General features: G+C 39.9%; 4 protein-coding genes, 2 long non-coding RNA genes and 1 pseudogene across 11 annotated transcripts; 1 reads left to right on the top strand and 6 right to left on the bottom strand.

Moving 5' to 3' along the window:
- Positions 1–4,384: 4,384 nt before the first annotated feature.
- On the bottom strand, positions 4,385–14,258 carry LOC117758865. 2 transcript variants are annotated; one of them, XR_004613370.1, is made up of 3 exons: positions 13,931–14,258; positions 13,431–13,896; positions 4,385–4,397 (listed from the first exon to the last, which is right to left on the bottom strand). It is a non-coding gene; the product is annotated as an uncharacterized LOC117758865 (long non-coding RNA). The 2 variants fall into 2 exon arrangements; XR_004613369.1 differs by lacking the exon at positions 4,385–4,397 and adding an exon at positions 12,454–13,314 and having other exon boundaries at positions 13,422–13,896.
- Positions 14,259–15,687: 1,429 nt separating this feature from the next.
- On the bottom strand, positions 15,688–139,692 carry LOC117758852 (glypican-6-like). Of its 3 annotated transcripts, XM_034580844.1 has the most exons (10): positions 138,955–139,692; positions 108,924–109,082; positions 72,455–72,846; positions 58,429–58,594; positions 43,478–43,608; positions 41,431–41,574; positions 39,053–39,082; positions 21,475–21,605; positions 19,219–19,394; positions 15,688–17,461 (listed from the first exon to the last, which is right to left on the bottom strand). In XM_034580844.1, exons 1-10 carry the CDS (start codon positions 139,118–139,120, stop codon positions 17,244–17,246), a joined length of 1,713 nt encoding a protein of 570 aa, XP_034436735.1. In that variant the 5' UTR covers positions 139,121–139,692; the 3' UTR covers positions 15,688–17,243. The 3 variants fall into 3 exon arrangements, with proteins under 3 accessions (XP_034436735.1, XP_034436753.1, XP_034436744.1); XM_034580862.1 differs by lacking the exon at positions 108,924–109,082; XM_034580853.1 differs by lacking the exon at positions 39,053–39,082.
- Positions 139,693–222,873: 83,181 nt separating this feature from the next.
- On the top strand, positions 222,874–250,036 carry LOC117759221 (annotated as a pseudogene).
- Positions 250,037–260,514: 10,478 nt separating this feature from the next.
- LOC117759245 (BTB/POZ domain-containing protein KCTD12-like) lies at positions 260,515–262,298 on the bottom strand. The gene has a single exon (XM_034581290.1). It carries the CDS (start codon positions 262,204–262,206, stop codon positions 261,415–261,417), a length of 792 nt encoding a protein of 263 aa, XP_034437181.1. The 5' UTR covers positions 262,207–262,298; the 3' UTR covers positions 260,515–261,414.
- A 12,043-nt stretch (positions 262,299–274,341) lies between these two features.
- Positions 274,342–283,901, bottom strand: LOC117757418. The gene is made up of 3 exons (XR_004613111.1): positions 283,693–283,901; positions 282,172–282,184; positions 274,342–274,353 (listed from the first exon to the last, which is right to left on the bottom strand). It is a non-coding gene; the product is annotated as an uncharacterized LOC117757418 (long non-coding RNA).
- slc5a7a (solute carrier family 5 member 7a) lies at positions 275,627–280,481 on the bottom strand. 2 transcript variants are annotated; one of them, XM_034578532.1, is made up of 9 exons: positions 280,377–280,481; positions 279,497–279,722; positions 279,146–279,259; positions 278,674–278,829; positions 278,423–278,571; positions 277,796–277,939; positions 277,495–277,648; positions 276,435–276,652; positions 275,627–276,320 (listed from the first exon to the last, which is right to left on the bottom strand). In XM_034578532.1, exons 2-9 carry the CDS (start codon positions 279,678–279,680, stop codon positions 275,646–275,648), a joined length of 1,794 nt encoding a protein of 597 aa, XP_034434423.1. In that variant the 5' UTR covers positions 279,681–279,722; positions 280,377–280,481; the 3' UTR covers positions 275,627–275,645. The 2 variants fall into 2 exon arrangements, with proteins under 2 accessions (XP_034434423.1, XP_034434432.1); XM_034578541.1 differs by having other exon boundaries at positions 275,646–276,320; positions 279,497–279,725.
- Positions 283,902–283,992: 91 nt separating the features above from the next.
- Positions 283,993–288,337, bottom strand: arl6 (ADP-ribosylation factor-like 6). 2 transcript variants are annotated; one of them, XM_034578565.1, is made up of 8 exons: positions 288,162–288,337; positions 286,570–286,718; positions 286,151–286,212; positions 285,982–286,050; positions 285,793–285,887; positions 285,500–285,629; positions 284,907–284,962; positions 283,993–284,393 (listed from the first exon to the last, which is right to left on the bottom strand). In XM_034578565.1, the coding sequence occupies exons 2-8, from the start codon at positions 286,687–286,689 to the stop codon at positions 284,368–284,370; spliced, it is 558 nt and encodes a 185-aa protein (XP_034434456.1). In that variant the 5' UTR covers positions 286,690–286,718; positions 288,162–288,337; the 3' UTR covers positions 283,993–284,367. The 2 variants fall into 2 exon arrangements, with proteins under 2 accessions (XP_034434456.1, XP_034434446.1); XM_034578555.1 differs by having other exon boundaries at positions 286,570–286,723; positions 288,162–288,336.
- Between the last annotated feature and the right edge of the window lie 21 nt (positions 288,338–288,358).

Here is a 288,358-nt window from a genome sequence, read left to right on the forward strand (position 1 = left end):
ACATCAGAAATTGTTGTATATTTCTTTGCTGCCAATTCCTAAACATATATAAGATGACTTTTTGTAATAAAATAATACAAATAAAGATTATGCATCAGTTGCCGTTCGGCCATGCTCTGCTGTGCTTTGAGGCAGTGAACTGAATGTGACACGAGTCTGGTCATGATCCTGTCCCTGTTGGTTTGGTGGTTTGAGCAGGTTTGACCGCTCTCTCTCCTCTGAGCTGTTTCTTCATCTCATCGCCACGATTTCACCATTTTTCAGTCGTCCCCTCAGGTGAGAGTGGGAACAAGGACTGAGCATTAAATCGAGATCTTTGATTTACGGCTCAGCTCTCTCCTCACAGTCGTATTTTAGCCGGCGACTGTATCTTGAATTTTGGAGTGAGTCGTGCTTTAGACAGTCACCTTTATATGACTTTGAGAAGAGGACTGCAACACACTCGTATTGGGGTGCAGCTGCCCTGAGCGTCATCTTCATCTACCCCTCCAAGGGGTGAGATCACGGTAACCTTATAGTCACAGGCTCATATACTGCAGAGATGTTGTCTGATTGATTTCACCAACTACTAAACAATTGTGCATTTAAATAAAACAGTTTTTTAAAAACTGCTGTGTACAATCATCTAAATTATACAGTTTTCAGGGGAAAAGCTAAATGAGTCACTGTTAAAAACCTGAAATTTGTTCCTCTTCGTCATTGTGGGTCAGATGTTTTCTTCTTTGTGGATCTGAAGTGGCGCCTGGAATGACTTCATCGGGTCTTTTTAAAATGAATAATAATTAAAGATTTTACTGTCATACTTTTATGTATACGTGTGGCTGTGATTTGATGTTTTATTTTTGGCAGAGTCCAAGGGGCCTTTCTGTTTTCAGCCAATCAAAGTGCTCGATAAGAGAAGTAGAAGAAGAAGAGCTGATTATTTTTGTATATTTTAAGAAACCTTGATGAATTTGTTCCATATTAAATAAATAGCCTCATCTACATGTGTGGAAACAGTCCACAAGCAACTAACTAAGACCATCACACACTGAATGTAGTCAGTGGTTTCTCATGCATGATAAAAGCCAATTTTGACTGTGGCTAGCAAAGGTTTTTTTTTCTTTTTCAGAACATAATGGAAAAATCTAATGATTCTTGAAAAGACTATTTAGAGATTTAGGAGACCACACAAATTTTTGTGCACTATTCAATTTTCCCAAAAGCCTTTAAAAGCTCCGTTATGGAACTCTGAATAATTAAACTCTGAATAATAAGATGTGAAATGTTGAAATGCTTTTCATTGGATTAAAGTCAAATTACATCAACAAATCAAGTTGATGAAATGTTTAATTTTCTTTTAACACGTGTTCAAAGTGCAGTTATTCTTTGGAGAAAACTCTGCCTTTGGCATTTTTCATTACAGGTAATTGGTGGTGGAGAAAGCCGGGTGGTAATAGGACAGTGTTCACCTCCCACACAGACACCAAGAAAGGGTGGTTTTAATGAACCCCTGCATTTTAAAGGAGGTGAAGACGGGTATTTTGAATAACTCTCATTGCAGTATTTTCTCTGCTGGAGTGAGTCCAATTACAATACACTTTGGTGTCTTCAGAATTACTCAGAGGTAAAGTCTCAGATGGTATGAACCAAAGTCTTTGGAGTCTTTTATCTGCGTATACTGAAGAGCGGCTCCTGGGACCTTCTGAGGAGAATAATGCTGAGCGCTGCTTAAACGTATCCAGAGATTAATTTCATATTCCCATCAAGGTTTCTGTTTCACTCAGAATTATAACTGTGACCTTGACGAGAGCTAACGTTTAGCCTCATCTTAGACGGGAGCTTTAATCATCGCAGTGCAGAGGCAGACGAGGCTTTTGTTCACGGTGAAACCAGTGTTTTCAAAAGCTTAACTCTGAACACACGACGTGTCTTTGAATGAGTCAAGGAGACAAACAGCTGAAAAAGATGAGTGAGGTCATTTTTAACCAAAGGAGGCTTATTGCTACAGTTGTACCGGCCGGATGTTTCAATGGTATTAACAGCAAATCTAAATCGACTTTGGTTTTTATTTCAATTCAGCCAAAAGATCTGTTTCACCACTAAAATTTCTTAACAACTATTTGGTGAATGGCCATGATCTTCTGCCTTTTCCTTTAGCCCTGGTGCGCACCAGAGGATTTTCAACTCTTAACCGATTTAAAAAAACGTTGCAAACCACAGAGAGATTTAACCGATTGTGAATGTCATAAGAGTCATAACACACACACTAGATGATTTGGCCGGAAAACATAAGACCACACGATTTGCCCTTTGTCATGATTTCACAGTGACGATTGCGATTGAGATCTCACAGAAATTTGCGTGATCAAACGGGACTTCAGAAGAAATACAAACATGGAGGTTGATCGACGTCGTCAAGGTAGTGTGTAATGTTTTGCAGTGGAGAAACAAAGAAAGAGAAAAACAATATGGTCTTGGCTGAGAAGGAGGAATAAGCTTTGGCAGCACCAGGTGGAGGTGAGTTGGAAATTTTTCGTTGTTTATAGTTGTAGCTAAACAACCACGCAACATCCGGTTGGTGACGCTTCCCGCTCGGCTTGCTCTCATTGGCTGTTGTGGATTTGCTCAGTATTCTTTCGGAGCAGATTCCAGATCAGGGAGGCTCCGACACAATTGGTAGCATTAAGATTATTTTGTAAACCCGTCACACTTCAGGATTATTTGTGCAGATAATCGGCTCTGACTGGCCTCTAATCGGAAATGCCCCCGTGATACTCTGCCCGCTTTATCCTTCAGTGTGACCCAGCCCTTAGGGTCAGGGTTCGTTTAACTTGCACCTTGCACAATATTTACATAAATTAAAATTGTCTATTTATGACTAAATACCCGCAACAGTTATTACATTCCCCTCATCATGTGCGTGGACTTGTTTCTTTTATAATTTCTGAATAGCATTAACAGCAAATACATTAACATGAATTTAACGTTTTAATAATTTGTGTTTGGTGTATATCTCCACATTTCTAAGGAAGATGTTCAACACAACATTGCACATTCGATTCCTGTTTGAGGGACGTCCATCTGTGTGCGACGTCTTTGCACCGTTAATTAAACCCCGCACACCCACAGTCCGTCTACTGTGCACAGGAGAGCACATATACAAATTTACTATCAATGTTACAGACTGAAACTGTTCGGGGCAAGTGCTGCTGTCGGCCTGCGCTGAGTAAAAAAAGATATAATGGATAATCACAGGTATATTGTAGCCTCCTGCACGTGCACAGCTAGTATCCAGCAGTGAGGTTAAGAAATTGCATTTATTCATGACTGAGCTTTATCATTTCTACTATTCATTTATTTTCATTTTTCATTTTCAGACAGAAAAGCACCGTCAACAGTCGGCGTCAACCAGCACCAAGCCTCCCTGCTGTCCCATTCTTCTGCATCTCTTTATGTGAGTGCTCAGACATTAATTATGCACACACACACCGTACACACACACACACACACACACACACACACACACACACACACACACACCTCCCACGTCCTGGAGACAGCAGTCTGCACCTTCTCACCCCCTTGTTTTCTATGTTTCGAGCCTTTTCTTTCTCAGAGAAAGGGGGTAAACAGTCCCATCAATAAAGTGTTTTCCCGCTGTCTACCCACCCACTGCTTCCAGATTATTAGACAGGACTACAGCATAGGTTTCACAATAAATCCTCTCATCTCTTCCCTCCCTGGCTTTCCTCTTCATTCGTCTTCTTTTTTCATCACTGACACTCCTCCTCACTCTATCGCAACTTACTCTCCCGCCAAGGTGAGGTTTTACTTTCAGAAGACACTGTTTTACTCCTCACAAACATGCAAATGCACCATATGTAGATATTACGTTTATATGGGAAAATTGTAAAAAAGAAAAAAAGCCAATTTAAATTATATAGGTTTGTTTCTGTGCCTCTTTTTACACGTCAGTTAAATTAGTTTCGACTGACACAGTATCAGTCACAGGTGTCTGCCAATTCCACCTGAAATCTAAATTTGCTGGGATGCGAGCCACATCTTATTCTCCGCGAGCTGAGGACTGGGATCAGGTGCGAGGATAAGTGACCATAAATAAGCTTGAAATATGTGAGCAGGAGTCGAACGTTTATGAAAATGTTAGTTGATGCACTGCTGTGCTGTCAAGTGAACCTGCTGTGTGTTAGAGATATATATATATATAAGAAAAACTAGGTCAGCTAAAGTGGAGCCAAGAAAAAGCAGCAGATGATATAAAAAAGACAAGTTGGAGAGCATGTAAAACATACAAATATAAATGGAATAGAATTAATATCAAATGGTGATAAGACTGGAAACACTGATACAGGCCTAAAGGAGTGAATAATGTACAAATGTAACAAAACTATTTTCACCTTTTATTATAAGAAATCAGCTGATTTGTTCCTGAGGCGCCTGCATATATGCATGCTGTCATCTTCATCATCCTCATCCTCATGTCTGCCCCACAAGGTCAGCTGGTGTTTGGCAGGATTGTGCACCACACAGCAGAGAGCTAATTTGGCACACAGGGAGACGATAAGACAAACTGTCACTAATCCTTAAGAGGTGCAGTAATGCTTCCTGCACACAGGGAGGAACAAAAAATAATTAATCTTCCCCTCCCCTTTGTTTACACCTTACTGACATGTCAGTTATAGCATGTTATTGCCGATACGGTGAAAAGACTCTTCTGCTTTGTAAATAGGAATCATTTTCCTCCGTGCAGCAGCTTCGGCATTATAACTCTCAGCGTTTCGGGAGAAGAGTTCTATTTTATTTACTGACCTACTTTTTTTTTTCACAGCTTCACACGAGCAGAGCCGCGACTGTTTGGACCATCCCCACGGCCACGGACCCATTTGCCAGACGAGCCAACCTTCAAAATTTCTAATTTCCAGATCACATAAGTCATGCTCAAATCTCGTCCCTAATATCCCCCCCCCCCCCCTCTTCATGGTTCCCACGCACGCTGCTCTCCCATATTTCTCTGGTGCAAGGTGGGTGTCCCGCTTCACATCAGCTCCTGACTGAGGTCTGACACATCATCTCGCCGCATCCAGGGCGGACGCACTGCCAGTTCCATTTACGACACAAGCTGCTGCATTATTCATGCTTCTTAATTGGGCGGTGAAGCAGCAGCTTATACGAATGAGACATTTAGTGGATCAGGGTTTTGGATGTTACTTTCAACATGACTCTGCCACAGCACACAAAAGCAAACATGATAAGACGTGGCACAGTGACAGGGCCTGGAAAGGAGGCAGTATTTTTAGCAACAAGTAATGATATTATTACGATCATTTCACTACACGGGGGTGAAGAGTGCTCACGGAACATCAGTGCACACAGTGAGAGGCACACAGGAGATTAGGATTATTAAACTGACTGACTGTTTGCTCTCCACGCTGCCAAGTCAGGAAACTATTTGACATGGTTTAAAAATGTAGAACGAATCATTTTGTAATTGTAAAAACAGGAAGTATGTTGAACTCAGGGTTAGGGTTGGTAATAGTGTTGCTTTATCATGGGCCGCTGCCTGAAAAAAAAATAAGAGTTGAAATCAGGAAAGAAAACAGCAGCAAATACCACAGTTTTTATTTTCACATCATAAACTTTACATTGTACTGATCTGGAGAGAAGTTGGATGGAAATAGAAATACAATCAGAACTATTTTAAGATTCTTATTCTTTGGATATCATTTATTGTTGAACAGATAAAATGTGGCTACTCAGAGAATTTGAATGAAAACTAAAAAAATCATTCATTTTATGAACCCTTTATTATATAGAATGTCAAAAAGTTTGTGAGAAACATGTTTGTTATGTGTCTGTCGTCTCGTTTTGACCAACCAACAGTTCAAAACTAGGAAAATACAGTGACAGGAGTATTTGTTCTTATGAAGTAAAATTCGTAAAATCACTGCAAAACCTACCTCTGTACAAATAAAATACAAACTATTGGAGTATAATGATACATCAAAGTGTACCCAGCATTTTCATGTTCATATGTTAGTTAATCTACATGATATTATATTCCTGTTTAGTTTGTGCAGTCGTAATCCGAAACTATGAAATAAATATAGTGCATGTAAAAAGTACAATATTTATCAGTGTGTACTGCAGTAGAAGTATAAATCAAAACAATCCTGTTCAAGTATCTTAAAATAGTATTTAAGTCCAGTACTTCTGTAAATGTCATTTTCCACCACAATCAAACACATTCAGTAAAAATTTTAAAGCTTATTTGTGATTAGAGATCTGACGATTGATCTGTGATTGAAATTGTTGGCGTAAATTTTTGGCCAACTGATAAATAACTTTAACCTCTTTTGCCTGAAATTATGAAATATCAAAAATAACTGTTATTGGAGAGGAACGGATGTTTTTTGTCTGATATATAGCAACACTTTTTAAAAAATAGTTCTGGACAATTATTAACAATTGAAAATGTGTTGATAAACAGTGGTGGAAGTCTGTTGTAAAAATATTTCCTAATAAAAGGTTAAACATAAGCTGCAAATGTGTTTTCAGAGCCCAACAGATCCAAGCTGCTTTCGGAGCTGAAGCTTTTTCTGTGTCTCTTGACAGTTGAGAGAAAGCGCCGCATGCTGTACCTGTTGGCTCCGGAGCCATATGCCTCTGACATGGCAGCGTGCATGAGCACGGATCAGCCCGGTGATGGGGCCTAACATCCGCTGCATGGGCTCAGCAGACTCCCTCTCTTTCTCAAGTCAAGTGGTGGGTCAAAAAGGATAAAACCATTCTTTTTCTGTTCTCTGATGCATGCTAATATGCAGCCTGTCAGTACCGAGGTGGCAAGGCCCTCAGGGAGGATTTTGCACTGAACTATTTCTTGTCTGTAGAAAGATCAGGGAGGGTAATCTCTGTCTCTGCTATCCAGGACCGCTCTGCTGTGTAATTCAGTCTTTATCCTAAATCCGGAGAGAGAGAGAGAGAGACAGCAGAGGAAGACAGAGGGAGAATTTATTTCAAAAGCTCTAATGTGTGAAACAAGAAAAAGTGTATTTGCACAAGTGATTGCGAAGGGCTTAGGGTACTGAAGAGAGGAACATGTTTTGGATGGAAATACATATTCAGAACAATATTTCCACACTTTAATCATTCAGGGATTAGAGGCGTTGAATGGGCCCTTCAGAGGGACAATAGACTGTAAAGACTATACAATCTATATAAAGATGGACGACATGGCAGATTCCCAAAAGAGAAGCTTAATCACCTTGATCGCCCCCTGATGGCTGGTTGCAATATAGGACATTAACGATGAAAAAAAACATTCTAAGTAGTCTCAACAATGTTTTCTGTCATTTTAGGAAGTTCTTATCACACAGATATTTGCTTAAGTGCAGATTTTTTGGTTAATTTCTTTGAATTATATGTTTGATGCTATAAAAATAGGTTGAAACATCATGACTGACAGCTGAGACCGACTCCTGATTGGTTGAGTGCATGTATTAGCGGGACCTCTCTACCTCAGCTACACTCCATGATCACTGCTGTGCAGACTCCGGCTCCAAATGAAAAACAGAAATTTGGCGTCATCTGTATCCAGGATATTTTAGCTTCGTCTTGGCCCACTGGGAGGAGGTAGAGATGGTTCCTCCATCTTGAGGAACAATGTGTGCTGCCGACCAAGGTCACATCAATATCACACTTACCAGTTGAGAGTGCTTGTGTATTGAACCTGCTGTGTTGGTAATTGGGAAAAGCACAGATACACAAACCAGCATCTGGTCTTGTTTGTTCAAGCAAACCTTTTTTTAGATTTTCATTTTTTTGATATAACTCTCCTTTTTAATGAAGCCTCTCAAAAACCATGACACTTTGAGATTTATTTATGTCTTATTACACCGCGGTTGGGTTAAATCAATTTAATTGCTCAACTCTTGTGGGAGACCAAATTGAAAACCGAGGTTTAATTTCATAGGTCTCTATTTTCAAGGGATTCTTCCCGGTCTCCAAAGCCCTCACACTATTACTTGTCATGTAAAAAGCAATTACAATCAGTGCTCGGATGAAATGTGTCATCAGAGAATCCATTAACAATGTCCTCAGACCTTAATATTTACAGTCACCACCCTACTTTCAGACGCAACACTGAGTTTTATGAGTTGTGAAGGGCGATTAAAAGGCACTAGTCTCCCTGTCAGATCTGTTGTGTAAGGCAGTCTATTTGAGGCTATTATGATTTCACAAAGGTATTAATCGCAGTGCTGTTGTGTTACGAGTGTTCCTGCTGTGTCCGAGCCTCACATTTGACAAAATGCTTATTAGAAAAACTAATTTGCTCATATATTACTTACCTAATTAAACTAGTGCTACTATAGCTCTGTCGGTGCGATAAATAAGGGCCTTTAAAATTTAGTTGAAAGGAAAACAACATTAGATTGTATTTGTAAGTGTTTTCTCTACCTAAGGAGAAGATAAGCAATGAAAATAAAATCAATGTGCTCAGCCTAATTAAGTAAACTCTCTGTGAAAAGAATAGATTGTCCTTTTGGAAATTACACTTAGGCTTTGTTTAGACTGCAGGCAAATCTGATTTGTTTCTCATATCAGATCTTTCAGACAGACTGGCTGCGCTGCGATCAGATTGAATTTGTGTGCAGACCACACCGATCGAGCTGCACGGGTCGCTGCAGTGAAGATATTGGCATCAGTGACAGCGTCCTCTGAAATAGACGTCGTCGTTGTGCGTCACGTTGAAAGTGACACAAACAGACACAATCTGAGTGTTTGGAATGAGAAACATCTGCAGAGATGTTTTTTTGATCTGATTAAATTTCATGTGCTCTTCGGCTGTCCAGATGAAAATCAATCTGGATATGCCAAAAAAAACAAAACGAACTGATTTGGGTTGGCAGCTCCACTCTCACGTCACTACGCTCCGACGGCCAATTTGCTTAGCTTAGCCTAAATAATGTAAACAGCTAGCTAGATAGATCTGCCTTCAAGCTCACCAATTAACATGTCGTATTGTCCTTGCAACTTCCCAGTGACAAGACTCAAGGAATGTTTATTTCATGAACAGCCAAGTTCTGTAAAACCTATTTTGTCTACATCTCAACATATTGGCTCCGTTTAAAGTACGAAGAATTAGTGATTAGAGGCTCCTGTGTGCATAGCATCCATGAATTTATAAACAAGTTACATTTACTGGCAAGTTTTTGGATACAAGGGACGTCTTTTATCCGTGATTTCTAAGTGGGATGGATAATTTCCTTGGAAGTGTTTGTCTCACTGACTGTAGAAAACACGTGTCTCCTGTTTCTCTGTTCAGATTTGACCGGGTTATTATGTATTGAAGAGGAAGGAGATGTATCATGGATGCAGATTGCAGCAGTTGCAATCAGTTGTGATTCGGATGGCGATAAAAGCAACCATTTACGTGAACACGCCATTATCGGCTGCTAACAAGCGCTGATCCCCTGTTGAATTCAAATGTTATTAATATTGAACAGATCATGTTTCTAAATTGACACTGCACTTGCTTGGGCCCCTAAAAACACACACATGCCAAAGGTGAAGCCGACAAGATGGACAGTTCTCGAGATATGTGCTCCACACTCAGTCAGACACACACACACACACACACACACACACACACAGACACACACACACGCACACACACACACACAAAGAGACACACACACAGTCAGACACACACACACACACACACACACACACACACACACACACACACACACACACACACACACACACACACACACACACACAGATTGCACCCTTGCAGCTGTTTGCAAAACAGCAACAGGAAATACCAATCTCTAAAATTAATGCAATCCTCAAACTGTCCAGTTGTTGTTCAAATATTCTGAATGTAAAGAGCAGAACAAATGTTTTGAACCAAATAAGTAAAAGAATAATACAGATGTGTATCTCCGTAGTGTCTCTTTGCCAGGAGATCATGTGGTACAGCTGCAGTCACAGCACTCATACTGTACACTATTCCTCCAGCTTTACAGTGAAGCTGACTTAATTCCTTTCACAGTCACAGAGGCTTAGCCAAAAGCAATCTGAAATTATCAAGTGGATCCCATAGAAAAGCTCAGCTGTCTTTGAAATCCGTAAACTTTTTTTTTGTATTTCATCTGGAGTTTGGCCCTCTCACTCTGGTTTATCCATAATTGAAGCACATAAATAATTGTACAGACAGAAAGAGAGATTATAATGAATAATTCAGGTTCAGATGTGAGGCCGTTTCGTGTTGTCCCCATTGATGTTGTCATGTGAAAATGAATAAATGGATGTTTTGGGGAGCTGCTGAGATGTTCTGAATGAGGCAATGCAGTTCGCTTTTTGTCCGTCTCCTCTGTCTGCCAGACGTTCTATTGTCTCCCCTGACAAAACGTGATGCTGAGCCCAATTTAACAACTAATAGATTACAGGTAGCAGTGAAAACATTTTCACACACAATTTCAGGCGTGCTCAACAGAGCTTTACACTCAGTTTCCTGCCTGGTTCTCTTTCACTTAATCCCTTGGTGGGCGAGGATGACATCTACACTTTTTTTGTGCACTGAGCAATTTGGATTTCATTAAATTTGTAGAATCCAAGTCCTGTAATCTTCAACAAATATTCTGACATATGCTTAAAGGAAAATGTAATGACGGACAAATAGATGCTGAAAATGTAAAATGATAAATTTAATTTAAAAAGACTTGACAAAAACATAATATTTTCTATTATATATAATCTATAGTTGAATATATAACCTAGTTCTAAAATTATAGGGATCAAAGTAAAATGTAGCAGAACAGTGGATACATATAATACAGTAAAATTAGATTTTAATGTTAAATCCCCAGTGCCACATTAAGTCTCCCACGTTCTTTGTCACATATTTAAAGTTCAAAGTAATTTGTGAAAGTGGAGAATAGGTGAGAACAAAACGTAAAAAGACAAGACATGAAATCCTAAAAGAGTTTGTTAAATTAGGGTCCATTAGAGTTCATTCGTTTCAGAAAGTAATATTGTTTTTAAAGAAAGGGATTTATTTCATAAGCAGTCGTCTGTAATTCAGCCTGAAGCTGTTTTAGCTCATTCTCTCGTCACACTTTCTAAAACTCATTTTCCTGTAGAACAAGAGCTCCTCCATCATCCTGTGTTAATGGAGAAAAAGGATTTAGAAATTGGTGTCTTAACACAGTCTCACCTCACATAGTCTGTATGTTGGGTAAATATTTAGGTTTCCATATAGGTTGTACAGTAAGTTTGATAAAGATAAAGTTATTCTGCACATTACTGAATCCCAGGTCTTATATAACAATGATTTAATTCTCCATAACTTTAATGGTGAACTAAAATTACTTTTGACTGAATATTTAAATATAGCTGAGAAATTACAGTCTCCAGAGTTTTGGATAAAATACCAAGAGAGTCTCCTTTACAAAACAAAGCCCTCTGACCAAGCGGACCAGTGAATCTCACTAAGGGGTAATTGTACCCCGAGGGGCACATGATAGGAGCTAGTGTAAAACCCCCCTTGATGCAAAACTACAGCCCTGCCTCTGTCTCATTCTGCAGCTCCAACTCTGCTCATCAATCCCCTGCTTGTTCCCTATACAGTGCACAAGTTGTTTCCCACAATGCATCGTGAAAAGTAATGTTGCATCGATGGTCACTAACCGAGCAATATATACCATCATGCATTGCGCGCTTGCAAAGACGACAGGACAGAGGGCAGCATGAACAGCCCGACCTGTCGTACAAATGTAAAGAAGAGAGCAGCATTATCTTATTGTAAAGTATATTTCTTCATTTAAAGAATTGTCATTCAACATGTTTTTTTACCTAAACATATTAAAACTAAGTGTAAAATAAACATTTAAAATTTACCTTTTTGATTTTCCACAGGCCGACATTGAAGTAGGGGTTAGTGAATGAGATTTCGTACACAACCATGGTACGGCCAGCTCTGACTAAGCTAATTTAGCTACGCGTATTTAAGTTAGCTTAAAACTAACTTTGTGACACAAACGAGCATTTGCTCTTTCAGAGAATTGCGTCAGTAACTTGTCCCATTCCTTTCCACAGCCACAGAGCTGCAGTTAGACTCAATGAGAAAGTTTTAATGTCCCTGTTTTGTTTTTTTTAAACATGTGTACCATCAGCTGTTTGGTTAAATTGAGGCCTCATACTCACATTTAAAAAACTAAGCATGATATATTTTTCATTGTCGCACACCTCCGGCTTTATGTTTTTGAAAACATTTGTCGGCCATATTATGATAACGTGATTCGTTCCTTAGGTCTGTGATGTATAATTTAGCTCGTGTACATTTCATGAAAGTGATCCGTTTCTCTTACTATAGTAATATTCTTAGAGACTATTTCTCAGGATAGAAATCAGAGTGGAGAGACAATGGAGGAAACTTCAGGAAAGCAGTTCTTTTTTTAATAAAATGTTTATTTTTTTACTTTGTATTATTTTCTGTATACAAGAATGTGTAACAAAAGCCAAATAAGCAATCCATTTTAGTCTTTTAAAAAATGGTAAGGCATGTCTGCTTGTATAACCATCAACTTCAGTCCCCCCCAAACACTTTAAACAGCGTGCACTGACGGCTCCAAAAATCTTAATGTGCTCCTTAGTTATCTGATTTTGCAAATCACAACAGTACCACACTCACAGCAAACAGTATGTTTTAGCAAAAGTGCAACAAATGATTTACATCAAAATGGAAAAGACCTTGCATAACACATTTTGTTTTAAACATTCTGTATAAAACCTCAGCCGACCACAATTTTATGTTATTTTTTCAGCTTTTTAAATGCCAGAGAATTAATGAGACAAGAAAAAGAAAAGAAAAAAAAAGGACAAATTAAGTAAAGCGTTGAAGAAGTCTGACCAGGGTAACACAGCTCGTTAGGAATGAGAGGAATACACGGGCAGAGGGAAAAGACAAACGCACCTCTCGGTGTAATTGGAGAAGACTGTAATGACACCAGCGCTCTGGAAAAAATGTGACCGTCGTCTGTAACAGTTTTTTTTTTTGACTCACTTCCGAGGCTTTATTTCAGGAACACTAATCAGGATGTGCGTCATCCTCACTCCGTCTAATCTCCTGTTGCCGCAGCCACAGATCTCGTGGAGGCTTCTTCAGGTGCATTCGACCTTTGTGCGGCTGAAGATGCAAAGTTTTTACACTTTCACAAACGTAGTCATTAAGCTTCACTGAGGAGGCAGCACCTGAAGCCACGAGTCGAAGTTCCTGCCTTGTTACCAAAAACACTGTACCGACTGTTCTGCCTCGCTTCCCCCCCCTGACTCCGAAATATCTGCCCCCACAATATTTTCTAAGACTTGCAACCTGAATTCATATGTCAGTGATAAATAACCCACTTACTCGCTCTTACAATTGACACGTTCCTCCTCCTGTTGTGTGCTGTGTATTTATTTCATTTACCAATTAAAGAATCACCAAAGCACAAATATCATCTGAATGCAACTCTCATTACTGCACAACTGAGTCTAGATGGAAGCTAAATCGTAAAAGTCAGAAAATTCGGTATCGAGAGAGAGGTGTAAACATCTGAAGCTAAAATTTAAATATCAGTCCGAGCTTCATGAGCTCCAACGGCCCCATTTCACACACCATGATTTTTACATGAAACCTCCTCCACTGCTCTGCGGGACCCGTGGGTGGCTAAATCCTAACAGACCGGGATAACTGCTGCTGCACATCAGGCCTGGCAGCTAATTACTTTAATAATAATTTATTCAAAATTCAGTACATTATGAATGGTTACTGCTGGATGTCCACTCAGTCTAACTACCACCCGTCTGACTCATCCGTCTGACCCACTGAGACGGTGGATCCGATGGTTTCACCTCAACACGGGACTCTGTGCTCATGTAAAGACACCAAGATGCACACGAGCAATCTAAGATATCCAAAAGGAAAGTAAGCTGAGAGTGTGACCCACCTAACATCTGCATGAACATTTGAAAAATCTACATTTTAGATATTCAAAGTTGGGTAAACTGTGATCATGTGTGTTTGGTTATCATTGACCCCCCCCCCCCCCCCCCCCCCCCCGGTTCTGTCTCAGTCAGGCTTTGACCTAGAAAAGGCTCAACAGGCTTGCTTGCACAGTCACCCCTGCAGTATGCACTGAATATTTGCATGTACTTTTTTTGGCCAATCAGAATGCATTCGTTGACCCACATCTTCAAAATGCTCATTGCATTCTAACCAATGAGATACATATGATTATAAAAGACGGCCTCGTCTTTGGATGGATCTCAACTTCATCTACACTTTTTAGCTCCTTCCTGCCCTCAACTAATGATGTTGACCCGGAGGTGGAAAGTCTCCCATTCTTCCACTGGTGACCATTTCTCTGTGGCTTTGCTGATGAATATCTTTATTCCCAGGCTGGGATCCACTTGGCTCGCTCCAATCTACCTGGACTGCACGTTGTCTGAATAATCTCTTTATTGAGTTATTACTGCTGACCTGGTGTCCTCCTTGCCAGTGACTGATATTTTGATGTTAGATGTTAGTCAGGTTGTTTTTTGACTTGTCCTTCTCTAGTCTAAACAAATGAGACATAGCTTTAAAAATGAATTCCCACGAAATCAGCAATAGAAAATGCCAAATCTCCTTCTGCTAATGTTATGTAAAAATAAGCAGTTAGACACTAGATCTCCACTCCTGTCTCACGAACCTGTTGCAGAAGAGGTGAACTAATTAAAGGAGCTGCAGTCAAGCTTCAAATGGTGGAAAATGGTCAAGAAAAAGTGATGGAAATATGTTTTTTATATTTGCACTAATAAGAGGGAAGTGAAAATCACGTATCCGTCCAAGATGTCTGTTGTCTGCTGCCATTTTTGTGTCTTTACTGGATGTGTTAGTCACATGCTTTACGTACTTGATTGTGATTGGTCTGTTTCCATGCCAATTTGACATTAAACTATGTTTTTATCTTTACACCATTTTTTTTATGTGCAAATTGAAAATGAGCACAAAAACAGGGGGATGGATCCTTTGTGTTTTACTAAATTGATGTCGGACGACCTTTCGTCGATCTGTTCAGTTTTTACACGGTCCCGTCGTGGTACACAATTAGGGTGTACGCATCAGTGGTTTCATTTAATCATGCTGGGTTTGGTGGGTGGCTGCGGTTTCTGCGGGGAGTGAGGTGACGCAGGTCAACTGTTCTGCAGAGGGATTCCTGTGGTGATAGCTTTCTCTCTTGGGGTCCCTCTTCTGAGCCATATGAGCCCACTGAGAAGAGATTTCCCTTACGGTGCCAAAGACAATCTGTCAAAGCTAGTTGTCTGAGAGACCACTGAGGGACGACAGTTCATCTGCACCTTTTATTTGTGCCTTAGAACTTCAGATAGCTTTTCCAGGTCTTAGAGGGAAGGTGCCACTGTGTGTTATTTTTCTCTCTTCCCTCATGCTTGCATCAGAGACGGAAAACGAGTGTCACTTTGCAACGTGAAATGCCTGATCTCTTCAAAGGTGCTCAAATCAGCTGGTAATCTGTCAGGGCAGTGGGGTGTGGGTGAGGGTCCCCCTTTGAGACAAGGGATTATTTCAGGAGCATTTCAGGTGCTTATGAGCTGACGGCTTTGGCGCCTCCACACACACGCCAGCCTGAGGGGGGGGGGGGGGGGGTGCCTCAAAGGCCCTCTTTCATGTAACTGTGAACATTTGCCCCTTAGTTTGTTTCGGTAGGATGCCTGCAACAGTTCTGGATCCTGCCTTTTATGAGTGACCAGGGGTCAATGCCACTAGGTTGTGTTGGTGCGGCGCAAAGCTATGGGCTTTTGCACACGGAGCCTCCAGAGCCTGTTAGAGGTCTAAGCCAGTAGGAGATAAAATGAAGGTTATGAATAGTAACACTAATTCTAAGAGCACAGTCAGAGCCCTGTGACCGTGGCACCCCGCTTCTTTTCCAGTTGGTGACTTTGTACATGACCACTTCTACAACCTGTAGCCTGTCGGGGTGGTGGGTCTGTTCTCATTAACCAGAACATGGACATAAGCAGGAACATGCAAATTTCAATGTGCTGCTTCACAAGACGTGAGGGGTCAAACCAGCAGAGCCTGTTAGAGAACTGCATGTGAAAAACATGGGAAATAAATCATAAATAATGAACATAAAGCCAAGTATTTCATTTGCAAATACCTAACAATATTAATATACTCTGGGAATTAAAAAAATGACTTTTTAGGTGATTGTTAAATACCCAAACAGAGGAGTTTAAATCAGGTTTGCAGGCAAGTGTAACATTACGACTTGCTTTTCGCTGCGAAAACCTTCATTTTACGTTGATCAAATAGCTTCTAAAAACAAATAATACATTTATAAAAACGTTGCCATTAACTAAACCAGTAAGATTACATTACAGTACCTTCCTGTAAAATACATACTGCAACTGTTAAAGTACAATACAATCAGTAAAATGACCTGAAAATATAGATCTTCTTTCTCTATGGGGTGAATGTTTCCTGGAGCTATATAAACTTACGAAGCCAACAAAAATAATCTGTGCAAAGTAGTTCTCTCAGTGCAGTACATTAGCACTTTCTTAGAGATAATTAAATGTGCAACTATAAAGTGGCTGTAAGAACTGCTGCTTCCTGACGCTGCACTGATACGACCAAACGGGAAACCAGGTGAACTGCCAGCTCTGCACCAACCAATCCAGAAACTGTGTAGCCCGCATTAAAGAAAATCTAAAAAAATGTTGTTGTCAGTTAACATCGTTTCCATGCATGCACACAGTAAGACTTTATCCTTTTGTCTGAGGGGGAGACGACTAACAGGATAACATGGGTGACTTGTTTTCACGACTTCATCATACAAAGAAAAATAGATTCCCCTTTATCTGAAAAATCGTTGACGAGCCACCTCGAGATGGTGTGACCTTCTAAAAGAGATGCGTGTTTCTCAAAATCCACTTCGGAATAATGAGAAAACACCACATTTTCTTATCAGGTTTTTTTTTTAAGAGATGAGAAAGCTGGTTCAGTGATCAGCATTCTTTGGGAGACGAGCAGGATGCAGCACTGCACTCACTTCCAGTCCTACCACACGGCCAGCCATTCTCCACAGGGTTCCAGGAGGTTCTACACGTCCAGTGAGGGAACAGCAGTAGAACTTGCTGTTAAACATACTGTATGTATACAGTAGAGGAGTCAGTGATCAGGCCACGCTCGTGTATTATCTCCATTGAGTCTGCAGCGCCCAAAGTGTGAGGGCGGCCATCATCAGGAGTACGGAGGGTCCGCAGCAGAGCGACTTGCCCGCGGCTGCTGCTGCCGCGCGCTCGTCGCTCCTGTCAGCTCCGATTACAGGAGCCTCTGTTCCAACGAATACAAACTCTGTTGTGCAGCCGTCGGAGCAGCCGCTGCCGCTGCCGGAGCTGCTGCCCTCGTCACCTGCAGCAAGAGAATCACATGAATTAGACTTTACATACAAATAATGACGTCACCAGCAGCTTTTATTGCAACTGTTGAAGTGAAATTAATGAATCAAGCTGTGCTTTCTACTGAAAGTTCCCTTTTTGTAAAATTTGGTGACTCATTTTGTGAATTTGAATCATTTCCAAATAAACCTCAGTGCATGCACCAGTAAGTGATCACATCCCCCTCATAACACAGTCAGGTTCAGTGCTGGTTTTTATTGTCTTCAGTTCAGTAGTAGCTTTTGATTCAGCCTGCTCCATTTAGTTTAGAATAAAACTAGGCCACACGCTATTTGCAAGGTTAATAGCTCATCAGCAAACACGTACTGTGTTTTCAGTTTATCTACACACCGAGCAGAGCACAGATCCAACAAGGCCGAACAATCCTACACACGATTGTCTAGTTCTTCAGGTGGGGATATAAAAGAAAAAAGGAAGTGGTCTGATGACCTAAACCAACAAACACACACAGGGGAAAACATAACCTTGATCCCTGGTGGAGGGAGTAATGGGGCTGCCGTCCTTTAAACCTTTATTAAGCTACCTCTGTGTTGCATCACACTGGGTAAGCACATTTCACCTTCATTCTGCAAATGCACAAGATCCCAGTGAAATCTTATTTGGATGAAATGCAGTGACACATTAATATTTCCTCAGTATCCAGAGGAACTGCTCAGTAACATTATTTTTCATCTTTGTCCAGAGTATATAATGCAGACCTGTAAACCTGAAGCAAACCTATGCAACAATTGTAGTTTCTTCAGCACACGATGTCTGATGTGTAACCACTACTAAAAGAAAAGGAAAAAAAACAAATGTGACACTAAAATGGAGTTATGGTACAGAATGCGGCGGCAGCCACACGTTTTATTTGTGGTGCGGAGATTCTCACAGCTTGTCAGCTCGGGACGGATCCGCGGAGTCATGACAGAACGAATGGTTTCTGTCATCGCAGCATTTGAGATGTACATCACTGTCGGTGTCACCGTGGCTGCAGCTATTTATTCTCCTAATAATGGCAGCCTTGCCTCACTGCAGCTCTGTGAAGTTGTGTGATGAGTTGCTACATGAATGACACCTGAGATTTTATTTTGGTAATAACAGTTTATAGCCAACTGTATATCAGCAGGAGTGTGTGCACATGTGTGTGTGTGTGTATACGTCTATTGTTGTGAGGACAAATTTAGTTTTTTGTGATTCTTGTGATGACATTATGGCTGAACTCACGACTTTAAGGGTTTTTTGGGGATCAAGACCTGATTTAGGTTTCAGGTGAGAATTAGGTTGGAGTAAGCGTCAGGTCAGTGAAGCCGTTTGCAGACATGAACTCTGGAACAGGTCTGGAAAATTGGGTCTGGACATTTTCAAGAGTTTGACACATATGAAGAATGCAGCAGGAGATTGTCTGAGTCAGACGTGTTCACAACAAGAGGAAAAAGTCTGGAACATTCAGACTGAGTAGAGCATGCAGGAGGCAGGTCATAATGTTTTTGTTTACTGCACCTTGACCTCAGCCCTCATCACCAAAAAGCTCTACAATCTTGTTGTCTATCCAAGTTTACGCATTCTTCAACTTATTCTACATGTTTAACACCTTTTTGACATCCTGAGATAGCTGTATTTTTATTGTTATTTTTTCTTACTTTTTCCACTTCTCAAAACTAACAGAGACAATGACTGAAATCAGTCTCTACCTGAACTTCTAAATACCAGAGAGATCGGAGAACTTACTGGAGTCCTGGAAGTAGATGTCATTTCCATTATATGCGTTCTTTAGCTTGTTGGTCATGACGCGCAGAGCCATGATCTGCTGCCGAATCAGTGTGTCGGGCCTGGTGATATCCACATCCACCTCGGGGTTGTTCACTTGGTTGGTTAGACCCTCCTTCACCACTTCAGGGAAATATCTGGACAGATCACAGAGCAAGAAAACTTTACTCAGCATCAAATGTTTCCATAGTATTACAAGTAAAATGACCTGTTATTGTAAAATACAAATGATCTGGTAGACATATTAAAGGCTTTTGTAGCTTGGATTTAAAGAAAGTTTCACATGATTTCCATCCTCTCTTGATACAGGACTCACATGCCAATATGTAGATTGAAAAAGTTGCTGTAATTTTTTTCTTCTTCTAGATACTGACCTCAAAGAAATTCACAGGTCTCCATCTTTGCAAAAATGTATTACAAAGTTCAGCCAAAGTTAATATGCTGAAGCTCATGTGAGGCTTCAACAGTCTGCACCAGCCAAGCGAATGGGTTCTTTCAGATAAAATAAGTATATCAGAGTTTAAATGAGAACAAGATTTTATTTTTAACATCGTGCAGGATAAAGGTTTTTCTTTCAAGTTCCTGCCAAATATGAGGAAAGTGTGCCATCTAAAATATGTGATGTAGAACAGTCTTCTGTGCTACACAACATTAACAAATTTATCAATTAATTATCAATTAGTAAATTTAGATGCAGAGTAATATTCTGAAAATGACAATATAGTCTGTTGGGGTTTTTGTTCGCTGCAGTTTTTTGCGACACGCGGCCTCCTGCCTGTTTATGGCAGCGAAACAACAGATTGCAACGCTGAGGAAGAGACGCATGTCCAAAACAAAGGCCCACATTTCTGGATGGAAGAAAAGTACATATATTTTTTAATATTATGAAAAAGACTTGGATATTAACAGGATGTGAAAATGCCTTCAGATAATGTTATGATGTTATGATGTTATGATCTGGCTCTATACGATTGAAATGGAATAGAACTGAATTGAAGTTAGAAAGGGTATCGCTGTATATGAAGCGCATGGGTACATTACTAATAGAATGCATGGCTGCATGTAACATATTGTAAAATATGAATGCTCATATTCAATATTCATATAGAATTCCGTTTTTAATAAGGGCATAAAAGTGGAACATTTTATGCATGTGAATGTAGTGACACTGAATCTGAGGCAATCTGCTGTTCGGAGGCTGACAGAGCGGATCAGAGTCTATGTTGTCAAAGTGGTGAAGAAGTTTCCATTATTTACTTTACGATGTTTGCTTAGTTGATCTCTCTCTGCCAAACCAATGCAATCCAACCAAGTTACGGACACGGAGCTGTTTCCAAGTCAGACTCTTGTGCTGCCATCACGTCTTACATTCTACTTCCCTGGTTCCTCCACAGAAACACACATACTGCAGAAAACCTCTTGAAATTGGGGACCGTGTGTGTGTGTCTCATCGTCTCGCGTGACAAGAGGAGAACTCAAAAGTAGATCAACCGAAACTAGAGGCTTAAATCTGACACAACATAAGTGTGTAATCAGGCTTAATGGACTATTCCATGTTGGGATTATTCAATTGCTGCAGTAATTGCAGTCTTGTTTATGTTCATATACATGTGCATGTGTGTAATGACAAAATTCATCCATTCATTTTGTAGTTCTTTAAATTATTTTATACAAAATGAGGTGTGCGTAGTTTTAAGTCGACAGGAGAATGTGGAAATCTATTTCCTCACACATTTGTAACACAGTCTGACTGTTACTGACACTCTATTATCTCTGGGCAATCAATTTACCTACCAGATTTAGAGAGATGCTTAAAAATGGTCCTGGCACCAACAAGAGAACATGTCTTTTATTGCACCATCTGTTAAATTTGTTGCTCGGACAGGGCCAAAGTGACGGGCTGACACATTTCCTTTGCCAGCGTCTCTGGTTCACTGTCAGAGAAAACAACTCACTGTCCAATCTACTGTACGACGCGGCGATACTCTACACGCTGCAGTGGTGATAAGAGGTATTGGAAACTGCACGGTCCTCCGAGTATTAGAGCCTCGGAGCTTATAGAGGTTCTCCATATAAGCACTAACCATTGTACTTACAGAGAGAGTGCTAATCTGGGAACACAGTGTGGTTATTTTAATCCCTGGCAGGCAAAATGTGATAACCGTAGTGGAGCGGGGTGACTTTGCTGTGGTTACAGAGAGCTGCAGGAGTCCTTACCTGCCCTTCGTGTGGCTGTTCCAGCACTGCTCGTCGTCTGATTCTGTGAGTTTGCCCTTGGCGCAGATGTCATCGGGCAGGTTGGACCAGAACCTCCTGGACTCCTTCAGCCTCTCTTTGATGTCAGTCACCTGCCACGGGCCAAAACACAAAGCAGAACCAGATGAGAATGATCGTTTTTGCATTTTAATGGATGAGAAGTGAGGGTGAGAGGTGCACTGACTGTCAAGTTGTTACACACAGGTACACACGAACCGACGTAGTTCTCAGGACGATAAATATTATTTCTTATTGTTAAAAATGGAAAAATCTCATGAATATTCCAGTAATTCCAACTCTACACATGGTGATTTCAAACATTCACATGGCAGCAAAAGTTAGAGTAGTTGCTCAGTCCCTTCTGTTCATGTTTTCCATTCCATAAGTCCTGTCGGGTTGCCTTGTTTTCTTCTTCTTTCCATTTTGCTTCATTTCTCAACCATATTGTGCTCATCTCTGATTCATACAAGACAGATTTTTGGTTTTGAATTTGATATTCGGCACAAGTGTTCACCCCCGACTGACTCCATCTGGACTCCGCAAGAAGTTTGACCGGATGACCAGCAAACAGGCGAGAATAAAAAAACATGAGGGAAGGAAGTTTGAATGATACTTTACTTCCCTCTGTCAGTCTCTCGTTTTCTTATTACGAAAACAAAGTTGGATGTAATGTGATGTACGTCTTAAGGCAAAGTCGGTAAAACAAATTAATTCTACAATAAAAAGTAAATTATTAGTCAACTGTCAATAATTACAGTCATTTATATACATTCATGACACAATTAAATGCTCCAGATCACATACCAGCAGAGGTCTGATTCACTACACGTACAAAAAAACTGCAATGAGATAACATTTGGGAAAATTTGAAGATTTTTTATATTAAAGAAATAATTTCTCTCTCTTGCTGAGATTTGGTTAAGAAATGCAACACCCAGCGTATGTCTTATGTCACATGTGAAGCTACAGCAAGCAACTGGTCAGCGTTGCTTAGTAACAGGGGCAAGTAAGAAGAAACAAAGTCCACCTGCCAACATGTCGCTTTTTGACATTTTTGTAATCATTGACATATTCTTAATCCTTTTCTTTACTGTTCTTTGAAATAATTTCTGATTTGTAGATGAACATGAGTTCAAAACTACACAAAACATGAAGATGCTTGGTTATATTACATTTTTAATTTCTCTTTGGTCAATGAATTTAGCCTGAAAGCTAAAGCTCCACCAAACCAGTTTACAGTGAGTGATAACAAGTTTACAGGCCATCTCAAAACAAACAGGTCTCGATATTACTTCATGAGACAGAATAAAGCCACCAACTGAGCCCAGTGTTAGACAGGTGATGTTGTGTGAGAGCATGTGTGTGTGTTTGTGTGAGTGTTGGAATATATTTTGGTGAGAGAGAACATTGTTGACGGGTCACGACCTTCTCCGTGAAATTCTATTGCTTTCAAGCAGCGTCGCAATTTTTTCTTTAAATTGTTTTGGACTTGAGGCAATTTTAGCTGCTGAATTCTTCGAGGGCTCTAAAAAAGCAAAGGCTGCAAAATATGTGTCTCATACAATTTATACCCATATATTTCCAAAACCTCTAATCTTATTCCTAGTAATACGTCAGCTGAGTTGCAAAATACACAAATATGTACATATTTGAAGCCCTGTGATATTTAAAATGATCTCTCTGTCAGGACCTTCCCCAAGATGTATACATTCTCTCAAATGTATTGAAAGTACACATTTAATTGTACTGTCAAACATGTGTTAATAAGTTTGATTGATAATTGATCATTCATCAGTAAACTGTATTCAAGAGTGGTAACAAAGCACTGAAATGGTGAATGTTGCTGGCATATATAGCAGTTAGCTAACATGCTAATTTAAATCATCACCAACTTGTTTGTCCTTGTTGATGGATTTACTTAACACTTCTAAAAAACAAGGACCAGCATTTTTCTGTTATTTACAGATCCTTCACTCTACAGTGAAATAAATAGAAATATAATCATTATTTTTCTGTTTGTAGCATAATTATGTTTGGATGCTTATTAACACACAAAAAAATTGGACGAGCAACACATCAGGGTTGAGATTTTAGCTTTATCGTTTGTATTTGGAATCGTGCTTTAAATGCACAATATGGTGGACATGGCGGTGCAGTGGTTGTCACGGTTGCCTCACTGCAGGTTTGGTTCATTGGTGATTCTAAAATGCCTGAATGTGTGAATGGTTGTTTCTTTACGTCAGCCCGGTGATAACCCGCCTCTCGTCCAGGTGGAGCTACTGGTTTGAGGTTGAGGACTAAACGCTGGGAAAGACATTCATTTATCTCCCAAAAAAGAAAGACCGAGCTAGTTCTAATAAATTCTAAACCCTGATGTATATTTTAGTTGTAGAAAAGTTAGCTGTCAGTCACAGTGCAGTCAGAACGCTTTGTGGTTGGCACTTGTTTGAGGCTGGAGGAGACAGATGAGGGAGAGGAGGACTATCAAATTAGCTCCAACAAACCCAGTGAGCAGCAACATTTCTTTATCTTAACATTGGCTTTAAACCACAGTAGCCGGTAATTCATTCAACAAAGTCATAGCTGAGTACACCTCATACAGTATAAATTAACTCTGCTATTCTTGAGGGGGCTGTGACAGCTTATATAACGACTCCTCAATATGCTAAATATTTAACAGGGTTACACATCTGCATGTGTCAGCTGTTGTTCTGAAAGTTATCCCTCAATGAGATTCAAAATTTAATTTAAAAAGAAAAATGAGAGGTTATAAACTCTTGCTCCTCTGTGAAGGACCACTTGCTCTGTTCTGTGTTCACTGATGCAACACATTGCAGTGCCAGATGGATTGCAAACACCAGACTCAATAGGCTCTACTTTATGTTGAGTCTCAAGTTGATGAACCGCAAACACAAAAAAGAATAAACAAAATGTTACAGTTACAATAAAATGCGAGGAACGACACCTCATATTATTTAACATCTATATGCTGATGATAGCGTCGGGACATAAACCTCAGCAGCTCATCTCATGAAATCATTTAGTTTGTTTTAAACATCGCTGCTGCAGATCTATAATGTAGACAGCAGCATATTTATTATTGTAGGTAGGCTACAACACTACAGGGACAAAACCACTGTTGTTTTTAAGTTACTGTAAGAAATTAGAAGGCATTTAGTGTAGTAGCATTAAGGCATTTAATTAATACTGACAACATGGCTGTGTTCTTAGCTTTAAATGAGACATACAATTTATTATATCATCTGCAAAACAGTAATAGGACTTTTTAAAGGCTCGGTAGTTCCAGGTAACAGTTTGCAACTATTTCATCATACTTAAATCATTTAGCCTGACATGTTCATGTTAGCAAAGGTCTTGTTGGGTTGGGTGTTATTTCGGTTTGTTTTGAGATAACCAATGAATAGTGGATGGCACAACTGGCCCAGAAACCCTGCAGGCTCCGTTTCATTACAAGCTGCTGTGGACGTTTCTTTTTTTGAGGAAATGCTTAAATGAAAGAACTGTTGTTGTTTTTACAGGAAATTGATTTACATCGGCTTGTGCAGCTCATCCGAAGCTGGTCAGTATTTTTTTGTATGCCTGTGGCTTTGGATATTGGTATCAGCGAGATACCACCATCATTCTTAATCCTGCCCTCTAAACAGTGATGTATTAATAATCTTTTTCAGCAGAGAAAATGGTTTCATTGGGTCAAACACTATATCTAAACAAATTTTGTTTGGTTATATCCTGATTATATTATATCTACGGAATCGTGACAAAACCTATTCCGTACAACATAACCATTTATTTATTCTTGACCCTCCAGTTAACGTTGAAACCACCATTACTCATTATAAGTGCACATGGACACCGGTAATGGCCCCAAAAAATAGACCACACATTTATCAGAGGACAATTGACCACACACGTACACACATACACACACCCCTCATCATGTCCTAGTTACACTGGGGATTTGGGAAAGTGCATACAGTGAAGCCTCGGGTGTTAACAGGACATGAAAGGGCCTGTACCAACAGGATGCCACAGCAGGAGACTGCCCTCACATTTGATGTGGCAATCCTGTCATGGAGAAACCAAAGCTGGTTAGGTTTAACGCACGCTGGTGTGGCTCTGATTCACGATGGCCCACAGCCCCCTGCTGCTCACAACAAAAATTTGGGTCAGATTTACTTAAACTTAAATATATATCGATATGGTCCAAGCCTGACAACTGAGTGTCTACAACATTTCATATTTCCAGTGAACTGGAGCCTGGGAGGAAGGAAACCTTATACTTAAACATATAACTAAATAAATCTCTATATATTATTCATTTGGGGAATTGATACCCATGAAAGTATAATGTAGCGTCTTCCATCTGTATAATGTTCTTTCCACATAAACAGTGTCAAGAGTCCAGTATGAGCACATCGTATTCTCCTACTCACCCACAGCAGTAAACAAACACTTGTTCATAAATAAATGCAAACACGCTCTGTGCTTGGGGTGAATCGTGAAGACCAAAATCTAACCACGAGTCTTTACATGAGCACCCAGGGCACTGAGTCTCACTACACACTCAAATAGTTTCTGCTCCCAGCACATCTGTGCTGCTGCTGCTGCTGCTGCAGCCTGAGTCTCTCCTCGTCTCAGTCCAGAGTTCACGGCTGAAAACCTCTAAATTACTGATAATATCAAGTGCAGGTTCGTTCATAAACACTGTGATGGGTTTTCTCTCAGTTGGGCTCTTTATAAATTAGTTTATCTACAGATTTAAGCTTATTTATTGCAATAATTGCATCAAGATGCATCCTCATATTTCTTAAAATTCATTCATAAAAACTCTATATATTGTCATAATTTAATGAAAGATGTTTGAGCTACAACAAAGATGGCAGAGAATCCAATGACAATAATGCATAATTACATTTGATGTAAAAAGCTACTGTTTTTATGGGTTACGCCTTTGGAGCAGTACTGCAATTTGTGTTTAGTAAAGTGACAAAAGTGTTTTCTTTTATCATATCAGACCCAGCGGCACATGAAAAACAAGTCTATTGCGAAACAAGATGATCAGCCACATGGCAATGGTTCCTATTCCTGCGTTCACCTTTCAAGTGAAGAGAGTTTAGAGAGCTGTCGACGTCTGTGATTTCTGTAAAGTCGACAGCGGCAGCATAGAGAGGAGAAATGACAAAACTGACCCCGAACTCTTTCTGCATATAACTGCTTCAAAAGAGACTTTGAGAGGGAGCTCAGACCATTGAAACCAACTTTATATATGTGCGTGTATTCAAAGTTTATTCAGATACTCTTGAAAAGCAGATCCTTGTACAGTTTTCATTGGTAACCGTTTTCTATTTAAGATACAAACTAAAAATGATGAGTCACTCAGGGGGAACCTGTGCTAAAACAACTTTCACTCATCCTAACACCTGCCTCCTCCAGGGTTTGTGGAGTCCTGGAGGTGCTGTCAAGTGGTTGTTTATTCGTCAAAGCATGTGGCGCGGCCACCAGCAGTGCATGTTAATGTAGGTCCAGTCATTTTAATTAGGACTTTCACAGGTCATATCCACCTGCTTCACTTCATAGACATACAGTCGACTCTACATAACATTGCTCTCACCTTATTAAACATGCAGACAGTTGGAAAGGACCAGTTTCTCATTTTTATTTTAAATGTTTGGATGGTTAAGCTTTTGTCTTGGTATATCACAAGCATTTATGTGTTAATCTATATCGAAACTATAATCTAATTATCTAATTTATCTAATCTAACTAATCCGTTCTATCTTTAACGGAGAGTTTACCCCAACATTTAAATTCCCTCACCACTATGCCGATGGAGAGGTGGGTGAAGTGTTTGAGTCCTCAAAACACTTTAGGAGTTTCAGGTGTAAACAGTGTTGCAGCCAAATCCAAAACAGTTGAAGTAACTGGTGACCACTTCTTCAAACAGAAAAAAAACAACAGACAAAAACATTAAATGCCTCCATACTGCTTCTGTGGTTTCATCCAAGTGTCCGTAAGCCCCCGACATTCAAATTCAATTTGAAACTGTCTCATTTACACCGTGTGTTTTTACATTTGAAGAAGTGGTCACCATTTACTTTAATTGTTTTAGATTTGGCTGCAACACTGTTTACACCTGAAACTCCAAAAGGGCTTTGAGGACTCAGCAAAGTGGTGAGTAGATTATCAGTGAATTTTCCTTTGTGGGGGTTGTCACAATGAATAGAGTGAAGCTATAACTCACTGCAGAAGGATTAAATATTATGATTGTAAACAACAGTAACACACATGAAGCATTAACACAGCCCAACTCAATCGATTTCATAAGAATAGTGTGATCTGCTATGACTCACTGTTTGAGAAGAAAGCATTAATTGGAACCAAACCATAGCACGCATCACTAGCTTGTCCGTCCTTCAAATGACTCATACGTCTGTTGCTGTTTGAAATCATAAAGTATTATAATAAAATGAAAAGTAAAAGAAGAACAAGCACGAATAAAAACAACAGATGGCTAAGCTGGGAAATAAAGCAACATTTATTTTCTTGGTAAACAAAATAGATGGAATTTTAGGAGAGTTGGCCACAACTTTACCTCCCCCCCCTCTCATCTGAGTCCAGAACAGCAGTGGAACAGCCAAATGGGCTTTGCATGATAATCTACAGGTTTGTTCAACCGCAGGATGATTTAAATGACGAGAATCGTTTAAATACTAACAATAGAATTAAAATCGGTACAGCTTTTCAGAGGAAGCCAGTGCCGGAAGGACAAAATGAAGATAATCTGTCTCCTCATTCCACACTCAGTGATAAGTGAAGAGGGAGATGTGTGAAGCACGTCTACAGCTTTTTGAGCTTTAACAGCAAGTTATTATGCTCCACAACCTTAAATATGCCAAGAAAGTAAGAGAGAAATGAAGCCACACGTGATTGTTTCTCAATATGGTTTAAGGTTCAAATATTCTAGCACATTTTCTTCTCAAGCAGCTTGTTATAACAGCATCAGAGTTCAGGTTGTAGTCAGGACAGGCACATGATGGGTTTCTGTATTTTTCTGCTTTGAGTTGATCCGGGCTCAGTTTGAACAAGACAAGGTCAAAGCCTATAGAGCTGCATGGTGTGTGGTCAATGTTCAAAACTGCAGTGTTTCAATTATCATATTCATTATTTCACCACATCACATTTTGCCCATGTGAGGCTGTTTGGCCACTCAGGTCAGGTTCATATAGAAATATGTGGCCTGAGCTGCACTCTTGTGCTAATACAGAAATGAGGCAGGTATTGAACACACAAAGACAAAGGACAATCTAATCATCACAATCATTTGAGTTTCTTTTTTAACAAACCACCTACAACGCTTACTTCATTGTACTCTTGTTTATATGCACTTGTATTAACCTACAAGTGAGAATTTAGACTATTACCCAAACCTAGGACATGATATAGTTTATTTCAAACGAGTGATAGGCCTGTGTCTGTCTGATCCGGGATGTCGCAGGTCATGAATAGATTAGATACATTAACTAACATGTGAGCCATAAGAAAGAAGAAGAGAGCATGAATAACTCACTTATAAGACACTATCAAGACCCTGAGCACCTGCCTGTCAGACCTCTTGAAGGGAGAAAAAGCCCTTTTGTCAATAGAGACTTTCAAACCAAACATTAGCAGCAGCAGCAGATAACCTGCTCCTCACCAATATCCATGAACAAACACAGCACCTGTAAGCTACTGAGATGATTTCTGATCTGAAATAGTTCTTCTCTTTTTCCAATCGCATGAATAAAATAACAATAAATCAGACATCCAATATAATACAACTGTCATAAAAGTGTAGGCGGATAACAGTAATGGTAAAGAACTGAATATAAAACCAATTAAATATAAAAGATACAAGTCTCAAAGGTGACACAGTCATAACCTTTACAAAAACAAAAACAATTAAATAAAGTATCACGCTAAGAAAATATATTGTCTCGGATTCCAGTGCAGTTTTATGTGTCTGGGTGAGTTTTCATGCAAATGTACTGTGACAGACCACTCATTCAGCACAACACAACACAACACAACACAACGAAAAGATGAAGATTCTAAAAATCTCCTGAAATGGTGACTTTATATTGGAAGCAAATCCTTCCCTATACTTCAGAATCAAACAATATTAACGGCAAACAATTTAATCTGTTACATATATTATTTGTAAATTTTCAATTTAACGATTTTTCTTTTCCCAAGAAAAGCACATGCACCTTGAAGCATGTGATCGTTTAGAAGTTTCTGCACAGACTGAAAGGATGGAGCTGCTGTGAGGGACTCCAAATCTGTACATGAGTTATTATTCAGGCTGAAAATCAAAGATGGATAACAGAAGGGTCAGCGCAGCGATAACGACTTGATTAGGTCCCAGGATGAACGACAAGCAAACAAAATACACAGCCTCATTTCTAGCAGTTCATTACAAGCCCTCCTGTTTTGATGAATTACCCAAACACACACAAAGAAAGTGACCTTACAGCCAATATCTGTAACAGTTTTATGAGGTCGCTCCACAGACAGAAAAACTGGGCTTGGAGGACATTTCAGGTATATTTTCTCTGATCCACTTGACAACAACAGCTATAATTTACACACAGAGCAACAGCGTATAAATATCACAACGAGAAAACTGAGCTTGAGCTGCCAAACCTTGAGAAAGTACTGCTTGTGTATGTGTATGGCTAAACTGCGACTGTGTCAGACTGAATCCAAGTGAGGTACTGTACGTCCTGGGAGGCAACTGCAAATCTTACCACAACACATAAAGCCCAAACCCTCCATAAAAGATGGCAGCTAAACCAAATACTGCTCTATCTTTGAATATTCCCCCTTCCATGTTGGACAGAATTGAGTTTATGTTTCTACAAAGCAAGTCAAATTGGACCTTAAATGATAGGGATGGCGAGCAGTTCTAATACAGCGCAGCCATATTTAACAAACCGTGACTTGACTAATGTAAGCACAGATGGAAGTTTCATCCACAGCTGGTTTTGTGTCCCATCCCAAGGGTAAACACACCATTTGGGGACAAAAGCCTCTGTAAGCAGATGCTTCACTGCGAGGCAAAGTTACTATGGCAACTTTATAAATGTGCACTCACGAGGGAAGAAATTGTAAAAACATTGGAACCTAGCCAAATGTTACACACCGATATTGAACCATTAAGTTTTACATGTTCTACACGTCTTGTATTCATGGTTTAATGAGTTTAGTTGAAGCGAGTTGATTGACTCCAAGATTTGGATTCAACCTCGACCAAGTGCGGATTTCCTCCAAGACTTTTTTGTTGCCGTTCCTTTGAGCTTCATTGATGCTTTGAGTCAGCAAATGTCAAAAATGAATATATTTGCATGATAGGCCATAAAATGAAAGGTGAAATGTAGTATAGTAGTATACAAGAACAAACTCTAATCCTGTATCAGGACACGGGTATGGAATTGAATTTAATGAATGTGTTATCGTGAGGATGGTATTAGTATTGATTGACCTCAAAATCTGCATCAAAGCACCAGATTTGAGAGTAATTTGTTATTCTAGACTTCTTCTTTCATCTAGTATCCATCCCGATCATTACAGAGCGATGATACAAATCCTCTGTATCTTCTGCCATTCTTGATCACCATCATCCAAATGCACACCAATGGGATGGAATAGACCAATACAATAAAATACCAATGACTCTCTTCTAACGTCAGTATTGAAGCACAGTTGGAGCAGGTGGGCACTGCTGGGGAGAAAGACTGCACGGACTGCACCAAATATTTCTATACATATTTATCTAACCTTGATAAATTTGTAAGCCTAGACTGCTGGATCGCTGAAAGTCCTCCATTTTCTAGGTCACATGGATACCAACAGGAACTTCATGATAGCGTGGATTGAACCACTCTATCTCTTTGCACTTGGGGATTTAAATTAAGTGTGACGAGGACATAGTGGAAAAAAAAAAAAAGCAAGAAAACCCTCCGAAGGGAAGCAGCACTAAATGGCCAGTTCCTTGTTATGCTCAAAGCAACTGGGTTAGTTTACCTCAGACACAACGGTCCAGCATTTAGTGATTCGGGGCTTTGAATAATGCACTGAATAGGATTTCCATGGACATACTGTGGTTTATTTCAGCTTGCCAGCCAACCCACATGGAGGCTGTGCTGTGTTAAAGCAGGGTAAACATATTCTACCTTTAGGCAGATGCGCTAACCACACTGTGTCATGGGAAACAGTAGCGGGCTCAGCAGCCTGGTGATGAGCAGGGAGGCTGATTCCACTACATGCTGTGGCTTTCAAGCAGAATATACAAAAAAAGCTGCTCAGAGGGTGAAGGAAGTTTGTTCGACCAGTTTGGGCTTCAGATGGGAAATGACTTGCATATTCATAAAAACTGAAGATACTGGTAACGAAAGGTGTGAGTCACCACGTCTATGATAGGTGTCAATCTTTTCCTTGAGGTCATCGACTATGAATGATGGCAACAGAGGTGATTAGATTCTGTCTGTTGGCAGTCTAGTGATTGGTTAATTAATCAGACTGCCACTGGGTCAGCTCACAGAAAACACCACAGAGTAGTTTAGTGTGTACAGCATCACACCGCACACTACCCACACGGCTGCTATTTCCATGAAGCAGAATGCAACCTGCATGGAGTATACAATTATTTCAGACGCAGGGACAAGATGTGGGATGGAATTCATTCGCAAAACTGTACCAGCCCCAAAACAAACTCCTTAATGGCATGTTTGGCGGTGTTATTGTTCATCGTTAAATTTACGTGGTGACACAAAATCAGAGCTGTCCTCTACTTTTCATGCCAGGCACAAACAACCTGCTAACAACCAACAAATGAAACGACGTCTATTATTTTATTGCTTTTATGTAAGATTGTAATAATAAACGATGTGGCACAGGGAGATACAATCCTCACAGCTTCAGTCTCTGTCGTTTTTTTTTTTTAGATCTGATCCAAAGTCCTAATGTTTGAGATGTTTAGGTGTGAAAGGCTGTCACTGACGCTCATTACTCTTCAGCGAGTGGAATTGGAAATCTGACAGGAAGTGTCTGTGCCGTCTCAGTCAGGAGTTTTCAAACGCTGTCGATTTAGTCCGTGTAAAGTCTTGCTGCACTTTCATATTGTGATTTGATCACAGTAGAATATGCAGCAAAAGCCAGAGGAACTATCAAAGAAACCAGGGAGAGAAACTTGAAACTACCAAACACAACATCACCACGTTTTTTTAATTAACAGGAATATTTCCCTTCTTTATGAACCATATTGTGTTTATAATTCCAGGCAGCTGTGCATCACAATAGCTGTGTAGCAACAACAGACCTTTTTCCTTTCCTGCCAAAACAGGGACACTGACGCAGAACAGTTTTTGCTCAAAAACATGTTTTTCTGAGACTCTAGAACATTAAAATCCCCAACAACCACATCCACGAAGAATATTTTCTTGCCTAATACTTTTTCAATGATGCAACAGTGTGTGTGCTGCTAATTTAACAAGGAATGAAAATATTGGAGGAAATAACTGGAGAGAGCAAAGAGTACAGACATCTTTAGGCAATCATGTAGATTAGGCCAAGAAGAAAGAATAGACTGTGAAGCTAAAGAGGCAACTTCAAAAGATTTAAAAGAGCAGACGACATCATATTAGCTGGGTGGAAGTAAAGCAATTGGGTGAAGGTATGAATGTGACAATGAGTTTAATTATACGTATATGTAACATCAGCCACTGGGGTTTCTCAATCAAAACAATAACAAAAGACCTAATTGGATGACGTCGTGAAGCAGCGTGGGATCATGGGAGTTGTTGTCTTCACCACCAGGAAAATATACGTTTTATCGTGTTGCATTACGAGTGACTAATAGAAACAAAAAACAGCTGACTGGCAAACATGCCAGCAGAGTGCGTTTACTTTGTCATACGTCATTATCACCTTCAGATATAGCCGAGGCGGACAAAGCCATGGGTAAAGCGGAAATGACGCATTTTAAAGGCGAACAAAATAAAACGTCCAATTCCCTTGAATAAAATTGAGGATTTCTCTGGGTGTGAACATTATTGGAATCATTTTGGATATTGTCAGTACATAATTCAAAATAACATAGATGTGGTCGTTTTTAGACATTTTAATGAACAATGTCAAAACTTTAAGTGAAGCTGAGGAGCTGCAAGGTGCCCACATTGATCTGTTGTGTCTGTCCACGTACATTAATCCTCATTCATTTTCAGAGACAGGTCTCTGTTGAGTGAGCAAGGCTGATTACGCATCAGTCTCTGTCAGATTTCCATCTCTTCTGACAGACAAAATAACCGCAGGGCAGACAGACTCATCGCCCTCTATTAAGCCACAGAGGTGAATATTGAGAAAAAACTGTTAACACCATCACATTATTTTAAACTCATCAATAATGTAGGTATCAAATGAATATTTAAAGTGGACCAGTAAAATGTTGGAAAGATCCCAGGTTCTCCGGATTGACTTTTAATTGAAACTACACTTTAAACATTGACTGAACAGAGCCACGAGAACAGGCTTCCTCCGTCCTGTGGCCGCAGAGCAACGTTGGAAAGAAAGCAACTCACTGACAGAACACATCTGTCCAATTTGTGACAGCGCGGTTGTGTGGTTGCTCATGTCATCCACACAATGCTGTTGCAATGGAGCTGAATTGGGTCACAGCATCAATCTCTGGTTGTCACTTCTCTCAGTCCAAAGCCTGAAACTTCACACCTCTACCTGAAGCAGCTGGGAACATCTTGATCTGTAATAAGTACGCCCACAGCAGTCACTGTGCAGACAAAAATGGCATATAGAGCAGGAAAATAGAGGATTCATCAAGTTGGAACTGATTGATATAGAAGGTACTGCAGTGCAAACATAATCTCTCTTCATAACAGGTGGTGTAAGTATAAGTTGTCGGCAGGTGGTGGAGCCTGTTCTTTTCATCATTTCATCGCCTCAACCAAGGAGGTTATGTTTTCACCCCTGTACATTTGTTCGTTTGTCAGCAGGATAACATAAAAAATACTTAACACATTTTCACCAAAGCTGGGACATGGGCCAAGAAAGAAGCAGATAAATTTTGTCGGACAGGAAAAGTTTTCCGGTCACTTTCTTTAACCCTATCGAAATATATGATTTTTGACATTTACACAGATTTGCCCATTAAATAAAGCATTGATAGAAAAAATCTTTATTTAGGGGCCTGATAGCCTGAGTGTGTGCAATTTTGGTGCAGCTTGATTGGATTTAAGGGGATCGTTGGGCCTTCTAATCTGTTTGTTGGTTGTTTGTTGGTCAGCAGAATTGTACAAAAACCACTGAATGGATTTCCATGAAACTTGGATGGGACATCGGCCAAGAAAGAAGAATTAATCTGGACAGAGGGGCAGATTTCATCCCTTCTTTAACATTGCAAAAACGGGCATTTTGTTTTACATTTCCACTGATTTCCCTGTGAATAATGCACTGATCTTGATGAAAAAAAGACCATTCTTCCACAATGATGATGACGATTACATGATCTGGATTGCTTTGTTTGCTTAGCCGTAATGGCATTTCTTTTTTCCCCCGGATCTTAGTCAGCACAATGCAACATAGAGTTTAGACACCCAACCAGCGCTCACACACTGGGGTTGTTACTGCTGCTTCATTAGCATGCCAGTGCGATTAACTGGTCTTAACATTTGTTCTTTTCGCCTGCAGAAATTGTGGCTATTAAAGACAAAAACTGTAGAGAGTAGATTTGCAGTTGCATGCCAGCATTTCATTAAAGCTGTAACTGGATCCATCTTATGGCGTGACTCATGGATTTAACCCTTTTTGCTGTGTTACCATTTGTCATAATTGGCATTGGTGTCTCCGAGTGCAATGGGTGGAGTGATTTCTTAATGACTCTGGCAGAGACGACAGTTTCATAAGGGAAGAGTTTCTGCTAATTTCTGCTCCCACTCTGAAACAAAAGGATGTTCAGGGGTTTTCTTTTCACGCATTCAAACTCAGTGTTTCTTTAAATCTCCAGAAAATCTTTCAGTCCTTTCAGTAAAGTGTGTTTACCATAACAAACACACACTCAAGTTTATACTTGGTGCTTATGACCATTGTTTTACTGTGATGGATTGAAGGAGTAAAACACTGATCATTTACTCTTCACTTTTCCTTCCTTAGAAAAATGGCTGTTGCCAGATCGTTTCCTGGTGCAGGCACCGCGTAAAACAACGTGAAATGGAGCATGGAGAGAGGCCTGGCCCCTGCTAATGACGGATGTACTTTCTTTCCAGCTGCATGCTCATTTCAACAGTGCTCAACAACAAACAACCCATTAAGGAGGCTCAAAATATTTAGAAATTGGTCAGATGAATCGATGATGGGATCCTCTGTGGACATCCATCACATTTTCCCTGCGAGCATTTGTGTAATGGAGAAATTGACAGTAACATTCTGTCAGCATTGTTAGTTTAAGCTGACAGAGAACAAAGTAATTTCTGTCAGAATTGTGCCATCAGACATCTGCTCATCAATGGGGAAACAAGTGAAGAATATAAATGTTGTTATAAAACAAGTTATGGACTTCTCAACTCTCTCAGAATATAAATGTGAATATGAAACACAGTGGAGGATAATTCACTGTTGATGACGGACATTCAACATTGACCATGATCCTGATTGTAACCATGACTACAAAGGCCCCCTAACCTGCACAGTACTGATGTTAATGCACAGTACTGATGTTAATCAGTACTGTACCTCTACTGTAGCTTAGTCACATCATAAAGGATTAATTTACTTTTTAACTGCAGGGCACTTTTTCAAGAGACAAACCCTTACGGGTCGCATAACGGGATAGGGACAAAAAACCTAAAGACCCTTTTCGCGACCGAATTAAAAAGTAACAATAGCACAGCAGCACCAGTATTACTGACTCCATTAATAATTACTGTGTTCAGCTCAGAAAACCTGATGGTGTGACCAGCATGCAAATACCAAGACCCTGAAACTGAGGCAGCTACACGGAATTCAGTCATCATTTGTTGTATTATTACCCTGTGTTGCCAAGGGCAGGGTATTGTTTTCTGTTTTTTCACTCCTGTGTGTGTGTGCAAAACAACTAAAAACACACAGACATATTTTTTACCAAACTTGGTGGGATTCTTGTTTGTGAAGGTATCTCTCTATGATTAAACTTTTGGAGCTTATCAGTCAGTGGTGTGGAGACACACAGGACAACACAATACTCACAGAGCAGTGTTGAGCTGAGGTCCGCCTGCTGCTGTGGACTGTCTGCTAGTCGTGTGAACATTCACAGCAAAGGTTTATGCCAAACTCAGCCTGCCTTCTCACGGTGGTAAACATTCATGGATGTTTTAACAGGTTTTTAACATGTTGAATGTTTATCATCTTATTTTGAAGTGTGGCAACATTTGTCAACTGGCACTAAACACAAAAACGAAATGATGGTGCTAAGTTCATCCCACCATCACCTTCATCATATTGGGTCATGAATGAGGAATAACTGTAAAAATGGTGAGCAATCATCTGAAAGTTTTTGAAGATTGTAACCAGTTCCTGACACAGTAATTTAACATTTTCAAGTTTAGCAGTGGGTTTATAGCTGACATTGAAAATACCATCATTCTTATTTTACCATCAGAGAAAGGGAGATTCCACTGTAAACACTGTATGGCCTTACACTTAATATACATTATATGCCATCAATCATTGATTTAGTTGTTTCAGTGAACAGTCCAGTAGTCTCAATTAAAAGAAAAGAAAAGTAAAGAAGAAAAAACAAAAATACTCCAAGACAATCATAAATCGAAGCACAAGTAATTTGAATAACCGCCTCATGGCTGTTTGCCTCTGCCAAAAGTTTTTCAGGCATTCCTGATGTATCGTGCTCACAAGAATGGGACAGACGTGATGCCACAGTGACCTTTGACAGCCGAAATCGAATCAGTACATCCATGAAACCATGTGAGTGTTTGTGCCACATTTGAAGATTTTCCCTCGAAGTGGACGGACAGACAACATGAAAACATAATACCTCCGTCCACACGGAGCTGTTTTTCAAGCCCACAAATGTGTCTAAATTCACCTCTCTCAGATTTTAATACTTTAAACGATCAGGTCTGATCTGAGATGAGTTGTTTGAAAACATCTACAAAAATCCTCCTAAAACGGACCATGGATGTTGTGAGTAATGATGACTGGGAGCTTTACAGTCATTCATAAACCTCAGTGTTCAATAGCGATCAAAGTCATATATTTACCAAACCTTGCTCCTTGTTTTTGTGCCAGCCTGAAGCAATTCAATGGTTTTTTTAATCAAAGTAGCTGATCTCAGAAAAATGCGTCTACTACTTCCTCTGACCTTTTCTTCTCTCGCTGAATGTGTGTTGAAGTTGGTCCCAGTCACTGATTACGCGATTAGCTGCTGCTGCCTTGGTGAATCAGATTGTTCACATGAGTGAAAAATAAAACTGAACAAAAGACACAAGTTGTGGCCTCTGGTTTTCTATACATACATCTGACCTTCTGAGGTCAAGGCTTGAGGAGGCGTATACATATTACTGCTCTCTGCACTAGTGGACCTTGTGGTGTACCAAGCATTTCACTACACGTGTGTAATTGTGGATCCATGTAATAAATAAAACATTGACCTCGGCAGTGACAAGCAACACTTTTAAATACCCTGATAAACAGTATTCAGCCATTTGTGTTATTATGGTCTCATACATTGTATGTTGCACTTATGCCAAATACTGGAAAAAATAAACTAAGTACTGCACAAGGCCATCACAAATTCATTTCCGGAAACATTCAAAAGATATGATTCCTTTTGTCAGAAATAAAATCCTCTATCTGCTCCTTTGCATGATAAATAGTTGTTAAGATGAGAGAATCAACAACCATGTGGAATCCAAAACATTCATGCAAATCCAGGATAAACAGCAGAGCATCTACTTTGGCCACTGCTGGTAAACAGGATTATTTTAGCAGGCATTTGAAAGAAGGTAAGGAAACACCTTGGATACTTAGGTCATCACATGCAAACGTTTACCAGTCGTGACTATGGGAACATTTATAAAAGTCTCCAATCAACCAGAGCTGTTTGAATGATGGAAACAACTGAAGGAAAGAGAGAATATGCAAAATTCAAACACGGGGAAAAAAATGAAAGGGATTCAAACTCACAACCTTCTTCCGGAAACACCATGGAACCCATGTATGTTATTTCAGAAAAAATTGAAAAGAAATGCAGAAATGACCAGTATCGATATCAGCCTCAGCAGCTTAACGTTGAGTCGCACGCAACAGAGGGAGAAACCCAAATAATTCCCCCAATGCAAATAAAGAGCCGGTGTCACAACAAGCAATCAATATCAACTTTGAATAATGTAAAGAAGTGGAGCACTTTGGGCAGGATGATTAAAACCCCACAAGACAGATGACTTGGTGAAAGTAAGAGGAGGAGTTGAAGGCTTACATTGTGTTGCATTCTCCTCCAGACAACCCTCTGGGAGCGGCAGGGAAATGAAGAAGACAGAGATTTAATTGGACATCGGACAAATAGAGCGACTGAGAGAGAGAGACAGAATAGGAGCAAAAAGAATGTCGTTAGTCGTTAGTGAGGGAAGAAGTTTAAATGATAAATGGTGCCGCGGAAATTTCCCATCCACCGGCTTCATTTCACCATGAGATTTAAAACCTCAAGCCACTTTACTCCCAGTGAAAAAACATGAAATCAGTATAAAACCTCTCACATGTAATCAATGCAAATACCAGGACGTGCACACAAACAGCAGCACAATGGGGAGAATTAGTCTGAAGTGGTGTTTTATTTAGTGCACTCAACACTGCTCAGCTGTAAACACATGATCGCTTAATCCTGTCTGGCGCAGATATATTTCAGAATGGACCTCACCTCCTTCATACATGTACACAAGGAACTGAGATATGGAGAAACACGAGCGAGATGCGATCAAGCGAGTAAGTCCTACCCTGAGCACTTTTTTTCTTATCTTTTCCTAGAAGTTGGCCCGAGAGCATGTAAACATGAATTATTAAAGATTCTGAAACCTGCGGAGTTCCTCAAAATGTGCTTTTGCCTTTTAGTAGTTTTTTTTTTCCTTTCGCCCTGAGTGTTACGAAGCAAAGAGGAAGGTTGGGTTCGATTTTTCTAATGAGGCCTGTATTTGAAGATATGCTGAATTCAAGAATAACATTTTCAAGGGTCTGGCTTTGTATTACACTTAATGTGTTTATTTCTAACAATTGCAGCTTTTGGAAGTGCAGACTTCTTGTAAAGACAGACACAGTATACAGCATTTAATCTACTTCTCTGCTGCCGCATACTTTTCCATTTTAATCCTGTCACACAATTCATACAGCAGAGGATTATCCACTGTACCTTTTATTTAAAAGGACCAGATTTTATTTATTAAATGGATTTGCCAAATGTGGAAGGATTACACGAAGGAGCATTTGTCAAATGGTTTGGCCAGACGATAAATTGACGACATTAAGAGAAATGTCCTGACATATACTGTCTCAACTGTCTTTCAGTGGAATCTATTCAACACATTGATGTCAGTCAACATAACACATCATTAAAGGGAAAATTCGATAGTATTGTGTCATTTTATTAAGAATAATACAGTGTAAATTGTACGACCATAGATTTTAAATACTGTGTCTAACCGGTTATTTTGGCTCATACACATAATTTTGCTTTGATTTCCAGTCCTTCTTTTAACATATTCATGTATGATGATGATAATAATAATAATAGCAGGTTGCTGGATACTGGAGCTCGACATATAAAGACTCTTACACAGTGTGTTTCAGTGGCACGGTCCAGTGGAATCACTCTTTTTAAAGTTACCATTAATGTCTGAGGACTTTTCAACATCCAGAAGTTTTATGGGTGAATCCTGAATTAGTTTTTCTTCAAGTTTGTTGATTTGGATCAGGGGGCAATCCAGGATTAGTTTTTTTCCCCACTTTCTTTAACATTGTGAGATTTTCGTTGATTTTTTTATAGAAAAATTCAATAATGTTGGGGCTTATTTATGGGACTAATATTTATGAGTGTGTGCAATTTAGTGTAAGAAAAAATCTGGGTCTAGGGAATTTCAATGTGCTTTCACATGAGGACTGTGGTGGAGGTATGTGCTCTCTCTAGTTTTGAGTAGGATCATTTTTGGGGAAAACACAGTTCTAATGGTTTCTCAGAAGTAAAACCCATAATTTCTCAAATTGTATGTTGGAATGTTTGTTTTCTTACTCTGAGTACTGCAGTGGTGGATGTCACACAGCACCTGAGCTCTATGGGGAACATATCAGCATGGATTTACGATGACATTTCAGCTGGAATCTTTGAGGTCCCCAATTCTTTTTCTGGCCTTTGGACTTGAGCCCGGGTAAGTCTACCTTAAACTCAGCATGCCGCCACCAGGTCTGCCTCCGCCAGTAATATAAAAAAAAAAATCTCAACATGCTCAGACTCACACACACTGAGTTGTTAAAAGATGGAGTGAGAAATGAAGAATGCTCAGCACCGTGTGCTGGCTAGAATTCAGGCTTTCAAGTGAAAGTCCAACAATTAGAGAGTTATTTTAGGAATCCACTGGTGGTCTCATACAAACTATTTCAAGATTTATTTTCTGTTCCATCATCCCTCTCAAAGAACCGTGCTTTAAATGTTTGTTTTATATCGTGCTTTTAAGTATGATAAATATTTCACTTTATTTGCTATTTAACACCAAATATATTTAGATTTTTCAAACAATTTGTAAGTATTTTTTTTTTACATTTTCCAAACACAGCAATATTGGTCTTCTTGTCTTATCTCTGTATACGTACCAGTCTATCCAGGCTTGTTCCAGCTGCTGTGGTCGGCCTCTCCTCGGGGGTGTAGGGTCTGAAACGGGCGTTGAACACATCTGAGATGCCGCGTGCAGACCGGCCCATTCCCGATGGCTTTGGTTGGCCACACCCTTGAAAAACCTAAAATGAACAGAGGACGATACGATCAGCAAAGGGGCGAAAACACAACGGAAAAAGTGGAAATGAAAAAGGACTGGTCAGTCTCTAAGAATTATTTAATATTTAAGGGCAATGGCTCATGGTTTTGGTCTGCAGCATGAAACAATGCCCAAAGCAGCGTGAACTCGTCTTTGTAGAATACACACTCTCTTTGATCCTCTAAAAGTTTTAGTTTGCCTACACCACTGAAAGGTTTCCTTGGAGTAGCCTCTGTCAATTTGCTCACAGCCCCACTTCTGGTTGGTGATCTGAGATAGAAAACGATATCGAGCCGGCCTCCTCCATCCACTCTATCAGTGCCCAGGTCTCCTTTCACAGGAAGTGTCATATTGGTGGCAAAAAGGAATTTGCTTGAAAATGAAAGTCAAGCTTCAAAAAGAAATGCATTTGGCCAGAGTTTCTAGGTCAAAAAGACATGAAGGACCAAAGTTAAACCAGTTCTTTACAAAATGTTACATAATTGAGCTTTGATGATGGGTATAAAACTAATAACGTATGGAATAAAGGAATGTGTTTTTAATGCAGCCAATAACATATTTTCTCATGTTTACAATCCCGATGCCATTTTCAACTGACCCGTGACAAGTCTGGATAAGAAAAATATAAAGTTTTAGTGCTTTGTGTTTGCTTATTAGTACTCGGAAAATAATTGCTCGCTATATCACAAAACACAATCCTTGGAAAAAAAACACTGTTATTAACTTAGTTGAAATACAAACTTTTGTTGTTTTGTGGCAAAAATGAGCCAAAAAAAAGAAATGCAGGTCTGTTATTATTTGAACCGTACATTAATTCCTGTGTCGTTCACAGAACTTCATTCTGAGAATAGATTGTTTTCAGATGGCTCCGTCTCTATAGGCTCTTAGGGCCCAAACAACAGACCTGCAAACAGCCAGGCTCATTAGGATTCCTGTCTGGCCTGTCTGCTGGCCCCTGGCACAGGATGTGATGGAGCACTCTAATGTGCTACATGGCCGTCATGACAAGAGGCTGTCTTTTCTCTAATATTTATCACTTCTTCAACATGATTACAATTCCACTATCCTGTACATCTCACACGAATACCGATTTTCAACAGGCTCGCGCTGCAAGACTGAAGGCACAATGCAGAGTGGCCTGACACATTCTGCAAAGCGCGGTGACCGAGGTGTGAATGCGGGAGAAAAGATTGTAATCTCAGAGCAATCTTTCAGCCGAGCGCAACCTTCAAGCGTCAAGTGCTTAGACAATGGGTCAAGCTGTGAATTGCAGCACCCCAGATATAGAAAAGAATGCAACATCTAATTCACTGACCTTTGCAACCCGGGAGTGAAGATGGGCCAGAATATATCCAAGCATCAGAATTAAAAGTTGAAGTGAGAGGGCTGCTTTTTGACAAGAAAAAAATGTTCTGTACGTGATAAGATCCTGAGGTGTTGCTTCATATTTGTAACTATTCCACTGAGTGATTAGATATTTGAACTCTAGAGATGCTAAAGAGGAAATTAATGTAGTTACTTCCCTTGCATGTTAACTATCTTCTAAAAGCACACTCATATAAGATTAAACTGTTTGCCAAAGTACAACAGAGAAATGTGTTGTCTAACGTTATTTAAGAAGTTTCTTTTAAAATCTTTGCTTTTGTAAATAAGTAGCATATGAACATTGTCCTTTGAATCCTATCACTGTGTATAACAAGGCTTCTGATGCTTCCGAACATAAACTGTATTCACATTTAAACATCCAGTTTGATAGTATTTTAACCCCTAGGAAAAAAATGCTAGAAAAAAATACTGAAATAATTATTTACCCTATACAATGTTTTCAATACAAACGTATATTCTTATTCAAGCATGGCAGACAAAGCTAACTTAGGGCACAGTACCTTGGCGGACACTTGCATGCTGTTGTCTTGCATGGTCATGATAGCGTCAGAGATCTTGATGTCGATTGGCTCAATGACTCCTTCGATGTTGAAGGGTCCATCCAGTCTGTCCGCCACCAGTAACATAGCATCTGTTATAACACAGAGGACACATGTCAATGCAGAAGCACACACAGAAATGTCACTACCTCTGTTAGCACATACAGTACATGCATACAAACAAGTTTATATCATCTAAGAGGATTAGAAATACTTGCTGCAAAACCCAGAGGGTACAATCCCTGACATGGGTTAAGGTTTGAGCTCTAACAGAGAGTTCTAATAAAAAGGGCTTTCTCCGAGTGTGTCGACTGCCACTGACCAATCACAAACAAGAGAGGAAACTGCCAACGCCCTCATGTAAACACAAACACACAGAGGCAGAACGAGATAGACTTTGTGCTTGTTAGAGTTTGTGCAACAACAAGTCCAAATTAAATTTCAATGTGGTTAGTTTACAAATGGCTTATACATAAAACAAATCATTGATTTGCATATGCTAATGTCTCCAGACAGAGAATGACAAGACTTCTGATTTATTCATCCGTTTGCATTAGTATTTCTAAATTGTGAAAATGTTTCAATAAATTCATAAAATCCATGTCTTCGTCTCATGCCAGTAATTACTTTTTAATTACATCTCAGACACTTGTTTATGTCTGTCAAGCATGACTTACATAAGACACCAAATCCTGCATGTATCGCTTAAAAACGTGTTATATAAATTTTTGAACTCAACAAGAGGCACGGCAAGTTCAAAAGTGTGTGTGGAGGCTGCAGTTGTAACCTAAGTCCCAAAAGTGTGGCTTGGGCTTGGGCTCAGGACGCCCACTAATCAGAGGGTCTGTGGTTCGATACCCAGCTCCCTGCAGTTTGCATGTTAAAGGTTTCCTCTAATCGCTCCTGAAGTCAGTTCCATCAGGGAGTGAGTGGTAGAGAAGTGCATGTGAACGTGTGTGACAAGTATTTAAAGTGTGTCCATTCACGTCTTGATTATTTCAAACACAGATATTCTTGTGTACTGTGTCCTTGAAAACATATTAATCATGTATCATTATACAACTTCCGACCGATTGTTGCAAGTTTTGGGAAGCTCATGCCCCAACAAACAAATCTTTCTTACCGCTAATCCTGAAGCATATCATGAAAAAGGGCAAAAAATAATTAATATCCATTGCAACAATACATACAAGCTCGCATGGCATGTGGAGGCTGCAGTTGTACCGTAAGTGCTACTTCTTAGAAGTCTCATTCCAAGATATACCTGTCTACCATGTCCTTGTTACTTGAAAGGCTTCTCATATCACTCCTACACAGACATCAACACTAACTATACCGGTCTTTCTCACCAGACGACCCCACACTCTTGGCGCAAATCTCGACTTCTCTTTCTAAGAAATATCCACATAGACGCAGGAATGCCTACTACTGCTTTCCAAGAATGAAGTCTTAGTCATTCCATCCAATCATAACATTAATATCCTTATTGAAGAAACTTGGGTGTCAGGTTTGACGACCAGCTATCCTTCACTGACCATGCTGCATCGGTCTCTTAGTGCTAAATGAGAAAGATACGACACGTGCCATGGTGATCCTTCGGCTCAACCAGCACAATGTTCCTCTGGCCAGTCAAACCCTTACAGATGGTCCAGAATGCAGAAGTGTGTCTAGTCTTTGATCAGCCTTAAAGGGTCACCTGAATACAATTTAAGTCACTAATACTTGTCTACAGAACAACATCTGGTTGGGCACCAATGTCCCTAAACTTAATTATATATATCTGCTGGCTTATGGCCTTATAGAACCTCTGGAAGACCAATTTCCTCCAAGAAACACCTCCTAACACTATGACCTGCCTAACGAAAACTCTTCTAATGTTCTCCTACACTAACACGTAGTTCTTGCTTCAAGGTCTCCTTCTGTGAGCACCTGTCAAATTAATACATGTTATGTATAAATTAAAAATAAAACAAGCGCAGGGAGCATGACATTATTACTTCAGAATCGATAGCTAAAACGAATTACCCACCCAATTGCCACTTAATCATACTAAAATAATGTGATGTTATCATTTTCATACAGACGGATGATACTATTGATCATGTCAGACTGGGAGAAGTCAGCAGTGAAAATAATGTGTTTGACATTTTCATTATACTCCTTCCTGTCTCTCCCCAAAAAAAAAGTAATTAAAAGACCAGTAAGTCGTGTTTGAAGGGTTAGCGCTGGTTAAGTGGGAGGGCAGCGATATCAAGAAGTCTTATATCTCGGTGCAGTGGCATTTACAGGGATGTGGACCAATCAGGAGAAGCCTATTTGCCTCTCCGGGGGGGTGCACCTTACAAAAGAGAAGCAGAAACACTATTAGTCATCGGCTGCGTCTTTAGCTGTGAGGAGAGGCAGTGTAAATCATTAGATCATAGGTTATCATGACTAGAATTTTGATGTGGAGTGATCATTAGTCTCGACTACAGCTCTTTAGGCTTCGGCAGCACAGCCTGATGATTTTACATCCTGCTGTGACACTGGTAAACAGCAACACTTCCACGGTCTCTGGCTTGAGACAGGGCTTTAATCACAGGCAGAAAGCAAAACAAAAATATCTCTGTTTACATTAGATAATATTTTTAGATAATAGGATCCATCATCAGACTAACCAATAGCACGTCAGTGACTCAATATCGTACTTTCCCGAGTTTAGTTATTATTTGTTCAGACTTGCTGTCTGTATCCATGACCTTGCTGTTGGAATCCAAGGATTCTAAGATCTTAAGGTCTGATCTTGTTATTTTAAACAGAATAAAATATGTTATCACACGTTGTGTCTTTTTATGCAGAAAAAGAAAGATATCACAAAATATATTCTAGTCTTCCTTTCGTCCGTCTTAATACTTAATATCCAGGGGCCCTGTCTCGGCCCAACAGAATTATGCAACAGCTGCAACCCAACCTCCAAGCTGGTGAAATGATCCTTGGCGAATGATCAGTGGGTGAAATTCTGGTTGTGGTTTGAATCTGGATTAGAGCAGATCAAAAGATTATTGTGTTGAAGTCAAGACTCATGCTCATATGTCTTAACTTAGCATTTTAACACCCAGAAGACTGATAGTGACAATCAAATCCCCACCGGGTGAGAGTTTGTAAGTTCAGGCTATAACTCAGGAGAACTGTCCAGCAGGTTCGTGACATTGATTCAAGCAGAACTACACCATTTGTACAAAAGAGCACAAATGTCAGTGCTCATTTATTTTCCATACTGCAGACTTCTAAAATAAATAGTTTGACATTTAGGAAATTGCAAGTCGGATGAGAAGATCAATACCACTCTTATGTTAAAAGTAAAGTTTACTTTTTGACTTTAAGCTTTTTGCTATTCAAGATTTCTTAAACCAATACCTGCTGAGTGTGTTTCCTTTCTCATGAAACTTTAATTTTCATCATTTCCATCTATATTTGCTTGCTACGGGGTCTCCTTCTTCCTTATCTCTGCAGATGCATTGTGGTGTTTTCTGTGTTACTGCTGCCAACTATAAATAAGTGGAACAGTGAATCCAAAGGGAGAATGTAAATCGTTCCTCTAATCTGCTCACACACATGCAGAACACAAAGGAGATACATTTGCTCCATAGCAAAGGTCAAAAGCTTTTCGACAAAAATATGTTAAAACATTGGAAACAAATTATATTAAGACTTTATAAATAGGGAATTGAACTGTGAAATTTCCACAATTATATGCAGCTCCCACGTCAAGTAGTGTATCTCTGACACCACTTGGTAGAATTTTACCAAACTTTAGTTAACTGGGGTTTAGTTAACTGGGGTTTGGATAACTGGCCATATTAAAAAAACTATAATCATTAGATACAATGTCACTTTTAATTGTAACAACTGCAACATCAATGTAGTTTTAAGTAAAGGGAAAGACAATTTAACTTTTGAAAAATAATTTTTTTAAATAATTTTAAAATCAAATGATCCAGAAATTTGAAGGTTTCAAGAAATAAATCTTAACATTGTGGAGCTCTTCCCTGAATCTGTCAACTCACGGTTCAAACCTGTTAAACTCAGCCTGCCAATAACAACTTCAGGCTATCAACTTCCAAATGCCCATGTGTCAGGTTATATATGTTGTGAGCCTGGTCTGTGCTGCTACAGTCTAACTTATGAACAGAAATATAGACAGACCATAGCCTCCTCTGTCTGTTACCGGCTGTGTCTGTGAAAAGAAGCATTTCTGTTTGTTTACTTCGGAGCCTCAAATTGGGCGTGATGCTCGGTTAGATTTTCATCTGGATGTGGCCGGAGGTCACTGTGGAGTCTTCACTTGACTATGTTTAGTAGATCACTGATCTAATGCCACTGCTAAAAAACAGCCTCAGTGGACTTTAGTGAGAGTAGAGGGAAAACTGCCAGCAATTCTCTACTCATTCAGAAAAAAAAGACTCAAAGACCTAAATGGCGTTCTCACATGAGCTCTGACAACCTATTTCTCATATACCTTAATGAATATTTGATGGCCTGTGACTGCGAGTCAGCCATATGAACAGCTATGAGGAGCAGGTTACTTCTACGCGCTTAAATAACTTCAGAAATGATGTCACATATGGGAACGCTTCTTTGAAATGCTTTGTTGATGAAAGACATCTTCACGTTGAATCAGTTCTAACCATAAATCATAAGGGGGGGCTCGCAGAGGATGATATTTCGTGTGCAGACTAAGCTGTTTCAATTATGCACAATGTTTGGCTCACACCATCTGTACCAGCATCCTTCGGTCACCACTGTGTACTCACAAGTGTATTATCCTGGATACTTGTCCTGGTGGGGGGGGGCTTGTTATCTTATTTATCCGTCTTTCTTTTTACAGATTGCAAAAACATTTCAACAGAGTTTTAAAAATATGTCACTCAAAACAGGGTTTGATACCTACAGCACTGCTTACTGGTTAAATATCTTTAAAAGTATTATTATTATTATTATGCTCGTATTCAGGCTCATGAGTTTGCTCTGGGTTATTACTTGAAAAGGTTTACATGCTCTAATGTTTACACGTTTTTTTCAGCCTATGAAATGCTTTGATTTAGCTCCGGTCTCTTTCAGGCCACCCTCCCGACAAAGACCAGTCTGCTCTGATTGGCCGGCTGCTCGGTCAACCACTTCCAACACATGCGGGCAACGTTGACGAGCATTATTCAAATTTGTGGAAGTATTTGTGACGAGGCGTTTCAGGAGCATCTGGAGCTGCATTTTCTGTGGAAAAGAGGAATAAACCATAGACTTTAGGCTTTTTTTACGCAAAATACCTCACAAAAAATTTATCACAACACATCTTTTTGTCTATAGTTTTTGTAATGGTATACGCACAGAGAGAGGATAGCAGTTTAAAGTTCTCCCTTTCTCTTTGGCATTTTCTTTGTAAAAGTTGAGCCTGTCAAAATTACACAAAGATGTTTTCCACATTACTCTTCTCTATTCTAAACTAAGATCACTAACCAGACATGTTTTGTGTTTCCCTCTTCTGCTAACATTGATCTAGACTGGTGTATTTGTTTGGAAATTCATGTACGGATTAAATAATTAATTTGCATTGTAAATTGACGAATAGAATATTGATTTGTACAGCAACTATCCATCTACCCATTGACTGACACAGTGGGTTGTATTGGCATGATTGTTTGCTTCTTGATACATAGTGCCAGCCTTTCTTGGCGTTTGGCTTCAGGCTTCACTGCATGCTCTGTTATTTTCTATTTTCTAATGGAAAACTTTTTTTTTCTCTCTCTCTCTCACCCAGAAGGAATTGGAGAGAGTCCAATACCTGCGGAGTCCCTCAGGGGACACACCAATCACTCATACGTGACTCTATGGCAAATCAACAACTTTAAAGTAAACTCGCTAAAAGACGGATACGTGGTTTTCCTACTTCTCAGGAGCATTGTTTTATTTCTGCTTCTTGGGTTTCTGATCTCAGCGTTATGTCGAATTAACCGCTTTAACAGTTTGTCATTTTTGATGAAGTGAGCGTTGCTGGAGTGTTCAATAAATACATCCACTGTAAGATCAATTTCTGTCACATAATACTAGATTCATCCCGAGCAGGTGCCTGTAAATCAGTTACAATACACAAAATGTGCTCTGGTTTCATACCCATTGCGGAAAGATACCTATAGATTAAAATACTGACATGAATAACACTGACAAAATGTTGGTCTGTGCCCGCTTTCACTTAATTGATCGTTTTACTGACAGGCTCTGATCCAGCTACAGTGCAGATATCAAGTGATACATGATTTTGTAAACAACGTCTTATAGGTAGGTAAGCCTCTAAATCTCTCGTGAGATTTTCAAAAGTTAACGTAAAGACCCAAAAAATCTATACGAGTGCGAGTTAATCATTCTCTTCTTGCTCGGTGGCAAAGGATCACTCCCAGATGTCAGAGGTGGAAAATCTTGGACTATTTCACACCACTTAAGACAGACTGGCCCAACTGAAATGAAACACATAGGAAAAGGAAAGGAATCACACTGGGCTCTGCGTGAGCGCTCTGGAGTCAATCAGAGGAACAGAGTGTCAAGTTGTGGGCAAATTCGGAGCAGAGAAATCCTCCAGTAAGGCTCAAAATCCTCATGTGTGACCTCGTCTTTAGGATTTAAAGGCAGATCACTCTTCTAGTTATGTGAACTGGAAGCGGTCATGTCACTTGGATTATTCTCTTCAGTCACAAAGGAGCTGGACAGAGGCATTGAGCAGTTTTTATATATATATATGAAAGCAGGAACTCTCTTCTTATCAGTTATATTCTCAAATAACTTCAACTCAGTCAATTACATAAACTTGCCTCGGTTTTATTTTTCCACTGAGCTTCAGCAAAACTTTGTTAGTGCAGTAATTGCACTTCCAGTGTTGATATGAATTAATGGAGGGGGACAATTCTGTTGGATTGGAAATGATGAACATAATGCACGGGGGATTGCCACCCAACTGCCCACAAATACTGTCCCAAGTCTGCCCAATGACTCAGAGCTGGAGAGAGGAAAATGGAGAGAATAACTCTCACCATCTGCCGCTGCAGACTGGAGGGAATGTCTGCTTATAAACACCAAATGTATCCAACAGCACGAGTTGTTGACACCCTGCATAAACTGCTGTTGACAAGTGATTTGCTCCATAGCCAGAGGTGGTGCTTTTACACATGGGAATTAGAAATTGAAGTCATTGTGACAAATGTTTTGTAGAATCAGAGTATGAATTTCTCAAATCTGGCTTTGATAGGCTCTACAGAAATGTCAAGAAGACAGTGGAATCCCCAAAATTCTATTTGGAATTAAAATTAAAAAATCAGTCGTTACTTCATTAGCTCAACTAGGAAGGTTATTTTTTTCATTGTCTTTTATCTGTCTGTTAGAAGGATTAAGCAAAAACAACTCCAACGATTTCCTTGAAACTAGGTGTAAGGGCGAGTTACACAGGAACACAGGAGTTGTATTCACTTTCTTTTACAGTGCAAGATAAAGTATTTTTGGATATTTTGGGGGAATTTGGCAACAAATAAAAAATAAAGCACATAGAGCGCTGATATCTATAAACAGGAGCAGCTGTAGAAATGTCTTTGTACTTGGTATACTGTACAATGTGTGTATCTGATCCCAAAAATATATATGTATTCAATAGCTCCTTGGCGGAGTCATGCCCTGTGCAAGTGCCCCTCTGTTTTTTTGCTTGTAATAATGGAGGTAAAAAAACAATAAAGACAAGGTTTGTAGAATCCAACTTTTGATCTTTCATTTGATTAATCTATGAAATCCCTCAGAAGTTAAATGTTTTCCTTGTGAACAGGTGTTTTTACTATTTGCTAACCATGCCATTGTTTTGGCCTGACAATAAACCAAATCCACTCTGCACCTGCACCGTATCTCCGTGTCAGGGAGACATCACTGCATCGCTGCACATGCATTGGGGACCCGGGTGCTTGTTTACATGCTTGCTGAGAGGAGCTACAGCGACTTTGCTCAGTGAGTAAATGTGTCACCTCTTTGAAGAGCTGTTCGTCGCCGCCGAGGCTTTTTCCATTTATTTATTTTTTGTCCATCACAGCATATAGTCGCTAATCGTGGAAAGCCTTTTGGATGCTAGCTCTAAATACAGCATGAACGCTGAAACTGGAAACTAGATCCAGATGATTATGGTAAAAACAGAAAGAAAACAAAACGTGTTGAATAAGAGACAATATCTATATAAGAACAAACTGTCCATCCTGTTTCTTACAAAGTGCAATATAAAATTGGTGGAGTACTTCTTTAACAACAGCGAGAACAAGAATGTGCAGATGGTTTTCAAAACAATCCATGTCCTAAAAGTACCCGACGGAGAGGAACGGCGGTAAAGCCAAGGATTAATTTTTGCCACAGCAGACCTCTGAGCTCTCTGACCTTTCTTTGAAGGGCACAAACATGCAATAAGAGATTACAAACACATTATGTCTCTGCAAATGTGCTCCGCAGTACAGTGATGCAATCGTGCTTGACTTTAAATGCTGCAGTGCACAATGACTTGCAGATGTTTCATATTGTTTATCGGTTCAATCGGCAGAGAGGAAATTAAGTGAAGAGACTCCAAATCGGCTTGTTCCCATCAATCACTGTCCTTAGTTAAACCGAGTTTTGAAACACAAGAAACTCACCGTTTGAGTATCAAGCGAGAAACAAACCTCACCCTTCCAGTCTTACTTTACCACAAACACTGCCAAAATATTCTGCTCAAAGACGCCAGAGACAGATTCCTGTAACACTTTATTTTTCTTTCAGTTTGCAGCTGCAAGAGGTGAATCAATTGCAAAAGACCCAGTGATTTGCCAACATATCTGTGTCTTTGGGGAGTCTCTACAGGCATGCTCTCATGCAGCTGGATTGTAACAGCACTAACAAATACTTCTTAATAAGACTTATTTTTTTTTCAGTTTTATTGGCTTTAGGCTCTGTCTGGATGACTTCAGCTCATTGTGAGTCTCAAATACCGTGTCTGTTATTGCTCACATGTGAACCCTCGTGTCATTTTGCATTAACACTTTTCTCTACTGCCACAGCTGCTGCTTCTTTCCTGGGCTGCCTCTCAGCTCTCAGCTCTGTCTATGCTTCTTATTCCACTCTGGAATCCAGCAAGGTTAAAGGAACAGTGCAATTTTCTTTAACATTTGGAGAAATACGCCTATTAGTTAGATAACAAGTCTGTTAAAGGAGGTGTAAGGGTGTGATCATTTTGCATTTCTTTCTTTCAGTTGAGCGCAGTGCAGTGTTCATCACTAAACTTCTCAGAAAGGTTGGTTTCACCAGCATAGCTACTTTTCAGTCAGATAACAGTCCTGTATACTCTAAAGTGAGTAATACACGGAGCAACATTGTTTATAATGATTTCTTAAAGAACAAACTGGCAGGGATATATCTCTCAGGGGTTATTTAGATTATCTTCTTGCTGTGATGTAATTCCACAGTAAAAGCACATTGGCGGAACAAGTAATATCTAACAGGCGAAGACGTGTAATTTCAAGGGAAATAATGTAGACTCTGCAGAAGCAGGTGCACATCTTATACCAAGTTGGCCATGTAATGTCTGCAATATTATTTACCTTTCATTACTATCGTAGTGTAGTTCGGCTCCTCGTGGGAAAGGTTGTGGAGGAGAAGTGCAACTCATTCCTACAGCCTGCCCTGCACGCGAGGATGAGCTGTTGATAAGTTGTAACTGTGTTTTAAGATGTCTTTAGACACCCTTACCCCCTGCTTCCAGTCTTAATGCTAAGCTAAGCTAAATGACTAGTCGCTACATGACAGTGGTCTCAATCTTTTCATTTCTCTGCAAGAAAATGATTGAGTATTTCCCAGAATTCCATTGATCTAAACAGGCTACCACATGCAATACAATTAAAGTTCATATTTGAGTAAAATAATGACAATGTATTTTCTTGTATAATAATATGCTCTCAAGGATAAAGTAATAACATTCAGTTTGCATTCTATGTGGAGGCTGTGAGATTAATAAAGAAAACATTGCTGGCCATCTGCCGTGGTAACTCAGAGCGTTACAAAGAGCCGCTCTCGTTTACAGTGAAGCTGCATAAGCATTCCGGCCAATATACAGAAAAGCAGCTTTTTGCAGATTCTGCACAGCCAGTAGCAATTAGACAGAAAAGATACTGGTTCTTGATGAAGCTGAGAATATGGAGATCGCTTCCACGAGTCTAAGTGAGTCATCCAGCCTTCAGCACGGTGACAGGCAGAAACCCACTTGCCTGCTTGTTTGTTCCTGTCATGTCTGCTACTGAGCCCATCATGCTTCATTCTCAGTCAGTTTGAGTATGTAAGCTAAAATGTCTTTTGAACTAAAAGATGCCGTATTTTTATGTCACACTTAAGGAATCTTAAAGTATAATGAATACTCCTCAAGCATGTGGTTGTTGAGCGAGCACACATCTCGAAGGCTAAACAACACGGCAAAGCAGGAGTAGTTTCTGCCAAGCAATCCATATCGTTTAAAAGCAAAGCACTGGCAGGATGTTCATCTTCACAATCTCACAGGCGTCACAGAAAGTCCTTCCTGGAGGACAGCAAATATATTGGCTTGAATTCTCTTGGACTGGTGGGTTGTGGGGTTGTGGTGAGGTCCAATTACACTGGGACACAATCCACACAATTAAAAAGAAATGAGCAAATAAAATCAATGAGGATTGCTTACATTGTGGTGTCAAAGGACTCAACAGAGGACAACTGAAGCCTATATCTCAATTAGGGGAGAAATAATGTGTTCGCAGGCACAGCCGAGTGTATGCGGGGAATACAATGGTTTACAAACCACCTCTTATTTAAGGCCAGGAGTTCATTACAGCCACTATAAATCCATTAAAATAGAAGTGACCGTTCTCTAAGCCATGCTACTCTTGACTTACTCTTGTCTGTCTTTCCATTCTCACATACACTGACAATAATATAGGATTTAACCCTTTACCACCATTTTACAGAGATAGAAAAAAAGATATTAATTTCGTCGATTTATCGGGTGAAATGAAAAGTCTAACTTCCCATACTCCATCATTGAGTCATTACTCACTATAAATTGACTTTGCACATATTTTTCATTATGGGTTGATCAGTGAGAGCTGTTAAGATGCATAACCGTAAATGCAGAGAGCAGTATCGTGGGATTTTAAGTAGTGTCAGAGATGTTAACAGAGAAATAGACAAACCACTCACAGGATCCTGAATAGAAATAGTACCAGTGCCTCGCCCTAAAAAGTAAATAGTCTGCTTTATAACACCATAGAGGTAAACAAGTCAATGGTGTTGTTGCACTGACGCAAGTACACACATGAAGTTCATGACATTTTGACAGACGGGCTTTTCAGACAGTCAGTCATGTGCACCCTGAATGACAGGCACACAGAAAGAGACTGTCAGGGCCAGTAAAAACTTTGTGGATGTTTTGACAGTCCGCTGACCAACATTATTATGTATGAAACTATCAAAAATATATTTCTACTCTTTAATCTAAAGACGTATTTACTCAATCTAACGCCGCTCCGGATCATTCTGGCCCACTTTGACACCTACAGCACCTTGTTTTGAAATGTGGAGAAATCCAAAGTTTAAAAAGTCTGCCATGTCGAGCAGTTGAGAAGCTGTGGACAATAGCTTTTTTTGGAAGGAGTTTATGATCCGTCCATCCATCTATCCATCCATCCATCATCTTATATCGCTTCTCCTTCTGAGGGTCACAGGGGAGCTGGACGGAAGTGAAGCTAACATTGGGTGGGAGGAAGGGAACGACCTGCACAGGTTAGTAGTCCATCACAAGGCTGACGGCTGACATATAGAGCGGAACAATCATTCATTCTCACACATACACCTACGGGTAATTTACTGTTGCCAATTAATCTAACCTGAATGTCTTTGGGCCGTGGGAGGAAGCCGCAGCATCTCGAAGGAAACCCACACAGACACAGGGAGAACATGGGAACTCCAAACAGAACGACCCCCTCGCTGTGAAGCGGCAGCACTAACCACTTTACCACTGTGCCACATGTTTATCAAACAGTCAATTAAAATCTGCTATTAATTCCGGCCATCTGCAGCTGAATTCATTATGTCACTTGCCAGTCCAAAACACCATTGATCCTGGTGTAAGCCGGAAAAACAGTGGCGCGTAAATAACAGCGCGAGTCCTCCCCTCTCTACCTCTCTCTCTCTCTTTCTCTCGGAGAGTATTTTAACAAGGTGCTGACAAGAAAAATGATAATGATGTGTCTGTCATGATGCAGAGCTGGGTAAATTTGTCACGATGGCAGGTGACTGATGGTCTGGTATCATCCATTGGCCAAACCATGAATTCCTTTCCTGAACATTTGAACACACACACACACACACACACATACACACAGATAAGCACACACACACACACACGCACATATTCACACAGATAAACACACACACACACACACACACACACACACACACACACACACACACACACACACACACACACACACACACACACACACACACACTTTAAAGAACATCACTCAGCACAGGTAAGAGCAGGTAAATTACATCCTCTCTCAGGTTTATCCTCATTGTTCACTGACAGTCTGTCTACCATCTGCAGCCTGAAAGGCATCACAGTAACCTTTACAAACTGTAAACTACTGTACTCAGACAGTAGATTGGAGACACATGGCACGGATGCTGAGATTATTATTGTCTTCCGTCTGGATGGTTGTATATAGGCTACATCAAAGTATTCACCAAGGTCACTGCTGTTTCAATGATGAACAGGAATAAACATAGCACTGGCACATTTGTTCTTTTCTCCCCTTTAATGCTTGAAGAAGCTGCAGTGTGATACTGACGTATAAATATACAAACTGCTTGTGTTTATATGTATATATTAAAATCACAAGTGTCTCTTCATTTGTTGGATTATCTTGAATTTGGTGTCTTACAAGTTCTTCGCCGTTGTTAATGCTTTAGCTTCAGTGCTGTTTCAGTGAAAGAATTACACCATTCACAAGAATTGTTTAGAATTCCTCTTAATTTCAATTACTGTAATTTGGTGAATATGTTTAATTTACATTGATTAAATGCAACAATTTGACCATGTAAACCTTCTGATTTGTGTTACTCACTGTGTCTTATTTTCAAAGTTTCATATCCAGAAACAAACGTTGGAATATCCTTTTCAATCTTGATTTGTTCCACTTGTGTAAATGATGTAAGCTCAATTTTATGAAGGGAGGAACTCATTATCTGGTTTTGTTTTTCACTTTCAATGGAACGGAGCCGACTTGGAAATTCTTGTTCTCTCTGTTTTCGTTTTCAATAAAAGCGGGGAACAAACATTTGTATTTACTGCACGAAGGTCCCTGATTTAGCTGGATTTACACGGATAATAGACATCATCTCATTTTTCTCTCTCGCTGTGGAAGTTTTAAACTAAATGAAAAAATCCTCGCGTCTCCTTTCTCCTGTGGTCCTACCAATCAATGCTGTCAATAGTGACATTTAAGCATGGACAGAGTTCACAGGTAAATGCCATTGAGGGTTCTTAAAAAATTGAAGGTCGTGTCTCTAATGTAACCTTCTCTAATAAGTGATGATTTGAAGGGAAGACAGTGACAGACCGTGCAAGGGCTCAATCCATAAATTTCTATAATGCAAAGATGTGCTTCACTGGTGAGAACTGACCTGTGATACATTTAGAAGTTGTGTCTGAAAGGCGAATCAATAATTCTTGCGAGCTGCGTGGTAAGCAAATCGAAGTTCTTTAGCAACAGATAATGAATACAAAATGTCAGTAGACATCAAAAATTTGTCTTTCATGGTGAAAATAAACATCCCCTGGGTTCTACATTTCTAATTATACCCTTAACAACACTGTCTTTACAAAGCCGGAGCAAAAATGAACATCTGCACAAAAACTCCACTTTTTCAACACCTCAAGGGTGTTTTTGTCTAACCAGATTCATCAGTATGCTGCAACAACAGCTTTCCCCATTACTGTCAAGCGCGGCGTCCCTCCGCGACAATAGATTTGCCTCTTCACAACCGAACAAGACACTAACTTTTTAACACATGTCATAAAGCTGTGAGACATTTCATTCAGTGCATGGGGGCCTGTGTTGATCTGAGACTTCAGACATGCCATCGGAGAGAACGAGCGGTACGTCATCTGATGGTTTGTTGAACGACGGGCCTGTCACCAAACAGCCAAAAGCTTAGAAGTGTAGTTCACTTGACACACGGTCTTCAGGGATGTCTCTTATAAGAAAAAAAAATCTGTTGCCCCATTTAAAAAAAAAAAAAAAAAAAATCTGTTAGCCTGGGTGGGAGGATGGGTTTGGGGGTACATAACAAATAAAGCATTGGCCTACAAAAGATCCAGAGGGAACACTCTATGTGCCTCCTCTGTATCCATTTAACAGGAGGGCTTACAGCAGCCAGCTACTTACAGCCTAACTGAAGTGCTATATTACTCACTGAGCTCAGCTGGAAACACTATAGAAAATGTGTTTGCCTAGGATCTGCTCTCCTTTATCAATCCCGAACAGCAGGGACCAAAGCTTTAAGCACTATGCCAGGGCGCCGGCAACAGCAAACAACGTTTCAGTCAGAATAAAAAAGAGGGAACGGTTGCACAAATAAGATTTCAGTTTTGTCTCTGTAAATCCTTTAAAGCTGAATCTAACACAGCACATCCTGAATTCCCACAGAGACTATTCAAAGACACTCGGAAAAGTAACATGCAGACTTCGAAGTACAAATGCGCACAGAGACAGACAGAGAGACCTCGAAAGATTTCAAAAGGTAAATGAGAAAAGGGAGCAATAGCGCTCGATTTGAATCACAATCGATGTATTTGTTCTTACCGATAAAGACGTTCCATTCAGGATCGAGGTCTGCCTGGTTGGCCAGACAGCCCCTCATAACGTTGTGACAGTAGTTGTGACAGGGTTTCAGGCCGGGCAAGCTGCGACAGTAGGGACAGTACAGCATCTTGGTCAAGGCTCTGACACATGCAGGAGCAACATTCACCTAAGAAACAAAGAGAGGATTGGAGAGAGGAGGTTTGATAAAACAAAATGATGTTGCAACACACAAGTAATACTGTCAGGTTTTTATTCAACATCAGCTTAACATGAGGTTTCTAAAGCAGACACAGTATAAGGAGTGTACCTCCCATTACACACTTCAGGGGGGTACAAGTCAACATCTGACAAACATCTCCACACTACATCTTCCGGAGCTTGAAATGTGAAAACCCACCGGATGAAACCGTATGACAAGATGAGTTTTACAACTCTGTCCATCTTGATTTCCTGTGAAGGCTGTGCCTCTTGTTGTCATTGTACCAGCTTGAATGAAAGCAACAGGATTCTGGCGTCTGGATGCAGAACGAAGTTACATCTGATAATTGGCCTGTCAGCCTCTTTGTTCATGCTTGACTTTAGAGTTTGTCCGGCCTGCACTCTTGAGGCAGCTCGAGTGTCGGCGTGTGCAAGGTTGGCAGATTGGTTAGTGGTGTATTAGACGGAGCAGCCAACTGAAGGACGTCTTTCACAGAGCTACACGTCCCGGAAAAAAATTAATAACTCAAGACATGGTTTAAATTTTTTTTGGGGGGAGAAATGGCAATGAAATGTTCTTTCATGCAACAGATTTGACTGTTATCAACACAGAGGACCCAAACATACAGGGTTGTACCGGCCTACTAAACTAGTAGGTTTAGGAGTCAGCATCCATTTAATTCAAAGATTTTTTAAGACCCCAGTAGGTGCAGAAGGTCTGTTATCAGGTGCTTTAAAGCTCATTATCAGCATTTATCATTATTATTATAGATTATTACAGGAGGGATCTCTCTTTCAGGGCAGACGTGCGATAAATGCATTATTATCATTAATTTGAATTTTTGTAATTTTGTGGCAATGCTACCTGGAGACAAAAAGCCCAAAGCCCAGTGATATAAATGCTGCTGAAACTAAAGTGGGAGGATACTGAGAAAAAAAGAAAAGAAAAATGAAAGAAAACACCGGCGCACGTTTGTAGCTCCATGGCAACATCACAGGCTGCGCTATGACACTACATACAGCTTCAGTCTGCTTTTAACATTGAAGGTTGTCTTTGATTTTTCTTGGTACAATGACCACACCATCTGTGTGTGTGTCAGTGACAGGGAGAGCAAGCGAGAGAGAGAGAAGGAAAGGGATGAGAAGGAAAATAAGGGAGAGGAAGCGAGAGGAAAGACATGCACGCTATTAGTGTATTTGCTTCCACTGTCTCTTGGCAGCCGGCAACAAGGATCAAATAAACAATCTTTGACATTAGCAATCTGCCACTGACATCACGCAATGTCGTGTAAGAAGGCACTTAAAGTAGGTTGCTAGCTGTCAATTCCGTCGCTGCATGTCGTGTGCTGGTACGTGTTCTACTAAATTGTTTACATCCGTCTGGGAGTGTAGTTAACATACATTCTGCTTCATTTGATTGGACACGTTTCACAGTCAGGATGCTGTGACATCATGTCAGAAATGGGTAGAAAAAGAACAGGGAGTGATTTATTAATGCACAATATCCATCAGTAATTATGACTTATCCTATGAAGTATGCATTTTATATGATTAAATATATATTATACTGTCATTCATTACACCAGCTTCCACTCACACGGGAGGAGTTACATTAACAAACACATCTGCTCACAGCTCCTTTACATTGTGTTAAAAACCCCTTTATTAAATACTTATGTTTCCGCTAATGATTGCTTAAGAGCTTTACTTAAAGTGTTGCTGTGCATTAACTGACATTTCATTCCTACATTGTCCCGTACGACTGGCAGAGCTGGATCGAGAACAAAAAGAGAAAACCGAGAGCAAACAGAGATGCAGCAGGCGGAGCGAGGAAGCCAAAGACGCTGCCAGAGACGCAGGGAAACAAACACCAAGGAAGCAGAGCGACGGATACAGATGAAACAGACGGAGAGAAAGCCGGACAAGACACTCGCGGACAAACAGAAGGAACGGGCAGGTGCGATAACCACATTTGGACAAAGAAACGAGTCTACGCCAATCACAGCGTCTGCTTTGGAGAGAGAAGACATTTCACTCGCAATTACAAATTTAAGAACTTTTACAAGGACACATTTTTAGGTACATTAGAAACAACGGAACTTCAAATCCGACCTTCTATTCATTAATATATTGAACGAGCTTGTGTTGTAGATATATCTCACGTGTAGCTTTAACCTTTAGATCTCAGTCAAGTCAACCTTTCTCTCTGCACTGACAAAATCGACATCACACGTGTAAATCCACGAGTTAAATGCGACTGCTACGTGCAATTCATCCGTCCACTGTAACTGAGACAGGGATGAGACAGTTTTTAGATTAGACTTGGACTTCCACTCTCATCCCCGTGCATCTCCAGCAATCTCCCTTCCTCCCTTTTCCTCGTCTCAAAACCCCACAGATTAAATACAACATTTTTTCCTATCACGCTATTTGAATCATTTTATTTCACTGGCTGATTTGCATATAAATATATTTGCTGCGGTGACAGAGGAAAGAGTTTGTGTCTTTTGTTTTTCTGTGTTGGCCCCGGCTCGGTCGCTATGGACATTAAATATCAGCTTAAACTGCAACCATAAAACAAAAACACTCTGACTATGGAATACACTCGTTAGATAGATTTACTGTTGCACAGCTTTGGTATGATTAATGCCAGCATCACATGAAAATGTAGTATAAGGTATCATCTACTTCACATCAGCAAAACACAGCAAATCTTCTCTACAGTTTAATACCCATCATACTTCTACTCCCGACTCGTCCAATAAAGAGCAGCATTTATTCATGAGAATATTAAATAATTTAAAAAAGTTCCCGGATTAATCTGTTTCTGTCAATTCAATTAAACTTGGCCCAGTTTCTAGACAGCCAATTTAACAGACAAGAAGAAAACACGGGGAGATTTTTCTTGACTATAGACCTGATCCAACTACACTCTTCGTGGCTTTTTAGTGGCAATCAAAGTAATATATATTTCCACTGCAAGTAGCAAAAGTGTTTTACGCTGCCCTTGAGCTTTGCAAGCCTTTGGAAAATGTGTAATAAAATGGTGCAAACTAATTATCTCACAGAGATCTTTACATTATTGCAGTGACTGTGCCCAGCAGTCGCAGAGTGGCCCTGGATGAAGGATAATCTGATAATCTTGTTAGAAGTTATCTACAGTTGAGTGGATGGGATCTCTCACAGCAGGGCGAGCGTTGGAGTGGTGAGAGAGACGTCTCAGACACAGAGCGAAATTAAAACACTAACCTCCTCATCTGAGGTCTAAGTGCTGCATGGAGAGCGTGTTGTTTGTGTCTGAATATATGTCAAAGTAACTCTGGTCGTTTTAACACTGAAGTCTGGTCCAAAGTACAAAACAACGTTTGTGTCTTTGCTGCATTTTTTACATCTGATCTGGTTAGATTTGGTTTCACAATGTAATTTAGGGAGTGGATGTAAATTCCTAATCTGCAGAGTAACGTCTCAAATAAGTGTAGTCCAGTCACAAGTAAAACATTTACCTCTGCACTGTAGCAATACTTTAAACACAGTTGAGAATATGGGACGAGATGTTTCCCAAATTCAAAAGTTTTAAATGTCACACTGATTTATGTGATAATATATTTTCAAATTGTCGAATAAGCAATTTTCCTTACATACAGTCCCTGAGTGGACTTTGAGGAACAAGAGTGGGGTGAGACATAAACAGCGGCCTACTCATTATCCTGCTGCTTTGAAAGAGCAGCTTGAAGGTGTCAGCCAGACTCCTGATGTGAGCATTAACTTTATTGAGGATTAATAAGCCTGAGCAATAATAAAGCGAGCCATTTCTAAATTTTGCCCATAAAGGCCACAGTCTGGAGCCGTTATCCTCACCTGAATCCAACAGCAGCAATCCAACAGATCCAAGATAACTGATTCATTACAATAAAATGATAAGGCTCACTTTCATAATGAGCGATATGTCTAAGAGGTCCTCCGAGAAGGCATCACCTTGTCTCTCCAACAGGGTGTTGTCATGCACATATGGCGTGAACTCCCTTTAGGGGTAACAGAGTGGGAAGAGCAGCGACGATGGAAATTGCTTCATGTCACCAAGTAATGAAGTTGTGAGAAATGACAATGACTTTGCAAGTTACCAAGGCCAATCAAGGGGAACACTTTTGGGACAGTGAGGCTGTCGCCAACAAATCCGTCTCAATAGTTCTGTCATAATTATTGTGACAGGTTTCATTGCTTCGTACTGATTGGACATGGATGTAAGGCTGCATTGCTGTCCCTGTGTCCCTTCTCAATTCCACAGCCATTAGTGTCAATGGCGATAGGAGTTATCTGTCACCATGTAAATCAGATTACAATCTGTTTAAAAGCATAATGTGCCTGGTTACACCAAATGTCTGGTTTGACCAAATGGCTAAGCTGAGTTCATGCTTTTCTAACAGTACTTATTTAAAATCTTGCACAAAATGTTAAAATCTCCCTTTGTGTTTCTGAACTGAGACGTTGGAAAAGTGTTTTTTATAAAACATTATCATGTCAATGAGAATTTGAACCTTAGGATCAGGTGGGAATTCTTGAGTTATGACCAAAAAAAGATTTTCATGCGGTCACAGTGACATTGACCAACAAAATCTACTTAGTTCACCAATGAGACCGAGCTTGTGCCAAATCTTAAAAAAGTTCCCTCTGGGTGTTACTGGGATATCACGCTCATGAGAACGGGACGGACGGATAGACAACCTGAAAACACCATGCTTGGGGCCAGGAGCGATGCTGGTGTGGACGTGTAAAAAGAAGATGAAACCGGAGTCAAGTCAAGAATCTTATTCTGCAAGACAGATGATCTTTTGTTGACTTTAAAGATCTGTCTTCATCATTTCCGCAGTGAAATATGCATCATGTTTTGTCTGCATTTTGTTTATGTGGTAGTTTATGTTTTCATGCAAAGCTCATAAAGCACAGCTGCTGCTTATTACATACAGTACGATGTAAAACACAGCTCTGTGTGGGTTTTGTTATTATATTCACTGTAACGCTTCCTTCTCGTGACACCTACAGTAAAACTAGTTTTCAGAGAGATGTATTTCATTTGTACTTCATTACGTTTTAACTGTCCTTATTTGCACAATTGATGAGCTCATAAAATTTGATGCTTCGTTAAAGTTTAAACTCACGAGCGGAGTAGTTGGATCAGATGCTTCTCGCAGGTTAAGACGTTTGTGCGACTCTTAAACAGAAGGTGCAGTTACGAGTTACACACGGGCAGTATAGACAGCATGAAAGTGTCTGTGTAACAATACGTCAAAGATTTTTAATTAAAAATTTCACTGGAGGCAGAGGTCATACTGTAGATACTGTGTTTAACATTCCTAAGGCAAAATGTTTAATTCAATTATTAATTGAGTTCTTAAGAATAAACCAGATTAAGTATCATAAGTATTAACTTATTCAAACAGAGACGTCTGAATATGTATCGAAGCTTAAAACATGTGCAAACATCAAATTCGTATGAGCCATTTCTAAATGGTCAGTCTCTTACTGGAGCATCAAAGTCATGCCGACTTTCATGGTTGAATGAAAGCAAACAAATACAAACATTACCTGATAAAACCCAATAATGTAGCAGCTTGTGCACATTGAGTCCTTGTAAAAAACGAGCTGGTCAAAGAGGCAACAAAACAAGGATTCAGGAACATGGACATTTTTTTTTTGTGATGAACGAGCTCTATTGTAATGCCTTGCAAAAAAAAAAAACATGTCCTCTCCAGAAAGTATTGCTTTCCCTTAACCATGAAGGTGATCCGACCTTAACCATGTTGCCTAAACATAGTCCCATCTTAATCACAGGGTTGCCAGAGCAGAAAATGCTCACACAGCGAGGGTCCTTGTGGAAGGTGCTGACAACTGCCCTATTTTGTTGTTAAAGTGTGTCGATTCGTTGGACTCTGACACCACTGTTCAATTCCACATGTACACATATATAACTTCGAAATACTGTCACATGTGCAGCTAGAAATGTAGAGGATATATTTGTGTATACTAGAATTTGTTTAAATATGGGCATGGCAGTTGTTCAGATATTTGAAAAACCAACAGTACGTTTTAGTCCAGCTGAATTATATTTGTGTACTTCTTGGCGAGGCACTTTGCAAGAACAGCGTCACAGGGACACACAAATAGATGGAGATTCACAAACATATTTGTCTTTGTAAAGCACAGAGATGCCAGTTGGCAAACACAGTTGGAGACGGAGGCGGTGTAAAATAACTAAACTGGTAAACCTGAGATAAATATTAATCCTTCAGTACATACAATCACAGACAGAGCCCAGTATGACGGCGTATGCACTCAAGTTGTCATTGATAATAAAACACGGTCTGCAGCACTTTGTAATAATCACGTCCTCTTGCTGCGCCTCTCGCTGAACTTTACTCTCTCTCCACTCAGCATGTTAAATGCAAGATGGAGCCGAGGACAATTCCACAGAAGCTGCACTAAAAATCTGTTGCTGTCAAATCAATGAACGTCTCGGGCTGACAGAATAATCCACATGTGAGCAGCTGTGCCTCCGTGAAACGACACAGTGGTACTCGGAGGGCCCCCTGCGACACACGGCAGTCAGCTCAAGTGTCTGTCTTTGGTGATGCAAGGGATCGGCCGTTGATTCGCCCTGACATCCACCATGTTATGTGGCATGTCTGGAGCAGCAGTTGGGACTGTTTCTTTAATTTACCCAGACAAGTGCAAACACATTAAAAGCCAAGCGCACGCTGCTCAATGACTTGGGACAGCGCAGCCAGGAGCTAACGGCAGCAAAAACCTGCATACGCGACATTGTTATCCATCTGCCGAGCCTCCTTCCGGAGTAAAACTCACCCTGTGTCCATCTGACTCCAAAGGTCTGCGACCCAGCCTGAATGTCAGGGGCACACAGGTCTCCTGTGGCTGCCAAGAAACCTCCGGACAAGTGTAACTACATTGGTGCTGACAAGCTTCTCTAAGTGCTTGTTAAATAAAGATGTGGTGCCATACACTTCAAATAAAGGTGCAAAGAAGTCGTCACAGGATATGATCGGGGGTGGAACAGTCAGATGATGTGACATATTGTCACTAGTGGTTGGATAAGACGGATGAGTAACGCTTTTTTTTTTTGAATTTTCCTCATTTTTTTGTCAACTTTCCCTCCTTTGAATTTTGTTCTTAACCTTCTCCCTCTCGCTGTCAGGCTGACTGAGTCTCTATCTTTCAGACTTCTCAGTATAAGATGAAGGGGGGGGGCGTACACTGTAGTATACAGTATATTTCTTTATTATACTTTCATATCATGTCCTTGTATTTCAGACCACATGCTGTCTCTCATTTTTTTTTTTCAAACATTCTGCAGTTCACCACAGATCAAAATCTTTTAATTAAAAGGGACATCTTTGGTGCAGCACATTTCCCGATTACGTGCCAACCTTTTTTGAGCCAGTTGCCATCTGCTGTCACAGCACTGTAGCTGAGGCCTTATCCTCGGCAAGCTGTGTGAGCGGTGCGCCAGCAGAAGGAGACAGACAGAGAGGCAGAGAGAGAGAGAGAGAGAGAGAGAGAGAGAGAGAGAGAGAGAGAGAGAGAGAGAGAGAGAGAGAGAGAGAGAGAGACAGAGAGAGAGACAGAGAGAGAGAGAGAGAGAGAGAGAGAGAGAGAGAGGGAGAGAGACAGAGAGAGAGAGACAGAGAGAGAGAGAGAGACAGAGAGAGAGAGAGACAGAGAGAGAGAGAGAGACAGGGAGAGAGACAGAGAGAGAGAGAGAGAGACAGAGAGAGAGAGAGAGAGAGAGAGAGAGAGAGAGAGAGAGAGAGAGAGAATAAATAAGAGAGAAGTTTGTCAACAAATACAGATACTGAACTGTGACTCTGATAAATCACATCAGGACACTATAACCACTATAACATATCCCACTGGTATCCCTTCCCCTTTTTAAAAAGTGTAAAGGTACCTCATTGGTTGTTTTTTATTTCGCTTAATTTGCTAATTTTGGGCTCCATTAGCTTCATTGGCCAATCATTTTTTCATGGTCACCTGCTGCCTTCGTATGGCTGCATGGATTTAATAACCTGAAGGAGTCCCACAGTCTAAAGCAGCTGTGGACAACAGATACTGTCAGAATCAATCATATTATGTTATAAATCGATGCAAACTACTTTACTGCTTCAACCACATTTTAACATTTTATGTTTTCGAGTTATAAACAACGAAACACTGTGATTATGATCCGGCTTGTCTCTCTATATATCTCTTACCGGAAGGTGCAGGTCATCTGATGCCCTGTCTGTCAATGATCGGCATTACCGAACTACAAAGTGCCAACATCTGTCTCACATCTCTCTGCACACAGACTATCATTTATGATGCATTGGACCAGGCTAGAAAAGACAGACACATGTTGGCTGTTATCTTGTTAAAGGTCACCGTTAAGATCTAAAGGATTCAGCCTTTGTGTGTGTGTGTGTGTGTGTGTGTGTGTGTGTGTGTGTGTGTGTGTGTGTGTGTGTGTGTGTGTGGAAGGGGGGAGAGAGAGGCTGTGGTTTGCGGGTCTGGTGGTTTAATAAACGCATACTTTTGTGGGTCTGCAGTCTCACTCTCTGCAAACACTGCATCACTACAGCCTGTTAGGGTTTGCATCCTGATAACATTCACCAAACCAAGTAATTCACAAGAAGCTTCAGCATAATATTTACATGATCATTTTGAGGAAGCTTAGCCTCCGCTAGCCTCTTATTAGTGCCGCATGTGCATATCACTGTCAATGGTGTGTGTGTGTGTGTGTGTGTGTGTGTGTGTGTGTGTGTGTGTGTGTGTGTGTGTGTGTGTGTGTGTGTGTGTGTGTGTGTGTGTGTGTGTACTTGTTTCATTAAAAGCTTTAGGAATTTTTTCTGCGTAAACACTGGACTGGTGGACCACATGGGGACCACAGTCTGGTCCTAATGAGGTAAAACATAATTTCCGAGGTCCTGGTTAAGAGGAGGGGGGTAAGGTTTTGGTTAGGCTGTCCTCAAACTGTATATTAATACACACATTACTGCATACTAATTCATGTTTGCCTGAGAATCTAGAAACAGCCACTAACTAGTAACTTATGTGAAGTTCACCAGGGAAACACAGCTTGGTAAATACACATTAAATGTTAGTTAATTTAGAAATACACTTATCACATTTGTTGTTATCTATGGCTTTTTTTCCTGTTAGGATCACCTCAACCATCTTTAATAGTCACGTTACTCTATAGGACCCATTGTGTTTACTGGGAGAAAAATACACGTGTGATATGAGGATATTGAAGGAAATGGAGTTCAGCTCAGGTTATGCTGCACGTTTCCATTCCTCTTTTCTTTTGTAAAATAGAACGGCACATTTGTCTGAGCTTGACTGTCGAATGCCCTTTACTGTTTCGCCTTGACAGTGAGCAGGCTACACTGATGTATGGCAGCGACTACATAAAGTAGATGAGAAAAAAAAGAAAGAAAAATACACCCAAGACAAACTGAGGAAACCACGTTGAAGCGATGCTGGTATTGCTCACATGTCAGCAAAAGGCTCAGTAATCTGGCAGAACATTAATCTAAGGTAAATGTTGTGTAAAGATTAGAAACTGCCTTGGAGCTTAATGTTAAATTATCTGACAGTTCGTGGTAGGAAATGAGTGTATAATGAGATCAACATGACAGTATAAGCCATCAGGAAAAACAAATCCCTCAGTGCAAAATACCCCAGTTCCTTCCATCATCAGGGCTAAATATGCACCACGGACTAGGCCGGCTCCCCATGAGTATACGCAGAGTGAGTGATAAGTACTCTAAATGCCTGAACTTTAAAACGTTCAAAAGGTCCAAATCCCTGCAATCTTCTCTGAGCAGGTCTTAATGTGGCTGGACTGTGTTTTAAGTACCCTGAGGATAAAACTCTTAATGGTCATCATAAACTGTAATCCAGGGAGATTCTGCTCTTAATCCAGGATAGACGTCCAGGAAACTGTTCAGTGTAAATCCAGTCCAATCCCATTTTATGGGGTGATATCTCTCCTGTTCCGACTTCAGTGCGAACACAACTGTCTGTTAGCAGTAATAATGTATGTGGGCTCATCATCATCAGCGCTGCTCTGAACAGACAGATGGTTGAAAGCAGCACATTTTCATTTGAAAACCGCAGGTTTCGCGAATTTCACACCTAATTTCATTATTTGAGTTAGATCAACTCGCCAGGGGGCATATGCAACACTTCACATACTAATTAGACTAAAGACCCATGGCAGAGACAAGACAACATTCTATAATAATACTCCTCATCAACCAGTAGGTATCTTCCCAGTTTAACTCCCCCAACTCCCAAGTGTTGTTGTAAATCTTTTTGCGTTGATTTACTTTAGCAGCATATTCTGAAAGCTTTTGATTGATGTAGATTGATGTAAATCAGCTCATTATAATATTTCAAATTTAAAACAGATTTAAACGTTTCATTACAACTTAATTCATCACCTACGTAAGATTGTGTAATGAAATAAATGAATAAATACATTTTCAGTATCAATAAAGCTATTTTATCCTTCTGATAATTTAAGAAATATCTGACTGTCTTTTGATTTTCCCAACAACCGTTAAATCGATTGACTTCAAACTGAGTTTGTTCATGTAAGTGCATTTATATAAAATGCACATAGTGTGACATCACGTTCAATTCAGGTTGCACTTGCAGTGGTGTCCCTTTGATAATGGCTGACATGACAGTGAAATCGCTGAATGTTGCTATGTGCTTGTGAATGGAACCACCAACCCCATCAAGATATTACTAAGAAAGCCACATACTGTTTTCATTTAAAAACTGCGTCAATAATCAATCATTTATCAAAATACTTGCATTTAAATTTTCTGTTGATCCAATCAATTAATCAACAAACTGTTACAGCTCTTCATTGAAGACATGCATTCTACATTATGCATGCTTTCATTGTAAAGACATAGGTCGACTTTGCTGTTAATACTGTGTAGTTTTTTTTTTATTACAACACACACAGTGAGGTGTGGTTACAGTCCAGCTGTGATGTGTGTTTGACCAAGATTTGCTCCAGAGATCTGCTAAAATAACAGAAACTGCAGGACAAGCAAACAAAGCCTAACACAGGTTTCTGGAGATATTGTAATGTAGCTTGGCACTCCACCAAAACACACATAAATGCACTTATGGATATGAAATTGAACAGAAAGAGCCTTGTGTAGAGTCCTGTGCTCACACTTGAGAAGTAACAGATTGGCATGTACTCTAAGACTGTGTGGTGGGCAGAGGAAAGTGGATTTGTGTCGCTGAAAGCAGCAAATACCAGGGTGATCCTTGGGTCAAGGTGATTTGTCATGTCAAGCAACTTTTCACCTCCAGTTCTGCGGTCGTTCACCAGCCTGACAGCCTTCAGCAGTGCCACACTGTTTCCTGGCTCCTCTTCATAATTGATGAGGAAGCAGGAATATGGGATGTGATCCAGAGTGACAGAGCCTTATAAGCCTGGGACAGACGTATAGAGGTGCTGATTTTAACCCTTCATCTGAAATGGTTATGCCACGGAGGACTGGTGGAGAGCAAGCAAGGCTCAAATAAAATAATAATTCATGACTGACTCTTCAGAGATGATATATGGCAGCACGGTAGCGTGGGGAGGATACAGCCCTCTCATATCGACATGCTTATCATGATGCAAATTCCCACAATCCCCCTTCATTATGTGCAAACAGTGAGTACACGAGGAGCGTGACAATAAGGCACGCTGATGGTTCAGTTTCAGACCCAGTGGTAATAAAAGTGGGCAGTGGTTTAGTGTTTGGTTTGCTGAAGAGAAACCATAAAAGAGGATTATGAATGTGAACGCAGCCTTTTCTTGTGTGTGAAGATAAATCGACTTTGACATGATTATCTATATTATAGATGTTAAAAAAGATCTTATAAACAACCTAAACAACCTGCTTTATAGACAGTGTTTCACATATGTGACTATATTGTATAACAATATATTAAATATCACTATGTGTAGTTTACATGGTGCTTAAAGTGTTTAATTCTGCACCAAAGTACATTAAGATCTATTCAGAGTCGGTGTCACATTGAATAATTTTTTTGGTCTGATTATCTCTCACCAATACTGAATACTAGAGTTTTCATGTTGAGTGTAGACTACAATGATCAATTTATTTGATATATTTTTATATAAGTGTTAAATAATTTCTCTATATATGGTTATAGTCACTTTCCTATATTAAACATTAAGTAAAGTGTAGAATCTACCCGGCTCTGTGATCTGCCTGAGTGAGGCCACTGCTTATCAGAGGGTAGCACTTAAGGCTCCAGCATAAGCATGATTAAAGTTATTTCTCAAACTGAGAACATCTCATTTACTTTTTGCTCCCCCGCTCTTTCGCCTACTTTCTCTTTCCTTATTGAACTAAAAAGGACAAAGTGTTTCCAGCTTAAAAAATTAGATGAAAAGAATCAGATCACTGCCGAACTCTGAAGACATTTTTAAAACTCACGTTTGAACTTGTGAGTAATCCGTTTTATATCATTTGTAGCTCATAGAGGGTGAAGAATATTGATTTTGGTAGGGTCAACAACAACAGTCATAATGATTTGTCATTAATTGAATAAAACTAGAAGATGAATAAGTATCAAAAATAGCTAATTACAATTTCTATTTTTAAAGCACAAATCCAATCCATTTAAAAATAGGGTTAGTGTGCAGGGAGGAGTTTTTTTTAATCTTCCAACAAGGTTAATTTATTCTCTGTTCATAAATGTTTTTTATAAGTTTTAAATTGTGTTTGATATAAACTGTAATTATACAAAATCATGTGTGATACATTTTGATGAAGGATATATTTCAGGAAACCAACTATTAAACCAATGTGTTGAACTTAAATGAAAATAAAATTCTGAACATTTTAATGCGAAAACTGTGTCCCAAACAGTAAACAGTTATATAATGTTTTACAGTTTAAACATCCGTGAGGGCTCTTGCATAACTTTCTGTGTTTAACATGGATTTAGAAAACATATCCGCTAAGCCTTTAAAGACATTTTAATCTCCCGTGTTTTGATAATGCTCTCAAAAACATATTTATTTTTCGGAAACTAATCAACCAAACTCTCGATCCAAAAAACCATTAGCAACAACACCAGCAACAATAAACGGCAACAGAAAGATGTGAGAATGGAAACATTTGTTGAAAATTAAGAAAAACTGTATAAAAGTTTAGTATAAGAGGGACACTGAAATAAAACTAAACCAGAAATCTCAGGGGAAATATGCTTTCATCTTCCCTGTTTTACAAAGCTTTGGACTCTGCGGGTGATTCCACGGAAATGAGGAGCGCACAGTGAACTGAGTGCAGCACAAGCACGATGAAACACTGGCCCCCGCACCAGGAGATCAAGTTCAAGCATTAAAAAAAACCTCTACGTCGATATGAAATGTTTGTTCTCTATTCCAGAACTTTTAATAAGGAATTCTCATGCCATGCAATTCTAAAAGATGATGGTAAATCCACAGAAGAGGTTTTTAAGTACACAGAACACACTAAAGTATAAACAGTAAGGCAAATCAAAAAGTTGAAGGTGGAAAAACTCAATACTTTGAGTATTGTATTTAAAGCAGAAAACGGAGTAGATTTAATAAATATTTACTATGTTTTTGTCTTGTGTTTAAGTTACCATCCATTAGAGTAATCAAATAATATAAAACCAGTGTTATATAAGAGATACAGCAAAGACTCACTTAAATTTGAGCAACAAAACAAAACGTTAAAACTGCCGCGAAAACAAAACTCACCTTGGCGACCCTGTTGGCGACTTCCCGACCGACCATGAGGCCCTGCACAAACGTCCGTGCAGCGATGAAGGCCCTGGTGACCTGGGCCTTGAGCTTCCTGGGCACATCCCCAAAGGGCTTCAGCTGGTCCGTGTACTTGCTGACGCACTCCAGGTAGTCGTCTGTGAAGTGGTACTGGGAGTTGAGCAACTGGAACATGCGCTCCAGCAGCCGGGCCCAGAAGTCATTCAGCATCTCCTCCAGGTTGACGTTACCTCCCGTGTAGTAGCGCTTTAGCTCAGTGAACAGGTCCTGGAACACCTCTGAGTTCTGCATGTACAGCTTCCCGTACGTCCGCGTGAACATACTGTTGAGGGACTTCTCCGAATTGTCCAGGAGCTCCAAGAAAAACTCTAGAAGGATGGATGGTTTGGGGGGAGGAGGGAGGGATGGAAAGGAAACACAGTCTGGGTCATTATGCAGATATTTACTGTATCTCATGTCTTTTCCTATAATGTGAACTGGACAAAAGGCTTCCAAAGCACAAGAGGGAAGGAACAATATACTGTTGTTGTATATTTTAAATCTAACGGCACTTGATGGTTCTGTCTATAAAGAGCAATTTATAGGAGCCAACAAAACTTGATTATGTGAAGAAAGTCAGTCCAAAAGCATTAATAATTTAACAGTAGAAAATAATGTACCACAAGGACTATGAATGATTAATGTAAAGGTTCTGATTGCATACTGTAACAAAATATTCATAAGTTTTAGACACTAGTATACATTATCATCCCGAGCGCCCCCACCATTATTCCCACATGCATTCGATTCTCACTGAAACCATTTGTTTGTTCGCCGAGGCATCTGGCCCGTGAGCCTATAATTGAATATTGCATTACAGTTTATTGAAAGAAGCTTCATTCGCATTGAATTATCTGAACAGCGCCCAAAAACGCGAGGTATGGAATTTAAACGTGAGACCAGGACATCTGCTCCGTCGATATGACTGTGTTTGCCAGTACACACACTTTACACTGCACAACACTGTCATTCAAAGATAAAAGGATAAAACATGTTTTTTAAGATCCCTTGAAGCTTATTCAAAGATACATTTAAAAAAAACTAAAGGATTCTGCAGTTATTAGAATTTTTGATTATTCAAAAGAAGATAAAACCCTTTTAAAAACATATTTGGAAACTTAGTGTTGGATATATATCGTTAGCATTTTAAGATGTGCAACTTTCAGCATTTGGAAGAACCTCTTATACTCTTTAAGTTATACTATAAGTTTCAATATCTAGGAAACTATGTTAATGCCTTTATACCCATTAAACCTATAGCTTAGCATAGTTTGCTATTCTTTTCTTTCTATTGGATATTACATTGTATACATGTTCACAGATATAATATGATGATATTTTTATATTATTTTATAATATATAAATGGTTTCTGTCGTGTAAAAACCTATTTATCAACATCCTTGATAAAATGAAGTGATATCTACATTCATAGCGGCAAATGTGACCTTGTTGTTAGACACGTCAACAAGAACAGATGTTGCTGTTATGTGTTAACCACTGTGTGAGATTGTGCCATTGTGGTGTATAGAAATAATACAAAGGTTCAGGGGATCTAGCGTCAGCTATCTCGCTTGCATCTAAATGTGGCAACTGCAAATAAGTAAACTGTGAAGACTCAGCAATGAAGAGTCCTTTGAACTCAACGCTCCATGCATTAGAAAATTCACACTTCCTGGAGAACACTAATGTTTTGTTAATTGAACAAATAACAAAACAAGTTAAAAGACTCTAACTTTAGTTATTTAATTAAGTGCCTTCTTTTGCTTTGTAAATGACTTCTAAGGCATCAACATTCATCAATTTACATTTAACATTCACAGAAAGTATTGTTTCTCCGTCATCCGCAGCATATGCCTCTCTTCCATGTGAGCACCTGATCTCTGGAGCATTAACTCAGCTAACAAAGGGGAAATCAGAGGAGAGAAAAAGCAACATTAGCTGGGGAGTCTCTGAAGCCTTGCTAATAGGATCCCATGTTTCTGAGTGCACAGGCATAATTGTAGGGAAGCTCATAACACAACTCTCCATGCACAAATGTCAAATATTCCTCCATCCTCCTTTGTAAACAAACGTGTCAGGGTTTCTAATAAAGCATTCAGGGGCTTTTCTGCTGCTCGGATATTCTGGCTGGCTGACATTTCTTTGCGTTGGCGATAGCAGTCACACCCTTACTTGGCCATATCTAGTTCTAATAATACAATTCCCCTCTGTGATATGACTAAACCGTACGGCAGGATGAATCACATCACATGTAGCTGACATGTTTACAGGGAAGCAGAGCTGCACAGGATCCAATCAAGGAAAACAAATATAAGAAACGTCTGACAAATGCAAAACACGAAACAAGACGCAAACATCGGGATTTTAGACAGCAAGAATTTTAAGTTCAGCATTTCATGACTATTTAACTTTATTTTTTAATTTTGGAGTTGAGATTGAGGTGAAGAAAAAGGGCCATTGAAATACATTTGAGATAGATTTTAATTATTTCAAATTATTCATTAATTAATTTTACATTTGATTATTTTCTTTTCATACAGTATATATCCATACTCTCGTACTACTCTTATACATATCCTTGCTTGCCCACTGGTTCTAAGATTGGTGAGAGTTACAGCTGATGTTAAACTGCTCTGCTCTGATGACCAGCTTTGTATTCCTCATCTTTCTGTCAGACAGTTATCTTTTCTTCGTGTTTGGATGGTGAAAGTTTCTTTGGAGCTGAAAGACCTGACATCACACCAACATATATAGAGAGTCCCTGTGTATTATGCATTCAATATTGTATCTATATTATTTTGAGATGGGTAACAGACCTGACAATAGAGAAGCGTAAACATTATATGTGTAAAATTACTGATATTTTAATTTCTAAATTATTTCCAAGTATCAAGGTTGAGGCAGATAAATTCTCTTCTGCACTTGGCTTCACAAGTTTCATTTGAGAATACGATTCACGGTCTTGTTTTTGTTGGTCAGGTGTTTTATGTCTGCCACTTGACATTGAGGGATCCTAAGACGACTGCGTCCACGCAGCAGCACTGTCGTCGATGAAGTAAACCAGTTCAAACTAATTCAGAAATCCACCTTCATTTTCACTGAAAGGAATGAACTTGCAGACCTTTTTGGAGGGCGCTGAAAATAAACACAATATATTGTTACTAACATACATGATGACCTGCATTTTGTCCCTTATGATTACTCTTTACTTAAAGTCCTCCATGTCTGCATAGGACATTAAATATTACCTTTTCAATTGCAATTATGCTCATGAAAGAAAGAGACAAAACCAGACTTGTGCTAAAAAGGATAATCTGAACTCAAAAGATAAATTCTGTTCAGCACAGGCTAAATGTACACGGCCATTATTAATGTTTGAAGATAGGCTGCTGATAGACAATAACATGGACGATGTAATGTGATTAAATAACCTTTCCATCAGGCCGACATGAATGGCTTTGATGGTGTTTTACCTCCAGGCAGGTGTAAGCCAGTGCTGACTGACATGATAATACAGTATGCAGCTGCTGCTGGATTGTGGTTATTGATTTCCCAATCAAAAGGAGGTTAAATGACTGACTTCAGTGGTCTTCTCCTTTTCAGGCCTTTGTGGATGCAAACCCTGTCTGACACGGAGCAGCAGCACTTCACAACCATACAGGATTTTCACATGAAGAGAAATTAAGATACAAATCAAGACTGAAAATTTAAAGTTATACAATCAGAAACCAAGAGTTCTAGAAGAAATAAGTGAGTACTTTGTTAAAACCATCTTCTTTCTCTCATGTAACTGTCTTTTTATGTGATTTCAAGGCCAGATACTTGGAAAACAGACGGCACTGAGGATTTCAGAGTTTCAGATAGCAGCTACAGCTTGCCAACTCATGAGGAGAGAAATGCTCTCCGCTGGCCAAAAGACATATTTAGCGAGGGAATCATCATTGAGAGTCATTGACCTCGGATAACATTCAGCTGTTTGGCCCTTAGTGTCTTAATACTTGGAAACATGGCAACACATGGGTGTATTCCTACTGACACAATACTTTCAGGAATCATCCCACGTTCAGATCCCCTGAGTAATGAAGGTTATAGCAATCAAAGTCAGTTGGAAAAAGACTTTATGTGAGATGTAGCGAGAAAATGGAAAAATCAAGCCAACAGAAGTTGAGACCACTTCAATGTCACATCTGAACTTATCTGTAAAACGTTTTGTCTTCTTATTGAAATACATTAAAGTTTATTAAAATACAACACAAGGGAAGCATGAGAGGTAAAGACTGCACTTGTGAGTCAACTGCCACAATTGTCTTGATTTCTGTGAATACTGTAGTGCATTGTAAATATATCATGTTCACTCCACAAAAGATTTCAGATAATTCTTCATGAGAGAGGTCGTTGATTCTTGAGTGTTCCTTGTGTTTTAAAAAATTAATTAAATTATCAAATGTAAATGTACAGTATCTAAAAGAGTCTTCAAAGCATAGAACAACCTTCAAAAGGGTCTTCAGGCTATATATGAATTAGTTCTTATAAATAATCTAACAATAGTTTTACCAATCTATTTTATGTAACCTCTCAGGTAACACATTGTTTAGTTCACAAACTAAAAAGGTTACACAAAGGTTTGTTGCATAAAGCTGCTTTATAAATATGACTTATCTTTTATCCCATAGCTATTAGCTTTTATTTTTCATAGCCGAAATGATGAATAGACAATGAATAGAACGCTTAATAATGAATATAACAACTGTGGTAAAGTGAGCCACCACATTAGTGCGAGCACTAATTTAGGTTGGAGTTTGTAATTTTCAGTGCATACAAAATGTGGTTCATACCCTTGAAGTAATTCTGAGTGTGAAGAATCAATTTTCTCTGAGAGCAGCACAAAGTGCTCCTTTGATATCTGGCCTAATTACTGTAAATAATTATGATTAATAAAGGTGACCTTTCTGTTGCTCTGATAATAACACTTTATCCACAGAAAGAAAGAAAAAACACTGCAGTGAACCATTCATTTTACTTTTGCTATCACGAAACAATGGGATCTCTAAAGCTTATTATGATGTATTAAGACCAATTTTCAATTAATGGCACAAGAGTGTTGAACAACCAGAGGGTAGCACTGTACACAGCCTACGAGACACAGCAGGTATTCATGAACCAGATTCAGTATGATGTGGGAACAATAGATAACGGGCTTCATTCATCTGAATGTTTATTTAATCTCAACTTCATCCTTTGTATATAGAAATATCCATCGTTGTCTAATACAATTTAGATTTGACATAGATTGCATTATTCAAAGATGAAACTAGACAGCTTGTTTCGGGATGTTTCAGCGATAAATGTGATTCAACAGAAGCCAAACTATTACACACTATCACACAGTTACACCCTATGACCCAACTTGCAGAACTTCTAAAATATTGAAGTGGAGATAAAACCTGATCTGGTATTAATCACCCTGCAGAGTATCAGCGAGGCCGGGCAGGCTGCAGATGTCTCAACAACACTACTTGTCCAACAGTCTTCTCACTGCCAAGAAGCTCATCCTTCTTTATTGGAAGAAGAAATAAGTACCCGCTATAAAACTATGGCTACATTAAATGATAGACACTTTGCATTTATAGAGAATTTAATTTGTTCTCAAAAACAAACCCGGGGAACTTGAGAAGACTTGGAACCCTTTTCTCTCTCGGCTAAAAACCTGCACGCAACCCACACGGCACACATAGGTAACACATGGGGATGGGATAGAGTATGAATTACTGTGTTCATGCTCTGTTGCTTTTTTGTATTCAGGGGGTGGCATGGTTAGTCCATTTGATAGCACTCGATAAAAGTCCATTGTATGGATTGTCTCATATTGTGTCATCTAAGTTTCTTCTGTATGTTCGCTTGATTTGTGAGGGAGGAAAAAAAGAAGAAGAGAAGGGTAGCTATCTGGATGCCATCTGTGACGCTGATTCAACTCAAACATATTGAAATATAGAAATGTCCATCATAGACCAACTCCTCCCTCAAAGAGAAACCATAAATCTACTGATACATATAGAGATTGTCATTATAAATCAGTTTCATCTTTAATATAGACATTAGACCCCATGTGGTGCCGCGTGTTGAAAGCAGCACTGGTTCTTATCCGAGGTGTTTGAAAAGAATCAAGGGAACCACTTCAGCGGGACTTTAGCACTGGTGAGTGTCTGTGGAAACTGCTGCTGTGTCTTGTGGTGATTTTCTCAAGTGCAGTGCACATGAGTGATATCGCCAAGAAGGAGAAATGCTACAGGGAACCTTGGCAGTGAAAAATAACCATGTTTGTCAGTTGGTCTGCAGAAATAACGCAACAACTAAATTGTGCACATAAATTCATATTTGTCCCTTTAGATTGGGGTCTGTCAGTCATCAATATTACCTAAGGCAGCAAAATACATTCCTCTAGAATTTGTACTATTTAAACTGTATCTCAATCCGTCTGTCTTTCCTCCTTCTTTCCTTTAAAATAGGGGCAATGAGTAATACCCATAGGTGCACATGCAACACAATTCAGAGAGAACTTAATGGTGACACGACTGTCCGTATCTCTCAGCCATTTCTTTTTCACACCATTCTAAATCTCTTTTTACTGGTCACCTTCAAGGTTGACCAGTAAATTGTGCTGGACTGGCACCAGACCCCATTCTGACCTTGTGATCCAGATCCTATTACAGACAGTAAGTGTGCCATATTCCAGGCTGGAAGACAAAGGTGTCACATTTCATCCGCGGCTCTATTCGATGTATAATTGCATCTGAGGCAAACTTGACCAGCTTCAATATATTTGAACGTTGGTTAAATTACATATCTTTAAAACACTGAAAGCGCTGATCCAGAAAACATAAACAGGATTGGATCCAGTTGGTTTCTGTGTAAGGTGAGAGAGCACTGGAGAGGCAGAGGCACCTGTCAGGGAGATTACACCACATGTGACAGCCGGGCGACTACACCACCGTTGAGGCCACTGTTGCAGGTGGAGAAATTGACCGTCTATAAAAAGCACTTTCCCTTTGATTGTGAGGAAGTGGCACCAACACCTGATGTTTATCTTTGATGTTTGAGATTGTTTGACAATTTAACAAACACCAGACCCACGTGTAGCATGAGTGCAACACAGCAATTTTACAGTATGACTTAGATGTTCAGATGAAAATAGGCTTTTCCACCCCAGTCCTCATCTGTATCTCTCTTCGCTCTGTTGAACCCATCAGTCACTCCTTTCCCTTTTCTCTCTCTTTGCTTGAGATGAAATGTCGCAGTGGAATTTGAAATAGAAAGATATACTGAAAATGATGATTTCTTTTCATACTGTGGATTATCAAACCATTTCAACAGCTAGTTCAGGAACACATGTCAACTAATCGAACTTCTGAATAATAAGTTAAAAAAAGTCGATTAATTAGTTAATTCCACTGTGACATATTTAAAGCGTTGTGCACTGTGCACATAGGTGAGCAGGCAAAACAAGCCCCAGTAACTTCCATCTCACTGTTAATCACATAGAGTTTTTATATTCTACAACAGATACAGGAAATTACAGATTTTTGTTTTTAGCTCTCTCTATTAGTCATCATTACAAAAGCTACAACAACATGTGTGTGTGTGTGTGTGTGTGTGTGTGTGTGTGTGTGTGTGTGTGTGTGTGTGTGTGTCTGTGTGTGTGATTATATTATTTGTTACCCTGAACAGACTGTGAGAATTGGCAAACAATCCTTCAACATGTTTTTAGTTGTTTGCCCTTATTTGTGTATAATTAATTTGTTATTAGAGGCAAACAGAACAATAATCAACACAACATGAGAACTAAACATGATCTATTTTAACAATTTTAAAAAACAAAACAGTAATGCATGAAAACAGTTTGTTCTGACAATGTCTTTCTCCTTGGACAGAGGGTTTTATTGACTCTCTATGTTAACTCCCTCAACAAATATCTTGTGAACCAGTCTATGATGACTTGCGTTGAAAAAACATGTCTTCAGGGTCACATGCAGGACAAGTTTGTGGAACTGGAGACAAACATGACAGTAACTTTTCTCCCAAAACTCAAATCACACATTTCTTCAGGGTCACATTCTCTGCTTTCTTTTAGGGATTAAAAAACGGTTGAAATTGTATAGCACACATGAAAACAGCAGCAGTGTTGCTGAAGGGAGCACAGCCTAATAATTTGAAATGAGTTTTGAAAGAGCAGAATTGCTGCAAGTCATTATACAAAGTTAAAACTAGTTCCTGCTTCACGACATACATTTTATTCCTAACTGCACATTGCATTGCTTCTAATTTCCTTCACACGAGGACCCTGACTAAATATTTGTCCACGATTCATTAAACATTCAGAAACATCTGTTTTCAATCACATCCATGTTGATGAATCCCAATCATGCGATAATGGGAAGCACCATAACAAGCCCTTAATTATCCTGAATTAACATATCCTTATGACACTGGATGAGAGATGTCACATTAGGCCATAGAGAATCCCCCAGGCAATAGTGGGAACTTAAAAATCCAACTATCCTGAGCAGAAGCACAAAGAGCCGAAGGGACACTGGATCTCCCAGGTTGTGTTCCAGAAATGAATAAAACCTGAGACGTTATAGGAGAGAGTCAAACAGCCACAAGAATCCTCCCCCCCCCCCATCAATAAGCCAATGGTCTGCTTTTTTCCAGCCAAACAAATCAAGATGATGCATGTAAAACCTGGCACATGTGTGATTGAAGTATAACCTGTGGAAAAATGGGTTTAAAACCTTATTTTAGTGAAAAATCACTAGGTTTATTTTCCTTATTCAGATTTGATCCTTTTATTTATGAAAGTGAATTTGCGGATTTCTCCTCACTCATTTAAACAGGACTTTGATTTCCTGAAGTAATGGCCCATGGGTTTTGGCAAGTAGAGCCCTGATGGTGGTTAGTGTCACTGATGTTACACAGTGTTCAGGCACAGACTGATCACATTAAATTCCCAATGTCCCAACAACTTAACTTTGTATAGACGTAAATCCACTTTGAAAAAAAGTCCACTTTAAAAGAAATACTAGTTTTCAGTTGTCAATACTTGTTTAGCACCTCTACGAGTGGGTGCCTTGATTTTTAAGGCGTTCTGTTTTAGCCTTAGAAAAAGACTCCTATCTGTTTATTTGTTATATCAACAGTTTATGAACTTAATTTATAGAGAATGTACTGTATCTCTCTGACCAGCATTAATAACAGGTGTGATGTTTTATTTCATCACAGCTTTTTACTAAATCAACGTGTGCATCACTGTCAGCCTCTGCCTACAGACGACTACTGATGAATGATGACATTATTAGATTGATCTCAGGCAATAAATGTAATGTGCATTTTGTCTGTTCAATAAACATTAACGTAACAAAATGTGAATAATAAGACATCAAAGTACATTCATCATCTCATAATATCCGAACACCCTTATCTCTCTTATCCCGCTAAATCTTTTCTCACATATGTGGACTATATAGCTCGACTGGAGCTCACCGTTACTCTGCTCGTATGTCAGGCAGCGGTGCATGACACTTCCGGATTTTCCTAAGGGATCGGTTAAATCAACATCAATGCAATATCCCAACACTCAAACGTGCTTCATGTTGCTTTCATCCCCAAAAGAGTGAGAAAAATTCACAATTGAGAATTGAGATGCAGAGCATGAATAGATTTGCAGCTATGTGTGCACTTGAGTTATATCTCTCAACGTCACTTTTACTATATTTCAGACGTGTCTTTATTGGCATTTAAAAACTGCAAAGGGATAAAAAGCCGCCGAGCTTCGACATTTGAAGTCGACCTGAATTTCTTCTCTGCTCCTGCTTCGATGTATTCCTTCCAGCCGTGAACAGGGAGTTCGAAATTAATTGTTTACATGAAACGTACACAGAGCAGATATTGATTTAACGGTGGGTCAGTTCATCACACATTGTTCATCAATCATAATCAAATTCACTTTAAACTATGAGTGAGAGAAAATAGATGAGTGAATACATGAATACCAAAGCCCTCAATCCCCAGGCAATAACACTCCGTGCACTTTGATGACAATGCATTTTACACTGATGACATTCTCTGCAATGATGCTGCACAGAGCCGGCGACCAGGTGTTAAAAATCCATTCTGCACACATACTTGATGCATATCAAACTGGAGCTGACAGCATCGATACCAGGGACTTGTAATTAAAGCCCAGTGTTGCAACATAAAGAGGAATGGGAGGCAGGTTTCTCACTGCCCATCAATCACACAGTGGCAGCTCATTTGAAACATCTTTAAAATTAAAGTTGCAGCAGCCACTGCCTTTTACAAAGAGCAATTGTTTTCTGACAGCTAAGTGAATCTCTGCTGGAATCGCAGGGAGAAGGGGTTGAGTGTGGAGGACTTTCATGCAGAGAGCTGACACACAGAATTGAGAAGGAGCCTGTTCTCTGTTCTCAAAGAAATAACTTTGGCTGTACTTGATGCTCTCTGATAGCAGCAGGGAGGGGGTTCACATATTCGCCTCGGATAATGGGCTTTTAGACATAATGGCGCGAAGCCAGCGCGCCAAAACAGAGACAATTCACAATTCGGCATCTGTTGCATTAAAAGATGTTAGGTGGTGTCCAAATGTACCATCTGGCTGCAGGATGAGTGGGAACCCATGCAGGTTTCATCCGCTGATTTGTAAGTTGGTTGGGAGACAATTTGTATCCGATAATTTGCACAAATGCATCAGTAAGATAAACAAAGAAAAAAACCATCATCCTCATTACCTGCTATTCTGTCTAAATGCGAATTTAATTGCAGAAGCTAACTGCTGCCGTCAGGTAGAAAAAAATAAAAGGACAGAATCCAAAGCAAAGGAGATCCCGCAGTTTTTCATCAAGTCAAGTTTCTTAGGACTGAATTTAAAGCAAAACAACCGAAAAATCACGGTTGATGATTCATTATTCTTATGCTCATTATGCTTTTTAACCATTAAATTAGATTCATATATCCCCAAGAGCGGCACAACACGTAAAGATTTACTCTCTGACCCAAGATAATTGTTACAGAGCCACATATTCATTTTGCATTCCTCATGACGAACTGCTGTCAGTGGTATTCTTTTAATTTTATTATAAATTTCTTTCCAGTGACGTTAACAGACCTGAACCTTTGTCAAAACATCACCTTCAATAATAATTAAGCCAAATCAGTTGGAGCTGATTTCAACTCAGAGTCACTTTTTTGTACCTACACCTGCAGTGTGGTGCCGGCTGCAGCATTAGAAGCAGCAGGCAGCGCGATAAAAGAAAAACTAAATCATTTAAATAGAGCAGTGATTTGTGAATGCCTCCAGTGTGAATACGACAGGACAATGGTAGTTTTAAACTTGCTGAGTGATGGTGTGAACCAGGAGGGAGTTGCCTTTTAAATAAAGCATGGTGGTAAAGCATATGAGAGGGCCGACGCCGAGGGCCATGACTTTGGTATAATGATGAAATAAGAGAGAGAGGAGAGGAAAGGACGCGGTCTTCGCTGACTGACGATTCAATAAGCTCCAATGAATGGTGACAATCGTTTCCACACAACCATTGCATGTACAGTATACAGTTATCCAGAGATACCAAATGTGGCCGATACAATATTTCTTATTGATCGTGTGTGAGGAAATGTGACATGTTGACAATTACATAGCCAACTAGCTTAAGGCGCTTTCCATTCACTGAAGTCTTTACAATTTCCTGAAATTGTCCAAAGTGGCTGTATGTGAGAACGCAAATGTCCAAGTCAGTTGCTCTGGACTTTTCCTGGACTTAGCCCCCCCCGAGTAAAGCGTCTGGTAAACCTCCTGAGTGAGCCCATGTGAGGATACACTTCACAGCGAGCGAATGGGCCTTGTTTTTTCTAACACGTGACGGATGCAAAACTGGCAGAATCCAAATAACTCAGGATGAAAAAAGAGATGCCATTCACACAGAAGACGCCGACCAAGACGCCAATAATGTGCTGCGAACAAAAAGCACTGTGATTTGACTCCTGCAGGCTCTACTTAGGCACAGACCCCTCCTGAATGTTTCGAACATGTTCCTGCTGTTGTGAACACGTCTCACCCGCAGCGTCCCCTGCTGTGTTCTTCGTACGTGAAATGCAATCTTCTAATGCTTTCATCTTGTTCTGATGGTTTGTGTTTCCCTCTTTAACACTGGGCAGCGGCCCTAAAACTCTGCTAATAAATTGTCGAATCCAATCCGAGAGAACCACAACGTTACCATTTTCTGACAAGCGTATCGAAGAGAGGACACCGAGAACAAACCAAGCAGTGAAATTATTAGCCGGAAAATGAGTATTATGGTTTGGAAGGTTGTAATGATGTTGTGCAGCTCCCCCAGTTTGTCAGTTCAGATCTTTTTCCCTGATCTGTGTCGAAAACAACAAACCTCAGCTCTTCTGGCCCCATTCATCAGCCCTGCCACCCACCGGCAGCAGGTGACAGGGGTGGAAGCAGACGAATGCAGGCTACATGGGGCTTTCACAGTAAACCACAGGAGCGGGGAGGTCTGTGCACTCCAGAACACGCAGGCCAAGACACAGTGTCACACGTTTCTCTCCTCCCCTACACTCGTGAAATTATATTTAAAAGTTTCATTTACGATTTAAATTCAGGTTCCTAAACGTTGTACAGTATAATAAACAGTAAAATACTACCATTAATAATAGTATATGTTGATAAGGTTGTTATGGTTGGTTAAGTTTAGGCAGCAAAGTCAGAAAAAGGTTGGATTGATGGGGAAAAAGAAACCAACCTTCGATACTGAGTTATTTCATTCCAGCCATTTCAAGGATGTCGGTGCACATGTTCACAGATGGAAAGCACGAAGGCAGGGATTTCAGTATGTTCAGAAAAAGTGAAATAGGGCAATTGTTTGTCCTTGGAGGCGAAATTGAGCTGCCATGTATTTGCATCTTGCAACTCACAAGGACATCTGTTTTCTCTTGGGAGAGTCTTAACTCCACTCTCCGTTGCTAAACTGACGGCACCCTGTGGGGGAGACCTCTGCTTTGTAACGGGAAAGAAAGGATGTGATGTGATGGAGCGATGCTCGACCCCAACACACCCACTGATAACGTATTCCTTCCTAATCTCAACCGACCCACTGTGAGCCTTTGTTCTCAACAACAACCACAACAACAACAACAAGGGCAATCTCTCCGCCTTGTGTGAGTGTGTCATTCATCATGATTCACGTTCTGTGCATTCGATTTATCAACAGCAAAAACGCCCAGCTGGTTGTTTTGGAATTGACTAAAATAGAATTAATTAGATAAAAATGGAATAAAAATGGACAAAGTGACAAAGATGTGTTGTAATATAAACCAATATGATGTGCTAAGTTTCAATTTTCACACTTTTAACATATATATATATATATATATATATATACTGTATATAAAAGTGAATCCGCCACATGCTCGTGCAACATTGGCAGTGAAATGCAGGCTGGTCTCAACATGGCTGTGATAACAAGGCTAATGTGCAATAAAGAATAAATGATTAGAATAAGACCAAAATTCATGATAATTGCCATTTTCAATTATCAAAGTGCTGTTCAATGACAGAGGATGTTTGGCTTGTTTTATTTAACAATGGTCAATGATGAAACATACAAATACTAATAAACTATTCAGCACATTCCTTGCAAAAGTAGGTCTACTGTCCCCATGCAGTGGGTTCATTAACTAAGTATGTCAATATATTGTAGCTACACCAATCAGCTCCAGCATTAAAACTGATTTTAATGTTGCTACGCAGTAAATGTAACCTGCTTTCCTTAGGCTATTTGATACTGTGAATGGAGTGTGTTAAATATATATAAAGTACAAGCTAACTTAACCTTGTTGCTTGAGACGGTGCAATAGTGACTCTGAATACGACCTTTGGGGATAATTTTCCTTCGCAACCACCTACAGTATCAACCAAGATTAAGCTTTGAGGAGTTCCTGTCACTGTCTCAAAGCACTAAAATAATTGTCCTTGAGGAAATTAATTACCTTTGTGCACTGTTGCACTGTGTGTGGGAAGTGATTTAGAGTTAATGGAAGCTGAAGCACTGTCATCTCTCCCACTGTCCTTCATTTTTCAGGCTAATAAAGTCAGCCGAACGGGGCGGGTCCCTCCATGTTGCTCTGAACCGAGTGTGTTTGTGCACAGGAGGATTTTACAGATTCTGTTTTTTTTGTCTCTTTTCTAAAAGAAGATAATTCTGTTCCAGTAAAATTGGGGGTGAAATCATCTCGGTCATGCAGATGTTTTTTTTTTTTTATATCTTTGCAAAACAAGCAGCAGTTTCCATCACAATGAACATTAGTAATTTGGGAAATTAATGAGTGAGGGCAAATTGCATTACACTTCAAAGATTTAGATAAGATTATGAAGGATGCGACAGTTCGAACTGTTATCAGAGGAAACTGTCAGAGCAATTAAATAAAAAAAAGAAATTATAAAATCCCAGAGCGTTTGTTAACCTCTGAGACTCAGATCTGAAATTAGAAGGGGATATTTATTGGCTGATACGCTTCCCCTCTGAATTGCAAAATAACCGCACCAGCTTCCATTAACACAATAAAGAACGCACACTCGCATAATCACCACGAAACAATCGAGCGCATCAGGACACTTCAGACAGAAAAACAGGTTGAGTGAACAGGCTGCTATTTTTAACAGCGCTCTAAATCGTCCAACCAAATTGAACTGTTTCAAGGAATTGTACCCAACTTGAGAGAAAGCCGGCTCATAGACAATGTCCTTATTCCCCTCTAATGTATTGAGTGACTGCGCCGCCACCCGTTCCCATTGCAGCGTGATCCTCTTATTTGTTGTGAACAGGGCCCATCAGCCCGGGGCTCAAGAATAGAGGGTGAAATCCTCCACTTTCACCGACTGCTGTGTCTCGCATCTGAGGGGATATGGAGGTGAGGCGGAGCCAAGGTGGCTGCAGGCGAGCGACGACTGCCAGGCACAAACTAATTAGCATGGACTGTCTTGAATGGAGGGGGGACATTAGCGGAGCTGCAGTTAATAACAGCTACAGCAGCAACTTAGTAGCTGGTGGGACAGGAGCTTATAGAACAGTTGTGTTTGGCAGTGAATGTGGCCACTGTTTGTCTTGAAGCAGACATTATTTCTTCAGCCAACGGGAGGAATTATGTGTCCCCAGTTTTTTTAAATGCCATGTTTGTCCCCCCCCCCCCACACTTTTCTGTTTGATTTATTCACTGAAATTGCACTTGACAGATTTCTCTGTCCAGCCGCCATATCCAGGTGACAGATATGAGACAATGTTGAAAGGCTCATTTGAGTTAACTTCAGTTATTACCAGGCTGTCGCATGAATAAGCTTTATGGGCACCAGCAAGTGGTTGGCTAAGGTTTTTCAGCCTGGGTTTTGCCTCACGGGCAACATAGAGGATGATCAATGTTATTTCTGAAGGCTGTTGTGGTCACATACAGAGACTGTGTATAAAGATGGACAGAGCCGAAATAACCCGGGTATGAACCCTGCCATCTTGCGCATTTGGAGTCTACGCAACAGCAATTGGGGAATGGAGCTGTGGTAGTGACGTAACGTTGATATATGTGCTCGACCAATAGTCAGCCAGTATCAGCTCTCAATAATGACTTTTCACCCTGTTTTTACAGCATCGAATACCAAACTTACTGGAACATTTTTCACTTGAGCAAACATCAGTGTGGTAAGAACTAACAAAAGTGATAGAAACTATCTTGGACAAAAACTATTAGATGGTCCACGTCCCATCCACTAGCACGGTGGAGACGGGATTTGTTATATACACTGCTGTCACCCACAAGGTGGCGATTATCATGCTTTGGCTTCACTTTCTGGGAGCCGTCATGTCGTCCATCTTTATATACAGTCTATGTCCACATAACGTAGACGCATTCAGTGAGCTGGATACAGCCATTGACCCTCAATGCCCCAGTTTTATCAAGTGGCAATCCAAGGTATTGCGAAAAAAGAAAATCCTCTGTGGCCAAAAAAGCTTTTTCTCCACTGTCTTTAGAGATATATGCAAAAGACAGGATATCTAAAACTGCAAACAAGACCGATTATTACTCTGTATTGGGACTTTTTTAACCATGAAGATTAATATTTGTTAAATGTTCCAACACTAATCCACATGTGCATTCAGCTGTTTTGTTTATCTCTTTTATTTAAAGTGAATATTATCATAAAAGTCACAAGAACCGCACATAAACCAAAGATGAGGCAGTAAAGCACAGTGCTATTTGCAGTAAAGATGTAAATACAACATTATTTATCATCGGGTCGTAGGAGGAATCATGATTTTAAGCCGGGTTAGTGTATTAATAATGCAGCAATTATCATAAAACTTTTTTTTTGTCACACACCCATTAAATACAGAAATAGCATCGTTTAATGGCTTTCATTTTCTGCCATCCTGACCTCCTCCCCCTCTCTCCCGTCCTCCCTCAGGCCAACATCATTTTGTTTTGCACATCACTGCCGGGAGCAGGTCGTGAAATGAAGCAGATGCCCATTTGCTGAGCGACAGTGGGCAGCTTAATCCCATGTATGAACATTTAATTGAGCAGTCATTTCTGCGTCGCTCAGCCTGTTGCCTAGCTGCCAGGGCCCTGCTTCCCTCTGATGTTGTGTATTGGCTAATTATTAAAAGATTGACAATAAGACATTACACACAACCTCTTGGAGCATTCAGGGATGAAAGGACTTGCATCATAACTTGTGTTGTGAAGTTTTATGTGGGGTTTCAAATTTGTTTTTTCTCCCCCCCCCCCCCCCCCCCCCCCCCCACCAACTGTATTCTTCTGTAATTTATCTTAAAAGTCCAGGTTTTCTTTCAAAGCAGATCTTGATCGACCTTTTCACAAGACCGTGCTGCGTTTTCACACACGTTGAAGCAACAGCGCTGGCACAAAGTTTGATGCGATGAAAGAATCCAAAAGGCCAAATCATGTTTAAGTGGCATTTTGATGACATTTCTTTGGCCTGTTTAACCTTTGGCGAGCTTCATTTTTCTTGTGTATTACATCTTATCCATGCAGACCACTTTCTCATTCCGTTCAACACCAAACACTTTTTCTGCGACTTCTCACCAGTCTCTCTACAGAAGCCCCAGGGTAGCTGCACCAGGAATCCCAAATGCATCAATACAGCTCGAAGCAGAGAAAAGTAGAATGTGAATTCACTTGTACTGCAGATGCAATGCATGGGAGTGCAGTCTTTTGAAATTGTCTGCATGTTAGCGGGACACACAATGGAAGTAAGCAAAGGATCTTAGTATTCACTGCTTATACGAGGGTAAACAGGCTGTGGACATGGTGTGAGCCTGCTAACTCCATGGAGGAAAGAGAGGGATAAGTATTCTGGCAGAGGATCTCTGTTCGTTTGGCTCAGACCAAGAGTTGTTACTCTGCTCTCTAAGGCTCATCGTTGTCTGTTCTGAACATTCAAGTCCGAGTTAAGTCTTGCTTTGGGGTAAAGGGAAATGTTTTTACAGCTACCTAAAGGACAAATGTTCCTGACATCTGCTCAGAAAGGTTTTATTGGCCTGACGTGCGTGTATGAGATTGCCTGAGAGCACTGCTTGTTTATCAATATCAAGAAGTTGAGTGATTGTCACCACACAAGTAAGAAGCGCTGAATTCAAGAGAAAAGATAGGTGACAACTGCAAAGTGCACAAAAGAAGCAGTTTTTTCCCTTCATCTGTGCAAATGGAAAATGAATCTAATCGGAATCCAAATCTAAAAACGTTGGTGTTTCTCTGACTTTTCATCCAGTGCCACCGTGGTTGGGTTTTGAGCACGATGTTGCAACAGCTATTGGAAATGGATTCAAATGGAATTCGGTCGGCACGTTCATGTTCCCCTCAGGGGACTTGTAATAACATTGGTGTTCCCTTAACTTTTAATTAAAGCAACTTTTAAATGCAGCTTCAAACTTATTTTGATGGCACACTGACTTGGAGGAGGGAGATTGACGCAGCTCTCATTCCAACTATGCCTGGTCTTGGTCTCTTTCACTTATTTTGGTGAGCGGCTATGATTTCCTGTGAGAAGTATTTCACTGACTGGCAGCTTAACTAGCCAGAATAAGGCTCCAGCTTGTTCAGTGCCTCTCTTATGGCAAAATAAGCAGGTACTGTATATGTAGATTATACATGCGGGTAAACCTGCTAAAATAGGGGATTGACACCTTGTCTATTTCCAGTTGAGGAGTTTGCCTTCCTGTTCCTTTCCCTAAGGGATAGATGTCTCAAGTTTGCAGGAAACTGAGAGGCTCCCTAACCTCGCTGTCTTGCCAGTGTTGTGTCTTGCAAGATATGAAGAGAAATCTCTGTTGCACATTTGTTCCATTTATGTAAAATGAAATTAATACACAAATTTTTATTGCTATATACCGATAACCTGAAGTGAATGCCGATTGTATCCATCCCATTGCAGACAACAGCCAGACGTTAGTGGGTTTTTTGATGAGCAGATAAGGGGCTCAAGAGTAATGTGAAACTGATCAGTTAAAAAGACACATGTCATTAAAAAACAGCATTTATCTCCAATGTTAAGCGAGGAAACTTTTACGATATCAAGAATTCCAAAAAGAGTTTTGTGTATTTGTTACAGCGGCGGCTCTTCTGGTTCTGTTCAGTTGTGTTTCAGTTCAGTGGGTGCGACAGTAAGAGTTACAGTCAACTCGTTGATGTACTTTTACTAATGAAAACGGACACGGAGCCCAAAAATAATTAATCATCATGTGCCTGCAGAGGGCGCTGTTGCTCATTAGAAGTTATATAGTGATGCTTTAAGGTCCATCATCTTGTAAACATTTCAATTTGGTTAATGCTATCAGATAATTACAAAACCACCGACATCCCCATGCCTTAGCTGCACTTTATATTTGGGCAAATGTTAGCAAGCTTGGTATATGTACCATGTCAAGTTTACCAATATATAAAGTAAATGTGCTTATACCTGCTAAACATAGTACTGCCTCAGAGAGGCTACTGGCTGTAGACTCCTGTTTTGGTAGAATCTAGATTAAATTGACCTAAAACACTTTGAAGTGTTATTTAAATGGCTGATACAAACCAACACTACCCCCCCCCCCCCCCCGCCCGCCCGCAGTTTCAGTGCACTGTAGTGATCTATAAAACTTACCACTCAGCACCAAATAAAACATGAAACTTTTCCCATTATCGTCTGCCTCAGTGATTGCCTGCTCCAGCAGGGACTCCGTCTCCCTCCGTGAGGTGCAGAGCCTGCTCTTGGCTCAAGCAAATGCTACAAACCATTCACTGTAGCTAGTTGGCTTGTTTTTGTAGTTAATGAGGCTTGAAGAGTTTTAGGAATGAGAAAAATAGAGCACTTTCTCACACCTCCCTTTTGCAGAGAGAAATGGACACTATTCTGCGTCTTGCACAAGGCCACACTTTGTTTCCGCTGTAATGAAACACTGCACATGTGGGTGCAGAAATAAACGCTGTTCGGTAGATGCATGAATCTCAGAGAAATGTTAGATCTATATTTAATATTCATAAAGGGTGTTTCTCACGTCTTACCCAACATATAATGAGATCGTTTCTAGCCTGCAGAATAGGATAAGCAGACACAGAAAACTGAATGAGATGGATGGAAAAGTTAAATATTCAGAAACAGAATGACAGTGACATATCTCCACTTTCTACAACTTATTTTATGAATTTGATTTGTTCTTAAAACTGAAATAAAACTATCAGTATTAACTGAGTGTTTCAGTTGATGCTGTCGTCTGTGTAAACAGAACTTACTGTATAATATAATAAAACTGCGTTAAACAGGTGCTGATTCAATTTGTCTGTTTTCATTGAACTGCATTACATAGCGAGCTTGTTCTTGTTTTTCTCTTGTTGGCTGTGGAACCAAACAGGAGCCGTAACAGTGCACAGTGACCTCCAGGAACCGATCACAGCCGGCTCCTTTCTCCAGGTCATTATTATTCAACCCTTCACTCCGCTCTGTTTCTTCTTCTCCTACTCGGTCAGAACAGTCGACAGATTCTCTCTCCACGTCTCTTTCAGCTGGACCTCGCCTCCTGACCTCTACCCAGTCTCCTACAAGAAGCACAGCTCATACCGAGTCACTGCTTGTTGCTCGTATGTAACTTGTCTTGTTCGCTGTGCGCTGATTCAGCAGCTTCCCTTGTCGATGTTTGAATAATGCCACTCTCATTGCAGTTATGCTAAATTCCAAAACAACAAAAAAGAAACAGAAGACAACACTGTGTGACAAAGCTCAAGGTACTGAGAGGTCCAAAAGACGGGACTGAGAGAAGTTTGTAAAGCCTGTAGCGCGTTAACAGTGACCACCTGGTTTTAGAACGGCTTTGGTTTGGGAAATAATTTTACTATTCACTTTTTCCAATGACGTTTCAGGAAAGTCTGAGTTTAAGCCTGGAACCAGGCCGACCAGCCTGGAACCAGGCCGACCAGCTACGAGATTAATCACGACCATAAAACATTTGAAAAGGAAAGGGAAATCATGGTTGTTCTGTGGCAATGTAATGCTGAAATATGATCGTAGCCCACATGATTTTCGCAGTAAGGGTAAACATTTCCATGGTAACAGCGAGCTCTACAAATCAGAGATGTCACTAATACACCTGAGGATTGTGGGTAGTATAAATTCTTGAATAAAACATTTTTTTCTTAAAACATAGATGATATCATAGGAACTTGTGGCCTCTACAGGAGCATAAGACATTGTCTCACAATCTTATAGCTTGAGGTATTTCTACCTTGGATGGTTAAAATATTACAGCTGAAAGTCAAAATCTCAGAAACTGACTGGTATCTAATTATTGTTACTTCATCAAGACACAAGTCAGCAGATGCATTAACCTATAAATAAATGAGCTAAATATAAATATTGTAAAAGTGTGTTTAAAAGACATGTGTGAATGAGCATTACTTGTTAAACCCTGTGCATACAAGTGTTACCACTCAAAAATATAACTTAAAGCAAACTTCCACAAGAACCCATGAAATATTGAGGATGTTACAAAACTTCCAACTACCAAGACAGCAAAGCTCTGCCAGTGTCCTCCACCCAGTGACTGGAGAATACTGAATGTCAATGTTTGAGCAGTAACTTCATACAGACCTGTCTGACGTCTTAGAATTGCACAAAATATTATTATTGCACAACTGCTGTAATATGGCAAACACCCATTGGCTTCATGTTGTGGAGAATTCCTGCTATCACTCAATAAATTCAGCCACGACAGATTCATGTCCAGTGATCAGAGATATAGATAGATAGATAGATAGATAGATAGATAGATAGATAGATAGAAAGATAGATAGAGATATAGATAGATAGATATCACATGATCATTCGATTATACTGATGATACTTTGATAAATTGAACATTTTGCAGAATTAATGGGAAATGTTATTGTTAAATGAGATATTTCCTCATCTCAAAGTGTTTTACTCTCCTGAGATGATGACACATCCCCAAGCACTTTCTCTCGTGTTGATTTTTAAGACGGAACATACTGTAACATTTAGTTTCATCAGATAAAACATCACACATCAATTATTAATACTCACTAATCGTAACAGCACATGACACAACTCTTAAGACATGGCACAATGCGTTGCCGTTACTGTCCTCAGTAATAATCAGTAAAGATGGATAACCTTTCTATTAGATACATTCGTACAAGACTGAATTATTGTCAAACTAATTTGTGGGATTCCTACTACACACAAGGTTCAGCGGTAGAAGTGGATATGTGAAAACATTATATGAAGTATCTCTTGGTTCCAGACGGAGCAGTGCAAAATCTAGGTTGATGTCAGTTTTCATTATGGGTTTGGGTCTGAGTGCTAACAGATCTAAAATGAGAATAACCTGGTGTGTGTATGAGGCCGCGTTCAGTTCCATCCCGACCCTTCCCTGCACGTCTTCCCTGCTCTCTCTCCTCTGTCATGCTCAGATTCTGTCCTATATCAATTAATGCCATACCATCCGGAAACATCTTTAAAGAAAAATTCACAAAGATCTGATCAATAATCTGGAGCTGTGACATTGGAAAGCTCCTTATCTCTGCTTGAGGATGGAATAAATTCTACTTGCACGAACACACCCGAACAAACTGTCGGTGCTCGGATTGAATTGCAGCAAATGTAGAGCGTCCGATTCTGAACAGGTGGAAGAGAACCTGAACATTTCTGCATGAATTGTCCATCATGAGTCCGTCATTATTAATCGAGAGCAATGCTAAATCAGTGGAGTACTCTTTTAAGCTTAATAAGTCTTAAAGGATCAGTGTGTAGAATTTAGTGACATCTAGTGGTGAAGTGTCATGTTGCAGCTGATTACCCCTCACCTCACCCTCCCCTTCCAAACATGAATGGGAGCCTGTGGGAGCCTTCAGTTGTCATAACAACTCAGAATGTGTTTGGTTACTGTAAAAAACAGGGCGGTCTTCGTAGAGAGGACAAAGAAAACAACAATTCGTGCAATTTAGATGAAACACACTAGTGAAAAGTTCACTAGGATTATTTTATATTCAATTTCTGGCAAAAAATTCCTTTCACCTAAATCTTACACACATTTAATAAGCAATCTTTACCTTCACTGTAAATACTGCATGAAACCCCCTGTACATTGCTCTTCATAAAATATTGCAGGATTTTATCTAATTACTGTAAAATAATTAAATATTATACCATGATCCTTCTCCTGCACATAGTTGCCTAGGGCAGAACGCATTGGCCTTCCAATGACACTAAACCATTCTGCCAGGAAAGCCGTGATGTAATTAATTCTGAGTAGAACATTATAAAGCAGTTACCAACTTTACTACACTGAGGCTTGGCTCTACACCGACACTCGGAGGCAGCGCGGCACTTCCTCTCCTGCGTTCAGTTAATTATATTGACACAAGCCACCTTTGCTGAGGGCATCTCTGTGTCTTTTAAGATCTGACACAGTTCAGTGTTGAGAGCCACTGGAGAAGTCAATTAGCAAGGCTCAGAAAATCAAAGTGATTTCCTCCCATGGATGATATTCGCACCTGTTGAAAGGCAAGGAGCAAATTGGCTGCACACACCATTACATTGCTGTGACCCTGTGGATAAGCAGCTTTGTGTCAACCTGGCTGCTGGAGAGCCTCTCCCCATGCGGGCTTCCATGCAGAGCCTTGGCAGACTAATCCATCCTGCAGTGTTTCTTCAGTTTGAATGCTGAGATTCTCGAAGTGAAAAACAACAACACAAGTTTGTACTTTTTTTGTCCTTGTTATCGAGCCTTTACTAAATGAAGTTTATTTTTTGCCAGTGCTACTGGACACGACACAGTTGTGGTCATTTATTCACTCTCACTCTAGATATGTGGATGTTTTAGCCTTTAACATTGCAGCTATAGCCAACACACACATTTGTATGTAAGACATGACTACTTAAATCAAGGCTGTCTAACTAAACATGTGGAGCAGTGTTTGAGCGTTTCATGTTCTGAATGGGACAACATTGCACAATCAATACAGAAATATCAGAAGAAGCGTGTAAACAGCAGCGGGGTCACATGGGATTCGTGTTCTGAGGCTTTGAAAAGTTGCTTTTATAACTTAATCAAACAGTTGGTCAAGAATGTATTTTCGCTGTAGAGTTTGATACAATGCCGTGCAGCCAATTAGCCAGAAACCCATTATGTGAAATTTTTGTTCAATCAGTTCTATTTTGACTAATGTGATGGAATTTATTCATGGTTCAGACCAAATTATTATTTTGAATGGAAGAAAAAGAAAGAAATATGTTTTAAGTTAATTTCTCAACTGTACCATTAGGTGCACTAACCTGGAGATGAGCCATGAGTTTAACATGCACCTACACACACACACACACACCTACACACACACACACACACACACACACTCTGTGCATGTCCTAATTTAACAAATGATTGTAGCCCAAATGGAAATGTCCTATAACTACATCTTTTCCAACACTAACGTTGCATTCATGTTATCCTCAGTTAGAAACAACATGGATGCATCAAAAAGAGTTTCCAGTAAAATACTGTTTCACCGGACTGGTAATAAATATATTTTCTAAATAATCTAGGTCACTTTATGCTGACTGCTACATCCGGTTACAACCTTAAAAACTGATGCAATATTTAATTTCCCACAATTTCCCAAATGTTTTTAAACTGTACTTTTATCTGTTTTCTTTACACGTCAATTTTAAGACATATCCTACAATATTTTCACAATTTTATTTACACACATGTGAGGAAGCAATATCCTGTCTGACAATGCCCACTAATGATTTGTAAATCGTTCACCTATAGATACACGAAACACAACAAGCCAATTCAAACGTGTTCATTTAGGATGTGTGTGTATTTTCAAAAATAAGATGCAACAACACTTTGCAGCTCTGCTCCCATTAAGGTCACGCATACAACAAACATGCTGGAGCACACAAACAAATCACCTTCCTGTTGTTTTCATGCAAATGTGAATCTGCTGAACTGATTCCATGTCCAATCTCATTATCTGGTTTTAAAACACATCACACTTCATCATAACAAAAGTAATAGAATGAAGACACACCTGCAGATTCTCACGTTGCAGGGAAACAAGCAGGAAAAAAAGGGGTTTAATCAGCAATGCAGGAACAATCACTGCCTCTCCATTTGTCCCTCCTGATGGCAAATCTTTCCTGCTGCAATTTATATGTAAGGCACGACATGCCAATTACTCAGTGTCACATCTGAAGTGAACGCTAAACTAAAAATTATGCCAACCTCACGGTCACCACATTCAGTCATTTTAAATGATGCATGGAAATCAAGAGGAGATGGAACAGTGGGGATCTGAGACTGAATCATATCAGCACCTTCGCAGGAGGCGAGGAAGCATTTTTCATCCGTCTCGATAGGCGGCTCGATCTCAGCTGTAGCCTGAGCAAACTCAATATCCCCAGGACAGGATTTTTTCTTTGTAAGTGAGTTTTCACAGTGTACATGTTTCAATATCTGACACCAAGTTTAAATTTAATAAATGTAAAGAAGAGAAGAATCACACTGCACCAGCACCGTATATTTCCTCCATGTTTTGTTTTTTTGCCACAGTGGGCGTGTGGAAAGTTGTGCCTCTTATAGCTTCTCCTTGAAGCTCACCGGTGGGACGGAGTTAACAGTGTCCAGACCGCACAGAGCCATCCATCCTGAAGTACAAAAGTGACACCGGGCTGCGGCGGGTGCCAGATGATGGAGGCTGCCACCAGCTCTCAGCTGAAGCCCTGCTGGACAGACCCCATTCTCTCAGTCCGCTGAGAATTACCGTCTTCCTGACATTCACTTAGGATAACACAGGGACACCAAAACAGAGGTTATTTATTTATGAACACTTCCAGGAACTGCGTGTCCACATGGTTTTAGGTTTCATTAGAAATGGACGTGCGACTGTCACAGAGGTTTCATCCTCATCACTGGACTGGAGGGGTTAAATCAATGCATGGCCTGTCCTCACCAGGGTCCTGCCCCCACCAGGGTCCTGTCCTCACCAGGGTCCTGCCCCCACCAGGGTCCTGCCCCCACCAGGGTCCTGTCCTCACCAGGGTCCTGTCCTCACCAGGGTCCTGCCCTGAGTGTAATTTACTGTCATCTCCTGTGTATTAAAGGTCTCGTGAATTCCTGAGTGTCTTGTGTGTCCTAAATTTTAGTTTCAAGGCCTAATGTGTTCTTTTCCAGGAAGTGGTTCAGTGTCATGTTTTCTTCCATATTTTTTTTTTTTTCTCCCTCAGTCACGGGTCTGAGTTTAGCGGCTGCACTTTGCTGTTTAAGTGAAGCCCCTTGACTGTTGTTTTTTCAGGGTTAAAGTTCTCATTTGATTTGGCTCAAATTATTTACTGAGTGATATAACGCTCTAGTGTAAAGTCATATTTTTGATCTGACGTGAAAAAAATCTCCCCAATGGCCAATTTAAAACTGAGCAGTAAGTAGTTTGGGATTTCTAGTGGCATCAGGGAACAGCTTTTCTGAGAGGGCCTCCATTTTGTTTGTCTCGCATGTGACACAACAGACGTTTCTTCTAATCGTGTCACTCTATTTCTCAGATCTACAGGCGGTGGGAACAAACAGTGATAAGCAGGGATGCACCAGGAAAGACAGGAGAGAAGACAGCTCCCTAGTAAACCTAAAATCCTTTAAGAACCATCAGGCACATTTAATACCAACTAGTATTATACTCCTTTGCTTTATAGCATCACGATGGAAAGGGAAATTAACTTTGCCGACAACAAACATATTACATTGCAAGAGGATCACATGTGAATCAAACTGTATTTTAAACTTGCAAAATCACTTTGTTTAAAAGACAGAAAACACATGTTTGCTTGTTGTGTAATCTCACTGTTGTTCTGATGCATGCATGAGGAGGATTTACAGTCAGGGTCACACATTTTGTGCATTGATCAGCACTTTGAACACTGATTATCCAGGACTAGTCAAGTGACAGAGGAAAAGTATTAGATTGTTCCTTTACATCTACATCAACACTAGTTGGGTCAAAATGTCCACTTGTGCACAAGACATATCGATTTCTTTTGAGAAACGGAATCAGAAATACTTGATCAAAGGGGAAATTTGGTTTTGTGACAGTCATTCAGACCAAGAATAAAAATACATACAAACCACATATTATAATAAATAGATTGCAGATGCATTTTGTGTTTTGTACTATAATACAAGAATACCCCTTACTTTTGGGCAGCCTGCCGTGAAATGTTCAGACCACATCGCCTAATAAAAAATGTTTTACTGTGGACTTTTCATGAACTAATTATAATCCTCCCATTTCTGTTACTACAGTTTATTAACTGGACTAATAAATATGGTGACCACTAAGAGCAGCAACTTCACTAATGTAATTTATACCTCAGAAGATTGATCTTATCTTGTCTTATCAAGATAACATTGTTGTTTGGAAAGCACCGGGCCTCCGCAGCACCCAATGGGTCCTCTCAAACAACTGCCTGTAATTTAGCAGGTTTCTCCCAAATAGCAGCCAAACTTTTACCCAGTGTGTAATGTCGAAATAGGGCCAAAACTCATCAGAATCCTGCACTGTGCATCCAGTGTAACCTCCTTATTCAATTTATTCATAGTATAAATTATTAATGTCGACTATTTTATTATGCACAAAGGATAATGGGAATTACAAATCAGTCCACAAACTCAAGTACTCGAGTTGTGCATGGTGTAATTAAACGTGTAAAAGCTATCATTCAAGTTTGTAGAAGCCAAACAGACATAATTTGTTTTGCGCTGAGGATATTAAGGACGATCTACCAACATTACAAGTGAACAAATCATTTACTTTCCTAAAAGGATTACAAAGCTCGTCGCGACAGAACGCGCTTTAATAACTGTAGTTTGTTACTTCAGAGCTGAACTGGCGTGAGTACAGTATAATGAGGACCGTTGAGATCCTGTTTTGATGTAACCATTTGATGTCAGCTATGAATTGTGGGCAATTTTCTGAATTTGACTTGGTAAGTTCTTCAGTGAATGTCAAACATTAATAATAAATGTAAAGACTCTGCGTTTGTGATGTCTGGGAAAGTTAAGAGAAAACCAGAGGTTCTATATATCTATACACAAGGAGGGAACCGGCTTTGGATGCACCGACTTTTAATCAAATATATTTGAAGACAGAACATTTGACTGTGTTGTCTTGACGCTATAGGCTTGAGTTTGATGGACCTCAAGGAGAAATAAAAACATATTTCTGTTAACATCTTGTATTAAATATTTGTAGATCATTAAGCCTTCAAACCCCAAAACACTGAGGAACTGAGGAAATAACAGTATAGTCTCCTCTTGTGAAGAAGAGAGGAAGGTTGGAGACGTAAAGAGATGCCGTTCAGAAGAAAAAGAACAATCATCAATGTATAGTTTCGCTCAATCTGTTGAAACCAAACCCCACTTCTGCAGCTGTTGGTAACATATTTGGTTTAAAGGCTATGAAAGTTTTTTATATTTATTTTCCAGGCAACTGATTATTAGGGCTGTTTAAACAACATCTGCTGCAGTTATGAGCACAAAGGTCGGCTGAGACAGCGAATTATCATGATCCATAGTCATGTTTAGTTGTAAAGCGATCTCTAGCGGCCGTAGTCATTACGATGGGAGCAAAGGAGGATGTCAGGTTACGTCGTGCTTGAATTGGATGTTAACAAAATGTGGTACCACAGGAGGTTGCTGTTCAGTTCCCTTTTGAATCTGTCGTCATTTTATTATTCTAACAATCTGAGGGACAAACAGCTCATATGGCAGCTCATGGTTGGACTTGTTGCCGTTCACGATTAAATGTATATTTACAATATGCACCTTTGGCCGCTAAAGTTCTCTCAATCAAAACAACAAAAGACCTATCGATAACATTGTGAAGCAGCACGGGATCACGGCAGACGTTGTCTTCAACACTATACAATGAAAATCTACCTTATGTGACAACAAACAATGAGTAATGATCCATTACAAGTGACCAATACAAACAGTGGAAGGAAGAAACAGCAAACTGGCAGTGTTTCTTTCCTTCGTCATACATTGTTTCCCCCGAAATTTGTAGGGACGGACAAAGCCAGGGGTGAAGTGGATGAGTCACAGATCAAAGGCGACCAAACGTCCCATTACCTTGAATAAAATGTCTTTGATTTTGAACATTGTTGTATGTAAGTATAAAAGTCAAGAAAATAGGTAGTAATTTCTAGACATTTTAATGAAGAATTGTGACATATTAGATCTTTAACTTGAAAGAATTTCAATTACAGTGGATTTTATAAGTGCTTCATTTGATGAATGGAGACCTTTCATCTGTTACAGATGCCCCAATTAAAACTATGAGCCTCATAACTGGAAACTTTACTCCATTGTTTGTCTATGATTTCGTAGCAATGTACATTCATCTTTATTTAAAAGGCTCTAAGCACAAAGTAAACATGGTTATTTTGCATCACCCAATGGAATCTAATCAGCAGCGCTCACAAAGCTGAAGCTGCAACACTTGGTTGATTGGATACGAAAGATCAAAAGCATTCGGTGTTTCACAGACTACATAGAAGATAAAAAAGAAAGAGACACAATTATTCCACTTTTTTGCCTTATGAGGTGAAAATATGTTAAAATTGAAGGAAAATGATCGTCCATTAGTCCATCAGACATTACGTTTGATGTAATAAGTCGGTCAGTTCACAGACCCTCATCTCTCCCCCTGCTGTTTCTAATGGGGTCCACATTGAGTGCACTGTTGACTGTGACTCATTACTCCCTGGTTTTAGCATTTTTTTACTCTGTGTTGTTTAAAAGAGGCCAGAGTATCATGCACACGACCATATTTTAGGTCCCATTTCAGGCATTTAAAAACCTGCTTGTTTTCCAAATTCTTCCCCTCGTGATCTGTGGTGCACAAACAACTTTAATGCACCAAACAATGTAAAGACTATTAAAATATAATTCTGCTTATCTCTGCCTGACAGATGAAAAGTGTCTTCTTTTACTTTATTTATTTTTGCTAGTAACAGAAAATGTCCTCTTTCTACGATGCTTCACCTTCAGAAGAAAACAAGTGACAGATGGAGAATGAATCTGTGAAACTCTCGAATTTGAGCAGTGTTTTCTTTGCCCCCAGCTTACACTGAGTCCACTAGGAGCTTGTGAATTTGCAGAGACCACAGATTAGAGACAATGGGGTGTTGTGTAGGAGTCGGTCTTGGTTTAAGTCGGGTGTGAATAAGGGATTGTTGAAGTGAATGAGGGGAGCTGCAGCTCTCGGCGTCGAGCAGAGAAGCTCTGTGGGGCAGGATCAAAGAAGTCAGTCAACCAAGGCTGCTGCTCAATCCAGACTTTAGTCAACCAACCATACACACTAATCTCTCGCTGAGGTCTCATGAGAGGACAAGGAAAGCAACGACCAAAATGAGCATCTTCCTTGCAACAATAACGAATGACAAACAGAGAAGGGGGAAAAATGGAGAAATAAATGAGTTGGACTCCTCTTCAATTGAACTAACAAACATATTTATAAACACTAAATATACCGATGAGTTACATGGGTGTACAAAATTACATTTCAATCAATGTCCTGGTGCAGCCGTAAAATATTGTAGTATTTTACTCAACGTCAGTTGAAATATTGAATTCTCGAGCACAGAAAAAAACAAAAATCCATTTATAGATTCAAATGTCAGTAAGTGGAGGAACTTTTCTTTCTCGCTGAAAGTTTTATAACTGAAGGTTAAGATTAGAGGTGAAATGTTTCTCTAAATCCATGATACGATCAGACAATAAATATGAGTAATGTGTAATAATTGTAAAATGTATAGCTGGCACTAACTTTAAATAGAAAACTGATGAAGTTTTGAATGACCTGTGTGTTCATTATGAAATGAAAAAGTTTTGTTATGTAAGTAAAGTAATGAGTGCTCAGCAGGAAGCACCCGTTTTGCAATGGAGACGTTTTTACCACGGCTTCTTTCTCAGCTTAAGAATTGTTACATCCCTTTATAATTTTAGATCATTCATTCATTTGTGAAGGAAAGTAAGTTGAAACTTTATTTATCTGATGTCTTTTGAACTGTTGACAATTATAATTTAGTTAATAAGGACAAGTAGGTAAAGAAGTAGGTGAGGCAGTGATCTCCCTGTCATTTAAAACTGAGTTATTCCCTGTTAGTGCCATGAATTCCAGATTCAAGAGTATGTGTCATGCAAAACGTGTGCGAATTTTCAACATGGCTGAAATCAAATTCTTGCTCTTGACCAAACCTACGGTATTAGTTTGGTTGCACCATCCTCTTTTATACAGCCCAACTTTCCTCGAGAGGATAAACTGCTCCAGTAAAAAGTAGAATTCAGTGTCTGATAAGTGATCGGCCTCACAAGCCACTTATCTTGTGGAGCTCTTGAGTGTTGGTGCGTTGTGCTTCAGCTTGTTTGCCAGCTGCAGCACTTTTCTAACTCGCCCTTTGAGTCGTTCTCGCATCAACAATTTCACAAGCTTTGTTGTTCCACGTTTTATTTTGACAGGACAGTTCAAATATAATTTTTTCTCTTAACTCAGAGATTGACAAATGAAAAATGAATCAAGAGAAATTTTCTCGCATCATAAAACCATTATCCAGTTTAAATCAACATTTCTAACCAAGCAAAGAATTAGATAGATAGGTCAATTCACAATAAGATGGGTTTTCCTTCCTCCTGCCACAGTACGTTTGTCCAGTGATACGCTGGCGACCTGTTTAGTGTGTACCCCCCCCCCCCCCCACTGCCCCATTGTCTGCTGGGATTTGCTCCAGCTCCACCCATGACCTTTACATGATAAGCTGCAGAGATGATGGATTGATAATTGAAAAATAATTGGATTCCTAGGGGTAACTCATTGAAGGTTCGACACATGGACACCAGCGATGGGATTGACTGATTCATCTTTTTAGCAAATCAGGTCCAAAATGTCAATTCCACGGTGATATTTTAAATATGTGACAGAAAAGAATCGAAGAGATTAAAAAATACGCATCAAGACGGTCCCAGTGGCCACGAACCAGACTGTACGGAGGTTTTATTCTCAAATCCCTTGACTGAGCATGAGGCCCCAATTTATCACGGTTCATCCACTGCAATTAATCTTTAACAGGTGGGATGCAACCTCCCTCGTCCTCTCTCTCTACTGGAGGAAACCAATGCTTTCAAGGACTAATAGAAAAACTGTTGGGAGTGTGTGTGTGTGTGTGTGTGTGTGTGTGTGTGTGTGTGTGTGTGTGTGTGTGTGTGTGTGTGTGTGTGTGTGTGTGTGTGTGTGTGTGTGTGTGTTACCATACTGAGCCAAAGAAATGCAGGAGTGCAAAAGTTGGTTGTGAGTTTTCTTTTCTCCACACTGTGCATGAACAGGGCTGGAGTATGACAAGGCTCCGAGTCTCTCTGGGAGAACGAGGGATGCTGAGGGATGGAGGCGAAAGGATTCCGCAGACACATGATTGGACATTCAGAATCCCCAAACTTTAATTCTAGTGTGCAACAGTCATTTATGGCTTCAGGATTGCTCAATAATGCATCAAAACCCACAGGCCTCAGAGGGAAGCACTCAGTAATCAAAAAGTAAGTTAAGGTTTTCATAATAGGGCCCTATAAATAACTGGAGACAGAAATGAGGGCATGTAAAATTGATGAGGGATGATTCAAACCTCAGGAGGTGGAGGGAACTTGATGTTGGAGAGGGAATGAGATGCTGAGTGGCCTGGCGTTATGGGAATGTGTGGAAGATGGCGTGTGCATGATTTGTGTCACTGTTATAACTATATAACTGGACAGAGATATGGGCATTGCTCCACAGGCTTTGTCTGTGAAATAGTACTACTGATGTGGGAATACACTCCAGCATTAAAAGTATTTTAATTTACATTTCAAACAATTGGAATAGGAATGACAAGGCAGTCGATTGAACGTTATACAGAAGTCGAAGTAGTAAGTACACACTTATTGATATATTTTTTGAATCAAGATCCATAAATAATTTTTCAAAATGTCAAAAAAAAATGCCCAATATTTCCAATGTTAAAGAAGAAAGTGTTTTTTTAAATTCCTGGATTGCCCCCCCCCCCCTGGTTCCAGAGCCACACCAACATGTAATAGGTTCTCTCCTCACTGATACCACATCCTTCTACCAAGTTTCATGGAAATCCATTAAGTAGATTATGTGTAATGGTGCTAACTAATAGACAAACAAACAAACACGCCTGTGAAAACCTAACCTCCTTGGCAGAGGTAAAAAGGGCTGAACCCTTTTATGTTGTAATTAAAGATTCTTTCTACTCCTGTGTGTCACATCTGTGAAAATACTTCACATCTTTATTAGATGGAAGCAATACCAGGACCTAAGGTTCAGAAATTCCATGCGTTTTTCCGAAATTCTCTAGAACTAAAAACTAAAGCTGAATTAAACAGCTTGAACAGATGTCGCTCAGTTAAAAGTGAAAAATAGGTCACACAACAGTAAAGAGATACTTTTACTATACTCATACATGCTTATGGTGACCTAAATGTTGATTTAATATATATGACACCCTGAATTAACAGCTGTGGGCTACTCAATCTGTTGTATATTACATTTAATCTAAATACTACAAATTCTGGTTCCGCAATAACTCTATTTAGAAGCTCAATCAATGATTTGACACAAGAGCAAGTTTAAGGTGTAAAATGAGGCACCTGAAACTGACGCCAGGTGCTACACGGATGATGTATCACACACGTTGGGGTTGTGGGAAATAAAGAAAACCTGAGGGTTGTGCAGCAGTGTTACAGAATGAAGCTTTTCCGACTCACTAACTCTGGCACAGAACAAACACAAACGGCAGAAATCAAACAGACATCAAACCGACAACAGATTGGACTCGTTAACCTGAAGGAGAAATCATACAGAACAGATTTTTTTGACGTTCAAGTTAAAGAAAGAATCAGTGCACTTTGCCATCGTCAGTGTGTAACAACAGAAACAGTGAAAAAGGATTTGATTGTGTTTATTTCAGCCCCCACACACAGATCCTAAGGACTGGATTTCTATTGATCTTACATCTGTAACAGTGCGATCAAAGAATGCACACGTTGACCTACATGTGACTAACAAATCCAGATCCTCGTGTGTGTCTGTTTTTTTTGGGGGAAGTTTAGCGTGTGAGTCTCTGTAGTTGAAGTCAGTCACAGACAGACAGACAGAAAAAGAGAGTTATCTGGATTTTATTAGTTGGATGTCTTGCAAAGATGATTCATATTTAACTTAGTATTTCCAACATTTTATAGATTTATAGATGGAAAATATTTTCATGCGAGGCCACTCAACATTTGACCCACTTTATATCAACGGAAAAAACTAGTCGCACTAACAAATTGAAAAATCTCTCTCAATCTGTTCGTCCTTCGATTTCAACAATGTCTCATTCGATCCACTTCAAACTTGTATTTCTGAGGACCTTGGGAAATGCAGTGTCAAAAGTTATGCTTTTAGAATTCCAGTAATAACTATGTTTTAACAAAAGGGAAACTTCAAAAAGGCATTTTTATTATTGTGTCTATTTTTCTGTCTTTTCAAAATGTGTGCATGGCATTGTTACAAACTATAAACTAATGAGTTTTATCGCATTATCATAATTGTTTTTACAAGCTCACACAGAAAGAAACTAATGGTGGATGAAATCATAGTAAAACAGAGGGTGATGGTGGAGGGTCTGAAGAAGTGCTCACCCAGAATGTTCACAGTCAACACTTCATTGCCTGGAGTCGATCAATAGATGGTTATTAAAATGCTTCTGACATATGTAGTTCATATTTGTTATGGTACAGGTCCTCCATGAAAGATAATGGGAATAAACAATGGAACTAATGCAGTTTTTTTTACACTTAAATGAGTAATTTGTATGTATTTCTACTGGGAGAGGAAACCTAGTGTTGTCTCGATTCAGTCTTTCAGACTGTGTTTAAAAATTAAACCGATATAAAATGGTCCTTTCAATTGAAACAATGACAACTGAATTCCTACTTCACTGTAGTTCCAGGGACATGCAGGTATTGTTCACAACAACCTGAGCGATGAAACATTCAACACTCAGCACATTCAAAACTGAAAGAACTGAAGAAAGCGGAAAAAAGAATAACTCTTAATGATTTTTAAGAGAAGCTGTCAAAAATAAATACTTTCCTTTGAATAATATACTTAAAATACTATATATACTGTCACATATAACAGTTATACAGCATATACATGTATGCATACATATGTATACACTCATATAGAATAAAAATAAAACTTTAACACAAACGTTCTCACACTCATGTACATACATACTGAGATGCACACATACATACTTATAGGTATAACCTATTCTCCCTCACTCACTCGCTCGCTCGCACACACACACACACACACACACACACACACACACACACACGTATATTGATAAATGCATATATACATACATAAAGTGTTTGTATACATGTATTTGCATACATTATTGCATACACATGGGCAAAGTAGAAGTATAACTGACATTGAAACATTTAGATTCTTTCACTCACACACATACATACTGAGATGCACACACACATTCACACATCCACGTACTCATACATATACACACAAACACAAACACAATTTTGGTCCAGACACGTCAGCGCACAATTTTCAGGTTGTATGTAAAAAAGTATTCTCAAGATTCATCAGTGTCTCTTTCACACTGAAGGAGCTGCATTCCTTCTCAGCGACGTCTGAGTGAAAAGCTTCGTAGGTTTCGACCTTTAAGGTCTCAGCTGCTATTCATTCATCTTTGTTTGCTTTCTAAAGCAGCACGTACCACACATTCGGTATTGACTGTCAAAGATTGATAAACACCAGACACTTGTTATTTACTAAAGTTGAACTTTGTTCTCGTTAACATATAAAATTGAAATTTTGAATTGGGCAACTGAGTCATTACGAGGAAAACAGCCACAGGCCCGACAGTTTAAGAGGCTGAAGGCACTGTAGCACCTTGATGTCATACTGTGCACCGTGTGAGATTTCCTAACAGTGGCGCAGTGCACTGACTGTGGTTTCACAGACTGTCAGGTCGGCATTCAAGCACACAGAAGGCCAAGAACATTTTTCAGCACAGACCAACAACGGTGCAGTTTTGTTCTGTCAGTATCTGAGTCAATTCACAGAAGCTGCTTTAGGAGGAGACACACAAAGCGCCAACACACCAAGCGCTGCACTGTCCATAAGTCAACCAGAAAAAAGCATACATAATAATAATAGATAGTTGAGAAGAAAAACAAGGGAATGTATTTAAAGGGAAGGAGACATTTTCAACACCGATCTCCATCCATTCGTCCATTATCTATACTGTTTATCCTTTGAGGGTCTCTGGGGGAGCTGGAGCCAGTGGACATTGGGCGAGAGGCGGGGTACACCCTGGTCAGGTCGCCAATGAATCCCACGACCAACATATAGAGACAAACAACCCGTAACACACATTCCCACAAATTTGAGTCTCCAATAAACCTAATCCCAAATCTTTGGACTGTGGGAGGAAGCTTGAATACTCTGAGAAACCCCACCAAGACACAGCAAAACCAATCTAGCCATATATTAATAATGACAGTGATAGTAATCCTTAATCACGGCATCAGTACCCTGCTGCTTGTCTCAAGTACATTCACTCTGCGGAGGTGTCTGGGATACCAGTTTATATAAATCACAAAACGATAAAACAAACCCATCAACAATAGATACTTTACTGTAGCTTACCGTCAAACTTTTTATGCCTGGAGACAAACGTCGTCCTCATTTTGTGGCTGCTCTCGTCCACCAAGTTCTCGAACTCCTGTTTGCTCTGCTGGTTGAGTTTGTCCTCCATCTCGGACGTGCAGCAGGTGTATCCCTGAGGACAGACACGCAGGTGCTCACCTGAGGGAGACAGAGACGTAGAGTTTTACACACATCACTGCCACAGGATTCAGTTTTTATATTTTTTTCCAAAAGGCTTAGCCAAGTCTTTGATCAAAACCACCCTCCTGTGATTGTGGGGACTCTTCATCACAGAAGTTATCAAAGAGGGACAGACCGTACCAAATGCAGGAGGGTGATATTTGTCAGAAGTCTGCTATCGTGTGAGACAGAGAGACACTTTGATACGGCAGCACAAACACCTGATGCTGAATTTTTTTTTTATACCACACTCCAAAGCACTGCAACAACAGCAACTAGGCCACTGTACATTATCACATTCATAACATGAAAGGCAGTTTATAATCTATAGTGTGTCATGTGCCATTATTTTTAATGGGATGTGAGTTTGAGAACCTCTGTGAAGTTAAGATGTTTAAACTCCAGCAGCTTGGCTTTACACATCAGAAATATCAGCAACTAAATAATGATAAGTGTCTTACTGTGATAATAATAATTCACGGAGCCTTGGACTCTTTGACTCTTTATGAACGAAGTGGCGTTGAAGCCTCTATTCAAAGATTAAAGTGTAAAGAAATGTGAGAGATGTTTCAGGTGAATACATGTTTGTATTTTGAAGCACTATCCATCCAAGGTGAGTTGAGTGTTTCAAAATCCCTTCGTAAGAATCTTCTATAGAACACTGCTCTTTAACTTTTACTCTTTTTATATATTTATTTAATCCTTCAATCCAACTCTTTTATAATGTCGATCTAAAGAATCGGTACGGTAGATTTTTTCATTTCTTTTTTATATTGTCTTATACTTTGAGTCAACTTGCTGTTTGAATGTGATATAAAGAAATAAACCTGCCTTTGCCTTATAAGTTGAGTGGTTGAGGACAATGACATCTGCGAGACTATAAGAACAAGCTGTGTTATACATGGATCTGGGAAAGGTAGGAAAATAATTTGTCAAATTATAGGAGTTAGCTATAGAGTACCATACCACTTATTTGAAATGATCATAATTTATGAAATTATAGTTGTTTTACTGGGGGAGTGGTCGCTCTCACATCTGCGGATTATTCTGTGTGTGTGTAAATAGTGTAAACCAGGTGCGAATTATCAAAAGGAATGAGGGAAAAAAGTTCAGATAAAATAAAATAAAATGTACCTCTACACGCACAAAGCACGGCACTATCTGACAGAAACCAGGCTTTACCCATCATGCATTTAATACAGCCTCTATCTCGGAGCATGATGGCAGCATCGGCAGGCAGGTGTACCGCAGCTGAGACACGTGAGATTAGAGGGAGCACTGATTTGAGCCAGATACAGATTCCTGCAGCAAACCGTGAGAGAACTTTGGTTGAGAGAACTCCGTCCAAACACCGGGACAGCTTCAGGACGAGAGTGGACAAATCCACGAGTGACCAAGTCTACGCAGAGATTCAAATCTAACAGAGAAACCGATTTGAGCGATGACTTACAGGCCTGGGTGATAAAACAATATCAATAATTCAACAGCATCAATAGCAATATAACTAAAGTTCAATATATACTGAGAGGATGCTTTTGCATTGTGTCAGCACAGCGATAACAGTTGATCCAGCTCAGATTTGTTTAATGTTTTGCTGTTCGTCTTTAAACTTAATAGAAATAAAAATGTGACAAATTATGGTGATGACATTTTTGTATCCACAAATGGATAATTGTTTATCTTGATATAATTTTTTATAATTTTGGGTATTTGAGAAATAAATGAAATCCATTCTGTTTTTGAAGGATCTTGTATTTTTTTCAAATTTTGTTTGATGGCTAGAACAATAATAATACAAATAATACATGCACCAATATATCAAATGTCAGATTTAAATCACAACAAAGCAACATTTGAACCCGGCAGTCAGTCTGGCTTATTGTTTGGTTTTGTTGATGACATTCAGTGATTAATTGTTTAATCAAACTGTGACTGAATTGACCAACAATGGGACATTTAAAGCTCATAAAGTACCTGCTATATAACTAAATATACATCAGAAATTGCACAATCACATGGCTATTAACACCTTTCAGAGATACAAGAGAAAAATAAAGTAAATAAGCTTACAAAATGAATCAAAGGCAGAAAAAATCTGTTGCCAACATACACCCATTGACAAACTAATATGACATGTTTTCCTTCCTGTGATGATTTGAAATTACTTTCCATTATAGAGCGCCTTTCGTTGTTATCCCTGATGAAAAGCACTTCATTGTAAAACTGTATACGAGCTCGGCAGCAGGAGCTTACGAGGAGGACTTGAGGACTTTATCATGGATTTCCAGTCAGTGGAAAAATGAAATCCATAAACAAAAACAAACAAACAAACACTGAGACTGCTGTAAAAACATTGGAAGTGCACCGCACACAAGTGTTTGTCTTCCTGCGCGGCAACACCTGAGGAGCCGACAGCGTTGTGGCCCCGAAAAGGCAGCAGTTATAAAAAAATATTCAAGAAATAACTACCAGTCTGCAACACATTACTGATACATACAAATATAGCAACTTTTAAAGGTGCCACGCTTTTGCTGTTTTATGTCTCATCGCCTGTCTCTATCTGAGGGCATCAACACCATTATCAGACATTTTAAAGTCTGGCCAGCAGTTGCATGAAAGATTTGACTTTCTTTCTTTTCTTTTTCTCAGCTCTACCTATTAACATTTAAGAAAGGGGAAGATGAAATGACTGCCGCTGTAACTATGGAAGAAAAAGAACACAACGGACTCAGACTGTGGGCCTTTTTCTCTTTTGTGTTTGATGGCTCCAGCTGAGAAAGTGCAGGAACTGGTATTGTGCATGCATATGGTATACAGTAAAGCTATAGATGAAGGAGCAGCGCATGGGTAATGAAACAAAGAGGATGCAGTATGTACGTGCTGGCACTCTCAAATGTGCTTAATCCTTAATCAGTCCTTGGAGAGGCACCGAGCTACAGTAATGAGGTGCACCATCAACAGTTCAACATAAGCCCATTGTCTCCAGAGGAAGGCACAAGCCTCCTGGCCACAGAGACCCAACTCTCTCCCACAACAAAATAGGCTGAAATTCAGCATCTGCTTTCTGTTTAGTGATTCTTTGAGGCTCCTTTGTTTCTCCATTTAACAACAACGCTGTATTCTCCGAGCAACGCAGCGGCATTCCTCAACTGTCGCACATTATTTCTGGTGCGTGCAGAAATGCAACACTGTGTGAAAACCAAACACGGTCCAGCAGAGAGAATAATATTGCGCAGGGTCTGAGGGCGAGTGCAGCATGCTGATACAGTTTCATTAGCTTATTTCTTCATAATTCAATTTCAGGTTTCTTTTTTACAGGAGTCTCTCCTGTTCATTTGTTTGTTACGGCAAATGTTCCAGTCGCTGTTTGTGTTGTATCAGTTTTGCTTACGTGTGAGCTCCCATCCACTGAAACACGGCATCATTATCCATCACAGGAGGATGTTTACATTGATTATTAAGGGTGACTTGAGGTTAGTTCTTTTCAGGCGTGCATGAAAACACCTCATTTCCCCAGGATTTCATATTGCAAGTAAGACTGTGGCACAAGAGGTAAATGGTTTATTGACATTATGACAGATAACTTAAGAAAAATGACACTTTCTTGCTGCATTAGAGAGTCCTGCAACTCCGGAGTACGTCAAATTGAGTTTGAGCTTCCTGTTGATGCAATAAATTGACTGAACTTGCGGGTGAAATACTTCTGCTGGTCACTAAAGGTTGGCATAAACAAAATCAATAAACAAAAGAACTGTCCTTAAGTGTGAGTGACAGCTGAAAGGAAAAGTCTGGTGCTTTTAGCTTCCGCAGACCGTGCACCGCTCCATTTATCTGTCAGCCTTGTTTTCGTATAGAAACATAATTTGACATTTCCAGCTACTTTCACCATTTTGAAAACACTGACACTGCTGTTACATACACCGACATAAAAAAGGACTTTGCAAGCAGCAGGCGACTGTGTGAGCTGCATGTTTATGATGTTGTGACATTGAGTTTCTTTCTCCTTCTTTCCTTTTCACACATCTCTCTTTCCACACTGCTCTCCATGATTCAGATACCGAGCTGTACGGCAGAATATTAATGGTAGTAAAGGCAAAGTGAAACAAAACATTTCTCCCAAAAACTTTCCTGCACCTTTTCCTGCTGTGTTTATTAGAAGCTGAGATTCAAAAGAACAAAGCAGACGTAAATGCATCCTTATAGTGAACTTGGGGACTAATCGTCACCAAATCTAGATGGGACTTGAGCTTACCAGACCATATCTGTTCTGTTCCACTTGGTTGCCTTGCACCCAAGATGGAATTTGAAACCAAGCTGTCAATAGACTGCACGCTTGCGAGATCACAGTTGTGCTCAGACTCTCTCAAGCTGATTTCAACGTGTAAGACTCAATACCAGCGGTGCCAACACAAATGGAGACATGGGGGTGGACGCAGTAGAACGCCAGAGACAACAGGACTCAATTCACACCTTTCTCTGAGCAGTTGGATACGTGATGTTGTACAGATCCATTTAATCGCTGCTTTTACAGTTAATTCAGGATTAATATAGATATGTGATGGATTTACAGTAACATGCCCTTCCTCGCATAGTAACTATAATGTAATAAGACCATTATGTTTATTCAGAATGATTCAATTAGGAATCAGTCAACTCCAAATGAGCAAATCTGTGTTAATTAATAAAGCCGTGCTGTTACTGCACCCATGACCAGGGGCTTTGTTAGGAGTTGTTAGCAGGTGAATCGCTGCTGAAGAAGGAAAAATGAATAAAAAAACAGAGCAGTGTTTTTGTCTCCAACATTATCGATGGCTGCAGGTGAAGAGAGGCAAGTGGGAAGTTGGTAACGGTCCCAGAACACGTCCATGGCATCTGTTAAAACGGCTTGCCAAATCAGCACCGCAACCTAATCTTTCACTGCTGATGAAACTTTTGCACATTTATTAAAACCCAAAAGTGGAGCTACACTTTTGAGTTATTCTTGTTTTGGTAATCTGTTCTGTCTGTCAGCCCTGTATATTTGACAAAACAACAGAGGTAGAGGGTGAAGACAGTGTGAAGTTTGATCCTGCCGAGCGAGGAGCAGAGAGACACGTTCTGAATGTAAGCCTGCGGTGACAGAGGAGCTGATGTACTAAAGAGGATAAACGTAAAGAGTTGCATGCCAAGATACCTTGCTGTACTATACTCCATTTTGTTTGTACCTGTACTTTAAGAAAAACAGTGGGCTACTAGCACCCCCTTTCCTCATTTGCAAGCTGCACCATACATGCTGTATATACTCCTGTGAGAGTCCACAGGTCATAATTCAGACGCAAAATGTGAAATATGGCTTTTTCTTTTACATAGTCGACAGTCAGGGCAGGTTCAAAGAAATCACAGAGCTTATCGGTTCTGTGGCGTTGTTGCACACAAGCACGAAGGTCAGTCTCATGAGCAAAAGATTTGTAATGTGACAGGTACACAGACTAAAGAGTTCAAATCGTGTTCTTGTGTGAGAGCGGCTAAAATGGAGGCGTGACTGTGTGCGTGGACGGTAAAAAACGATGGCGTAAGCACACACTACTTTGACAGCGTGTGTAAGCATGCAGCAGATCTCTTATATTATTAATAGAAGTGTACAAAATATTTTGATCCATTATGAAACTGTGGCAGTAACAACTGGAATATGGCGGGCAGCCACAGTCTAGATAATTAATGAGAAACACTGTATAGGACACGAGAACACGTCCAACTTGGCGAAAACACGTCCAACTTGGCAAAACATCTCCCCGACAGACACGGGTCAGCAAATGTGATAAACAACATAATTACATCATGGCGATACCCCCAAATTGTCAATGTAATGTTAAGTATCACAGAAATCACATAAACTCGAATAAAGGGGCTTCTGATCATTGCCTATCCTGTCAAGGCTTTAAAAACACCATAACCTTAATCCAATTAATTACAATAATTAAATCACTAATGATTTAATTGACTAATTAATTGCAGAAAAAACACCCATTCAAAAGGGATAATTCAAAAGTTATAATGAGAACTGGGTCTCCTGCAGAAGATGTTGAGGCAGTGATTGCATCAAAGTCACCATTTTAGTACCGTGAGCACACGTGCTTGATCAGGTTATTCATACAGAGAGGAGCTTGCCTCCATTAGGATGTAAAACAACACGGCTGCATCTTAAGCTTTGGATCTGACACATCCACTCACATTCATGATTCATTACATCTTAACCTGATCACAAATTCACGGATCAGCAAAGAGAGACGAGCAAACACACATACATAATATATTATTTACTCAGAGGGTCGTCTCTGACTTGTGAGCAAATAGTTATGTAATCACTGTTTATAAAAGAGGCAGATAGAGGCCTTCACTCATATGTTTGACCCAGTCCAGCTTGTTAACGTTCTCCACCGTTCTCGCAGCTGCCTCGAGCGCAGATGTTAGAAGGCGCTGCCGCACATCGCTCGGAACATGCTGATCAGAGATTTAAATGTATGTAATTACAGAAGGAGCGATAATTAAGGACAAATGCTAATCTTCTTTGGAGGATTTTGCAGTTGAATGTTTTGGCACCAGCTCAAATGTTTCCCAATCAAAAGGAAGAGAGGCATAAGAAATATTGTTCGGCTCACAAATGCAATCGCACATTAGTTGTTTTGTTCGGCTTCTTTGATGCGCAGATGTGTCTCCGCTATCTCCGCGAGCCGCGAAAACGCGATTGAAGCGTAGCATTGTAATTAGGTGGAATTGCTGACTACGGTTGCAGAGAATGCTCACATGCGCCGGGTCGACGCTGATAAACGGCTGGAGAAAATTTGGTGAGACAATGGCTGTTTGACACATGCAATCAACCACACACAGCTCCTTTCACAGAACTCAAACTTCCCCAGATCCATTATAAATGTTACTTTGAGATTTGAATGTGCGATACGCATGTTTGACCGTTCAGACGTTCTGGTCCTTCCAGTTTTCTGAGTCAGGAATATGTAGGTCACATGGAGGAGGTGGATGAACCCGGAAGATATGATCATGCAGAGATTAAAGAAGAACTAACATGCTACGCTATGCTGTACTCCACGGATGCCTTGCATTTGGCCTCAGTTCCCTTTGGCTTCATACCCCCTTGATGTTTAAGAAGTATGAACAGAACGTGGGTTTGAGGCATACGCTGCAATCACATCTAACAGGCAGACGTAAAGGTTGGTGCCTTTCTAGTCCATCCTTTCTAATAGTGGCTCATTAAAATTGGCAGCAGAGGCTAAAGTTTGTTAGGCAGCGATGTGATGTTAAAGCTCAACAATTGAAGCAGATGCCTTGATGATATGCAACAGATTTACAGTTTAGAAGATCCTCAGGTGCCCTAAAGTGGAGGATTGTTACTGCTACTTTCTGCCTTTAGTTTTTCCCAACTGTATTTCCTTTCGCTTTCCTGATTCTTAATGAGCAAGACAGGGAAACCATTTCTCAGAGCAAATTGATTTTTTCTTCACAGTAGAATACTGTGAAGAAAAAACCCTTTTCCTCCATTGGAGAACGCTACACAGAAACAAGTAGCTCCTTCAAAAATATCATTGCTGCTACCATCAGAACACTGTTTTTTGTCAAACTTAATTTTTGTAAGTTTTGCTGACGTTTTAATTGGTGTGGTACCAAAGTAATTTTAATATGTTAAGACAAATAGGTAAAAATATGTTTTTCCAAACTCTACAACAATGGCTTTAACCCAAACCATATATAACCTCAACTTTAACAAAAGCTCTGCACTTGTGGAGCCTCAGGGCTTCATGCACCATAACTGCAGTCAGGGACCATTTCGGGTTAAAAATTGCCTCATCACATTGGCCTTGCAGGTCTTCGGCCAGGAATGTTTTTCTGACTAGTTCAGAATGTTTCCGACACAGAAAAAAATCTATAATCCTCACATCATGTAAAATAATTCATTTCAGGGCCACCCACAGTCCTTCCTGCCCCCCCGAATGTGGATGTAAAGGCACTGAGGGAGTGAGCAGGGCTGGGTTACATCCTCTTGTATAAAATTGCACTCAGTCCTCAGCAGGCTTCTTTTGACATGGATGATGCACATGCTAATGGAGCAGTGTGCAATCAGTGCACAACAGGCAAGGCATTAACAAAGGTCCCACTAATGGCAGTGCCCATGGATTTGAGAACAAATGCTGCCCTAACTACTGCAATATTTGACGATCCCAAAATATCCCAGATAGGAACACTGCCATCATGCGCTGAAGACGTAGCCATAGTGATCAGGGGATGGAGACGTAGTATGGATTGCCGATACACATGCTTCACCAATCACAAGTCAGTCTCAGCTGTCAATCATGATGTTTCACGGCACATTAAAAATGAGCACTTCCACATACATCAGTGAGATGAGAAGTACCTAAAATGATAAATAATCATCTTTGAGAAAATATAATGGAAAGTGTTGTTTGGGTTTTCGGGGAGCTGTCATGTCGTCCATCTTCACACACGCTGAATGTTGGAGAATTCTGATCTTTTTACACGGTCAAACTTAGCTAACGTTACTAAAACATGTCAACAATCTAATTAGCAGAAGGTAACAGTGTTGTACATGATAATAAGCAAGCTGGCTAATAGTAACTTCTGCATCATTTTGCATTAGTAATTTTCGCTGTTGATTTATTTGACTTGTGGCAAACAAAAATTAAAGAAGTCAAATAACTGTGTTTGAACAGAATAAAATATTAAAGTAGCAATTAAACACTGCTGCCACAGGTTTGAGCAAATTTAATAATTTCTACCAATTCTCAACAAATATCAATGCAGATGCTCTGGGCTTGGCCCCAAACCATATCAAGTCCAAGAAATGCTCCTGCTTATCACCCCAGGCACAATGTGTGTGTTATCGCAATGCACACACACATAAGAAAGTTTGTTTGGTTTGAAAAAGCTAAGGCAGAAAACAGGAGTGTTGTAGTGATATAATAACTTCTGGTTATTGTCTTCTAAAACTATATTAAACACTCTTTGGTTCAAGTTACTAAATACTAAATATTGTGAAGTTGAGACTATCCTACCTCTGTGAAATGTGACATCTATATGCATAAAACTAAATATTATTGTCTGTTGGGTTACAGCATTAGATAAATTATCTCAACATTTATGATTCTCATATTAGGTTTCAAGTATTGTGCACGTACAATAAGACAGACTGTGAAATTTTTCTTTTCATAGTGCAACTCAAGAGAATTCAAATAAAAGTGATTCCATGATTTAAAGTTCAGAAAAGTACTTGAGGCAGACGTCTCTAAAACGCATTACTTTACTGAGGGGCGATGTTCGGCGAAAGAAAAACCTCATTCATTATTATGCATTGTGAAGTAGCAGGGGTCGGGATGTCTGAATGGCTGACATGTTTACCAAACTCGGGCCAAAAAACGGAAATGCTTTGCTTCCTCTGTTATTGAGAGAAAGAAAGCAGAACCAACATGTAAAAATATTGAAAAGAAACATGGTTTTACACTTATCTTAAAGATGATGGTAGACAGTTGCACACATGGACATACGACTCTAACCGGTTTTCACCCAACAGCCATTCTGCTACTCGGCCGCCAGCAGCAACATATTCGGTTGTTGTTGTTCTTCGAGGTGAGGGACCTCAACAGTCACAGAATGCTGAATCTAACTCGGATTGGTCTCAGTCACTTTGCCGACTCATGATAAGGCTTCAAAGGCAACGCTGTGTACAGGGCTTCAAAGCGGAGGGCTAGGAGGTCCTGAGGCTTTCATTTCAACATGCTGGATAGAGTTATGTGAAGATGTATGCAGTAATCAAAACAAAACATAAAGGGTGTAAACCCATCTTCCTCACCACACTTCCTCATTGTCACACTGTTCTTTGAAAAGTGGCCAAAATATAGCACTGGGTCATTTCAATTCTGGTTTATGCTTTAAATATATTTATATGTTTTTCCTGAACTAAACAAACAATAACTAACATTAATCAATGAAGGTAATGTTAATGAAATGCAGGCCCTTGTTAAAGTGCAGAAGCCCAATAATCAATTTCTCTTTTTTATTGCTGTTGGCAAGAGAACTGCCGAAGACATCCTCTGAACTGGGTGTATGTTGGAAGCTTAGTTAGGAAATTTCATGAACTAAAGGTTGTATTGTACAACATTTAAACTAAGAACCTGAAACCTAAACTAAATCGATACTTTGGAGATAAATATAACGTATTTTTGTGAAAGTGATTTATATCCTTTCATGAATCTCCATTAAATTATCATGGATGTCAATGAAATTCAATCAAAACAGAACTCTGAGTGGCATAGTGACAAAGGACCAACCATTATAAACTGAGTGATTGACCTACACACAGCTGATGGTGAGGCACACAACACAAATATCTTTGGTCACAGTCAAATTTCTTGGATGGAAATTCACTTACTACAGTATATTGTGTGTCAGCTTTTCATCAAATGGCACCTTTCTTCTGATTATAGTCCATTAAACTATGTAGTTTTAATAATAATTCCACAAGTATAACTCAGTGAGTATTTCCTGATGTGTTTACTGAGCTACATCAACACTGTAACATCCAAACTATGGGTGTTGGAGAGAAGTGGTACATTAATGTTATGTGGGAGATTAAAGTATGTGTCCCTAAACGTCTCTGCCTCCACTGTCAGTATAAATCAGTTCAGCTTCATTTTACCGCTACAGTAATGGCTTTGGTGCTTGAGAGCTCAACACATTCAACAACCAAAGGATTGTGAACGAACAAGATTCGCGGCTTGAGATTTAAGGAAACAGAATTCTATATATCTTAGAAAGTCCAATAGCAGGACTGGGGCTTATATCAAGAATTGAGTCAAAAGGGTCCATCAAGCAGAAATATGATTTATAATTCTCTACTTGGGTGATTTAAAAAACTAGAGAGGGAAAGACTTTTTTCTTTTTACTTTCTACTTACTCGACATTGCACCTTTTGTTTGAACCAACCCCAGTTTTTCAAGTGAGAAAAATTATTGGAGCATGTAACTATCAGGTGTTAACTGTTGCCTAGAAGCTGCCTTTTAGATTGACTGATAAAATGCTTAGATTGATTCGTTTTAGCCTCTGGTTTCACCTGTGAAGACTGAATTTATTCGTTAAAAGGATCCTATCGGAGACACCACTTCTCAACCTGATTAACATTATTGTGAAGTTTCATGAAAAAAAACTCCAAATACCTTTCAAGTTCTGGAAATAAAATGATTCCAGACGGACACACGTACAGACGGACATCCCCCCCGGCAAATGTGGCTCAGGGGGTGAGAGGAAAGACAATTGAACAAAGACATTGCAGAAACATTGAGAATAGAGAGTACAAGAGTTTGAAGGGTCCTAAAAAATAAAGAAAAATAAAATGGCTGTCAGACTGAGTAGGAGACCTCGAACAGGTCCGCCAAGGATAACAACAGCAAGAAAATCCCAGAAAACTCAAGGACACTTTAAGAGTAGAGATATAGAGGTCATATCACAACATGCTTTAAGAATCATGGTGGAAGACCACAGGTGAAGCTGAAAAAAGTTCTGGTACAAAGTTTTATGGACTGATGAGACCAAGATCAACCTCTATCAAAGTGATGGAAATGGAAAAGATCTGCTCATGTTCTACAATGTAAAAGCTCATCTGTGAACTACTACGGAGGAGGTGGTGTCATGGCATGTGCTTGGAGAGCTGGTCCCGGAACGAGCTCGCTAATCGTTTATTGACGATGTCAGTCGTGATGGCAGCAGGAGAACGATCTCTGAGGTCTACAGAACCATCTTGTCTGCCGATTTAGAGAGAAATGCATCCAATCTAATCTGGAGGAAATTCATCATGCAGCAAGACAAAGACCCAAAACACTATTCCAATACAACAAAGGACTTCATCAGGGGGGTGGGGGGTGCAAGGTTTTAGAACGGCCAAGTCAATCACTGGACCTTAACCCGGTAGAGCAGCTTTTCACGCCCTGAAGAAGAGACTGGAGGGAGAAACTGCCTGAAATGAAAGAGGCTGGCAGTAAGAGGCTGGGAAGATTACACAATTAAAGAATGCAGCAGATGCAAAAGGTCATTCGACTAATTAAGACCATTTGTTCCTTCACTCTTTTTTCACCGAAATCCGACCATCTGATTAAAAAAGGTATTATGTCCTCTTTCTTTATTTTACACATCAAGATGTTAATATGAGGGAATAAAAGCTACATTTTTCAACTCTTGTTCTATATTCTTATTCCTATTTTGATCTTTTAGTCCAAATATCTTCAGTGTACAACAAAAACAAAGATATTGGCCGTGTCATATCAATGGTTTGAGGGGACTGTTTTTAGCAGGGAAATGTGAAAGCTAAATATTTGAGGCGCTGGGAAAAGAGTGGGTTCTATGCCCATTGAGGGTCTGATGCCAAACACTGTGATTAACTCCCAAAAGGATTCATTAGTCTACCTGGCCAAAGGGCAGACTGCATATGGGCCGTGCCATCTGGTACATCCCTTGACCACTGTTGCCAGCATTTATAAAGTGAGGACATTCTCGCCAGAGCTTCATGCCAAACAAGCCAACAGATCATGAAGTCAAGAGAGAAAAATGTATTATTCAGCCATGCTGAAAATTCATAAAAAGGTGTAGTGATGCAGGAAATTAAATGAATTTCTGCAGAATGTGGCAGCATCTCTCAGCCAAGTTCGTTCCTCTGAAAACAGTTTACTAAAATGAGCTTAAAAGACGTTAGTGGAGTGTAGATATTATGTAAGTAACCTACATTTACATTGAAATCCAGATTTGTTTTTATCTGGCCCCAGGATTTCTGCGACCGCTGCCTGTTGGTGGGGGTTTCACCACATCAGAGAGCCAAGCTCAATAACAGGGAAGCACCATCTTGAATGAATCACATTTATTATCACTGATCTACCAGCAGATTTCAGCCCCAGTCTCACTGAGAGCTGCCTCTCGAATATTGCCTCCTCTCTGCTCATATAGTCTGGCCGCCACAGAGCACCAGTGTGCACAGAGACCTTCGAATGAGGGTAGAGGCCTGAAGGAACAGGTCTGGGCTCTTGATATTTCAATTCAACAGCTGAGTTTACTGGAGCCGGGTCTCCAATGAAATCCACAATTCAATCGATTTTAAACTTAGTTTCTCAGTTTTAAGCCCTGGTTCTGTTCAAAATCCATCACGTCTTTCACTCAACAGATTTACACAGGTGGAGGCAAACTGCTATAAACAAACTTCTGGATCATTATAATTAGTATGACTGAAAAGTTTTGATTTGATCAGTACATTGTAAATTAGTTACTTTAATAAATATATTGCACCACAAATTACATGTGAATACCTTGAATTCTTGTAAACCTTTGAATAATAAATAAATATATATATAGGGGAGGAAGAAATATGTTTTGTGTTTTGTATGTGTGTATGTGTTTAGAGGTTGTGTGGATTTTAATGGAGTTGTGTATTGAAGAGCAGCACTTTCCGTGAGATAAGGTCATTTGAAACCATTACAAAAAAACATTACAGCAAATTACGGGATGAAGCCCAGAATACAAGACAGTCCCTGACGGAGCAGGTTTCTCTCTCTTTAGACTCAGGATCAGCACAGAGGACAGGGCGAGCTAAAAGGCTGAGCCTCCTCTCCCCCTGAAAGGTCGACCCCTCTATCTGTGAGATCTATTGACTCAGGCACAGCTTATGCTCCTCACACATTTATTTGGGCTGTGGCATATTTAAAGGTCCTTTATTCAGCTGACACCACTGAGATTAGAGGGCAAACGGGAGCTCGTTCTCACTCACACTGAATTAAATCTTGGTGAATGATGGAGAGTGTATGACTACTCCGTATGAAAAAATACTTCGGAGCTAAATGAGGTCAAATCAGCAGTTACTGTCGTCAGAGGGTAGGTTGTGTTTAAAGGTCAACTATTAAAATCAGCATAATGAAGGATCCTTACAATCAAAGGCATTCTGAATGTAATGGGACACCTTCTATATAGTTGTATTCAAAATGCAAAAGTAGGTTACCAACTGTCAGAGGATTCTCTGGATACTTCTCCCTGCTTGTTATAAACTACATCATATCTTAAATCACCTCTTGCAATCTATTGTACTTAGAAAAAAAAAATAGCTGAGAACTTCATTACAAAGTGACGCCTCACTTCACCTCACATAGAAAGTGATTGCATATTTAACAGTGCTGGTTTAGAGATGACTCGAGGTAATCAAAAAAATGATTGCCAGCTTATTTGATAATCAATGATCTACTCCAAATATTTGGAGGTTCTCAAATGTGGAGATCATACAGCTTTTTTGGTCGTATCTAATCTGTTTGAAGATTTTACCTTGGGCCCTTGGAAATTATAAAGAACTTTTCACTCTACTTTGTTTCATTAAGAATCGAGAAAAATAATCAAGGCTTTACTGATTATCACGCTGTTAACTACTAATGAAAATGATTGGTAGCTGCAGACCTGGTGTTCGTCACTTTAATCTTGACATAATTAACAGTTCTAAAAGGACCTTGGTCATATCCTGAATGAAACCACAATCAACGCCGGCTATTTAACCTGAGGACATGATTAATGATAATGGGTTATTATGATGACTCAAGACATTAAATAATGAACGCTTGAGAATTTTTACAGGCGAGTTTGCAAAAGCCGTTTGAGGTGTTATTACATGTCAAGATAAATCCAGGAACTAGAAGTAAACCCAATTACTGTGTTAAACCACATCTGTCTCCATGTTGAAGTGGGAAAAATGCATCAAGCTCGATTGATCTTACTGCTGCTCTGCCATCTGGATCTACTCTCCATCACCCAAATCACCCACTTTCAACTATTTCCACTGGGGCTTGAGACCCAAATTGAATATGTCCAAACAAGATGACACAGATAATTCCCACCATCACTTCGACCATATGTTGCCACACTCGGAGGCTGCAGAAAGATTTTCTAACTTTCAAATAACTTCCAGAGTTGGAAAACTGCGTGACACTAATGGATAGATAAATATATGGTTCACAGCTTGATGGTGCACTCGTCAAAGTGATATGACGTCTGCCCTACTTTTAGCCTGCACACTTGAGACATGACAGAAGTGTAGGTGTTAATAAACACACTTTACATGTATAGGACAATATACTGAATGTGATGTTTGCAATTATCACCTCTTGCTTTTATCAAAAACTCCCAGCACGGCAGACACAGAATGGAATTAAAGTGTCAAGTGTTTCAAATGTTAATCACATTTACATTTTGCTCAGTGTGTCTTTAATCAAAGTGGTATCTCTATTGTGTGACTAGATGCAGAGGGGACACAATGCCGGTGTTCGAAATCCAAAAGGGGAAAGGAAATAGTTGTTTTTGCACCTTTCTTCTCTATTTTCCTCCAAACATCTATGGCTAAATGTTCACAAAGATGATAAGTGCTGGAGGCATTCCATTTCGCACAATGACAGAATTGCACCAGCCAGGTGCTGTGCTCAACAACCAGTCGGGATAAATGAGAAGCTATTACTGAGCTGGAAATATGGAAAGGCAATATCTCAAATTGTAGGAAATGGGCATGAACTTACACCATGACTCAACAGATGTGTAAAAAGAGATTATCGTTCCAATCATGGGAACTGCACACTATTGACATGCAGCATGAATGAACAGATTTTTTTTTTCCAGTTGCTAAAGCTTCCTTTAAAAGATACAGTGTTTTCTAACTTAACAATTAATTATGTAGACTATAGCGCATGAAAATCACCATTACACTAGAGGGAATTCAGAAGAGATGGGAAACCACTGTATACACAGATGATATATAGCTGCCCAGAAGTGAAGGCAAAGCATCTTGATCGCCCCCTGTTGGCTGGCTGCAGTGTAGCTAATATATCCTGCCTCCTTCATGTTAGTGGATGGGACAAGAACCAAACAAAAAAGTCAAACTTCATGTCAAGTACATTTTTCTTAAATCATTTTAGATATTTCACGGTGATGTATGTCCATTCTTCCAGTAAGTTTGGTTTCACTTTATGTGATGCACAGAAAACAGGGTGAAACATCATGATTGACAGCTGAGACTGACTTGTAATTGGGACCACACGTGTATCGACGGGATTTCGCATTCGTGGCTCCATCCCCCGATCACTACTGTGCAAGATAGCAGCGATTGTATTCCGGAATATTTTAGCTTTATTTTTGGATAGAGGGAGGAAGTGGAGATACGTCGTCCATCTTTATATACTGTCTGAGACGTGTGTGCAGATTGTAAGTCATGGGCAGTCTTAAATAAAAAACTGACACTGTTCACAGAAGCATTGCTGTCACCCATAATATTTTTTTTCTTATTTCATGCAAACACTGCCTTTTTAACGCAGACAAAATCTATATTATTTATTACAGAAAGCACTTACAATATACGGCATTTACCAAAAAAGTCAATTTCTACCTTATCATCCCAAACAGTGAATATCAAGTTTTCCATCTATTGTAGTCAGGCATCCTCAAATATGCTTTGAAATCTGATCAGCACACGACCTGCTGCACTCGCTCCCTCCGATGTACAGGCCGGAGCACTCATGTTGAGCTTTTTATACACCACAGTCTTTTTCCCACCTGACGCCTCACTTCTGCACCTTGTATAATTCTAACCTTCTTTCTTATGCATTAACGCTTTAATGAGCACTTCTGCTCTTTCTCGACTACACACACAGCATCTGAAACCAATATGCACAATCCCAGGTTGCAGGCTCTCCTGGTAAATGTCAAAGGTAAGATGTTGTACCAGTCGAGCACTTGAGAGGAGCTTATGGCCACTATGGCTTCAGTCATGCATGCAGTATATTAAAGCATACCCACAATATATTGTATGGGGTCTTGCCTCTGTTATGGATGATGCCTGGGACAGATTTCACGAACAAAAATCACACTAGTATTGTATATGGAGATTAGAAAATGATAGCATGTGATTTTCCAAATCACCCTTTGAAAGAGATCTTACACAGAGGCTCATAAGGTGTTTATGAATAATAGGAATGGCTGTTTACAGATTCTGTTTGCCTCTTTTTACCCTTGTATTAAAAACGATAAAGATAAAGGACATCATACTCATATCACAGCTGGATCATATCTCATACAAGAGTTCAATACATCACTATAATATCAATTCTATTTTTTTTACTTCTACCAGTAGTATTTAATGATGGATATAACAATCTTTTCCTCCATTAAGGCTCCAGTTAAATATGAAGCAAATGAGGTATAGAAACATACGCTTGACAGAAAGTTAAAATGTATGACTGTGCAGCACCTGCCATTTGAGGAACTGCTGCTGGCAAGTTATTTGACAGACGCTTTTTCAAGTGCGGCATGTACCTGGTCTACACTCTGCTGCTTTCAGGAAATAGCCACGGCCTCACACTGGGACTCTGAACAAAGCTGTCACCTTCTCCCGTCCAGCTCTCATATATTACCAGACTAACTATGAGCCATACAGTTGAAAGCATGTACAACTTTGAATAATATTACACATTTCCTCAAGTAAATTTAGAATTTAGCATTAAGCTACTGATAAATATCCCGAAAACATTTCCTGATTATCAAAAATTCAACTACTGGAGGTTTTTATTTTACACAATCAACAGTTATAACAGCAGGAAAAGTAAAATGATTTAAGGATTTTATCAGTTTAAACTTCTTACTTCTCACTCAATCAATAAGGGATTTGTTAATTTTCTTCAGGGTCCAGATGGTTCAAGTCATATCTGCATCACAAGCTCCGATCGTACAAATGTCCAGCAGCTGAAAAGACCCACACCAAAACAACCAATGCCCTTAGATTCGATTTCTGTCACTATATCTGTGCATATGTTTTTGATCAGTTGATTTCTCGATGGTGATTAAACCACAAGCATTCGTAAACTGAACAATTCAATGTTTCGGGTGAGAGTAGGAGGAGACATACGGTGAGGTTAAAGCCTTGCACCGGTGCTCTGGATCCAGCATCCTAACTGGTGCATGACTCCATTCCTAAACATAACAGCTGGTGGTCTGGAGAGCCCGAGGTAGAGCCCCAGGGTGTGAGATGACCAGCCCACTCATTTACCGGCAGCTTGCACAGGGGACAGGAAACAGTGGGGTTCTGGGAGCGGGAGACGAGGTTGGCTTCTTTTCAGATTCAAGCCCCCTCCAGGAGCCAACAAGAACAAGGATGTGCCAAGACGCGTCACAATGGCAGATGTTCCTCATGCGACACATGAAGAAATGTTCGACAGATGTAAACACTGGACATTAGGCCTGTGACTCATAAATCTCAATCAGCCTTTCCATAATCCCTCCACCTCCTTTCAAACAGGCCTTGAGTTAATGGAAGTGAAACTGGGGAGGCTGCAGATTCTCCATCAGGCCTCATCAACATTCTCGGCGCAACGAGACTTCAAACCCGTCCTCTCCTGACATTAAGGTTATGAGAGCTTGTCACATTTGTCATGATTGCAAGACTCCCTGGAGATGCACTATGTGGCCCCATTCAAATCAGTGGTGTGAGCCTACTGAGCTTGGATATCTCTGACTGCAAGGCTGCTCTACACTCTCATCAGCCACAAGGATAGGTGATTTAAACGAACTGTGAGCTCACCCCTGCTGCACTTCTTTAGTTCCAGACGAATCCCGACGCCGTTCCGCGGCACTTTGCGAGTCACACGTTCGATCAAGCTTCATTAGCAGCCAATTTTATCAAATAATACCTACTCCAGTTATGCAGGAAGAGAGAAAGACTGGCGCACATGTTTTTTCAAGCAATCTGAACTTTGAGCAGTAGGTAAAGAAGCATTTCTAGCACTTTTTAATAACTCAACTGCAAAAGCTCCTCTGCCTTTTGCAGGAATCATCCATCACAGCATCCATTAACATCAGTATAATTTTGGCTCTCACAGATCAGTGAAAGGAGCACTGTGTGTGTACCGGAGTAAAAAAGGAAATGAGGGGTGAAGGAGCATAGGGTAGACCTCTGACACACACAGGAGTGTCATTATACTCCCAGAGGCCTTTCACTGCAGAGTCTATTATTTAATGTTAGAAATTTAGCCCAGAAATGTGACCCGGGGTTAAGATCAGCCCTCTCCATTTTTGCATTAACACAAAAATTCTAACAATCTACAATTAGTCTTTCAACCTCAAAGCCGCAAACGAGATCGCACTAAACTGGGTCATGAGCTCGTGTAATTTCCTAATTTACAACGGGAACAACGCGCTTTCTTTGCATTTCCTGTCCTTGGTAACTACTCCTCTTCAAAAACACAATTTCCTATTCTCTTGTTACTAGGTGAGCCATCATCATCTTTTCACTTGAGAGGCGCAGTCGTGCAGTCGGGACTCTGCTGACACGAGCTACTGTTACTTACTGTCCCCGCAATTTAGGTAAACAATTTACAGCCAAAGAATATTTGAGCGAACCATTTTTCCTGCTGTCCTATAAATGTAATGGTGAACATGTGCATATGACTTGTAGCTCAATCTCATGAAAATAACCCAAACACAAAATGAACTGATGGCCCCAACAAATGGCGTCTGTGCAGCCTGAGCCTTATTACTCTGCGCCGTTATTGTCCAAGGAGCTTTAAAAAGGCATCAGGGTGGGACAGATATGAACTGGACTGCTGGACACCAAATCCACCCCACACAAGACAGACCCCCAACAAATACAGCACGTCCTTCTTTCTGAGTAAAGTTTGCTTAAAACATGTTTGGCTGTTTAAGGGAAATGGCTTATTAAAATGAAAGAATATATCCACGTCTCGTTTTTGAAAGGTTTTCGATAGGAATGAATTCTTCTGCTGTCTGAGAGCCACACACACGCTGATAAGCACAGAGTTGGTCTTGGGATTTGTTGACAGCAGTAAAATTACAGTGTCTCCAGCCTCTTTCTTCACTACTTTTTGAAGACACTCCTTCATGACCTTACATAAAAGTTTGCCTCGTTTTTCAGCCCTTGCTTTTTTGACTCTAACTGCTTCAGTGGTTCGGTGACAAAAGCATCACTATATTTAGCGTCTCGAATGATGTTCACAGGCCTTAAAGTTAGACACTGGTGTACGGCTGTGGTTTTGTTTGTTCTAAAAGATGTCTGCATGTTGGAGGACCTGCACTATTGATTTTGATACGTCAAAGGCCCCCTGTGGTTTCGCTACAGTGAAACCATCACCGGGGCCTTTCGGGGGTAGGAGCTGTCTATGTTTCTCAAAAACACAACAACAGTGTCATCGTCAAGTCTGTAACGTCGGTTTTCGCCATCGTCGTCTGCATCCGTTGACAGCGTTTGATGTTTCCATGACAATTCTGGCACATCGTGTTTATCTGTGCTTAATGCTTGTTTACTTCCAAGTCTCTGAGGGGCAGCTTATTTAGCAAATCACATCAGCCGTGTGTTTTTGTCTGTGTCTGAAAAACAAAAATAAAAGGTCCCCGGGGTGATATGTATTTGCATCCTTGACACTTCGATATGATATACCCATGTGGGTCCCCCCCCCGCTCTGTGTGGCTTTCTCTCTCAGCCTTATCATTGGTGTCAAGCATGGGACTTCTATTCAGAGACTACCCTCCAGAGGCAAGAAGGCACTGTGGGCAAATAGGAGCACCATGAACACAACAGAACACCCTGGTTCTCTAACATACATAATGAATCCCGGTAACACCAACAACAACACACCCGCCTGGCTGGAGGGGGAAAACGGGAGAAGTGATTAGTGTTGCCTGTGTAGTAAACAGTATGTTTTACATGGCTTCAGGTTTATCCTAGGGGTCTCCCTTAAATAGACCTTAGTAGGAAGGCAGCTCTGTGATCGTGAAGGCCCACCCACTATTCCCCGATGTCAACAGTTATGTGACAATGTGACCCCGACATCCCTCAACAACATTCTTGCATCACCCTCATCTGCTGGGGGGGGAGCCATTTTCCCAGGGGAGGAATAGCACACGTGATTTTTACTCGTTACGTCCTTTGGCAGTTTTTCTTTTACTCATGTGTGAAGGAGAGAAGCAAAGTTGAAGGCATTTTTCATTTTTCTAGTAACAATGGAGCACAGCATGTAGCAACTCCTGCAACAATAACCACACCACATCCAATTCAAGGACTTTGCAGAGTCTTAATAGGCCCAGACACATGAACACAGTCATTAAACTGTTAGTGGTTGATATTCTCATTGCACCAGCAGCTAGTTTAAATTTAAAGATGAATCACAAGTGGATCACTTTAACCAAAATGTCTGAAATCAATGAATGTTTTAATTCCCTACTCTATCTTGAACCATTTCTTCCAGTTGAATATGACAAATTTGCTGTCACACATATTTACTGATAACAGTGCGGAGGTAATTCATCTTCTGACACATTGGCAGGTGAGGTAAACTATAAACCTAATAAATGCCACCGATGCATGATGACCAACTATTTCGAACGAACGTCTCTGGCATGGCAAGAGCAGAGGGAGACGAGCAGCTCACACACTCTGAGCAGCAGGCATTGAAATAATTTACAATAGAACTGATTTGTGGATATTCCTCACTTCACCCCCCCGATGATCTGAATAACTCGCCACTGCACGGGGCCGCTGTTGTGCTGCGCCGCACTTATCAGTTATGAATGTTTTTCACTGTGCGAGAAAATGGACCTTTGAACGTCCCGTCTCCACGGCTGGATCCCGTCAGCTAACACGAGGAGGGCAGCCTGAACCGTAAATCGGCTTGGACTTCAATGTTTGATTTAGAGTTTGGGTTTAGTCGGCAGGCCAGGCAGGTTCAGTCAATATGCTAATTTATACGAGTTTAATTCTTCAGTCAATGATCGCAGAAATGGCGAGTTTGTCACCTTTGTAAACAGACTCCAGGATTGACAACACAGGAGGTTGTGATCAGCAACAGGTTGGACTAACACCCTTAATCAAAGGTTGGTCCAGTATTTTAATTTGCTTGTTAGTTATATGATCACAGGAACTGTATCATAAGATCATTTTTATAAAGTAAAAAAGTGAGATAGCAAAACCTTCCTAACTGAATAATAGAGATAGATTTGTATTTTTTACAGTCCGTTTATATTTATTCTTCACATTCAATGCTTATTCGGGGGGATCTACAAACCTTTAAGGATTTCAAGGACCCGTGGGAACCCTGGGTCGATAATCCCTCATGTTCAGATGGATTACATCCTACCCGACTACCTCCTCATATCCCCCGAGCGCCTCTCTCACCTCACAGTTATGATTTCAACACATGGTCAGTCAAGGATGCTGTCCGTGCTGATATGCTCTCTTTGACTGAGTTTGTTTATATTCCTGCTTATATTTCTATGATCTCACATTACTCTCCATACTAATCCCTGGACATATAATCACATCCGCCCTTTAACTTCTGGCCGTTATTTTCTAGTTCCTCTCGAGGCTTGAGAGGGTAGAGATCCTTAATCCCCCTTCCATTACTGGTTTAGTCCCTCAGTTGATTGAAAACTGGAAAAAGTGCAATAGCAGTCTCCTACGCTGGCCCGGGGCTTTTCACACTTCCCAGACAACACCATACATGGTACTGAGGAAGGCTTCCAGGAAGCTGCCGACCTTATGCATTTCAGGCATGAACGCCTGCCGGGGTTGACACATTCTTCAGGTCAGTACAACTGACAGACATCCTTATCGACCAAATCTGACAAAAGGTTGAAAATTACCGCTGGAAGATCGACAATCAAATTGATTTGGATGTTCCACGCACCCGATCCGTCCCGCCAAGTGAAAAAGCAAAACACTTTTTGTCATTTTCTACCCCAATAGAAATGCTTAAAGAAAAGGAAGACCCAAAATAACTTTGGGGTGGAGGCTTTCTTTTTTGTGTATCTCTAAACTGCAGCAAACACACACACACACACACACACACACACACACACACACACACACACACACACACACACACACACACACACACACACACACACAGCCGAATCTCCCTCACATCTCATTAACTCTTCTCTCTGAAGATGTATACAGGCTGGCAAGAGACTTATTTCCAATTTGGTGGTGCCCAGAGCATCTTAATGGGCTTTGGAAAAGATGCCCCACAGAATTTTTATATGGATATTTCCTGGGTTGGGCCTTTTCGAGTGGTATTCCCTAACTTTCACTCAAAGTCTCATGCCATTGCATTATGTAGTAATTAGGCATCTGGCTGTGAGCGCATTCAAAATGATTTGGCAAAGGTGCCTAACATGATAACTAAATTGAAAAACACAAATGTAGAGCAGTTTAACAGTTGATTTAGTTTTGTGCCATTGTGCACAACCCGAACAGACATCACTCCAAAAATTACGCCTCAAACATTGACTTTATGTTTTCCAATTACATATTGAATTTCCATGTAATTTTAACAAAAAAGGGTCAAATTTTATGAACAATTTTATATCATGCTGAGTGAATAAATCAAGCAACTGGAGGGCGAATTAATTAAATAAAGTTAAACTTGCATATAAATATATAAATTAAAAAATGTATTAAAAAAATCATTCTTGCAAGTAACAAAAGAATACCAATTTCTAATGTACACACACACACACACACACACACACACACACACACACACACACACACACACACACACACACTTATATATTATAGAAATTAAATCCCAATCAGATGAAGCACATCTTTGCCAGCCTCATGAGAATCCTACATTTAGGTGTTAATAAGTGTTGTGTTGTGCGGTTCAGTTTAACACCCACAGAGATGTACACGTTGAATAATCTTGAATGCTGACAACAATAATTGTGCTGTGAGCTGAGGGTTCACCAGGGTGCTCACATTCATTAAAGTACAAACAGTGAAGATCTGTGACATCTGGGTTGTGTTTAAGGGAAGTGGGGAAACTGCACACAGCCCACAACCTGCAAACAGCCAAGCACAGATCCCAGTGATCAACAGAGAGAGCCGTGGCATCAGCAATTCACATGAGGAAAAAGGATAATGTAATGCATAACAGCTAATAGCTGTTCTGTTAAGTTGCTACAGATGAACCCCAAAGGTAATTGTTATGCTTGAAAGGCAATATAAGTCTCAGGCACTGCATAAATAGGAACTGCAGCACATCAAGTGATTTTGTTTCAAAGCCATAGCAAAGAGCCGGGTCCACCCATGAGGATCCCGACTGCTCTGTGTTAGTAGATGTTGATATTAACAGCAAAGCCTCAGAGCAAGAGCTCCGTGGCAGGGCTGACTGAAACACTCAGGAGCCGTTGTGTTTATGAACAAAGGGCTGACAATCAAGCAGCATTGTGTGTGTGTGACACTATAACTAACGTCTGACACATGCACACAGGGGTGATCCTCGCAGGCAAACGGTATCGTTGGCTGACTGCATAAACCCACCAGGCAGGCGATGGTAAATTGACAACGCAGACACGGAAGCGGAGGATTCACAAGCTTAACCTGGTTTGTTGTAATGAAGCTGTCTAACAGCCACTTGTAGACATTGTTCTGACTCACCTCACATACAGTCATGTGGTTCAGTGCAACTACTCTACACAACCCACATGCTCTTTGCCATGAATCCCGGCTGTCTTCCAAGAGTTCTCTTACTGTACCAGTCAGACTTTTCTTACTAGCCTCCACTTCCTTTGTTCAAGCTGAGGCACAAAGGAGTCCTTAAGCAAAAAAGAGATAGTAGCACCCAGTGAAGTGGGCAGTATGGTTGACCTCCATCCAAGTCCGCTAACTCTGCCAATTACCTTATCTGCGTCAGAGTCAAAAAGTTATTTCAATGCCAGACAAAGAGTATGGATGATGACAGTTTGCCGTGCACAGCAGGGAGTGCCGCTGAGCACGTATTGCATCTCCTCATGGTGACACGTTATGTGACTCAGACGTGGTGGGAGACCGTGTGCCAAATGTCACTGAGAAAAACATATTGAGCAGTTAAACCTCGCATGGTAAGCACAGAAAAAATCTATCCTCCCACAACAACTTCTGAACTTAACACAGATTTAGATGAAAAAGAAAGCGAAAGGCACAAAGGAGTGATCCGGCCTCCTGGTGTCATCCTTGAAACATTAATTTTAGGTTTCTGCTCCGTTGGCTTGCCGGGTTCTTTGAGTTCTGGATATGTTTTATGACTTTGGAGCCCATGAGACCCATTCAAACGCCGCTCTGACACTTAAATAATGGATGGTCTACAAATTTTAGAAAGTCTTTTTTTTCCCATCAGCCTGGATGCTCACGTATCTGAGACTTATGGTGCTCAATGTGGTATTCCTCACGGGAGCATTCTCTGCTCAGTTTTGTTTTTGTTATGAATGCTTCCACTGGGAAACATTATTAACCATCACCATGTCAAATACGGTTTTATGCTGATGATACACAATTGTTCACATCTGTTTGGCCAAATGGTCTCGTTGCTTGTCTCACGCACATGAATGTATGGATGGGTAAACACTTTAAGAGACTAAATGAGGAGAGAACTCAAATTATTTTAATTGGACCCAAAGCACCTAGAGAAAAACTGCGCTGGAGGATTGGTGGTCTCAGAAAACAGATTAAAACACACACAGACCAGAGTGATTCTTAACTCAGCTTAAAATTTTAATTGTCACTCTAAAAATGTTGTTAAAACATCTGATTTCTTATCTCAGGAATACCTCCCGTGTCATCTTTAATTCAGAGGGATGCTGAAATGCTTGTTCACACTTTTATTAATGGCCATTTAGAGGACTGTAATTTCCCTTTTTACTGGATTACCCAAAAAGTGTATGAGAAAACTGCAGCTTCTCCAGAATCTAAAACAAGTAATTGTATCACATTAGCCCACTGACAAAGACACTGCACTGCCACCTGTATCTTCAAGAATTGCTTTTAAAGTTCTTCTATTTGTTATAAAGCTTTTAAATGATCTTAACCTTCCCTGAATCAAAGATCTTATGTTCCAGCCAGATGACTTAAGTGCTGCACAGCTTATCTTTCAAAATGTTCTGCCTGGGTCTCGTAGCAGTACCAGTGAGGCCGCCTTCTGTTGTTATGCCCCTAAACTATGGAGCACACTGCCTCTGGATATTAGAAGGTGACCTCAATATTTTTATAATATTATTCTGGTTTTTAATTGAAGTAATGATAGAGCCTTAGTCGTTTCAACCAATGGTTTTCCATTCATATTTTTGTATATGTGGTTATTTTATTGCATTGGTTTTTCAGTTTTCATATTCATTCATTTCATATTCTTTGCTTTCATTAATTTACTTGTCTTTTAACTAATTTGTATTTGACAGTTTAATGTTTTCTCTTGCTATGTAAATCACTTGAAGCTGTGTGTTCGCATGAAAGCTGCGACATACATAAAGTTGAGTCGCTGAGTAAATGTGCCTCATCAAACGGGTCTGAAAAACATGCACGAGAATTTAGAAAACAAATGAATCTGTCATAATTAGTTCAAGTCGACACAAATTACTGGCAATAACTTGTCCATTTCATTTGTTATTGCCACTCCCTTCATCTCTATCAGACATTTTCTTATGTACAAATACTTTTACACACTTTTCCATTAAGTTGAAAACTGTTTCTTCTAATCAATTGTTGTAAATACAGTTGTTTTTTATTGTTGTGTTCAGTTACACGCGGCATCTACTGCACTTCTGTCCGTCCTGCAAGAGGGATCCTCACATGTGGCTCTCTGAGGTTTCTACGTTCTTTCCCCCTGTTAAAGGTTTTTTTTTTTGTAGTTTTTCCTTACTCTTGTTGAGGGTTAAGAACAGAGGATGTCGCACCTTGTTAAGCCCTATGAGACAAATTGTGATTTGTGAATATGGGCTTTACAAATAAAATGTTATTAATTGAAAAACTGCATGAGCTTAATGTTTAAATAAAGTTAGAGAGTGGACTGGATGATTAGACGACTGTATTTCAATATTGAAAAAAACTAGCATCTGTAGAAACATATCTGTTTGTCAGCGCTTAAATAATGTAGCTCAGCCTGTCAGTAGCAGAGAGCTGTGGAAATAATTTCCTTATGCAAATGGAAGCTTAAAACCTGAAGAAGCATCTTCTACAGACGTATTAAACCTGTGTTTTGTATCTAGAGGGAAACCAATAGCATGACACAGCAACTGACGGAGGGATGAGCGGCAGTGGTGCTTGTGCAGCTTAGCACACGTTTGTATTAGCATAGCTAATTAGGCATAATTGGGCGCTTTCTACTATCACATCTCCTGAGGCCTATATATAACCTCTGTTGTATTTATGCAGAGGTTATTTGCAAACAACAAAATCCAATTACACTCAGTGTATGTGCTGTACATGAATTGTAATTAGCATTTGATCACAGCCCCAAAAACATGTTGATAAATAAGGTGACTAACAGATCAGTCATTGACTTTAACTTGCATAAGAGAAAAGTTGCGTGACTTCGAATCATAAATGCTAAAAACTCCACATTATTCAAATAAAAGTGTGTCCAAGTATTTCTTAATCATTTAGAATTTTTTTATCCAACACAATCTGAATCGTTGTTGTGGTAAATGGAGCCTGTCCAGGGCTCCAGGAGGTGGAAGCCAACAAAAAGTCTGTGGTCAAATACTGGACCACTGCTTGATTTTCATTTCGAGCTGAACTGTCAAACTAAATAAAAAAACAACTGCAAGTCCAAGATTCTGTCTCAGAAACTTGGACTAAAAACAAGCAGCTTAAAACAATCTAAAAAACTCTGAATAAATAATCCAAATATAAACCAGATGTCAAAAATTGTGAAATGAACCATGCTCATAATCCAGTACTAAATATGTTGTGCAAATGTCGAGCTCGATCAGACGACTCCACGTCACGATTACTTCCAGACAAGAATTCTGACAAGTTAAACTAATGTTTAAGGAATCTTTGGATCCGCTGTACAAAACTGCTTCACGGCCGACAAAAAAGAGGAAGGAGGGCGACACCAGATGCAACCGTGTCGGTCTGTGTACTCTGTCATGTCGGACACATAATAATAATGAAATAATCACGATAATGCAGCAGCAATGGATTACTTCCTTTAAACTTGTCTCATGTATGAGTTTGAGTGTCTGGTCTTTTTGCACGTTGCTTTTAGAATGATGTGTCGTCACTGGAGCCGAATCAGTGCAAACACAAATCTGTCTTTTCCTTTTTATTTGAAATCAGATTTTAAGACTTTGCTCCTTCGCTCCCGATGCAGACTTCACACAATCAAGGTCGGTTTGCTGTATTTGAATTGTCTGACCGGTCAACAGGGACCCTATCAATGACATTTTTCATTATTTTTTCTTATAGTTCACTCCCCAACTAGATGACACTGCATTTGAAATAGACAGGATCCCTCACTGAACAGACACTGAAACAGACTTACACACGCACATGTTCAATCAGTAAGAAAACTATCAAATTCCCATCGAACCGAAATCATGTTGGAACCGAATAAGGCGGCTCTATGATCATTACAGCCTGACACTGCCAATTACAAATACAATTTCTCTATTTTGTCTGTAAGAGGCAATAGAGGGATTAACTTCGGGGCCTCTCCGCTTCCCCTCTTCCCTCTCGTGATGCAGACTATGTTTACTGACTAATCTCCTTTTCCTGCTTTGACCACAATGTGATTACCAGACACATAAGAGATAATAAAACCATATCTCAGCTGTACCAAAGAGCATGAATTAAAACCTAAGCTGTCGCCTTGAGGAATATCGAAAAGCGGAAAGGAGAAAAAAGAAAAAAAAGAAGAAGAATCCCCACAGTAAGAGGAGTATTTGGTGCTGAGTGCATACAGCCCCCTACTGGTAAACACTGTTCACCATTTAGACAAATACAACACGACAAAGCTCCATGATCTTCTGTTGAATACGAGCAACAGGTTTTTCGCAGCCGGTTTCCAAAACCCATCCTGGTGCCAAGGTTGCAAAATTCCGTCTCTATTTGAGCAGCTCTATTTATAAATGATCTAAAATGCTGGACGTCTGCCATTAAATTATAAACCGAGGTGTCAAATATGATTGTCAGGTTGTTATTTCTGCTGTTAAATGTTTTCCCCGAGCCCATTTAACATTTTACAACCTGAGGGTGAGGGCAGGTCTTCGAGGAGAGCCAAAAACTCACATATGACGAAAAAACGGGTGAAAGGTAACAAGTGTGTTTTGCTGGTTTGGGTGGGAATAAGGTTTAAGTGCTGCCCTTATAAATGTTAAGTATTAAACATGTGAAACAAATACTTGGATGAATTTACTGATGATTAAAGATGACTGATGCTTTTGCACAAGTGTATTATTAGTTGTATGCTGACTATGGATGTTTTTATTTTTATTTATATTGTATGTAAAGCACTTTGAGCTGGATTTCTTGTATGAAAGGTGCCATACAAATGAAGTTTTTAATATTAGTAGTAAATACAGTGTTTGGTGTCTATTTAATAGAAGTGAAGGTGGGTTGCTGTGATTTACCAATAAGCAATGTAAAGAACAGGCTGGATCCCTCTGACATTTAAATAGGAAAAGTCATATTGCCCATAAATCCACCTCCCTGCATTGATCAGCGTGTCTCTGACTCATCACACAGACTTGGATCAAAGCTCAACACACATACATTAAATCCAGACCAAGTGTCTCCCTTGAAATGTGACATGCTGCAAAAACCACACTCATGGTTTAGATGATGCACAGGTTCGGATCCCACCGAGAAGAGGCTGCGAGGGTGAACAAGATGCTCAGAGGTTGCAGGGTAAGGAAGCTCATAGTTCAGACTGTGTGATAGTTGAATTTGCGTGTGTGTGTGTGTGTGTGTAGGGGAGGGGGGGAGAGAGGGCGACGATCCGCCGAGCTTCAAACCCACCTGATATCTCCTGATGAGGCACATTGACGAGGCTGAAGCCTTTGGCGTTGTAAGCTTGTCTCACCTCGCTACAGCTCCGCGCTTTGCTCTCGCCGGCACATGACAGGGACAGCAGCAGCATCGGCAGAGTACATAAGGCGACTTGCAGTTTCCACATCGCACACATCGGAGGAGGAATCCTCGATGGTGTTGCTCCGTCAGAATGAAAAAAGAAGAAGAAGAAGAAGAAATCCAGATGTGCGACGGGGAAGGCGCGATGTCAGATGTTCATTTAAAAAAACAAACAAATGAAAGATAATAATCACTCCTCACTTTGCGTCCTGGTGCGTCCACCTCATCGTAAAAAAAGCTTCGTATGTTCCCCTTAGAAATTAAAAAAGAAAAAAGAAAAACACAAACACACAGAGAGCGCAGGGAGTCCGCCTGCCCTCAGTCCGCCTGGAGAAATCCGCGAGAGGAGCGCAGACGCTACCTGGTGCTCCCTGTGCCAACAACTTCTCCCGCACACACACACACGCGCCCACAGTCAGACAGAGAGGGGGAGAGAGAGAGAGAGAGAGAGAGGGAGAGAGAGAGGAGCCCCGTGTGCTGGTGTCGGTGTGTGTGAGGGAAGAGAGACGCAGCGGAGACACGATGCTCGGAGACGGAGGGCAGAGCAAAACACGGAGTGGAGTGGCTGCGACTTCGGCGGCGCACATCACATCCAGGGGCGCGCACTGTCCTCCGCCTTTATGCATCCCTGCTAATGCGCACAGCCGCACACGTGCTGGGGGCGCGCGGGGAGGGTGTGTGTGTGTGTGTGGGGGGGGGACTCCAGACCGCAGGAACGACGACCACACGCACACACACACACACACACACACCATTCAGTGTCCTCAGTTAATAGTAACCTATGGAATCATATAATGTTGATCATCGAATTATTGATCCTTCTTTTTTCATGTCTTTGATTTTATTGTAAAGCACTTTCAGCTGCATTTTGGGTATAAAAGGTGCAGTATAAAAGTAACATATTATTTTTAAAACTTCAATTTACGCTGCCTCACACGTGCTACTCCAGCAATACACTGAAAAAAGATAATTGTTGGACCAACTTAAAAAAATGACTTTGATTAGTATTGCACGAATAAAATTGTTGGTTTTTTTCATTTTAGGTTAGCAATTTAGTAGATATAATTTATTAACTTTAAATTGAACAAAACGTAATTCATTCAACTAGTGTCGACTTTGATTTCTTAGATTTTTGGGTAAGCCAGGCCTGACAGACATAAACAGGACGTGTTTACTTGACTGACTGATTTTTTGCTCCTGATAGAAAGTTGTGGTTTTAAACTCTTCTTTATCAGCCGAGAATGACAAACAGCCAAACATTTTACAAATCTGAGGTAGATCAGTAATATCTGACAGATCAATGATGCGTCTCCACGTCCTCCCACAAGCCTGAAGGGAAGCCGAAATATCACAGATATATACGAATGCTGCCATCTTGTGCATTTGGAGCCAGAGTCTGTGGGGTAGTGATTGGTCGATGCAGCCCCTAAGGTCCCTCCCCACAATACACACGATCGGTCATATCTCAGGTCAGTTATGTGTTTTACCTCCTCACTGTGCTTGCAGAATTATATTGATATAAATTGGACTTATTATATAGCGATAATTATTGATATTGTTGAATCGCACAGCCCCAGTGTGAAGTAATCCTCTCCTCCTATTAGACACCCTTTTTGCCTAATGTTAAATTACAGCCTTTTATAGTATTTCCCTAGAGCAGAGGGGTTTATATTTATAGTCCTATATTAATGGAGATGATTTTACCTCATTTTACTTCACAAGCCACAAATAGCCAAATGCATCACCATCAGTATTTCAGCGCACAACAGTCTCATCACACGGCAAAATCTGAGTTTCATTTACAGCGAGAAAAGAGAGAGAACTTTGTTTGAAGAAGAAGGAAAAGTTTTCTTGTTATAATGAAGAAAATCTCGCAGAAAAAGTATCTCGTTATAACATGAAAGATTTTCTCAGGAGAGAATAAAAGTAGACTACATTGCACATGATCCTGTACAAACACTCCCACTGTGTGTTTCTGTGGTTTGTGGGAGCTACAGCTGGCTTGTTAAAATCAACTTGAAAAAGACACTGTAAAAGTGCAATTAAGCCGATAATTCAGGGTTGTGGAATTTTGAGGGAAAAGTCAGAAAAGCAGTGTTGGCGTTGCTGGGCTAAAGACATGGATAAGCATGGAAATTGTGTGGAAATAACACTTTAATGCTTTTAGGGTTAATACATAATGAATATTCATCCAGCTAAGCAAAGTGGAATTCTCATTAGTTCAGTTGTGGACACTTGGGGAATGATGCTGAGAACGAATGTGGCAATGTGACAGTAATTCATGATGTTTCATTAGACCTTCAGCAAAACACTTGAACAACACAAAATTAAAGCCAAATTATCCCCCCCACCCCCGCAGCTGCGATCAGGGGGAGGAGCCGAACTCCCATCGATACACACAATCAACCAAATCAGTCAGTCTCAGACGAACACTTGAACATACAACAGTGAGATAAGAACGACCTCAAATGAAAGGAACCATCTTTGAGAAAAATAGATTTGACGTGTACTTTGAGTTTAGTCCGTGTCTCATCCACTAACATGGAAGAGGCTGGTTTTATAACCTTTACTGCAGCCAGCCACCAGTGGTGATCAAGATGGTTTGGCTTCACTTTCGGGGAGCAGTCATATTCTTAAATAAAGTCAATGTGCACGACTGAGCAATGGTCAATGGCTTTAACTACCAGAATAAGGCCCGTCCATTTCTAGAACTGTAGATCAGTTCAACAGACTTAAAAAGTTGTTAAAAATCTGTGCTCTGTTGCGCTATTTGTTGAAGAAATGTTCGATATATCTAGGACCTTTTACAGAGTTTTGCGTGTTTGCTACAGTGACAGCACTTCTGCTCACTACCTCTAACACTTCTGCATACAAAGTGTTACTGTTGCCTAAAACTAACCACAGAAAGTGCTGTGAATGCAAAGCCCCATCTTTGATGTGACACTCCTGCACTTCCTGTGACCTCCATCCACCCCCAGCTGTGTCGCACTGACTTCGCCGCGGTTCAAAAATAGTTCACGGCCCATAAACAGTGTTCATGAAATCATTAATTAAATATGATAACAGAAATAATAAGCAATCCAGCCAGTGACCAAATAATCTTGAGGACTTTAACTAAGACTTTTAGGGGACAGGATTGGCGACTCTACACAAGGACATAGAGGGGTAAACCAAACAAACCAGACCTATGACCTACATGACCACAACAAAGACATTTTACTGAGAGGAACTATCACACACTGACACACAGGTTTGGGTTCAGTAACTTAATACTTTCATTTAGCTGCAGTTAAAATCTGAGGGTACAAATACAGCATAATGTAGGTGTGTCGTGCTACCAACCAAACAAGGAACATACATTTTACTCATTTCACACCAGTCTTAAAAAAACAAATATATAAAACATGTAACTGCTGCCAAAGACAGACACCGAGACACCTCCACCATATGCTGCCAAACAGTGAACGGCATGTTAGCTAGGCTTCTTCCAAACACTGACAAAAAAACAAAACAGATCTCAGGTGTGTTTCTCAAGTGAGAATAATTATCTGAGTCAGTGTGGAGAATTTACTGTGGTGAATCTAGATGAGTCAAATTTGCACATTCTCCTAATATGCTGCAATATTTATGTCACTGTCATTAACAGGTTTTTAAATGTCACATTACAGGAACTATTTCTGAAAAATATGAGGGGCTGTCTTTTTTTCTGTCTGTGTTTCTGTTGCTGCTCTGCGTCTCTTCCTGCTTCGCTCTTACTTTCTTGTGTCTGGTTGTTTTACATCTTCCTGTTGCTGCATCTCTCGGTTGGTGCTGTGCTTGAGAATTCATGTGATGCTGTTGGTGGTGTTGACGCCAGTCTGGGGGGTTTTTTTCCAGGTAAAGCAGAGCAACAGAAGCAGTTTTTTTAGAAGGTGAAATATTTTTGTTGGATTATTAAATAAAAAAACAAGTTTAAAAGAAAGTAGATTTAGAAGTTGATAATGTTAATAATAATCTAAGAGCTTATTAATCAGTAATGCTGAGTTTTCCTCATACTCATACTATATAAAGACTATCATTTGTGACTGCAGTGTCTTTTGTGAAGATATATGGAGTTTATTGATATAAAATAATAACAAAAGACATGTATGGGCCTAAATCATATGAAGGAAATTTGTGAAATCTGTGCGAGATCCTGACGTTATATCTTAGTCCTGCGGAAGAAGACAGACGCGGCCATTTATGGGATCTAAATGAAATAGAAAATGAAATTAATTTTGCTTAATATTATTCTTTTCCTACAAAGACTTTATTGAATGAGATTAAGAGGGAAATCTGTTTTTGTACAGGGAGGATTGTGAGGAGCAGCAGTGACTGAATATGAAACATGTGGTGACTACTTAAAGGGATGAGGAACTTTTTTCTTCTCTTTTGAACAAATGTGACTGAAGTAATTTCTCAATTTTCTCAGTTTGGGAAGATTTACTGTTCCTGCTCTCTAATTTTGTCCTGTGTTATTTTTATTTTATGTAACTAATATTGACAAATTAACAACTTTAATTAAATATATCTGCATCAATTGATAATCTTTTACCTGAATGTGCACATCACAACTGTTGTACTTGAAAACTTGTCATGGGCGATGTGAGTTTGCATTATTTGAGAGTTTTATACATAAAATAAACAAAACTTATATTTCAGCAAACTGACATCATTAAAACATATATGACACATAACTATTTGAACTTCTGATTCGCAATGTACACATTAATTTACAGACATCCACACTGGGACACAGTGATTCTGAAGAAAACTAAAAAACATTATGATCATATTAATTTGTGATGTCTTTGTGGAATTCAAAATGGACCTAGGAGATAATGACATCCTCAGAAAGTGTAAATTACACTGAACCTAATCTTATTCTTTTCTATTTAGGAAGGCGATGCCAGTCAGGCATGGAAGTCTGAGATATAATGTGTTTTCCCCATCAACCGCTGCTTCCATCTGCACAGCATTGTAACAGCCCAACTCGGCTAATAAGCCCCTGCTAATAAGGCGGAGAGATGATGAGAAGGTGATCCTGGTAGTGGATCGATAGCTCACCACAAGGAGTCAGCACAGGGTCCAGCGTGACTCATACTCAGTGCGCCACAGGGGAAACTTAGCTTTCACTTCCCAGGCCCACTGCTTCAAAAAGACAATGTTATAATCGTCAGAAATTTGACTTTGCCTTTTTTCATTGAGAAAAAAATGTTCCAACGTTTTATTTTGACTTTGAATCCGCAGCAAGAGAGACGGATTGACCTAAAGATAGATCCACCAATCAATCAGAATCAATAGATAGAGGATCTGCATACAAGGCAACAAGGATACTAGCGGCTGACCGACGCCATCACAGCATACTGTAGATGGATGGATGGATGAATGGATGAATAAAGACATCTCATTGAAGCATATCACAGGACAATAACCCATATTATTATTTCCTTTAAAATAATAAAGGCCAAAGAATAAAGGGGTAGACACACACCCACCACTGTTGTTATTGTCCCTCTTCAATATAATCTGTAGACATTTCTTACTAAACTGCTGATTTGCATGTTAAAAACAAAACAGGTTGCATTAAAGTAAAAAGCACAGCTCAGCAACTGTATTGTTTTTGAGGAAACAAGCAACATTCTTGTGAACCAGTATTTGTTGAATCGGTAGATAAGCAGATATGGTGCTAATTAAGTTTTACTTACAGTTTAAATCGCTGCAGGCTTTAAAAAGTGTGGCGTGCAATGTCATGTTTGTACGTGAGATACTCTGTAAGCAGACGAGGAATAAGGTCACTTTGTTCACATTAGCACAGCAAGCAAGGGCATGAATTATTAATCACATATTTATAATTCATGGATGTTTAAGACAAATATGTGCAATTACTGTAAAGAGGTAAAAGTCTCTTCTGAGATAGAAGACCCTTGAATTTTTGATTCCCGCACTAAAATCAAAAAATATCCAAGCAAACAACGGGAGGGAGAGCTGAGAATACACAAAGGGCGTTTTCTTTGCTTTCATTAGGCAAAAACTTTACTGTCAAACACGTCGCAAACACATTTGTTACCGTTTGAGAGTAGCACCACACCACTTAAAAACGGGGGCTGCAATTTCGTGGTCTCACTCATTATGTTCATGTGTGCGCATATTTGCATGTTTCCAGCCAGAGAGAAAATCCAGTGTTATAACCATGAAATATCTTGTGTTTTGAGAATATAAATCACCACATATCCATCTATTTTACGTCACTTCTACGAGAACATGTTTGGCAGAAGCAGAATGAACAGCAGAGCCTCAGCGTCTGTTTCCCCAGCCATGTCCTCCAGCTTCTCGTAGGTGATATCACTATTCCCAGACCCTGCAATCCCAGATATAAAATACCTCTGGTGTGTCCCAGGGCCTCCTCCCTGTTCAATATGCCTGGAATATCTCCACATGGAGGAGACACTGAGACATCCTCTAATCATACGCCCAAATCATCTTCACAGGATGTTCTGAAATGGATGGAGCAACAGTTCAGGCTCCTCATCTAATCAGCTGGACCCAAACAAGATGCCAAGAGGATCTTATCTGTTTTAGCCATTACCCAACTTTGAAAATCCACTCTGACAGAAAGCCAGAGAGAATTTAAAAAGGAAACTTCTTCATTCATTGAAAAAGCCATTCAGCTGTTGGAGGGGTATTTCGCATCATGGTGTCTCGCAGTAAAATGAAAAATGTTCTAGTGATGTAGGGATCTCAGTTGGGGGTCAATAGGGTCCCTGCACATACAGCAACAATCTTACAATTCATTCTGCACTAAAGTCTGAGAAAATTGTACATTGAATTGAATATTGACCTGTAGTGCTACAAGGTGAAAGACAGGTCATACCACTAATTTACCATCTGAAGCAGAAATGACAGAAATAGTGTTTTCTTTATACGGTGAAATATATCGATATCGACTGATATAAAAAAAAAAGGTTTGTGATATGATTTTTTTCCATATTACCCAGCCCTAACTATAATACAGTGTTTCTATGGTCAAAGGGTTTTTGAATGAAATAAAACTTTTTTCCATTTCATTCCAAAAAAACTGCATTTACAATGTTGTGCAGCCAATGCATTGCACACAATTGTATCTTGTATTGCAGCTGGTTTCATATTGAAAACATCTGCTCTTAACTTTCTGACACTGTCTCAATGTTACATTTAAAAACATTAATTTGATTTATCAGTTCATATAAACCAGACTCATCTTAGCAGTGGCTATTTACCGAAGCGGTTGAATACTGAAGAATGAAAAGTGATCCAAAGAGAATCAAATGCATTCCAAGAAGTCTCCACTGGATAATGATTTCAGATGTGAAGACACACAATCAATAAACTGCATGCTGGCTCAAATGTTAAATCACAGTATGCCCAGTCCTTAATCATTTTCACACATCATGGAAAAGGTCATGTCAGAGCGGCGTCGATCTGTTGCTGACAGGCATTATTTAGATTAAACAAGCAGACCTGCATCACCTATCATTTCAACAAATTTCTTTGGATTATGCTTCATGTTTGAAAGCGCCAGACATATGAAGTGAACCACAATCAATAACGTCAGCAGCCGCAGCAGAAATATTAAGTATTCACAAGGAAGTAGCTAATAAGAATGTTCTCCAATGCAAAGTGATGTTTTCCCTGCATAAACGTCGTATTTGCATTTGGATTCAAATCAAACGTGCCAGGTTAACATGCCGTGATGTTAGTGCAAGTTTGTTTCCTCTGATCCTTAACAGTACACTCCGTTTTCTCTGATATCCATTTAAGCCTCGGTAATTTATTCAAATTATTGCAGTGTGATCCATTTTTATGTTTCATACATAATTCAAAATAGTTTCAGGTGGTTGTTTTCCTGGGATGGAAACTGTTTGGAGCTAATTAATGATGTCCTGAGGCTTAGTAATTAGGGATCTGAATCTTACTGTAAATAGGGTGTGACAACTTACAGGGAGTGTGGCTCAGGATGAAGAGTAATGATCATTACATCCAAGTTCATTCAATATTTCAACTCATGATCTGTTTTCCAAGACTTTAGATATTTCACAGGACTTGATAATCACAACTGGAGCAAACTTTACGCTGCACGGTATGGTGGGAATTTTGTTATAACATAATGATAGGAGGCCCTCCAGGATCACAGCCTGGTCGGGAGCATAAGATGCCGGGAGATGCTTCTCGGCTCATTTTCACTGGTCAGGACTTTACTTTCTCCAAGTTGCCTTCTTGGGTATTGGGTAACAAAGCCAACTAACTAGTCAGCATGTGTTGTGGGGGAAGACAATGAACCCTAAATCACTCCTGGTGGCTGTGATGGCAGTTTTAGAATGATGTGTGATAGAAAAAGTGCGGTGTATAGATGGCCTGTATGAATGCGACTTGTACGTTAAATTGCTTTAAGAGGTCAAAAAGAGTAGAAAAGAGCTGTGTATACGACACAACAAATGGATGTAAAGAAACCTTGTATTGAAGTAAAAATAAGGCTGCAAACAACCCATATTGCTACACAACTAAAATTCATCTTTTATGTTGGTATTTATATATTTGTGCCCTGACAGTGCAGCATCTTTTTTTTTTTTTTTACAATTTACACACACATACTCTCAGTCTATAAATATGTATTTTTAAAAACTAATATGAAAAACAAAAGATCAGTATTCCGTTTATCAGGCAACAACGCAGCACACAGGCTGTTGCTACATACAGAGCTGAACAAAATCTTTACGGCAGACGAACAGTAAGGTTAATCACGTTAAGTGGCTGTCTCACAAGATGTCAGCGGTGATGTGATTTGATTATTAATGGCATATCAAAGGTCAGTTTTCCATAATACATTATTGATGTGGTCAGTGTATGACTGTCTTCCCATAAAAAAAAAATAACAAGCCAACATAGGTCATGTGTGCAAGTAGGTTTTTGTAGTTGTGTTTTATATTCAGTGGCCAAAGTAATAACGACAGGACCAAGGTAGGAAGTCAGTTGACGTAGCACAAAAAGAAACATCTTAGTAGAGGGTTGGGGTAGATGAAGAAGTCCACACAACCCAGGACTAACACAAAGGAGGCCGCCGTTAGTTTCCTTTATGAGACAGGCAGTCAATATTGTTTCTTTTATTCATGACGCCTCCACAAACTTAACTACAGGTTTATTATTGTTACCATGACCACAAAGGACCAGTGCACATTCAGCTGGTGGGCTCCTGTGGACCTGATGTGGACCTGGGAAATGTTGATGTTGTTGATGTATGAAATTATGTTGGAATTGAATTGAATTTAGCAGTTTTGATCATTATTGAAAGCACAGCCTTACTGTTAAAACTACATTCCCAACCTAGATGATAACTTTTATCTGTATACGTATGGCATGCTGTCAAATATGCAGCCAACAGGCAGTTAATGACCTTATACATACTAATGTAAAACCTATGTTTATCCCTGAGAGATCTTCAGTACAAGGCTACTGTCGAGCTACTATTACCATGGTAACCACTTAGAAGATAAAAACAGTCCATCAGAGACACTTATCTGACATTCAAGGTGCAAATGTTGCTTGTAAATGTTTAACAAAGAAAAAAGTGGCTAAAATATATATTGATCGGAATAGATTATATTGTAGTTTCTCTCTGTTGAATTTAGTTTCAATACTTTGATGCCAATATCAGATAAGATGGATAATTATACTTCTAAAAAGTCCAGTGTAAGATTTAGGTGAAAGGGATCCTGGGGTGGAAATTGAATTTAAAATAATCCGGGAAATGTTTTCACTAGTGTGTTTCATCTAAATTGTACACTTTGCTGTTTTCTTTACCCTAGAATAGGCCCTTTATATTTAAATACTTTATATTTACATCAGGACTGGGTCCTCTCTACGGAGGCCGCCATGTTTTTTTACAGTAGCCCAGATTAGACAAACTAAACACCTTTTGAGTTTTTGTGACAACTGAAGGCGACCACAGGTTCTCCTTCATGCTTGGAAGGGGAGGGTGAGGTGACGGGTATTCAGCGGCAACATGAAACCTCACCACTACATGTCACTAAATCCTACACACTGAACCTTTAAAGGACAGGTTAGGATTATTTAATTCACATGGCATATCTATAATGAAAGAGCTGCTGTTTGCTGTAATCATTCCTCCCACCTATGCTGGCTCTGAAGCCTTAACTGCATTAGACTGACTATGCTCTAAGAAAAAAGGGGGTCAAATCCATGGTCCCTATTTCATGCAAAGATGCACTCAACAGTTCAGCCAAGGCTTTTGAGAGACTTCGGCAGCCAGTTAATGAATTGAAAGGGGTTATCTTTATCCTGACAGATGTGTTGGTGTCTTGTTTGTGTTTTTTTTCCTGGAATCACACCTACATGCAGCTACCAGAAATTATCCCTCCGGCTCAGTTTAGCAAGGAAACACTGTCCGGAGAAACATAAAAGGAGCATTTCCAACAGCGAACTATCCTGAACCAATGTGTTAGCACCATAAAAGGCTCAGCCAAAAGGGTAAGGCTTCTGCACTGCAGTTTGGTTGATAAGATCTTCAACGAGAAGCAGGGCATATGTTCACATTACCACTGTGCCATGAGATAATCAAATAACTGGGTTATAATAAGAAATCAATTCTGCTCTATTGTGCTGCTTCAGTCTGTTGGTTTTGATCTTGTATGAAGCAACAATTTAATACCTTGATGCATCTCTTTGTACCTCAAGGGCTACAAGTAGCTGCCAAAGCCATTTTAATATATATATTTGACCTGCACACTTAATAATATTAGGTAGTATGTGTTTAAAGAGATGAGTCTCCATAGCTTAGACCTACATCTTGAACTGTGAATAGAAAGTGGTGACCTGGGACTATATCCATGAAGGTTCCTTATACAAAGACCTGCTACTTCTGTTGAGATTTCAAGGAATTTCTTAGAATTATGACATTTTCTAAGAATGTCTAAGAAACTTGTGGTAAAGATAAAGGTTTCTCATAAAGCACCTTGCACTTAAGAGAGGTGAAGAACTGTTAGACATTGGGAGGAGGACTTTATGGAGTTTCTTTAAAAGACATGAACAATGGCGTAAGAGCCTTTTAACGCACAGTCCTCACTGGTGCACACAACCAGAGGGAAAGAGGCTTTTATCAGCTTGCCTATGTTCATCCATTGGCCTCTTGCCTTGGAGAGTAACACTGGGACCGAGCAGTAAACACTGTTCATCTGTTTATTTTGGTTGCTTTACTTGCTTTCAAAGCTGTTTGCTTGCTTGATGGTACATGTTAGATTTACAAGCCATACACCATCGCTTTAATGTATAATGTATAATTACACTATTCCTACATAGAGACTGAATTGTATGTATGACAATAATCAATTTCTGACCATTCTATGCCCATTATCACCAAGACATTTCTTTTTTGTAATCAAATAATCTCACTTTTTAAATTAATATGTCAGCCAACAGTGTCAACCAAATTTCCTTGTTAAAAATATTGGTCCGAAAATGTTCCTTAATCACCTTCGGGGCTTTCTGAGATTGTTTGTGAATATGGTCCCAAATCATTTAGTGCAGTCACCTTCCATTCAGTCAAAGCAATAACAACTACATGGTCAACATGTGGCAAAACCAACGGTGAACAAGACAACAGTTTCTCTTTTGCAGACTTTCCAGTGTAGATGCCAGGTCAGGAAATTTATTTGCTTCTCAACTGAGGTAGAGATAAGTAGGTCTAACGGCACACCTCCTGCCTCAAGGTGAAAAGTACTATTTTATAGATTTCAATCAGAGATAGCTGTGTTTTATCTTGATCGAGAGGTTTGGGTTTGTAATTTTAAAAAAGATAAATAAAAACAAGATTTTATTCAGGTGCGACAGTTTTCTCATTTTCACAAAACCAGTCAAGTCAGCAGATTAGATTTATCACACACACACACACACACATTTGTACTTCTATCTTAGTGAGGACACTCATTGGCATAATGCATTCCCTAGCCCCTTACCCTAACCCTAACCCTTAACCTAACCTAAACCTAATTCTAACCCTAACCTGTGGACCGGCCAAAAGGTCCTCACTTTCCCAAAATGTCCTCACTCCGTAGGTTGTAGTATCAAACTGGTCCTCACAAATATAGCTGTACAAGAGCACACACACACACACACACACACACACACACACACACACACGCACACGCACACACACAGTAGTACTCAATAGGAGTATCTAAGCCCGTGACCTTTACCTCCAAAGCAGCATTAAAATTCATAGGCCATGTAACAGAGGCTCTAATGTTTCATAATTTACACATAGCTTTCCACAAAACAAATTGTATACTGTGCATGAATCTTAGGTGGCTATAATCAATGTTGTTGTTTTTTAAATTAATAAATCATGATAAACACATAAACCTGCAGAGAATCATCCAGCTCTTCACTTCAGCCCTAAAGACCCTCATAACCACTTCCAGCTCACCGTTTGGTTTTGTGGCTGTTCACTTCAGACCTCTGTATGTTTCACACCTCTTTCGCCAACCACATCGGAATAAACAGCTTTTTTCAGCAACAAAAAACGTATCTGAACAATGATTGCACGCTCCCTCTCGAGCACCAACGGCAGAAAGACAAAGTTAGCAACTAGCTAGTGAGCACGGTGAAGCATTCATCCATACATTACATTTTTAATACATCTTCATGCACTGTCCTCAGACTGCCAGACTAGCTGGAGAACCCAAAGAAAACCCATGGAGACACGGGTAGAACATGCAAACTCCACACAGAAAGACCTGAGCCGAATCTTCCCTGTCAGGGTAAACCACTGCCGCACCGTGAGGCAGCTAATGAGAAAGATATTTCACATATGTTTGGTGGAGACCAACAACAGAGCTAAAATAGAATGACTATTAAATCTATATTCACTAGGGGGCCAAAAGTTTATCATAATTTCATTCAGTGTCTGTTTTGAGGTACAGATAAGCAACTGTTAGCTATGGCATCAAATTCACTATATCAATTTCATAAGTTGATAATATGTCAAAGTGGTGTTTAAATCTGCTTTCTGCTGCCCAAAGTGGCAAAAATAATCCAATAACGTTAAATATGTCCAAGGCAGAATCAAAAAATGTTTTCACTGACCATAAAAGTATGTTGATCAAGGAAAAATCATGTTGACCTTTCAAATTTAAATGTGTCTATTTTGTGGTTTAAAAAATCCACTCCGTCTATTTTGGTTTTGTCCTTCTCGTGTCATTTAATGTGATAAGTACTGCAGTTGCGCCAATTTATGTTATTAGCCATTGTTATCCAGCTGTGTATATACACTTTATACAAACATACATGAATAAAGATGAAGATGAATTTATTGGCACCAAAACGGCAGCGTTTATGGACTCACCTCGGGTGTATTCTGATGTAGTGTAAACGTACGTTAATGCTTCGGAGCATAACTGCAGTTATTCATCACACAATGATTTTCTGTCTGTACATTTATTTGTGTCTTTTAATAATGGATGAAGGGAAATGTGTCAAGTTGAGATATGGTCCTGGGTGCTGACGCTTTACTGAGATCCTGAGTTAAGTCATTGAAGGCTGCTAAATCTACTTTTTGTGCACAACCCACTTTGTCCTGGAGTTGCGGGACCAGATGCACGGCCCGCTGCAAGATGCATTTCATATTTATCACGTCAACACAAGTGATGGATTTGATGTCCCTGCTCATTAATGACACGCTTGAGGGTGACTGATCAAAATTACAAAGTCAGAATTGAGTGATAACTTGGTAAATTGCAAGATCTCCATGGAAATGAATGGATTAAGTGTTAAAGGTTCTTTTGGGACGCCGCACCACCAGGTTTGAGGGTGTCTGATGGAGGCAAAATGTCTCCAAAAGCAACACAGTCACATCCCAGATGTCTTCAAAGAGAGTTCTCACGTTGGGGAAACAGTTTGGAACGGTGTGAGGCAACGTCTGGTAACAGCTTGCCTGGGGAATCAAGTCCTTTTAATACATCACCCTCTGTTGATTTGGTCTGGGCTTTTTTTTTAATAAGAGAATGTGCCAGGTTCAGTTGATCCTTTGGCTTTTTATTTGTTTCCCAGAATGCCTCAATTCTCTCTCCACTCAGGTCAAATCTCCTGGGGACTTCAGACTGGACCAACTCCAGACCTTCATATACACATCGCTGCCTCAGTTCACCAGCTCTCCTGCCGTGTCTGTCTGTTGTCTTTCTTCTCTGGGTTGCTCCAAGTTTCATTTAGTTCAGAATACAATGTCACATTTATGTCTACATTTGTGTAAATGGATGTGATTTTGTGGACTAAATGAGTCCAGATGTCAAACATTGAGTGTTTACATGTTGGCCAGTTATAGTCTCCAGAGGATCAATCGTTCTTACCTTGGTGATTCCCTGACTGTAGTGGTACCCCCAGCATGTGGACATTTTCCTTTTTTTTATGAATTATCTATGATTCTTTAACAATATCAGTTACAATAAAAAAAATGACTTTGGTACTTTGATAATGTGAGTGTGAATGATTGTTTGTCTCTGTATGGCAGCTCTGTAATACTCAGGTTGTATCCAACCTCGCCTCTTGTCCAATGTTGGCTGGCTCCAGCAGTACAGACAATGAATGGACGAATGGATGGATGGATGAATGGACGAATGGATGGATGGTTGGATGGATGGAGGATATGTTGGTTTATGACCAGATAACTGCCTTAGTCTCATATGTAGATACCGAAAAACCCAAAGTTTTTCTATCTGCTTCCTCGTGAGGTGATTTAATGATTTGCAGATCTACAGTAATTTAGACGCCTAGTTTGAAAACGAGGCTAAATTTAGGGAGACGTAAATGTTTTAGAAAGATTATGGATTGACGGATTTGATTATTAAATCTGCTGCTGTATCCGAAGGCATCAGCATCAGATCCTCCGCCTTCATTCCTCAGTCATGGCCGACATATTTAAGGAATTTACAGCTTATCAGACAATCTTGGGCTAGAGTTGAATGTTTTGACATGATTTCAGATTGCTTTTACTTTATATCCCTGTTATATTAAGTTCTGTACAGTATCTGGGTGGATTTCCCTTTAAAAAATGTGAATTGCATATTCTGCTGAAATTCCTTTTGCCTTGCATGTTTTATTCTTTGACTAATGCTGTAGCCTCCATTTTACAGTAAATGAAATAGTGATGATGACGGCGGTGGTGAAATGTTACAACTGTCAGTATTGTGACAAGTGGAGCTTTTTTAACTTCACCTTATTATTCATTCTTCCAGTCTCTTCCTTTCAGTCACGTAGGCACTGTCACTCGGTCCCCCACCCTTCGAGGAAGAAGATTTTTAGGAGCATCATCCAAAGAATTTTCATCTTCTCTGTCAGGTTTGTCTCCTTTTCCTCTCAGCCTCCTCTGTCTCTCAGGCTCAACTTCAACTCCGGCACATTAATATGTAAAACATCACAGTTTTATTGCTGAGCATGCCTGATAATTCTTCTTTCACGGGGCCTAAAGGTGTGTTGCCTCTGGTCCAACCTCCTCCTTGAGGTTTTTCATAGCATTTTTATTTTTAGAATATACTATGTGTGCCTTTGGCTCAGAGAACAGTATTTGCAGGATCACAGGAGTTTGCTTGCGACTAAATTATAAGCACAAGGCAGCTACTATTATTTTCGTCATTGATTAAATTGTGGATTATTACTAACATTCTGCATGTTTCCATTTCAAACTGTGGAATTTGATTAACTGAATTTATGGGTTACAGATGAATAAAATACTCTGGATAGCAAAAATATGCCACCAATTAGTCTCAAGAATCCAATATGTAGTTATAAATCCAAAGATATTCACTGTACTAACAAAAGTATCGATTAAGAGTCACTCGTATACTACATAAATCAGCTATATAAACAAAAAAATGGTGTTATTAATGTTACAAACCTTTTAATGGTGAGTTACTATCAGTTTACTGGGCTCAAAAAACAAGATGAAGAAGATGATGATATAACCACGACAGAAAAGTCATGAAAAGAAACATGAATCCATCATTGAGATGAAAAAAACATGAAAAACAACCATAAAGCCAAGACTCTGTCATCTTCAATAGTAGGGGATCAAGTTTCAGTCCTTGGCCCTTCTCCAGTTCTTTATTTAGTCTCACCTGAAAGGCTTCATTCCTGTATCTCCTTTGCAATGACAAGGTTGGCCTTTCCTTCTCTGTGGAGCATAGAATGAAAAACAAAATCTTGCATCAGATCAGCTTCGGAACACCGGAGATTTCCCTGACCTTTACATCTGCAACAGGGGAGGCCTTGAACTTCAGATGCATCATTTTGAGCTCTTACAGATACCAGGGCAGTTAAAAAGTGGTTGTCAGTGCAAGTGGTTCACTGACACGCAATGGAAATGTACTGTCGCCTAAACAACCAGTATAACGAAAGAATGTTGAGATTACCTTTATTTTGTATATCAGATCATTTCTCGATTATTTAACTGAATGGTGGCCTGTTTGTTAAAGGACAAAAGAGCTTCCTCTTTGCTTTGTTAGTGCTTCAGTTACAAAACAATGAATTATCTGAAGCACCAGGATCAGATTTGTGTCAAAACACTTTCCTATTAGATTTATAAGGACAAGGAAACCTCCACAAACAGCCTCACGGCATGCTTTGCAATGCTGTTTGAATTCCCCGACCTTTTGCAGAGAGGCACACAAGTGAGGTAATTGAGTTATCCTTGTTTGCAGCTACATAAGAGAGGGGGTGATTGCCTACTTTGGAGGTGTAATAGCAAAAGTGTAACAAGGAGCATAATAAATTGGCTGCTCTGAGGGAATTCTGGTTAAATCCAGTATTATTACGGGTCAACGGTGAAGTTTAGCTTTCAGGGAATCTGCATCGGGTAATGAAAAGGCAACTTCTGCTGAAGAAGCTCAGCTTAAGGACAAGATTATGCCATGGCTGCTAATGCTGAGGTTGCTGCTGTAAGCAATTAAAATAACCTAAGAAAAATGAGATTAAAGTTTTACAGCATTTGCAGGAAAAAAAAAATCCATAAAAGGTGATATAAGTATGAGAAAATTCCAAAATGCTGATCTACTTAATATCACTTCAGATATTTAAAAAAAAAACACCTACTGAGTATGTTTCCATTTCTAGGCAAAAAATGATGCAGAAAAATTAAATCAAACTTCTCGGCTGCTGTAAAAACATCAGTGTGGTCCAATAACGAAAAGAAAAAAAACAGTGGTACAGTGTGGAGGAGGATTAAATGTGTCCGGGCTCTGCCAAGCCAATTATCGCTATATCACCAGTAAAGATATCACGAGACTACTTCCCAAAAAGGACTAATGGTACAACATATGACAAAGCCTGTTCCCAGGTGTATTTGTATCACTCAGGATTGTGTTACAGGACCAGAACAGAGGACGTCAGACTCATAAATCTACAGAATCATCCACAGGAAACATTTACTGGCCAGCTAATTCAATTTCTTTGATGCTTAATGTTTTGTGCGTCACCACAGTGGATCTCGTCTGCATTGGGTGAAGACACACTGGGCCACAAACAGACATAATTTAATGGTTTTACAAAAGGCAATCTGCAAACACTGCTTACATAAAGATCACAAGTCATGGCAGCATTATGTTTTCAGATGTCTATGGCCTGAAAACTACAGACACATTTTCAGGTCATAGATGCTATATGCCCAAGTAGAGATCACGTGTATGGTTTCTGAAGAATATGAATTTTTTTGGTAATTTTTTTTAATCTGAAAATTTGGTCCACACAGCTGGAATCAAAAGCTAGCACAGAATATCTTCTAAGACTATGACAACAGCACCTTCTTTAATATCTGAAAACATGACTGGGTATAAAGTTGATCTGATATTTTATTTGACCAGAAGACAGAGAGGAAACCAAATATTTTAAGAACCAATTTTCATTTACTCCAAACAGACAAAGAGTTGATAAAAACACACAACAGTGATTATCCAAACATTGTCGTCTTTAGGCCGGATTTATAATCGATTATTGTAACACACTGACAGTAAGATGCTCACATTGTGTTATGACTGTGGATCAGATAATAACACTCAAGCCTCTCTGGTGAATCCAACTGGAGATCAGATGGTACAAGCGGAAAACTCTGATGGAGATATAATAATTGCTCTGTCCTTTCCCCGTGTAGTGAGTGGATAATGGTACAATTATTAAAAACATACAATGACATTCGAACCACCAGCAGATACCGGCTCCTGTGCAGTTCCGCAGATCTTATTAACCAATCTTTGAGGCGCTGGATTTGTACAATGCACATTTATTTTGAATGTTCTATGTGACACACTGCTGTTATGTTATGTTGGTGATTCATTTTTCATGTTATAAATATTAAAAACCTCATCAAGTGAAAGTCTTGCCTTCCAGATAAATGGGTAGCTTTGTGGACTCTATTCGTAAGTTTAAATATGCATGTTCACACAGATTAGTATGCATATAGTCACTAAACTGGGATTGCTTCACATACAGCTGGAACTAATGAAGCCTAATACGAGAGTCCTGCAAGAAATCCTGACTTAATGCAGGTTATAATGTTTTGTTTTTAGCTGAAACTCTTTTTCAGAGGCGTTGAATTAACTGTTTGATCATTTTGAAGAATGTAGTGTGTGTTGCTGTTGGACTGTGTTGTGTTCAGGGTTAAGAGGGTTACTTTTTAAATGTATTTCACTAGGGCTGCTGCCTTTAAATGTTAGTTGAGAGATATTCAGTTTGATTACTTAAAGTGACCTATGTTATTATTATAAATACTTTGGATTAGTCAAGCATAGTGTTTCATTAGCATGCAACACTGTGGCATTCATGCAGCACTGCTACCTAAGGTCGACCGAACCCAGCACTCACTCTGACGGTGAGGTTTATTCTGGCAAAAAGGATGAAGACCCAATTTTCCCTTGACCTTTTATTTTCCACGGCATTAAGTTTGATCGAAAACCAGTAAACAAGACAGTAATTAAACTGTGTGGATTTACGGTTCCATCGGACATTTTCAACATTACCACCGTGTTGCCTTGCAACTAATTCTCTAAAAGCAAAAATAGCACCATAAAGAGCAGATTTTACCTCGTCTGTTTTCCCACAGCATCAAATGGGAGAAAAGGTAATAAATAACAAAACAGTAAATCTTGCTGCACGGAGCGAGGAAGCTCACATCCCAAAATGTTCTAGTCCTCAAATGGTTGTTTAAAAGTTCCTCCACATTTGAATATGTATAGGCTAAACTTTAGTGTAGTGGCTATATTAATCTTACATTGGGTTTATCCTTTATCTTAACTTTCTTGCTTTGCTCTTCTTCATATAACCACTTTACGAGCAACGACAAGAGATTGTTTTACCGTTGACGACTTAACTTGTAAATAAGTCTCTTGTCATCGCTCGTTACTCAATAAGTAAAACAACCATATGGCTCCCGGACGTAACTCGGATAAGTTTACGGAACCTTTTCACAATAAAATTTCACTTCCATAGATTAACATATTGAGCAAACTGGAACTTATGCTGTGTGCGGTAGCAGGGCCGGCCCTGGCAGTGTTGGAGCCCTAGGCGAGATTTCAGATTGTAGGTGTTGTGACAAAAACACACATGTCCCAAATGCATCTTTGGCTTCTCTATAAAGAATACATCTTTCTCATTATTAATTTAATTTAATAATTTAATTTACATTTACATTTTGCTATCATTGCACACTATTTCTACTGTATTGTAATTATTTACATTTGTTGTTATGAATAACAGTTTGGTCTAACAAGTTGAGTAAATATTTGACTAAACGTTAAAGTGGGAACTGCATTGAATATTTGTGACCAACTCTCATCTGTACGGTGACACACACATTCACGTCCTCGGACAATGAGGCTGACATCACCACAACATCAGAGGCGCGTCGCTAAATACAGTATTTGACAAGAGAAGTGCAATTAGTGGAGTTGGCTCCAACCACCTACATTCCCCGAACTCTTTGCCTTCAGTTAATCCTGCTGTTGTCTCCCGAGGTCTCTTCTCCACTGATGATGAGCGAGTGATTCCCGCTGTTGCCATAAATAACACTCAGCTCTCTCCTGGACGACATCCAAGCCAACTTCATATCAGCTATAGTTCCAGAAACCTCCTGCTTTGGCAAACAGCTGGGCTACATTCATCATTTTCTATTGCTCTTTTCCCCCTTCCTGCTTTTATCCTGCTTCACCCCATTAGCCTCTGTCGCACCATGCATTTGGTTCAAAGATTATCAATCAAAAATATATATATTTCTCCCATAGAAAATCATTCTCATGCTGCAGATTATGGAAAGCCACAAATACTGAATAATGTCTAACATCCGCAGACATCGATCTGTTATCAAGACATTTCTAAATATAGTAGCCATCCGTTTTGCAGTTCATAATACAAAATAAAGCAATAAAATATGTTTCAATTGTAACATGACATACGATAAATATTTTACCATACAAGAAACATTATTTTTTATTATGTTGCTGTAGTTTTTTCATGTATTTCATCTTCTTTTGAAAATGTTTTGGTTTCATTTTTAAGATTCACCCAAAAAGTATTTTTTGTCAATTTATATTTTAGTTGTAACTTCATAACTCTATTGAGTTAACACAAGAAACATTTCAAATAACTCCTTTGAACAAATTGTCTGGGAATTTTGACAAAGCCTGTGCTTTTATTTGGAAATATAAAGATATTCTTTAATTGATCCCGACTGGAGCCTCACAACACAATCAATACATAATTTTCAAAAATCAGTAGGAGACAAATTTAGCCCCCAAGAAAGAATGAATATTTTGTAGTTTACAGACTTGAAACTGCTTTGTCTAAACATAAGACAGAAAAAAATTGGTTAAAATTGAAAAGGTAAAAATAAACCACTTCAGAAGATTACATGTTTTTGATTTTAGCAACAAGACATCTCAGTTTGTACGGCTGAGTTTGTCCTTCAGGAGAAATAAACACATTTAAGACCCTGAGAGGCACCTTTGTTCCTGAGGCTTATGGGAAGCAGTAATCACGTTATCTTTGTTAATCATGCAGTGCAGACAGCAATATTGGCTTTTACTGATTAATTAAGGTGAAAGAAGCTTAATTGCTTGAGTGCTTCCTTTTAGAGGACTGTTTTGAAAGACGTCAGAATCTTTTCACTGCAAATGGTCTGGTAAAAAGATTCACATATCGATTGAAACAATGACAGGTGTCTTTATATAGAAATTTCTTTAAGTAATTTGGTTTCTATGATATAAGGGATTAAAATGTGATCTTAGTCAGTGCGGTTACAGTATTTACAGACAATATAGATGCAAAAGACAAGCCCAGGAACAGGCTCTACATTGGAATCATTCCAATGTTTCAAAACTCAATTGTTCAGCAAAGAAATGGCCAATAATAGAAAACAAGACTCAGGCCTGTTCATTGTTGTACAAAGCATCATCAGGTTTGTCCAGCGTCTCAATGTGTTCACAGAGCCTGAGCAGGTGTTCTGCTCATTGAGTTTTCCTCCAGAGAGAAGGCCGGTATGTATGAGCCACTGCTGAAGGATCAGAGTGTGGCCCGAAATTAACTGGATATTGATTCAGTGCAGAGCAGTCCCCAAGACAGCTATTTGAAGGTACAGCATAGAGATAGTCTGGCATGCAGCCCCCTGCTCTGAATTCAGACCAGCCAGTGACTTTGAGTGTCTTCAATAGGAAACAGAGGCTGCAAGTTGTGTCCAGCTAAAACGCCGCCTACAACACAATAGATAGAGAACTAACATTGTTCTCTGTCTGCTTCACGACAACAAATACGTTTTGAAAGAAACTAGTGAAAATCTGAATTTTATCAACAACAACTATTGTTCAGTGTATCCACACAGGGGGCTTTCACACCTACCTTGTTCAGTCTGGACCTTGGGACTTTCAATGCAGTTCCAACCAAAATAACGGATTTCAAAGTTTTATCTGACTATGAGTCAGACCAATGGGCACAAATTCCATCCGACCCAAAGCGAGGTGGTCTCGGTCTGTATCAAACAAACCATGGTTCAGTTTGTTTGCAGTGGGAAAACAAACCGATCACAAAAAGAATTCAGACTTTCAGACTAAAAGCAGAAAGTTGAGACAGCAACGGAGGAAGAAGAGGAAGCTGAAGGCTCTTGCAGGCTTGCTTGTAGTCTTCGCCTCCGACAATATAATGTTTGAGCGATGAGGATGTTTATTTTGCTGGAAGTAATACCATCATGACATTATAGTGGCAACGAAAACAACAAAAGTGAACTGGTTCATTTATTTTCCCCATTCAAATGGTAATACCACTTTTTTTCCTATGCAATTTATTCATAAAGTTCGAAGCCGAATTGGCAAAAAATTGCAACATCAGACACGTGCTCGTCTACGAACCAATCAGTGTCAAGTATAGGTAGCAACAGTCCATGAAGGTGATGATGACAGGAATAAAAATTCTTTAGTCCGCTCCCTAAATTACAATGTGAAACCAAAACTAACCAGATCGTATGTTAACAATATAACAAAAACATGGTCCCGACTTTCAGGAGTGAAAATGGCCTAAATGCATTTCGCTCTAACATCCACTCACAGCAAGTAGAGGTCGGTTAATTTTTTTATGGTGATGTCAAAGCAGCCAAAGCTCTTGATCATAGGTGCTGTGAATTTTTTTTTTTAAATTGTGTTTACATTTGTTGTCTCTCAACAAACACATTGTAGGTATCTTTGAAAATGCTTTTTTTTTTTTTTATCTTTCCTCTTTCCTGCCTTCCTCTGCACATCCTGCATTTCTTAGCAGATTACCACCACAGCAGTGTGTCAGTGGAATAGAGTGAAGCTGACAGCAGGAATATGTGTTGTGATGCATTTGCAGTCTTGTGCATATATATATATATACAAGAAAAATTTAGAACAGGGACCCACTCCTCAAAACATTGCTCAGTTGTGCTACTGGTGATGGAAAACTCAATGTGATTTATAATCACTGAGGTTGATGGCGAATTTGAAGCACATTTATTTTTGTATTATTCTTTATTCTTTATTTCTCTATTATTCGTATTTTTCCCTAACCCTAACCACACACAGGGTTCAGGATGCAAACATTGATCCCCACTGTCAAACTCTTGCCTATATATGATCTTGTGACTTGTATCTACAATAGCTGTATGTCATACATGCATTATTGTAGGGAGTGTGTTTGTTTTTATTTCCATTTTAAGCCTGTCCCCTGACACTGCTTTCAATCAGACTGTGAGAAAGTATAATCACAGCTTTATCTGCATCAGGAACACACTCAGCTCTCCCTTCACTTGAAAACCGCCTCCAGTGAACTTAATCCGGGCAGTTTCTCTACTATATTTCTCTTGAAACATATTTTGGGAAACAAATAAGTATCACATAATCCTCAGAATACACAGTGGATAAAATCTTATGATGAGTTATCTACGTAAGGAGCTACTATGCATATGAACTATTTTTGAAACGGTAACATTCATTGTGTGATACAACTAAAAATGAAACGTGTATATCATAACTGTCTCCAAAAAACGGGTAATTGGGCTGCTGCTGAGCGTCTATCATGGATGAGTTGTGCAGTGACAGCAACCATTAAGTTGTGTACAGAGAGCACCAGGCTTGGCTGTAGGCCTCCAGGGAGATATGTCAGAGCCTTTTAGTGGAAGAGGAGAGGAGTGATGGAGCACCCCACCGTCATGTATCTCCCACTCGATGAGCAGCCGGACCACTTAAAGAATGCCAATGATTGGCAGCAACAAAATCTACAAACTGCTTATGTGCTGCTAAAATTCATGAATAATACATTGCCGGCAAAGGATGTGTGGCAGAGTCTTAAAATGAACGCGTGTATCTATAGCTACAGTATACACCTTTGAGGTTAATAAATATTCTGTTGGTGCTGCTCTTATGGTGATTTTTTATGGATCTGTGGTTTGCCACTTTTGTTTGTGGCTGTAACAATAAAGTGGCAGTTAGAGCCGAGCTGCACTTGCGCCGAGGTGATGGTGCGAAATGCTGAGAAAAGAAAGAATATGCTATAAAATAAAACTGTTCTTCAAGAGGAGTGAATTTGAACTTGTATGTGGAAAAAATAAGGATAGAATCTGGTGAAATGTTTGTGCGAAAACCACACCTAGCCCAGCCAAGGCCAAAGCATCCCCTGGGCAGGATATTGTATATTAAAGGAAACATATGGTGTTTTTTCAGTTTTTGTCCTTCCTCTTGTGTGTTATTGTTTTTTTGTGTTATGTAAACGGTCTGCAAAATTAATAAACCCAGGTAATCAATAAAGAGAGCTCCTCGCCCCACAGAAAAACCTGAAGCTCCTACAACTCCAAATCAGCAGTCTGGCCAACATGATGTCACGTGACATCACAATTCCCTACGTTTGCATAATGCATGCCTAGCTGCTAGTCGGACACGCTCCTTAAAGGGATAGTTCACTCAAAAATGAAAATTCCCTCATTATCTACTCACCACTATGGAGGGTTTGGGGAAGTGTTTGAGTTTCAGGGTTAAACAGTGTTGCAGCCAAATCCAACAAAATTTAAGTAAATGGTGACCAATTCTTTAAACGTATAATTTTTTATTAAAAAAGACAAAATAAGCCTCCATACTGCTCCTGTGGTGTCATCCAAGTGTCTGTAAGACCAGACATTCAAATTTGACTCAAAACGGCGTCATCTACATCATGTTTTTAGCCTAATTGTTTGTTTCAAGTCATATCTGAATATCAGTGCTTATGGACTCTTGGATGACAGTTCCTCAAACACTTCACCCAGCCCTCAATCAGCATAGTGGTGAGTAAATATCGTGAATTTTCAGTTTTGGCTGAACTATCCCTTTAACGAAGCCAGGTGAAGCAAAAGCGGAGGCCGACATTTTTTACAAACGATGAAGGCAGTTGACTAATCACAGCAGAGTGGGCCAGCTGGCCAATCAGAGCACACTGGGCTTTATCAGAAGGTGGGTCTTAAAGAGACGGGAGCTTAAACCAAGAGTTTCAGACAGAGGCTGAAAAGAGGAACTGCAGCAATGGACAGTTTGAGGGAAGTGATGTGTTTAATGAACTTTAGAGGATGTAAATATTTTAAAGTAATAACCCAAATCACACTTATGAACATGAATATAATATGTCTCCTTTAAAACACTAAAGGCGCAAATTCCAAACCTATCAACCTAATTTGGAATGAGGAATACATTTTACGAGACATAAAATTGTGGAAATGTGAAAAAGCAGGGGGAAAAAAAGTGCTCGTCTAAATGCACCGACAGCCAATGTTTGTCAGCCTGAATACACACGGCAAGTGGCAGCAACCCAGTCTGGAAGTTTTTCAATTGCCTTACACTCTGCATGACTCATATTTGTGCCACCCACAAGATGTGACTCCATCGTACGCAAATGACATTTTCATCGCTGTATATCAACCTAATTGCGCCCCCTCTCTCGTGATGACAGGAGGTTCAGCTCAATGGATATTTTTATTGCCTCGTTCATTGTGGCATTTGCTTGCACAATTTGCACGCGCCGTATTATATTTCATTTAAACGGAAAAAAATGGGAATTGAGAATATATACAGATAAATGGAATTGCCTCCATGTACTGTATGTTGTATCTGACAAGCCCTTTCGAATGCAAAACAGCGGCACAGCACACACAGGTGATTAGTATGCGAGCAATATCCATACTCTTAAGGTCATTAGAACAGATAAACACATGCAGCACATTTGCAGAATCCTTAATTCCCGAATCGTCTGCGTTCTCTCAGGGCAGATACAGCTGTGAAAGAAATAATATTTCCATTAAAATGCCAGGACAACGACTAGCAAACTGCAGTGTTATTCACAGAGGAGCAGGCTTTGGGATGACAAGATTAGCTTCTTTATCCTCTGCCTCCTACTTCACTCTCTGTGTCATGGTGCCTAAATAAGCCTTTCCTCAAGCTTTTTTTCAAGACAGGCTAAACTGTGGATTCAGCTCGGCACCCCTGAGGCGACATCCCAGCCAATCTCCCACCAATGGCGTGACATCAAACAAGTTTGAACCATTGTGAACCATCACTGCTGCGTGCAAATGATCTGAGTGTGATCTCCTACTTAACAGGTTACTACCTAATGAGGGCTTGAATACTCTGGGTTGTGTATTTCTCAAATTGCTTGTGTTCATTGAACCAATATGTCGGTGTAACATCATGATGGAGGTGCAAGTGGAACTGGAATAGGTTACTGCTAATGATGCTCAGCATAAATATGAATGCAATTACCCCTTTAAGACGCCGCATGAATATAAATATGACATCTACAGTAATCTGCCCCAACATGGAAAATATGACTAGATCACAAAGAAATGTATAAAATGTGCTAATCCTCTTAAAGTTGCATAAATGAAAAACCCTGTCTCTCCATCCTCCTGCCACATCACATGTGTTGGTTTTATTTCCACATACAGTATATTTTTAAGTGTCTGTGTAGTTTTTTTTGGATGCCAAAAGCTGCCATTAACCTGTACCTGTATTGTCTCTGAATCTTTTCAGCAGTGGGATAGATGAGATAATAGCCCTTGGTGGGCTTAAATAAAAATGTACTCATAAACCAATGAGTTACTTTGATTATAAAATTAAAAAACAAAACAAACAAGAATCAAAATCAAAGCTTCTTCGATGAATGAAAATTACATCCAATGTGTCACCTGCTTGTTTGGGTAAACTAAAGCCCCGCCAAAACAAAATACACCAAATCAGAAAAAAGAATTTGACTTTGAATAGTTAAGTGATAACTAAAGGGCAGTTGAGGTTAATAATCACCCCCTTGGTTCTCCTTTGTGTGCTTGTATATAATCCCATTAAGCAACACATGACTAGGCTGTAGAACAATTACCACAGTGAACAATCCTTCAAGGCGGCAGAGAAAATGCTATTTGCCCATTCACAAACCCATCCTCGGTGTCCAAGTAAAAGACACACTGCTTTTAGAAAAGACTCTGAATGTTGGGTATATTTGTTTGCGAGACAATGTCCAGTTTGAGACTTCAGTTCCCTCTGTGTAGAATTAGAATGTCTGTAATATGTGATACCATTGCCGCTCAATTCCCACAATACAAATGCAGCTCGGGTGACTGGGTGACTATAAATACATTGTTCATCAATGTGAGTATTAGTGTGTCGATATACATATTTATGAATCTGAGTATTTCTGTGCGTGTTTGTGTGAACCTCTGTTTTACTGAGGACCGACCAGTTTGAGTCTAGTTGACGTTTTCTGCTATTTCTGCTATTACAGATTGCATGCATTAAAAGAAAATCAAATAGATAGCCAACTCAACCTGACCCGAGAATATCACTCAAATTTTCATGTCCAAAAATAGGTCCATAATGTCAATGAGTGTCTCGCAGGGATATTAGTACGAGGGTTTGTTTGTGTGCGTGTTGTGGAATTTGCAATTTCTGAGCTGACCTGGGACATCTTCTCTGCCTTTCACTCAGAGCACGCTGAGATAATCTTTAAGCAGGGTCGACTCAGGGATATGCGGTGATGGAGCTCAAATTATCCACCTTTTGGCGGGTGAGGACAGTTGTGCAGGGAACAGCTGAAAAGCCTAGATTACATCAGATTTAAATGCTGCTCAATTAAAAAATCCTTTAAAAATGCTTGTGATGCTAAATATAAATTTAAACTCTACTTCCCCTCTTTGTCATCAAAGGTCATCTTCGTTTCAGTTTCTCATATAAGACCCTATTCATTATGAATTGTTGTCATTGATTAGAAGTCATACATGTGAAGGGGTGACTGGGTTATGGTTTGACATAATTGTTCAATTTCAGAAATGTTCCATGTCCACATCGACAAAAAGCCTTGGGGGCTTAAGCAAGGTGGCGTGTTTCCTGGTGGCATGTCTTGTCACCTGGTTCGTCACAGTAATAGCTTCTCCCATCAAAGTCCAATAACAACCACACACATTAGTAATTGCTCTATCGAGGATATCCACCCTTCTAAATCCTGCCTTCACAGGGGACTGGACGGTACATCAGCTCCACTGACCTACCTATAAAATGTGTTGACCTCTATCTCGGCTACCGGCCATCCCAAATATTTGACCCAGAAAAATTACCCAAAATGAGAAACTTTTTTATTTCTCCCCACAGTTTTCAGTTTACTGCAGTTCAAGTGAAGGAGGACGTCTCTGTGAGAATGTATTTCCTTAAACCAATCTCTGTTTCCACTATTACATCATAAAACCAGTTAGTAATGCATTCTGACCTACAGTCGCTCTCAAGCACAAACAAAACATTGCATTCTAACACAAGAAACTGTTGTTTGTTTCTCGTAGTGAACCAACAGACAATATTATTCTTTAAAGCAAAACTGTACTTGTCAGATAACCTGGTAGTTGGTCAACTTTACCCACCCATGATCTTTATCTTAACCTTAATCGAGTTGTCTTGGTAACTAAACCTAGCCATACCTTGACCGTTGCATTGTCACTTCGTAAAGTCAACGATTTTTGGACAGTTTTGGGAGGTACCATAGACTTTATATGAAGATGGACGAGATGACTGCTCCCAAAAAGTAAATCCGAAGATCCTGATAGCCCCCTCCTGGCTGGCCGCAGTTTAGTTCATAAATCCTGCCTTATCCATGTTAACGGACGGGACATCGACCAAATTAAAAAGTCAAATCCAACAGTACACGTCAAAAGGGATTTTCAAAGATGGCTTCTGTCATTTAAGTTACTTCTAATCACACAGATGTTTCTACAAGTTTGAAATTGTTCTGGTAAGTTTGGTTTTAATTAGTTATTTGACGACTTTAAAGACTGACAGCTGAGACTGACTCACGGTTGGTTGAGCGCGTGTATCCATAGGATCTCACTACCACAGCTCCGTTTCTCTGACTGCAAAGGATGGCAGCGTTCATATCTGTATACTGTATTTTTGCTTAATTTGTGTACAGTTGGAGGAAGTGCAGATTCGATGTCCCTCCTTATATACAGTCGAAGGGAGGCGCAGACAAAATACATATCATCCGGCCAATAGCATCATTAGGAAAGATCATCTGAGTTTCTGAGTCTTTCTATAGGCGATGGACAAACAATGATTCTTTTCTGTTTGATTAAGAGGAGACTCTACAGAGAGTGAAGTCTTTAATGGTTTCACTGACCGCTCCCTTCCTTTTATATAAAGACTGAAGTTATAACTGTGTTGAATTATCTTCTGAATAAATATATGCTTCGTGGTGATGACTGGCTGACATTTTATAATTGACTTACTTGGCTACAGTGATTAGTTGGTAATGCCGTATTTGACTCAGCGGGAGACGAATTTGCATGACAGTGTTTGAAAAGTATTTGGTCCTTGAGCCCTTTTAGCTTTCTACGGTAGAATCAGTCAACACACATTGTCCCAGCAGCTCTTATTCACATTCTGATTATCTGCCTCGACAGATATTATCACAAACTGCTTTCTGGTCTCCCACAGACTCCACGAGGCCGTCTGTGAAAGATAATTATTCAGCACCTGTAATGTCGGGGTCAATAAGTAAAGGTTATTACAGGAGAGAAAATCTGCAAATGACTAATAATAAAAGATTGTGATGGTATTGTGTTATGCAGCAGACTTCTGCCGAGATGACATTTAGTTCCTTTTCAGATAGCTGGTAATTATAATGTCAAAGCAAAACACTGATAATTTTTTTTATATTTAAAAAATGATCTCCCCTTTGGATTTTTTTAAAGGACTATTTTACGTTTGTGATGACAATTGTAAACAATGAACTTGAAACCACAATAGTCAAAACTTAAATCTTGTGTATTTTAGAAGATGTAGTCAAAAGATGTTTTTTGTTTTAAGAATTTACTCAGCATCATTACTTCTAATTAACCCTTCATTGATATTTAGGTTATTGTTATAGACAATTGCAACCGAGTGTAAAATCAAATCCTTTAAATATTGTATAAAACACAGACAATCACCCCAACATTTGTCAAAGTAAATCAAACATTTCCTATAAACACTACATCATTTTTCAACATATTTCAAGGGCAATTTAGTTGTGAACTACTTTAAATTACAAAAAGGCAGAGATGATGTTCTAAACTTCAACACTTAATGCTCCCGAAGGGTTTAAACTGTTAGAAGCATCGTCTAAGATCATATAGGAACCGACATGTTGTGTAGGTGTAAATTTCACAAGTAATTTCCCACCCCGAATAAATAATTCACACTGTACTGTCTATAAGGGGAAGAGCCGTTTATGAGCGATAAATATTCACTGACGCTGTAATAACTCCTGCTGTCTACACATCTGTATCTGCTGCAGAAATTTAAAGGGGAGAAACAAAAGATATTTAAATGAGCACAACTTAAGAAGATGAAATCAAATATTGATTCCTCTCCGCAGGATTCTTGAGAGGATAGACCACAGGCATCGGACCTTAATCAAGTGTCGGGAGAGATGCAGAGATGCCATCTGGTGGTCCAATTTCAGCCAAGCTGTTAAGAGAAATGTGTTCTCTCTGCAAGAAGCACAGACCCTGTGAGCACTCCCAGCCTCTCATCACAGCACCATAGGCTATGCTCCCTTGGTAAAAGCTGGCAAGCTGCTTTTGTGACTGAAAGTGTTCCAGTTTGTTTGCCATGCAAATGATGTGGTGGCTCGTAGGCGAGGAGACAGCCTCCCCCCTGAGTGGGGAATCAGCAAGTAATTGTTTTAGTGTTTTTCATGGGTTTGGGGTCAATGAGAAATGTTTTCTACTTCTAGATTATGTGCATGTACTGGTGTGTCTCTCTTGCTGTGTCCTTAATTTCATAAGCCTCTGAGCCTCGAAGCAAAAAAAAAAAAAATACTGTTCCTTCTGAAGCCGACACGACCCATTGGGATGTTGTGTGCATCCCACCATCGGCTCAGTTTCTAGCAAAAGAGAATTTGAAACAACAAAGGGTGGTATAATCACTTTCTGTCAGGCTACAACAGGGTACAACAGGGTAGCCATTACCCAGAAATGTTCTCATTTGGAACAGTAAAAGGCAAAAACTGTACCAAAGAATTATAGAAGAAAGTTGATACCCCCAGAAAACGAAGCACTATCCTGCAGATAGACTCAATGCGCTGCATGTGACACTAAACAAGTACAGTGCACCGACATGCTGGGGACATCAGAGAGGTTAATACATTTCCTATTACAGATGCTAAAAACACTGCTGCTTCACTGTGACTTTAAGTCAAATTGTAATTGTCCAACTAGAGCTACCACCTTGCAGTTGTACTGTATGCCACCTCCAACCAGTGCAGTTTCAGTCAACATACAACTTTTTCCAGACTCATAGAAGGCCACCGTGACCTTTGACATCCAATCAGTTCATCTTTGAGTCCAAGTGACAACTGGTCCAAATTTGAAGAAATCCCCTAAACGCAGATATCATGTTCAAGAGGCTAAGAACATGTTTTTTGGGGCCGTAATGACCTTGACCTTTTAACACCCAAATCTAAACATATAATTCATGAGTCTGAGTGAACATTTGTGCAAATTTTGAAAGGATTCTCTCAAGGCGTTGTGAAGACAACACATTCAAGAGGCAATAAAGGGTTTTGGGGAGGTCATAGTGAACTTTGACCCCAAAATTCGAGTTATCATGTTCACAAGAATGGGGCACAAAGCATACAACATCTGTACAATACAGAATTAACAGAGTACAAACTACATGGCGATTGTGCTCACGTGTAAAATTCAACACATTTCAAACACAGTTTCCCGCAGTGATCATTGAAGGTGTCGTGATTGTATAGCATTTTGGAATTGTGTGTGTTCCTAAAGTAATTCGGAATTAGCAACGGTTCGCTATCCTCTGACACTTAGGCCTCCCAAGGGCAGACCCAGATTGTTCTCAGGGATGCTCAAGTTGATGAACAGAATTATGCTCCACAGATTCCTCCCAAATTGCACTTCTCCTCCGTTGTAATTTTCTTGAAAAGCGTGACCTGAGCACACCAGGTTGCCGTCATGGGGTGGCTGGCTGCTGTTTTGCTGATGAGCTACTTTGCAGTGTTCACACTGAGCAATTGCCCTCAGTTTACCTCTGTGTTGGGAGTTCTCTGCTCGGCTCCCACATACTGAGCATCTGTGAATGAGAGGCTCAGGCTCACGTCCAGGAAGTGCTCTGTTGCAGAAGAGGAAGAAGCTCTACATTCAGACTCCATGTGTTATCTCCTAAAAATGAAGAGTAAATGGTTTTTAAGCTTTATTGCCCCATTGAGCGTTCAGTGAGCATGCCTGCTGTTTCTGAATATCCCCCACACACCTACACACAGAATTACTTGTTTGGCTCATTTTACAATGCTCCTAAAAGTGTATTTTGATCATTTGCAGACTTTTTTGTTCAATGTAGTCAGACATATTCAGGGATAAACATGTAAACACTACAAAAAAGAGTTTGTACCCTGAGAATTGTGTGTTTTGCTTTTATTTAAATGACATGACATATTCTGCACATCATGATTATGCTGCCGAACCGTCAAAGAGCTGTCCTATACTTAAGGTAGATTCTCCATTAACTAAGAAAAGCAATTACCCTGACAAAGTAATGTGTGTGAACTGGAATGAATGGAGACAGACAGACAGCTAGATACAGAGTGAGAGAGAGAGAGAGAGAGAAAGAGAGAGAGAGAGAGAGAGACAGCAGCAGGAAAGACAACCGAGCACAATGCAAGGTAATGAAAGACTAAGTGAGGAGGATTTTGTATTCAGGGTTTTAAAGAGTGCCAATGATCCAAAGCTGATAAATGAGAAATGTAATTTCCTTAGTTTTTGTCACTACTCGCTCACACTTTTGTTCAAGCTATTGGGAGATCCTGATTGTAAGAAATTGCCATTCTCCAGCCTCGAAGTAACGACTGCATGGACTTCATTTTCTCCATCTTTTTGTGACAGGGATGTACTTGATTGTTACAAAGTACGTGTAATTCACTATCATGAACACAAGTTCTGGTTTAAGCTTCTCCGTACTCTTGCAGTACATGAGCATTTGTTGACGAGCAGACGGAAAAAGGAGCCGGCCGCCAAATAACCTTGACTGACAGGAAGAGTAATGTTACAATATTTAACACTAATAAGATGCATAGTTTTATTTGTTGTGAAATGGGAGATGAAACCTAACGTAAACAAAAACAATCAAAAGCACTGGACGGGAGAGGCATACCCTCCACCCATGTTGTGTAAAGGATGCCATATATACACAACATTTTGTCCGACCAGCAATGTATGATGAAACTGAAATTTATTACACTACATAAAAGGATCTTGCTCAGTGTGTTGTGTCCTTGCTTCTGTGAAATCTCGGCTGTCTCACACACAAATGTTGATTATTGGCAGCACCATGATATAGGACACCGGCTCATTCAATATTTTCGTAAGTATTTTACTGTCCTCTGCAGACCGGCAGGATTCTGGATGAGTTATTCATTTCGAGAACCTCTGGATGATTAACCAGGTCGGCATCTGTCCTTCCTTTTGTCTCCTAAAGCTCTCACCAATGAGTAAAATCCAGTCTTTTCGAGTTCTACCATTCCTCCGATGGCGTAGTTTTTGTTTTCTTCACCGTCTCTGCCACAATCTTCATACTAAAATACTCTGGTTGTTGTTGCGCTCCTAGAATGCCTGTAATTGCACTGATGCCATTTATGTACCATCAAAAATTATTTTTAGGTCATTATTTTTAGGTTGTTTCAAGGTGTTGCTTAAAGGCGTTAGTTGTCATCCATTATCACACAGTACACAAGATAAACACTGTCTTGATATTGATATGTACACAATGGTTGGTGTCTTTCATCTCTTGAGAATAAGTTTCCCTGTTTCCCTTAGCCGCTAACACTTAAAACATTTTTTAGATAACTATATATATTATATTGTATGATGGAGTATCAACAAAATATTGGAGAACTAATTTGTGAGTGTTCCCTTGAGACCTCCCAGTGTTTTAACACACTGACGTTGTGTTAATTAAAATTTCCATCTGCTTAGGAGACGCTCTGACTTCTCTGTGATGGAAAACAGCCTTTCCGTAATATCCTCAGTGTAATCTCACGTTGGAAATAGAGCCCAATCAATTTAACTCGTTCATTGCCGTTAGAATGTGTGATGAGCTGTAACAATTTAATGTGTTCCTTTTCTTCTCTAAAATCACTGGGGGGATTTTTCTGTGCGAGAGATCAATCTACTATATCTAAAAAAACTCAATTTGCAAACTGTGGCTCTACCGAACGTGCCGGGGAACGGGTCAAGGGAGTAAAACTAAGACTGTTATTGAGCCCATAAAAACTCAACTTTAATCCAGTGACAACTTCTACTGCTACTTACAAGCACTAACAGCCTGCATATGTCACAGTGGGACGGCTGGAGCATCTTTTCCTCTCCAGGAGTGCAGTTAAACTAACAACGAGGAATAATACAAGGGATCCTGATCACCCGTCTGTAGTTGATGGCTAAACGAATCTTGGAATCCCTCTCCTGCTTTGAGCCTGTGGGTTTCAACATGCAAAGGTTTAGGGAGCTGGGTCATCATTTGGATGCCGTGTGTTTTAGGAACAGTTTTAAACAGACATTTTCCTTAAAATTAAAACGATTTAAAGTTGACTGAATTTTAGTTTGGTCATTTGGGGTTTGCAAAATCGATGACAAGCTGGGAGACACAAACTTGATATATATTATATATTATATTATATATTATCAGTTTAAGATGTAAGGGCTCATCTGGAGTTGTGTTTTGACCACCTGGCAAATACAAGTGCAAAACAGCCAAAATATCCCGGTGACAAACGTTGCTTAACTAGCCAGACAAACAAACACTTCAATATACATCATAAGAACTTGCCTACCTGAAATGATGGAAATCATCTTTGGAAAACAAAATTATTTTGCATGTACTTTGATTATTTTGAGTATGGCACATGTCCTATCTGCTAACATGGAAGAGGGGGGGTTATGACTATACTGCAGCCAGCCACCAGGGGACGATAAATGTATTTTGGCGTCACTTTTGGAAGCAGAAAAACATTTGGTTCTCGTTAGCTGACGATGTCACTAGCGAGTTGCTAACTTTGTCATAGCCCTGCGGTATTGGACAGGCACCATGCAGAGGGTTTTATTCTGAAAAAACTTTGGTTCACTATCAATAGACGTGTATTTTTGGGATAATGAATGCAGGGGTTATAACAAAGTAAAAAGGTGACAAGTTTTGTTGTAACACCATCATAAGATCTGCACCTCACGTCTCTCTGTCTCACTCTGAACCTGTGATCCTGAAGTCTGAGCGTGTGTCTGTGCTTGTTGTAAAATTGTGTGTGACTGTGCGTTTTATTTTCCTCTGCTAGTTTGTCTTCGACACAAATGTTGTTCACCTTTCACAGGCGAATAAAGCCTCAATCTGAGTTTCATTCCAAAAAATCTGTGTGGTAACTTTCAACTGTCACAGCAGTTGGTGCAATATGCAGATAAATATTCATGATGATTTACTTTAATGTATGTACATTTCTCCCATGTTGAAAAAGGTGAGAGTGTGAAAAGTAATAATTTAGCTTCAGCCTCAGGAAAAGCAGATTTAGTGACACATAAAAGGAGGGATAAAATAAATGTTTATGTTAACTTCACCTTCGTCAAGAGGAAATATTAAACATCAAAGCCAATGTCTCATTGTCAAACCTCTGGACAGACAGACAACCTGAAGGATGAAAAGACAGATAGATGGATAGATGGAGACAGGACGATATAGTCATCACATTCACGGACTCTTTGCTAACACACAATCACCAGTCTGTCAAAAACAAAACCCTGCTCAGTGTTGGGCTGCAACTGGAGCTTTACACGTACTGCTCATGTATTAAACAAAGAACAAGGACTCATAGCATGGTGGACATTTTATTCCATTAGAGCTGCTCCCTCAGTGCAAATACAGACACATCATCCACCATGTGTGACCATAAAACTGGAGCACTCTCCTGCTTGTTTAATCACTTTTTATCAGGTGTGAGGACCAACAATTGCACAAAGTCACAGAGTCACAGAGAGTATAGATTTCCCTCAGAGGGACTCACATTAACAATCCATTTTACGTCAAGTACAAAAGTTCCGATAACCTCCCTAACTAATATGGCACATCGAAACTAGGCCCAGAGGGCATGAGGGGATTACAACACTCCATTCAGCACCATCTGCGTTAAAATGTTTCTTCACTGAAATACACATTAACTATATTCAGGAGAGTGCAGTCCCCCTAAATTTCAATCAAGCTGCATGAAATTACAAACACTTATACATATTAGTCACCTTAATATTTAAGATTTTTTTCCCCACATAATTATCCATGAATTATTCCCTGGGAAATCAGTGCAGCTGTCAAATAAAACCACCCAAACAACCCAACCTGTCTGGCAACGCTACAGTGAAATTCAACAGAAATTCCTGGATCCGTCCCCTGATCTATAGCCACACCAGGTTCTTCCCTGACCCACACCACATCCTTCCACCAAGTTTCGTGGAAATCCGTCCAGCAGTTCTGCTTCTGACTCACACGCATTGAAACTAACAAATGCAGATGAAAACATCACCTCCTCGGCGTAGGTAACAACACATCATATAAATATTGACTAAGTGTTTTTAGAGCTGTTACTCTCTATTGATGCAGGTCTATGTTTCTTTGAAAATAGCAGAGCATCTCTTTACACGGGAACCGATCATTTTTCAGTGTATGAAATATCTGTGTTTTAATGCAGAAAGCATGTTGTGTGTGGCAATGACTGTTCCCTTGCTTCATGTTTTGCAAATCTTACATGTCTTCGAGCTTCAGGCCTTACTGTTTGTTTTCATATATATATATATGCAACGAGGGGATATTGTAGAAGCAGATATTGTACAAGAATGTATGAAATATGTTGTCAATTCATATATTAAGGATCAATATTTTACAATTGCAAATACAGCAATTAAAAACCTTTCCTTAGCTTGAAGAAACAAATAGTAATCCAGGTCTGCCTGGTTTCTGTTTACAGTATATGTGTTTTCTCCTGCAAATTGGCAGGCTAGTTTAAAAACACAATTTATTTGAGGTGTCCTTCTCATCTGTGCTTGTTGGCAATTTCTGTCACAATTCATCCAGCCCGATGGCAAGTAGAGACAACGCCGTCACTCCTAATTCCATCTGAAAGGCCGTGATTGATTGTTTTCCAAAAGAAGCAGTGTAGAAAAACTCCGAATAAAATAGAGTGTATGTGTGTAGGAATTCAGAGGTATATGAATAGAAGAATGAAATTACACAATGCTCATTATCAGAAATATATTCAAAAGGAAATCACAGGCATTCAGTCTTGATCAACAGTTTTAAATAAGAATCAACCAACACCTCATATATTAACATTGTTATGATGTGACAAGCACCAGATCTCAGGGGCCAACGATGTAACAAGTGAGACTATATTTACATATAGATCACCAAAATAAAACACAAACGCGTATGTTCAATGCAGACAACACGTGCGTGCAGATTTTCCCTCCTGTATGTACATACTGCAGGTGGCACTCTGATGAATGAGGGGGTCAAGAGAAAACCTTGGCAGAGGCCAAACATTGTGACCGGGTCGATCGGTTCACCACAAGCGTGAAATTGCCGTCACGGATCAATGGCTAACTAATGTGGAGAAGGGACGGATTCAAATCACAGGGTCTCTAATCAATCAATGATGATTCATTTTCAGCAACACTCACGACGCTTGATCGTGTGCAACTGGATGATTATCCTCAATGTTTCCATTCGGGACGATGAGCACGTGGATGAAAGGCTTTACATGTCCCTGGAGTCGCTAATGAAGACGTCCTCAACACGATTTATTAGTGGACTTACATATATCATACAGGTGAGGGACATCACACGATCAATAACTGCTCATTGGACTTTGTACCGGAGGAACATGATGAACTAATTGATCAGACACAGCTTTGGAATGAATGGATTGATACGGTAAACTACAGTTCACCTGGAGGATGCGTAATGAAAAATGGTAATGGACAACCACACAGGACATATTGAGCCGGTTGTGACTGCTGCTCTCAATCCTGACTATTGACAAGTGAGGAGTGTTCAGTGGGTGAACTGGAATTCTCTGTGGATTTCTGTCTTTTCATAATTTATTGAATCACCCTTTGGGCTTGCACCTCCAATTGAAAAAATATGAACATTGCACACATGGCAATAAATTGATCTGGTGTCTATTGATCTTCATCCAAATATCTTCTCAGATTTATTAATGCACTTACAGTCACAGGTTGGTGAGAAGGGCAGCGGACACGTCTGCCAGCTGCCTCACCTCACTGAATTTCATCTATATCTGAGAACATGAGGACTGACAGCCGGGGACATAATGATGAGCCCCTTAAGCTTGAGCTGTGATTTTATTCACATCCATGGGGTTCTGAGGTGAGGTCCAGCATCGTAGACGGCATCGGTTCATTATTTCACACACTCACAAGTAGTGAATCAAATATTAATCAAAGAATCACTTAGACCAATGTAAACTCAGACTGGTCATGAAGTAGACCTGTGAAAGTTGTAAACTCCCCATTAACTGATTTTTTTTTTTTGGCCACTTGGAAACTGAATATTACGATAAATATGTCCGTTACCGATATATCAGCCAATATTTTTTTTTTTTAAATGGCAGTAATTCCTAGGACGTCGTTATCAAACCATTATGACAAAGAAATGTAAGTGAGACTTGATATTTTATAGTTCAACCTTAAACTTCATTGTGCATAACTATAAATAAAAAGAGAAACACATATACAACCGAATATATACCTTGAAAATAAAATATATGTAGACCTATTTTTAATGCTAATGTAAATATACAAGCACATATATTCGTTATTGTTAAATCTGTAGGATGGGGTTTTCATATCAGCTAATATCACTAAACAGAAACGCTTGTCGCAGGCTCACATTGGCCAATTTCTATCAGCCAACTCATAAATTGATCAGACTCTATTGGAATCCTTATAACCTTGAATAGTCGTATCAAACCCATTAGAAAACTGTTGCTTGTCTACAAATCCCGCAGTTACAGAACACACAGTTTTAAATTCGTGTTTCTGGCCACAAAACTCGACTGACTCCTTAAAATAAATATCTCTCTCTTCATCTACTAAATGCTTGAGTCATTTTCATCCGTGCAAAATGTAAGAATATTGATTCCAGCAACAGCTTGACATTCCAAAGTTCCACAAACACAACAACACAGAACCGGTGCACTGCAAGGTCGTCGCTGTTTGAAATTCAGTGCATCACATTTTGCAGTTCAGTGGCAACAATGCCGAACGCAAATAAACAGATATTAAGCCGATCAGGCAGAAGCATGTGTCACTGTGTATCGTGGGACAGAATACGTATTCAAGTTGCTGAACATCTTATATAAACCCCCGGTAGAGGAAACCACTGAAGTAATGAAGTGCTCTCCTCTGTTTGAGAGGCCTCTTCAGCTAAATGCTTCTTCTTACCTGTGCTTATAATGATGTTTTTCAACCTGACAAATCTGATTAAAATCTTCACTCCATCCCTTCTCTCACCTCGCATCTAAGAAGGAGTGAATCTATTGTTGACTTTGAGGTTCACATTCAGGGTCTGTGGTCTGACTGACACTAGTACACAAGTGTGTGTTTGTCACCTCTACACCCTGATGTGTTTTTCGGGGCTGCTGACACTGTCGCGACACCAAATCATCCTGTCCTGCCTGCTAAGCTTTCCGGGAGGTTAGGGGGGAGTCAGGGTGTGGTGTGGCATGGTGAGGACACGTCTGACTCCCAGCGGTGTGAGATCAGATTACCAACACATGTCATCCCTCTTTTATTGCATTTTGGACCCCATTATCTGAGATTCATATTTCATCAGCAGATGGATTTTAGGAGCTTATACTCGTATAAACTTTATAAACAAACCACAGCCACTTCCATTTATTTCTTCTGACACGAGAAAGGCGTCAAATGTTTGCTAGTGATATTAGCAGTTCAATTCTGGCAACTGATCAAAGGTGTTTCTCAAAGTTTTGCTGCTTTACTTTTCTACTAATCTGTAAATGTACGAAAAAAACGATTCTGTATTTTTTTGTCGATGCTACTTAGTCAGTAGAAATGATGTTTAATGTTTGGTATGGGTGCTCTCTGTGATCTCATCCCTCCATTATCAATCCCCGAGACACCAAAGCAGGAAAGTGAGCAAATAGAACAAATGGTTTCAGTGTAACATCATGTTTGTAGTAAACAACATCTGACAAAGCTCCACATAAAGGGAAGACAGATAAAAGTGAAGCGCCGAGAGGACAGTTAATCTATGCTCATATTCATCAGGTCTCCAGAAACAAAACTCTAAATTAATGCTACTGTTGCTCCAACTGCCGGATATAGATTTCAGCCTTTAAAATTTTTTTACGCAGGTATAAGTTTAAATTTGGGTTATTTCTCTTGTTCCTCTACCACCAGTTTACCCAAAAAATGATTTAAGCTTGAAATCACATATATAAATTTGCATATATAGTTGGTTTGTTATAATATTGCTTTCATGCAGGAGCAATATGTTTCTAGTCTTGAAAAATAACTTTGATTTGGTAAACTAAGGTACATTAAATAGGCACATCATGTGGAGAGTTCTATTTGTGTTCAATATCCACATGCTTCTTTTTCCTGCTGTTAGCGTTAGTGTCACTGCATAAAATATGCACTAGAATAAAATCCTATGCAATGAATTACCTTTAAACTACAATGGAACTGAGTAGAGTGCATTCCTCCGTAAGGCCCAACAATCTCCTGTTGAAACCACATTGAAATTCACTATCTGGATTTAAATCTCATTAAATATCAGTCCACTAAAAATGCCTGATTTCTTCTTATTAAGCTCCATGAATTATTCTCTGAGGAATCAATGTTAACAGCTTTTCTCACAACAATAATAATAACAGTGTTAGGGTGAGTAAAATTGGATCTGCACCAAAATTAAATGGGTTCAATTACATGATTAATACAACATGATTAAATTGTAACTTCAGGACAGCCAGTGGAAGTCAATGTTTTCAATAATGAGCTCTGCAAACCAGTTGAATTAGTAGGTTTTTAAAATATTTGCAGTTGAACTCTAAAAGCCCTGAAGAGTTGGATTCCACTTTGTAGCCTAATGAAGTGGATGTGCACAGATTCACCAGCAGCTCCCTGACCTCCCTTTTTGTTTTGCTGCACCTGTTAAGCGTTCCTGTTTGTTCGATGACATCATGTAATTCTAGCTCCGTTCCGCCCAACTTCAACCTGAGCCTGAACAAATCTAATCAGGCAGAATAAGTGGAATAAGCAGATTTACGGGCTCTGTAAAGTGACTGAGTCATGCAGCTGATGATGACGTGATTTCACGGATGCACCCGTTCATTTTAAAGCTTTCAACTGAGCTGCTTGAATTTCACATCTCATGAAGAACTAAATATGTTTGCATAATTTAAATGTGACGTTCAACTCTAACTGTTTATCAGCGTCTGTTCGTTTCGAGACAGACGTTACGATGATGGCATGAATAAAAGGTGCTGGGCTAATGATGTAATGCTTCTCAGGGTAGGGGGGATTTAAGTGTATCTGACACAAGGGTGATTATAAATGGTCACAACAATTCACCGGATGACGTGTAATTGACCTTTTCATGGTTTATTAATGCTGATGTGTGCCGCTGTGCGCAGGCTACAGCTCATTTAGCCTGTCGGTAAAATATGGACTGAGTACGTAAGCAGGGGAAATAAAAAACAGCAAATTCATCATGACAACACAAGCATGTGTGAAATGAGGATAGAGTCAACACATCCTTCATTTAAATACAACGTCTCTGACAAAAAGTTTAGGGACGGGTACACACAAAGGAAGGTTCATGGGTTAGCGCCTTTTTTAATACTATAAAAAATTTAAGAGATTAGTCATAACCTGCCTATCATGGTCTTTTTATCTTGAGTATAAGAGATTTCTATGTAGATCTTTCTCACAGGAGACATTGTGTCATGTAGCAGGAAAAGGGAATGTGAAATTAACAAGATACATGATGGCTGCATTGTTATTTCCCCAGTTTCTGGCCCTTGGTATAGTGCATGTGGCCTATTGATATGGCTGCAGGGAAACTTGATGTTTTTAATTACACATGTGCTTTTATTGTGATGATATGTCAAAATGTTATCGATGCTGATGTTGTAACGAGGTCCAGAAAAAGACCTTTCTCAAACAAGAGTCCTAAGCTGGGCTGAACCGGGCAACACAGTGGGTTCCACGTCCAACAAAGACACGAACCCTGCCCACAGAAAATAAGACACGATTTATTGGTGCCACAATGGGTAAATTTACAATATTAAAGTAGCAAGACTCAAACATAGGAGATGGTGTGGTTTGCACAAAGTTATATCCAACAAGTGCAACCTAATTTCCGATTTTTCTGATCTGGTGAGTTTTCAGTGTTTCAAGGACTTTGGGGGCCCCAGGCAAAAGGTACCTGGGGGGGTTAAACTTCTAAGATTATGACGGTTTCCGACCACGGTGTCATCGCAGTCTCCTGAACACACTCGATCATAGAATTTAAAGGGGTTCTCAAAATACTGTCTTGCAGTTTTGTGTTGCAACTCCCTAGTCCAGGTTAAGAGGAAAGAGAACCAGAATTACCCAAATGCATCTCGGCTCCTTGTCACTGGTTGGAACAATATGTTTATAAAGAGGAATTATGTCTTTATACAATACAAACTTACATTGTTTGTGCACCAGACATCTGACCCATTACTGAGAGACTGTGCTGGTGACAAACCAGTGATATTATATTGACTGCAAAGCTATAGCTCACTGCAATATTCAGTGTCTCCACAGTATGAATAGAAACACATGACAGAGTGCCCATCATATGATACTCATGATAAGGCAGAGAGGATGCTCTACTAGTGCTGCCTCCTCCACTGTAATGATATAGATACAATGCTGGGCGGAGGTGTGCTGTGCAGCAGAGCTCCCTCAGATATCATTAGCTACTGTGCAGTGATGAAGAAGCAGGAATCAGATCATGTTATCCCCTCATGAGACACTATTAATTAATAAGAGCTTTGCTAAAGAGGCCCTCCTCCACTTAGGCCCTCTGTGCTTTCTTGCAGGAAATCAATTTGTGTCTCTCCTGCTGCCAATGTGTCTGGCGGACATCTTTTACAGTACAAGCCCCACGCCATGAGCAGTCTGTGTGTCTGCTGCCGAGCCACGCAGGGCCAGATGACACCTTCAGAGCCAGGGATCACATTGCCTGCGCGGCCTCTGCTTCCTGCTGGACTTGCAAAGCATTCAATGGGTCTGCCGGTTGGAGTAATGGCTTCTTGTCTTTCCATCGAGGTTACATCGTCTGCAGTCTATAAAGTATCACATGTTCTAGATGTCGTGGTGAGGACGGATGATCAAGACGTCACCTAAGCTCCGAAGGTGTTGCGCCTGACACCTCGGAACGAGCAGAAGGTTATGTGTTACCAGGGTAACCTGCTGGAAGCAATGTCTCTCAACACCCTGATGAATCAAACTTCTGTCAGGAAAGCCGGTTTAGAATCCTTGCATTGCGACACTTGCATTATAAACAGGGCTGTGCATAACCTTTTTTGATCTGGTTGTCAAGGGAGCAGCTGGAGATATTGCCCTGTGCTCACAGTTTATGCGGCGCGGATCTCCTACAAGCTGTCTTCGTTACTACTCTCCTGGCTGCTTTTCCCCTCTTTCCAACTTGGTAGATAATGACGTCTCTTTCCCCAGTTGAGTCTGTGATTAGCCGGATTTTGGGCTGAAGTGCTTGTTGTCATTTTGGACAAGTGGATGTGCGTCTGGGATGAGTCTGACTGGCAGAATCTGTCCTTGTTTTTGTCAATATTTTGAAGTGTTGATGTCCCATTTCACATGTGGCACTGCTGAAGGGGAGGAAGGAACGACACAAGGACTTTTCTGGCTGTTTGAGTAAATCTGGATTGCTTGTCCTCACTAGTTGTCTGTTGCACACGGAGAAGGTCTGCTTTGAGCGCAGCCATTCTCTCGCAGTGGATTCTCAGACAAGTCTATAGGCCTAATATTTCTAACAGATCTTACTGAGTGCTGTTTTGTCAAAACTGTGGAGGTCTTGCATTTCTTGAGGCTGAGTTGAAGAATCAATAATTATAAATTGATCACACTATTTGAAGGTTTCATATCTGCTTTCAGACTCATGCATCTTCTCAATACACCAACCTCCTCCCTGCTCAGCATCAGGGTTTGAAACGGCCCCTTTCCTGTCCTTGCCTTTACTGTCAAAGAGAAGTGCCAGATTTCTCCCATGAACCTGTCACAGGTAAACTGTAAAATGTTTCAAGTGTCAAGCATGTTGGCTGAGAAACACCAAAGCCCTGATTACTTGTACTCACTTGAATTTGAAAGGCTGGTAATAGCCTTCATATTTGAGTCTGTCGAGTCTTGATTCTCTTTGTTAGTTGTTCTGTTCTTTTTTTGAAATGAAATGTCTCACAGCATAGAACCATGCAATAAACCGGTGGGGTGCAGTGCTCAAAGGTCTTGGCTGTACAGAGAATATTTACAAGGGAAATCCAGATTACCTCCAACTGATGTCTGACTTCATTGTAAAACTCCACTGTTGACTGCAGCTCTGTCTGGGCAGACCAACTTTGTCCTCCACTAATCCCCTGCACCACAAGTACGGGCGCCTTGCACGAGCCCTTTCACTATATCCTGTGCCATTCAATTCACAGTGGAATTGATTCAAGGAAATCGGAGGTAAACACATTCCTGCTCCTCTTTTGTTATGTCCTCTGATCCATTGAAGAGCAAACCCCTGAATTCAGCTGCCTTCAGATTTCCACTCACTTTGCCTGTGCAATGCTCTGAATGATGCCCCCACCTCTCATGAATGATACGCACTCCTGACATTAGCTTCCAGCCTCTTGAAACGCACAATATTCGTCCTCATATGAATGCAGAGGAAGTGCACGTTTTGCTTTGTGAAAGGCCAGCAGATAAATATTACACTGGGTGACGTTGTTCTTCATTTAGTTTGTGCCGCCACCTGTAAAGACGCCGACTGGATTTCCGCACCTGTTATCAGGCCGGGCCTGTTATCAACAGTTTGCACTATGTTCATGTGCTCATTACTCTTCTTGTGCCGTTCAAACACTGGATGACTGGATTCTTTTGTCCTTATATAAAAAGGTGCATAATGTGGATTGCTTCGAGGAAATAATGATAAATGGATGAAAATCCTAAAACCAGAAAAATTAAAAACTGAGCTGGCTTGGGGCAACGTGATGGCTGAATGGTTGTACTGCATACCATATGGTGCATTCCACATCGGCACAACTGGCCTGACTAGTGGGTCCCTGCCGGATCATGTAATGCTCCGCTGCACCATGTTTCCTGTCTGTCTTCAATGTACCAATCTAATCTAATAAAGAATCAAAATGCCAAAAAGCAAAACAACCGTTGGAGCTAAAGGCTTAACATTACTAAGTTAGAAAAAACATCCACATGTTCAGAATAGAAGGCTAAAAGTTACAACTGATTAACATTTACACATATATGGCTTCATATGGCCATCTTACCAGTGGTGTAGAGTAAATCCCGATGTTTCATTCTATACCTTTGTCCCAAAAATGCCACAAACACTGGTCCACAAAATCTCTTCTTTTTGTATCATCTGTTGCGCATCCTTGTTCCCCTGGCAATAAACTCCTCTCTCAGACAGACCTAGATTCCTGCAGGACGGAACACTCACCTTAAAGGGGACATATGAAGCTTTCAATGTTTTCAATGTCACGCACCGAAGACTTCAGAGAAATGTCACATGTAATATACAGGAGTAACAAGTGCATTTCAACACCAGACTTTGAGCAGTTTGACAAATCTATGTTGCTTTTGCTCTGAGCCACTGACTACAAAGAGCGCACCCTGCAGAGGCAAGTGTCGATACCGTATTGTGCACATGGTTTCACCTCTTTCAGTCCATTGAATGGAATTTCAAGAGTGACACTTCAAACCCAGCTCTCATTCCTTGTTTTAAAAAACACTGAGTGCATGTCAGGGACATCTTACAGCAGGACATTTAAAAACACACACACAGGCTGTTTGGCTTTAGGTCCACGATGAATGTCTAAGGCTGTGAGAACTAACTACTTAATACTGTGTATTCAAAGTTGACTAATTAAATATAACATATAACATCTTACATTATACTATATATATACCTTTGGCAAAGCTCTATAATCCATAAATATTTAATGAAATTATCCTGTGAAATTTCTCATTGTTTTAAGTGGTAGAATGTAATTTACACTGTGCATCCCTGATACAGAATGTGTTTTTGAGGTGTTATTCTGGACGTATCTGTTAGATTATGGGAGTGTTTTTAAAAGTCGATCCTTGTCAACATCGTCTCTGTCGATGCTAATGAACAAACAGTGAGCAGGAGCACATACGGCTGGGACCGCGGCAGCAGTGGCTTTTGTTTTTTAAGTGGCTGGAGTCTCTCTGGTGGATAGTTTTTAATGGACACCCTGCTAACACCGACTTGACGTTATTGACTCCAGCTGACTGTTAAATGGACAGATTTAGCCCCCTGCTGAACACATTGATCTTCGCGATGCTGGTGTCTCACTGTACGTTTAAGAAACAAACACAATTGGTTCAATCACTTGAACTTAATTTAGACTTCAGTTGTTAACGGAGCATTTTTGTTAAGTTCATAATATTGATGAAAGTGAGAACGATGACAACAGTTGATTCTCACTAATTGATTAAACTCTAAAGATAATAAGTTGCAATGCATTACATATATTATTGTTTAGAGCATGGTCCCTATTCAAATTGTAACTGGGGTTTGTTCCTCTTCCAAACAAGATGGTTCTCTATTGTGCTCAGTCTCTGTCATGGTGAAAATCCTTAATTATGCTAAAGCTTGAGTGGAAGCTATTTAATGTGCTATCAGTGTCATTTGTTCTGAGTTATCGACAAAATGGGAGCATATCCGAACATTAGGTGGCTTACAGTATCTTCAGAGGAAACATGATATGTCTGCTGGTGACGAATCATTTCCAAATGGGGCTCTTTACAACCAGTTATTTCCAGTCATCGTTTCTAGGCTGGACGGACGCAGCTGTCGGTTTATCACCGACAACACCCCTCAGTCTGTTATAGTATTTGTTACTGAGGGGAGAATCAGATTTGGAACAGAGATGTGTTTGTGTTGTCACAAACAAGTTTGTCTCACCTCCTTGGTGACTTCACAGACACCACTTACCTAGTTTTAATTAACAAAAACTTGGATGGATGTGTCACTTTCCAGCTTCGTTACAGCCTTTTAAAAACGACACCGATTCGTCTCAACCCAGGTGCTACAACACCGAGATCAAATTTAGCTTAGTGTCTCCAACACCCCTTTTTAGGAATAATGGTTTTGGCTGGCTTCTGTTCTATCTTTAAAAACTACCATTAGCAGTCGAAGTGTGCCATAATTATAAAATCACTGTTTTAATTTAACTTTTTACTTGTGAAATAATTTACCTGACCTGTTAGTTGTTTACGATGAAGTGTTAGGACCTTTTAAAAGGAAAATTTAATAAGGTCAAACTGCAAAAATAAAGTTGTAATTTTATAAGGAGAAGTCATAAAATTACAAGACTAAAGTCATAATTTAGGGCTATGTGTCATTTTAGAGGGGGGAATATCAGAGTTCAAAATTACATCTTATTAAGTTATATCTTAATAAAAATATGATTTTATTCCAAACAAAAACCACATGGACTTTGAGGAAATTACCTCTTTTGTGGAGGAGGGATGTTTGCTGATGGTCCACTTTAAGACTACTGGTTACATCTCTGGTATTCAGAGGGGTTTTGTAATTTCTCAAGAGACAATGAGATTGGTTCACTTATTATTCTAGGGTACATAGAAAGTGGAACTCTTTTGTTTCTCCAATTACAGCTGTAAAACCTATATCACTAATATCTAATACTCATTACAATATCATGTTTCCACTGTAATTTGTATGAAATATGGGGCACTAACAAACATAAACCTTCAAGTTACATTAGATGAAACCTTAATGACCCCTTAGCGGTAGGTTCAGCAACTTTTCTTTTATTATACCCACAGCACCTCCTTGGTGAATAATTAGTACACAATTTTTATATGATGTTGTCCCATTAATTCTGTTATTTTAATAGTGTGGTGATATACACCGAAGCTCAGAGGGGACAGAGCCAACCTTGAAAGTAAACAGCAGCACTTCTGGTTTAAGAAAAGGCTTCTGCTCCAAACATTTCGTCTTGTACATTCAAATAACAGATATGCCACGAGGGGCCATGTGAATATAGGAGATAGCAATCTCTGAGGAGATTCTGTGCAATGAAGTAATCTAAATGCATTTCTGCTCTGACACAGCACACTTTGAGCAGGGCCTTCATTTGGTTTATAGAAATGTTGCAGTTGCCAGAATGATCAATAACCCCATTAATGGGACCAAAGGAAAACACACTCTCCATCTACCTTTAGGGGGCTCTTCTAAAGGCACTGGTGTGGGATTTTAAATGGATAAATGTGCCCACTTCAATGTGTGTGTGTGCCTGTGAGCGTGTTTGGCTTTGTGTGTAAAAGCATTAACAGCTAAATCAAACAATTCAACCGCATGTTGTGTATATTACAGTATTACAGATATTGGCCTTCAACATAAGAGAAAATGTTCTTTTTTATAATTTCACAGATTAGCTCACTGGAAGACAGTAACACAGCAGAAATCTTTAGAAAGACATTTAGCTCCTATAAAGTTTCCCCACATATAATTTCCTCTTCAGCTTCAGTAAATGCCCCAAAGCTATTGCACACAATGTTGTGGTTCAGGGAAAAGTCTCGAGAAGTAATGTGGCTAAAGAATTTACTGAAGAGGGGACACAAAAAAACAAAAAGGGAAAAGTAGGGGCATCATAACTAAAGGTTGACCTTTAATTATCTTGTTAGATTCTGATTTGATCACAAATTAACTTTTATCATTTGTCAGTTTCAAAGACTTCAATAAATGTCAGTTACTTGACTGACAACTACTGACAGAAAGTGACATCGACAGTAATTTCGTGGTACAATGCATGATGTTGTTTAGTGTCAGCATTTATTTGTTACTGTTGTATTAGCATGCTAGTTTTTGTTTGTATGTTCTTTTTACCCTGATAAAAGTTTTTTTTTAGTAGGTTTTCCTTACTCTTGTTGAGGGTTAAGAACAGAGGATGTCACATCTTGTTAAAGCCCTATGAGACAAATTGTGATTTGTGAATTCGGGCTATACAAATAAAATTTGATTTAATTTGATTTGATTTAACAGTAATTAACACTCTATACAATATATATGGGTACTGGACGAATGCCAACCCCATGACAGTGTTGGATGAAAGGTCAGTTAATCAAAAGGTTTTAGAATTGATCATGTACCCACCTCGAACAACCTCTGCTGTAAATTTCAATACAGTACTAAAAAAAAAGATTAGATTTCAACCTCATTGTGGCAACAAAGGGAAAACCTTGGGCTAATCAAAGTCAATGCAATTCATTCTGCAGGGACCATTATTTCCTGGTAACCCATCTAAAAGCTGTTGGAACATTTCAGTCTGGACCAATGTGGTGGACAAATGAACAGACTGGTACCACAGCCACACCACCAGCATGGACAACGCAATATACTGTATATACATGTATATATATATATATATATATATTTGGACTGCATGGTGGACAAATTATATAATATCAATATCGTCTCTGTTTGTGAACTAGAAATATATATTTGGTCATTTCCAGACTGCATCTTCTTATTAATTATTGACCAATATCTATCCTCGTACCAATATAGACTTCAATGAGCTGATATCAGACTAGATATTAGTTGCAGTTTGTGCAATTTAAGGACATCACCTGAAGCTCTGAGAAATTGTAATGCATTTTAGACAGTTTACAGGGTAGATAATTAAATCATTAATTGGAAAAATAGAATAATCAATAATGAAAATAACCAGAGGTTGTAGCGATAAGCCACAGTTCAGCTCCACAGCCGGGAGATGATGTCTGTATTGCGAAGATTTCACACAGAAAGCTTGCTGAACCCATGTTATTGAGACAGGCAGTGGGGCAGACTAATGTATTCCAACTTAATTGACATTTTAAAGGAGCGGAGCTGTAGGGCCACAACTGATTAATAATTGCCCTGCCTGCGTCCACAGAGATGCTTCTTAAAATATGAATTTCAAATGAATCAGTCTTCCACCAGCGTCCAGCTGTAATTTCTTTTCACTGAAGCTTTTAAACACTGGTATCTTCTTGGCCAGAATAAGAAGAGGTAAAAACACGCAGACTGGAAAAAAAGAGTCAAAGATATGGCATACAAGGAGAACGAAGTCCTTTTCCAAATGTCTTTAATGGATTTGTTACCCTGCTGATTTACATTTAAATGAAAACCTTTTATCTGCTGGTCTACCTACTAATGAGCAAACTCAGCTTTGACAGGCGGGAATCCTCTTCCCATCATGAATGGAGTGAACTAACAGTAAAATGTAGTGCAGTGTTTATAGACTAAAAATACTAAAAATACTAAAAAACAACCCCTCCAAAAAAAAAAATCCTATTTACACACTAACATTTACACATGTTGTGTTATATTATCTCGCTCTTACACATTCTTGAAAATCTGGCAAATGGAGGTCAAGGACAGATTGGAGGCAGTAATGAGGAAAGTGACTCTTAGCAGGAGGTGTAGTTCTTTACTCCTATGTGTGGTTGTCCCCTATGTGCAGATAATTTAAACTGGCAAACTCAATCTGAGGAAATGTTGTGCAACAGCATTTCATTCACATGCAGAAAGTGTGGTGTAATTTTAACAGAGATTACACAGGCCAACGCAGATGATTGGACTCAAATAGACTTTGTTATACCTTCTATATCTGTTATACCTTATTTTCTACCTGAAATTAACTGTATTATCTGTATTTTATTATGAAGGCCATTTTGTGCATCTGTCAAATAGGAAGATTTTGTGGCCATATGTCATTGATTAGAAATAAATATCTACTTCATCAACACGAATAAACTGTATATGAAGGGAATTTTCAGGATTAGAATGTGTTTCTAAGTACTTCACACTTTACATTGGTTGGGTTTTGGACGTGAGATGAAGGATTTTGACACAAGAGTACCTCAGTGTCACTGGCATACCTTTCACAAACAGTGAAATTACAAATTACAAGCTGTTGGATATACCATTATAAAAAATGACAGAATCAGATTTTTCCTTTGTTATGGTTTGTCAAAACTCTGATTATGAATAAACACAACATTACAATTTGATAGCGGAAATGCTCTGGAACAATTGTATACTATTCTACAACTGGCTGGAGCTGATTGATTAGTATAAAAATTAGTATAAAATATGTTAGTGCTTGCACATTGATTCCAGCCTTTCTCAAGTGATTTTTTTAGTAGTAGGTAAGTAAGCAAAACACACATGGGAATAATGTTGTTTTTATCATAAAAAAAACACCTCTTGATTTCCATTGTATTCTCTAAAGAGACCAAATATTAGCTGATGAATAAAACAGCTCTGAGATTCGTGGGCAATTTGCATTTAGTGAAGTGTTTGGAGCAGGTCTGAGTCTCGGATTAGTTCTGAAGCCAAGTCATACAAAGATAAATGGCAACACACTGCATCATGATTACAACGGCTGTTTACCTGCCCAGTTATCTTTGAAAAAGTTCTGATGATGATAAATTTACATTAGAGTCTAGAAGACTTTCTTCAGCAGTGTCTGCTGAAACAGTGCCCTCCAGTTATCACTACACTCAATGTCGTTCAAAAAGTGAATTAACCCTGTGATGAGAACAGTGAGATATTGGTTGGAATATATAAAATTCAGAAACTGACAAATAAACAGAGGAGCGGCTGACAAAGTCAAACGGGGACGTTAAAAATAGGTTTTCCACAATACTCTCTCTCTTTAGTGTTTTACTCCTGCTTGCTCAAGAATGATCAATGAACTCTTGATAAAAAAGCCTTTGGGCCAGTGAACAATAGATTTTTTTTTAAAGTAAGCTACTACTCAACTAGCCTCCGGTAGGTACTTTGCCCCTCGTGCACCATTTTTTATAAAATATTGCATTTGTGCCTCTATATGTGTGTGTGTGTGTGCGTGTGTGTGTCTGTGTGTGTGACATGGGAAGCATGTGAAGACTTGTTATTTCCATAGTTTGCCAAACAAGCAACCATCTGGCAAAGCCATCAGTCATGATGTGGGACAAACATAGTCTCGTATGTGTTTGTCGCAAACAAAAGAATTATGCATTTTTCTTACCTCGAGGGGTTTTGCAGTTACAACTTTTTTTTAGTTTTTCTCCTTCTTTGACATGTTAGAGTTCTGTTATAGCTCAATCTTTCAAAGAGGGTCTTTGAGAACAGATTGCGATAGCACCAGAAAGGAAACACTCCAACTGCGGTAATCGCAGAATAACAGACGTTATGGAAAAGAAGAAAAAACCCAGGTGAACACATTTTTTTCTAAAGCCTTGAGGAGTTGTGATAAAACTGATTAGCATGAGAAAAAAAAACATGAACACGAGCAGAAGCAATGAAGCCTAATATTCACATTAACTCGAGAAATCAATTCCAAACTTGTGATGCTAATCGAAAATAATGACTTAGCAGACGGACCCCACTGAAGCAGAAATAATCTAAGACTGCAACAGGCTCGAGGAAGGTGCTGCACCAAGTCCTGAGTCATGTCGCTGGATAAAACAAAAATCAATTACATTACCAAAGTTGTAGCACACTTAATTTAACTCAACAACTTAATTATTTAATTGGATGAAAATAATGAAAAGTGAAAGAGATTACAGAAGAAATTTGTTTTACTGCTGCGATATTTGAAATGGTATCGTCTCATGTTTAGATTGTTTATAATATTTTTCACAAACTACACTGGCTCCTCTCATTCTTCACCCTCATCCCACGTTACAAAGATATGCAGAACATAATATCATCAGATCACCCATGGTCTCATCCATATTCACTTTTACCGACCACACAGAGTGAATCCATTATAATAGAACGTATGCACCGTTGCCGCCACAGACTGGGGTTACATGCACACCTTTGCTTGTCATTTAGCCAAAGGGGCTTCTAGCAAGGACATGGAGTGTGACTTCCAATTAGTTTTCAGGAGATTTATTCATGGAAGTGTTGGAAATGTGTTAAAGAATGTTCACGGAGTAATGGCTTTTGAATGAGTGCCACACTACAATGCAACATATAGCATAATACGAGCCCTGATGAGTTTTGTATGACCCCTCGTAAAAATGAAGAGCTTTAAAGCCTCATTTAGCTGATGCCTTTTTCTTTAATGAGACTAAACAAAACACTTTGCATTTAATGGTACTTTATGTTGACTTTTTAATTTTTTTTTTTTGTTATATTAACAAATATCTCAATCTCATCTTCCATTCTGCTCTAATGATGCATAGAACCTGCAGTTAATTCCCATTAAAATGGTTTAATGTGCAGATACTGGTCGTCAGTTGAGTTCATTCATATTGTCACTATACTGCCTGGTAAACATTTACAGTAAAGGTAAAAAGCCCATTAATTACACAACTAATGAAAATATTTTAAAATAAGAACCACTGTTAGCTACTTTGTTTTTTGGCACAGTGTATTTTTCAATATTTCTCTCATACTTTTGGGGGGATTTTTAATTGTATTTTGTAAAATTTTCATTATGATTAGTGCTGAAGTATTGGGATCCATAGGCAAAATTCATAATTGTGAAAAGAAAGAATAATAACCTTTTACAAGTAGAGGGACTGTCACTTAACAATCTAAAAGTATTATCAGTAAAAGTATTGAGTAAAATGCAATTAAGTGCGGTGCACTATATGTATAACTTTAACCCTAAGTACATTTGTACATTTGAAAAACTAAGTAGCACAAAATGGAAAACACAAGTAAAAGTAATTTTTTACTTAAATACAGTATTGGAGTAAATTAGTTACATTTGTTGGTGATGGTTTGAAAAACAGCTCCTGCTGACCACGTCAGAAAGGCTCCGTGCTCATGTAAACCTCGTGCATGTGTTTCTAATGCAGTGTGTGAATGGGTGGAATTGCAGAACAAGAATTCAATCTGCATATATCTCTTCACATACATTTTCATGAATATATTTCAAACCGCTTTGAAACCAAACATGGAACCATTTGACTGCAGAGCAGATGTTCTGACTCTGATGTCGAGGGGCTGCATTTGAAGTGAGTGATTTCGATTTGCACGTAAACACAGCATTGCTCATTGGTAGCATGACCCTGGCCGTGACCGAGGACCAGAATCCGGATTGATAACATAAGCAGGAACATGAGCTGTGCAAAAGAAACCAGATGCTGTAAATAGTTCAATGCTCATTTAAATTTGTATATTTGCACCTGTACATTCATTATTTGAAGTGTGTAAATACACAAGCGCTGAATCACGGAAATGAGAGTGAACACTTCTGTTTACGTCACAGAGCGCTGAATATTTTTAGTAATAGGGAACCCCATTAATAGACGCTGATTTGAGATTACAGCATTGGAAACACAATCTGAGGCAATTTGAAACTGCACAGCCCCAGAAAAGCAGCAGCACAGAATACAACCTTCACACTGCGGACCGACAATAAGCGAGGGCTGAATAGAAACTAATTTAAGATCAGGTCAGGGTATAAACAGCACACTGGGGGAAATGTTTGGCCAAAGAATGTCCGCAGCAGAAGTCAGGGCGTGTCTATTGTGGTACAAGGTTGGTTCAATGTCCAGAGAATGAGAGCAATTATCTATGAACTTTTTTTTTTTTAGACTACCTTTGTGTATCACTGTAGATAAGTGGTACATCCTCTCAGAAATGTTTTTTCCTTTTTTAAATTGACTTTGATTCGCCTTCCCTTGCAGAAAATGTCGCAACAAAGAAAACTACACAATTAGTTCCCTCACAAAAAATAAAACATGTATGTCTAACTGGTGATCAACAAACTTGGCAGCGTTTCCATTTCTCTGTACATGACGTGAATTATTCCTCACCCACACCCCCCCAGTCTGATTGTGACCGATTCGCCTCGAATTCTTTCCTGACTGGAAAAATGTATGTTTTCTGTCTGAAGCAAATTAGAATCTGATCGATCAATCACTGTCGTCTGAGCGGAGATCTGGTGGCCTGTCTTTTAAGACCATCATTTACTGGTTGGCAGTCTAAACCATTGCCTCATTTATTTAATACGTGGCCTTGACTGTGAGATAGTGACTCTGCTGCTTTTCTCCTCAGATTTCATGTAATATTTCATAAAAGTGAAGTAAGTCTCTGACATTTTGGAAAGGGGGTCTAAAGTCTATATCAAGAAATTTAGCTCATCTGTGTGAAGCCTGTGAATTATTAAGGAAAAAAGGTTAAGACAAATTTGAATAATTACAAAATAAGTGAGTTATTTAAAGTTTCCTTACTGCTTGAGGATATGAAAAAACCTCAATGACTTCAATGTTAAAACTAAATTTTACTCTTATTCTATATGAAATGTATTCAACTAAAACTGCCTGGAGCTTCTCAGCTCAATAAACGTTTTTGTGTGAAATATATTATATATAAAAGACTTTATATTTAAGAAGTATTATAAATAACAAGTCATTAAACAAACCCTAATACACAATAAACCATCTAGTGCTGTCAGTCATTTCACACAGTTAATTACATTGGAAACCATGCGATGTATCACATGTGACACCCCAGATGTCTGTGTTTACTCAAACTGTCTTAGGGGAAAAATGATTATTGGATGTTGCCATTAAATTAATCTTTCTTTTTTACCTTCTGTATATTTTTCTGTGTCACATTTCAGGAAAAAAGGAGGACGACTATCTGTCTCAATAGAAAAACATCTCAAGGGGCTAAATCCTAATAAAGAACTTCAAGTACAAATTCATGCAACTTGTCATCATGCCAGAAAAACAATACGGATGCTTAATGTGCATCTGAGGCAAATGCGCACACGGCTCTGTTGACGTGTGTCCACAGCGCGACACGAGCACGTCTCCAGCTTGGGTCACGTGAAGGTTTCTGCCGCAGTCACTGTTGGGAAAGTGTGGAAGCTCACCGTGGCATTCTGTTGACATTGTTGATTCTGAGAGGGGCCTCTCGCCGGGCTCCAGGGGTGGACACTGTGCCAGCAGCAGAAACATGGGACCTGTACGGTGGCAGACGTGATGGAGGGCCACATTTAGCCGAGCTTTGTTCAAGTGTGCTTCGAGTTTGTGTGTGTGTGTGTGTGTGTGTGAGATCAGTGGGAGAAAGAACGGAGAAAGAGAGAGTGTGTGAGGGAGAGAGAGAGAGAGAGAGAGAGAGAGAGAGCTCAGAGGAATACTCACTCATTACGGCTGTGAGGAGGGGTGAGGGTGTGACAGGGATGAATATATCATTGCCTGCCCTTTGGTCAGCAGCCATCAGAAGTATAACAGATGGAACTGGTGAACTGTTTCCGTACAGTTTGGGCACATTCTACGAGCTGCGGTGTCCAATTATCTTTCATCGTGTTCTCACAGTAATGCACAATACTATGTTGTATGAAAGGTAAAATCAAAAACTCTGATTCAAATCAGTCTGAACTTTGTCTTCACTATGATTCAATCGAAGCCTAAAAGAACCTTGTGACACCAAACTGTCTCAACAAGACTTCAAATAAGAGCTAGAACGGCCATTAAATGTTCAGTTATCAATTTTTTTAAGTAAATAGTTAAAAATAAAATTCTCAGCAAAATCACAACATATTGAAGGAAAACTAAGTTGTTTACCACCAAAAAAAAACCTTCAATTGGTAATAAACAAATTAATAGTTTTTTCATATTAAATCATTACAACTGAAACTGAAAGAAAACACTTTAATTGATATCACACAAATCATTATTTGTTCAAAGTAAAGTTAATTAGTTATACTAACTCAAATAATGATTTGTGCATCAGTGCATCTTGCTCACACACCAAAATAAGAGTGTCAGTTTAACTCAACAATATCAAGATAATATGTCACTGTGACAAATCAACAGCTTTATGCTAATTGGTATTAAAACAAGAGAAGTTTATTTGAACGTACTGACAATTTGTCAAAAAGAAAATTATAAGAATATTAAAGATAATAAACATTCGCAAGTAGCTGCAACAAATGAAATGAATAATAGGAACAAGATAATAATATTAGTGATAATAATGTTTTCCGTGGCAAATATTCAGCTGTTGATTATTCTTCAAAACAGCTTTAGGTTTCATCAGTCACGTACGAATTCTCACGGATCATCAGCTCTCGATAACCTTTACTACTGATGTGGTTTTCCTCGGGCTGTGTGGGAATTACCGAGTAGTTTAATTTCCTTTCTTCATTCATTTTTCTTAATAAGGATGACACACTGCATGTAAACCTTCCCATTACACATGTGAGACTGGTGGTCTTCCATGGGACTGCACAATTTTCCAGAGCAATCTCTGATCTATTAATCATGGTTATTTTAATGAGGTGCACAGTCTGCGTGCGAAGGGGAGAAAAGGAAGGGGGGGGGACACTGAGACAAATATTGGTTCTTACAATGTGAATCTGTGTTGTACATCAATGTTCCATCTGTGTGAGTTTTCTTTTTTTTCTTCTTCTGTGGCTGTGACACATTCTCAATAAGAGCCCAGGGCACATATAGTTTAAGATCTCAAATTTAGGTCAGCGTTCACTGGAAACACTGCATTGTGTTGACTGCGCCAGTGAGAACTTATGGAAATGAGGAGTTTGACTCTATATTTATAGACAAACCCCATAATAAACTACTAAAAGTAAATACTACAGTAAAAACTACAGTAATACTAAGTCAGTTGAAGCGTTTTGAAAGTTTGCTTATAGGAATTAATGTGTATTTATTCATCAGCACAACAGATGTACAGTAAGTTGATCAGGATTTGAGAAAGATTGGGGTTTTATTAAATCTTTAAAAAATCTCATTAACTTTTTCTCAAGTATTTAGTTATATTTCACTGATCTTAACGTCATGCTTTGAGCTGCCTCAACAAAAACAATTATCACACTGTTGTCAACAGGAGCAGAAAACCACTGGAATTTCTTCACAGTGAATGTTTTGCACATTACGCGGCTACAAAACATATTGCCAGAGCGCAGGAAGGTTAATTAAAAATGCTTCGTTTTGATCATGAGTTTTAAAAAGATTTATATTGTAGTAAACATACAAAGTTTTTTATCCAAATTCAAAAAAAACATTTGATGTGTAGATGAAACCCTATAATGAAAATAACTAAAATTAAGTTAAATGCACCACAAACAACAAACATACATACATGAATTTTTAAAATAGACCCAGATCTGATCCCGTGTTTTCGTTCCCAACTCAACCAAAGTATTCTGTATTTGCCGGGCACAATACATGTATACGTATAGTGTAGTATATATAGTGTATGTATACTATGGATATATCATCTCTCACTGGACGTATTAAAGAGTCAAGATGATGCTGAACACACCTGTGCTTAATATCATGACACCCAACCTCACATACTGGTGCTTTTAGGCTGGCGAGACCTCATCTCACATTTTACATGGACATCGTAAGCAGCCACTTCTTTCTGGGCATCGTCATTTCTAACAGCCGTGTCCCTTCGGGGAGAAAGAATTCAAGCACGATATTGATTTTTGTAGAAATTCCAACCTGATACATGTCTTTATCTGGTCTATCTTTTATTTGACATAAAAGATAAGATACAGAGTACTTATACTTCTCATGTTTCTCGAGTATGAACGGATTGATTTTTGTAGCTATTCACAAAATACAGAGGATAATAATCAATTAGGCTGATGGAGGACTATTGATCATATAACCTTTTCTTCCATTTTGTGCAGAAGCTACTGACACAAAACCACTACCTTGCTTCCTTTTATTAACACAAGCCTATGCTAAACATTCAATAATCAGACTTCATCCACCTAATATCACTGTTAAACTCACGTTTTGATTCAGGAAAAGGGTCAGCAAGGCTTACCCCTAATGTGCTGATACTTTACAGAAACCCTTGGCCTTGTTAGTCTGTCTCCAGACAGTCAACAATCCTCCTAAACAACGATACACACTTGACAGACGGAGTGTGGCTGTCATTAAACTTTCACAATAAGGCATTTTAAAGATGCAGTAGCTCTGCAGTCGACTCCCAGGCGCACGGCTCCAAACGCTGCTGCAATGAAAAGAATCTGGTAAACAGCCCAGACATGCGACTGCTATTGACTTTCTCTCCACCTGAGGACACACAAGGGTGTTGCTGGTGTTTTTTAACCAGACAATGATTATGATCAATGGTAATTATTTGACTGCAGACAGATGTCGGATATCGCGTCGTCTGGCTTCTGCCGCTTTCATTCAAAACACGCGATTGACTTATGAACTAGAAAGCAGTCTGAATGAGTCTGGAGTTTTAGGTAATAATATGCAGGATTTTCCTAAGAACACAATGAATGGATTCATTCAAAAGTGTGGGCAGTGTACTCTTCTCATTTTGCCATGTTCAGGATGTTTGTGGACTGTAACCTTTGGGCAGTGGGTTTGTAGCCCCCAGCCAAAAGCAGGGCACATGGTGTGAGGGCTGGACTCGCTCCCTCTTTCTGCGCTATATAAAGATAGAAGACAGGACAGCTCCGCAAAAGTGAAGCCAAATCATCTCGTAACACCCCTGGTGGCTGGCTGCAGTATGGGTTATGAACCCAGCCCCATCCAGGTAAGTGGATGGAACATGGGTCAAACAAAAAAAAAGTACATTTAAAGTACACCTCAAATAAATGTTTCTCAAAGATGGTTTCCGTCATTTTAGGTAGGTTCAAGTGTTCATTTGACCAATTAGTTTGGTTTTAATTAGTTAATGACTCCTGATTGGTTGAGTCATTTTCTGGCTTCATCATCTGGGATATTTTAGCTTCATTTTTGTGCAACGGGAGGAAACGGAGAAGCGTCGTCCACCAGAGTCTCTGGTCAGGGCCGAGACCAGCCTCGACTGCATTCACACAAATACGGCAGCATTCACATTCCCACAGTGATGTGCGGAGGCGTGCCCGAGTTTATTTGTTCTTTAGAATTCTTCAAGCTGCTGTGAAACAATGAGAAAAGAATGTTTTCCCTCTGATTCACTGCTTTACTCTCACTTACACTACTCCCACTCTTAATTCACTCTCTAGCTCGTTTGACCATTGTTCTCTCTCGCTTAGTCGTTCAGTCGTGGTGGAGGGGCCAACTTTGAACCCTGTGTTTATAAAAACGCCACCAAACAAATCTTTTCCATGTTTTAAATATGCTTTATAAATAAATGTGACTTCACTTAACTCCTTCCTCCAGATGTTTCCTAGGTGTTAATCACTGTTGAGGCTTTCCAGACTTGCCAACTTATCAGTAATTAGTTGTAAGGTCTTTGTAAAATATTGCATCATTTAAAATCGGTTTCCTGGGATTATCAAATAAAACCTTTTTTAGAGCTGCATTAGTCTGGTTGGATCATGTTTAAACTATAACACAACCATACATCTACTTGCAGAAAACAAAAATGCAGAAATTAGCACAACATTAACACAATTCAATGATTATGATACAGAACCTTTTCAGTCACATGAGCCTGTCGCAGCAAAATTAACACAAATAAAGAATAGTTCAACTAAATGTGTAGGGGGCGCACTTTTCAATGTCAATGTGATACTGGTTAATCTCATCCCTGTTGTGATCATCGGGGGAGCTGTTGGCCCACCTGGAGGAACTTCAATAAAATGACAAATTTCAGCAACAGCAGAATAGCCAGTGTGTGATTATGCAGGAGAAGCTCCAGCTCTGGTCAGACTGAAGGTGAAGAACATCTTTACCTTTCTACAAACCTACTCTAGAAGTCTCCTGGAATAATTTTTGCAGTCTGTGCAAATATGCATGTGTTTGTATCCACTCGTGTGTTTGCATTAACTTCCTATGCGATTCAGCTCAAATGAAAATGGAACATCACAGACAATAGTGCAGAAGAAAAAAGAATCCAAAATCCATTAGAAAACATAAAAAAAATGGAAAATTGTGCATATGACACAAACCGAGAAGAAAAACAAAGACGATGTCAGAAAATGTGAGAATATTTTTATTACTCAGAAAAAACTTCAAGCTATTTGTCTCATTAGTCAGGCCTGGGTTTAAATTTGTTGAAAGAATGTTGCCAGTGTCTCACAGGGATTACTTAAATTGGGACGTGTTGACTGAAGGCTTGTTTAGTTTTCTCCAGGGTTTCTCGTTGCTTCGGCGCCGCCATTAATGTTTCAACATTAGTCTGTCATTGTGATGCGAGAGGTTTTTTTACTGCCTTCAGAGCCGTGTCGTCACCTTTATGAGCTGTGACACCGTGCCCATTAAAAACATCCCAATCCACCACCATGAGAATCTTAATTTCAAAAAAATATTTGGTTACTCATACATTTAGTATGAGGATGTGTATATTTACAGTCACAGCATAGTACACTAACTGAATCCAGTGTCTTTTCAAGTGTACCACACATAGGTGGCTTCTATATCCTTTGAATTCTGAAATTATTTGATTGCATTTGAAGTGAATGCTGTAAATTATCATACAAAGGCCTTAACTTAACTGTAGAGATTCAGACCTATATTTGTAAATCATTGAGTGCATCATTGAGTGAATTCTTCTATACTCTAAGCTATATTTGGATAAAAACTACAGAAAATATCCAGAAAATTGAGTTGAGGGAGTTTGACTTTCACATATGAAGAAGACAGCAGGATTGTCCAGGTCAGAAATGTTCACAACATTAGGAAAATGTCTGGAACATTTGGGGAAGGGGTGGCCGCCGGGTATAGAGGATGCCGTATAACTTAATATACAATAAATTCTTCTGTGGAAATCATGATTTGGTTTACGGCAAATCAACACCGCCATCGGCCCTCATGGTCAAAAGCTCTCGAGTCTTATCTTTCCAAGTGGACATCTTCTACATCTATGGCACTTCTTTTTCATCCTGAGATATTTGAATTATTTTATTCTCTCAAATTTCCCCTCGCTAGCAACTGATTCAAATGTAAAATGTCTGGACTTCAGTTCATGTCTGAAAGCAGCTTTATTATACTCCAGCTGTTTTTGTACCTTTCGCTGTTTCTTTGTCGTGAGTTCGCCGGCTGCTCAGCCGCACGCCTTTAAAACCACTCGAGCTGCTTGGAGTTGTCAGCGTGTGAACCGAAGAGTGCAGCACATTCACAGCAGCCTACAGTTTCACTGAGTTGGTAAATTGCTGCAGTTTTGAGTTCAAAACTGCATTCCGGCGACAACACTGTGTTCATGCTGGGGCTGGAAGAGTGGCTGTCATAATCCTGCCAAAAGGTCCCTGCCGCCACATAGTGATACAGTCGTCATTATACACCAGTGAGGAGACATTTAGCAGAATGTTATAGTGAACTGTCAAAGGAAAGCCGGCGGTTTATCTTCTTATTTCAGAGCCATCCAGCTGTCAAACAGGTAAACTGCTTCTTTGGTTGACTTTAATCTATGACTATTTCATTTCATGTCGAGGGTGCACTGTGCAGATATGTTAGCAGAAGGAAAAATAAGCAGAAAGTATCAGATCAAACTCAGGAAAGTGACGGTATTGGTATGCAAATCACATATTACATGCGACATAGTTGGATCTATTGAATATAATTATCTCTATATTATCTCCATGACTGTAAAGCATCTAATTTTTGGTCATTGGAAATCTCTTGTTCATTTTTGATGACTTAATGTATGCTGCTGCCTGGTTGATGGAGACACAATTCTAACCATTACTGATATGGAGGAATATTTCCTCCAGTAATACAACTGTATACAATTTTACATTTGCTCAATATTGTAATTCATTCAGTACAACCTGAGCACTTGATACAATAGTCAGTGCCTGAGCACTTAATAAAATAGTAAGTGGTTCCTGTTTATATTGAGTGTAATGGTTATATAATTTTGACTACAAGTGTGACTACATTAGAGATGAAGCAGTATGACTGTAGTGAACATAATTACCATGACTGTCAGTATTAGTAGAATAACAGGATAGTTAAAATGTGCAGACAATTATCAAAATACATAAAGAAATAATGTAATTATCATTGCACACATTATTATCAAATAAGAGTTTTCAATCAAACACAATCCAAGGTACACTGCTTTCTGGTACAGGTAATAAACCTACAATAAACCTACAACAATTCTACATTACAGTCCATATAGTACTGTCTGGGTATTTGAAATACTTGTAAATTGATTCATTTGTTATCATTTCTTCATTTATTCTAACCAGCACATTCAGTCCCCCAGTCAACACCAGTTAAAACCACACAGTTGTCAAAGGATTTTCAGTGTTCTGTTATTCAGTAGTAGAGACAGATTAGTAGCCCTGCCTTTGCTGTGAGATAGTTTATTGGTGGCCAGGCTAGCCACCAGCCAGATGGGCTGGTCTATAGCCAGCTTGGCTGATTGCTGCTCCGATGGGTCGGCCATTAGCTGGGCCGCTATCCGCGACAGCCTACAGCTCCGGTCTGCAGTATTTCCTCAGAAGTCTGTTTTATCCCTGACAACCTGCTAAACCTATATGTCGGTTTTTAACTGACCACACAACGGACACCAACTCAGATACTTACTGAGCTGTTTCCCCGCCCACGGCACAGAGAGGAAAACAAAACTCACTTCAGTCAATCTGGCCTTCAATAGTCATTCCATCCATTGTCATAACATTTGCATCAGGATGGACGGTGCCAGTAAAACAAGGCTGCCACAGCTTCATACAGCCAGCTGTTGTTATGCTCGTTGGGATTTACTGTGCATTTAAATAAATATCAAAGACATATGAATATTTCCTGAAATGCCATCATGTACATTGTCGCGTGTTTGTCTAGAATAATAACTTATTTTTCCCGAGGGGGATCGCCGAAATTATTTCATGCTTTGCAAGTGCTGAATTATATGAAATAATAAATCATCCCCACTAGGATGTCAGAGCTTCAAGAGAACTTAGGAGATAATCAAATTTTTAACGCTCTCGGGCCATAAAAATTCCAAGTTATCATCATGTCACACAGACACAGTGGGATCATTCAGCGTACATATTCAATGTGTAATGGAGTGTAGAGAAACCTACTGATTATAAAAAACAGAGCTGCATTGTAGTACTGCAAATGTTTTTTTTAACTTCACCTCCACAAAAAGCTGCACTGCAACTGAGTTTTGAGGAATTGTCGGGACGAGCCTCTGCACCTCGAAGCCTCAAATTCATTTTAATATCGAAATCGTATGAATTCTAAACCCAAAGGCTGATTGTTAAGTCTCCTCTTCTGTGGCACACATTCCTACAACTGTCGCAGTCTAGTCTGAAGTGTCACGATAAAATATGTTCCCCATCACCTCATGAAAAACAGCCGAGAGTGAGAACTTTGGGATTGCTTCCCTAAATGTCAGCACCAAACAGCAAACACTTTATCCAGTATATATATAGCTCTCTTCCTTTTTATATAAAATGCAATGCTTTGGTGCACAAAGCCATTTCAACCGACAATACATGCACACAGGACACTCTACATGGTCTAATCCTACAGACTAAATCCATTTGCTACAGGCATATCATGCTCACAGACAGGGCTTGAAGGGAATTCCGCTGTTGTGTTAAGCGCGCACTACGCTACAATCATTCTGAGGGTTACCTGCATCACCAGTGTGCACCTTTAAGCACATGAAAGGAAATGCTTAAACCTTCTTAAACCCTCTTTACCTCAACCTGTTCATGCAGCTGTAATTGTTTTTCACAGTGTTGTCACCACACAGTAGAATTTCTTACATTTTGTGAAAGATAAAAACAGAATGAGAGCATTTGAAACTGATATTATATAAATTATTTCAAACATTATCTAATGTGACTAATGGAAAGGAGATCATTAGAAATACTGTGAGCAAACATGTTTGTATTGGCAACTGAAATCCCATTTTAGCACTTAATCATTCCGGAGGACCAGGTTGACATTTTCCTGACTCCAGGCTCTTCATACTCAAGGTTCAATGTTATTACATATTCACTTGTGTTTGACTCCAAACTTTGTGTCATGGACATTGAAAGGAGCTTCAATTAGTCATCTATCCATCACAGGGTCATTATACAGAGAGAAAAACTCATTCACATTCACATCTACAATTTCAAGTCTCCAAATAACATCACCAAGAGAACATGTAAACTCCACAGAGAAAGACCCCGGCCAAACTGGGATTCGGACCAGAAACCTTCTTGCTGTGAGGTGCGTGTGCTAATCCACCCCCAGGTCTTATTGAATTTATTCTAAATTATTTAATGGTAAGATATTATGTTATTTAATGAGATTTTATGGTATCACTTTCGACGGTGGTACTGATAAATATTTGGTTGATTTAAGAATCCAAAAGCAATATTTTAAGGCAAGAGTAATTTTTTTTAAACAATAAAATAAAATTGTGTTCTACTTTCTTTGTAGAGTTGTAATTCAGATACCTACTGATCGCAATATATATACTGTATATATAGTGGAATAGCATCTACCCCTAATTCTATTGTTTGCAGTTGGAACTGACCTACTATTCATTATACACATAATTATACACAGGGTTCAGTAAATTGTTTATAACAATGCAATTCTTCTGTTTTAAGAAGAGGAAAATTTGTTCCAGCACCACTATACACAGATATAGTATCTTATAAGTCTAAGTCTAAGTCACACAGAGAGTCGGGGTGGTATTTGTGTTGATAGTGGGGCATGTAGCCCTGAGGGGGTCTGGTTCTCTGGACTCCAGACAGATAAACAGATGAACACATTCAGCTCTGCTTCTTATTTGGCCTGCATGTCATTACACTGGGTACCTGGGCTGTGGTAAACAGAGGAGGTTTCAGCCAATGTACAGAAATAACATTTACTCATTGATTATTTATCACATTTCAGTGTCAATATTAAAATATAAATTGGTGTTGAATTGTAAATGTCTGAAGAAAACACAAAATATAAGATTTTTTGTTTAGAGTCTATCCTAAATGTCAGGGTTTCTCGACGAAGCCATTGCACACTGAGGACTTCCACCCTGTTTGAGTCCAAGCAGACATCCCCTAACTTAAGGGTTGGCTAATGATCAATTTTAATTAATTCATACAACAAGCTGTCCAACCATGTTGAAAATCAAGGAGTCAAAACTTGTCAATAGCCACACTAAAGGAAAGCGTGATATCATGACATCATAGCGAAGGAGGAATCCTCATTGTAATATGGATGTAACGGTACCTTTTCTTAAAGAAGACGTTCATTGTATTGGACTCAGTTGTTCCCATGAAAACAGAGCTAAATAGAAATAAAGGGTTCAACCACGGCTGCTTTTTCATCCACACAACTGGAAAGTTATCCGACCATCCATGGACGAGGACACCAAGCACACCAGCAACTTCAACCTGTCAAACCCATTTAGAAACGTTACATCTTGTAACGTTAGTTCTAAGAGCACTGCCGGGGCCTCTGGTCAGGATCACACTTTCTGCACAGGAAGGTGATCTCCTCAACAGATGATTTCAACAGTCCAGAGACCCCTGATGAGTGTTACTGCCTTTCCTTTTCTTTGAGAGGAACCAGCTCAGTTGATTCTGGCACTTCAGTGACCTCAGTGATGCCTTTATGTCTTTTTTCTCTGACATTACAAAAAGAATGGCTGAACGGACCATTTAGGGCAAAACCCAGGACACCATGAAAGACACATCTCTTAGTGGGAGTGCCTGAGGATCTCCTACAGGTGGTCACTGGGGAGGTTTATACCCCCTTAATTTAAAGCCCTTTTAAAGTCCGTTCAATTGCTTCAGAAATAAAAAATGATGGATCGCAACTTGCCCCGGTCTGTTTGTAACCATTTTTGGCACAGACAGAATTAAGCTAATTACAGAAGTGTGACAATTTAAAACCACTATAAACCACAATAAATTCAGCTCAAAAGGTATAAAAAGAAAGTCTTTTACGAGATCTCATTGTACACATCCTTTATTAGATAGAAGATGGAGGGAGCCCAACTCCAGTGATTCACTATCGGAAACGCCGTCCTCTCGGTTAACTGCCCTGCTGACAAGACATAACAGAATACTGAGCTTACACTTTAAACCTAAACTGCCACAAAGGATTCATGTCTCAACCGGTAAATTCCTCCACGCCGTGATGGATCAGGCCCGCCCAGATAGCACAGACAGATACTAACTCAAGATTTTTCTATTACAAGTCAAGCACTTGGGGGGCATGCGGAAGAATTAGCTCTGGGAGTACCTCTTCACCTTTAGTCTCCATTTTATTTTCAATTATAACTCGAGGCACACAGAATACTACGCTTCAGATTAGATTTTAACATCAGCTGTAAAGTTTATGTCCTCAGTTTTTCCTGTTTACAGGAATCACAACCTGCGACACACATTGAACACAATGTGCTACTGCATTGGATCGTCCTTTGTGCTGCAGCATCAATATTCCTGCTAATTAAGATTTAGGTCTGTGTTGTCCCCTGTTGAGTCTTTTGTCACCACAGTGTAAGTGATCTGCATCGATTTTATTTTCTCATTTCTTTTTAATTGCATGGATTGTGTCCCAGTGTAACTTAACCTCCCTGCAACCGCACAGACCATGGGAGTTCTGACAGTATCTTTCTTCATACACCGGGATGGCTTTAAACATCTTACGACCCATCTGGGCTTAATGGGTCCTTTTTTCATACTTAGGGCGGGCGGAGTAAAGCACATAAATACAGATACAGACACAAAGCAGCGTATCTATACCCCACAGATGTAATGAGGACCCTGCAATCAATGGCGGATCCAACGAGCATTTCCATCTGAACCAAAGGCTGAAGTCAAACATCTCTCCTGAATATTACTGCAAAAATTACAATGGTGACTTATGATCTCTGACACCATTAAAGATTCAGTGAGCCATGTTAAAAACCAAACATCAAAAAAATAAAGGATGTGGAGGAAAGGTACAGCAGGTGGGTGGGTAATAAAAGGTCTGACCCTGGGGGCGGATTTTGATACTGCATCTGATATTGAAAATTACTGTGAACATTTTAATATATACGTAGAGAAATCAAACAAAGGAAGAACTTTGCTTTATATGGTGATAGCCCGTTAAAACTGGACTCATTAATATGAATGGAGTTGAATTTTGTCCAACAATACTAAAGATCAATACTTCATTTGAATCATCCATCAACGCTAAGGTGCAAACTTAGAAATTGTGTTTAATGAACACTCCTCTGACTTGTACTTATATATATGTACTTAATATTTTTGATGCGTGAGGTGATCGTGAGGAGACTTTCTCCTTTTTCTGTTACATATTGTTTCATTACCAAAAGGAGCCCTTTTGGTTATTTATGTTGAACCCCTAGATCACTTTCCAATTTACAGGTTTATGTCTTTTATGAGGTCTCACACTGAACAGGCACATACTTCATTTTCTCTGACAAATGTAATAAATAAATGAATCCCAGCTCTGCAGTACAGGAGGTGGTGGTGGTGGTACCAGTTTCACCTCATTTCGAGAGGATGGAGTGTGCATCATGCCACCGTGTCTGGCTGCACTAGAACAAAGTATAACTAAGGAGGGGTGAAAAGATTGAAATGGAAATGAGGGAAATGAACTTTTATGTTTGCTGCAGCCTTTGAAACAGTGGCAGTGGGAGGTGGGTGGGTGGGGGTCGGGGGGGCACTCCACAGCGTCCACAGATGTAACCCCTGCCAACAGAGCCGGACGAACACATTAACTAACCTGTCTCTCAGGCTACACACAATTGGGGATGGGGAAATGGATGGCTTCATAGGTTTGCTGCTGTATAATCAGGAAAGATGCACACCCCCTGCTGGACAGGAGGTAGGTGCATGTCTGTTTTGTGGATCAGGCTCGTATGTTTAAAGTTCACAGTACATTTTGAAGATGATAACTAGAATATTCTGTATGATTACTTTGGGAAATGAGGTAAAAGGTTTGTGTCTGGGTTGGTGGACTGCAAATGTGTCCTGTGTTGCCTCCTGTACAGCAAGTTATCTAAGTTGCGTTATATTTCAGATTCATACAACTTATAAATAAACTATTTCAAAATGAAGGACATCTTGGAAATACACCAATAAGCCACAACATCAAATCCTATTTTCCAGTTTTAATGGTGGGAATTATCAGTGTATGCCAGTAATGGCAACACATGCAACTTGAAATGAGCCTGCCATGCTGTGGCAGCATGTTGTGACGGAGACAGGGGGTGAAGCTGTGTCTGCTCATTTGATTTTAGTAAACAGACTGAAATCATTACTCCTCTGAATGAGGATCAAAACAAGGCCTTAAACACTGTTAACAGTCCTGATTATGGATGTGTACCATAAGTCAGATAAACTAAACACTGCTAACCTCGACAGTTACTCCCAGAATAGTCTTTAAATATGCAACTCTGGTTAACCGTTGCATGTAAGATGTTTTACAGTTGCCTGCCACAAGCTAGGTTGTATGTAGACTGTCAGATAAAAACAACCACTCGACCAGAGGTATAATAATAACATTCAGCACAGGCATTACCACGTTAAACTGCAAGGAACGAAGGCTGCTGATGCTAGCACTGCTAACATTAGCCACATTAAAGTCGAAAGGTCCACGATTAAATTTAATCGCCAGGGAAATAAATAGTTTGGAACAACCCAAAATCTGATATTTATATTGTGAGCAATCTGTAATCGTAGATAAAATGTTATTTTAGATGAAAAATCCCCAATGTGTGTTTTTTTATGTTTTAGTCAGAGGAAAAATCTGCCTTTTGAACATTGCTACTATATAGATGACATGATAACCTGAGTTGTTGTAAGGTTGGACAACTTTCTTTATTGTGATACAGACCTTGTCTCTTTGCGCCGTACAGTAAGGTGCAGCCCATCCCAGCTGAATCTTAGGTAATCCTTTGTTTTTCCATCTGTCTCAATGGAAGTAGTAAATGTAGCAGTCCTCAGAGAGCCAACTCTTCAGCTGAGCCCTGTTCATTACCCTGCTGCCGAGCAGGGAGCTGTCTGGTAAATGGCTTTTTAATGGCTCCTTGCTTCCACTGTGATCTCCTGGCCCATTTCTCTGAATTCTGATGGCTCAGGGTGCATAGAGCCACGTGACTCAAAACTACTATCACTCAACCAGTAACTTTATTATCCCCACCTCCAAACATTTTGCTCTAGTTGCCCCATTCAAATATTCTGTAGTGCAAGCCCAGCCAGAGCTGTCTGAATGAAACTGTGATTCGAATTTCTAATACTGAAACCATCTCGTCCTTCCATTTTCTCAACGAATCATCTGATCAACTTTGAAACGTTATGTTTGTATTGTTGACGGCCCAAGAAAGTGCAGCGGCGAATAATTTTGAATTAGTGATTCTCGAGTGACATGAGATAAAAGAAATATTAAGCATGGGAAGAGCCAGGGAAACTCATCCACGTAACCAACAGCATTAATAAAGCTGATGGTGGGTCACAAAGATGGCAGCGCCCAGTTAAAGCAGGGATTCCCAGGAACCAAGCTGCAGCTACAAAACCTCACGATCTTCTATAGTGAGAGAGTATTTTAGACACAGACACAGGATCTTCAAATTGGAAATGATGTATCGCAACAGTACAATATGCCTAAGACGTAAAAACAACACAACATCACCGGTTTGTCCTCTTTTTATCTCCACCCGAGCGTGACATATTAATATTACGAGTGAGTAATTCATGCACCGCTGCTGTTATGATAACGTATCATTACCGAGAGGTGTTCCAAACATTCTCTCCATCCCATTTATATTAATTACGGTTGACGAAACGTTAACAACACCTCTCAGTATAGCCCAGTGCAGACGGGCAGCATCGCAAATTACAGCCTCCAAAACGACCATCACAATAAATCAGCACCTCTTTCAAACAGATGCATTACAAACGGATCATTATAATGGTCGTGAAGGAGGACTCATTGCAGGCCTTTTGTATTATACTGCATTAATGGAGCCTGACCGGGTCTATTTTCATCATTATTAATATCATAACACAGCAGAATGTGATAATGATTAGATGATTGAATGTTTGAAAGGATAGATTCTGAAACGCTCACGAGGTAAAGTGGCATCTCAGTATTTCTGGCATTCAACAGGTACGCTGCTCTATGATGATAAGGATCATAACAAGACAACAACAAATCAAGACAATGTAAATATGTGTTTGCAATACCTATGACCAAAATGAATTTGTATTATTAATGTTATGAACTTTTATAACTCTCTAGGATGTAAATCAGCTCACAGCACTTTGGAGCAACTGTATGATTCCCCCTCCTCCATGTTAACAGATGGGAGATGGACAAAACTAAAAACTCAAATGTCCAAAAAGTTTTTCTTAATGATGGTTTCTGTCATTTAGTTTTAAGTTATTTAATGCAATAAAAACGGGGTGAAATTCTTTTGATGGACAGCTAAGACTGACTGACCTGATTGGTTGAATTCACGTACTGGTGGATGTACCAGTGGCGCCACACTGTGGTCACTACTGTGCAGACTCTGGCTCCAGTCATTCTCACCTGGGATATTTTGGCTTAGTTTCTGGATATTGGGAGGAAGTGGTGATGCATCATCCATCTTTATACACAGATGCATATTGCAGTGGCAGGTCAAAGTGTTTTAATATTTAATTTGGTTCCTTACAACGTATTTGATGCACATTTGCTTTGAACAGAGTTGTGAGCATTTTTTATTGATTGTTCTTTAAAAGAAGAGTTTCACGGGTGCCAATCCGAACTGTTCATCGTGAATGTGAATTCAGGACCTGCAAGAGTTTCAAACTTCCACACACAGTAAGCTGTTTTTAAAGTTTGAAGGACTTTGAAGTAAGAGATGGGATGGTGCTGCCGGCTGAATCTCTGATTGACTTGTTATCATTCAGAGGCTATTGTATAGTGTTTAATGCTGTCTCGCACTTTCTCGCAATTTATGTTTCCTCAAAGCTGAGGTAGGGATGCTTTTTTTTTTTTTTTTTTTCATAGAGTCAAAATGACAGTGCAACAGTTAAAGCGTTGCATTTATTCATGGAAATGTGAGAAGATACATTTAAATGGTGTACTTTTATGTCATTGCACAAAACATCTTCCTGAGAGCTTCCATCTTTAGGATTACCCAGTCAATTCCTTTTCACTGGGACTCCCACTACTCATGTTCTGACAACTTTTTGCTGACAGTTCAGAACATTAAACATTTTCATTATTACCATCACTATCATTATTCTTCTTTAACTGTACAACAGACCCTTGTAAACACATGATATTAACCACAGTGGGTGAAAGTATCCCAGCATGAATCCAGGCCCCCTTGATATTTATCATAAATTCAAAGTAAGTCTTCAGCATGGAGGTGTCAGTTCACTTTACACTGTACCTGCTTGACTTTCTGAAGTCTAGACTAACATTACATGGAAGAAATGTTCAAATATTCCATAGATGCAGCAGAAGCTAATATCATCCATTCTGCTCCGGTAGTTTCAACTCTCCTTTTTTACAGTAATGAAGTTGCATCATGGTGTTTTATATCCCAAAGCCCTTCGAGAGCCCATATGAAGGCCTTGATTTATTCTCCTGCTGTGTTCTGTCTTTTGCAGACAATCAATAGAGACTATAGAGTAAACAGATATTACTGGCATATACCTCAACTGAATTATACAGGTTTAGTAGCTCATTGATTTCCGACATTTGGCAGTTTGAATAATGTGGAGGAAATCAGAACTTTCATTTCTCTCTCTTAAACCAGTCCAGTCTTGTTAAATATTAAAGGTGCATACAGTTGTATTTTACTTCCTTGCTGAGGATTACAGGCTCCATCTACCTGTTCACAATACAAAATATGCACAAGGACTCAAGACTAACAGTATCCTGTCCGCCTGGTACACCTCTGGTAATTTTATATATCATTTATATTATATTATATTTTATTTAACTTATCCATTAATTAGCAAATGACAAACTAAACCGAGCACTGACTAGTGACAACAGTGGAGCACGTCCTCTCGTGCTCTTCCTATATTTACCATCACAAGACCTGAAAATGTTCTGGTGCTAAACTCTGTATTACACAGATCCATTTAACCTCCTCAGTCAGATTTCTGGCAGCACCACACAAATATGTTGCTCTGGTTCCTAAAAAACCACAGTATATTCATTAAAGCAGGATTTCTTCTGAAGTTTCCCCCTTCAACCCCCAAGATAAACGTATCACAGACTTGTGACCCTCATTGTCCAGCAAGTCAGTTGTAGCATACAGGACATTGATTTGTGGTAGGTTAAGAAAAATCCCCCACATGCACATTTTGCAACGTTTCCTGTGTTGCTGTAAATAAACCTACTGCTACAGATGCTGTTGCTTATCTGTTATCATCACCTTGGGGGTAATGTGGGGACTATGAAAATCGGAGGACTACGTTCTATCTTTTGTGACACTTAACACATAAATACAATATATATAATTGTTTATACATTTTATTTGATTGCTGAAAATCGTTTAGTGATCCTCCCTTAGAGACGCCCCGGGGGGTTTAGGAACGACTGAGCTAAAGCAAACATGTTTAAATATATCAGTGTGGTCTTTTTTGTAAGCATCTATGCCTTAAACACTTAGTATACAGTACTTATATGTGCAGAATAGTATTGATTGCAGTTATATCTGCGAGCACCATAGTTCAATCTGGGAATAGGGCGGATGGGTCGTAAAAATTAAGACTGATTAATGGCGGATGGGTCTTGGGTGGTGAAGTGATAGATCATTAATGAGGCAAATAATAATTACATTGTCTAAAATGTGAGCAGAACAAAGGTTCGGTCCACCGCTCCTGCTGCTCCGCAGTGGACTGCTTCATTTTTCATCAGGCGATATACTGAGTCACAAAAAGCAAACTAACAATGGAAACACTAAGATATTCATTAATATGCTACAGTCATAGAACAGGAGTTATGTCCAGTAACTTCTATTTATCAGGAGCAGAAACAGGACGGCAGCAGATCTCATACATCTGACCAAACAACTTTAAAGCAAGAATCTCTGTGTGTGTTCTTTGCATAGAACCCATTCATGTGTGTTGCTGGGCACTCAAAGGAAGTGCAGTTGGTTCAGAATTAAATGCTTTTTGGACATGAAACACGTTCAGTATCACTACAATGTTTAGTTAAGTTATGATCGGCTCAACTTACACCTGAAGTTCACCATGGAAACATGTACAGTGACATAAAAAAAACAGCATATCTAATCTTTACAGAAACCAGTCGTTTAATCCTGTCCTAGGTTTTTGAAAGCTTTTGATTTTCCCTTTATATACCACGTAAAAATATTTACAATGTTTGGTACCTTTCGTTCAACACAAAGTTGCCAGTTTTTGGTAATGTTGTGACGACCTGATCCCAGTTATGTGATTTGATTGCGAAAACATGATCTGCAACCCCTGAGAGTTAATCTATTTCTTTGAATAAAGTAAAAAAAAAAAACGTTATACAGTAAAAAAAAACATAACCTTTCCTCATCTGTATACACTGATCCTAAAACCACTTACCTATATATGTAACTACAGTCATGAGATTATCGCAGCTAAACCAAATAAAAAGATATTTGTGCTTTATTACTTCTTTTAAAGAAGTATCATATTTCTCGACACATGCAAAATAGAAAGCACCTAATCCACATTTAAGTACGTATTGCTTCTGAATCAGCAGTCTAGTCCGTTTTTCATAATGGAATTGGCATGTTGTTTTTACTTTTACGTACACATTCAATATACAGTTTGCACTCTACAATTTCCATCACTCTGTAAACTGCTTGGATTTATTTCTGCCTCATTTCTGGACTTGCTGTGCAAGCCGATAGGCATCATTGGCTTTAATGAAATATGGGCCTGAGTTTTTCGTGTAAGCAGTATAAGAAATTTTCCATTTACAAAGATTCCACACTGAAGCATATTTCCTTATAATAGAGAGAGAGGGGGAGGGGACAGCTTAAAACCACAACAGTTATGGCATCAAATGGAAATCCATGTAAACTCTATTGACCCACATCTCAAAATTTTAAACAGCTCGTACTTACACACATTACCCCCAGAGCATTTCTGCATGGTTTGCAGGGCTTTGTCTGCTCTCTTGCACTTTCACTTGTATAAACTCACAGATGTTGCTTGTTTTTATTTATTTTTTTATTTTTTTATTGTTTGTTTTCCTTGGGATCATGGTATTCTTAGTGAGCGCACAGCGGCTGCCCACTCATGTTAGGTGCAAGTATAAACAAACCCTCCTCTGCAAGGTCTGATATAACCACTGGCCCAGGGCCAGCGAAAGTTTGTCAGGACAAGTTCAAATGACCTGTCACTGGCTGGTATCCTAAAAAAAAGATGGACGCTCTTCTCTAAGAACAGAGTGGATTTGGGAACCCACTATATACACCAGTGATGTATGTAAACAGTTCATTCAGGGTCAGAACAACTGTAAATCTGCTCATTAGCATTTCCACACAAAATGTGATTTTTGTTTATTGAAGGTGGATTTGATATGAAAGCTCAACATTATTGTTATTATGAGGCACTTCACTGAGGCCCTTCTGGCCAGCTCCGGATAACCAGCTGCACTGAGCTAAACAGGAATTTCTGAAATTGTAAAGGTTGAGCCGTTGTTGCTGTGTGGTGGTCAGATTTTGTATTATTCTTTTTTATTATCTGCCAGCAGATTTGTCTTGAGCAAGAAAACACATCTTGTACATATTAATCTGCCTATAATTTGCTCCTCACAAGTTCCAGTTAGGACTGTTATCATATCAGAATTTCACTAAACAATTATCATAAGATATTATCAAGGTAGAAATTAGGAGTACTACTTCTAGTAATAATATGAAGAAGAAGAAGAAGAAGAAGAAGAAGAAGAAGAAGAAGAAGAAGAAGAAGAAGAATGCCAGTAACTTTCTTCTTCTTTCTTGAGGGAAGTGAAGTATACAGGGGGTCCTGGCCATGAGGGGGGAAAAATTACATTACACACTAGGGAGCAACAAACCATGTAGGGCAAGTCATTTTGAGATTTAAATGTTGTTGCACATATAATTGTTGTGACCTGACTTTAGACGAGTCCTTTTAAAACAGAAGATGAATGTTACTGGCATAAGGAAAATATTTTTCTTTCTTAGTCTAAACTAAATGTCAGTTTCTGTGTCCTGGCCACAGGTTGCTATTTGTCACATATGACTGGCGGCTGAAGGCATTCAATGCATGCATGGTCTGTTAGTAGCTGATGGGGCGTATTCAAGCCAGTTTTATTTCTATGTAAAACAACGGGAGTTGACCCAAAGTGCTTCACATTCACAACAAATGAATGAGCAGGACAAGTGTAGACAAAAGATGATGAATGAAATAAGTGAATGGTGGACAGTGATGGAATCAGAGAGAATAAAATCTGCTAGGCCAACAACTACCTGTGCAACATTCTGCCTCTGACCAGTTAATGATCCTGCCATACATCCATGATGTATTTACATGGAATGCTGCAATTACATGAATCCTCCACATTCATAGTGCAAGTCACAATAACACAGAGCAGAGGAAGAGCAGCTCTTCTCTATCTCACAGATCTCGTCTCACACTAAGAGTATTTGGGGGATAATTAACAGAATAATGAGCAAATTTGCCCAAAATGTGTCACATCTAAGTAACCGTGCAAGCATGTGGAATCAATTGCTATGATAAGGAAGAATGTGCCTACAGGGAACAATTCATCACAAGATTAACTCGCACATAAAACAGATGCAACCAGATGGTAATTGATGTGTTCATGTGGACTTGGTAGAGGATCAGTTGTGAGAAAGAAAGTGTCCGTGACATGACACACAGTTGTGTGTGATCTGCTCATGTTGCCGTCAGTCGACTCTGCAACCTGTTGCCACAGTTTCTTGATGAGTGATAAAACGTATTGATAACCAAGCTGACGCATGGAGGTTTAATAAGGAAACCTACATAGATTTAAAATTGTAACTACTAACATGTGATCATAACTTTAACAGCCCTCCGGTGAAAAAAAGAAGCAGTGCCGGTGAGACTTTAAAATGATACAGGAAGACACCTTTTAGCAATAGATCTAAAAGTTTGAAGCCTCAAATGCCAAACACAAATAATTTGTGATTTTATTACGTTGTAGACCTTAAAGCCTCAGTGGACAACTGAAGGTGACACGTATCAAATACAGAACCCATCAATGCTGATGACTAGTTATGAACAACAAACATATTGCTTGACTTCTGCATCTGAGTTGAATCAAATCCTGTAGCTAGAACAAAAAAAAACCAGATTTATCACAACTGAACTCTGCCTCCCTCTCCATCTGTCGGACAGAGACAAAGGTGCTGACACATCTTAATGCCGCCTCTACTCTCCTTCCCGGGGCGCTCATTATCATATCCGATTTGCATCAACTCCTCACGGTCCCAGACTCCCCGAGCAGGAGCAGCACCTTTCTTGCTATTCCACACATGTTGGCTCACAAGCAAATCCCAGCATTCACCTCTGGAGCGGTGTCTTTACGTCTCTGCGTCTGTAGCTGGACTCATGTTAACCTCATGAACGCATCACACAGCATTTAAGAGAGGTATGACTTAATGATAATGAAATAATCAAAGCCCCTGTGTGTAGGTTAGCATGTAGCTGGGACACAGTATCTAAATAGAAACTGCAGTATACTGACTGAGTATTTAAATATGTTGTAGTATTTGTGTATGAGCCAGCCAAGCAACCTGCATGTGTGTGTTAATAAATATTAATGTTGGTTTGATATGTTCTGAAGTTATCCAAGTATATATTTTTTATAGTTATACAGTTAAAGTATATTTTGAATTGTGTGTCTGCTAGTCTTGAATTATATTCTGATTTGGGTGCCAGTTTGCGGCTTGTTGTTTGCGACAGTTTGCCGTGGTGCAGTTTAGTGCACATGCTTGGTATATTGTTGAGCGCGTGGAAATCGTCTATCGTGCGAAGTCTGCGGAGGAGTGGATCGAAATACGTTTTTGACCGTGACAACGTGATGGACATGGAACAGATACTTGGACTATATGCATCAATTCGGTAAAGGACCAAGATTTGCTGGAACCGTGAACATAAACCCTTTCAAGTTTTACCTGCCTCCGGTCTAAGTGTGTTGACATTGGGTTTCCACAACAAGGAAAGATATTGACTGGATCACTGCAACTGTGTTCACTATTTATTTATTTTTATTCCCACAATGAATCTGTTAAATGTCTGAAATACAGTGTTTTTAACTTTAATTTTGTTTAATTTTGTTTAGTGTGGTTTACTTTGCACATCCAATACTATGCACCATCATTAAATGTTGTTTTTTAACACATTTAAAAGAGATATGTATGAAGAGGTCAGACTTTCACTTTCCCTAAAGCATCAAGGTGGAATTCATAAAAATTCATAAAAACTAAAATCCCACACTTCCTCCCAAAATCAATGTGTACTGGGTCAAGGATCACAAAATAGCTCATTTAAATGTGTGATGTTTGAGGGGGGGGGATTTTGCTGTTCTAGAGATAGAAGTACATTTTCTCATTATGAACAGACATAACATAGAAAGTTTAATTTGCTGCTGAGCTATAAACTTCTTTTTGGCTCATAGTGTTCCCTCCCATATGGCCAGTTGACAAGTTGGAATGTGTAGATCCAGTTGATGCAGACTTCTGGTCAGCTTGTATTTTATATTTTCTCAATTGTTTGCATGGAAACTTTGCCTGAGGTCATATATCCAAACTGCCCTGTTATAATTGTGGTGCTTTGAATAACAATAAGGCCCTTGGACAGCAATATATAGCAGCTGCTGCATGAGGGTATAGCTGATTGGACTCAACTGCAGTTTATGATATTTTGATGCATTAGCTGAAAGTACCGGTCCATGCATATTAGAAGACACGACTGCAAAACCACTTTACAGGCAATCAGAAAGACAAAACAAGATCAATTCAGCTTTTCCCACAAGTCTAATGCCCATGTTGCTCCCCCTCTTTGGTTCTTTCGAGTTGCCGCTCAGCTCAGACTCCGAAAGTTACATTAAAATGCAGTGATAATTGAAGAGCCTCCCAGGTGGCAGACATTGCAGAGGAAGCACTCTCGGTGTTATCCCAGCCCACATCCTGTTGTGATAATATTTCAGAGCTTGGCGGGCGACAATGCACACCACGGCACTGGGAGGGCGAGGGCAGGGGAGGTGAAGCAGCTCACCTAAACTGTAGCGAGTGGAGCAATTACACCTCCACATAAAATGTTCTCTTTCAAATTAAATAAAGTTTAATATAAAGGGGATTTTTCTGCTCTGTCTATAAAATATGGTGGCATTTGCTTGCTTTTGAGGATAGCATATTCGGTATAGTCTCTGAAAATTGCAGCCTTTGACCTGTTGTGTCGATTTAAAAATCTTTAATATATTTTCTGTCAAAGGAAAACAGCAGGGTGACAGTTTTCAACAGCCAATGAGTTTGATGTATTGCCGCGGTGGATGGTCTCAGTTTTCACCCTTTTTATTCCATTTCATACCAGACGCTTTTATATTTACTCATTGTTACTGTAAGTTATAATCATATCCGCTCTAATGATTGGGTAATGAAATCACGCTGTTTGGATGAGAAGATCTTTCAGCGTGCACTCTTAATGGCGGATAAGTTGAGTGCATGTGCTCACTCGTGTCCTGTACGCAACCCGATGAGAGAAAACAAATAACAATAAACGAATGGATAAGCACATCAATATGCTAATTTCTTTGTTTTAATGTGCATGTTTTTCTGCTTACAATATGTAAACAATGGCCACAGCTTCATTTATAGTGTAAGGGGAGACATTTGCATCTTCACAGAGGAGCACTGCCGGCAAACCCTCCAGCTAATGATCTCAGGATTTGAGTAGCATGACCCGAATGATTCACTAATGCAGTCTGCACCGAGCACCTCATCGCTACAGCGGCTCTCACTCATGGTGTGAAATATCTCATGTATTACTGTACAGAGAGTACTTTGGCTATGCAGCAGACAGTTGATGTCACGAGCCCCCCCCCCCCCCCCCCCCACTGAACGGGGTTGAAAAGCGATGGGAGGTAACAGTGCCATGTGTCGTGTAAAGTCAGACAGTGCATTCAATTTAATGCAACGATGTTCAGATGTAGCAGATGCTTTTGAAAAGAAGAAAAAATAATGTAAACATGGTTATAAAGTGAAGTCTAGGTTTTCTTTATTGTTCTGTAGAGTACTAACTGCAACATACACAGCCTGTACAGTTTCAAACATGGTAATACATTAACAAATGCTTATGAATAATTGTCAAGAGTAAGATTCAACTGTGATGTAAATGGTAAAAAAAAATAAGTTCTGTATATTTAAATATTTTCACTTAAGAAAAGGAAGTTTTAAAGTCATAAAAAACTAATAATGACGTTTTGAAAATATCTGAACAAAATATCTTGGTATTGCAGAAAATACATGTTATATCTATGCATTGACAACACAGTCACATTTAGGCCCAAGTGGTCATGAAATGTTTTGGCTGTGAATATGGTTAAAATACCCAGAGGAACAACAAAAAGAGAAAATATGGGAAATAGGAAATCAGATTGTTGTGTTTGTCCAGCATCTCCTGACCCAGCCGGCTCCAAGCCATTAACCCTCCACCTCCAGAATGAGGCACGCACATGCAGAGTTACAGCAACACCTACTGGTAGTCATAAATACATGCAATGCATTATTTCTTCAGCTCAGTGATATATGCATAGGAAAACTTGAGTGAAATGAAACTGTTTGTATGCATTCCCTTTTTTGGCTGCTCATTCCCTCTCAAAGATAAGGCAATGCAAAGTTTGATGGCCAAGGAATGAAATGGCAGACGAGAGAGGTATTGTGTGTAGTGAATAGAATACCTAAACTAGACTGGCACTCAGTTAAGTGCAAAGGCCCAACTGTCCCCTTATGAAACCACATTTAAATTCACTAGATCTCGAGTTTCATTTGGATCTGCGCCACACACTCATGAATATCAGTCCCCGAAACATGTCCGATTCTTTTCATCAAGATCCATGAAATTATTCTTTGAGAAATCAATGAAAATGCTGAAAAAACGGCAAATCTCAATATCTTTAAGAAAACATTCGGCCCTGATGTGGATCTGCCCCAAAATTGAATGGGTTCAAACTAACAAACATATTCACCATCAAACCGAACCTAGTTAAGTTAAATTAATATTATTTTAAGTATTGATTGCAAACCAGGTGTATCTATCTATCTATCTATCTATCTATCTATCTATCTATCTATCTATCTCTATTGCATCACGTGTCACCCATACTTGTGCTGATTCTGACTAATGTGTTTCCTCTCCTAATCAGTAGTAGATCTGTGTGTGTGTGTGTGTGTGCCACAGACCCTCATCTCTGTGATGAAGATGAGGAGCATCAGTCTTTCTTCAAGTGAACCACTCTCAACCTCAATTAGGATCAATTAGCGTCACATGTGCAGCGGTGGTGGAGTCCTGTTTCCATGGAGCGGCGTGTTCGACCGCCACGGGGGACAGAGCTGTGGTCACATGGTCTCACACACACCCACATGTTGTCATTCCCAGCTATTAACTTAATGGACGCCTTTGAACCACGGTGAATTATCAAATGTGCAGAAATGGAACAAAGGAAACATTCTGCAAATGTCACAGTCCACTGCTTCTAATATTTTGTTTCCAGAAGTGAATGCCATTTTCAGGGAGCATCTGTGGATGTGTCCTTGAAGTCACATCCTTTTAATAAGGATGTTTTGTACACAACGTCTGAACGTCTCAAAAAAGAAAAGAACATGAACGGCCCTTTGGACCAGAGGATGTGGGACTGAAGTATGAACAAAAGACAATTCCCTTTGTTGTGTTGGAGTAATAATACTGCAGGAAGTTATCTGTTAATTTCCCCAGTTTGGCTGATAAGTAGAAGGTCTGTGCAGATTATTGATTCACACAATGCTCTTTGTGCGCTTAATGGGCCTCTCATTAAATGTTCTTCTGTGGCCCGCACCTCTGCACCTCATTTTACTTTGAAATACTGTGATTCCATCTCGGCCCTGGTTCCCCCCACACGTGCACCTCCTTGGGCATTTAGCAGGAAATTGGTTTGGACTGAGCACGTGCTGTAATACAAGATGAGGTTTATGCCCAGCAGATTATCATTATGCTTTCCCCTTAAAGTGTGAAAAGAAAAAATATTAGTTTTTTAATGCTTATATGCATTTCATGTGTGAAAATTAAATTGTCATTGCAATATAAAAGGCAAGTGAGTGTTAAAACCTGCCCATGAAACAATCTGTCTCATTTTGCATATGTCATCAGGCTGCTGCTGCTATTTCTTCTCTTTCTTGAGCCCATGCAAACATTTATTTTTGCGTATTTGCATTTTTAATGCCCTCAAGTTAATAAGTGACAGGAGGCTTTTTATATTTCAAAAGTCATAAAAGTTACTGTCGGTTCAGACGAGACACCTAAAAGAAATAGAGGAGAGAATCTTAAGTCAGTAATGAGCTGCTGGATGTTCAACAAACCTCCGGCTGTGGACTTTTTGTGTTTTCAGATGAAAACCAAAAATGACAAAAAAGAGTTAGTGGCTTCTATGTTTATTTGTTACATTCTGTGATTTAAAAAATCTAACAGTGAGTATTTTAAGGGGTTGAGTCAATATTTTAGACACATTTGATAGAACAAAACTTACTGAAACTAAAGTAAATCAGTAGCACTAACATTTCTCAGAAAATGTGTTACATACAATTGAATACGATTAATGCAATTTTGGAATAAGACCTGTTCAAGTGCAAGGTTCATGTGGCTTCTTGTGTTAGACATGGTCATGTGTAGACAGTATGTAAAAAAACATTTCACAGTGACCATATTTTGAGACAAATTAAATATATTAGACATTTTTTTCTGTTGTTTTTGTACATTTGAAAACCTGATCACCATCTACTTCAATTGGATTGGTTTTGGCTGCAACACTGTTCACCCCTGAAACTCCAAAAGTGTTTCATGGACTCAACACTTCACCCACCCCTCCACCAGCATAGTGCTGAGTGGATAAGGGATTTTCATTTGTGGGTGAACTATCCCTTTAAACCCCATGACTGCAATTCCTGTGCACAGTGTCCTGACTCCTGCTCTTCTGCACCACAGTGGCGAAGTGCACCAGCAGAGGCAGCAGAGGGTCGATGACTGTGATGAACCGTCCCTGAGCAAGAGAAAAAGTTTGCATGTAAGTTCTAAAGTGGGCGGAAACTTTCCATCCCACTTGTTTTCAGCCAATGGGCGCACAGACAGAGCCGGTGAGTGATGAGAGCAGCGGTGATGCAGCTCTGAGTTAAAGTCAATCAGCGGAGACGTGTCACCAGTGGTGCTGCAGGTGAGTGGACACGAGGACTCACACACACACTTTCCCTCATGTTTGTTGACATGGATTCAACTTGTTTGAGGAGTTTTCCTTTTGGTTCCTGTGTTTCTCTGTGTTGTGATGCGGTGCCTCGTGGTTAACAACACAAACTCTCCCCAGAGCTGAGCCTGTGCAGAGGAACAGAGATGGAGTGGCGTCAGCAGACCAGTGTCAGCTGTGCACACGCGTTCAACGAGGCCCAGCGCTGGATCCAGGTTCACGTTTCAATCTCATCAATACTGTTTTCTTTTGGTTAACACTGTTTGAGATGTTTGTTTGTGTTTCTCTTTAATTAATCCTGTGCAAACAACTCGTGGAATTAAGTGTTGAACCAACTAATCCAACTGTATTTGTAACTTTCATACAGGTTAGTGCAGTTCAAAGTCAAGAACAGACAAAACTAAGAAGAATTATGACAGAGATGCTATGAAATAACCATTAAAACAACTTTTCTTTTTAAGTAAAATAAATCAGGAATAAATAAAAGTCAATAAAATGGGATAAAAACGTATAATATATTAATGGGTGTATCAAATATAACTATAAATGTAAAAACAAATTAAAAATATCATTTAAAACATGGATGAGATAAAATGATGTCTATAAACCATACCTAATCCAAAGCCATGCTACAAAGATGATTGTAAGCTTGTGTTGAATGCTTTCAACCCTTGCGGCTGCTCTCAGGTCCTCGGGTAGACTGTTTATCCTTCGAGTCAATGTTTGATGTCTCTAAATAAATGGTTGACCTTTTGTTCTCTCTGACTTAATGGGGAGAACTGTTATCATGGTTCACCCACTCCACCACCCACCCAAATGACAGGGTGTAGACTTGGTGCTGCTAATGTCATCATTACAGTTCCAGGCCTTTTTGCAGGTTTAGGTCAATTGTTAACATTTTATGGCAATGTTTGTATTTCTATGGTCACGTAGGTGTTCTGGACATGTACGGGGCTGGGTGGGTAGTCAACAAGGACACACATGAAACTATGCAATGAAACCCCAAAGATAAATGATGTGGGTAAATTTGATGATAACAGGATGTTTAACCCCTTTGTGGAGATAAGAGTTTCATATTAGCCAAATACTTTCAGCCATGAACAATAACTTGTTTGTGGTCTGTATCATTAGCAATTTAACTGTAAACCTGTTGATGCTCATATATTTAATGACTCAAACTCAACACATATAAACCTTGACTGTCTCTTTAGTCTAAAATGCAAATTCCACCTTGATAACTCTCAGGTAAGAGAGGCTCCTGACACACCGAATCCTCTGTGGTCACCAGATAAACTTGATTTGACTGCGACTCAGAACATTAGAGGGACATAGGAGAGCAGATGATTAGAAAAAGTTTGACACAGAAATTTAAAATACAGGCCTCACATTATCTGTGTTTTTTCTTAACTGTCTGCGGCTCTTTGCACACACACTGTCGCTTTGTGATAGGCAGGTTTTGTCGCACACGCTTTGTAGAGGATGTGGTTTTGTAGCGATGCATTTTCTCGGTATCAGGCGGCTGCTCCTGTCCTAACGCTGCAGGAGTTGTAATCCTCCAATCATAACAAATGAATACAACTTGTAAACTATGGGCACAGTGAGTGTTGACCACCGCTTAATGGGGACCATTAATGTCCATCGTATGAGTGGATCATTGTGAGAATTCTGTCCAGAGCTCCGTTGGCAGTAAGCCCATACCAATTTTACCCGGTGTGTGTGTGTGTGTGTGTGTGTGTGTGTGTGTGTGTGTGTGTGTGTGTGTGTGTGTGTGTGTGTGTGTGTGTGTGTGTGTGTGTGTGTGTGTGTGTGTGTGTGTGTGTGTGTGTGTGTGTGTGTGTGTGTGTGTGTGTGTGTGTGTGTGTGTGTGTGTGTGTGTGTGTGTTTAGTGAGGAGAAAAGCAAGGCATGCTGCTTTTTAAGGAAATGCTAAATGGTGTCAATATGTTTCCTCTAATATCCCAGTGTTGCAGATTGGAGTATAATAAGCTTCCATGTGTCCAAAAAATGTTGCAGTTTATCATCAGCACAGAACATGCAGCAATTACACATGCATGTTTGTTCAGTGCCCACTGGACTGAAATGAGAATGGACTGGATCTGCCTCTTCTACATTATGTAAACGGGTCATTAGTTTCTGGTGAAACCCAGAGCATTACAATCGGGTGCTTTTCTGTTTTAGATCAGGGTTCTCCATCTTAACCAATTTTCCTTTTACTGTAAATATGGCTACAACTAACTATCATTCTCATTAGCTATTAATCTGCTGGTTCACTTCTCAGTAAATCATTTTGTCTATAAAGAAATTAAGATACACTAATTACTCCCTAGGATAATGTGGAAAAGATGTTAAAGAAAGTGGCCCCTGATCAGGATCTGGTCCAAACTTTAATGAGTTATTCTAGTGGAAAGTTGTGTAGTAGTTTTTTGTGATCTTGCCTCAAAAACAAAGTGACAGCAGTGAAAAGTATCTCCTTGGAAGAGGTAACAATGCTAAAAGCCCAACATGAGTCTTAGAATCCAAACTCCAAAGAAGTTTCATTCACTTTTCATGTCCGACAATGAAAAACTTCGCATCTTCACGTTTGCTGGAACTGCAAATATTTGGCATATGTGAAAACAATTCCTCAGTTGATTAATCAATTAATCATATTGTGGCAGCTCTAGATTTAACATGATTGTATGAGCGACGTGTTAGAAGTGAATCACACAGATTCAGTAATGATGCATTTATATTTTAATGGCACAGTCTTTATCCTCTTGGATTTGAGAAACTGAGAAGTTTCAATGTAACAAACGTATCATTGAAGTCTATTGGATCCGTGGTTTCTTCTGGGAAGTTGTTTATTGAATTGACCAATTAAAGTTTGAGTTTGTGGAACACACACAGCATCTTGACCACAAGTTTTTCTCTTTTTTTTGTTCGTCTGGCACTGCTTTGTTTGTCTGATTCCACTGAGAAGCCTGCGCTCCGTGCCCACTGCCCAGTTCCACCAGAAATGAATTGTGATCGTAGATTCCTGGGGGGACTAATTAGTGAGAAGAATAGTCTTTTGGGGCCTTTGGTTGAACCTTAATAGCCCCATTTTTATGTCCTCATTACAAAAAGCCCTCTTGCCTTGTGTTTACTGCAGACGTGAGAAATCATCAGGGTTAGGTTGGATTCTTTGTTTTGAACCAAAAAGTAGGGTGTTTGTGGAAATGCTTGTTTAAATAAATTATTTAATATCCTAATGCTTAGCAGTCATATTGTGAGCATCTGACTTTGTCCAGTAGTTTTTAGCGGTTTGGGCTAAAACTTCACAATAATTTATTCATTCGATTTTTGTGTTTTACTGTTAAAACGACTACAAAATATATTTTTCTGATTTGTTTCAACCAGTGGAGGCTGTGTTAATACATAGACACTCTTGGAAACTGGAAGTAGTTACTCAAAGAAATAAGACAAAAAAAAACTGAACGCATATTTATGGTAGGATAAAAATGAAATGCAGTGGTCAATCCTCAATATGCTGTGTTTTTTATTGACATTTTTTTTTAGGAGGTGACTGGAAAGTTGTTTGGTTGCAGTGACTTCCGAGCTGCCTTGGAGGATGGAGTCCTGCTCTGCGAGTGAGTAATGATGCTCGAACTTGGATGTAGTTAGTGACAGTCGGGCTAAATTACCACGTAAACCTATAGTTGCAGTAGAGTCAAGCTAATTTAAAGTTTAGCTTCAGCATCATTTTCCCTAAACAAACCTATAAAGGCATATTCCAATAATTAAGTTACATGTAATAGACCCTTACAAATGAGCTTAAAGCTCTTGACTCAACGATGCAATCAATCTTGTAATCAAGCCAATTCACTTTTTTTTTTTATTGTTACATTTCTTTTCATAATGCAGTTTCTTTACTAGAAGTTCAAGATTATTAAGCTCCAATCTATTTAGCTTCCCTTGAGGAATTAGACTGGTAATATTATTTAGATTCTCAAACACGGGCTGCACAAAGTTAAAATGTTCTTAAACTGTTTACTTTATTGTTTTGACTTCTAGTTTGATCAACCAGTTGAAACCCGGCATCATTAAACGAGTAAACAGGCTGTCTACTCCCATCGCTGGCCTGGTGAGTGTTTAACAGTTTTTAGTCTGTTTTTGTGTGAATCACTCATGTTGTTTTCTTGCCTTAATGTGTTGGAACAGTGTGAAATATCTACGTTAATAAATGAGTCCTGTACACAGCTGTAATATACCTGGCAGATTTAAATAATTCATTTAAAATCTGTGATTATTGGTTATGAGCACAAAAGAAAAGAAGAAACCTGCTAGCCAGGAAGTCTGACACATTGTGTGGTTTCCTGTCCAAGGCACCGAGAGATGGTGTTGTCACAAATTCAAATGATCCAGAATCGAGGGCCACAAACTAACTGCTGAAATGTTTTTTTTATCAGGCATGAATGCACATGCAGATTTATTTTTTTCCCCCTTCGGGCTGTATTTTGATGGCTTCATACAAGTAAAATTGCCAAAACTGCCCAAAGCAAGAGCAGAAAAAGATCAATTCCAACCATCCATCAGGGGCCAGTGATTGGAAGGAGCCCGACAGTGGATCCTTAGATGTTGGTTTATGTTCTGTGAGGTGCAGCAGAGAATTACCAGTACCTCTGATGGCCTAAAGGACCCTACTGGTGGTTGTGCATGTTTAACCTGTTGACTGCAAATTAAAGGTACACGTAACGTAGTTTTCTAAATTGATTAATGTATAAACAAACAGTTTGAAGCTAAGATGTTGCCTGCTGCTCCCTGGGTGGTGTCGCTATTTAAGCCCCGATGCAGTGGAAGGGAAGTCTCTGGTGGTTCATGCTTAGCTTGCTGCTAACTACAGAAGGCAGACTGGGTTTTCCTCCTTCGAACAAAGTGTCTCTCTAAGCATTAAATAATGTGCAGCACCAAGCAAAATGAGTTTAATGTTTCCCAACAACAGCCAAGTTCAGTTAACTTTTACCACAGTTTATGTTTATAGGCCAAAGCTGATGAAATATGATGCATTGACATTTCAGGTAATGATCATGATGAGAGGATTTGTATACAAATTATATGAAACGCTGTTTAAAGGTCGAATGTCTACAAAAATATTTGATCACAAAAATTATATAATATAGGAACATATAGAATTCATTCAAATTCATTTGTGCTAAATATGAGAGGAAACGTTCATGTACAAAAATACTGCTACTCATTAGTATTTCAATCATGAGTTCAGATTAATCGAACAAATGACAATTATTAAGAGAGGCTGCAGTTCTAGAGGAAATGCATCTGAGAACAGTTTTTTAAGTTCTTATTGTTGGTGCTTTTACCAAAAGGTTAGTTTGTGGCCTTTTCCCAACATGATGTTAATTGATTTCAATCAACATCATCGCCAACTCCGTGCTCTTATTTCTTTAACTGTGTCATCAATATTGAATCTCCAGGACAATGTGAACGTGTTCCTGAAAGCCTGCGGGAAACTGGGACTGAACGAGTCCCAGCTGTTTCATCCAGGAGACCTGCAAGACCTGTCCACTCGCGTCACTCTCAGGTAAACACTGTCACTCCATACGTATGTGTGCACACATGTGATCAAGCCACCGCAGAGAAGCCCACATTTACCCAATGTGCTTCCACAATGATTTTAATGTGTCTGACCTTTTTCATGCAATTATCCAATCAGCCAATCATGTAGCAGCAGTGCAATGCATATAAGTATGCAGTTCAAGTGATCAGTTGATGACTGAGCAATATTTTCCATGATTATCTAAATACAATTTTTTTTTTCGATAGCAATATTAAAATTCCAATATATGTTGGTATAATTAATGTTCAAGCACAGCCCGAGATAATGTTCACATTAAAACATCAGAATAGGAAAAATAATGGGATTTTAGTGACTTGTATCATTGAAACTGTTGATCTCCTGAGTTTACTTGTATGACATCCAGTGAGCTGCAGATCTGTGGGTGCACTGTGTTGATGAGTGAGGTCAGAGGAGACTGAATTGAGCTGAAAGGATGGGGTAACTCAGATAACCACTCTTTACAAACGATGAACAACCTGTCGAACCTTGAGGCGAAGGGGCTGAACCGCGGCAGGAGACCACGTCAGGTTCCTCTCCTCTCTGCAATGAGCAGTAATCTGAGGCTGCAATGAAAACAGCATCCCCAAAGCTAGGTCTCAGTTTCTGCCGGTTGGAATTTGGCATCAGCGACTTGAATCCATTATTACCTGCCTTGTGTCAACAGTCCAGGCTGATGATGGTGTAGTAGTGTGGGGGAAACACTCGCAGGCCCTTAATACCAGGCAATCGTCATTTGAATGCCACAGCCTGTCTGAGTATTGTTTGCTGAGCATGTGCATCCTTTTATGGCCACAATTTACCGTCTTCTGATGGCTACTTCCACCATGATAATGCCCTGTGTCATGAAGCTAAAGTCGTCTCACACTGCTTATGAAACCAGTTGAAGCATTATTGCGTAATGTACGATGGGGAACACACACACACTTAACTGGGGATATTTTTACTGCAGCACCTGTTTTATAGGTTCGTGCTTTAGCATCATAGCTTCTTTGCATTTATAAAGATCTGAGCTCTGCCTAACAAGCTGCTGCTGTGCGAGTTGATCGCCTGCTTGTCTTTAAATCCTGATAAGTTGAGAGTTGCAAATGAGAAGTTTTTAAATGTCGCTCGAACGTCTCTTTATCTTTTTCACAGGCAAAGCTATTGCATCTATGTCACAGTATGCGCAGTCATACTGTAAAAGTGCAGCATGATTTATCTCTTTCCCTGTTTTATTTTTTTATTCTATTTCAGGCGAGATGAAAGCAGCAGAAGACTGAAAAATGTAAGTTTGACCTGGATGAATTCTCAATTTATTACCTCCGAAACATTTTCTGTTATTTAGCAGGATTCTTTTTTTTTTCACCATTTAACATTAGGAGATTGGGCCTTTTTCAACATATTTGTTAATCTCTGTTAGAATAATTCATGAATCTTGATGCAAAAGGATCAGCCATGTTTATGAGTGAGCAATTTGGTGCGGCTCAAAAATAAAAATAAGGGTCTTGTGAATTTAAATGTGTTTCATGAGGCGATTGTCTTTTCTGATTTCCCTCTTATGGCCGATGAGTTTTACATTAACACTCTAATCACTTTACAACATGAGAGACAATCCGTAGCCAGCATCTCATTTATCAACCCAATTACCAGCACTTGTATCACGTTGGTTCCAGCTCCTGATGCCAACATCCCATCAGCATCAAGACTCTTCCAGAACAGAAAGTGAATGATGGTCAAGGGGGTTGTTTCATGGCTCATCACAATAATCTGGCATTGCCCACCACTTGGTCTGTGCCAAAGTGAAGACTTATGTTTTATCACTGTGCCTTGAGCTGTATCTGTAAATGCGTCGCTCCCGACAGTAATTATTCTGCAAACATGTGACGGCTGTATATGCGCACACGCTTGTGTGCACCGCTGGTATTTTACATGTTCCGCAGCTCATCAGGTGGTTTGGTTATCTGCGGAGCCTCATTTGAATCACACAATGGCCGACGACGTGGACTCTGTAATGAGGCTGTTTGTCGGAGCACTCTTTCTTTGTAATGGTTGTAGCATCTTTTCTTTGAATCAACCAATTAGGGTCAATTTGCAGCCATTGAAAGCCACAGTTTCCATTCAGGTTTCCAACCACACACACAGATAATTGAAGCGGAGTTATTCATACAGTTACATGTTAACAGCTAGAAAAAGCCCTGAATGCTTGTTTACTCAGGTTCTGCAAATGAGGTAAGAGTGGAACTAATTTTAGCGTCAGTGGCTCAAATTGGCTTGAATCATCCTAATTTCCTCTTTTTTTTTTTTTTTTTTTAAAGCTGCACGTTTTAAAGGGTCTTTGTGCATAGTTTTTTTTGTTCAAACTCTCCCACATTTAATTATATTGCTTCTCTACAATGGCTAGAACTGAAATAATATCTGTATTTAGCTTTCAGTCGAGCGGTAAAGTAGCTGCTACAGAGACTGATCAAGAATAATTGGTAATCCATACACATGCATTTATCACCACTCAATTCTCATCTGTCATTTAACTTGCATTATGTTATCAAATATTTAGCCGTAACAATCTTCTCCAGGCCCGACATGGATTTTTATTTTCAGTCTGCTCTGCGATGACTGTTAAGACAGACGGGGGAAGTCTGACTCTGTGCTGTGGCTTTCCCTGAGCAGCAGAGGCTGCCGCTCTGCCAGGGAGAAGAGGGGCAGTACGTCAAAAATACATCCCTCGCCTCGAGGCAAATGAGAAATAAATGGTGTCCAGAACGCTTTAGTTGCTACAATAATGAAACTCTCAATACCAGTAAGAGGCCCATATTTCACAGCCTTTACTCACTGTCTTTACTAATGGTTGATAGGTGTCTGGCTGATGTCACTAGTGTTGTGGACCGTGGATGGGGTTTTGAATGGGTCTTTTAAAGACCATGTGTTTTTTAAATGGTGTTTCTCATGGCTGATGCTGAGGGGAAAGTGCATCATATGTTTAGGGACAGAAGGGAAATGGCTACAAATGCCCTTTTAGTTTTGGTCACACATTTTTAATACCTTTCTAGACATTTTATAGTGACATAACTTTCAGGATGGTTGTATCAGTCCCTCCACGGCTTTTCTTCAAGACTGATATTTCAACAACTACTGGATGAATTGACAGAAAATCTAGACGAGACATAGACTGTTCTCAGGAAATGTATCATAATGTACTGACTTTTCATCTCGTGCCACAAACGGAGCTACACTTGCGAGAGATGCCTCACTCGCCACCATCCTCTCTCATACACACCCTCTCAAGTTGGATGCTATATAGGCTAATTTTAAACTTCTCATTGCCTCTGCTGCCCTGCGTCAGTATCGCTGTCTGTTGATTCAACCCCTCCACCACCCCAGCATCTGCCTGTAGGCTCCGACAGGGTGTTAAAGACATTTCTTTTCATCATCAATATAGTTATTTAATCAGATCTGGGGTAATTATGTCAGAATGTAGATGCCAAAAACTAACTATGCTGCAAAAAATATGTCTGACTGAATGAGGTTCTGTTTTTTAATGAAATTTCTCAACAGTGAAATCTTACTACACACCCTCAGGATGAATTTGAGTCACTTTAATGATCCAGTGACTTTTCTTGTTCCGTCAAAATTCTAATTTGTCGAGCAAGAAAATACTAAATACCAGAAAAACAATCATAGCTGTTAATTCCTCGTTTTGTTTGTTTGTTCATCAACAAAAGTACTGAACCCTTTTTTTCCGCCTCACTTGGTGGAGGGATGGGCCATCGACCAGCCCAGTTAATTTGGTAAAGGTTTATTCAAGGGGGCAATTATCATTGTTTTTGCCAGTTTCTCAGGAAACTTTATATGAATCTTGACATGAAAAGGAAAATCTGACATTTATTGCGTTGATCTAGGATTTTATAAAATTTGGTGCAGATTGTCAGACTCCACCCTTTTTATTTGTATCTAATAAAAACTAGACAAATGTGTGTAGGATTGTTTGGCCTTCAAAGCTCACACCACCTAAAAATCCCATTTTAGTCGAACAAACTAAATCAAGATGAACTTTACATTCTAGCTTTATCATGTTAGCATTGTCTGTGGTAGCATACAGATATTAGCATTTAGCCTCTAGCACCACTGGGTTTCCTTATTGTCTTTCGTCTAAACATTTCCTGACTGCAGCACTGCTCAGCATTTCCCCTCAGGACTTTCACAGTGTACTGTCTGTCCCCATTGGGTGAAAAACACCAGGCACAAACTGGCAGCTCTGTCCGACTTGCTGTCACAGGGGAGAGGCTGCAAAATGATAGTGTCACAAACAGCAGCACTTTGCTGTCACTTTTAAAATGAGGGCGGAAAAGGGTCTCGCTCCATCTGTCATGCTGATGGCCATTTTTGTCGGAGTGGTAAGGGTGGGCTGGCAGTTCGATTGAACTGTGTTCTGTGTGTTTTTAGGCAGAGAGGTAAGTCATTGTAGCATGGGCGCTTTACCTTTTTTGTCCTGCATCTCTGACAGAATAAGTTGAAAGTTTAGTTTTATGATGTTCTGGAGAGAAGTAATCGCTGTCAGTGGTTTGGAATTGAAAAGATGAGAAACAAGTTCAATGTGTTCTTTTAAAAGGAGAGTGCAGTTGTGTACTTCATGTTTATGCCTTTGATCTTCCTCAGGTTCTGATCACCATCTACTGGTTGGGCCGCAAAGCTCACCTCGACGCATTCTACAGTGGACCTCAGCTCAACTTCAAGGCCTTTGAAGGACTGTTAGGTTTGGCCTTGTCCAAGGTAAGCTGCTCCTCTAGCCTCTTTGGTTTGTAATCCTTTTTTTTTGTTTTTGTTCTGTTCATACTGAGCCTGCCTTTTTTTTAAATCCAGTCCCTAGACGAGAGCAGTAACGTGTTTGTGAAAGACGGCGGGTACAGAGAGTGCTGGTACCCGGAGAGGGAGGAACGTCAGCGTATGAGACGGAGCTATAAGAGGGAGAACTCTGTGGACAGTGTTGATTCTCTGGACTTCCGGGCCCTCCGCCCAAACAGTGAAGGTACATTTCATTTTATAATCTCCTAGTTAACAGTTTGTGAACCTTGCACCATTTCAAGTATGAATCTTGAATTTGGGCACAAATGTAGTTTCTTAGTTTGTTTGCTTTTCTTCCTGAGATCACATACCTGCTACTGTGAAACTGCAAAAAGCTTAGAATAGAAAAGTCCATATAAAAAAAACATGAATTATAATATTTTTTATTCCATGTGCACCCATGTTACACTGGATCATTTTACTTCTATCCAGACGCCGCTGATCCTCGCATCTCGTCATTTTTGCTGCACACTGCCATGTTTGGTGTCGCTGCGCGTCAGTGAGAGATTGTGTCAAGTTCCACACTGTGGTGTTAAAAGTGTCTGGGATGGGAGAGGGTCAAATACTTGGCACAAATCTCCCTAAAGGCTTTAGCTGTGTGCAGACTCGGTCATCCACTGAAGCTTCCTCTGTGTGTTTCTCTGGTTTTCAGACTTTTTCTTTCATATTAACTTTATCTGCCTGTTTTTAGCTTTGGTTTCTCGTCCTTTTCCTCAAAACCAATCTTTTCTCCTGCTTATTTTCCATATGATCTCCAGGTTGTGGAAGTGATGCAGAAGCTGAGCAGGTCTTCAGAATGGAGACGTCACAGCCCCCAGTCCATCAGACTAAAGGTCATATCCCACCACCACTTCTAAGGAGAAAGCAAAGACGAGAGGAGAATGGAAGCAGCTGCGACGGTCCACTCACCAGGTACTGTAGATGTGGTGGTGGCTTCTTTACACAGCAAGTTCACATGCTGTGACTAACTCACTCATTCATAGCTGATGTGCATTTTTCACATTCTGCTCCACTGTAAATTTAGTTTTTTATAGTTTTTCTGTAAGTCTGAACGTGTATATCTTTTAGAAATAATTCATTTGACTTAAAAACATAAACCGTCTTTAATTGTGGAATCAGAAATTGGACCGAAATGTGACACAGTAGTTGTATGTTGACAAACTATAAAACGTATGGAGCATATTTCACATTTTTGTCAAAACGGTTTCTGTTCTGAAGACATAATAATTTACAGTTGAGTCTGATGATCGGTCAACTTTAACGACTTAAAAACAGCAGCCAATGCAAGTTATTGTGAACAGTATTTTAATATATTTTATCTGGGGTTTTTTTGTGGTTAAAACTCCGGTTATGAAGTTATAATGACATTTTAAAATACAAATAATAGATTGAAGACTAAATGGCCTCTGAGTAAGTCTCTTGACTTTATCCAGTTAGTCGTCAGTTATTGTTACTATGGCGACTAGAGGCTGCGTTAGAATGAGCTCCAGACTTGTAACAGATGATCGGGGGGGGGGCAGTTTGGCCTGAGGCTGCCACACCCCCATGGGAGCAGAACTTCAACTGTCTGAACAGACCATCGTCCCTCCCGGGTCAGATTAGTGCCCAACAGACGACAGCAACTCTTTGCAGAAGTAGACGACGATGCAAAGTATTAATGGTGAACCAGTAGATGCTACCTCCTGCACCGCTGCTTAAAAATTTAACGAACCTTGTGTAACCCTGTGAGCTTATCCTCAGAAGACTGTGAATTTGCATAAATCATACATTAATCATCAGTCACACTTGTGCCTTTTTAAAATTTGAAGCAGCTTTGTGATGTGGGAGATCATTTCTAAGATGCTTGGTGTTATTATTTCACCCAAAGCGATGCCTGTGTGATCATCAGCTGTGAATAAACCGCTCTTTGCTGCAGCGTCGACGGTGCCCCCGTCTCTCCCAAACCCCAACTCGCTCTGACTCCTCCCGAGTCTCTCTTTGATGAAGAGCTTTTCCAGCGGGCCCTCTGTGATGAAGACTCGGAAGACGACTCTACCGAAGCTGACCCCATCCTAGATGACTTGTATTTCCGGTGGGTGCAGCAGGCTCTTCGTCAGATGTCTGCCAACCCCAATACCGACCGCTTCTTGCCTCGTTACTGGACGCCTGAAGAGGAGACTCGCGTGCGCACGATCTACCTCGGCTCCCAGAGAAGACCCTGGTATCGTAAAATGCAAGGCTTAAGGTCGGTGGGCTGCTTTTAATGCTCTGTGATGCGCGGCAGTTTGAAGGCACAGTTAAGTAAAACTAATACAAGGCAGAGCAGGAAGGGCTCTTTTGAACTGTTGCCATTTGCTTAATGTTCAAAGCTGTGGATGCATTGCTTAAACACAAATATCACATGGCTGAGTTTGCAGGCTTGAGTCTGACTTAACAACTTAAGTTAAATTGATACTTAAACATAAAATATAACTTGCTAAGATAACTGCAGTTTGACATGGCATGTGGTTTCATGTTTAGTATTAAATAGAAGCATATAAATTCATCATTTCAAGCAAACTAAATCCTAGTTTGCTTGTTGCAGGCATTAGCAAGTGCTACTGACGCTAGATGATAAACTAAAACCTCAACATTGTTTCTCCTTTTGAAGACTGTTACTATTGTTTATTTATCATGTTCTTATTTTACACGTTCTCTTCCTTCTCTGTGATTCTAGCCACAAAACTCTGGGTTCTTCTGAGGAAGACTTTGACCCCATGACGTCTGCTACTGTGCAAAACACCTCTACCCCAACTGGAGAGCTTCAAAAGCCTCAAAAACATCACTGAGAACTTTCAATTCAAATGGATTTGTATAGCACCAAATCATAACATGCATTATCTCAAAGCACTTTATAAAGTAAAGTCGAGACCTTATCAAATTGTAGAGAAACCAAAAAACTCCCTGTCCCGAGGGTCCACACCTAACAGGAAGTCTGAGAGCACATACCTCCACCAGGGCCCAGCAGTCCCCTTATGAAACCACATTTAAATTTGCTAGATCCAAATTTTTATTTCAATCTTCAATCAAAATTGCATCACATTTCACACCATGGATCAGTCCCCTAAACATGCCTGATTGTTTTTTCTTTCATCAAGATTCATTCATTATTCTCTGAGAAATCAATACAAATGTTGAAAAACCACCCTGGCAATGTTAAAACGTTCCTGTATCCCTCCCCCCTGATCCGGATCTGCACCTACATTTAATGGGTTCCTCCTTGGGTCAAGCCCCACCCCTCCACAAAATACAGTAGAAAAGTAGTTTTTGAATAATCTTCAAACGACAAACAAACAGAGGGAAATCTATCCTCCTGAGGAGTTACTGAACCTGATCTCCCAAATACCAACACTACACACTGTATACTCTGCTGATACAAGCTCTACCACTGTTCTATTCATCTCTTCATGTACCACATTGTCAAACAGATGCATTGGAGATTTGCAAGTGTGAAAGGTTCAGAGGGGGACTTCATAATTTTTGCAAAGATATAAAAATCTTTCTCCTTTTCTCAGATATTTAATTAAGTTATTAGAATAATTGAATGTGCTGTTGTAAGTATCAGGCGTTCTCTGTGGCACCTTTTTTTTAAAAAAATTTTTTTATAGCACATGATGTTGAGGGTGTTTTGACGGCAACGTGCTGAGTGACTCATTAGATCATAATGGTTAATCAGATGACTCGTGCACTCATAGCATAACAAAAGTTATTTATACACATTGTGTGCGGTCATGTTTTCTACCTGTGCTATGATTTGATGTGGAACAATAAACAGATTAAAATAATGTGCAGCCTGTGAATTTGTGCATTAAACTCAATCTTTCTGCCAAGATTATTTGTGTGTGAACCCATTTGTGTCGTATCCCTTTTAAACTACATGCCTCTTATTTACATGATGTTGTCCCCACGCCATCCCCAAAGCTGCTTTTATCAAACCAAATATTTAGCATAATGGCGGTCATCCATCTTCATGTGTTTCTTTGGTTCTGTAGAGAATATCACAACCGGGTCAGGCCTGAGAGACCAGTTCAGGTCAGGCCTGAGACACCAGTTCAGGTCAACCCTGGCTGGATCTGGTGAGTCCTAAACATCTGGGTTTAAAAAATAAGCGCTGATGTTGCCGCTGCTTCCTCCGTGTCTGCTCTGGTTTGTATTCCGCTTGGTGTAAAGGACATTACTCTGCAAATGGCTCTTGCTTGCTTGTTCCCGAAGACGGAGCATTTGGTGACTTGTCAGAGGAATTTATGACAAACCACAGGACTGATTGTAATCACAGTCCTGGTTGCCCAGATCAAATTATGTCAGTTTTGATATCCTAGCCGCTAAAAGCTGCTGTAAGTTATCTGAATGGCACGTCTGACATCCTCTGTTGACTGCAGCAGTGCCATTACTTGCTGCGAGTCAAATCTGTTGTTACCCAGACAGCAACATCTGCTGCCATTTATACTGCTGCGGTATTTGACTTGCATGGCAGCCCCCCCCCCCCCGCCTCGCACTTGATTATGGATTCTGTTGTTTGAATGCAGAATGTGTCGTGTTGCTGCTGTTAATACTGTTTCCCGTCATGTAATTTGTGTGCGTCTGCATGTAGAAGCTAGTTGGTATGTTTGTCATGCTTGCTCGGCAACACTATGTTCTAACGAGACACTAAACTAATGTGCTGTTTTAGATGCCATCTTCGCTCTGCGTATCCATTATTCATTTTAATGTCCCGTTTCTTTGTCCGTGTGTGAAACAGGAGTAAATCTCTCAGCGACATCCCGATGTTCTACCCTGTGCGTAAACTTCCTAAGCAGAACACCATTCACGATGTGGGCCTGGACGCTGACGCGGCAGAGGAGTGGCAGCAAGAACACGCAGAGACGAGCGGCGTTCCCGGCAAGGAGAGCGAGGCTCAGTGGCAGGATGTAAGTCAAAAGTACCACTACAAGGTCCATTTAGTAGTTCTGGAGCTTTTGAGCATAACTGGTAGTTGCCTCAACCAAGGAGGTTGTGTTTGGTTTTTTTTGTCAGCATTTGTCTGTTACTTGGAAGGGTTATGCCACAGTTACTGGATGGATTACCACAAAACTTGGTATCACCACTGATTTTCCAAATCGATTCCGTGTGGGCAGGGTCTGTAAAATCAAAGTGAGACCGAGTTCACGGACACACAGGAGACTGTCTCCAGACACACTCGATAAAATGTAGCCCCTGTTATGTAAAATGAGGTACATCATGGGAAATATGGTAAATATTAAAATCAATTTCTCCTTTTTAATCTTAAATAATGAAGAACCCAGCCCTATTCTGGACTGAGGGCCAGTTGAGTTTATTTTTAGAGATTTCTCAATCCATATTGAATTAAATGTTTTTTGCCTTAAAGCTTAAGTTATAGTGAAGCTTCTTGGAGAAGTGGGGGTGGGGGGGGCTAACATCTGGATAATGTGACGCCATCAGAAGCTCGAGAGCAGCTACAGGACCTTGTGTTGGGAGTTGGTTACACCTGATGAGATCAGTGCCCAAGGTCGAGGTTGGACTTTCTATGTCACAACAATGTGTCTGAGCTTTAACGTATTGAAAATGCCAAAAAAAAGTAGTTTTATCCTCAAAAGCACCGGTGTCATTGGCTCACACGTTTGTTTCAGGACTTGACAAAGTGGAAGAATCGTCGCCGGAGCTCCAACACTGACCACCGCAGGAAGTCGCTGGACAGAGAGCATGTGATCAATGCATGCTCCCTGTCCATGACCAATGGGGCTGTGAGCAACTTTAAGAATGACACACAACGCGGCGCAATGCTAAAGAGGTACAATCCTGCAATAGAAAATGCTAACGCTCTCAAACCCTGTGCATGAAGGGCCACAGTGAACTCCTGTAATATGACCCACATCCTCCCCCTCATGCTTTCTGCTTCCTTTCATTACATCGGCTTCCCTTACATGCCGACTCCTCAGAGACCAGCCGCCGTCACCACGCAGGAGTAACCCCGCCCCCCGTCTCCACTCCACCGCTCCTCTGTCAAAATCCACAAACTCTGATCTCCGGCCACATACTCGAGCTCTGCTGTCCCGCAGCTACGCCACTGAGGCACCTTACAGCCCCAGGGTGACACTCATCACCTACAACTCAGCCCATACGCAGGTGAGTTTACAGCTGTGCTCTGTTTTTCCACTATGGCTTTATTGAATGCATTTGTTTTGTGTAATGCTGGTAAAAGTTCCAAGAATTCAAAAAAAATAACTAATCTGATAGATTTAGCTGAATGTGGTGCCCGCTCAACCGATGAGCTGTTGGGTGAACATGTAGGGAGTCTTGATCCGGCCCTGCACTATTTCCCCCTCCCCACTTTACTCTGTCCTGTCAAATAGAGATGTAATGCCTTATAACATCTAATAAAACATTTGAAAAGTGCAAGGCAGGGTGTAATGTATATTTTCATCTTCATTTTATGCTGTTACATGGCAAACCCTGTGCCTGTGCTCTATTTCTTCTCAGGGATCACTGGTTGGAGCCATGCCTGCCTCCGATGGGACCATCCTGGGAGAGGAGACCCACTTTCCCTCCCTGGCTTCAGAGGGAGCAGGAGCCACCACACCCTCTGTAGACTTCCCTTTCAGCTCTCAGACTCAAGTCAAAGCTCAGGGCAGACCAGCTCCGCTCCAGCCCACATCTGAACCGGCTCAGCCCCAGAATGTTCCTATAAATAAAATCTCCACTCTGGTCACAACCTTGCAGCCCAAGGAGGCCACAAAATCCACCTGCACTGCATCTACGCTGAAGGAGCTTCCACCCAGCATCGATCCAGCAGTTCCGACCGTTTTTCCTGCCCCAGTGAATCAGACATCTCTGGAGGACATGTCCCACCGGTCCCAGGAGGAGAGCCTTAAGACGACTTGGGAACCAGCTGAGAAAACCGCAGGTGTCTACAAGTACTTGTCCAGAACTGTGTCGTGGTCCGGCTCGGCCAGCCTTCCCCGCGGATACCGGCGGTCCGAGGGCTCGTCCCGTCTCTCTTCTGCGATCACTGCGAGACCCTTTGGGACCAAGCAGTCGAGGATGTCGTCGCTGCCGAGACTGTGCAGTGTGAGTTTTACCAAATGGTCTCCACACAGTAAGACTAGTGGAAAAATTGTTTACCCTGTAAAATAAAAAACAAAATAGACCTACATTGTCGCTGATGACATCAAAAGTCACACTCCAGCTGTTTGTTTTTTTATGGACATGGTAACAGGATGCAGATAAACAGTCGATACACATAGGTTTGTCACTAGTGTGTTTATATGAATGGACGACATTACTGCTCCCAAAAAGTGAAGCTAAAGCTTTTTGATTGCCACCTGTAACCAAGGTCATAAATCTGGCCTCCATGTTAGTGGATGGGACATGGACCAAACTAAAAAGTCAAAGATGGTCTGTCATTTTAGGTAGCTCTTATCACACTGTTTCTTCAATAGTTTAATTCTCTGGTAAGTTTTGTTTTAATTAGTTATTTGATCCTTTAAAAAAATGGGGTGAAACTTTATTGACTGCTGAGACTGACCTGTGATTGGTCGAGCATGAGTATCAGTGCGACATCCCCACCGCGGCTCCATCCTCATCCCTCTTAAACAAACTCTGGCTCCAAATGAACGTGAAGGAAGTGAAGGCCATCTTACAATGGTCTCTGCAGACAAAGCTGAAAATATTCTCCATTGTTACTGAAGTTATGGAGCTTTTTAAAGAAAGAGCCGCCAGCTGCACATTATGTTTTACAGTCTAGACAGTTATAATTCTCCGGCTGTTATTCTGACTCCGTGTACGTTTAGTGCGCAGGGACTCGTAAGTCCGCCACATGGATTCTAGCTAGTTAATATAATAAGAGCGTTTCCTGTGTTTGGGGGCTTGTGTTACCTTTTCTTTTGCCCCCATTAATAATAGGAATGCAGCCGCCACAGTCTGAACAGCGTCAACTCACTACAAGATAACACACTTTTATTTCTCACGTCTGCCTGGAGAGTTAATGGTGCGATCACATGTGTCTGCACCGTCCATCTGAAGAAATCATCCTGTTCTATTTTTTTTTTCTTCATCTGCAGGTAGACGGCAACGGTTTGCAATTGAACAGTGAGAAAGAAAAATGTCTTTCTCCACCCACGAAATCTTCTCTTAAAAGACAGACTGCAGCCAGTCACCTGAGGACTTCACTCGGACTGAAGAAACCCAGCCAGATGAAGCAGAGTGGTACAGATCAGGTGGTGGTGGAGGAGGAGGAGGGGGGGGGCGGGGGGGTCCATTGTCTCCACTCAGTCCTCCCTCAAGACCAACGGGTTTCACCATCAGCCCTGCACCCAGACCCAGCCACTACCACAACCTAATTCCACTCTGCAGGCCCAACACTACAACAGCTCCACTCTGCCGACATCTACAAAGGTGAACTGTTGTTTTACATCACACAGCATTTGTGCCATGCTCCTCTATTGATGCACTGGAACTGTGAACATCTGTGAACCCTGAGATGTCTTTAACTAGGATCTAAATGTTTAAACTGTTCTAATGAGGGATTATCACATCTGTTGCATGTATTAAACTCTAGTTTATCAGTGTTTAAGAGATTTTACTTGGAACAATTATTAGACACTGAACTACTTCAGCTGATTTCTTGTGACTTAAGTTAATCTAAATACATGGCACAGTTTTCACAGTCTAATTTATCACTCAGTCATTATCACAGAGGCATGCAGAGGGTAACCCAAGGAAGAACCCATTCAATTTTTTTTGTAGATCCAGGAATTTCTTTTTCACTTTCTTTAATATTGCAACGCTTTTCAACATTTGAGTTGATTTCTCAGAATAATTCATAGATCCTGGATTCAAAGACTTTAAATATATCTTATATTTTGGGCCCGGTAGAGGAACTTTAAGTGCTATTCCAGTTAACTATTGCTTATATTAAAATAGCTTAGTTTTTTTGTAGAGGAAGATGTTAGTATTTTTGTCAGACTTGGGTCTTAGAGTCTCTTTCACCCACACGTGTTTTGACTTTTTGACTAGCTGCAGCAGGAAAAACATACAGTGCACTGTAAAAACAATTGTTATCCAAGTAGGTGAGCCAGTTTTCAGTCTGTTATTGTTCATGCTGGTTCAGCTTCTAGTCTAACACTTTCTAGATCTGAGTCCTCGTTTTTTTTTTCACTTGTCCTTTTCTATTCTGACAAGTTCAATGTCAGTAAAAGACATTTTTTCACTGTTAATTGTGTTGTACCCTTAAAGTACCACGACCCTCACTCTGCTTTTTTTTTTTTTGGGACCAATTGGTGCATGGACAACGACAATGACATCACATAACTCCCAGCATAAGTCCGCCAACCTCAACCTGAGTCTTGTATGTGCACCATCTGACTTTAAGGCCTAAGATACCTTTTCAATGCACTGCTTTACCAGCATTCACTAAAGCCACAAGCATGAATGAATCTGCATGTGACAACAAAACCGGAAAATTATAAAGTCGTCACTTATGAGAGTATCCCTGTATTTATGCAGCAGGCTTCTAAAGTCTCTGATTTCCACCAGGAAGTACAGGACATTGGATCACAGGGTGTCACCTTAACGTGTGTGTGTGTGTGTGTGTGTGTGTGTGTGTGTGTGTGTGTGTGTGTGTGTGTGTGTGTGTGTGTGTGTGTGTGTGTGTGTGTGTGTGTGTGTGTGTGTGTGTGTGTGTGTGTGTGTGTGTGTGTGTGTGTGTGTGTGTGTGTGTTTCAGGTGGATCACAGTAACATGAGAGTGAGCCTTACCCTTAAACCCAACAGTGTACCAGACTTTGGTTTGCAGACTCACTGGGACTCGACAGGAGCGAGAGTAAAGTTCATCCAGCTCGGTAAGACGTTCGCTATATTTAACTCTGCATTACTCTAATTTTGTAACATGAATAATTAATTGTAGATGGACTGAAATAGTGTGACGATTAGGCCATTGAACATTGACTGCTACAACGTGCTCGCATATTATTTTCCGCTTCTCGTTTGCTTTCGCACACAGCCGGCACTTTGGAACAGTAACACACCACACTGGCTGTTCAGGTTACAGAGGAGAGATATAAAAACGATGTTGGTGCATCAATTTCTTGAGAGCCAAAATGGTAGTGCAGCTAAATAAGAGTGCAAAATTATGCAAACAAGGAGAAATGTGCAAATTATCCACAGCGATTATGATAATGATGTACATGAGAGGAGAAATGACCATTGGGTGGTTTTCACTGATGCACTCATTCAGGATGTGTGTGTGTGATTTAAAACTCCACCATAAATGTTTAATTAGATGTGAGAGAGGTGTCACTTAACTCGCTGCTGTGCAGTTTTGCTTGACAGGCCTAGTTCTGACTCGGGAGCAGCAACCTTGTCCTCCCATTACTGCTTGTTTCTCACTTTGTGCTGAGCAAATGAATTCTGAAGCTGGCACCTCTGTGCCGCGCTGTCCACGCTATCATCTTTTTTCATTGTCCTGATGCCTGCCCCCGTCCCTCTCCCTCCGTCCGTCCCTCCCTCCTCAGGCAGTCCAGCGGAGCTCTGCCAGCTGTGTGTGGATGATGAGATTGTGGCTGTTGATGGAGTGGCGGTGGCACACATGAACTACAACCAGTGGAAGGATAAAATGACATCTGCCCTGCAGTCCGGCAATCTGACCATGGACATTAGACGCTATGGCAACAAGGGTGAGACAATGAGCCAAAAAAAGATCCATTTAGTCTTTTACCTCCTCCTGGTGGTAAAATAATTTGATGATTTAACCTCTTGCATCAAAAACGTTGGTTGATCACGTGGCCTTGGTTTTGATGGCTGGTCGTTGTCATTAGATTGGAGCTCCAGTGAGGGGAGTCATCACAACCAGCCAGGCAAGAGCAGGATGACCCTCAATCTGACGGCCGCAGCGCCCCTTCTGATAGGTTGTCCTGATCACCATGCCAACAGCACTGCCTCTACAGAAACCGCAGCATTGAAATTCAACGGGCACACAGACAATGTGAGCAATGGTTCAGCCAGTTATCGTCTCATTTAAAAAATGGATGCACAAAGCTTCTGGTGGTCATAAGGCCGATCTTGGTTTTCTTTCACCTGCGCAGGTTAAACAAGGTAAAGTCTTGGATGGAGGGTCTGCTGAAGGCCACAGGACAGCCAAACGTAAAGGTAATAACAAACACTACAAATCAAAACATGACGGACATCATCTGTAGGAATAAATCCTCAGATACAGTTTGTAATTTCTCATCCTTTCTCCATGTTAGACGTTAATAAATTGATTAGGAACAATCAGAAAAGGAGGGCAGAGTTTTTCAAACAGAGAGGTAAAAATCCAGTTTGAAATGTAGCTTTGGTGGCTGGAGCTTGGCTTGGTTAATTGTTTGGCATCAAATGCACATGCTGAGTATGCTGCGATTTTAAGAAGGAATATAAAATTGGATGAGGCACCGGGATTAGATGGTGATTAAGGACTTTTACTTTAGGACCACCATGAAAACAGCTGGGTCTTAAAAAGTCTAATATTTTATAATCTGAATTTAAGCCGTAAAGTATTGCGTCCTAGGTCTTGAATACATTTAGCTATGTCTTATTTGGTAAAAGTTCATGCAACGCTACTTCCCGTCATACTTTGTGTTTTGTCAGCATGTGCTGTAGTTATTTCTCAATGATACAAATATTAGCACGCTGTAATAAATCTACAAACGAGACCAACGTGCAACTGATAACTGATCAGATCAAGTCTTTGAGCTCGTTGGTCCGAATTGATCTCGGCAGATACCTTCAGTCTCTGCCTGTAGTTTGAGAGAAAACATGGCATTTCCACTTTATCTTCAAATATGGGGAGGTGTAAGAAATTCTAGGATTCTGATACGACTTCATATCAGTTATACTTATCATAGGTCTTAAAAGGCGTTAAATTGAACTTGTTGCAACCTGCACTAACCTTGAGTAGTCTAGTGTGTAAACAGTATTTTATTCAAAGCAGCCATACACACAACCATAAAAGTAGCATCTCCATGAATTAATGCCCACTTTATTTCTGCATCAAAATGTTGGTACAGTTTAACCGTGCAACCGCAGAGCTGGCAGCACCGATCGTGTCTCTAATGTACCGTGTGTTAGCAGGTCACTCTCTTACTGTATGTTCCCATGTTCTGTCTGACTGGGTTTTTACTTTTTAATTGGTTACGTCCTCATTCGTTTGCACAATGACTGGTTTGTGACGCTGCTCTTCGTGGATGTTAATCAATCTGATTGTGTCCTGCTACAATGGCGTCTCTCTTCAGGCTCTGCAGGATTCAGCCCATGGGTTTACTTATGTGGTAAATGTTTTCACTGTATGTGGTGGTGTTGTTTTTTTTACTGTACTCTGAGAGTGTGATTACTCTTTTTATTAATTTTTTTTTATTTGCTATAGCATGCTTAACTGTTTGCTTTACTGTTTGGTTTCAGAAGTTGTGTGCAGCATCTTTAGGCTGGGGAGACATTAGCAGACTCATTAACAGGTTTAATCTTAACCACTCATTACCTGTTTGATAGTTCTGATCATATGTTAAACTGATACCTGCACATCAAGGTCAGTACAGGACACAATACATTTATGTTGTACATGTTTGTTTTGGTTTACATAGACTTGTAAATATAACAATAATAATAATTTTTATACAGCGCCTTTCAAAACACAATTACAAGGTGTTTCACAAGTTAAAAATGAAAAATTGAAGACGAACAATTGAATAGTCTCAAAAAACTAAGAAAATATTTGAAACTATTGGAAGATCACACAGCATTGGAGCGCAGATACAGAAATAAAAAGTTACTGCTGAGTAAAAACAAGATAAAACAAAACTCATATAAAATGATTAAACTAGTTTGGTAAGATCAGGAGAAAGCACACATTTTACAAATGTGTCTTTAAGACGGATTTAAAAGAGGATAAGGAGTTTGCCAGACTCTGGTTCAATTCCCGGCTCCTTCAGAGTGCATTGAAATGTCCCTGAGCAAGACACTGAACCCCCCCCCCCCCCCCCCCCCCCCCCCCCCCCCCACCGCTCCTGATACTGTCGTGACTGTGTGAATATCAAAGTTTTTGTGCTGCTCAGAAAGCTGCAGCAGAGCATTTGTCAGGGATCAAACTGAAGTGTGATGCAGACATAAAGGAGAACCTCCCATGTGTGACCCAGCTAATGTGTCCCCGGCCTCCGTGTGGTGACTGTGTGACCTCCATTACACTGTGTTCTCTTGGCTGACATGTTGTTCTCTCACCCAGGAGGTTCAGAATCTGCGATATCTGATGTAAGTTACCGCACCGCTTCATCAAAGCTTCGCTCAAACATACGCTCTGTGTGTTTGTTCAAAGAGTCTGTGCGCTGCTCTGTGATAATGCTGCAGCCCACAGTCTGTCTGCGTATCTCCAGCTCCAGGTGCCGTCCCTCAGCCCCTCCTCATCCAGCTGGTCGTGGGACCAAGAGGAGGATCAACGGCGACAGGAGAAGTGGCAGGAAGAGCAGGAGCGCCTCCTACAGGTTTGAGACTTATTTTCTCCCAGCACAGAATCACAAAAAGGAGTTTATTGCTTTTATTAATCATCATAATCATGTGTCCTCTTTTTTTTGTTTTTTCAGGAGCAATACCAGCGGGATCAGGAGAGACTGAAGGCAGAGTGGCGCAGGGCACAACAAGATGCGATGGGGGACTTGTGCAGGAAGTCGGTGGTAATGTTGTGCAGTCCTCCTGAGTCTTTTCTTAGCTGCAGACCGTTTTTAAGTTAACACTGCGTTTATAATAAGTAATAATAAGATGTTGCTCTATAAAGTCATCACAGAAAGTGCTTTTCAATGTTTCCCTCAAGTGTAAAGACTAAGACTGTGGCCCCTGGATGATGGGACTTTAATTACCAAAGCCTAAGAGGTTATGTTGTAGTCTACATTTGTCTGTTATTTAGCAGGATTGTGCAAAAACTACTGGACAAATTCCTACAAAACCTGGTGGAAGGATGCGATATGGGTCAGAAAATAATCAATCGAATCTGGATCAGGGGATGGGTCCGGGAATATTTTTCACTTTCTTTACATTGTGAAATAGGGCGGTTTTCAACATGTCAATTTATTTTCCCTGTTATTTGCAACATTTAATTATCTGAGTTTTCATCAATATTGAATATCATTGCAATTATATCCTGTTTTTATTTTAATACAGTTTTAGGAATACTGATGGAGGGTCCCTGGTCAACATTATCCTTCAGGGATTATTATATATTATAAACTATATTTTTTTCCATGTATTTGAAGCAGACCACCTTCCAGATGACCAATGGCGGTGTGGGCCCTGCCAGAACGCAGCTCCATGTGAATGCACTGTCAAACAGAGCTGCAGGAGAAGAGCAGAGCCCTGACGGAGACGAGCGGAAAGAATCGGGACGTCAACCCCAGAGTGATGCACGCGGAGAGCAGAGTGACGCCATCGCTGAACAAGACTGGTGAATTCACTTTTCTCTGCTTGTTTTAATATCACCAACATGTGTCAGATCTCTTCCATCCTCGCTGAATGTAACAGTTTAATATGTTGTGCAATTTCATTTTACAACACGTTTTTCTGACTGCTCCTAATGTTGTTCACGCTGCACCTCAGGGCTGTGGAATCCTGTGGCTTTGCTCAGCTGTCTACTGCACACAGGTCAGAACAAGATAAGCTCAGTGTGTCTTTGCCTTGAAGCCAACATCAGCATGCAACCAGTTCAGTGTAGACCCTGAAAACCCCCCAAGTCAAATTCTGCAAAATGATGTCTGTGTGTGTGTCTCTCTTAGGGCGAAGTCTTTGTCTTCCCCGGCCTTAGCTGGCTCCCACAAACAGACACGAGGTTAGTCTGCCCCCTCTGTCATAATGTCTCCCCCTGTTTTGGTGATGGACGGAACTAACCCCTCCGACTTTGACTGGTCCAGGTGATCAGAGGAAAAGAAAAGGACAGTCCCTGTCCAAGAGTGAGCAAGACAGGCAGCAGATTTTGGAGGAGATGAAGAAAAGGACTCAGCTCCTGACCGACAACAGCTGGATACGTCAGCGCAGAAGCAGCTTAAACAAGGAACCAGTCTACGGCATGGTTCCTCTGAAGAGGTGGCTCCTGTTTCTGTATCTCGTCTAAACTCGATTTAAAATTGCACCTAACCTAGTGGATTCCCTGATGTTTTCTGAATCATGACCCTCTTCCCTGCAGGTACGAGTCTCTGGACGACCTGGAATCTTTGCGTCACTCCCCAGTATCAAGCGGCACATTCGGTTTCCCTCGTCCACACTCCGCTGCAGGTTACTGCGCTCCGAGCAGGAACTGTTCCTCCCGCTACAGCACCGGAGCCATTTTATCCAGGAAATATGTATCCATGGACCCAGCTCATCACGGCAGGTAATTGACTCTTGTTCTACATCTTAGCCTCTCACACTGTTTACATGCGTAGCAGCCATGGTGATAGAGGCCCTTAGTCTCTGCTTCACCTGTTTCCAGGTGAGAGGTCATGACTGGGTTAAGGTGCAGTTACAGTAGCTCCAATCATTGTACATAACTACTTTGGTTTTTTTCCTAACTTTGGTTGGTCAGTTAATAAATAAATGGTCTGTACTGGCATCGCCCTTTTCTAGTCATGATGGCTATTCACACACACACACACACACACACACACACACACACACAGTCATACAGTGCATCTATGGGTAGCACTTTTTCTCTGAGAATAGCACAGCTGTCAGGTGTAATTTGGCGCTCAGTATCTTGCCCAAGGGCACTTTGGGCACGTGGAATGGGGAAGACTGGAAGACTCACTCTACCCCTTGAGCCACAAATTGAATGTGTTCTTCCCTGACCCATTCTGTATCATTCCACGTTTAGTGGTAGTCTCGCTTGCAAACAAACAAACAAATGGACAGGGCTAAAAACTATATTTCCATCATGCCGTCTACACTCTCTCTCTCCACTTTTCTGTCGTGTCTGGTATTTCTCTCTACATCTCCATTCTTCTGATTGGTCTAGAGGAAGAAGACCGCCCACTGCTTTGCTTTGCTTTTAGACAGTCTTTGTTAAAATGTCACTGTCAGAGAGCCCCACCAGGTTTAATATAAGTATGTTCATTAGCATGTAGATCTAAAAGCTGACTCACCTAACACACACAGCACTCAGAATATGTATACATGACACAGGATTCCCACAGGTCCCTGAAATCCTTGAATGTTTGAGAGAGAAGGAAATCAATGTTTTGAAACATTTCAAATAAACTTTAAACTTGTTTGTTTTTAGTTTGACACTTATTTTCAATTTAAAGTCAGTAAATAAGTAAACGATGATAAAACAAGTGTCTCCTCCTCAGTCTCTGCTCTTCCACATAATTCTGTCTCGATATATTGTTTTGCTGTGTTGGAAAAGGCAGGAGGCCACATAATCTGCCTTCACTGTAACCACGCATTGTTTATTCAAAGTATTTGCAAAGCTGCTAGTTCTCATTAAAGAAATCCCTATCGCTGTAAAAGAGATTAATCTCACACTCTGCCCTGTTGGGTCCTTTTATAGGCAGTAGGCAAGTTGGGTCCTTGAGATATCCTTGGGTTTGAAGTTTAAGACGGTGTGTGTACCCTGATAATATACCAAAATAAAGTTGTGTTGTGTTCAATCTAGAGAAATGATGTTCCCAGATTTGCTGGATTTCTCTTAAATAGATTCTTTTCTCGCTTCCCTCTTCCTCAGTGTGTGGGCTGCCGCCGATATCTCGGAGGAACTGAAACTGGAGTCCAGGTTCGAACCTGAAACTGTAAGCCCCACTGAGCTATGACCAAGTCCAGTGAGTATCGATCTCCATGATTGACCTCAACATGTCACCCACCCCTCAGTTTCTGTTCCTTATGGTTGTAACCGCTCCAGATTGTTATATTTGTTGCTCAGGTGAAACAAGGTTTCTGCAGGGTCTAATCTAAAATTCAAGAATCGATCGGAATTGAAAAATTCTTAAATACATTAAAGTATTATGTAATAGATCTTAAATATGTATGAGTATGTCTTAATTATACATTAATAAAAATGTTGGCCCCATGCATAGTTTTTAATGATGCAGATAATAAAATGCTGTAATAAAACCCACCGCTCAGAATTTATCACAGTTTACTGTGGCCGTGAGAGACTATGATACCTACTGTCTCTGCCTGCAGCTTAAGAGATATCGAAGGTTATTAGGCTACTTCACCTTATCTTTAATTACGGTAAAGTGTAAAGTAACTCTGGGATTCTTGATATTCCTTCATCTGACGTATGTGACATAGGTCTTACATTTCATAAAAGGTCTTTAATTTTACTCGTTGAAAGCTGCAGAAACCCAGCTTTTAAGATTGTATGGCCAATTCCTCGTCTTCAAAAACGGGAATGAATCTCGATCATACACTAAAACTTAATGTGACTGGATTTAATCTCTGTCCACAAAACTTCCAGTCAAGTAAAACTCTGATGTTAATTAACCTTTTAGACCCTGGTGCCTCCTTCATCTGACAGACATGCAGTGCTCCGGATCACAGAGTGAGCAGCCGAATACAAACTGTGGCAGCGCAGTGGGAAATGTCCACACAGCCAAGCCGTGACCTTTGTCTCCTACAGTAACTTTTGGTGAAACTAAAAACTTCTGTGATATAAGATCTTGACATTCTGTGGATCCACAAGCAAAGATTCTTAATCGTTGCTTTTTAATCAAATGTGCTACTTCCTGTTTCTTTTCATGCTAATTTATTTCCCAGAAAATGTAGATTAATATATGAAATAAAGTAGTAAAGACATTTATTATTCTTGTAATTAGTGTTTGGTTAATGCTTTTATTGTAGTGTTAGTGATGCTGTTCATTAAATCTTTGTGCTGTCTTGGATCTGAGCCCATTAGTGTGTTAAATACAGATATTTCTTGTTGATGTAACCATGTACGGTGGCACATTCTAAACACTGTTCTGTTGAAATCTCACCATGTGCACTTTGGGATGAATAAATCATTGGTTTGCATATAACACATGTATTTCTCACATGAAAATGGGCGTCTTAACTGAAATTTTTTTTGTGAATAAAGTGCACTGAACATTATCAGCAAATGCTTTGATTTGTTATTCATTAATGTGCCACATGATGGCATCATTGGTCTCATAGAGAAACAGACATCTCATTGATGGCAATAGGAAGGCAACACTCATGCAGACTTAACATTTTCAAAATGTTGTTGACTTGTTGAAGCACAATTTGACTTCTGTATGGTCTCGTGCACTGCTCACATTTTCTTATATTGAAACTAAAACACTGGTACTTGTCATTGTTAAACTAATGACTAGCTGACTGCAATGTTATCCAAAGGGATCATTTACTAAACAAATAAGAATTAACAGCAGCTATCAGATTACATGTGTTTTTATGCTGTCGAAAGAAACTGAGTTGAGGGTAAACACTTTTTATTTAAATGCTCTGATATACGAAGGACTATAACCTTTACCTAATCTTCCAATGTTTAACATATTGCATAAACATTGCATTTGTTTAACAAGTCTTAGAAATACATTGGACTCAGTTCTGTGCTTGTTTGTTCTTTGCATTAAAGTATATTGATAAGGTTATATTGATATGAACACAATCATATTGACGTGATTCGTTATTAAAATCAATCAAATTGAAAGAAAATGGTTACAAATTTATTCTGCTGTTAACCATTTATCCGTGTAACCAAACGGCACCAATGAAACGTCTTGTTCAGATACTACGACTATACATTACTTATTATAAACTAGTCTCCTTCCCCTTTCTTTCACCCGACACTACTATATAAAGGGTTTGGTCAAACAAAGTCTTTTATCATGAAATGAAACATTCCCATAAATGTTAGCATGTCAAACACGATATATAGAGACACTATCGTCTATGGTATTTCTTGTGAACACAGTCCAGGTCTGACTGCTGTAAAGTCAACTCTGGTATCAGTTACTAATGGACTCCAGTTTCACTTTTTATAAACCGCTGAAGTGAGGCGCTGCATGACATTTGAAGTACAAAGTTTTTGTTTGAGTGAACGGACCCGCTGCAGGAAATGGATGACACAAGACAAGAGTGACAAAAGGGAAGAGAGAGGTTTTGTGTCCTCAGACCTTTTTTAATTGAGGAAGTGACATTTTATAAAATGGTGGATTCAGGCTCTGCTCCAAAACTAAGGAAGAGTTTGTGGTTGTGGCGCAAAAATAGTTCTCTTGAAATGTGGTTATATAAAAGTTATAGGCGAGTTGTGTTTGATTAAATGAGGTTACTTTCCATGAATGTTATCCGTGTGTGAGGAAATGGAAGTGGGGCAGCACAAAAGCAGCATTTCATCCATTTGAGGAAGTTGTGTAGAAATGCAAATCTTATTCCCAAAGCTTGCACAAACTCAACCGTCACCCCTGTCTGACATTTATGAATGCTCAGGTTTTGTTTAATGCCACTTTTCTGCAGATGAGTGGCAAATATCTAAGGTGTTATCCCGGTCAATGTAGCAGTGTCTACAAGGTTCTTCCCTTGGAGAGTTCCTTTTATTGACTGAGAGAACCGAGCTCTCTGTGCACCGTAGAAGTCAAACTGAGATGTTAAACTGAGGTCGTCGAGCACTCGGCCTGATGGATGGAAATGTTTTTTTCTTCTGCTTTACTGTGACCTGATCTTTTTGGAGGAGGGAAGTCAGTCCCCCACAGACTCGAGTATGGCCATTTTTCAGTTCTCTGACATGCTCCATATGTTTGGGATGACTCTCGTGACTCCGGCCTGACCCAGTTAGATATCACTGTCCCAGTAAGCCCGGAAACAACAGAGGGGGTCAGAACAGGCAGGCTTGACTTGTAGGAACATCATATTAAGTGAGAGAGTTAAAAGATTAACTAGGCCGACTGAGTGGATGGTGTTTACAGAACGGTGGTTTCAACTATTCCTCTCAACTTAATAGTTAATAATTAATTAAAAGTTAAACTCTTGTAGTTGAAAATGTGAGCTTTTTCCTGAATGATCGAATCCAGACTTCAGTAGAGCAGACCCATCTCTTTGTTTGATTTCTTCGGAGATTAAATGCTCTTTTGCCGTTTCTGGATCCTATCATAGAAATGAGCACAACCTTACCTGCAGGGCTTAATGAAAAGTGGCACAAAGGCCTCACTGTAATCTCAACGCATGCTAAAAACCAACTGGACCAGAAAGAATAATGCAGAAGTGAGTTTTTAAATTCTAACCGACAAGTGAGCATGGAACAACGTAACCATGAAATGCACGATGGGGCAGATCTGTGTTGATAGTCACCAGGACATTTTATATAAGCTACTGTTACTGTTTTCCTTGTTTGAGGCATAATTGCAGAGCAGCTGAGTGGAAAATCATGACCCAGGACAAAACTTTTGAAGCCTCCAGTGCCTCCTTTGGATGTCAGAAAAACAACCTCAGATACTATGCAAAATAGTTTTTTTTCCAGAGAGAAGCCCTCAAATATATTTATTACCCTTTGAAAACTGCTTTCAGCTTCAGGGAAAGAAGTTTTCCATTCAAAACCTTCCCCACAAATTTTTTTATGTTTGGTTGACCGAAAATGTTATGTTGGTTAAAAGTCCCCTCACATCCACAGTCAGGCATCCACTATAAATTTAGATTTTCTTTTAAAAAAAAAACTAAAGAGAGAAACTTCCGCTTGGTGGTTTTCTTGTATGACTCTGTCTTTGTGGAGATTACATCACAAAAGCTGCAGAGAACACTGTGTTTATTCAGTCCGATGAGGAAGCGCGATGACATCAGGAAATGGTTGCAAATGTGGATTTAACCCCTTTGTCTACCTGTCACTCATCAGCGACCATTTCACCACGACCCCTGTGTGTCTGGACCACGGAGAGAGCAGCGACGTCACTGTCTGTAACATTGTCCAGAGCCTCAACAGACAGACAGGCTGGAAGACCTGGAATCTGTTTTTAAATCCTCACTTCAGCTGTGATCATGACTAAATATGATGTTGGAGCTAGAGCGCGTGCAGAGGTTAAACAAGGTGAACGCTTAAGAGGGAAAGTTATGATGCTAATATATACAATCATGCCTCAACAATTTTTCATGCACAGCATCTTAACATTTCATAACTGCTCCCTGCGCCAAAATGTCTTGATCGCCACCTGGTGGCTGGCTGCAGTATAGGTCACAAGCCCAGCCTCCTCCATGTTAACAGATGTGACGTGGACCAAACTTAAAAATCAGCATACATGTCATTTAAGGTAGTTAATATCAGACTTATTTGTGTTCAAGTGCCCTTGTTACTGATCATGTTTTGTTTTTAGTTACTTATTTTATGCTATAAAGTAAGCATAGTAGTGCAAACTGGCCCAGCGTGATCTACTAATGTTTATCTGGTATAAATGTTAAGCATTTACTTATTGCACAAAATACAAAGTGCAGCCGAAGCGGATGGGAACATATTAGTTTTGCAAGCATTTGGTCAAATATGAATTTTGTCCTGATGGTGCTGGATAAAAAGTCACAGGATCACCAAAGTTATTACTATTCAGCACGGCAAGGACCTGAGTGTCCTGTGGAAATCCAGCAGTCAATAATTGTTGGGTCATTTCACTCAAAACCTACAAATGTAAACCTGTTGATGGTACAGGAGAAGTGCGTATGATGACCAAAGTCATCATGGTTAGTTCTATGTGGATGTCATGGTAAATGGTAAACCACGGGCACTGACCAGAAAGTGCAGTTGCTACGCTGCTTTTTGCATGTGGCATAAAGAGGAACTGTCTAGAAATGAATAACCACAGAAGCTGCAAAGGCAAATGAAGGTGATTCCTCATGTTTCGTCTCTGTTTTGTTGGAACATGTCACACCAAGTACAGATATGATCTCAATATATATGAGATGGTGTTGCAGCTTAAATGATTGCAGCCCTGAGAATGATAAGATGGTTCAGTGCTGTACTTTGAATCAGCCTCCTCCATGTCTTGCCCTTTCAGACAGACCTGACAGGGAGGGAGGAGGCGGTTGCACTTCTTGTGAAAGGAAGCCCGATGCAGCCCCAGCAGGGAGGGAGGATGCTCCCTCTCTTCCTCTGTGTTCCCTGCAGCTGATTGATGCTGGCAGCCTTTTACCTTTTAGTTTACCGGAACAGTGCAAGGCTCAGCTTTGTCACTGGGAGCTGCACCAATATCCGGTCTGCTGCTGGGAGCTGAGAGCAGCTCAGCGGAGTCTGGCGACATTTACACCCTCCCTCTGCCCGGCACAGCAACACAGAGCAGACAGGGAGAAAGAGCTTTACGGTCAGAGGCACTGAGGCTGAGCCCTTGGAGGAGACAGTTAACATGGCCACTGGAGGATCACAGATTTTAATCTCTGTCTCTCTGTCTCAGACACTCCTGGGTTTTTTCAAACACCTTTTGCCTGATGGCAGAAGAGAAGCCATTTCCAAGTCATATTTTTTAAATTGATTACCTTTTTCAGAAGCAAACAAAGTTGCCTGAAACATCAAAACCAATAATGACAATCAGTTTTAAGCAACTCTAACGTATTCTATAATTTCAAGCAGGCCAACTAGCTGAAGTTTAACCCATGATTTACCAAAGTCCTTGTTAAGGAAAAGCCTTAAATCGTAGAAATTAAGGAATCCAAATGAAAAACACGAACAAAAGATGACAGTGTTGGCATACTTCCAGATTTTTGTTCATTTTTGCACCAAATATACACTTATTTCTAAAATCATATATTGGATCAGATTTGTTTTCCCCATCGCTTGCACACAGCTGCGTGAAAACATGAAAGAATCCTGATTCTCTGAGAATACGTGACTTTCATGCAGCTGCAAGTTGTGAGACATGAGGTTATGTGAGGATTTGTATTTTATTACTTGAAGGTTTTGTCTGGCGATGTGATTTTAAAAAAATTGTATTTTGTTTGCATTGCTCCACAGCAACAAGACAGAACAAAGACCTGCCTGTACGTCTTGTCTTATTGCTAGAACTTCTTTTTACAAGATGAAACAGGCTTATGTCAGGCCCCCCTCAACACTGCAAAGCAAAGTTCTGACTAGAATTTATTATTGCTTTCATTTCCTGTATCGTACCATTTTTCTGGTGCAGTGATTTAATTTCCTCTTGGACTCTCACACACACAGACACACACACGAATAATAATGAAAAAAACATTAACCCCAAAGTTCGCTATCTGCTTATCTAGTAATTGAAGAGGAAATCAGGTAAAATACAGCTGCAATCCATCATGACAATAACAAAACTGTCAGACTGTAAAACTGAATCATGCTGCTGAAAATGATCAGCGTCACATTGCTACGGATCAGTGTGTCACAACTCGAGTGCATAGCTACGCCTTCAAATGATGGAGTGTGGCTTTAAAGCGCGTTTTAGTGGCTTGGCCAGTCGACTGCTCCGGGGAAGGACTTCTGAAAGAGGATGTTTGTTTTTCTTGTGAAGTGCTTTAGAACTTTGTAGAAAGGGAAAAGGTCAGTAATACATCATATGCACGGCGATGAGACACAAACACACATTTCATTTTTACTCGAGCGCAATCCCGAGGGCTGTTTATGATTCGAGGGATGTATGGACCCTTGGTGGTTTCACTGCTTGGTAACACAAGCGTTTCACTGCACGGGCCAATTATGTTTGCGGATGGTCAGCAAACAGTCTGCAGTGATGTAACCCTCGTGTTGGTCTGTTACAAATATGTGTACTTTACATTTGCTGTAAAGCATGTGGGGGGGGTTATTCAAACTGTGAAGTGTTCACTCTCATACCAAGATAACTGAGGAGATTAAAGAGCTGTGAAGAAGCTGCAGAACAAATCTGGTGAAATATAGTGACACAGCGGTTCAGTGGTTAGCGCTGTCGCCTCACAGAAAGAATGTTCCCTGTGCAAACCTGGTCCCGGATCTATCAGTATAGTTCAAATTTCAAAAAGGGGTTTACAAAAACAACTGAAACCACTAAAGAAGTGTTTGGGGGTGACGTGGTGGTTCTGGTTCCTGGTTGGGCCGAGGCTTTTGAGTTTGAATTAAATGTTTCCATCTTTCACCCATAGTCCAGAGACATGCGAATTGGGGTTAGGTCAACTGGAGGCTCTAAATTAACCATAGGTGTGAATGTGAGGGTGAAAGGTTGTTTGTCTCTGTATGTTGGCCCAGTGATATCCTGTCTCACGCCTTATTTGTCAGCTGGGATTGGCTCCAGCTCTCCCAGCGACCCTCAATGATGATGAGCAGTCAAGATCGGATGGATGAACCAGGAAACTTAGATATTTCAAGGTACATTCATAGTTTTAGACTACAAATATTTGGTAGTTTTCTTCAATGATCATTGATTTAAACAAATATTTCATCATTTAAGAGAATGAGGAACACATATTTGTGTTCCTGCTTCTTGTCTGTGGTTAGATGAGAAGACTTGATACCACTCTCTTGTCTGTATGTAGCCTCACCAGTGGATAGTTACACTATTCCTCATTTGTTTGTTAGATACTGAAGTCTAAAAAACAAGTTGTGGGTGTATTTGTATCGTTGAGTTTTGAAAGAGCTGTTGGGCCATTTACGTTATACTGAGATTTGGCTTTAGGCAAGACAATCCCTTTTGTTTTAGCCTTTCTGCAAAGCTAAGCTAACTGGCAGAAATATATGGCGGTGGAATTTATCATCTGATCTAACTCTGAGCAAGAGAGTCCAATAAGCACATTTCAAAATGTCAGACAACTGATTAATAGGGTCATTTATTATGTATTCTTAATGTAATAAATGCATTAATTTTCTGCAGGCAAATGGACTGTGTTCACATGCATGAATAAGATATATCTACTCTGCAAATGAAGATATCATTGGATTGTTTCATGTTGTAGATTGTGAAATATTTTGCTGTTGACGTGCTGGTTTGCTATTAACAACATGGGCTCTAATGGCTGCAGCATATATGTTGCAGAGCCGAATACTTTAACCTCTTTCACCCCTCTGAAAAAGTCATGTGGGAAAATAATATCCTCACTTCTTTCTATGACCTATAGTGGCCTTTTTTTATTGTTAAATCCTTGTGAAGAGTTAATTTTCAAGTGGGAGAAAGTTTTTAAACCACAGAAAAGTCTCAGAGGGTTTCCTCGCTTTTCATGCTGGTGCTTCACAACAGAACTTAAGTACTTGGGGGATCCTGCAGAATATGGAGCGGATAAATGCAAATGCAGCGCCGCCGTCATTACTCACTGTGAAGCAGCTCCACGGTAAACGGGACGATTTAGACGACATGGAGATGAGGGGAGAATATTCTAACATTTAACTGTTCATCCTGTTTTTATTTTCTGCCCTCACGCCTGATCTGAACAAAGAGAAACACAGCTTGAATCAATTATTCATGTGTTGTTCTCTCTGTAATCAGTGTGATATACTTTATCTATAACAGAGGAGAGGGCGATAAAATTAAATAAAAATTAAATAAACAGCATTAAAGACATGGAGGTCACAGTAAGACTGTGAGAGAAAGTGTGAAAGATTTAGCACGTGGAGGCTGATATGAAGAAAGCCAGTGTGTCTGTGTTATCTCCCACTCTGCAAATTGGTTAATTTGGCTCTTTTTATCTGTCTCCCTGCTGTGCTCTGTGTGTTACTGTGTGTGTGTGTGTGCACATTTTTAGCATTTGGCTGACGGAGTGTTCGTACAGAAAAAAAGAAGCAAACATCCAAGTGAAATGTGTTTTGGGAGGTGTTTTATCACTGAGGACACACACCACACACACGCACACACACGCACACACCACACGCACACACACAACAAGGCCTGTATTGGAAATAGCTGCCTGGCAGAGAAACTCATCATCACCTCAGAGGAACATAAAAAGGACATTCAAATTTAATTAGGTGTTTAATGCGTCTTTTCAGCAACAATTGTTCCCTTCATCTCATGCGGTCTCGGTCTAATGTAGATGATGGAAGCTACTGGAGGGCACCTTCGCCTCAGCTTTCTCACAATAAGATGCAAAGTAAAATGTATGATCGAGGGCCGAGAGTCAGTCGTCGGGTTTCGGGTTAAGTACAATGTCCTGTTTCTGGAGATCACACTGGAGGAAGAGTTGCGGCCGATCCTTCCTTTTTCCTGTCCAGATGGCAGCTTCAGCTGACAGCAGATACCGGGTCTCTTGTGTAGACATGTCTATCTTTGAAGCTCATGAAGCTCCTTGGTAGCAGAGGGGTGCGTGGGAGGTTGGGTTCTCGGAGGAGTGTGAACACATTCACGTGTATGCATCCATATTCATGCATCTCCATGTGGCTACAGTGGAAAGTTAGGAAACAAATCAACTCTAATGTATTTTACAGAACCAGCTGAAGTGTTCTTGGACAGCGAACAAATAACTGATTCATTCTGCTGTTTTTTCTTCTTCACGCATTTCTATTCAAGTTCACACAGCCCACACAAATACTCTTTTGTGTTAAACCTTATCCTGGGACATTTTGGATGTGTGCCCCAGAATCCCACAAGGGAACAGACATTTGATTACTGTACTTGTCAGCCAGAGAGGAACCCCCCCCCCCCCCCACCCCCCACCCCTCCTCCTTCTTAGCATCCTGCCCAGGAGAGATAACAGAGCTCTTCTGTTGCAGCGAAGGACACTGCTCTGCTTTTGGCCACAATTTGTCTGCATTTATTTTAATTTTAGCTCAAACTGGTTAAGACCTCTGTTTAAATAAAGAAGTTGTTCTCTTGAAACAGTGGCATACATATAACTTTAACTAATCATTACTTTGTATGATAAACAAAGTAATGATGAACCTAAACTCGACTGCACAGACTTACTTTTGAATTAAGACAACTTGTCTCCTTTCTGTATGACTTTAGTGTGATGATGGATGCTATAGCCTTTACTAGAAAACATCTGACTTGGGGTCAGATTACGTCCGATATCACGTAGCTGTTGTGTTAAGTTTATGCAGCTCCTCCGCGAGACAGTTATAACATCATCTCTTTTTGTTGGCATTATATCCTGTACTTAGGTCATTTGGTAGATACATCATATCATAGGGGTAAGACTTCATTGCTAATACGTGCACACCAATAAAAGTATCCTCGAGTGCGGTCAAGTCCGTCTGATGCATGAAGTGGTCGTGTAAACATCTGAAATATCTTGATTTAAAATCATTGAGCCACTTGTGACCTGAGAGGAAAATGTCATTCTAATGCTAACTTGTGAGAAAAGAAGCGTCAGTGTATTTGGAAAAGACATAAATCTTAAAAAGTGGAACTGAACTCAAGGCAACAGTGAGGTGGAAAGTGTTACACATGTCACACTTTATTTATTGTAGCTTTGTATTTTTAAGAGAAAAAAAGAAATGACAACAGCGCATAGATGACAACATAACGCTGGGACGAGGTCCCATTGTGTAATCTTAAAAGCGGTGATGATGTGAGGTCGATATTCAAGTGAAGCAAAAAAATATATAAAAATATATCATTGTACTGTCTTTCTTATCCATCAGCTCCTAAAAAGGAAAGACTTGAACGTTATGAGGAGGATCGAAGGAGTTGCAGGTCGAAATCCAAGCTATTTACCGAAAATGCGTGTCCTGGATAATGTGCTCAGAACATGTGCAGCCTCACAATAACGTGACAATGTACACAGAGCTCAGTGAGGATCAGCAGAAACCAGCACCGTACATTTCTTACACCTCCAGTAAACACTCTAACTTTACTTCTACTTGGAAGAAAGCAGTGTTTGTGAAAGCCGCGATATGAGGCCATTAACATTATGATCCAGTGACAAAGACGTCATGTTTTTATTCTCACTACTTTGTGAGATTTGTATTTGAATTTTGGAAAATGTCTTTTTGTAGACAAGAAGAGAAAATCTGTCTGGCTGTAACGTGATGCCACAGTACACTGAAAAAAAACCTAATTGTTTTATCAACTCAAAGATATTACTTAAATTGGTAACACAAAGTTTTCTCAACTAAAAATGAATTTATTGTGTTTGTATAACTTTTTAACTTTACTTTAAACAAACTTAGTTTATTTGTGTGTTACCATAGAAGTATGTTCTTAAGTTGGGAAACTTTTCTTCTCAGTGTACAGAGCAGATCAGAAGAGGCTGAATCTGTGGTTTTCATGTTAAATCTACTGTTGATGGTAGATGACACTGGTTTATAATCCTTTGCTTCGGGTCCGTTCACCGGCTGAAAACATATTCGGTGTAGCTGGTCCACAGTTTGTCATCCCCCTGGTCGTTGCCGCCATAGGAGCAGGTCCCGGTGGAGTTGCAGGCCACCATGTGGAAGCCAACCTCGGCCAGCCGGTCGAACGCCTGCTCCAGAAAGTTGTACTTGAGGTAGTACCTGGAGGTGTATCTGTCCGGGGGTCGGTCCGGGTCCCGGCTCTCGTTCAGGGTCTCTCCGAACACCTCTTTGGCCAGAGAGATCTTACTGCACACGGTTATCCTGGCCACCCTGCGGAACTTGGTGTCCGCCTGGATATCTCTACCGATGGTGTAGCTGCCTCTGTACCCCACGGTGATGTATCCGGAGTCGGCCCCGGGGGAGCGCGGCGTCCTGTCGGAGGAGGAGGTGACCGGGCTGCTGAGCTCAGCCTCCTCCGGCTCCCCGCTGTCCTCCGTGTACGAGCCGTCCTTACCGGGCGCCAGGAGCCGCGACAGCTCCGCCAGCTGGAAGAAGTCCGCCTCCTTCTGCAGCCGCCTCCGCTCCTTGAAAAACTCGGGCAGGGAGAGCTCCGAGTCCCGCAAGTAATCCAAGATGTACCGGAAGAGAAAGCCGTCCCGGTCGATGAAGAAGCGGCCCTTGCTGTCTTTGGGCAGCTCGCCCGGGGAGCTGTGGGTGAACTTGGCCCAGAGCAGAGAGTCGGGCGCCGAGGTGAGGGTCTCCAGCCGGGTCACGTACACCTGCCCGCCCACGTTCAGCTCCACTATCTCCGGGAAAGTTGAAGTTTGGCTGCCGGTCTCTGCCATTATCTCTCTCGGGCTTGTTACTGTTTAATCCCGGCGGTGTGTCTGTAGGCTCCCTAACGAGGACGCACAGTTGGGGAGGTTCCTCGTCACGGTGCTGTCATGTTTATACGGTCCAGGCTGAGTGGGAGGAGGAGAAGGACGGACTACACCGAGTTTAACTGTTCACTGGAAACCTCTACTTCAGACTTTACAAACCTGTAGGATACGGAAGATCATTTTAGACATGATTTAAATTATAAGTCAAAGAGATTTAAAAGAGCCAAACATTTTATATAAAATATATATATGCATTTATTACACTGTAAGGAACATTTGGGAGTGTTCAGGTCATGTTGAGGGGAAACAAATCATAACGTCGTAATATTACAAAAATAAAGTTGGAATTTTATGAGAATATTCATAAGAAAGTCATAATCTTACAAGAATGAGGTTGCACTTTAATGAGAAAAAAGTTCATAATCATAAAAAATTACAACCTTTTCTCGTAAAATTACAACTTTTTTACTTTAAAAAGTCAATCGTAAAAACTATAAACTTTTTCTCGTAAAAACTTATTCTTGTAATATTACGACTTCATTCTCAAAATCGTAGATTAAGAGGCCATAGTACTCTGTCGTGATAATAAGTCCACAAATAAAGTTAAAAAGCCAATTTAGAATGTACAATTTCGGACATTGAACCGAACCAGACAGGGCACAGTTTGTAGCCAAGGTTTGGCCGAACCGTAGATGTATTTTAATTTTATTCAGTGGCCGCTAGTGGTATTGCAGCAAAGAATCCCCATGCAGCTACATAATTGTCAAACAGAAGCTACGTTAAGCCACTGGGTTTTAATTCTTGTAACACTTTTGCAAAGCTCAGAAAGTCCTTTATGTCTCAATGACAGTTTACGTGCACCCTGCCGGCAGTCATGTTGTGTCTCCGGTACAAAGCTCCTTGCAAGGTTAAAGCCGTACGTAATGTTGTACCATGTGCTACAATTAGAAGATTTTGTGGTTTTACTTTGCATTTATTCGTCACTTGTTACCTTTTGTGCTTGTTTTTCTTATGCATTATTCTTGTGTTGATATGCGCATAATCAAGTGTTGCTAACATGGTTGGTGGCCTTAGTATTATTTCAGAACTCAGGCAGTTAAGCTGCATGGTCAGAGTTAAGGGGGAAAGGGTCCGTGACATTATTGGCCCCTGGAGCAATTATTTTTCAAATTCTGATTCACCAGTGATCCCTCAGTTTACAGCCGAGAGGTAATGTGTTGGCCAGGGGTCTCAGCGTGTTCACCACTGCACTAAAATAAGAATGACGTACCTTTAAAGGAAAGATAAAGTCGGTCTGACTGATCTGTGCTGTCTCCAAAATCGTAAAGAGGCCTCACTCCTCCTCAGACACAATAAGTCTCAACCCAGGATCGATTTCAGCTTAACACCAAACAGCTCTGGGAACTGGTCTTGAATTGCAGCAGGGGCCGAATTCATATTTCACCACACACACCACTGACATTACTGCTCATCGCAGCAGAGGATGTAAAAATGTTGTGTTATCTCAGATGTTGAATTTAGCTTGATTCACAAAGAGCGTCAGATGTTCATAAGAGCGACTCGTGATTAGGATCCATCTGTATCCATCTGCTCCCAAACAAACTAGCTTTCAGAGAACATAAACATTTAGTGACTCAGCTGCAGCTCACAAAAAAAATGGAGCGTAATGATACAGGAAGTAATCAACACCAGTCAGAATGGTGTCGCAGTGAAATTGCCGTTGATACAGTTGTACAATAAACAGGATTATGTTTGTGCTGATTCAAGGGCACGATACAATGTGCTTTGATGAAGTGAAAGTCATTTATAACATCTGGATATTTGTAAAAAACTATATATCTGTATTCAAATGAGCTCAAACAAGGCAGAAGTTATAGTTGATTACAGAAAAAACAAAAAAACATTTTAGTTTCCACTGTGATGACGTGCCAATAAATACTGATGAATAAATAAAAGCAATAAAGACACTTCTCTGCTTTGTGGAGTTAAGGCTGTTCATGAAAATTATAATGTGTCTGATTCAGTGAAAAGACCAGGTACAGAAGATACAGTTGGAAGACATTTAATAATCCAGATCTTATTGTCAAAAAAAAAATCATAATTCATGGTGGTAATAACATCATGTCCACTTTTCGCAAATGAAAGCACACAAACTTGTTTCCTTATTCCTTGTTCCTCTTATATGTTTCACCCAGTTTTCCCCCAATGGAGACTTTTAAATCATTGTATTAGAGCGACCTCTAGTGGACAGTAAGTGAAGAAGCAGGTTGTATTCCTAATGTATTTCTTAACAGAGATTTTTAATGTAGTACTAAACCTACTGTACTAAATTATGTTCAACTTTTCTCAAGCTTAAAGACAACCGGTAGTTTTCTTTTTTAAGCATCTGTTGTTATTTTGTTATTACATGTTTTATAAAGCACTTTGAGCTGCATTTTACTCATTTAGAAGTGCTACCAAATTTATTTTATTATTATTGCTATTATTATTATTGTTATTTGTTTCCATTAGTTAAAAACTGAACAAAATGCTCTCTTGTTTTGCTGTAAAGAAATGAATTGTGACGTCTCTGTCTCCTTCTTTCTGTCTGCACATACAGTAACACCAGCGTTGTCGTCCTCTCTGTGTCATGTCTGTGTCATTGCCGTTAAGGTCACCATCTTTCTCACAGTCTGGCGGGCGATAATTGGACAGAGGAAGTTGTAAAGTTTAGCTCTCCAACCATCTCCTCCAGAGAATGAAGGCTACTGGAAGAATTTCTGGCATCTCATTTACTGATCAAGTGTAAAAAGGTTTTTGTGTCATTGTCTAGGACAGTCGTCCCTCCTAAGACCCCTCCCTCCAATGTTGTTTTTACAGTTACTTCATGTTTCTAATTAGTGTTGTTGACCCTCACAGAAGACAATCAAGAGTTCAGGCCTTTTATATGTTTTGGTTGTTCAGGGAGAGACAGAAAATAAATGTGTTGGTGCTGCTTATCTTCATAAAAAGCCAGTTCTGTGTAAAGACGTTGTGATTTACTCTTTATCTCATATGTTCCATGTTGCAATAAGTGACAACTTAGCGAGGCTCAAACAGATGAAGGGCCACAAGTTCAGTTGAGGTAAGTTCAGTTGAAAGGAGGAAAACTAACCAGAACCCAAGTTTGTATTTAGATACAGTTTTAAGATCAGCAACAGTAAATGTCCAGACAAATTTTTAATAACCTGTATTTTTTCCAATCCCCTGCAAAGCAATTTGAATTGCATTTGATGACTTTGAAATCTGCTATTTGAATAAAGTTTAATCGATATGTTGAGGTTACTTATTTTCAGTGCGTCTGCTCCACCTAGTGGTCACAAGACAGAGAGAAAGAGATATACAAATGACGTTTACTCAGTGTCCCTTTGGATCTGGACAAAAAAAAACTGACTGATCTAGGTTTATTGATCTAGGTTTATAAAAAAATATAGAAACTAGGGCTACGTTGTAGCACTAACGGGCCCGAGCACAGGCATTTTGAAGCCTGTTGCGGTTAGTGGAGAGAGCGATCAATAGGGCATCCCACCGTTCGGTGCTCGGGCCCTAATTAGTTGCTTTTAATTGATAAGTGGTTTTATATCATTATAGACAGTAAGATAGATGAAATATTGCTGCCAATTCAGATGTAAAGTAAACCCTCTATAATTACGATAATTGCTCCTATATATATGTTGATATGTATGTATATATGTGCTTTTTTCAAAGTTATAGATCGTGTGTGTGTGTTTTTGTGTTATAGATTCTGTCAGTACATTTCCATAGATATGTTCCCTGCACTAATAGTTTGTTTTAATGGTGTAGTTCATTTGTGCATCGCTCCAGAGAACGAAGTTGCCCTGTGAACTTCAGGAAGCCATAATGAAATGGGAGAAGTTAAATCCTCCGGAGCCAGATGATCCGATGTGCTGCTGCGAGTGTGATATCTACCAGTACGGATGCTGCTGTGACTGTGAAGATCTGGACGAGGCCTTTAACAGGTTAGAAGAAGTATGACCTTTGATGAGACACAAAAGGGTCACAAGGTGTTTTACAGACATCAAATACAATTTAGATGCAATTCTCAATATCATATTTTAGCCATAATTGTTCCAAAAGTAACTAAAAAGTAACTAAAAGTACAAAAGTTACTAAAAAGTAACTAAAAGTACGAAAGTAACTAAAAAGTAACTAAAAGTACGAAAGTAACTAAAAGTACAAAAGTTACTAAAAAGTAACTAAAAGTACAAAAGTAACTAAAAGTACCGAAAGTAACGAAAAGGAACGAAAGTAACGAAAAGTAACTAAAAGTACGAAAGTAACTAAAAGTACAAAAGTTACTAAAAAGTAACTAAAAGTACGAAAGTAACTAAAAAGTAACTAAAAGTACGAAAGTAACTAAAAGTATGAAAGTAACTAAAAAGTAACTAAAAGTACAAAAGTAACTAAAAGTACCGAAAGTAACGAAAAGGAACGAAAGTAACGAAAAGTAACTAAAAGTACAAAAGTAACGAAAAGTAACGAAAAGTAACGAAAAGTTACAAAGTAACTAAAAGTAACTAAAAGTAACTAAAAGTTACAAAGTAACGATAAGTAACGAAAAGTAACTAACAGTAACGAAAAGTTACAAAGTAACGAAAAGTAACGAAAAGTAACTAAAAGTAACGAAAAGTAACGAAAAGTAACTAAAGTAACTAAAAGTAACGAAAAGTAACGTAAAGTAACGTAAAGTAACGTAACGTAGGTGGCGCTATGACCCTGAACTAATATTAATATATGGATGTGTTCAGGTCAGGATTGTGATCATAGGTCAGTAGTTCAGAGCCGGTTGGATAATGCAGAGTGGATTTACAAAGTACTTCCTGTTTCATGGCGAATCAGTAGGTGGCGCTATGACACTGAGGAAATATTGACACATAGAGCTGTTCAGGCTTGGTCTCTGATCATGAGACATCAGTTTGGCGGTGATAGGACAATGCACACTGGACTTATGACAACATCGTCTCCTTTGGCGAAGGATGAACCTTCGCCGCACCTCAATGTTTACACGGTTTGAGGAAATGTCACAATTCTGACCATGATCCAATGACTTGACTGAGCTCTTTTGAGCTGTATATTGTAAAGCAGCCAGGAGCAGTTCATCACTTCCTGTCGCCACCAGGGGGCGCTGTGTTTTTAAGTCATGATTTCTGTGTAGATGTCATCAGGCCGGGACTTTTGTCTTACATGTCTAGTTTGGAACTCGATTGGAACAAATATGTCAGAGATACAAAACCTCATGTTTTGATGGCGTGTTATCAAACTTTGACGCCACGCCACGGTCACACCGTGTGACGAAAAATCGATCTTTGAGTTAGTTTTTATCTCCATCTTGTTGTGATGACACGCATCTCCATATGAAGTTGATCTGATGAAAGCCCTGGGACAAGTACATCAAAGTAAAAATGTGGAAAATGGCCAATATGGCCACTAAAGTCAAAATGGCAGGCTTCCTGTTTCTTTTTTCCAATTGCACCTCTGACCATTTTTGTTTGTCTGGTCATGATACACCTGGGCTACGAATTTTGTGAAGATCGGTGAAAGCTAACTGACGGGCTTTTCCTTAGATGGCGCTGTTGAGCCATTTTTCCACGCCCATTTCAAATTACTCCAGAATACAATTACTTTTTGGGGTTTTGAATTCCCTGCATGTTGATTGTGTTTGAGGCGCTGTCGGATTCCCGTGACTAAGTTCTTCAGCTCTTTTGACATCTGTACAGTGTGTGTGTGTGTGTGTGTGTGTGTGTGTGTGTGTCCTGTACCTGTCCCTCACTCTGAGCAGTCATGTGACCTCCTGCTTGTGACATAAGACATCCTCCTGATGTGACAACCCAGCCCAACACTGTCACTCTGCAGTGTACCGGAGTGTGACCCCCGGCGTCCCCTCCTCAACACACTCCTCCTCCCTGAGCTCGCTACATCACTCGGCCTTTCACCCATGTGCTGTCTCCCGTCTCTCACCCTCGCTCGGTTCCTCTCCAGTGATCCTCCCCCTGCTGCTGTCCGACACTCTGAGAGAGCCGAGACACTGAATCTTCCTTATTCACTCTCTTTTCCCGAGCCCTTTATGTGCCTCCCCTCCTCTGAATGAGCTGGATTGGTCTGGACACAACTCAGTGCAGGACAGGAGGAGGAATCCGGAGGCTGTAAAACTATAGTGAGCAGTGAGGATACAGATCTTGGTGTTTATATAGAGATATGATTACAGCAGACAGGGAACATGTGACTGTAGATTTACTGGTAATTTCCACAAGGCTCCTTATTGGAACTGAATTGAACAATTTAAACTGATACACAATGAAACATAGGTGCATGGGTGTCTGTTTACCACTGTTCAATTTTGCAAAATTAGTCAATAATAGTGCAGCACATTACAAACTCTCATGATAGCACAGTTTAACCAGAGCCTTCTTTATAGTGAATTGTACTTATCAACCCTGCCTATAAGTTTCAAACCTCTTATTTTCAGCTCTGACCCCTCAGCAGTGGTACCCAGAAGTGATGAGTTACAGTTATATAGTTCTACACGTGTACTGCCTAATTCTCAGGGTTGTGAATTCTCTCTTTAAACCTGCAAAAACTGATTTTATTGGCCACTTGAGGGCAGTAGAAACAAGCATTGAGAAATAGTTAGTTTAACAGTTAAGGGTTTACATGTTCCTCGGACAACAGTAACATCATCAGTCATTTGTCTTTGGCCTAATTATTACATGTATTCATTTATCACACTGGCTGTATGTTTCTATGTGTGTTTCTGCTGTTGTGCCTTTAAGGTATTCACTTTGTTCAGTTGTAAATTTGTTCACTGTTTTGTTGAAGCTAAGCACCATTCAAATGCACTTTAGTACATATGACTCACACAAAGATGGACGACAGGACCGCTCCTCAAAAGTGAAACCAGAGTGTCTCATCACCACCTAGTGGCTGGCCACAGTATAGATTGTACATCCTGACTCCTCCATGTTAGCAGATGGGCCAAACTAACAAGTACACGACAGATAAATGTGTCTCAAATACAGTTAATGTCATTTTAGGTAACACAAGCTCGTCTTCTCAGTAAGTTTGGTTTTGATTTGTTATTTGATCCTATATGAATGTAATGAAACGTCATGATTGACAGCTGAGACTGACTCCCAATTGGTTGAAGGTGTGTATCAGTGGGACTTCGCTATTGCAGCTCCATCCCACTGGGTGGAGGATGAACCCTCCCCCTTGCTGCTTTAGTGTTCATGTTAAACACGTATTTGAAATGTGGGTAAAAATGTTTCAAGGCGGTCTGGACTGTGCTAGACTTTGTGCATGTATATTGTGAAACTGTCATTATTGGGGACAATATCATGACAATGTGCTTGTGTGTGTCTTTACATTCCTAGTGGCATCGCTTGTGGCTTTAGTTTCCATTGTGCTTTTGATGACTGAATTATGTGTGTGTGTGTGTGTGTGTGTGTGTGTGTGTGTGTGTGTGTGTGTGCGTGCATGGTCCTGTCACCTTCTCTCAGGGTTAAATCTGCACCCTTGTGCTCCTCAATCAGCCCTAATGGATCCTCTGGCTCAGACTCAACCAGGGGACTGATTGTGATACTAAAGACACACACACACACACGCACACATATAAGACAGGGCGGGGCTGGACGGTCATGTGCGTCGTGATGAGCTAAGAGGAATGACGACCCTCCTAACATTTTCTCCCTGGCTTTGTCCTTTGTTTTCTTCTCTTGCGCTTCGCCATCACTGTCCCTGAACGCTGCCCCTCCTGCAGTGTCATAGTAACCAATAATCATAGCTTTCAATTATGTAAATAAAATGATGCAACATACAAACAGCATTTTCATCAGAAATGTCACATCTCTCCTTCTTTATGTCTTCGAGTCACCCACCCCCCACGACCATCCTGTCCAGGGCCCTTGTGTGTGTGAATGGTTCACGTTGGTCCCACCTCCCTCCCTCCTCTTCATTTGCAGAGTGAACAGGTCCCCAGGGGCTAATGTGTGCTTTTTGTATGTGTGTCCGTGGCCACTACATTATTCTCCCCACTGACTTTCTATGGGAAGAAAAAAAAAAATGAACCCGCCTGCCCCTGCCTTCCTGTCTTTAGAGAAGAGAAGCGCTGAGGGAGAACATGTTGTAACACAGAACAGCCGTCATATGAATAAGGACACACGAGCAAGAATAAGGAGAAATAAGGAAACCACTGTTGCATTATGATTTTAAAGTTGCTTTAGACTTTTGAATCTCACATAGCACTCACAATGACAAGTATCTAATTAGAGAATAACATCCTTATCAAATATTTTATCCCAACAGCATCAAATTCACATCAAATTCATTTTGTATTATTACTAGATATTATTAAAAAAAACTGTTTGCTGAGTCATTATACAGCAATAAGAAAAATTGCACAATTTATGCAGAAATTTGTCCTTAAAATAAGAATAGGAATGACACAAAATATATATTTTATTCATTGAAAATGAAAAAACACAGCGACATTTTGACTGAAATCAAATCAAAGAGAGTACATGTAATTTATTTTGCAGTCTAAAAGGGATTCTGTTTTTAGCAGCAAGTTTGGTAAAAATGTTTTATTAAAACAATGAATTTTAAAATATTAACGTGAATTAACATGAATGAATTATAACTTTGGGAAAATGTCAAAATGTCAAAAGAAGAAAAAAACTGAAAACACATTGTGATTTACTGACATGTCTGTTGTGCAGTGGCTCTGAAGTGCAAATCAAAATTACAAATGGGAAAACACAACAACAAATTTGTGTTGGTTTGTGATTTGCTGTTGTGTTGTTTGAATTGTCGTTGTGCTTTTTATTTACTGTTGTGTTTTCCCATTTCATGATTTGTAATTCAGGGCCACCGCACTGTTGCTCATACACACAAATTCCACGTGTAAGAGCTTTGTTTGTTTCTCCCTCTCGATCCCTGCAGCACCGACTCTCATCACATGCAGGTCCAGTGGAGAAATTTGATTCTGATTGATCACCCACTGACTCTGTCTCTCCTCCACTTCTAAAATGTGGCCTTGAAGGAGCTGAGAAACTGGTTTTACTCCACGCTCCAATTCCACATCTCTGAACCTGATTTGTGGCTCTGGCTCAGTAAGAGTCGGTGGGTTTGCTGATTGCAGCACGACGGTCTCGTTGCTGTGGTGAATCCCAGACGTTCTACATGCAGCCGGGCCCGAGTGGAACAAGGCTGCTTCTATAATTAGGTTCTCGTGGCTCATTCGATTAGAGCAGCTGCTATATTCATTTTGCTAAAGATGCTCCTCAGCTGCTCCGAGGGACTAATGGAGGAGATGGAGAGATGTAGGTGCGGGACACAATGAGATGTGACATTATCGTATATGCTGGGTGTGCTCGTGCATGAGGCTGTTCTCTTAAAACCTATAGTGCCAGCAAGTCAAAATTCAGGAATGATTAACATTGATATACACTGAGACACCCAAACTTTCACATAATTCCTTCTCAAAGCTCCATTTTATTCTCCTCCTCTCCATCACCCTGTCCAAACATTTCAATTGGCCGTCTTGTTATTGAATCTCAAGAGACGTTACTCAAACAGCGGCCTGCCGACGTGACTGTGGTGCCTCAGCCTCAGATGTGAAGATATGCTTTGTGTCGCACTATCAGGAGAAGAGACTGAGCATGTCTGATTCTCAAAACCATATTTAAAACTAACTTTAAAATACTTTTAGAGCCCTTCATCCCCTCCCAGTGTGTCATGGATTATGTGCTGCAGAATTAATGAGTTGAGCCCAAATACTGGATTTAGTTTGGATTTAACTTTTGTTAGATTTGTGGCTTCTGAAAGACATTCTACAACTCACACTCCTTAGTCATCATAAGGAGAATTAAATGATTTTAGTGTCTAAAATGGGTGGAGTCCCCCTTTTTTTTTTTTAATTTATTTTATGTATATATTAAATATGGCTTTACTTGACTTAATTGTTAAATTGTGTGTCATACTGTGTAATTAATCTAAATGTGAAGCTGTTGTTGTAGTGGACTTATTTATATTATACATTTGTTGATTGACAGCCCCCCCCCCATGACCCTCAAAAGGATAAGCAGCATAGATAACGGATGGATGGATGATTGATGCTGTTGTGCTCACCTCCTTTATGAATTATATTGATTATATTAGTGTAAATTTGATAAATGATGACAGTGCTCAGGTTGTTTGGTGCAAATATGGATCCGATTCCAAGACTTCAACAAACAAACAATGAATAAACTGCATTACTGATCACTGATAACATTTCCAGCAGGCAGTGTGAGGCCTGGACAGTCCCCTTGTCTCACGTCTTCTCTCTGAAGTTATCCCAGACTCCGCCACGTTAGATGTTTATCTGAACGCAGCGTCCGCTCTCTGTACCTCATCTCCACGTCCACAATGAGGGGAAGTGCTCCAGTGGGACTTGGCTTCCCAGAATTCCCTTGTTATCTGTTAAGGTTGGTCAACAGGAAAATAAGTCCAGGAAGAAATGAGAGCAGACAGCTGTAACAGATAAAGTAAAGAGTGTAAAATAAAATTAGTGTTGGTTGTTTGTTCAGGATCTGATTAGATACTCAAAGAATCTTCTTCCAAACCAGGTCGGGACCATAATTCTCAGTTTGCATGAACGTGATCCTTCAAAGATCTTTATCGGATCCATTTAAGAACATTTAGAAAAGTATTTTCTGTCAAATCCAATGTCAGAGAAATTATTAATTATAGACCAATGCAAATTGAAGGCACTGAAAATAAAATCTGGCCAAATACCAGTGACTCATGTAAAGACATCATATAGGACGTTCTAAAAATATCTACTGGTTGTAAATGAATGAATCTGTTTTGGTTTCCGTCCAAATGCTCTCTAGAGGAGACTCCTACGTCAAAACCATCCCCCAACTACCCCCTCGCCATCGGTAAAGCCCTAAATAACTGGATTGACTTTCGGACAAGCGACAGTTTTCTTCATAATTGTTAATTATCATGAGTGCTCTCTGAGGTACTTTCTATGAATGGATATGGGACTCTCGCCTCTCTCCCTCTGTTTCCACCCTCTGCTCTTCTTACGGGATTGGCCGTAGTTCTCAAGGACACCGAAGAGGACGCAGACGATGGAGGAAGGAGGTGCAGTGGATGGGTGGGGCACCTACGTCATTTCTCCAGCATCAGGGGTTGGTGGAATTTTATGGCAATGGGCGCCAGCGAGCTACACGCCCTCCAACACCCCCCAACACGCAGTCCATCTTCCCCCAGCTGACCACCAGTAACCCCACCCAACCGGGGTGGCTCCTCCCCGAGTCCCAGACGTTAGAGAGTACAGCACTTAAGGTAATGTAAATAACCAGGGAGAGAGAGCTATTTTAAGAGACTGTCTTTCACTGTGGCCACGGAGGGGGACAAAGATGCAAGCCAAGCGATTGTAATTTCAGTCACGTTTTCAGACATGTTCTCTTTCTCCGTCTTGCCTCCTGATAGCTGAAGGGCCCGACAGACAAGAAAGAGCCGTACATTCAATACGAGCCGTTCTCTCAAGACAGAATGTTTTCCTTTTTAGATATATTTCAAAATAACAAAGTTGAAAAGTGAGTCCGAATAAAAAACTCCCTTCAGCTTAAAATTATACAACAAATGAAATGCAGAAAGAATTTAAATGATTCTAATTAGTGAAACTAAAATTGCTGTAAATAAAAGAGAGCACAAAATGGAAAAGCAGAAATAAAAACATATCTCTTAAACGCAAAATTGTTACTTCTCAGGCTTTTTTCTTAATCTTTGCTCTTTCTTTTTATAAATGACTCATTAAATCACAGCTTCACGCCTCTAAAATAATAAAAAATCAAACAATAAGACAGTGAAGAGTCAGTTTTCGGTTGAACTCATTACAACACAACAGAACCTCATGACGGACAATAACAACAAAAGACCTTCAAAATATCACTTTGCATGCAAACATCGAATTTAGTGCAAATTTTGAAGATGAAGTCAAATTGCTTTCCAATTTCTTTTTTAAAGTGGAGTCAATAAACAGAAAATGTGAAATACAAATACAATTTTTCCTGAAATAATTTCCTTTTTTATTGTTTCATCTTTTGTGACATCAAAAATAAATAAACATTTATACAGCATCCTTTCCATCTTACTTGAATCATTTTAACTGGCATTATATATTATATATTTATATATATATATATATATACAGTATCGCTCTTTTTTTTTATAACCTCATGTTTACAAACATACACGCCACAGAGAAAAAACATCTGCACGCTGCCGATAACAACAGTTAAAGAGACCAGAAGCTGCTCTGCAACAGTTACTGCTCGACTTTGCAAATCACAAACGAAACAAATACACAAACATTTTGTCCAGATACACTACATGAGACAACTATAATCTTCTCTAGAGGTAACATTCATATTCAAGTCTTTGTTCGCGTCAGTCTGACCAGAGTCCAGTCAGAGCCGTGGATCTCTACTTATGAACGTCGTTAAGGCAGCTGAATACAAGATCATTTCAAATACAAATGTACACTGATTAAAGTGTTGACATTAAAGAGGGAATATTAGCTTTATTTTCTGCTCAGCATGGTAAATGGATTGTTCCTTTCTTTGATTCACAGATATATAATGTTTTTTTACAGGAATAATTGATGAGATACACGAGAGACATGATTGCCTGTGAAAGCTGCATCGAACAAAATGAGCTTCTTGGATTTTATGATGTTTAAGTCTATTTCATGTGTTAACTAATCAATGGATCAAAACCCAAGTGTCTCAGTGTTACAATTGGGAAGTAAGTTTCACATTTAAATGAATTGATATGACACATTAAAGCGATAAAATATCCTGTTTTTCATTTTTTCCTCCATTTTACCTCCACTTGCTCACAATCAGACTTTTATAACAATTGTTGTACACGTGTTAAAAGTGTGTGTATGTGTTATTGCTTTTAACTTATAGTATACACTTCTTCTCTTGTGCTGTCAGTCACAGATTTTTCATCTTCTCTTACTGCAGTTGTCTTCAGTGAGTAAAAAAACTAAAAACAAAAAAATAAAGCGTCTCTTAACAGTGTGTCTTCAAACCAGATGAAGAAAGAAGAGCCAGATATCTTAAAGAACTACATGAGTGTATGTGTGTGATGTACTTCACAGGAAGACAGCTTTATGACTGGACAATCAGCAAGCCGCTACGCTACATATCTAGATCCTGACATTCGGCTGTTATCCAGTCACCACGAGCAGGATTTGCTCCTTTGTTGTTCAAAGGTAAGATGTTCGCTTGTTCTGTTTTTGACGGAGTGACCAGTTCTCTGTCAGTTTCAGTCACATCATCATTTTTTAAAATCACATTCCAGGTTTATCATTCTTCATTGTGGTGGGAGGTGTCTGGGCTGGACTCCTCCTCCTCCTCCTCCACCATCTCTTTTGGCATTGTGTCGCGGCGCGTGAAGGCCGCTGCCAAGGTCACGCTCAGGCGCGGTTTGACGGACGCCATCTCCGACAGCCCGATGTTGTTGCTCCGAGTCACGAGCGTCGTCTTATCCATAATCTCCCCGCTGTCCTTGGACACCACTGCGTCGAGAAAGTCGTATTTGTGTGAAATCTTGCCGCTCTCAAACAGGTACTTGGCCAGGTAGGAGAAAGCAACGTTGCCCAGGAAAGAGGCGAGCATAGACATGGTTTTGAAGGGAAACTTCTGCATGACAATGTCCTCGCTTTCTCCCGTCAGGTGGTGAATCCGCTTCTCAACAATCCAGCCTGGGTAATAAATGAAAGGAGGCAGCTGCAGGTAGGGTTCGCCTCCACCTATACGCAGCACCATGCCGAACAGGTAGCCAGCCACCGAGCCGTACGTGTTGGTGCCTTTGACGAAGAGCACGCTGAGCAGCTGGGGGAAGATGATGACGTACACTAGGTCTGAGCTCAGGTACCAGAGGCCGTAAACTGTCCCAGTTAGGAGTGCCATCACTGTGGCGAGGCCACCGAACACAAAGATGGTGATACGCATCACCCACACTATCTCACGGTCAGAAGCCTGCATGAGAAAATAGAGAAGAGTGGAAAAGCGATGGAGGATTTCATAGATCAAATAATGGTCATCCAGAAAACTGACCTGGGCTAATATATTATATGACACACGTGTACTCACTGACTGTCTGAACGCCATCTGGTAGATGTTCCTCGCAAACATGGAGCTCGCTGAGAGGATGGAGGAGTCTGCGGAGGACATGACGGCAGCAGAAACCGCACCAAGGCCGAAAAAAGAGACAAATGGTGGACAAAGGTGTTGGAGCACGATGGGTAGAATCATGTCTGCTTCATCCTTCTCTCTGGGAGGTATGGGTCCATATGATGTCTGGTTCCAGTCTGAGCGAGGGAGAGATTTAACACACATTTAAAAGACACATCCAATATTCACAGTATACGGGTACTGTAACATAAGCAATTCAGGGACTCTTACTTTTTCAGATTTCTCAGAAATCTAGCTGATTCTGGATTAAACATTTATTAAAATATACAATGAATAATACATTTTTAAGCCATAGGTTACTTATTATCAGTATATAATGTGGGCATAATCACATTAAAACTGCAGCAAACATGTAAAGGCATTAGAAAACTAAATATGTGAGCAAAGGAAATAATTTTGTTCATTTTGTTCCTTTGCTTTCTTAAATCTTGGCTCATTAAACCTATTAACCAAAGTCTGAGGCTCTAATAAATAAGATGCTATATGATGATAAAATGAAGATATCACTGTTGCAATGTCAGGTTAAGTTTCACTTCGGTCTTTTTAGGTTTGAGATGATAACTCTTATCTGAGTTTTAGGACAAAAACAAAGTTGTGTGTTCAGTCGTTCACTGAGACATTTGCTGTCTATAAATCTGGAGATCAAACCTCTAATTTGGTCCCTTGCCCCCTTCTAATGTAATATTTACACAAGCAGTGTGGTTATTAAACGGACGGCTGCTTCATTATGGATGAGGCGAACCAGCTGCTATTTACCAGCCTATCTCAGATCTAAGGGCAACATGCCCCCCCCCCCCTACCCCCACACACACACACACACACACACACACACACACACACACACACACACACACACACACACACACACACACACACACACACACACACACACACACACACACACACACACACACACACACACACACACACACACACACACTGATGTGAGCTCTCTAACCTGTGGAGGCCCCGATGGCTCCGATGAGAACAGAGGGCACAGCCATGACGAGGCACCCGAACGCAGCTATGAAGGAGAGGACCTGGGCGTACGTGGCCGAGGAGGCAGACAGGACTCTCTGGAAATACACCTGCCACGGTATTCCTCCAAGCATCTGTAGAAACAATTGCAGACCACTGAAGAGCATTCACAGAAACTGAAGTCCAACATAAACATGTCAGGTCAATGTTATTTAGCTCAAAATCACAGATATCTGATGGATCTGATGAAAAGAGGGATGAATCACTCGCGGTCTCTGTACCAGGAGGCAGAAGTTGTCGATCCAGACCCAGGTGTCGCTCTTGCGGATGCTGCCTCTCCAGGGCGCCTGATACACCTCCTTCACTGCAGTAATGGTGATGTCTGTCACCGCAGGGTTGGTCAAAGCAAAGGGGACACTGATCCACTGTAGACGAGCAGAAACAAGAAGGATCCAATCAAAGGCTTATTGGATATCACTAAACTCTGGCTCTCGTGCTCTGAAGATAAAATAAGATCAAACATTATTGATCCCAGAAGAAACATGGAGCAGGATATAGATGTGTGCATGTAGAGTAAGTCCACTGGCATATAGCAAAAATCTAAACGATAACACAATGTGTTATAATACAATATGTAGTGAGTTATCTCAACATTCAGATTAAAGTACAGATACATTTGATTTAGAGGATTTGAGTAAGTGAATAATGAAAACAAAATAATCAAGTATCAGATTAAAATTAATATAAATATAAAATGAACAATTGCACCTTATTTGTTTGTAATAATTTGTAGATTTTAGTCAAAGAAGTGATTTGACATATTTTAACACGATATCAAAAAATGACAATCTATTCAGAAGCACTAGATGCAGTTATTTACTTTTCACCTCAGCTCGACATGAACCTACCAGGCCGACAAAGATACAGAAGAGCTGCACGACGTCAGTGTAGGCCACCGAGTACAGTCCCCCCACCAGGGTGTAGAAGATCGCAATGAGCGCTGAGATAACCACCGACATCTTTATGTTGATGTCCACGATGACACTCAGAGTAGCTCCTAGGGGGTTGTGGACAAAAAAGATTGTGAACAATGCCACATTGGATTTAGACACTTAGATTTCATCCACCTCAACAAGCAAGGTTAGAGCTGTGAACTTACCCAGAGCGGATAAGATGGCGGCAGACCAGAAGATCTCACCCATGAGTGCGGGGATGAAGAGGAGGCCACCCATGCGTTTCCCGTACAGCTGCTGGAACGGGTCCAACATGGTGACGTAACCTCGTGAGCGCATGGGCTTGGCGAAGAAAAGACCACCTGGGACATAGGGTGCACAGATCTGAGGATTCATAGTGACCCTCCACAGCCCCTGACTGAGGGGGCTATAAATCAGAACAGCAGTTTCTAGCAGATATTTATGGTTATTATATATGAACAAAACCACAAAAAGACATATATTTGAACAAATGGGGCTAAAAAGATTCACGAGGATTGTTCTGAACAGAGTTAAAGTTGAAGGATGAACAGAGAATCTAATGCACATAGTTTCAAACAGATATCTGGTCAATAAGTATGAATGTGTTGATTTGTATATGCACATACATTAAGTATAAATCCATAAAGCATCACTCACCCACAACCAGGCTGAGGGCGTATCCAAAGGGAGCCTGTGCCCAGGCCAAGCCAGAATCTGGCAGATACACATACTCAGCTGTGCCATTGATGTATCCTCCTCCAACCCAGGTGGCTGAAAACCACAACACAAGGTCACAACTCGAGAAAATCTGATTCAAGAATCACATCACTTTAATATTTTATTTAACTATTACATCTATTCGTATAGTTTTGTTTCTTCCATGAGGAAAACCTGTGAGATATTTCACTTTCTAAATCCTGATACAGGTATGAGACTGATTTTCACAAGTTAAAAGGAGTTCAAGTTATTCTTGTAGAAACATGACGCCAGAGTTTCAGTTAAATTCACCTGTCATGGTAAATCCACCGACGAATAATCCGATGTCCCTCCCGCCGACCATGATGGTCTCGCTGCGGTCGGTGCCCTCCGCCTCCCCGGAGTGCTTGTTCTTCCATGCCGCCCAGATGCCCACGACCAGGATGAGTAGATAGAAGATCGCGATAGCCACCAGCCCCTCTACATGGATGGTCATTGTCGCGCCGGTCTTCCGCTAGGAACGGGCAGGCATGGAGACCTGCTTGGACGCACGGAGGGAAAAGATCAGATATAAAAGTAAAATAAATCAATTGAGGACAGATTTATGTCTAAGTAATAAGTAGCGTGTAACAATATTTACTGACTTGAAAAACAGAAACATTGTACTTTGCTGATTTAAACGATTTCATGCGCTCTTGGACAAAATAAAGCTTCAAGGTGAGGCTGTTCCTTGACGCCATGATATGACTTTCAACTCGGTTCATTTCATTTGTGGCGATCGTTGACCTAATCATTTTAAGTAAAGAGAAAATATTGATTAAAAAAGACAGGAGGCTCGATTTTGTAGTTTTTCTCTTCTTTTATGGAAAGTAATACAGTAAGTGCCACACGTTTCCTTCTTATAGGAAACCTCCTAAATATATAACAATAAACTCTAGAAATATGACAGAATAGGTTTAAAATAATTGCAACTGTGTTTTTTTCGTCAAATATGTCCTTTGTTTTCGGTTTCTCCACTTGTGTCTCTATCCGGACACATAATTCAAATTACGCACAGCTTTCATCTCACAAATATGACCTCCCTGTAGATTGTTGCCTGATAAATACGCAAAAAGAAAACAAAAATTTGATAAACCATTTACAAAAAGAGATGAAAAAACAAGAAAACTTGAAAGACACATGTAAAACTTACCTCAAGTGATTCTGGAGTCATGTGCTGGGGGACCTGAGGCGGAGAAGGTCGATCAGAACAGTCGCAGGGTTTATGAAGAGCCTGTGTGCGCCGTGAGGACCAGTCGAATGAAACCCGGTCTCTTGGGTGACTTACCGAGGCTTATAAGGGCGCAGGTGCCGTCAGAGTAACCGAGACACACGTCAGAGGAACCAAACGTCCCCATTAACGAGCAGCGCGCATGGAAACGCGTCAGAGCGCCGGTTGATCTGACTGGAGGAGGGTGGGAGAGATTCCTTTACTGAGATGGATATGGACATCTCGCTGATCTTTTTTTTAAAAACAACTGAATCACGAAATTGCATGACATGAATTTTTATATCAACGTTGCGCTTTTACGCATCAGATAATCAACGATTTGTGGCTCCGGCTCCTTCAGTCTCAGTGCGTAACAGCCGCCTAATTACGCAGCCGTACTTCACGTGGCCTTTTATCCGCTGTCACTCTCTCCCCCAGTCAGCATTTTACCTTACAAGCGCAATTAACTTTGCACCAACATGAACTGGTGTTGCGCGCCTAAAGAGGATGAGAAACCTTGAGGCGCTCCTCTCATTGCGCAGGAGAAACATGTGACAAGATGCGTCAATTAAAATAAAGAACAGTCAAGCCTAACTACTTAAATGAAATACTAATAGATTTTTTTTTCTTTAGATACATTTCACAGCAGCTCCGACTCCCATGGGTTTATTATTAACTAACCTATATGAACGTTTTCTGAGGCCTGAGCCTGAATTCTTAGACTGAAATGCTCCTCATACCTCTGAGCAATTAGACACAATTTAGGTGAACTGTATCTGCCACTTTCACTTGAGGATACATATCAATGAACTGTGTCCACTTAAGGGGCCCCTGCTGCCTGAACACCTTTAATCGGCGGCTCCTGTCAAAACTGACAGGACCCCCAATTAGGATGGATCCTGAAGAGCAGCGCGCAGATATAATGATACCGCCTAGCTTAAAGAAAAAAGAAACCTGGAACACACACAAACTCGCCAAGGAAGAAAAAACATGGTCGTTATTTGCTGAAGTCGAGGTTTAGTCACACACCAGGAGCAAGGGAGTCAAGTTTATTTTAAACTGCGCCCCCTTTTGGCAAGGCAGCAGAACAGTTTCAGCAACACGAACGGAGGCCAATGTGTCTCTGGTTTATTTAGTTTAAGGTAAATATTCATACATATTTTTTAATTCTTACTATATCCATATTATATCTTTTGGTTTTTCCATTATGAGCTGAGATAAAAACTACCAGATATAATTGTGTTTTTACCATTGATCCAAACTGGTCACCATTTAACCGGTAACTGAATGTAGACATTTTTTTCCTGTTCTATATTAAGTATTTTGTTAATTTCAGAATAAAACTTACATTATTTGGTTCAGCTTGAAAGGTTCAACTGTATGTAAAGCTTATTACTATTGAAATTAATGTAAAAATACAAATAAAGACAGAAAAGCCCCACAGCTCATTTTAAGCATTTGAACACTTAGAACATCACTGACTTTAACTCTAATTAATTTTGACATCAGACAAGTGATTCTGTGCTACACTGGCACCAAAAGCTAAAACCTCCAGATGACAACAGGCAATACGGTTTGACAGATGGTTGCCACATGACCATGACACCTTTTCAAACCAAACACTGAAGCTGAGCCTCTGCAGGTTTGAAACCAGCCACATTCAAGATAACCACAATCATGTCATTATATCAAACATATACAAACAACACTTCACAAAATGAAGCGTGTGCTGCACAACACAACAACACAAACTCTCAGAACCTATGTAATTGAATGTTTATGTTCAACCAAGTAAACTGTTCAGGGCCCGAGAACTCGAGGTCTAATGAGCAGCTGTTGCTGGCAGAGCTCAAGATGTTCAAGAGAGTGAGAGAGACAGAGAGACAGAGAGAGAGAGATTGTGAGAGAGAGAGAGAGAGTCAGAGAGAGAGAGAGAGAGAGAGAGAGAGAGGAAGAGAGAGAGAGAGTAAGAGAGAGAGAGAGAGAGAGAGAGAGAGAGAGAGTAAGAGAGAGAGAGAGGGAGAGTAAGAGAGTAAGAGAGAGAGAGAGAGAGAGAGAGAGAGAGAGAGAGAGAGAACCTCAGGAAACACAAGACATGATTTCATATTTTGCACTGCATTTATTCTTTATTACACATTCAGTGTAATAATCAAAATACATAGAGCTCATGTGATGGAACATTGTGAGGGAACAATCTACAGCTAAAGTGAACTTGTGCTCCTTGTTTTTAAAAACAATGTCTGGAGGACATGAAAAAGAAGAATCACCACTCTGAAATGTCCTCCAATTACAAACAGAGAACACGTTCCAAAATCACTGCGACGCCCTTAAAGCCTGTACAAGTAGGAATTGAATGTTTAGGACTTGGGTGTCACCCAGTGGTACAAAAATACATGTCCGATTTGAATGGAATTAAAGTAACACACAAAGCTAAATAAAAAATAAAAACTGGAATCGTGTCCTATCCACCCTCATACATTGAGGTTATACATTCTACTGTTTGTATTTGGAACCATGGAAAGTGAACAGGGCTGTAAAAATTCCTTTCATCTTACCCTTTCATCTTAAACTACGTCATTCATCTTACCCTCACATTTATGTCTCAGGTCAGTGTCAAGTGTTTTTGGTGGAAAAAAACCTTTTGGGAGTTTTACAAGATGTATCTTCTACAAGTTGGGAGAACTGTAGGACGAAAATGGGAGTTACAGATGAAACATTTATGAACAAGTTACTACAGAATATATACAATAAATCGCTATTACGTCCACACATTTTCAGTTATTTCCTATTTGACTCAAAACTACTATTTGCTATATGGCTGAGGTTGAGGCGATGGAGTTTGGCAAACGCCATCAGAAAGAAACAGAAGCAACCGCACTCTGTACATTTTTTTAAATCAAGCTTTTGGTCCGAGACTAAAGAAGAGGACCAACAGTTTGCAACATGAGGAGACTGAGCATATATTTATATATTATATACTTTAATTAACTATGAGTCAACTATAACAATCATTTTGTTTGAAAACAGTGTTTTGCTTTGAAAAATGAAATAAGGCAAATATAAAAACTAGTTGAAAATCAGGCAAACTAACTTGACATTCATTCATCACTTGTTCCAGCTCAGTAAAATATTATTTATAGTCACTGAGCCACAAGTAACATTATTTACAACAGAATCTACTGCCTCCCAGAAAACATTTAATTGGCTAAAATTATGATCTTCAGAATGGAAAATATATTTACTATATTTATATAACTACAAAAAAAAAGAGCAATGTTAACGAAACAGGAGCAGAGCTGCATCAAGTCGTAGCCGCAGTAAAGATATACCATAGCAACAGTTTAATGTGACAGTGAGATGGCTCTACATATAAGCTGGAGAAGGCGATTCTTGCCTTTACTAATGATATGACACGTGACATCACGGTTTACATCAGTGGTATAATGTAGTGCCAGTTTGAATCTGCCACAGCAACTAACATGTGTGTCTCATCTACAAGACATCCTAGGTATTCATGCTCCTTAAAAGAAAGACAGCACCAAACACATTGACTTTTTTTAAGAGCATCATGATCCCTGATACACGGAGATATTAAACAGCTGTTTAAAGGAATGGGAGGGATTATGTAAATAGAAGTCCATGTTTAAATGTTATTGTTCCTTTGAAAATGGCTGTTCAGACTGATGAAAATTTGCCTAAAATGAACTCCTCAACTCTCCTCTTTCTCACTAATTTAGGATTTTTATTTATTTTATTGTTCTAAATGAGATTATGGGCTTTAATTGTTCCAGTGAACCACACACGTCCAAGAACCACCTCAACACCGTGTTAAAAACATTACTATCTTACAGTACAGTACTGAAAACAAGGTCAACACATCTTACATGACGGACTTTAACAGATGCTGTTTCTTCCAGCGTTTTCACTCGGGCCCTCATGTTCTCAATGTTTTGATTTGATCTGGAAAAGAAATGTGAAGAGTTTATCAGCAAAACATGACGGTACCTAAAAACACATTCCAATTCAAGTGAATGAGAAAGTGGCCTCAAACTTTTGGACTTTACTGAAGACTAATCAAAACCCACTACAGTGTCATGTATACAAAAGCCCTTATGATCCTGACCCAAATAAATCATTTAAAGTGGCAACTGATGAGTCCATCATTATGTTCAGAGGTAAAATTAGTTTTTAAGTTAATTGAACAGGCCACAAATGTGGTGGGTTCTTGTTTGTCGAGTTTCCAGTAGCCAAAATGTAGAGATAGAAAATATGAATTATATCAGTCATAATGTCATATTATTATTTCTTTCAAGTTTAAAGACTGATTTTTGCTCCTGAGTGAAGGTTCCTGACCTCATGAAACAACCCCCCCCCCCCCCCCCCCCCCCGTTTTAACAAATAGTAAATGTGTGTGAACCGTGAATGCAGCCTTGCACTCTAAACTATTGTCATTTATGTGAACTCTCATCATACCTTGCAACCAGTCGACTCCCTCCTGTAAACCTTCTCCTTTCAGAGCATCTGTGGCACTGAAACATATCAACAACATACATTAAGAATTACTATTTCACTATGAAAGAAACCAAACCTCTAGTTATAATCACTGTGTTACATCCTTCACGTTCATCAGCTACAACAAAGGCAAGTAAATATTTTTGCTGGTGCCAGTTGTGTCTCTATAAGCTACAGTAAATACTGCAGCACTTAACACTAAGCCCTGCATATTTGACAAGGATATTCTTCTTTATGTTTTTAAATTGAAACACGCTGCAAGATATCAATTCATAGAAATGCTATAGTCTGAATAGAACCGATAACATTTATATTTCATTTTACCATTACTACTTTCTGAAGTCGGCATCATTACTGTCAGATTCTAGTTGCTTAGAAAAATCCACTATGTCTGTAAACTCCAAAAGAGCAGGGATGAAGAGATAAATCTGTGTGCGCTGTGCAGAGTGTATTTCACAGCAGACTACAGTTCATCAGTGATACACACGTTTTCTCAATGACACCGGAATGCAGCAGTAATTAATAAGCAAATAGGTGTTGATGTGTGTTCGTACCAGATGTGCCAGGGTTTGTCTTTGATGTTCTCCAAGCAGAGCAGCTGGGAGACCTTGACTGACGACAGAGCATCCCTGACATCCATCTTGTTTGCAAAAAAAAGGATGGGGATCCTCCTGTGTTTAATATCTGTGGAGAAATAGAGGAAAACCAAAAATGTATATTAATTATCCCAAAAATGCCAAATTATCTTAAATTTACACTGTGCTATAACTCAAGAGGGAGATAAACAGCTGATTTCAACCTATGCAAGAACATGATCAAGATTTGTGCAAAATGTTATCGAACTTACCAGGATGATTCAGTAATGTGTCCAGTTCTTCTTTGGCAACAACCATCCTCAGTTTGTCTGCACTATCAATGACAAATATGATCGCCTGACCTTCCCTGAGGAGAACAAAGTGATTTGAGAAGTCGATATGTACAGCTACATCGTACATGGCAAAGAAGATTGTTGTTTTTGCTCCATCTGCACACTCACTTGTAGTAATGCTCCCAGAGGTTTCTGTACCTGCCTTGACCTGACATGTCAAACACTGTGAAGGAAAGGCTATGAGTGGAGAGAGGAGAGGAAATGAGAGGATATTCATTTGTGACGGACAAATACAACTGGAAAAGGAAAAATGGAAAAATGACATAAACAGCTATACCTGGAGGTCTTGAACTTCTCTATGCTGAAACCAATGGTTGGGACGATGTCTTGTGCCTGGGCCTGAAGGACAAATGCAGTGTTTTCTCAGCAGCAGATTAAAGTAGGAGTACATGTTGCAACATACCTTCAGTAATTTTCTAGTTAACAAATTTTATGAAATATGCACACAGTATAATTACAGAAAAGCAAATGGTGCAGTGATGTGGAGTACCATGAATTTTGAATTGTTGAATGTACTTTGTAAGTTGCTTTGGATAAAAGACTCAGCTAAATGATATGTAATGTAATTTATGGAAGAGCACAACTTCAAATTCATGGAATCTCTACTTCAATTGGATGATAGAGAAATGACACACTTGTAATGTATGACTGAATAACATTTCAAACATTAGTTATGTTAGAAACACACAGACTTACATTGGACGGCTTGAGTTTGTTGATGATCGTGGTCTTTCCGCTGTTGTCCAGACCGAGACACAGAACATTCACCTCCTTCTTCAACCCCAGCCATCCCGCCAACTTGTCAAACAGCCCCATTGGCTAGTCAGCAACCATCAGCTGTCTGTCTGATCTTCAAGAAACAACACAATTAAAACTGTAACATTCACAATGTAACACCTCGCTTATGGATTAAACAGGGGTATATTTAAAAAGAGTCCTGGAAAGATCAGAACATCAACACATACATCTACAAATATGCTAAAGGTCAAATATGTGCCCTGACTGACTTCCTGTTTCATTACCTGCATTGGTTTTCAGAAATGCAGTTAAAAATCTACACGTGAAATTGTAATATGATTTTACTCAGTTTGTGACGTGTGCATTTGTAAAACTGTTTAACATGTGCACTATTTGCTTTTTGTGAGTAGCTGAGGTTATGCACGAATCCTTGTACGCATTTGTAAATCATATTTTCACTTGTAGATAGTGCAATAAACATTTGAGAACATTTTGATTCCGTTTTCTATCCACACCCTCAACAAGAGTGAGGGAAAGCAACCCCTCAAAAAACCCTATTAACAGGGGAATAAAACATAGAAACCTCATAGAGAACATCAACAAAATAACAGTATTTGCAACATTGATTAGAAGAAACAGTTTGTAACATAATGGAAAAGGGTTTCAATGTTTAAAGTGAAACATTGTTATTGGGTCCTTCTTAAATTCCCCTAAAGACACAAACATACTCCCTCTCTCTCTATTTAGTCAAAGTGAACTTTATTGTCATTCAGACCATACAACAAGAATTGCAGAGCAGAACTTAACACTATGTGCAAATATAAAAGGCAAATAACTTAACACAAGAAAAATGGACATAATAGAGGAGACCTAAAGACCAACTAAGCCATAAAAAATGAAATTATTGCACAGAGTAACAGGTAATCTGTATCTAGTCTCTATATACAATGTTAAATACACCACATCCACAAGTATGATGTCAACCATTAATGAATAAACATGTTACATTTCCCTCCTCACAGTGTGTAACCATGATTTACAACACACAGCAGATTCAGCAGAGACTCCACAAGTTGCCATTCCCACACCTCCTCCCCTGAAACCACTAATCTGTGTGTAAGTGTGTTGATTAGCCGCAGCGCAAAGGCTAACAACAGCTTCCAGCAAGTGACATTAACTCGACGACTTTTATTCGCTAACCGCCTGCTTAAGCTAACATGCTTACCGGGGGTGTAACGTAATTAACATTCGCTGTTTGGTTAATCTCTTGTTGTTAATGTCGCTAGGTAGCTAACGTTTAGCTCCCTCCGGCTTCCTGAGCGGTGTCCCACATGTAAGAGTCCCCCCCCCCCCCCCCCCCCGAGGCACCTTTTATTAAGTTGTCGGTTTTAAAGTAACGCGACAAGTAAGAGACACGACGAAGGAAACACGTTACAACCCCCAAACTTTAGTGTTAGCATCACAGTTGACGCTAACACGCTAGCGGGGTGTAGCTAACGTTAGCTTGGTGCTATCCTTCACCGCACGGTGCTGTAGGAGCTGGGTTTTACCTGTAGTTCGGCCTCGGGTCGTGTTTTCTGGATGATTTAACGCTTCCCTCCAGTTAATCCATCAAATAACCAGATTCAAACCAGCGTCTCATTCATTTCTCCTCCTCTGTCATGCGCCTCAGTCCGAAGAGGTACAAGAGTTATTTACATGCTGTTGCTGGGAGACCGCTGAGCTGACTCAACACCGCCACCCACAG

This window comes from Hippoglossus hippoglossus, chromosome 3 (genome assembly GCF_009819705.1).
Source record: "Hippoglossus hippoglossus isolate fHipHip1 chromosome 3, fHipHip1.pri, whole genome shotgun sequence".
Classification (NCBI taxonomy): Eukaryota; Metazoa; Chordata; class Actinopteri; order Pleuronectiformes; family Pleuronectidae; genus Hippoglossus; species Hippoglossus hippoglossus.

Coding starts and splice junctions, on each gene's coding strand:
- LOC117758852 (XM_034580844.1), bottom strand. CDS start 139,120: ATGTGTGCGATGTGGAAACTGCAAGTCGCCTTATGTACTCTGCCGATG. Junction 72,847..108,923: donor CAGGCATAAAAAGTTTGACG/GTAAGCTACAGT, acceptor CCATCCTTCTAG/AGTTTTTCTTGGAGCTCCTG. Junction 58,595..72,454: donor TCGCCAACAGGGTCGCCAAG/GTGAGTTTTGTT, acceptor TTTGTTTCTTAG/GTGAATGTTGCTCCTGCATG.
- LOC117759245 (XM_034581290.1), bottom strand. CDS start 262,206: ATGGCAGAGACCGGCAGCCAAACTTCAACTTTCCCGGAGATAGTGGAG.
- slc5a7a (XM_034578532.1), bottom strand. CDS start 279,680: ATGACCATCCATGTAGAGGGGCTGGTGGCTATCGCGATCTTCTATCTA. Junction 279,260..279,496: donor CGGTGGATTTACCATGACAG/GTGAATTTAACT, acceptor TGTGGTTTTCAG/CCACCTGGGTTGGAGGAGGA. Junction 277,940..278,422: donor TCTGTATCTTTGTCGGCCTG/GTAGGTTCATGT, acceptor GCTCGTCTACAG/TGGATCAGTGTCCCCTTTGC.
- arl6 (XM_034578565.1), bottom strand. CDS start 286,689: ATGGGGCTGTTTGACAAGTTGGCGGGATGGCTGGGGTTGAAGAAGGAG. Junction 286,051..286,150: donor GAGAAGTTCAAGACCTCCAG/GTATAGCTGTTT, acceptor CTCCACTCATAG/CCTTTCCTTCACAGTGTTTG. Junction 285,630..285,792: donor CACATTACTGAATCATCCTG/GTAAGTTCGATA, acceptor ATTTCTCCACAG/ATATTAAACACAGGAGGATC.